The 257,745-nt window shown below is 36.6% G+C and overlaps 10 protein-coding genes across 11 annotated transcripts; 3 read left to right on the top strand and 7 right to left on the bottom strand.

The window, feature by feature from the left end:
- Positions 1–66,473: 66,473 nt before the first annotated feature.
- On the bottom strand, positions 66,474–110,063 carry LOC124631809 (muscarinic acetylcholine receptor M2). Of its 2 annotated transcripts, XM_047166419.1 has the most exons (7): positions 109,887–110,041; positions 84,046–84,147; positions 83,082–83,221; positions 77,822–77,978; positions 73,299–73,482; positions 69,261–70,384; positions 66,474–68,939 (listed from the first exon to the last, which is right to left on the bottom strand). In XM_047166419.1, the coding sequence occupies exons 3-7, from the start codon at positions 83,159–83,161 to the stop codon at positions 68,292–68,294; spliced, it is 2,193 nt and encodes a 730-aa protein (XP_047022375.1). In that variant the 5' UTR covers positions 83,162–83,221; positions 84,046–84,147; positions 109,887–110,041; the 3' UTR covers positions 66,474–68,291. The 2 variants fall into 2 exon arrangements, with proteins under 2 accessions (XP_047022375.1, XP_047022374.1); XM_047166418.1 differs by having other exon boundaries at positions 66,474–70,384; positions 109,887–110,063.
- Positions 110,064–118,480: 8,417 nt separating this feature from the next.
- Positions 118,481–149,063, top strand: LOC124631682 (aminopeptidase N-like). Its single transcript, XM_047166214.1, has 16 exons — positions 118,481–118,573; positions 123,141–123,612; positions 124,702–124,860; positions 125,252–125,566; positions 127,253–127,436; positions 127,849–128,002; positions 130,876–130,957; positions 131,325–131,508; positions 143,248–143,443; positions 143,805–143,944; positions 145,417–145,551; positions 147,008–147,188; positions 147,378–147,552; positions 147,863–148,009; positions 148,217–148,295; positions 148,450–149,063. The coding sequence occupies exons 2-16, from the start codon at positions 123,143–123,145 to the stop codon at positions 148,672–148,674; spliced, it is 2,826 nt and encodes a 941-aa protein (XP_047022170.1). The 5' UTR covers positions 118,481–118,573; positions 123,141–123,142; the 3' UTR covers positions 148,675–149,063.
- Positions 132,328–133,291, top strand: LOC124631683. Its single transcript, XM_047166215.1, has one exon. It carries the CDS (start codon positions 132,524–132,526, stop codon positions 133,208–133,210), a length of 687 nt encoding a protein of 228 aa, XP_047022171.1. The 5' UTR covers positions 132,328–132,523; the 3' UTR covers positions 133,211–133,291.
- A 1,123-nt stretch (positions 149,064–150,186) lies between the features above and the next one.
- Positions 150,187–159,086, top strand: LOC124631614 (membrane alanyl aminopeptidase-like). Its single transcript, XM_047166103.1, has 14 exons — positions 150,187–150,819; positions 152,560–152,712; positions 152,966–153,253; positions 153,486–153,666; positions 153,938–154,212; positions 154,490–154,667; positions 154,890–155,073; positions 155,342–155,445; positions 155,690–155,884; positions 156,212–156,402; positions 156,667–156,843; positions 157,111–157,257; positions 157,509–157,587; positions 157,905–159,086. The coding sequence occupies exons 1-14, from the start codon at positions 150,266–150,268 to the stop codon at positions 158,115–158,117; spliced, it is 2,919 nt and encodes a 972-aa protein (XP_047022059.1). The 5' UTR covers positions 150,187–150,265; the 3' UTR covers positions 158,118–159,086.
- Positions 158,963–183,602, bottom strand: LOC124631616 (aminopeptidase N-like). Its single transcript, XM_047166105.1, has 13 exons — positions 182,572–183,602; positions 176,364–176,537; positions 169,225–169,542; positions 167,431–167,620; positions 166,467–166,723; positions 165,925–166,117; positions 164,317–164,503; positions 163,238–163,335; positions 162,732–162,920; positions 162,061–162,239; positions 160,971–161,093; positions 160,540–160,624; positions 158,963–159,774 (listed from the first exon to the last, which is right to left on the bottom strand). The coding sequence occupies exons 1-13, from the start codon at positions 183,054–183,056 to the stop codon at positions 159,661–159,663; spliced, it is 2,592 nt and encodes an 863-aa protein (XP_047022061.1). The 5' UTR covers positions 183,057–183,602; the 3' UTR covers positions 158,963–159,660.
- A 1,210-nt stretch (positions 183,603–184,812) lies between these two features.
- LOC124631615 (membrane alanyl aminopeptidase-like) lies at positions 184,813–198,543 on the bottom strand. The gene is made up of 15 exons (XM_047166104.1): positions 198,443–198,543; positions 197,404–197,872; positions 194,683–194,841; positions 194,049–194,363; positions 193,514–193,697; positions 192,984–193,225; positions 192,267–192,456; positions 191,849–192,041; positions 191,517–191,617; positions 190,490–190,669; positions 189,887–190,071; positions 189,436–189,603; positions 188,926–189,069; positions 188,537–188,606; positions 184,813–185,522 (listed from the first exon to the last, which is right to left on the bottom strand). Exons 1-15 carry the CDS (start codon positions 198,447–198,449, stop codon positions 185,310–185,312), a joined length of 2,820 nt encoding a protein of 939 aa, XP_047022060.1. The 5' UTR covers positions 198,450–198,543; the 3' UTR covers positions 184,813–185,309.
- Positions 198,544–200,423: 1,880 nt separating this feature from the next.
- Positions 200,424–208,940, bottom strand: LOC124632167 (membrane alanyl aminopeptidase-like). Its single transcript, XM_047166875.1, has 16 exons — positions 208,825–208,940; positions 208,289–208,526; positions 207,713–207,999; positions 207,021–207,176; positions 205,428–205,751; positions 205,123–205,306; positions 204,771–205,009; positions 204,373–204,556; positions 204,043–204,232; positions 203,657–203,754; positions 203,044–203,223; positions 202,534–202,718; positions 201,968–202,135; positions 201,532–201,675; positions 201,143–201,218; positions 200,424–200,927 (listed from the first exon to the last, which is right to left on the bottom strand). The coding sequence occupies exons 1-16, from the start codon at positions 208,863–208,865 to the stop codon at positions 200,478–200,480; spliced, it is 3,144 nt and encodes a 1,047-aa protein (XP_047022831.1). The 5' UTR covers positions 208,866–208,940; the 3' UTR covers positions 200,424–200,477.
- Positions 208,941–221,295: 12,355 nt separating this feature from the next.
- LOC124632171 (membrane alanyl aminopeptidase-like) lies at positions 221,296–228,647 on the bottom strand. The gene is made up of 16 exons (XM_047166879.1): positions 228,539–228,647; positions 227,549–227,808; positions 226,741–227,024; positions 226,335–226,490; positions 225,933–226,253; positions 225,621–225,804; positions 225,091–225,329; positions 224,611–224,800; positions 224,225–224,411; positions 223,822–223,919; positions 223,541–223,720; positions 223,048–223,232; positions 222,730–222,897; positions 222,400–222,540; positions 221,891–221,975; positions 221,296–221,570 (listed from the first exon to the last, which is right to left on the bottom strand). The coding sequence occupies exons 2-16, from the start codon at positions 227,804–227,806 to the stop codon at positions 221,361–221,363; spliced, it is 2,886 nt and encodes a 961-aa protein (XP_047022835.1). The 5' UTR covers positions 227,807–227,808; positions 228,539–228,647; the 3' UTR covers positions 221,296–221,360.
- A 995-nt stretch (positions 228,648–229,642) lies between these two features.
- On the bottom strand, positions 229,643–236,661 carry LOC124632172 (membrane alanyl aminopeptidase-like). Its single transcript, XM_047166880.1, has 16 exons — positions 236,524–236,661; positions 235,894–236,120; positions 234,738–235,009; positions 234,302–234,457; positions 233,847–234,170; positions 233,574–233,757; positions 233,221–233,462; positions 232,939–233,131; positions 232,188–232,368; positions 231,936–232,036; positions 231,671–231,850; positions 231,367–231,554; positions 230,861–231,028; positions 230,542–230,685; positions 230,160–230,238; positions 229,643–230,016 (listed from the first exon to the last, which is right to left on the bottom strand). The coding sequence occupies exons 1-16, from the start codon at positions 236,525–236,527 to the stop codon at positions 229,804–229,806; spliced, it is 2,856 nt and encodes a 951-aa protein (XP_047022836.1). The 5' UTR covers positions 236,528–236,661; the 3' UTR covers positions 229,643–229,803.
- Positions 236,662–241,726: 5,065 nt separating this feature from the next.
- Positions 241,727–250,142, bottom strand: LOC124632168 (membrane alanyl aminopeptidase-like). Its single transcript, XM_047166876.1, has 14 exons — positions 250,026–250,142; positions 248,143–248,657; positions 245,794–245,949; positions 245,251–245,568; positions 244,938–245,121; positions 244,559–244,800; positions 244,196–244,385; positions 243,925–244,117; positions 243,676–243,776; positions 243,409–243,588; positions 243,122–243,303; positions 242,572–242,886; positions 242,382–242,451; positions 241,727–242,265 (listed from the first exon to the last, which is right to left on the bottom strand). The coding sequence occupies exons 1-14, from the start codon at positions 250,026–250,028 to the stop codon at positions 241,870–241,872; spliced, it is 3,045 nt and encodes a 1,014-aa protein (XP_047022832.1). The 5' UTR covers positions 250,029–250,142; the 3' UTR covers positions 241,727–241,869.
- Between the last annotated feature and the right edge of the window lie 7,603 nt (positions 250,143–257,745).

The following is a 257,745-nucleotide window of genomic DNA, read 5'->3' on the forward strand; positions in this document are numbered from 1 at the left end:
AGCTCTCGGGCCGTGGGGTCTGAGCGCTCACCTTCTTGCAAGGACGTATGCAAGCGCCTGCCAGCCTTCGGATGCTGGCTTTATGGTTGAGCATTACCATCCAACGTAGCAATGCTGCCAACCTTTTGGGGTACATCGCCGAGTGACAGCGATGAAGACCAATTTTTTTTATGCGATTTATTAGTTTTAAGCTGTATTTATGTATAAGATTATTTTCTGTTCTTTGTTTTTTAGGTTTATTGAAAATATTTTAAAAACTTAGATGATAAATAGATACTAGTCGAATGGAAGCGTAAGACATATTGCGCCGACCCTAAACAGATCAGGAAGAGTGCAGAAATATGGACCCCCCCCGGGATTTCTAATGGACAATCCCGAGTGGATAATAATATTACAACTAAATAATAATAAAAACGTCAGAGATAGACCAGGTTGACGAATCCTGGCTTACCTCGAGGCGACTGACCCCCCCTCGAGGCGACTGACCCCCTTACAACTAAATAATAATAAAAACGTCAGAGATAGACAAATAAAACATTTAAAATACATTTGTATTTTATATTTTTGTAGGTAAATATTTAAAATACAATTCTTATTAGTTCGCATTAATTCACAATGCAAATTATTGATAGTCTTAATTTTCGACGTATAAAATCAGTGTAAGTACATGAATAACTCTACCTAATTCCGACCTCAGTGATGACCATTGCTTTAATTCTTTCCTATTTAGTATTTATCTTTGTGCTAAATAAGTTTTTACTCAATTTGTGCCTGTGATTTCCGAGGGGTGTCCTCAATTTTACATGGTTATCATCTTCTTCTGCTTCTATAAATATCTTCTATAGTCTCGCTTTTTGTACGTACTCTTCATGGTTACGCAAAAATTCCGTTGGAGGTTCTTGTCGTGAATCTTCATATGTGCAGGTATTCATTATGAGGTTATAATACGGTCTCACGTCTGTGAACACAAAAATTCCTTCCTTGCCTCTAAAAAATGCAAAACCGCCGATTCCAAATACTTTGTCATCAGAAACTAACCAAGCGCCTGATCCCAACGCTGGGTAATCTTCTAAATTCGATACGCATATGAAGTGTCCCCAATCACGAGGCAACCATGTTTCACAGTCCACCAAAGCGTATTGTTCAGGTTGATACTGAACTGATGTTACAAAAGCATAGTATTGTATATGTGTCATGTTGAAATACCCTATAGAGCCAAACTTAAAATAGTCACTCAGAGTGTCATTAGGTCCCGCTATCTCAGTGCGATAAACCCCAACTTTAAGGTCTCTGTCTATTACTTGGGAATATGTTAAAGTTGGCATCGTGGTGAATGTAATATTTCCAACTATTCTGAGCACCATCAAGTCATGCGCTGGGCAGTCGAAGCCGTTCTTCCCGTGACAATGGAGCATCGTTTTTTCTTCATCAGGAATGATTTGACGTCCACATGCGATCTTGTATACATCGACATAGTAATTTCCATAATCCCGTCCTAAGAATAAATGAGCTGTAATCTTCGCCAACATAGTTTTGTTATGTATAAAGAATCGAAATGGGTTGTACGGCGCGAGAATCCGATCAGAGGTTATCATTCCACCTACGACAACATTTGTATTAAATTCGTTCAAACTATTGTTTTTATAATAAGGTACATCTAGCACCAAGGCAACCATCCTGTCGAAATATAAATCCTGGAACGTTTCACTATAATCCATGTAGCGTAGCGCGGCAGGTTGAAAAGCATGTCGTTTAAACAATAACATTATGATTGCTATTTTGAAGGTAATTTTCAGCCTGAAACAATTGTATTATGAAAGTTAATTGTATTTCTATTAAAAGTTATAATACTGACAAAGATATTAAAAACATAATTAAAACCGACTTCACAAAACATTGAAAGGGACAAAATACAACACGAAAGTAGAACGAAAGCAGGACAGAATTTCGGGAGTAACTTTGGATTGCATGAACTGCTTTTTAATAGTATTTTTTTATTTTAAAGTTCAGCCCACAACAGTAAAACATTTACGATGAGAGGGATTCTCATATCGGCGGTTCTAATATGGCTGGAATGCCGACAGGAGCGCGACGGATTATGTCCCGATTGTTTAAAAACCTTTACAGCTACTTTGTTTTTGGGCATATTTTTTAATATTAATAAACATTATAGTGTTGGGCTCAAAAACTGAAATGCTTCAATAAGCATTTTTAAACGACTTGTTCGCGCAACCGCTTGGAATAATTCATTTTTGGTTGGGGGTTCCAACTGGCCCCATTGTCATCAGGTCCAGGATCTGATAATGAATTTTGTGAAGTCAGTTTCTATTTTTTTTCAGATAAAAGTTTACATTCACCATGCCTATTATTATAATAGTAAGGTTCAACAAAAACGTACCAGTGCATTGTAATGGTGAGTCGTGAACCGTGTTCCGAGCCTTCCAGGTATTCCTGTGAGGTACAGTCAGCACGACGCTACTCGCGGCTGCTACAGTACTGCACTGCACTTCTGTCAGTGTCGACCACCTCATAGAATACTGATCTTCTTTACAAATATGCGTAAATACAAACACTAATTGTATGCTATGGTTTGATAACAAGAATGTTGCAACCAATACTGCTAGTCTGTTTGTAAAATCTGAGGGCACGGCAGTGCCCCAGCCAAGACTCGAGCAAAGCGGACACGGCCGTACCATCCTGTCTCGAAGCGTTTCGGTTTTCTCTAAGTATTAGAGCAAGCTCAGTCTCAAAATTACAAGACATTTGAATAAATAGTTAACGAGTTATGAGCGATCAAAGTTACACCATTTTGTCACTCACTGACTCACTGACCGATCATCAAAAATCTAAGCTAGCAAACTTAGAACCTTCAAATTTGGCACCAAGATAGGTTATTAGCTACATATAAAGGAAAAATTATAAAAACCTTAAAACTTAATAAAAAATAGGATACAAATTTATATTTGCGGTTTTTCAAGAACATTGTGTATAAATTTTGACTGCATTGATGACTTTGTTATTTATTTATGTAGGTACAAAATGTTACGTTTTGTTTTATTGTTACATAGTGTGTTATATTGTTATTATGTATAAAGTATACATACATATGGATAAAAAAGCTAGGTTTAAATGAAATGAATAATGTTAAAATCTTTCATATTAAATGCAGTGCGATAAATACTCCATGCTCGCTCGATAGATGTCGTTGTGCTGGTCTAAATCGCGCTATGGTTTCGTTACATAGCTTAGTACCATAAGTAGTACTTTAAAAATATCAAATAATTTCATGTGATAGTGCCATCTATCTCTGAAAAAAACCTTTTTGATTCTAAAATATATTCGATTCGAAAATTCGACGATTTCGAAAAGTTTTTAGTTTATTAAAAAAAGTGTTTTTACGCGCTTTTAACTTGTGCTCATGGCCAAGTCAATATTATTGTAATGTGAACAAAACCACAGATTACTAACAAAACTATTGATATAGTCACAAAATATTGACTTATTATCTATCTATAATATAAAAATGAATCGCAAAATGTGTTGGTAAGCGCATAACTCAACAACGCCTGGTCCAATTTGGCTAATTCTTTTTTTGTTGTGTTTGTTATTGTCAGGAGAAGGTTCTTATGGAAAAAAAATAGGGTAAAGTAGAGAAGTCAGTTGACGGGAGCGAAGCCGCGGGCAAAAGCTAGTTACAAATAAAGTTGAACAGGACTTGGCTTCTATGCGATCTCAAAACTTTTTACGGTGGAAGAGTGGCGTAGAGGCTTGGCTTTCTTTTACATTTAATGTTTTTGGTGGGATATTCTTTATATAAGTAGCTTATAAGCAATTGTGTAAACATGTTATTATCTTTTGGTCTCGTTAAATAAATTTATTAAATTACAAATGTATGTCTCTTCCAGACCTCGGGACTACAGAGTCCCGGATTTTTGGGAGGCGAACTTGGGGCCGAAGCCAACACGCTGGAGCCCTTTTGAGACAACTTTAATGAAATGGTGACACAAAACCGACGATTATCCCAAAAGTGAAAAAAAGAAATTTACCCAAGGACAATCCCCGGTTCTGTGCTAAACTATTGCTAACTATAGATGAAAACTACTTGGGCTATGGTGATGGGATGCTAGTGGACTAGGAATGGGGAAACTACGGGAACTATGGCACCTGCCGATAACAATGTAATGAAAATATACTGAGGGCTTTAATTGTATTTCTAGAATTTAGGTTTGTTTTTTAAATTAGATTTAAGCGGTGTGTAAATTTCTTCATCAGTTCCTGTTTAGTTTTCTTGAGTAGAATCTGCCTAGAGTGTTTGAATCCAAGGTATTTGTATATACTATGTTCGTCCATTGGTTCAACTGTTTCACCTGACTCAAGTGTATAGCTGTTGTTTTGAATTTTCCCTTTTGACACCGATAATATTTTGCATTTATCAACTCATGCAATGCATGCAAATATCTGTAGAAAATATTTGTTATGTCTGCTAGATAATAATAGTCATTGTTCTGATGTGTATAACTTTATATCATCCATGTACATTATGTACGTCGATAAGTCGTGGTGGCCTAGTGGGCAAAGAACCAACCTCTCGAGTATGAGGGCGCGGGTTCGATTCCAGGTCAGGCAAGTACCAATGCAACTTTTCTAAGTTTGTATGTACTTTCTAAGTATCTTAGACACCAAAGACTGTGTATCGGATGGCACGTTAAACTTTAGGTCCCGGCTGTCATTGAACATCCTTGGCAGTCGTTACGGGTAGTCAGAAGCCAGTAAGTCTGACACCAGTCTAACCAAGGGGTATCGGGTTGCCCGGGTAACTGGGTTGAGGGGGTCAGATAGGGCAGTCGCTCCTTGTAAAGCACTGGTACTCAGCTACATCCGGTTGGACTGGAAGCCGACCCCAACATAGTTTGGGAAAAAGGCTCGGAGGAGGAGGATGATCCATGTACATTAGGTGTGATAGTGTGTGTTGTGTGATGTGTGATGTTGTTGTTTAAAGTGTAACCTGCGTACGACTTATCTAATAGATGTGAAAGGGGATTCAATGCCAGGCAGAACCAGAGTGGACTTAGAGCGTCTCCTTGAAAAATACCTCGCTTTATGCATATGGGATCCGTAGTGATAGCTGTCGAGGCTTGATTTATTTAAAGAACAGTTTGCCAATTTTGCATGGAATTTTTTAGGAATTCTACTAATGTAGGGTGTATTTTATATAGATTTAAAACATATAACAACCAAACATATAACATCGTTTGTATGTCAGTTTTATTTTTGACCACACTATTCATGGTAATCGCGTCAATGGTGGGTTGTTCCTTACACCCTTGACTGTTCTTTCGACACCCCTTTTGCTGTTCTGATAGAATATTGTTTTTAGTTAAATGTGTGTAAATAACTTCACTTACGCAGGCAGTTAAGATTTTATACAGGGTTTGTAAGCAAGTAATGGGTCGGTATTTGGCTGGGTTTAGTGGATCGCATGTATCCTTGGGAATCATATAAGTGATTCCTCGTGTTATGTATGTGGGAAGTAAGTGTGGTGATTGGATGAATTTGTTTAAATGATTGTATATGCTAGTGAAATTCTTATACCAATAGTTGTGGATGTTGTCTGTGCCTGGTGATTTCCAGTTGTGTGTTCGTTTTATGATGTCTATGAATGTGTCTATTGGTATAAAATCAAATTCCATTTCTGGAACCTCTAATGATGAAATTTCGGCAATCCATTCTGCTTGGTTATTATGACTGACCGGGTTCTCCCAAATATTTGCCCAAAATTCTCGCACATCTTCAGCAGATGGTGCTTCTAGTGTTTGCATTTGTATCAGTGATATAGGTTGCGAGGCTTCTGTAAAATATTTTTTCGTTATTTCTAAATGTCGCATTCTGTACTTTACGTTTTTTGCATGTAAGATATCTTCTGAGTCTACTTGACGCGGCATTCAATTTTTGTTTAAGTGTGTCTAGGAAGTGTTCGATTTGTGTGTTAGAGTGTTCATGTTGTGCGTGTAGCTGGTTTTTTGATTTTATGGATTCTACTGCTGTCAGTATTTTCCGACTTCTATTACCTCTTATAAACTGTGTCAGCTTCCCTTTATTTGCTCTTAGGTTTGTAATTTTCTTTTCTAACCTAATCTGCCATTTTGGTTTTCTGTGTGTCTTTGTTCGATAGGGGTTTTGTGTAATATTAGATATTTTTGCACCATTACATTTAGCTGCCGTCCATGCTGCACAATAAATAATAGTCTGCAAGCTGTTAAAATCTTTATCTAAATTTACATATTTGGGTAAAATTTGTGTATTTATATAATTAACTAGCCGTTTTCCCGCGGTTTCACCCGCGTCCCGTGGTAACTACTGCCCGTACCGGGATAAAAATTAAATTATAAATTAAAAAAAACCCCCGACCCAAAAAAAAAGCACGCAATTATTATGACAAAAGGTTAAAAACGCTAAACCCTATAAAAATCAAAAAATAACTTTTAACACTACGTAAGTACCAACTAAAGCATGTCAGACTAAACTAAATTTTGTCGTGTCGGGGGACCGCTCTAATTTATTAGCCTAACGTTAGAAGTAATTATACAAGCTGTTGATTTGCATCCGTGCCATATTCAAGGAGGTAATTATGCTAATGATTCTCGACCCAAATCAATAAAAAAATTGGTACGTAATTTTTTTTCTTTAATTTTTTTTCGGAATTCCGTAAATGTCATCTAGCCTTATTTAAACTTGGCGCGTGTGTTAATGGCCTTAAAACCGCGCTGCGCCCTCACTTAAACGCAAACACAAAGCATACGCAACGATCACTCATAAATTTCATTCATAAAATTGGATTACTTCTGAAATACCACGACATTACAATGACAAAAAAAGCAGTGCATTTTAGTTATTTCCCATCTATTGTAATTCCAATCGATTATATACGTATTGTATGTCCTCCTCCTGAACTATGGCACAAATGCAAATCAACAGCTTGTATACTACTACATTACATATACTTCTTATAACTTTTTATACAATTTTGTTTAGATACGTGTTTTTTTTTATACGAATGTTGTAATTAGGTAGGTATCATTTGATTTATGTAAGTATTTTTAAAGGTAAAAAGCGGTCCCCCGACACGTCAAAATTTAGTTTAGTCTGACATGCTTTAGTTGGTACTTACGTAGTGTTAAAAGTTATTTTTTGATTTTTATAGGGTTTAGCGTTTTTAACCTTTTGTCATAATAATTGCGTGCTTTTTTTTTGGGTCGGGGGTTTTTTTAAATTTATAATTTAATTTTATTTCATGCTTTTTGAAGGAGCTCCTTAATTTTTCCTTCTTTCATTTAATTTCTTTTATTTTAAGATGGGGTCGCTATATGCGATCTCGGCCAAAAGAAGCTGTTTAACAATCCTCATGACAAACCAGCTCTGGGAGAATTGCACAGACAACAAAGATTAACCTTTGGTCATTCTAGATTTTCAGCAAAAATATAAATCGGTTTATCCGTTTCATTCCGGCATTCCAGGGTTTCATCCGCCACATCCCATTTCCAGCATCAGGTTCTCGTCAATCAGAAACATGAAGAGAACTCGTCAAGACAAATTCAACGAGCCCAAACTCGATGGGTTTACTAAACGGCAGTTCAGGGTTACATCTCCTATCTTCGTGTCCTAACAGCAGACCAGCTCAGTGGTTCCAGAAGACATTAGTATTTCAAATTTCAGACCCCACATATGCTTGCAACTAAACTGAGCGTGTAACATTCCTATCACACCTAACAAACGAGCTGATGACCTTGAAGACCTGAACCGATTTCCACCAAACATAGCTAAGAACACTCCCGAATGACATTCCTTTCAAACAAAAAAAACCGCATTACAATCGGATCATCCGTTTGGGAGCTACGATGCCACATACACACACACACACACACACACACACACACACAGACACGTCAAACTTATAACACCCCGTCGTTTTTGCGTCGGGGGTTAAAAATATAGCCTATGTTACTCGTGGATAATGTAACTTTCGAATGGTGAAAGAATTTTTAAAAACTGTCAAGTAGTTTTTAAGCCTATTCATTACAACCAAACAAACAAACAAAGTTTTCCTCTTTATAATATAAGTATAGAAGTATAGACAATAGCTGCAAACTTCCTGGATGACTTTTGTTTTGGAATGTATGTATGGTCTATTAGTAGGGTGAGTGTCGATGAAAAATTGTTGTGCTTGTTTAAAAGTCTCTTCTAATTCAATATTTGTTTCTGGTGCATCATTAAAATTGGACTGATAAGTAATAGGCTCTGAGATCTGTGTTTGGTTTAATGAAGAAACGTCTTCTGTAGTGAAGATTGAAAGAGCTTCTTTATTATTTTGTGTAGTTATAAATCTGTCTGACATATGAATGTTTATTGATGTGATAGGTGTTTGTGTGTTTGCGAGATGTGCGTTTGGTATATGGTTGTGATCATCGAATTGTGTGTCGTGTTGAGGTAGAATATTAAATTGTTCAATATAGCTTTCAAATTAATAATGATTTCAAATTATAAATTTCAAAATTAATAATGATGGCATAAAATGCACGTATTTGTACGCTTCAATGCAAGACATAGATGGGTTTATATTATTATGACATTGAACCACCTTTTTAAATCTATGTTTACAAATAAAGATTTCATTCTCTGTTTGATGGGTCGGGTTGTTTAATTGTTCAGCTACTTGTGTTTTTATTTTTGTTAATCTGCTGTTGCTAATATATTTGTTATTTATAATTGCTCTCATTTGATCTGATACTCTTTGCTCAGTTATATGGGATAATTCGGGGTATAAAATGAATTGTTCATGTAAATATTTTCTGTAAGCTGTTTTATTGGTTTCTAGTTCAGTTACGGCATAATATATCCTAATAATTGCTTCATTATACTCGTTGGACCATTTCATGCGTTGTCCCGCTTCTGTAATAACTGCAGCTGTTCTGTTATTTTGTGTATAGTGTTGTTGGGTTTGTGTGTGAGCAATCTGTAATTCTGTTCGGACTTCTTCATAAATTTGATCTATTGTATCTTGTGGTAAAAGTTTCTTTTGGACTATGGTTCTACGTTGGTCTCCTATTCTTTATCTGCTGACTTGCATATCTGGGTATTTCTCTAAAAACTTTGTATGAAGTGGGTGAAGGTATGCTTTAGTGTCTGTTTCGATTTGAGTGAGTTGGAGAAACCGGAATCCTGCGAAAAACTGTACACAATTGATTTTCTATTGTTTTATAATTAGCGATATACATTCAGTTAATCTGCAAAAGAGAAATAACAGCCACTTTTATAAATAAGCTGTAATAGTAACAAAGTGTATTACAGAGCGATCAGGCGAGCTTATCAGACGCATAGTGCTATGCAATCGCATTACTAGACGTGAGACCGTACGTAGACGTACCTGTACTCGTTACTAGTGAAGGCGCATTCCCGTTGTCCCACGTATCATACTATTTGTGTGCTTCCATAGACTGGAAGCACACAAATAGTATGCCATGTATAGTATGATAATTTAGGGCCAAAATAAAATCAGCCTAAGTCATTAGTATATATTCAACAGTCGGGAAAAGTAGTCAGAAGCCGAATCCTCTACCCAAACGTCTTATCGAGGGGTGTCGAGTTGCCCAGGGAATTGAATTGAGAAGGTAGAATAGGCGTTAACGTCAGGATCGCTGTCACACCTCACCGATCCTCTAGAAATACGTATATAGAGAATTGCTACCTAATTGCTTCCAGCTACCCAATCAATTGCTACTCTCGTGGTTTTCAAGATATTCAGCATCTAGAGGTTTCCTAGTGTGAAGAAAAGTATTGATTTTTTTCCACCCAGAGTTGCTACCTAATTGCTACCCTCCCGAATTAAATTTTGGACCACATCGATTTCGTGGATAAAAAGATATAACAAAAATGAGTTTTTCCGCCTTGCAGAAATAAAATTAGTAAGTTGTCAGTTAAATACAAAACAGTACTTTTGACGTAGGCGCTATCTATGGTCTACCAGTCATATCAACGTCTTTATGCCAATTGTAAAATTGACCATATTAGAGCGCCTTTACACTAGCGGACTTTTACTGCCATTATGTTACCTGTTCATTATGAAAACGATAGGTGAATTAGTCTTGTAGAGATTCGCTATAAACAATCTTTCATGAAATTAATGCATTTAATGAAAAAAAAACAACGGTAATAAATTATGTACATACGTAATTTATTTTCATAATAATTAATGTATTTATCTAAGTACAAGTTTAGTGTAGTAAAAGTACGTGCTACGTATAAAATCCACCATTCTGTTGTCAAAATTGTGATAAATAAACAACGTTTACATAAACCATCCACTAAACAGTCAAAACGAAGCCTACATATTACGCATGCTGCTTTTATTTGGTTTGGATAGGTTAGCCCGTTCTCGAGTTACAAAAATATATAGGTAGCTATAGATAAAGATAATAATAATTCTCAATCAGTCATTACATCTGAGAGATCGGAATTAATTAATAAGAACGTCAGAGATAGACAAATAAATCATTTAAAATACAAATATTTAAAATACAATTCTTATTAGTTCACATTGATTCACAATGCAAATTATTGATAGTCTTAATTTTTATTCATTTTTAACCGACTTCCCAAAAAGGAGGAGGTTCTCAATTCGTCGGGATCTTTTTTTTTTTATTATTTTTTATGTATGTTCACCGATTACTCGGAGACGCCTGAACCGATTTGCAAAATTTTTTTTTTGTTTGATTGGGTTTACCTCCCAGGTGGTCCCATAGTCACCAGGTCAGGATCTGATGATGGAAACCCTGAGAAATCGAGGGCAACTTTCGAAAATTGTAGGCATACGTAGGGTAAAACACTTGACACTAAGGCGTATGTCTGATAACACTATGCAACAGTGAGGGTTTGAAGCTGACCTGATGACGGAGACCAGCGAAGGTCGAGGGAACTTGACAATTGAATATGTAAACTACCTCGTGTTTGGGCTTATATTGTTCGTATTGATGAGAACTTTCCACTGCGGATATGACATACGGATAGTGACAACTATGCTTGTCACTGAAAAGCTAAAAATAAAAAAACTTTTTACAAAAAAATAAAACCGACTCCCAAAAACACTGAAAAGCAAAAAAAAACTTTTCTTAGGTGCATCGGCCTAGAAGTCGGTGGCGAAATAAACTTAGTTACATCCATTAGACACTGACTTCTAGGCCGATGCACCTAAGAAAAGTTTTTTTTTGCTTTTCAGTGTTTTTGGGAGTCGGTTTTATTTTTTTGTAAAAAGTTTTTTATCATTAATTCACAATACAAATTATTGATAGTCGTAAAAGTAAATAACTTTTTATTTAAAAAATCACGGGATATTTTCTGCTTTTTAAAATTAATCTCGGGGTTTGAGGCATATCCACTTTATTCTTTGGACGTATAAAATCAGTATAAGTACATGAATAACTCTACCTAATTCCGACCTCAGTGATGACCATTGCTTTAATTCTTTCCTATTTAGTATTTATCTTTGTGCCTTTTTGTTTGTGCTAAATAAGTTTTTACTCAATTTGTGCCTGTGATTTCCGAGGGGTGTCCTCAATTTTACATGATTATCATCTTCTTCTGCTTCTATAAATATCTTCTATAGTCTCGCTTTTTTACGTACTCTTCACGGTTTCGCAAAAATTCCGTTGGAGGTTCTTGTCGTGAATCTTCATATGTGCAGGTATTCATTATGAGGTTATAATACGGTCTCACGTCTGTGAATACAAAAATTCCTTCCTTGCCTCTAAAAAATGCAAAACCGCCGATTCCAAATACTTTGTCATCAGAAACTAACCAAGCGCCTGATCCCAACGCTGGGAAATCTCCTAAATTCGATACGCATATGAAGTGACCCCAATCTCGTGGCAACCATGTTTCACAGTCCACCAAAGCGTGTTGTTCAGGTTGATACTGAATGCTGTATACGCTACAATATGATGTTATATGTGTGGTGTTGACAAACCCCACAGAGCCCAACTTAAAATAGTCACTCAGAGTGTCGTTAGGTCCCGCTATCTCAGTGCGATAAACCCCCGGTTTAGTGTCTCTGTCTACTGTTTGGGAATATGTTAAAGTTGGCATCGTGGTGAATGTAATATTTCCAACTATTCTGAGCACCATCAAGTCATGCGTTGGGCAGTTGAAGCCGTTCTTCCCGTGACAATGGAGCATCGTTGTTTCTTCATCAGGAATGATTTGACGTCCACATGCGATCTCGTATTCTTCGGTATAGTAATGGCTCATATCTGGCCGTCCTGTTAATAAATGAGCTTTCATCTTAGCCATCATAGTTTTATTATGTATTAAGATTCGAAATGGGTTGTACGGCGCGAGAATTCGATCAGAGGTTATCATTCCACCTACGACGACAACTGCACTAAATTCTCTATTTAAAGTCTCGTTATTAAAATAAGGTACATGTAGCACCAAGGCAACCATCCTGTCGAAATATAAATCCTGTTCAAATTCATTATAATCCATGTAGTTCAAGCTTACATAATCGAAAGCATGTCGTTTAAACAATGACATTATGATTGCTATTTTTAAGGTAATTTTCAGCCTGAAAAAAATTTATTATGAGGGTTAATTATATTTCTATTAACATTTATAATACCTACTGAAAAAGATATTAAAAACATAATTAAAACCGACTTCACAAAACATTGAAGGAACAATTCTCATATCGGCGTCGAGCAGGCGATGAAGTAGGACGTTTTGAGCCCCAAACTGGAGCAGGCAGGTGCTACCTTCAAGCGGCTCCTGCCCACCATAGGGGAGGGGGGGGGCAACATCTCCTGCCGGTCTTTTGCCATCGTCGCGAGCCGAACCGCTGGGTTCTAATATCGATACCAGAAGTATCAATTAACGTAAGGGACATTTTGACGAAAATAAGTTATATATATCATTGGATCCAGAATTTTACGCTCTATCGATTGGTATTATTAAAAAAAATCTATCGTTAAAAAAAGAGCCCTTACAGTAAAAATTTTTGGCCTGCGTAAAACGATTTATGACAGAAAAATTGATGTAACAGACATTTATATATTTTTTTCTCTGAAAAATAAAGTAAGTCATAGTATTAAATAATTTACACCCTTACCTTAAACCTCAAATCAGTCGATTTAAATAACATGTCCCTTACTTTAATTCAAGATTATTGTTTTATCTAAATTATTCTCTTACATTATTATCTCACAAAACTATCTTTATTTTAAGCTCATTACTACAATATGCCGATTACGTAATAACTAGAAATCAAATTCGCATTTGCTTTACTTTATTTGTCTAAGAGATTATTGCTAAAATACCGAGTACTTACATTAATTTGATTTTCTAAATGGTTATAACTCTGGCGCGCGCGACTAGCGTAAGACGTTGCGGGTGTATCGGGAGAGGGGTAAGACAGCGACGCGACGCACCGTCCTATTCGCACGTGTTCGTGCGCAGTTCAAATTGTGCGACACGGGCATAATACCAAAAAGATTTCATGTTGAATATTTGAACCTGCCGACTAAATCGTCAGTTAAAGATACCCTCATTGAAACTGACGACGATGAAGATGTGAAGACAGCTGATGACGATAACTAGATAAAATACCAAATAGAAAAAGTTATTTCAACCCTTCCGATTTCACCATTAAAAAAGTTTAATTTACTAATAGTTATCATCATAATCTGTCTGCCCATCATCCTCCGAGCCTTTTTCCCAACTATGTTGGGGTCGGCTTCCAGTCTAACCGGATTCAGCTGAGTACCAGTGCTTTACAAGACTCCTCAACCCAGTTACCCGGGCAACCCGATACCCCTTGGTTAGACTGGTGTCAGACTTACTGGCTTCTGACTACCCGTAACGACTGCCAAGGATGTTCAATGACAGCCGGGACCTACAGTTTAACGTGCCATCCGAAACACAGTCATTGGTGTCTAAGATATACTTAGAAAGTACATACAAACTTAGAAAAGTTGCATTGGTACTTGCCTGACCTGGGATCGAACCCGCGCCCTCATACTTGAGGTTGGTCCTTTACCCACTAGGCCACCACGACTTTCTGTCTAATCTGTCTGCCCATTCCTAATTATTATATATTTATTCTTGTAATAATATATATATATTAGTGTTCATGTTTTATATTATTTTATTCATTTTTTTCTTCAGTCAATTCATATTTTTTCATCGTCTTTCGTTTCCAGTACATTCATTCAATTACTCAATAAATAAGACTGTTGATTAAGTTTGAGAAAATAGTTTTTCTTTTTTTATTATAAAACCAATGAAACGTAAATATTAAAAGTACATAGTTTGTACAACTGTTAATTAAGGCCTTAGCTTTGTTCAATCATAAGAGATCATGGAGTCAAATACATAATTATATTTTTTTAAATTGACTGATTAGTGTGTTGAATTTATAATAATTACGCAGACATAAAAGTCGAAAATAATAAAAATATTTTAACAAGAAATCGTTTTATTTTTGTATCCCTAAATTTCATTTAAATTTGTGATAGCTAAGCTCATTAATCATGCAAAGAACCTATTTCCAAAGTATCAAAATACCATAATTTTAGTAGATAATCTATAGTTACATCAAACTGCAATACTATAAAAGTTCTTTACAGTAGAATTTCGTATAATTTTCTATTTGTTTTGCTGCTTACGCTATGCTTGACGGTTTACACATAAAATATTGGTAACGTAAGGCACAACTAAAAATATTTTTTTAATGTAAGGGACATGCTATATTTTAAACCGCTGGGTATTCCAAAATATTAACTTTATAGCATGAAAGAAGAAGAAATTCTAAGAAACTTTGTCCTAGACACAATTAAAATAGGAAGCACCAGTTAAAAGTTATAGAGAGATTTAAAAAAATAAAATCGTTTTTTGGCTCTCCTGAAAATACGTGTTTTGTCCCTTACATTAATTGATACTTCTGGTGTCGATATGGCTAGAATGCCGACAGGAGCGCGACGGATTATGTCCCGATTGTTTAAAAACCTTTACAGTTACTTTGTGTTTCGGCATATTGTTTAATATTAATTAACACTTTTCACCATTATATCGGCACGAATCTTGAGCTCTGACCTACATCTGCGCAGAAGTGATTTATTAACAAAGAACCAATCCCGAGTGACGGCTATGACGCGATGCACTGCGGGTCAATCACTGCTTTGGCCGCCCCCGCGCCTCACTTCATACCACAAAAGGGACCCAATAAATTACTTCTGCGCAGATGTAGGTCAGAGCTCAAGATTCGTGCCGATAACTATACGAGTTACGACTCTCTGTGTTAATATAATATACTAGCCGTTTTCCCGCGGTTTCCCGTGGTCCCGCTACTGCCCGCACCGGGATAAAATATAGCCTTTGTTACTCGCAGATAATATAGCTTTCTAATAGTGAAAGAATATTTAAAATCGGTCCAGTAGTTTTTGAGTTTATCCGTTACAACCAAACAAACAAACAAAGTTTTCCTCTTTATAATATTAGTGAAGTGAAGATTATAGTGTTGGGCTCAAAAACTGAAATGCGTCAATAAGCACTTTTAAACGAATTGTTCGCGCAACCGATTGGAATAATTCATTATTGCTTGGGGGTTCCAAATGGCCCCATTGTCATCAGGTCCAGGATCTGATAATGAATTTTGTGAAGTCAGTTTCTATTTTTTTAAGATAAAAGTTTACATTCACCATGCCTATTATTTTAATAGTAAGGTTCAACAAAAACGTACCAGTGCATTGTAATGGTGAGTCGTGAACCGTGTTCCGAGCCCTCCAGGTACTCCTGTGAGGTATAGTTAGCACGACGCTACTCGCGGCTGCTACAGCACTGCACTGCACTTCTGCCAGTGTCGACCACCTCATAGAATACTGATCGTCTTTACAAATATGCGTAAATACAAACACTAATTGTATGTTATGGTTTGATAACAAGAACGTTGCAACCAATACTGCTAGTCTGTTTGTAAATGTTGGAAGTAATCGTTTGAAAAATCTTCGTTCATACCAGAGATCTACAATAACTACAAAACGGGGTGATGTCTGATTCATGAACGGGTGCTGCTGATCTACAATCAATCTGTTTTAAGAACCAAATATTTAACAGACTAGAGCATTCAGAGCTGACATAGCTTTCTTGTGTGTGTTTTTTTAAACTATAGGTACGCTTTATTTATGGGGAATCAGACTCTTAGTGATTAAAACCCGTCATGTTCCTTTTTAAGCCCTTCGTGTACTAAGACCGCTGTAACTCTTTCGAACAATCCCGCAGTCCCGTTAAATCGTACCCTGAACTTAACAGACGCCACGTCATTTTCCCGGCACGATATGACAGTGTAAACGCACTCTGATAGCTACTTAAGCGAGAGATGCTTTAATGGAATGAGAATTAGATATCGGTTTAGTATTAGCGCAAATTGTTGCGAGTATTTTTAAGAGGTTTGCTTCGGTGACAATAACGTTATTAGTCAATGTGTGTGTTTGTAATTTTCAACACGGGGAAAAACTTTTATAAAGCGTTAGAAATTATAACTGGAGAATTATTACAAAAAAATGGGGTATAAAAAGCGCTGAAGTAAAGGTATTTAATATTTATGGGATGTCAAAATTCTATGTCAAACAGTGGTCCTCAGCTGCTTCTGGATAAACTGGAAGCCGACCCGAATGGTTAATGACCCAAATACGATGTTTTTTTGTAGGTTTCCTTCTTCTTCTTCTTAACGTGATGGGATAAACGTTAACTTTATCCCATCTTCTTCCACTTCGCTCTATCCAGGACATCTTCCTCTTCGAGTTCGCAGATTTTCATATCTTTCTTTACGACACTCAACCACCGCAGTTTCGGCCTGCCTCTGCGCCTTTGACCGGGTAGGTATATCGAGATTGAGTGTCGCATCGCCGATGTACTCAGGTGGTCTCCAATTGTGAAAAAAGTGGAATTAAGGATAAAATGTTATGCTATTTTAGGGTTCCGTACCCAAAGGGTAAAACGGGACCCAATTGTTTTTTCTCCTCTGTCCGTCCGTCCGTCCGTCCATCTGTCACCTGGCTGTATCTCATGAACCGTGATAGTTAGAGGGCTGAAATTTTCACTGATGATGTATTTCTGTTGCCGCTATAACAACAAATACTGAAAACTAGAATGAAATAAATATATTGGGGGGAGCCCCATACAACAAACGTGATTTTTTTGCTCATTTTCTAAATTATGGTACGGAACCCTTCGTGCGAGATTTCGACTCGCACTTGGCCGGTTTTTCCTACATTTAAAAAAATATATATTTACAAGAGAATAAGGTTGGCCACAAAACTGCGCACAAAGTGTACCACATACCTACTCGCGATAGGGTAGCACAACAAAGTGCACCAGACCAGACAAAAATTAACCTATTATCTGTTAATAAAGTCGGTTTTACATAGGCATACTCAAATCATTGTAGCTTGCAAATCGTAGGGACGCGGACGTTACGTTATAATTTAACATAATGAAAACTCCACGAATTACTAATGTTTATTTTCAAAAGGGTTTTTATGTTGACAACAGGACTGAAAACAAATATTTTCTTTGATTTTTTTTTAAATTATTTGTGACTATTGTTCCCCACCACTCCACCCGCTTACCGAGGGAAGGAGTCCCTAAAAATGTTGATTATGTCCTTTCTCAAGCTCTAGACTAGACTATCTTCTTACCAAACATTGAAACCGGTTCAGTGGTTTTGGCGTGCAAGCAGGACAGACAAACAGAGTTACTCTCGCATTATATCTAATATATAAAAAAAACTTAAAGATTTAAATGTGATATCACATTGTTGGTACCTATAAAAGTTTATCATTTTATAGTAAAAAGGTAATTCCCAAATCGAATTCTTGCATGTTTGTTTATGTTAATTCTAAACCTTTTAATTTCTATTATGAAACTGTTATCTATGCTGCTTCTGAGAAAGACTTTTTTACATGGAGCGAATAAGTAATATAAATAACATAAAATTTATTTTTTCTAAATGGAAATATAACTAGCTTCTGCTCGCGGCTTCGCCCACGTGGTGTGTTAATAAAGGGTGTCACCTATCTACACATTAAATTTCAACCAAATCGGTCCAGCCGTTTTTGCGTGAAAGAATTACAAACACATTCATACATTCTCACAAACTTCCATTGAAGTTCCATACATTAATGATATTAGTAGGATTATTCTCATATAATCATCAATGGTTAGTTATTTGATTCAAGTATGCATGCTTTATGATTCATAAATACTTAAAAAGAATTAGCTTAGCAGTTTTAGAGATCACCCATTGTAAACAGAATATCGCCCCTGATTATATATAGTTCTCACAAATAACTGATAGGTTAAGACTGTTCTTCAAAATGTAAGTTATCATCATCTTCCTTGTCTTTTCTCATCTATGTTGGGGTCGGCTCCCAGTCGAACCGGATGCAGCAGAGTACCAGTGCTTTACAAGGAGCGACTGCCTATCTGACCTTGTCAGCCCAGTTACCCGGGTAACCCAATATCTTTTGGTAATATTGTTTGTCAATATTTTTGGCTTCTGGCTATCGGTAACGACTGCAGAAAATGTTGAATGACAGCCTAGACCTACAGTTTAACGTGCTCTCCGATAAACAGAATTTGGTGACCTATATATACATAGAAAGTATATACACACTTAGAAAAGGTGCATTGGTATAGTTATCGGCACAAATCTTGAGCTCTGACCTACATCTGCGCAGAAGTGATTTATTAGCAAAGAACCAATCCCGAGTGACGGCTATGACGCGATGCACTGCGGGCCAATCACCGCTTTAGCCCGCCCCCGCGCCTCACTTCATACCACATAAGGGACCCAATAAATTACTTCTGCGCAGGTGAAGGTCAGAGGTCAAGATTCGTGCCGATAACTATATTTGCCTGACCCGGAGTCGAACACAAACTCATACTTGAGAGGTTGGTTCTTTACCCATTAGACCACTAGGACTATCAGGTAGATTTGTAGTATTTTGAGTGCCTTCACGCCTCCCTATAAATATTTTCCTTTATAGCCCATAAGATTTTATTAAACCTTTTTTGTAGACACACCTTATAAAACGTTATGTAGTCAAGGCTCTCAGACCGTATACTTTCATGTTGTGTTTACATAAGTTATGAGATATAGGCAACTGCTTTCTTTATAGATACAGCACTGTAACTTCTTTATGGTTTTTTTCCATAGATACATTTTTCTTGTTGTGTTTAAATGCTATAAAAATATGTATATGAAACTGACCGTTTTTTGGTGCAGTGTCTGTCAGTCAGCACCTAAAAATAAAGGTATTTTCCCTTGAACACTGACAGCTATTATCTGCACAAAAATCGGTAGCTTTTACGTTGATGTAAGGGGAAATCATATTCGCTGGCGGTTTGAGCCGCGTGCTTTGGAAAATACTACGCATACTCAGATAAAAAAAAAACTTATAGCCTTACTCGATAGGGCCGTTCCTGTAATTTTTTTAATCGGTTCTGTACTTTCTGAGATTAAAGCGTTCAGTAAATAAAAATAAAACTCCTCAGCTTTAAGTATAACATTAGTAAAGACACAGAAAGTACCCACAGGTATCTATGGTTATGTGCATCCTTAACATCATAGCTAAATCTGTAACCACCTGATTTGAGATAGGACTAAAATGTATTAAAATACAATAGGTATATTTCCTTTGAAGCCTGTTAAAAATGTCTCCCGTTACTGCAAATGATTTATCACCCGAGTCTCGGTATTCTCGTAAACACAAGATTATAATCACCTGTACTCAAATTACGAGAAAGAATGCAGAGTCACGAAGTTCCCTCGCCTTATTAGAGATTATTTTATGGAAAATCTTTTCCATGAAAAGTGAGATGATTGTCAAAGTATATTATGTGTCAAAAGAATTTTCCTTTTTTGATGAATATTATTGGATGGTAACTGTTAGCCGCGATTTTGCTTAAGCCTCAGAAGAAATACTTCCGCCAAAAAGTACCTGATATCCGTTTTTAGGCTTTAGACTGTTTTTGTATGTACCTTTCATTTATATCGGTTTTATAGTTTTGGCATGAAAAATTGACAAACGGACAGATATCTTTAAATTTTAAGACAAAACATTATTTCAAACTAGCCACTTTCATTAGCCATTTCCACGCAGTCCGTGGGAATTACTGCCTGTACCGGGATAGAATATTTGTAAGTTCCTCGGGAAGAGTGTAGCTTTCCAACAGTGAACTAATTTTTCAAATAGGTCCAGTAGTTACGAAGCCGTTAGGGTACAAACAGTCAAAAAATGTTTCCTCTTTATATATAACTAGCCGTTTTCCCGCGGTTTCAGCCGCGTCCCGTGGGAGCTACTGCCCGTACCGGGATAAAATATAGCCTATGTTACTCGCAGATAATAAAGCTTTCTAATGGTGAAAGAATATTTAAAATCGGTCCAGTAGTTTTTGAGTTTATCCATTACAAACAAACAAACAAAGTTTTCCTCTTTATAATATTAGTATAGAAGTATAGATATTCACTAGGTCAAAATCTTAATAATGCATACGATAAAGCTACAAACATTCATAAAACAGTTTTATTTCAATCAAAGCTGCACCGTCAACAAAATCACTTGATTCTCCAACTATCAAGAAACTCGGTTTGAAATTGCAACCACGTTATTTATCTTTGTAGTTTGTAACAACTAGTATCGGAGTAAGCACAGCTTACTCGTTGTTCAACTTCAAGAACTTTTGTAACGTTGGCGTCGTTATTTTGTTTTGTTTTTTTTTTATAGCTGAAGAGGAAGATGTCCAGGATAGAGCGAAATGTAAGAAAAAGATACGAAAAGCAGACCCCGTCACAAGACAGGATAAACGCTAAAAAAAAGGAGAAGAACTTATCGAAGTCAGCGTGAAATCGCGACTTTAGCGTTTTTTAGTTCCAGTGTTGCAGAATTGAGATATTTATTTTATTAGAATACTAGCTGTTGCCCGCAACTTCGTCTGCGTGGGCAATATAGAATCGTCAAAATACTACTTATCCCGTAGGTGCATTCTTTCACGTGACAGTATAATTAGGATTAGCACTTAGCAGTCGCATAGATTCAATGATCAAGGTTGTGTTGTGGATGTGACCATTTATCTAAACAAAAGAAGTAAAGTTTGTGACGTTGTTCAGCCAATTTGGAAAATTATTACGTATGGTGCGTAAGTAATTTTCACAGGAAACAGCTATAATCTATGTCTACATGCTTTGAGTCTGACAAAGCTGTCATTTGTACATTTTCTGCAGCTGCTGCGACTAATCAGAAGCCAGAAAGTCTGTCAGTCTTACCAAGGATATCGTCTTGTGTAGTTGACTGGATTGTAGATAGGTAGTCGCTCCAAGCAAAATATTGGTACTCAAACAGATTCGGTGACTGGAAGCCAACATTAACATAGTTGGGGAATAGCTGGATGGATGATAAAATGAGTCATCATCATCAGCAGGCGCATAGGGTAGGATAGTTTCACTTACTCACCATGGTAAGGCTGACCCCACATTAGGCGTGCGCGATCCTCGGGCGTGTGAGTAGCGCGGGCGTCGCGAGCGCGCTGCGTGAACGTCGCGTTTTGCTGCCCTGCGGCATGTGTGAAGAGTGCAAGCGACGCGCTCGCGGCGAGCACGCGGCGCTCGAGTTGCGTTCTTACCTCTTCGCCCGCTATCCCCGCGGCCCGCTAAACGCCTTAGTAGTTAAACGTCAAGGAGAGCGGCGCGTGCGCGCCGCGAGTGCGCTGCAAATGCCGCAGGGCAGCAAAACGCGACGCTCACGCAACGCGCTCGCGACGCACGCGCGGCGCCCGCGCTACTCACACGCCCGAGGATCGCGCACGCCTAATGTGGGGGAGGCCTAAGCCGGGACTCCACCGAAATGTTTGCATTAGTTCACGAATAGGCAAAATGTACGTATCTGCGAGAGTCCACTTCATGTGTTCGTACTTGAAACCTGCAGTTTTGCCAAGATTTTCAAAATGTACGCTCGCAATTTGTCATTTCTTGGTGGAGCCAGCAAATCAAAAGAAACATAAGTGTTGTATACTGTGCGTCACTACCGCACACCGGGAAAATTTCGCTCTTGCGGAGGACGTTTATATCCCATATTTTGTGTCACACGTAAACAGGACGACAGTAAGTATCCATCGAAACACTTTCAAAGATCTGATGAACGAACAAATCAGACCTGACTTGGTCACCTGGGGCCAATCAGAGCTCTATGAAGCGATCATACGCTTTGGCTCCTACTCTTATTGTGGTTTCTGAAAATTTATTCACCTCATTCAACGATGAATGTAATTCTGATGGTACTATTAAGAACACTTGCTTAGCGCAGAAGCTGACGTTGGCAGGTCAACTCTTTTGACTTCTCGAATAGGATACCATTGGTTTTTGTGCAATGCACACCTGCAATGCATTCTGGATTAGGATAGGATATAGGTGGATAGGATTTGCAACAGAGAACAATTCTGTCTTTGTGATTAAATGACATCAAACGTAGTTTTATATAAAAGGTGTTTTTTTAGACTTGGCTCGGTTCTTACTGAGACTGTTCGTAATCGTGAACAGTGTATTTGCGATCAGAAGTTGAAAGTAAGCATGTCTCTGGTATGCGGCGCGTAATTTGTACGTTTTCAGACGCATAAAGCATTTTACGTGTGTATGGTATTAAATAGAGAGAGTTCCCATTTCTTTTCTGCACTTTGTATCTGGGCTTGTTTTTAAAGCTACAGAATCCTACATTACCTACCTCACGCTTAGCAGCGCTTGCGAGAGATAGATCCTCATTTCTTCTAGGATTAAGTTTACATATTTTGCATCAGAAAAAATAATTAAGGTCTACTTAATACTACTCACTCAAAGTAATTTGTTTTAAGGCCACCACATTAGTGGAAGATAAGCTAAACTATGTTTATGAAAAAATCCTGATATGAACTCCATCTGTAACTTTAAATGATATTTTTTTTTTTTTTTTTTTTTTTTTATTTTTTTTTTTTTTTTTTTTTAACATTTATAATTTTATTGTTGGGTTCAGTTTATGTACATATTTACATGACGTAAAAAAAAGCCTTATTTATACATATATACAACTAAAAAATGGCATCAAAAAACTCCTCATCGCTGCCCACCGGGAGTGTACCCAAGAGGCTGGCAGCATTGCCACGTTGGATGGCAATGCTTAATTTTTGACCAAAATAAAAACCAGCCTTTGGGTCACTTGAAGTGTTAGCAAGTCGCTTTGCCAGATCTTTAAAAAGCAGATGAGCACTTGGACCCCACGGCCCGAGGGTTTCAACCCCAAACGGCTCAAAGGTATAGTTACCAACCAGGGTGCTATATTTGCGCCGTTTGAGGTTCTCTGCAGCCGCAGCAGCGGAACCAGCACATCGCGCCGAGCTAGGAAGGTGAGATGGTGCAAGAGTATCGACACAAGTCGCGTCCCATACTAAAGACCTACCCATCTTCCACGGGAACAACGACATACCGTCTGGTCTCTTGCCATCGTCGCGTGCCAGACCACTGGGTTCTAATATGGCTGGAACGCCTACGGCAACAAGAGCGCGACGGATTATGTCATTGATATTCGCATGCCGTGCAAATCGTCCCGCGCTGCGGCTGCACGACAAGCCGTGGTGTCCAAGGCTGCTGACAGCTTCGCCACAGTGGCAGCGGTGAGGAGAGCAGCACGGAGCACCCAAACGCAAGCAAACAGCAAGCCGGAAAGTGGTGTCGTCAAACAATGTGCCTATGTTTGACGACGGAAGTGCCAGAAGCCATAGACCCGACTCCCATTCGCCCACAGCCAGAAGGCGCGCTCGCTCTGCAGAAGAAATTGACGTATTTAGCAGATTATTCCGTATAACTCTGCAGAGCGGCTCATCCCACTGTCTCTGGGAGGACGGGTTGACGGGTGGATCAGTATTCGGGCAGGTGATTTTCCAAGCCTCTACAGCCTCAGTCAGACATGGTACCTCGCAATTGGCCAGTGTGATAGGAAGAATTTTCCTGGTCAATTGCTCAGTACCATGGACGGAGGATATAAAGGCCGGTAGGCTAATACTTGAAATTTTGCGGACGCCAAGCCCTCCCATGCGAACGGGAAGAAATTATAATTAATGATAATTAATTGTTCCACTAAAGTCATCATTTTTGACATAATGTTCAAAAAATAATTTAGATGGCACCGTTTTAAATTTGGCCGAGAACTATTAATTTTCCTTTCATCAAGGTAATAATTATAGTTGGATTTTGATGTGGCACGGCAAACTGACAAACACTATTGAAATGTCTATCGAAAAATTACACTTCGTGTTAAAATATGGTGAATTACGGAAAATACACAACTCCATCTGTTGAAATAATAATCCTCTATAAAGAATGTATGGTAATATTGTCATTTACCACCTCGCTCCTTTGACAAATTGATGATGTATTTTATTTACCACAGATGGAGCTACTTTAACCTTGGCTAAACAAAATTTTCATATTTTTTTTTCTTCCGAAGTTACTTATAAAGGTGTGATTTTCTGTGTAAAGATTAATAATAGGCCGATCAACTAATATAAGTACAACATTCAAATGTACAGTTTTGACAAATAGATTGCGTGTCGTAATATTTTACATCTTGAATTCACAAAATTAATCATATCTTTTGATAGAGTGAATCGATTACGATGAAACAAAAACTAAGTAATACCCCAAGTTACGTAGAATTTTTGTATATAAGCATTGTCTGCATTTAATTCGTAGATTTTACGTGAATCGCGAACAAACAAACAGATAAACAGACAAACAGACAAACAGATAAACAGACAAACAGACAAAAATGATGGAAATGATGGAAATGGGTTCTGTTAGTTATCCTTTAAAATGCTGGCTATTTTTTTTGTCAATTTCTTCAATGTACAAAAATTACTTTTCTACAGATTTATTATATGTATAGATATTGTTTTAGTTGGATATTATGAAACAGTGCAGCTTTCTAAACTCTTTGCTCTTGCTGGCCCCGGGGATTTGTCGCACGGTTTTTATACGTTCCCAGTTACAAGAAAACGATCGTACGGTTTCACGTGTCATTGATTAAACCGGTAGTGGTCAATTGTTTTTTGTAAACCGACCGTACCGCCCGGAAAAACGTAGCGGAAAATCCGACTGTGTGAAAGCGCTGTTAGATTTTTTTTTGTTTTTTTTCAATATTGTTGTGTATTGTCTTTTCTTATAGAAATCGAATTAAAAATCACTACATAGTATAAAACGAAGTCGCTTTTTCTGCCCCTTTGTAAGCTTAAATTTTCAAAACTACGCAACCGATTTCCATGCGTTTTCTTTAATAGATAGAGTGATTAAAGAGTAAGGTTTCATCATCCTCCGAGCCTTTTCCCAACTATGTTGGGGTCGGCTTCCAGTCTAACCTGATTCAGCTGAGTACCAGTGCTTTACAAGAAGCGACTGCCTATCTGACCTCCTCAACCCAGTTACCCGGGCAACCCGATACCCCTTGGTTAGACTGGTGTCAGACTTACTGGCTTCTGACTACCCGTAACGACTGCCAAGGACGTTCAATGACAGCCGGGACCTACAGTTTAACGTGCCATCCGAAACACAGTCATTGGTGTCTAAGATATACTTAGAAAGTACATACAAACTTAGAAACGTTGCATTGGTACTTGCCTGACCTGGAATCGAACCCGCGCCCTCATACTCGAGAGGTTGGTTCTTTGCCCACTAGGCCACCGTGACTATCTGGTAAAGAGTAAGGTTTATATGTATAATAACATCCATTAAATAGTGGGGAAATACTGTTATCCCGTGCGAAGCCGGGGCGGGTCGCTAGTAGTCTAATAAAGTGTTGTTTCCCTACATACGAGTAGAAACTTCAAAGAATGTTAGAAAAAAGAAAATGTATAACGATTTTATTATGCCATAAAAAAGGGTTGATCATAAACAGGAACAGTAAACCTGTTTTATAAGATTGGAGTTGTAAAATGGCACATTACATGTTTCTTATGTCAGTCGCTGATGCTACATTTTAATGTTCTTCGTGAACTTTTGCTTTCTCATGAAGACGGAATGTTTTGCCTAGAAAAGAGTTCCGTATTCCGTCTGTTGCATGATTAAAATTGATATAAACTTGAAAACTTTCCAATAAGGAAAAGTTTCAACAAACTTTTGTTTTTTCAGTGAAGATAAAAAACATTGACTCGCGTTAAGACAAGGTTTAATTTTTTTTTATTACTTCCGAAGGTTAGTTTGGCTGATTGATTTGTAAATTTTCATAAAATACTAAGTAAATGCATTTAAGTATCATTTGTTGGATACAACAACGATACAACAGATACAGTTCATCGCCGTTCTACCCACTTCCTTACGGCATTACCCTCAGGATTCATGACAGAGTTCATGTAAAAATTTCCTTTTGGATTAAGTCATTCATCAGTACCTAACATGTTCATTATTCATGTGTTAGGTACATAATATATACTCTGACTCTATCAAACATTTACTTAAACATTATCAAGTTGCATCGTGTCATACTAGCCAGGCACCTTTCTGGCCTTTTCCCAAGTATGTTGGGTTCGGCTTCCAGTCTAACTCGATGCAGCTAGGTACCAGTGTTTTACATGGAGCCACTGCCTATTTGGTCTCCTCAATCCAGTTACCCGGGCAACCCAATACCCCTAGGTAAGATTGTTTGGCAGACTTACTGGTTTCTTACTACCCGTAATGATTGCCTACACCGCCGCGTGCTCGGTGGAGTGCTTGCTTGTTACTTGCGCATGTTAACTTGCTCCTTACATGCGCCCGCCGTGTAGATGTACCCTTAAGTACATTTGTGCACATAATATCTACTGCAGTATCACTAAGCAAGTCTAGCAGCTAAGACAGTAATTATGAACCCGGGTGTTCGCGACAGTACTATCGATTTTTCATTAAATGCTTCACGCGGGACGAGATAAAATTTATTAGGCTTATGTAGGTCATAGCTGGGACGATAAACGTTATGGATTTAGTTTTTATGTTATTATGATTTCCGACTTTTGGCCCATCATTTGTTATTATTAACTACAGATGCCGTGTAGCTTAAGAATGCACATGTCGCTGCCCCTCCTTCCAGTGGGTGTCGTAGAAGTCGACTAATGGAGAAAAAAATGCACCGAACACCGTACGAGAGAAGGAAAACTCGAAAAAAACCCTCTATCAACCCGTCTGGCCAGCGTGATAGCAGTAGGCTAAATTCCTCAATGTGCAGAACCATAAAGCCACGGCCCCTAGTTCCCGGCAGTCCCGCTATTCCCGGTCACGGTGGCGACCGTGGTTACGGCGGGACAGGGGGTGCGAAGAATCTCCGGGTTACGGGAGGCCACCAAACTAAACTGACTCTGGCGACGTACAACGGCCGCACGCTACGGCTTGACTCGCATCTGGCGCAACTCGAGGTGGAACTTGGGAAGATTAGGTGGCACATATTAGGGTTATGTGAAGTTCGAAGACAGGGGGAGGACACCATAACCCTCGAATCAGGTCACCTAATGTACTTCCGAGAGGGAGACCAACAATCCCAAGGTGGCGTTGGGTTTCTGGTTAATAAGTCCCTAGCTGATAACGTTGTGGAGGTGTCTAGTGTGTCGAACAGGGTAGCGTACCTTATCATAAAGCTCACCGACAGGTATAGCCTCAAGGTAGTGCAAGTACGCACCGACTTCGACACATTCAGACGATGAAGTGGAGGATATGTTTGATGATATATCAAGGGCCCTCCACTTCACTACAAAGACCCATTACACCGTTGTCATGGGGGACTTTAACACTAAAGTGGGAGTACAGATTTGCGGCGAATCGGCAGTAGGATCCCATGGATTTGGAAGCAGGAATCATAGGGGGCAAATGCTCGTCAACTTCCTCGAACGCGAGGGGCTGTTTTTGATGAACTCCTTTTTCAAAAAGCAGCCCCAAAGGAAGTGGACGTGGCAAAGCCCCGACACTATGACAAAAAATGAGATTGACTTCATCATGACGAACAAAAAGCACATATTCAGAGACGTCTCCGTGATCAATAGGTTTAATACCGGGAGCGATCACCGACTTGTCTGAGGCTCTCTGAATATCAACTTCAAGGCCGAACGTTTCCGTCTGATGAAGGCCAGGCTCCGACCAACACTGCTCCAAACCATGACAGGATCTGAAACGTTCCAGTCAAATTTGGAAAACCGATTTGCCGCCGTGGAAACCACAACAGACGTGAACCAGAACCACGAATATGTGGTTCGGATCCTCAGGGAGAAAGGTTTGAGATTCTGTAACATGCAGCGTAAGGGCAAGAAATCAAAGCTTTCGGAAGAGACATTAGGGCTTATGAAGAAACGACGTGAAAACCCGCCTGTCACTTCGTCAGCTCAGAGGGCTCTAAACCAAGAGCTTGTTGATACAAGCACGTACGACGCGACCTCCGGTGCTCCAATACTCTGGACATTGAAAGAGCAATTGAGCTGAATCGGGGGTCAAAGGTGTTCGTACAATCTCTTGGAAGAAGCCACTTGACGAAGCTGACCACAACAAGTGGAGAAGTCGTTTCTTCGGTGCCGGCCGTCCTTTCGGAAGTGGAAAATTTCTATGGCCGGTTATACGCATCGCATGCATCTCGACCTGATCCCGGAAATGAGGATTCTAGAGCCACATTAACACGCCATTTCACCGAAGACCTGCCAGAAGTCAGCAGTGGCGAAATCGAGATCGCTCTGAGACAGCTCAAAAATGGAAAAGCCCCTGGCGAGGATGGCATTACAACAGAGCTTTTAAAAGCAGGAGGTAAGCCCGTACTGGGGGAGCTCCAGAAGCTTTTTAATGCCGTCCTGTTTGAAGGGAGAACTCCAGAGGCGTGGAGTAGGAGTGTTGTCGTCCTGTTCTTCAAAAAGGGAGACAAAACCCAGTTGAAGAACTATCGACCCATTTCCCTCCTAAGCCACGTATATAAGCTGTTCTCAAGAGTGATCACGAACCTTCTTGCGCGAAGACTCGACGAATTCCAACCACCGGAGCAGGCTGGGTTTCGGAGCGGATACGGCACCATAGACCACATCCACACAGTGCGGCAGATTATACAGAACGGCGGAAACGCTGCAGGACCTACAACAGATGCTGAACGACCTGGCTGAATCTTCTCTACGCATCGGCCTACGGATGAACTTGGACAAAACCAAGGTCATGTTCAATGAACATGTTCTACCGGAACCGATTGCGATACACGGCGCCGTTCTCGAAGTTGTTCGGAAATATGTATACCTCGGGCAGACATTGCAGTTAGGTAGAAACAACTTTGAGGACGAGGTGAATAGGAGAATTCAGTTGGGTTGGGCTGCATTTGGGAAGCTACGTCGAGTCCTAACATCGTCGATCCCACAGTACCTAAAGACAAAAGTCTTCAATCAGTGCGTCCTACCTGTCATGACTTACGGAGCCGAAACGTGGACACTGACGGTACGGCTGGTCCACAAGTTTAAAGTCGCTCAGCGGGCTATGGAAAGAGCTATGCTCGGCGTTTCTCTAAGGGATCGCATCAGAAATGAGGTAATCCGTCAGAGAACCAAGGTCATCGACATAGCCTACCGAATCAGCAAGCTGAAGTGGCAGTGGGCTGGCCATATTAGCCGAAGAACCGATAACCGTTGGGGTAAACGAGTTCTAGAGTGGAGACCACGCCTCGGCAAACGTAGTGTAGGACGTCCTCAGGCACGGTGGAGTGATGACTTGCGCAAGACGGCTGGCAGGAGCTGGATGCGAGAAGCCGAAAATAGATCTCAGTGGCGTGCACTTGGAGAGGCCTATGTCCAGCAGTGGACTGCGATAGGCTGATGATGTTCCTCAATATATAACAAAGATAGGCCAGTTTTTAGAGTAGCTTCTATTTTTTTTTCTCTAAAGTGTTTGCTTCTAGTTTAGGTAAGTGAAAGCACTTTTTAACTTCGTAAAGAGTAGTAGCTATCTGTAGTTTATCAGTTGTGTTAGCACTCATAACTTACCATGGGGCTAACTGACCGTGTGTGAAAACATTATAATATAATAAATAAGTACAATAAAATCTGTTCAATTTTATGCACATACAAACTTCATATTTTCATTATTTCGATATAACATCATATAACTAAGGGGCTCACCAAAAAGCCTTGTTAAAAGTAAACATAAATTAATAAAAAACTTCTACTGAACAAAATACTAGCTTTCTTATAGTTGTGAGAGACTACCACAATCAACAAGTACGTACATCTAAACTCCTCGATTATTAGGTCATGCACACACGAGCGGATCACACGTTGTTTACAATATAAACGTTAGAACACACAGCTTATTATTCATCGTCACGTTTTTCAATTGAGCGTAAGCGGTGTGTGAACAGCCTAAGACCACGATTCTAGTTAGGTGGAAATTGCATTCTTACTCGTAGGCATATTACCTATATTGGATGATATATTTGGGTTTTATAAAAATATACACCGTGACTTTTTAGTCGTCCTGCAAAGGTGGTCCAGACATAAAATACCACTAGACACGATTATTAATTTTATAGCCTTACTTAATTAAGATAATAGGTGCAAAGAAAAATAACGAAAAAAAAATGTTTACGTATCAAACGGTAGAAAGTAGGTACCTTCCCAACGCGCCGCGCTCCATTGATACAAGATTCGGGCAGCGCTCACAACAGAGTGTTCTTATAATCTACGTCATGCATCATAATAATGAATTATTTTTATTTTTAAATTATTCAAATCTCATATTATTTTTTTTATATGAACGTTTACTAGTCATTGGATACATGAAGTGGGTTGCCGTTGTAAGACGACTAAAAAGTCACGGTGTATAGTTTTTGGTAACTTCTGAAATTAGACAACAGTTTCGATGTTTCGATGGATCATGAAGTTACGCAAGACTATTTTATTTAAAGGTCGAAAATCAATCTTGTGAAAACGATAGAAGGTTTGGCTTTTTGGCTACAATATGCATTGAAAGATTAAATGATCAAAAAATACCTATATACCTCACTCTATATATTACACTCTATATACTACACTCAATTTATATTAGGTTTAAACAAAAGCAAAATGTTGATATGATCTAGTGCTGCAGTTTCCAATTCCTTCTCGATATAAGAATAGGCCTGTGCCCTACAGTGGAACACTAAAAAGGCTGATGATTTTATGAACAGTAACTGCATTTTCATTTGAATGCTTTCATCCTATTCATCATCGGTCATCATCGATCATCATCCTCCTGCCTTTATCCTAATCCTATTTGGGGTCGGCGCAGCATGTTTTCTCCTTCCATACTCTTGTATCTGCACAAGTAACCTATTCTACTTCTTCTTTCTCCTACTCTGTTCTCAAATTTTGCTTGGGGTCGGCGCAATATGTAATTTTCATCCATTTTCCCCTGTCACTCGTCATACTGACACTCACTCTCTTCCTATTCATATCATCTTTCAGGCAATCCATCCATCTTTTCTTAGGTCTTCCTCTTCCTCTCCAGCCATCTACATTCATACTTAGCACACACTTTGTTGCGTGCGTATCATCCCTCCTCATTACATGCCCATATCACGACAAGTAACCTATTCTACCTAGGTAGCTATATTTCCCCTACATAGTAAAGTTGGTCTATCATGTTTGGCGGGTATAAATGACCATGTTATTACAGAAACATGAGACGGTTCAGCTTTGTCTCTGGTATAGTGACACATGTGCGGTAGTTTAATATCTATGGTCAGTTGTGACAACCAATCAGTTGAGACATGAGGTGAACCGCTGATGTTTTCGAGAAAGGGCAAAATATAACTTTAAAAATACATTTTTAAAATACCTGAGAAGTTTATCTGAAAGTTGCACCTAAACCGCGACCTTCACAATTTTATAATATTTGCGTTGAATCCTAGGATGAAAGATAATAAGGTACCGAAGTCTTTAGTCTCATAAGATCTCATTTTCGGAGGTAAAAAAACGGTTATTCATAAATATCTCGATTCCTATGCTACATACTTTATTACTGTTACTATCTCTGTATTTGAGCAAGCCATCTGATGATTTTTCATAAAACAATTACACCTACAAATACCTGACTAATTTTACTTTAAAAAGGGCACATAGGTAGAAAACCCTGAAAGCCCGCAAACTCAAAACACAGTTTGTTATGAGCGAGATAGTTTAGCCGCTTCCTCTGTATCCATTACGTGTGGTGGAGCCTCTAATAGAATAATGTACGGTCTAACCGAGCAATGTGAGGCAAACAAATTTTGTTGCTAGTGCTTGCTTAACTTTGTTAAGGCCTTTATCAGGTTATTTGTTATTGTGAGGTATATGGGGCTGGGGACATAATATGGACATTATGCTGTGGTTGCATTATTATATTGGTCACTTGGTCAGTTAAAATTAATAACACTTAAGTACTTGAGGTAAACAGACTGTCTTTGTAAAGTGACCTTACTCAATGGGAGATGACGATTTCAGACTTTAAAGTTCAGGTTTCTTCAATATTTTGACTTGTCTGACCTGAAATGTAACCCTCACATTGATAATTGAGGGAGTGATGCTTTTCTTAATGACAGTCAGCATACCCAGCGGGGCCCCTAGGGCCGAAGCCTACTGGGCCTGCGGGTTAGTTACAGTGGGTTTTATTCAGTAAGAGTCTGATTCTCACGCCGCACTCACAGCAGGAGGGGATTTACACAAAAAAACCGGCCAAGTGCGAGTCGGAATCGCGCACGAATATTATTTAGAAAATGAGCAAAAAAATCACGTTTGTTGTATTTGTTTGGGAGCCTCCCAAAATATTTATTTTATTCTAGTTTTCAGTATTTGTTGTTATAGCAACAAATACTGAACAAATACATCATCTGTGAAAATTTCAACTCTCTAACTATCACGGTGAGATACAGCCTGGTGACAGACGGACGGACGGACGAACAGAGGAGCGAAAACAACGGGACCTTATTTCGTGGGTCCCGTTTTACCCTTTGGGTACGGAATCCTAAAAAGAGGTTGTTAAATGCCAACACTCAAAAGAACAGCCACCAAACAGAGCTAAATACGTGTACAGTCAATCCGTCAAGCCTTTAACCGACAAAAATCCAATAAATTCAACTGTTACTATACATAAAACAAAAATTGAATTATGTAAATATAGACTGGGAACAGCCAGCAGTACGTTAGCACTTTATCGTAACAATGTCTATTTTGTTCGCGATTGTACGCGAAAAAAGTACAATGTGATTTGCAATTGTTAGTGAATTTTCGCGTAGTTTTGATGCTTTTTTGTATGATGTTCTTATAAATTCCTATTATAAAGTTAGGATTTTGTGATTTATTAGTTTAAAATGCTTTTTGGTTTGAACCGTAGAGTTTAGGAACTGGATAAATATACTTGAGGTTAGCTGAATTCTTGATCTGGATGCGAAACTTTGTAAGGTTGTGTGGATTTAGGTATGTGAGTATGTTTGTTACTCTTTCACGTTAATACTACTGTATAGGCTGCTTTTTACTCACGCGCGAGAAGATACTTCCCTCGAACGCTAAAAAAAGAAAACGTAGATCTACCCCAACGTCTACCACACCGCCCGGTCATCACAAAATCTTTGTTACAACTTTAAACTTTAACAATTTACAGTCTTCAATCCAATAGTGTAAGAAACTTGAAGCTCAAAGGCGTGGATTAATGACCCGAGCTAGACCGCTCACTTGCAACTTCGTAAACTCAGCTTACGTATATAAATTAATTAAATCGTCCCGTCCGAAATGTGCAATTTATGAAGCTACATGCTTGGTTTAGCTTGCAGATGAAGAGCTTGGTTGGTAGACTAGGTAATGTAATGTAGTGGCAGAATATCTTGTAGGTTACAACGTTATAAGGGACCGTTTTAAAAGATTACACCGTGTTTATTATGCTTGTAACTCTTTAAGGCAAAATATACTGAAAAATCTTAGATAAAATACACAAACTACACACACTCGTGGTAGTCTGATTTCCTATGATATAAAACTGTTAAGATAATAAAGTTCACGCTCATTAATTCGTCGCGAACTTTTGATGTGCATAGAGGTTACAATTTCGCGGACATAACTTTTTTTGCATGCCGTGTATTAAACTGTTTTCTATAACGAGAAGACTAGAAGAAACATTTGTGAGTATCACAGTGCCACATGCTACATTAGAATCTCGTCTTAACCATAGTCCTAAAAGAAATACTTTAAATAGTACCTACACAGCATTTTGACTTCCAAAACTTCAGCGACACGTCCAAAATTAAGTACCTATATCTACTTGATATAAGTACGTATATAAGAGTACAACATACGTACAAACTACATACAGACCTTGCTTGTCTGTACGTGTCATTCGGAACAGAATTCGAAACACAAACGAGGCACGAAGACTGTTCGGCCTATTCGCACACATCCGTAATGAGGTCAGAACACTACGTGGCTCGTGACGTCATATGTCACGTTGAAACTGACAGCCGTATCATGTAAGTTATTTTCCGAATATGTATCAGAAATATTGCCTTTTATAGGATCTATGTGTACGTAGACTGCAAATAAATTATCTCAATTCTCAACTATCATCATCTTCTACCTAGCTTTTGACCAACTATGATGTCGAGGGGTCGACTTCCAAGGTAACTGGATATAACTAAATTGTTATAACATAAAGCATATCATAACATAACATAGAACGACTTCTTGTTTACAGGGACTACTGAGTTCTCTAAAAGTTGGCAACTATGTAGTAATTTCACAATAGTCAAATATTCAAATTGAGACATAAGGGGCAAAAAAAATCTGAAGAGAACAGTACGTTAGCAAAAGTATTAAGTTCACATTAACCTGCAAATTGCGACATAAACTATCGAAAGAAAGTCCCAGAAATGTACAAAAAAGCTAAAACGATAAGGAAAATATCAGCAAGAATCAGAAATATAATCAGGTTATCATAAAAACCCGTAATATCAATCGTGATAGAGAAACAGCTGTGCTGTTCAAAGGACCCCTATTTAAGTGTCATAATCCGATCTCCGTAGATTGTGTGTCGTATAAGATTACTGAACTAAACATGCTGGATGTTCTAAACATTAAATCGGTAGGTGTAGTAGGTAGGTACACATACGACGACAACAACGTATATGGTTCTAATTGAAAAATGTCAACTTTACAGTAGAGCATAACAAAGGTAGAATCCTTATAACTTTTTTCGTATTAAAGATAATAAGCTAGAATTTGGCAAACATGGCTATAATTATATTTTATAGATTTTTTTATTTTCATATAACTTAATTTAATTGTAGTTTTCGAGAAAATGCAGATAGACCACTGATTAAGGTATAAGTGTTTGCTCATTGTTGGGTATACGGTTCTATCTACCAGTTAGAATATTATACTTGGTTACAATTTTCTTTAAGAAGCACGTATGCAGTTCTATCTGGTACTTAGAACATTATACTTGGTCATTTTTTTCTATAAATTCTACGTATATAGGTCTATCTGGGACTTAGAATATTATACTGAGTAAAAATAATGTTCAACTTACTGTAAAAGATTCTATGTGTGAGTTAAGTCATCGAATTTAAATCAATTATTTTGATTAATTTTTATTTTGTAATAACGCACCATTTTTAATTTAATTGATAGTTGCATTATGATTGTGTAAAAATATATAATATTAGAAATTTGACACATTTTGTAGATAGAACCGTATTCGTTTTATTAGCTTTAACTTAATAATCATGTAGGAAGTACTAAATAAAAGAAAACGTATAATTTATGTGTTATATATTTAAAAAAATGTACTTAATTATGTATTTCACAAACGTTTTACTAAAACTCAGTCTTAATGACGGAATCAGAGAGCAAAAAGGAGCACCTTTACATATTGTTTTTACTTTTTTACCTTATATGTTAATATCACATTGATTAATCTTCTACATCACATGAGTTAACAGTCTTTCTTACAAACTTACGTAGGTACCTATTTACTCAAAGAAGTATCGCATAAATAACATTAAAATGAAAAAAAAGAACAATGTTTCAATCTAATGATAACTGTGTTTTTTATTAATTAATCATATTCTTCTAAGGATAAGAGATAATTCAACAAGCTAGAGAGTATAATTATACAAGCGATGGTATATCATTACAAAAGAGATACACAAAAAAAAAGAAAAAACAGTTGTAAGCAGTGTTAAGAAAAGCTCTGACTTAGGAACTTCAATCATGACTAATACTAATTTGCACTTTAATTTATCACATTGATTAATATTCATTTTAAAATCACATGAATTATATTATCAGTCTTTCTGACTAAATTATCTAAAATTATTATGTACTTAAACAAATATTTACTAAAACATAAAAAGTCTGAAAATCGAAAACGCAACTAAAAAAAAACTGTTTACAAAGCAAAATGAAGATAATATTCTTTAGAAGTATATAACAATCAAAAGGGCATACCCATCATATAAACTTATCTTTTAAGAATAGATAAAAATAATCGAAATAATAATCTTACAGTTAAGAGTCAATTACAGCTCTGACTTAGGAACCTCGATATATCACATTGATTAATCTTCAGCAGAATCAGATGAATTATCAGTTTTTTTATCAAATGAGTTGAAAAAGTTATGATGTCTTTGTGGAATTAAACCTTTATTGCATAGATATTGAAGATCTCGGACCTTTAATGCAGGCAAAGGTAATGGTTTATTATAAGCTGGAACTAACACCTCTTCACATGTTATTGATGCGGATTGTGTATTCCGTGTGACCCGCGTACAATTTTGGATACCACAATTCAAAATCTTGTATCTCTCTTGGCTCAAACGGTTTTTATAATATATTATATCTTCAGTATGGTCATGTCCATCTGATGTGTAATCTACAAATATTTCTTTAATATCTGTCCAGGATATTTTTTCATTCTCTGTGTTTTTACTCCATTCCTTTGTGTCTAAATGTGCTTTGAAATCATATACTTCATTTTGCTGTAACTCGTATACTTCATATGACGGCTCATTAGTTTTGCTCCAACGCACTAGGGTATACCATTCGTTGGGAGTGTAAATAAGTTTTCGTTTGGCAGATCGTTCAATGTTAGCATGAACAGAGTCACCCTCATTTTGGGTATGACCTACCTCCATAAATTTGTGACTGATTTTGATCTTAAGCTTTTTGGCTACGTGTAAATACATGAAAAACACGATGCGATTCCGGTTTTGGCCTGTACAATTGTCAGACCAAAATCTAAAGTCAGTCACGTCATTATTCTGAACTTGTTCATTAATGTATTCGTATAGGCAACTAGCTACTTCATTTGAACCTCGTTTAGCAGTAGCTTCATGCCACATGTAGCATTTACCAGTTTTTGAACCCATTTCAAAAAGTGTGAAGTTGTATACGGCTAATTTTCTTTTATAATAAAAGATGCTGATTTCCCCAAATGGACAACTTAAAACTTTTTGAAAGTCGAACGTCACAGCTTGAACATGTGAATTGTTCCTAGATTCTGTCTTCTCTGAGGCTTTGAGGTCGCGAGCAATTCTTTTCTCTTTTAGATGGTTTTCATAATCAGATGTTTCCTTCTCAGATGGTTTTCGTTGATTTTTATATGTGTGACATATATCACACTGGTCTTTTTTTGGAATAAAAGATCCAATATTCATGTGAGTGTTTGTTATACCGCGGTATTGTCTGACTGACTTTGCTGTATCACGCTTAGTGATTTGTTTTTCGACACACCACTCTCTATACAATTGAAACATTTTTGTGAAACTTAAGTCAGGATCAAGATATTTTCGCGAAGAATCTTTTCTGATCAAATGTGAATCAACGGGTTTAAATGAATTCACATGACGAATCACGTTCTCAATCATTGCATCAGTTATCACAGTTTTATGTTTGCCATGCCTGCCTCTATTATCTATGATTTTTGATTCGCTTTGGTCTTTTTCTAACGATGTATAAACCATCTTTTTGCTGATACCTAAAGTGTTCAAAAGCATAACCTGACATACTTTGATTACGGAACTTCCAACAGGCATAGTATATTGGTACGTAAAAGAACGTCTGGAAGATGTGGAGGGACTAGTAGTGTGCCGCTGTTTATCAATTTTTTTTACATATTTTGCAATAAAATTCCATTGCATAACGTGTTCCCCTAAAGACCAGTATTTAGCAAATAGTTTTTTCCTTAGCAACTCAGGGCATTTTTCGTAGCATTTGAGATTACATTTGCAAGGAGATTTCATTACCTTTGCTTGTCTCAACGTGCCATCCCTTGACGCGTAAGCTTCACCTAAATTGCATCTCACTTTTCGAACGTTATCTATCCAAGCTTTATCATTTTTGCTTCTTTTTTTTCCAGGATTAGTTTTTTTAACACCCTTGCGTGACTTTTTTTCGTGTACATGGGTTGACTCATCACTCAACGCAGTCTCGTTTAAAGATTCCAAAGATGATGAATCCAAACGAAGTCGCTTGTGTTTGAGATGGCCTAACGTTTTTTCTTTTCTTTTAATGAAATTTTTTATGGAGAATTTTCTCTTTAACACTTTATTTCTAAAATAATCAGTTTCAGTGTCACTTGAATCGGAAGGCATTGGTGTCTTATTAAAGTTTACACAACTTCCGGGCCTGCTTATTGGGTTTGTAATTATGGAATTGATTGGACTGTTAAGATCAGGAAAGACATGGGGCAACGGACTATTATTATATGATAATGCATTCAGTGACTGGGGTGAGTATGTAATTTCACTAAATAAAACCGATGATGGTGGTGCAGTGACATTCAACGAAGGATCTCTAATATTTTCAAAATGATTAGTATTCATGCAATCAATGTTTTGGTTGTCGTTCCTGTCTGAAACTGTATTTTTTAACAGGGATGGCAATGGGTGTAATGTATAGGCTGCATTTTCAGAGTTTGGGTCAATATTTTCAGTCTCACTAATACAGCACTCTATATGTTCACTGCTCTGCAACTCGTTCATACTTACAGACACACTTTCAGCTTCATCATAACAATCAGAATCGTCAACGAAACATGGGATGGAGATTTGATTCTCAGGTTGACTAGATTTGCTTGTATTAGGGGAATGCGTATCTTCGGGTTCATCAAAAGCAGTTGACAGTGTTCTGTATAATTCTTCGTATGTCGCATTGTCCATCCTTAGCGGTGACTCTGAAAGTCAAATACCATGCATATTAAAAGCAACATAGTACAAAGCGGTTAACAAAGTGCGCATATGGGTAGGTACACTCAGCTGCAGAGAAAAGGATCCTCCTATGCAGATAGCTGCATACATATTTGTACTTCAGGGAGGGTCCATTTCTCTGCAGCTGACCGTACGTACGTAATTGTATATAAGTTATGCAAAGTAAACAAGGAATAAAAGAAGGATTAGCCGCAACCAGATTAACAAAACTGCCCGTATAAAACCTTAATCTGTCATAGTTATTGTATTAGGTACACATAGCATAGCATCATAGCAATATTATATTTAAATTAGCACTTAAAGCGACGGGATATTACTATTTTAAAAGTGTCGTTAAAATAAATTCAAAAAGGTAAATGGTTCCAAGTGACTGAATAAATTACGTAAACAATTCTAAGTGGCACATAGGTTTATGTACTTTGTTAACTACAGCTATGATAGTAACGTAAACAGTTCTAAGTGTTAGATAGTCCCGTATACACAGTTCTTTTAAAAAACAGTTCACGTGTATACAGTTCTAAGTGGTAGATAGTACTGTGTACGTAGTTTTATTAAATAACTATTCACACGTATGTGGTTCTATGTGTCACATAGAACATTTTATACCTTTTTAAACATATAAACAAAAAAATATAAAGAAAATGGAAATAAATATTACATACCTCCATTTATTGTGGCCGGTTTATTTATCTCTGTTTCGGTGCAGTCAGGACCCGATCTTTTTGCCCCTGATTTTAACGATTCCAACCATCTCGCACGTTTCTCCGTCATTATAAACAAACTTATATTTGCGATAAATTGGTAGACAGAATGACATCCAACAAAAATCTTACTTAAAGCTTAAAATTGAGGCGAAAGTAACGTAATAACAAGGTAATATTTTTATGCAACGGTCGAAGCGCCACCACAACCGTTGCCTAGCCGACCTACGGCGAACTGAGTTCGATGTGGCACATTGCGCTCCGTGCGCGCGAGTGAGTGAGATGGCAAACATCGCGTACAGTGCAATGTGGCACTTAGCATGGTGTTCGTGTTAGTTTACAGATTATTGACTCAGATCGCACTGTATACGTCATTTTAAAATCTATAATAAGTGACATTTTAAGAAAAAAATCATACTAGGCGATGGGGTTCGACGTGTAGATTACTATGCTGCAGCGTGCGTAGTTCGAACCATTTAGCAGTTTGCACCTTGTACGTTGTTGTCGTCTGGGCAATGTAGTGATGCCTAAAACAAAAAAGGTTTTTGACCGAGCTTTATTTAAATCCCCAAATTAGTTTTTTTCTTTTTTCTTCTTGATAATTCTAGGCAGCATTTTAAACTATCAAGGAGGAATTATGATAAAGTTGATCTTGTAATCGGTTTAGACATTTTAACCAATGCAAAAGGTAAAATGATACTTCGACGTTTAAGTCGTTTCATGTTTTTAAGTTTCTTCATTTGCCACATTTCTTTAAAAGTCTAAACGTAGGGATTCCTAATCTTTTAGAGTTTTAGGGTTCCGTACCCAATGGGTAAATCGGGACCCTATTGTTTTCGCTCCTCTGTCCGTCCGTCCGTCTGTCACCAGGCTGTATTTCATGAACCGTGATAGTTAGAGAGTTGAATTTTTCACAGATGATGTTTTCTTTTGCCGCTATAACAACAAATACTGAAAACTAGAATAAAATAAATATTTTAGGGGGCTCTCATAAAACAAACGTGATTTTTTCGCTCATTTTCTAAATAATAGTACGGAACCCTTCATGCGATTCCGATTCGCACTTGGCCGGTATACTTATTATTTCGACAATTAAAAATGCGTATTTTGACACAGCAAGTAATACAAAAATTCACAGCAACTCCCAGGTCAGATCTAGCTTCCTTTATCCGTGTCACTATTGAATACGTTCGTATTAATCCTCGCCCACCCGTCGTATCCTTTGATCCTGGCCACAAAGGCCGAGCTACTTACCTGAGAATATTTCACATAACTGATATGAAATTAAACTTCAAGATGACTGCCTACACCGTTATGTTAGGATTTCGAAATGTTTGGTAAGTTATGTTTCATTGGTTTAAGAGTTACTAGTAGTAGTTAGAGGAACTAGTAGCTAAGTAAATCATCATCCTCATCCTCCGAGTCTTTTCCCAACCATGTTGGGGTCGGCTTCCGGATTCAGCTGAGTACCAGTGCTTTACAAGAAGTCCTGCCTGATCTGACCTCCTCAACCCAGTTACCCGGGCAACCCGATACCCCTTGGTTAGACTGGTGATAGACGGCTTCTGACTACCCGTAACGACTGCCAAGGATGTTCAATGACAGCCGGGACCTACAGTTTAACGTTCCATCCAAAATACACACTTAAAAAGTACATGCAAACTTAGAAAAGTTGCATTGGTACTTGCCTGACCTGGGATCGAACCCTCGAATGAGGCTGGTCCTTTACCCACTAGGCCACCACGACTTTTTTTTTAGTAGCTAAGTAAATAACAGCATGAATCGATCGATCTTAACGTTAAGCGACGCTTGGCGTGGTCGATCTATGGACGGGTGACCCATTCTCCTTCTTGTTTCGGAAGGCACGTTAAATTGATGGATTCCGACTGTCATTCAAACATCTTTACCTGTCGTTAAAGGTAGTCTGACTACCAGTATTAGGTACAGGATATCGAGTTGCCCGAGTAACTGAGGTGAGGAGGTCAAATAAGCAGTCGCTTCATGTAAAACACCAGGACTTAGTTGTATCCAGTTAGACCAACAAAATTTAATGTCCAAACAAATTAAGTATATTTATATAGTTTTCATCTATTCGGCAATCCATTATCAGAACTGCCACATTCGAAGTTATAACCATCATTTTTCAAATTGGTGTAAAGAATATGTTATAAGCCCGTAGAATAGCCAACAATATAAAGATATAGAATCCATAGTCGATACTAAAATAGAATTCTAGTAGTTTCGTAGTAAACTTAGACATACTTGATTTAATTTCTAGGTCGGGAGATAGGAGATATTTTGAAATCGATGAGCTTGCTACTCTTGTAGGGTAGTAGTGTAACTTTAGAGGTATATAATTTTATTTAAGTTATACTCACTTTACTGTCTTGTACGTCTTGTATGACGTATTCATCACTTATCATATTCGTTTATCATATTCGTTTTAGTGGGAAATATATTATACAAGAGTTTTGTTATAAATGTGTTATATTTTTTTGAGTATTATTGATTCGTAGTTTTTTGGTCATGTCATTAGTAAAGTAGAGATTTTTATGCGTACATTAACTAAGTGGTATTAGTTTATAAATAAGAAGGTACCTACAATTTAAGATTTCTTTTTTGCAAGACTTAACTAACAGAGTTCAGGCAAAAACAACAAAATTGAAATGTAGATAGTTTCTACTTTTCTTACACAAATGTCAATATCCAAGCCACGTAATACTTCAAAGTTTATACCAAAATAACATGCAATGTTTATCCCTTTATCCGTCGATTTCTTAGACCTCCATCAATAACTAAGCAAAAATCGGCCTCACTTACTGAAGATAAACCCCACTATTTATAAGGAGCCCAGTGACCCAATCACTCGCTCTTTTGCATAATACACGATGCTATTTTTAGGTGTCCCTAATAAAATCGGTTTTTTCGCTTGGATATTTAAGAGGAAAGGTAATGTCTGTCCGTCTGTCAGTTTGTGTTTCGACGCTTTCGGGTGTTGAGTTCGGATATAGGTTTTTTAGTGAGAATTCTAGATTTTTTGTTACACTTAGTTTCAGCTTTTTAAATACCTACTGAAAGTTGTGAGTAAAGAATATGGAGTGTATTTCATGAAAAACACTGCAACCGTTCCGCGCTTACATTATTTTTGATAACATAACTGAAATACAGTCAGTCTTTTACAGACTGAAAGTCTCTATGTTCCGTCTGGAGTACTTTGTATACTAGGGCCGTGGTCACTCTTTCGAATCCCAAATCCAGACCACATAGGCCCAGCAAATTCTTGTCAAGTTTTCGATAATTAAGTATTTATATTGAAGAGAACATTGCACCTGATGTTTCCACATTAACCTAAACATTTATTATTATTTCTAATTTACAAAATAATCTTCATAAACTGTTCTTTAACCTCTAAAGTTCACCTAAAATTGTAGCTCTTAGCTAGAGAACCGGCTCGATTATTTTCGATTAAAATATTTTATGCTACGTCGCAAAAGTTCCTCAGAACAAATTTTCTGAATCACTGGACAAAATAATGCTTAAAGATCGGGTCCATAGATATGACATAAAAGTCCAAATTCGTTAGGTCGTGAGTTCATGTCATTGAATAGTTTTTCAATGTGACGACCTCGTTTATTAGGAGTAAAAGCGCTATTACACTGGCGAGTTTTGTCGCATGACATGTTCCGATCATCACCCGTACAAACCGCACGATACGAGGGATACCGCGCGGAAAATCTCTAGTGTAAAAGCGCTGTAAAGGAGAACAAAGTAACTGTTAATCATAACACGTACGTCTCGGTGAACATACATACTGTTAAGTACAGCCTTTTTATCGTCCCACTGCTGGGCACAGGCCTCCTCTCACACGGAGAAAGATTGAGCGTTAATCACCACGCTTGCTCAATGCGGGTTGGTGATTTCAGACTTAATAGTCCAGGTTTCCTCGAGATGTTTTCCTTCACCTTTTTATAAGCCATTGGTGTCCAAGATATACTTAGAAAGTACATACAAACTTAGAAAAGTTGCATTGGTACTTGCCTGACCTGGAATCGAACCCACACCCTCATACTCGAGAGGTTAGTTCTTTACCCACTAGGCCACCACGATCTATATATACGGTGAACATACATACAAAATAAAAATAGATCCCGACGAATTGAAAACCTCCTCCTTTTTGGGAAGTCAGTTAAAGTCACTTTAACATGTCAATTTATATTGAGAATCATTGGTTCTGACACGACCGAAGGAGTCCAAATCAATCTCTTAATTGTCTTACCCAAGTTCGGTTTCTCTCAAACTTTCCTTGTAGCCAGTAATTTATTTAATCCGTCTAAATAGCTAAGAAACTATACGTCTTTCTTCTATAAACGACTGGCCATTAAACTAAAACCAAGGCGTTTTTGATGGGTTTGAAACCTTTTTTCTTAGGTACTGTAATGTTAGGGTATTTGTCAGTTTGTGATAACGGAGAACGCGGTAGTTGAGGTAATCCACAGCTATTAGAAATAAACTGCTACTTATTTAAAGATGAAGTTATTTGATTTGATAGCTTGGATAGGTATGCTTACTCTTTTTTTCCGATTTCTATTGTTGTGAAAATTATTCAGCATTATTAAAATATGGCAATCTTGAGCGCAAATCTAAAACATCATAATATTCATTGATCTGTCTGTAGTCAGTTGTCTCTGAAATAAGGTTTACTGTAAACGATAAAGCTTCTCTACATTCTACTGTATTTTATCGGTCGATGAACTCAAAGTCCAAACTTATCATCTTGTAAAATACTGATAAACAGTTTGTAAATATTAGATGTCAAGACAAAACATTCAAATCCTGTCTTTAAACATCTTAAACCACACTCAAATCAACAAAAATATATTCAATACTTATCTAATCCCTAACGTGAAAAACTCCGATTTTTATACCAGACATTCTATTAAGCATATCATGGCAATTTTCGGCAACATTGACACTGAGTGAAAATGTTACAAGCAACCTTCACTTAAATGCGATAAGGGTCATCCATGGAGAACAAAATGACTAGCGGAGGTGCCATAACGGAAAACCTCCTAAGTGAGCAGCGCGCCATAATGCGGGTGTGCGGGGGACGAGGGACCCCTTCTTTGGACCCGATAATTCTTTGTAATATCAAGAAATGTTGAGAGATGTCTGAAAGAACCCAAATGCCTCGTTTGTTCACTCGTAACTGATCGCTTTAGTCATGCCTACCGAACGCATTTGACCTACATAATGGCATCTCCGCTCATCTTTCCTTACTCCGTGGGATTGTCTCATACGACATTATTAGGTACGATAAGAATAGAGGTTACGATGTTTACGTACCTTAAAAGTAATCGTGTTTGAGTTATATAATACATCCTTATTACTAAATGTTTGAAGTTTTTGTTGATCATCATCATCTCCCGAGACTTTTCTCATCCTCTTACTGGCTTCAGCATCGCACAGTATCAGTGTTTTACAAGGAACGACTGCCTATCTGTCCTCCTCAACCCAGTTACCCGGGCAACCCGAACCCCAAGGTTAGACTGGTGTCAGACTTTCTGTTAATACCTACCTATGCCAATAATAGTATCGGTTTTTATTTATTTATTTAGAAAGAAAAAATATTTGTCAGAAAGTAGTTTAGACCACATACTCAGGTTATCAGGTATTGGGTTCATTTGTTACTAAATGTCGATCTCGACTACATCCCGCATCCGGATCAAATCTATAGCCTATGCCAAACGTCAAACGATTCAACAGCGGGTGTTAGAGTGACAGCGTAACAAACTTTGGAATGTATCATATCAAGAATAAGCATTAAGGCATCTATTTCGAAAGCAGTTAATTTACGAAAACTTCAAAGTTCCGACCTACATAAAAAAAATGCGATCAAAGACTACTCGCATAAAAACTAACACCTGTATTAAAAAATGACTTTTAAAAACACAAAAAAGCGTGACAAAATTTTCTTTAGTCTATTGCCATCAAGGAAAATATTGGATAAATATTTACCGTTACTTTACCGTGTTAGAATGTTCCAGAATAAATCTCATTTACTCGCGAACGCTTGTCTCAAGTTATTCGATTCCTGTTGCGGTGGCAAAGTCAATTTTAAGACGGTGCCTTTTGATGATAGGCCGTATATTGAGTTATGGCGGCATTCGAGAGCGGAACTCACGACGGCAGTTGGGTTGAAAGAGTTGGGAATGGCAAGAGTTTTTAAGGGATGAGTTATAATGAGTAAAAATTCGTCAGTTTTTATCAACACTAATGTTATAAAACTGAAGAGTTTGTTTGTTGGCTTAAACGCCTTTATCTGAGGAACTACTGGACTCTGATTTGATGAATTATGTATCTAACTTTATGTGAATAAAATTATGTATCTTACTTTGCTCTAAATGTTTCCTATAATTATATTTTATTATTAATTTTCTTTTATTGTAAAATTTATTGGTTCTTAAAATGTATTACTTACCGTTTCTTTTGTAACTAGATATGTATGTTGCTGTGTCCTAACAGGGTCCATTTATTGTACTGAAGCTTTAAGCCTTGTTTATCACCTGTAACACGCATTATGGAATGCAAATAAATGAATATGAATTCTTTCAGTGTAGGATAGCCCATATCGGCAACCACTAGAGGCAATTTTTATTTGAGCAAGTGAAGTTCGTGTTAATACGCAGATGAAGACACAGTGCTAGTTTAATGACACCTACCTGATAATTTTCAAAGGACTGTCTCCTTTGAAAAATCAAGTAGTGATCTGTTTATTGTAACAAAATCAGGTACATTCAAAAATTTAACTTTACCTTAATAATTTTCTATATTATTATAATAATTGTATGTTGCACGATATTTGGTAGTGTGTGATCCATCTTAGTGGCTTTTATTGCATAGTGTTTCTACAAATTTTACATTGTTCGATGTCAATATAACTTGATTTGATTGTCCATAGTTTGTTGTGACTTGTTTTTAAATACACAGCACATTGATATCTATAAGTACCTTATTGCATTACATCTAAGCAAAACTAACCATTTCTTCTTCATATAAATCGGACGTGATTGAGTCGTAATTTCATGCCAAACTACCTACCTAGGTATACCTCTTCATGCAATGATATGATTGAAAGCTCGTGCATCAATCTCTTGTATTATTTATAAAAGTTTCGGATTGAGGCTGATCGCACAATTATTAAACAGCGAGCTTTCGCCAGTGGTGTCGCTCGCTTGCTGAGGGAACTACATCACGCACGCGGACAAAAAGTTGCCTATATGCTATTCTGATGCTTACTTAAGCTGTATAATTGGTAAGTTTTATCAAAATTTGTGCGTGAAGGAGTAACAAACATACACACTCACATGCTCATAAACTATCGCTTTTATAATATTAGTGTAATTAGTATGAAGTGATCATCATCCATCGTCATCCTCCGAGCCTTTTTCCCAACTATGTTGGGGTCGGCTTCCAGTGATGTGACCACATTAAAAAATTGATGCGAACAAAGTACGGCCAGTACCTGAACTTTATTAAAAATCTAGTTTTTGTACTGTGACTCAAATTAAAAATTTGTAAACTGAGTTTAGCCTTAAACTTAGGTAGGTACTCTATTTATTTTCTCAGTGTAATCAGCCCTAAATATCTGTAGGTATATTTCAATCCGTGACCTCGATAATTTCTTCATAAATGCCGTCATGCTATCCAACTATTCTTCGCAATAACATTGAATCGAATGACCCGTGTTCACGCTTCACAAACCGCATTTTCTAATTAAATCAAGATTATACTACCTTTTAATTTGTTACGAAAATATTTTACTTTGTGTTTAGCTGTTTTTATCGGTGGGACATTAAGGCTGTTAGTATGTTGGCGTTTAGAAAGTTAATTTTACTTCACGTTACAATTACAAGATTTTGTAAGACAGAAGATTAAAGAGAGAGAAAGAAAATAGACGAAGATGAAGTATTATCGCGTCAAACATTCAAAAAGTTGCGTATTGAAAAGATTGGCATCATAAAAACTGTTTGTTTTGTTAACCTTTAAAAACATCATATGTGTTTTTTGCATGTTATACTTAAAATCTAGTTTCATACTCCATATTAGCGAATAATAAAAATTACTAGGTATATGGACAGAATGATTCAGAAGCCGACCTCAACATAGTTGGGAAAAGGCTCGGAAGATGATGATGGACAGAATGATCCGTTATACAAAGGAAGTCCAATACTTCTTACAAAACAAACCCCAAAATTTTACTGTCACACTGTATATCCAAATCTACCTACCAACAGAGAAATTCAAACGCGTTATGTATTTACAAAGCACTCGGCGTACGCTAGCTCAGCGAACCTTTTGTTTCGACTCGAAAATGAATTGTTGCTCCGTAGTGGACACTCTCATTCACGGTGAACAATAACTGTCCGTTGAGAGCTCCAAGCGTGTCGTTTTCGACACGGTTTCGACACGGTTCTGAATGTAGTGTAATCGTTACAGGTTATGATATAGGAATGGGTTTTAAAATTGGAATAGTGTTTAAATTGAAGAAGTGTTCAAAACAATGTGAGTGAAAAAATTCAAATGATGGTATAAAACTGCTATGGCGTTCATAGCATTGGATTGGATCTTCTACAGAGATTAACACTCACCTTTGTCTCGCATATTCCCATCAAATGTAGTTAGTTTATTTGAAAATAAACGCTGCCGCTTGGCGTAGTGTGTAAACGTCTTTTACTACGATGATATTGTAGATTTTATACCTGATCATTGTAATGTGCGTACGACTATGCACCTATATATTCACTGGTTAAGATGAAACCTGGATATTTGAAAAATATTCAATACTAAAGGGAAGAATAGTCTTTTCTAACACTTTCTACAACAGTTTTTCAGCGTTTCAGCCGCCATGTACAACAAAAGCCTGTCCCGTTTCACACGCGAACTTATCGGGCCGAAACAGCACGCGAACTTTCATAATCAATACCTTTGACTTTCACGAAATAAAGTAGCTACAACATAAGGTGGTAACACACTACCTTTATAAGGTTTTTTCTTTTTTAAATACGTCAAAAATCATCAAATCACCCCTCCCGATGTGTCAGCAGCGGTGAGGGAGTGTCAGACTCTTACTGACTAAAAACCGTCGTGTTCCGTCGTTGGCCTTTTATGTACCAGGCCACGGTAACTCTTTCGAACCCCCGGCACGCCTTGGCCCTAGTGGGCCCCGCTGGGGTTGCCGAAATCTCTTTGAGGAGCGCGTGGAAAAACGCGCGCCGCTGACACGGGTCTGGGTTCACATTATACTTCATACGAAGTAAAAGTTAATCTGTCTAATCTTTTTCCAACTATGATGGGGTCGGATTCCATTCCAAGCGGGTGTAGCAGAGTACCAGTATTGCCTATTAAACCTTCCTTCTGCTGATATCTCTCAGTTATATTTAAGATATGAGTAGCGTCTTTTTACGTTATAGCATCAATGATTCACTATCGCTGTGGGTGCAGTGGAAGTAGCCTCTAGGAATTATGTGAAATCGCTGGCGGAAGTTCTAAAATATAAATTGTCACTTGAGTAAGAGTTAGTAAATAAAACATATATAATGCAACGTATTTATATCTACACTTCACGGAAACCACGGGTCAACCGCATGTCACTGTCAATTAAGGATTCCTTACGTTGAAATAATTGACACTTTCATTTAGGGATGTCGTAAACAGTAGGTTTTACAACGACTTGACAAGTGCTTCATTCGCTTTCAAACTTAACGTGTGGTAGTGTGTGATCCGCCTAAATATAAACACAAGAAAACTAATTACTACCAAATAAGATGGTAATGAGGTTTTATTAGGTGGCACCTGAGTATAAAATTAATGAGGAATATTTGTTATATCGTAAAGTGGAGATGTAATTTTAATATCTTATAATTAGTTAAGTAATATAAAGGTTTTATAGAGACAAAAGCCTTTCAATCTTTGATGAAGTCTTATATATTACTTACAGAACGATTTTTTTAACATATTTTTGTTACACTTGCTGTTATCGGGACCTGAGTCTCAAGGAGGCTACTTCCCGCATCAGAATAAAAAGTAAGCCTATAGCTTTCGTCAGTAAATAAACACTTGCAGCCTTACTTATAAACGTGAATTAAATAATAAGTAATACTTAAGGGCTGTTTAAGAAAATTCTTACTTACTTATAAACATTGCTTGAGCATGTTTTAACTATATAACATTTAATCACTACCTACTAAATTGTGGTTTTAAGTAGTAATTAGTTAAAATGATGCTTAGAAGTTGATTAGAGATTTTTATAAGTAAAGCTGTAACAATTTTTTTCAAATCGGTACCATATTTTCTGAGATGAGGGCATTCAGCAAATTCCTTAGTCGTGCCCTAGCCCTTTAAAAATCCAATATCAAAATCATCCCTCACACAAATAAATGCCAAAATACGAACACAACATTTAAAGGCAGATAATAACATAGCAACGGTTGTAACCAGATCATTAGAATTGAGTTCAATGAGCCATATTATACGATACCGAGTTAGATATAACTAGATATAACCAGATATAACCGCCCGTATTATTTACATGTGTACTGGCTCTGTGAAATGGTGTGTATTACCCTGAATACGAGTAAATAGGGAATAGTTGGCTTGTGTTGGGACAATTTTAGGAAATTACCTAGATGTAGCACTAACAAATAAAATGTAATCTGTGATTTAAAAAAAAATCTTATGACGTGAAGTACAGTCAACTTCAGGTCAGTGGTAACAGTTTGATAGGAAAATCGTACTTATTATTATTGAGCTAAGGTGCATGACAGTTACCACTGACGTGCAGTCTACTGTACCACAATGTTATAAGGTTATGTTTCAGCACAATAAGGCATGCACATAAGTATTGTTTTTAATATAAGACTTCTTAATTTAAAAACCTAGAAATCAAGCATTCTAAGTTACGCTACCACCTAACTCACTACCCTTTACTCAAGATATGTATGTTTTAGATTAGACAAGAAAGGACTACTGCCTGCGTAGAGAAGTTCACGAGTGACAATGTTTTTACTAAAAATGTTTTCTTACCAATATCAAAACACAAAATCTTAAACACTCCTCGAAGGCATGAGAAATGAGAAAAGCTACACAATATCGTAGTCTATGACGCGGATTGCGAACAAAACGCTTTAACATTCCACTAATGAGTTCGGATGAATGATGCCTGACAAACAAAAGACTGTGATAAAATACAAAATGGCGGACGCTCGCTGTTCGGTAGTTTTGTATTGTGGAATAGATGGTCATAGTGTCAACTGTGGGCATTGTCAGACAATATTTTGGTTACTTTTATCGTAGTTTTTCCCTTTATTTAGTTTAGATGCTAAAGGCTTTTTGGTTTTAGTCTTTGAAGCTACATAAAAAGAAAATTTTATTTAAAGATTTTTCTCGACGAGTGTTCGAAGAGTTTTCTCGACGTTTCCCCCGCATCTCGTGGGCACTACCGCCCTTACTGGAAAAAACAAATAGTGTAGCTTTCCAACAGTGACAGGATTTTTCAAACCGATTCAATAATTTCGGAGCCTTAAGGGTATAAACAAACAAAACAATATTTCCTCTTTATTATAAATATGAAAAAATCCTGAGACATGCACACAAATTAAGAACGTTAACAGCACACGTAGAAAGTATTTGACAGATATACCCATTAAATACACAGCCAGTGACGATACAAAATATAAACATTAGGTACTATTTAATCAGGAAGAAGCCTCTTTGCAAAAAGTCCACATTTCTAGTGGCAGTCCCGGAGTGCCTACTCTGGGAAACGTTCTACTGTTCAGAATCACAACTTGGTATGTGACTTAAATTAATTATAGATTATTACTGATGGGTGAATTGAGTGAAAGTTGTTTTGGGACAGGAACTTTTTTAAATTATAATCCAGATGTGTGAGAATGCAAATATCATTATCATCATCATCTCAGCCATAGGACGTCCACTGCTGAATATAGGCCTCCCCCTTAGATCTCCAGTCTCCACAGATACCTGTTGGAGACGACCTGCATCCAGCGTCTTCCGGCGACCTTTATAAGGTCGTCTGTCCACCTTGTTGGTAGACGTCCTACGCTGCGCTTGCTAGTCCGTTGTCTCCACTCCAGCATTTTTCGGCCCCATCGGCTATCTGCTCATAATGCAAATATAGACTAGTAGGTATTATAATTTTTAACAGGTTAGCCGTTAGTATAATTAAAGTACTTTTTATTAGAATAACATATTCATTTTTTATTTAACTTGTTTTCGTTTGATGTTAATTCTTAATATCAATAATACTTAAGATTTTCCTAGACAAATTACAAACAGTTTCTCACTAATATTTTCATGTTCATTCTCAGTGATAACTAAAAAATACAGTACAAATATCTCTCACTTTAATTTAGATACCGTATCCTAACCGACAACAGCCCGTTTCATTTCATACCCGCGTTGTGGATTTAATTCATTGCTTGCAACAACTCGAGCATTATTTCCAACTATTGCTCTTGTTGCTTGCTTGTTGCTCACCGATCTCGTTGCTCGTTGCTTAAGCATTGAATTCTTATTGCGCTGTACTTAAGTAATTGCTGAATATTTATTCAACGTCTTGAAGTACATAGAAATGTTTGGTGAAAGTATCTTTATGTTCGTCATTTAGATAATGCTTTGGATCTTGTAATAAAACTAGCCTTTTCTTGAAATACGTGGCGGGAATGTTAAGAGCAGCTATTATTTTTACAGCTGTTTTTCATGAGAGCTTTTAGTTTTAATGTTTGGTTTTGATATTGAGAGTGAAGATGATAGTGCTAAATATTATAAAAGAAATGTATAAGGCTAGTTTATACTGTTACAGCCATTTTATCGTCCCACTGCTGGGCTCAGGCCTCCTCTCAGACGGAGAAGGATTGAGCAATAATCACCACGCTTGCTCAATGCGGGTTGGTGATTTCAGACTTTATAGTCCAGGTTTCCTCAAGACGTTTTTCTTCACCTTTTTATCAGCCATTGGTGTCTAAGATTACTTAGAAATTACATACAAACTGAGAAAAGTTGCATTGGTACTTGCCTGAACTGGAATCGAACCCACACCCTCACTCGAGAGGTTGGTTCTTTACCCACTAGGCCACCACGACTTTTTTCTGCAAGGCTAGTTTATGCTTATTAATATTAATATAAATTAAACTCACTTGTTTTAGTTGTTATTCTTTGGTAAGAAGTGTTCAAAAATCTAACTTTTCGGTTGGATGCTTTCTAATAGAACGGTTTTGAATTTCGGATACCTTTTTTGAGGTATCCATTTTTCATAGCGGCCAGTTCGGCGAAAAATGGAGTGTTTTAATAAAACATAGTGCGTTTTATACTTTTGTGTATTTGGGGTTGAAATGAAAATGGAGTGGCTTTCAAATAATTCAGGTTTGCCACTAGATGGGAACGGTCATCATTGAGACAGAAAAGGCTCGAGGGTGAAGGACTTTTGGTGTTGGTCAAAATTGATGATATTCTGACTGCCAAGGCCAGTTCTAGGCATGCATATGCATCATCCAGAATCACCTCCTAACATTAAACGCAGATAAAACCAATTACGTTTTATTTACAATTAGAAACAATAACATACCACTCAGTAACGTAAACATTCACGCACATATTAACTGCACGTATGCTGACAATGCATGCTCTTGCCCCACTTTAGCCAAAGCTGACCAAGTAAAATATCTAGGTGTTACGATTGACTCAAATCTAAATTTCCGTAAACATATCGAGTTGCTATGTACGAGAGTACGTAAATTAATATATGTATTTAAAAATTTACGTAATATAGCCGACTACAAAGTAATAAAACAGGTTTATTTAGCTTTGTGTCAATCTATTCTTACATACTGCATAACTTCTTGGGGCGGTGCAGCTAAAACAATTTTACTCCCATAAGAACGTGCTCAAAGAGCAATTCTTAAGGTTGCTACCTTCCGCCCTTTTCGATTTCCTACGCACCAACTCTACACAGCATGCGATGTGCTTACAGTGCGGCAATTATTTATTTTAAACATAGTGCTACACCAGCATACTGCACTACCTTTTGACCCTCTGCCTTCGGACAAGAGAAGGAAGGACTTAGTTTGCATAAAGCCTCAAATCAGACATGCCTTTACTAAGCGTTTTTACGTGTTTTTAGGACCTCTTCTATATAACAGGCTTAACAAAGTACTGAGTTTCTATAGTTTAAGGTATAAAAAATGTAGTAAGATGTTGTCAAAATACTTAGTGACACTGAATTACACAGACACAGAACAACTTCTAGAAATTTTGACATAATATTTAGTTTGTTCTACTTGATAATGTTTATTTTTGTATTATTCCATAGATATAGTTATATTATGTATACTATTGTATGCTAAGCTTAGTTGTGTAGTTATTTATTGTAATAGAATATATTTTCGTTTTAACTAAAACTTTCTGCCATAATGAAACTGGATTGTAAGTGATGACCTGAAACACAGGTTTAAATTAAACCTAGTTCGGGCGGTCCACTATCAAATAATGCATTTTCCGAATCTATCGTTATTCATATTCTAGTTCTAGTATATTTGTAAGCACATTAATTGTATCATCCTTGTAATAGGAAAACTTGTTTCTGTTGGATTAGTGTTCCTAGCTTATTCTAAAGTCTATTCAATTTTAAAGTAAAATTCCAGGTCATATCGTCTTTCGTGTAATCCATTCATCGCTCCTTTGGTCATCCCCTTCCTCTATAACTCTATATCAATCCACTTTTATGTTCAAATACCATGTTTGGCCCCGAAAAAACTCATTTGCAAATTCAAAATAAGAATTTCACAAAATAAGAGCCCAAAACACACTGACACAAATTAAAACACGTTGGTACAGTAAAAAGCCTTCTTATTTCACACAAAACTATATTTTTTAATTTACTCCACAGTCCTATTATACGGCGGTTTCTCTTTAAACGTAAAGAAACTAATTTCCTGAAAGCCAACGCCGGATATTATCTGTTTTTCTTTCATTTCGAGAACAAGTATAATACAAATGCATCACTGAATAAAAACTTATAGAAAACTAGCTTTTGCCCGCGACTTCGTTCGCGTGGAATAGTAACTTCCGGCAGATTTTTGGTTTTACCCACATAGTTCCCGATCTCGCGGGATTTTTGAGAAGTTCCCGCTCCCGCAGGATTTTTGGACTAAAAACTATCCTATGTCCTTTCTCGAGTTCCAAACTATGTCTGTACCAAATTTCATCCAAATCGGTTCAGTAGTTTAGGCGTGACGGAAAGACAGATAGACAGAGTTATTATCGCATTTTTAGCATGGGTAGTTTTGCCCGCGACTTCGTCCGTAAATTTACTTTGAGTAGAAAGTTTTTAACCCACTGCAAAAAAAGGAGGAGGTTCTCAATTTGACCGTATTTTTTATGTATATTAAGGCATATCAGTTATAGACCGATTTGAGAAATTCTTTTGTGTTTGAAAGAGTAAAGTGTCAGTGTGGTCCCATATAAATTTGATCAGTCTGAAATGTGGAAGATATCCCAGGGAACTCTTCAAAAATCAACAGAATGAGCTCTGCGTTTCAATTTAAGAGATGTATACTCACTTAGGGCATTAAAGCCGTTATTGTCGATCGAAAAAGGCGAAAATGTTATTTTTCCCTTATTTTCCCATCATTCTACTGATTTGTCATTTCAGTTCAAAAGGAAAAAAGACTGTTTCTCCCATTGGCAAATTTTCTATTATTTTAGGCTTTACAGATTATGAATGTTTCGTGTAATGACACCATTGCGCAATTAACGCCATCTATCTACGGAGCATAGGAACAGCTCGACATTTGACCAATAGATGGCACTGTATGTCCGTAATAAATTTTATTTTTTATTTTTATTTTTTGTAATAAAAACTATCCTATGTCCTTTCTCAAGTTTCAAACTATGTCTGTACCAAATTTCACACAAATCGGTTCAGTAGTTTAGGCGTGAAGAAAAGACAGACAGACAGAAAGACAGACAGACAGACAGACAGACAGAGTTACTTTCGCATTTATAATATTAGTTTGGATGAACTGTAGCTTTTGTTTTTTTTTTTTAATTCGATATTTAAATTAAATTATGGAAACTACTCTAAAACGAGTTCGTATTACAAATTGCATTAACAGTCGTTCGAATTTAAAATTATATTTAGAAAGGTATGATTGAAATCGCTATTAAATAAGAGGAATTTGAGCTTCATTTGTTTCATTTTATACGTGGTATTTTCTTCGTTGAAAATAATTGAAGTTATGCAAACCAGAATTCAGTTAATTAAATCTATGAAATATGCGGAAAGCATATTCTATAAATCATTATTTAATTTAAACAAATATACATACAATATTTGCATTGAAAAAAAAAAAGAATAATAAACAAAAAACGGGCGAGAAAAATAAGGAAATGAAAGAAGCAATTTTTCCAACATAAAATATTCTTGGAACATGTTGCCTAGAAGCAACAAGCGTTATTAGATTGTTGGGCCCGAGCCAACAATTCGATGGCCGGGATGAAACACTTCGGCCAAGTGTGAACCTTAACATACGGTCACTTGAAGTTGAAACAATGAAGAACTTTGGTTTGATGTTGCTTAGATTTCTATTCAATTGCTAAAGATTTCTTCTTGAAATACTTAATGATACATAAGATCAAATGACTATGTTTCCAAATGCTCACCAATATTATAGATGCAAGCTTTAGCCACGTCCCGGGAGAACCTCTTTCTTGAAACTGGTAAAAAATGAGACAATGTTAATTTTTATATAGACTCTATATTCTTTCTAAGGTTCTAGATTATTGGAGTACTAATTTAATAGAAATCGGTACTGTTGTTTTGGAACGGAAGCGCGACAAACAGACTGAGTTACTTTCGCATTTATAATATCAGTAAGACTTTATTGTAGTCCAGACACTGTCCAATCTTTGCTCTTAACTAACTTCCATCTTACCACCTGATATTTATTCAGCACTAACAAAAATGAATTTCTAAAACTTTCTGCAAGCCAATCTCAGCAAAACAAACTAAGCGATTGTCATCGCCATCAGGGGCGAAAGTTATAAATTGAACACGTAGAATATTTGCAACTTAATGGTGGTATTACCATAATCGATGTCCGGTTGCAAGGAGCGGCTCCCCGTCTGTAGCTGTGCTAATATTAGATTGGTGGTCTGTCTGTATAGGAGAGGATAAAGCATACTTTTGAAGATGAAGAAACTTGAGTTCTTGTTAGGTATGAACGTAGCTTAAACCTTGGATAAGAAAGGGTGGTTAGGTGCATAAAATAGTTCTTCATCTGCTTAGCCTCTCCCCAACTATGCGGAGTTGGCGTCCAGACAAACCGATATACAATAACGAACCAGTGGTTTACAAGAAGCGACTGCATATCTGGCCTTCTCAACCCGGTTACCTGAACAAGACTTGGTTAAACTGGTTGTGATCACTAGAAATTACTAGATGTACCTACATATCTATATGAAAGAAATCAGATGACATCTATATGTATGAAAGAGAAGAAATAATAAGGGTGCGTCCACATCTGGCGAATGCGCCGCGAATGCGCAGCACGCGAGCGGCGCGCGATCTGCGCGCAATCAGTTCTCGCCCTTACAGTTCCGTATATTGGCTCAGTACTATCGAAGATGGCAGACGTCGCGCGGCGCACGAACAAAAATGCACGCGCGCAACTCGCGGACAGCTCGCGATCGGCTCGCGTGCTGCGCATTCGCGGCGCATTCGCCAGATGTGGACGCACCCTAACAATAATTCGGGAGGCCAAAGCTTAAATTAGAGGGTAACTCAACACCCGCGAAAGGTAAACAAAAAAAATTAAACAGAGCGATACGAAATCAGTCGAAAAAAAAACAAAAAACGACGTAAAACCGGGAAATATGACTAGTGTTATTATATGCTTGCAGAGTTCCGTGCGGTCATGAAAACCGTTCACATGTTGATCACGCGATTATGTGCGGTTCCGTGGCTTTTACTACATTTTGATTTAATTGATGTTTTAGTATCCTGCGGTAATAACCCTTTAGTATTAATTTAATGTTTGTATAGAGTTCGGTTGGTGGGGTTTCATTGGTGGCCTGTTGAAATAACTTTTTAAGTGTTGATATTTTATTATTTTATAAAGGTCGGACTTTTATGAGTAGATTTTTTATAAACAATTCATGGTTGATTATTAAATCGCACGGGTACATACATACTGGTATACTGTTTATATGCCTACTGGTACGTGTGTAGTATTATAGGTAAGGAGTATTAGAAATCTACTAATTCACATTTTAAAAAAGCTAGTTATCGTTAATAGTTGTTTTAAGACAACTGATGTTTATGTTGCTGGTGTACTTAGTTCCAAATAGTTCGTCTAACTTTGGTAACTTCCAACAAGTTTATCAATGAGTCACAGAAACAAACTTGAAAAAAAACAAACGAATGTCTGTGTCTTGGGATTCGTCTAAAATGAAATCTCTTGAGATTCCTGGTTATGATTGATTGTCGAATCATAGTGACGTACTTATACTACGGACTACATGGGAGAAATATACTATCGCGTTTTATGGAGTAAGTATAGGGGAAAAAATGAAAAGTCTTAGTTCATAATTAGTTTAAAAAAGCACGTATCATGTATTGTCATCAGAACTAAGAGCGTGTGCAAAATTTCATCCTTATCGAAGACCGGGAAGTGGGTCAAATTAAGATTCCAAGATTTTCTTACAGTCTTAGTATTTTACTAAGCGCTTGTCATGATCAGTTTTTGGATGGGGATAATTTAGGAGATATTTTAACAGGGAATCCACCTTTTTGTGGGATATCATCCAATGATCTCCATGCTGTGGGCGTTGTGTGATGGTGTATCAGACTCTTTACTAACTAAAACCCACCATGTTCCTTCTGGAGCCCTTAACGTACCAAGGCCACAGTGACTCTTTCGAACAACTGGGAGGTTAAGAGGAGGGAATCAAACCTTAAATCATAAGAAGAAACAAATCAATAAATTGACAGACGTATTAAAAATAGTATTATGTCACTTACTATGAAGTGGCATATAATAGAAAAGTTTAGCACTTCGCCCAACTGATATTATAGTTCGGCCATTCAGAGAATGCGTTCCTGACACGTCGCGATTGAACTGACGACGTAACTTTGCAATGGCGTTGCAGTTACGATAAAAATATTTTTGCTGGTTGTTTACCGTTTTAACAATTGAGGAGCATTAAAACAACATTATTATATCAATAATCAATGAATGTAGTTACGTCGTCAGTTCAATCGCGACGTGTCAGGAACGCATTCTCTGAATGGCCGAACTATAATGAACCACAATATCCCAAAACTAATTAGTACGGACATCAAATTAATACGTCAGAGTATAATTAAATTTTATGAGCCATTTAACTGAAAATTTAATAATATATGACAGGCTATTAGATATGAGGTTGTTTAATAAGTTATAATTGCTCAATAAATCATTTTATGCACGATTTTGAAAATGATTTTGATTTATTTTTTACACATGCATGAATAGAATTTCTGTTCTTTAGAAGTAGTAAGTAAACATTTGAAAATCTTTGGCAGCCGTTGCAGATAGTCAGAAGCTAGAAAGTCTGAAAACCGGTCTTGCTAAAAGGCATCCTGTTGGGCGAATAACTGGCTTGAGAAGGTCAGACTGGCAGTCGGTTTGATTAAAAGCTGACTCCAACATATTTTGAGAAAGCTTGGCAGATGACGACTGCCCTAATTCTTGATTAAGGGCTCCCTGTTTCTTCTATATACATCTCGATCTTTCTAGTGATCTCACCGTATACAAATACCTTAAACGGTTTAAATTATATTTCAAAAGCAAAAAGACCCTTTCAAAGTCTAATCGGTGTCATAACCACGCAATGAATTTCTAATCACCCGCATTCTGCAGGCGGTATTATAATTGATATCGAAATGAAAAGCCTATACGAGCCTGCATAAATTATAAGGATGCCATGATGCTGAAGCGTCCACTTACAATAACAGAATGGGGACGACGATGCACTAATTGCAACGACGGCACATGATATCACGCCATCATATTGCGGGGGTATACAACTCTTCTTCACAGTCTTAAGGTTTCCAATCGCGTGGCAGAACTGCAGCTGTAAGTTTGTTGACTTATATCGGGCAAAGTTATTGGAGAATGTTTTGCGTTTGAATAAGACTTTATGCTTGAGAGTTTAAAGTTTAATTTGGCGTGTACGGTTGGTGTGAGAAAATGGTAGTTGTATCGAACGAGCCTCGATTACCGTGGTGCAGTCTAGCTCCCGGCATTAGTTGTATAAAAACAGCTGCTAATATTATAGGTGTACTGCAAAAATGTTACTGCTTTTAATTTGGAATTGGCCATGCAGTAAAAAATACGTAAACTTATAATTTACGTAAACAAAACTATTCTTGCATTTTGCAAAAATTACATTCAGGGCTCAACCAAAAAATACAGGAATGAATTTTATCCAGTGCGCAAACTTTGTCAACTTATAGTTAAATAAGTTTTATAGATACGTATATTTTTATTTTGTAGTCTTTTAGTACAAAAAAGAAAAGTTATTGATATCGAAAGATGTTTATTTTGTAACCGATAGTACGGTCACAGTCGTCATAGTATGCACGGCGGCAACGCGAAACCGGTTTACTGACACGAGCTCCGCTCGGCGCGCGTAAGAATAGTTGGTATCCATATTTTACTGATTTTAAAAACACTTGATTTTAAACAAAAATATATAATTATATATATAATTTTTACTGGTGATGCAGATATGTTCTGTTAACGATTCTGGACCACCAGTTTTTTTTTTGCGCACTGCTTAAAATTCATTCCTGTATATGTAGGTACAATTTTCTCGCAAGATAAAAAGAAAATCGGTTTGGTTGTTTTTGGTCCTCTTTTAATGCTCATAAATAGTTGAACAACATTTTCATATATTAATATTACAATTTTGAAGTAGATACTTACATTTGCATCTCATTAGCAAACAGTCATATAAGTTTAATTAACTTTTCAACACAAGAAATTGTTTCTTGATCAATGGTGGTATGTTCATAGCTGACTGGAAGCCACATGTTTCAAAGTAAAGAAACAGAAGTCTGAAAATGGGAAGTGCTTATAAAAGAACATACTAGCATTTGCTTGCGGTTCCACCTATCTCTTGGGAGCATTTCCGAAGACACCTGAATAAAGACTAGGCTTTGTATTAGGATATTTCATGCACTATTCTAACACTGAAAGAGTGTACAAATAGGTTCAGAATCTCCAAACAAACTCCAGATTTATGATGTTCTTTACCTAGACTTTCTTGCCGGTTCTTCTCCATGAGACCAACTCTTTGGAACCGGGCAACTAGTGTTATGATTCATAAGAATCTACAAAGACCTATATTAAATAAAAACCTTTGATTTTGACATGATGGCACACCCATTTTCGGTTTACCTTGACCTTAAAACCAAACAGTTCCAACTTACCCTACTACCCATTCATCTGTAGAACACAGTCACATGTTCATTTCACGAACAATAGTGCGTGCCATATAATTTACTCCGCTCTGTTCACTGGCCACAATGCTGTACGTTTGGGACCAAGGTGTCCCCTTATCGTAACAATTGCAAAACATACATCAGCTGTGACAATGTGGCATTGTTTGGGCGGTGCCATCTTAGAATCTGTGCTATGATGGGTTGGATTCATAGGTCCGTTGTTTGGGAGAGATGGGGGATTTATGTCATGCTAAATATTTAGGGGATTTAAAGTCCTCGTTCATATAAAGTCTTTAAATATAAGATTATAATATTAAGAAAGTACATTATGCGTCCTAGAGGTTGTCAAAGACGTTCAGCAGGAAGTGATTGGACAAAAATGTATGTAAATAAGCATTTGCAATTTCATTTATTTTATTCTGCTCTCGACCCTTCTCATACTCACTTTCATTGGTCGATACATCCTTGTTGAATAAAGTACTCTGAGTACTGTTTGTGGCGGGAATGTTTTCATAAAATTTTTGACGCCCGCTTGCCCTCGTAATAGCGTCCCATTACGTTTCTCTCACTTTCCTGATGTCTTTCGCAATCGCACGCATCAAGACGTTGGTTTACCTTGGATGTACCGTATAAGTAATACGCAGTAAAAACCCTATTTACCTACTTATTTTGCAATTGGAATATCAGAGTATTGAAAAATTAAAATATAAGCTTACAATGTAAATCAGGGAAGATTGATTGACCAACTGAAATCTTTTTAAATTTACATTTTATCTCTCCTTTCAGAATCTGGGTAAATTAATCTCCAGTTGTACTGGTGATCTCAGTCAACCAATTGTAAGTACTTACAGCAGTATTCTGCAGCGCTTTATCGCTTGAATCACTGCAGCGGTATTTGCCCTGATATCGCGTAATTGAGCAAATTGGTCAGCGTGATTTGATGGTTAAGTGGCATTGACGCTAATTTAGCTGAACGGTAACATAGTACCTACAGATTTAATGAATCGTTCGGTGGGAACGATTCAAGAGGATCGAAATACGAAGAAGGAAAAAAAAACGTTATCTAAATTCTTTTTGGGTCTTAACGTTACCTTTAAAAGTTTTTATAAGTAAGCTTTTTCTGCGTCTTCAATTTTTCCAGACTTCATGATTATCCTTATACCTATTAGTATACCGACCAAACAAAGAAAACCTAGTGCTAGAACAAAAACATTATATCAATATGAATTCATTTAACGTAAAATGACAAAGAGCATCTACTGTTTTACTTAAAACATTTTTAGATGGATGAGTATGCTGGGGATACTCGAACGTTTTCCATATTTTCCAATTCCTTGCTTGCCAATGCTTAAGCAAGTCCAATAAAATATGTAATACACAAACAACACATTCAATTCATACGCATACATTACCGTTGAACCGTTTATACATGTATGCGTTTTATAATCTTGTATGTATGTATGCATGTATGTAGTGGTGTGTATCTCACCTCGGTTAAGCTGGTCTTACACGAAGCTTTGTCCAATAGCTATAGAGTGTGGCCCTAGGTTTAGGTAGATGGAACGTTCTAGAATTGTGTGGTCGGAAATCTTAGTCGTTTGTTTATTCTGTAGGACCTTTTTAGGATTCTAAAACTCTGTACTATCCTACCTCTAAAATACTTGGTTTGAGTAACATATTTTGTTTAATATACATAATTTAGGCCCTTATTTCACTACCAGCTGACTTGATGGAAAACAAATATTATTAACAGTGAAGAGGCAATAAGTTAAGTATTATTACTCGTTTTAATATAGATTTCTGGCTGTCAGTTGAAAGTCTTTGGCAGTTGTTATGGATTGCAAGAGTTTTTATAATCCTGGCGACCGACTCAAATATAGTTTAGGAAAAGATCGACTAGGCAGTTGATGAGCCTGACTACAATATATTCATTGAATTCAAACGTTCTAAGTACTAAACCGAAAGCTTTCGATTCTTTGAAAACTTTTTACGATGCGACAGTGAAAAAAATAAGTTCCTGACGAAAAGAAACCTCCGGAATAAAACTGCAAAACTGTTTCAAAGAAGATTTAAGAATCCGTCGAGAAAAGAATAAAACATTTTAGTTCTGAATGAAAAAATCTGTTAGCTGCAAAAAATACTTCACAATAGCTTCAACCACACATATTTTGCCATCCCTAGTGAAGCTATTAGGGCCGGCAAAATAGGTCGTTAATATCTTCAAACTAGGTCAACGATAGACAAAAGAGTTTATTCTCTCTGTTTGCTGATAACGAGGTGTTAAAATTAAATTAAATACACAGAATATTGCTTAACTGTGGCGTTGACAATACAATACCTCAGAACAAATTGAAGCAAGCCAGTCATTTATAATACCTTCTTCTTGTATTGTTCGAGTTGACAGCTATTACTGGTTAAGTTATAAGCGGATAGCGGGATTCTGTTATGGTTCTACAAAGCTCCTTACAGAGAGACTGTTGGGTATATTTTTAGCAAAGTAGTTTAATCTGTTGCTGTATGTTTCGGATCTATTATAGGAGGTCAGAGAGGTAGGATACTCACCTGGTTCCGTAGAGACTTGAAGACGAAGCCATTACAGATGGGAAAAAGTGAGACGCTCTTCTTCTTTTCCTACTACATATAAGTATTTCCCACATGGTGGTGGGGTCAACTTACCATGTTTTACTCCTCCACATCGCTTTATCCACGGTAAAGTGAAATGTTAATATAATATATTGATAAAATATATCTTTATAATATTAAATTTTTATTTAACTAACACGTCGCTCCTTACTTGTCCCACGCACGTTACCGTCAACACTATTGTGGTAGCGTTATGACGCCTATCTCGGCCTGTTTTATATGGGCTTCTAAACGATCCACAGACTAACGATGTAGGTCTGTTCTCATTTTCCCGCAAACCTTTACAAAATATTTTGAACAAAACTTAATGATTTTTTACCTGGACAAATCTGGAATATTATCTCAACAAATTCTAATGATATTTACGTGGACAAAATGGAATTTTATTCGGCATTTATGTGCGTTTTTGAAAGTAGAAAACAGCGTTTATGCAGCGTTGTATTTGATTCAATTGTTTTGTACGCATTTCTATTCAGTTAGGTATTTCGTTTCTGTGTTGTTTTGTGGAATGTCTGCTTTATTAGTTACTGAGTCCGTTGTTATATTTGAAAATTTTTCACATTTTTTAGATGCAATACCTAAAATGTATGCGTGAAAAAATGTTGTTGTGGTATCGACTGCTAATTTCAATTGTTGACTAGAATCTTGATTATAACGTGTTGAAGTTTAAAGAAGACTCAACGTAGACTACTTTTTCATGGCATGGAAATTATAAATGACGGGGTACAATTGAAACTAATGCTGAAGAAGATAACAGATGGCAGCTATAAATTAAGGGCCGCACAAGAATTACTTACCGCATGTTAACTTAACTAAAGCAGTTTTATAGTATTTTACTAAAACATCGCTAATTCCAAATACGAGCTATTTAAGATAATAATCGTCAATCAAACTCCGACTATATTCGTCAACTAATAAATAAGTATTTCATTCACCATTCAAACAGAAATTGACCTTAGAGACTGCCTTTATTTTTGTCTTTAGTGGAAAAGTAGTCACGACACTACACCTCTAGAGACAAATTATACCAATTTAATTTGTGTTTTCTTTCATTTGTTTTCACTGATTACTTACTCAGTTGTTTTGTAATTGGATCGAGGTTAGTCATTATCTGATGAGCCTTGATTTCTTTTTTGGTATTTCTTAGGGTATTGTGCCGGTTTATCAAGGGCAAGTTTTTTGAGAGTTAATTATTATTATTTTTGCTTGTTTTTTTGTTGATCTTTACAATCTTTATATAGGTACATATGTATATTTTTATATAGGTTTACGCAGGTACAATTATCCGACTGCCCTTATCTCAATTCTATTTGGGGTCGGCGCAGCATGTTTCTTCGTTTCATTATTTTTATAGTTATGCCGTTATTTCATATTATTTTGTTGCAGCCTTTATATCGCCCCACTGCTGGGCACAGGCCATGTCTCACACGGAGAAGTATTGAGCGTTGATCACCACGATTGCTCAATGCAAGTTGGTGATTTCAGACTTGATAGTCTAGGTTTCCTCAAAAAAATTTCCTTTACCTTTTTTTTAGACATTGGTGACCAAGATATACATAAAACTAGAAAAGCTGCTTTGCCTGACCTGGAATCGAACCCACACCCTCATATCCGAGAGGTTGGTTCTTTACCCACTAGGCCACCACGACTTCATAATATATTATTTTACACAGGCAAAATCACCTTCACTTGAAAATTTATCTAAGCTTCATACTATACGGTACAAATTTTCCCAGGCTTCCCAAATACCAAATCCCTAATCCTATAGGGGATAGTCTGCAATTTCGATCACATCGATGCTCTGATGCTGAGAGTGCGTTGTACACGTTTAAAGCGATAAAAGGGGATTTTCGACTGAGCTGCCGACAATAGAGTTTCATTTTATTCGCCTACTTAACTTTTGTGTTGGAACTGTGTCTAGATGGATTAAGTTATTTGTTACTGCATTTTTGGGTTTAAATTGTTGCTTTATTTTTTGGGTTTTAATTTGCTTGGTTTTTAATCGCTAATGTGAATCGTTGTGTGAAATCATGTTCAAAATTTTCAGTTGCTCTGGCATTGAATAAGATTGGAATTTTTTCAATGTGTGTCTGAAAGTCACATAGCATGTATCAAAGTCCAAAAAAAATGGTACATCATAAATGTTAAAGTTTTTGCATATTTTTATTCCATAAAAAAAAATAATGTGGTGTAATAATAAAAATTTTGAATATAATGTGGTTTAACTGAAGGCAATAAAATCAAAGATTCCCATGAAATTACTATTTTTATTCATTATAATTTTCATTTTTCGACATAAAATGAACAGACAGTATACAAAGCATATGTACAATTTTATATAGTAGTTATTGACACTGTTCTAAGGCAAAAACACTATTTATTATCATTATAATATTACGAAACATATGCCCATGATCATTTTAAATAGAACTTCATTATTATTTACATATTTTGACTAGAATATAAATTGGCTACAAGTGATTTTTTTTTAAGTTTTTTAAGAAGAAGACAATTTTAAATCATACCTATAAAACTTTAAAATAAAAATTATATAATTTGAAAATAAGTAATAATAAAGTATTTTTTTATAAAATAAACAAGAATTAAAAAATAATAATAATTTACTCGCCTAAAATAAAACTTATTTTACGATCATAGGCAAAAATGAGGTAAAGAATACTTTTTCTGACACGAGCAGTAAAAAAATGATTATTGTTATTTTTCTACAATTAAATACATTCGCTAGGTTTATAAGTATTATTGGGTCATGATTTTACACGTTTACAATTTTATTTATTTTATTTCTATAAATGCATTTGATAACGGATTGCTTGTACTGGCTATAATAATGCTATTTTTCTTTTTTTTATAATTATATCAACTAATTTATTTCACTTTTGTCTTTCATTTTATTTTGCAATAACTTATGGAATACTAAACGATGTAATAAATTACAGATTATTTAAAGCGACTATACATTCATAATAACACGGGTAACTATAAAATAATCTATTTCAAAATGCTTCAGTTTCGATTGGTAGTTTTTGTTTGAAACTCTGATATGTATGTACAGTGAGTATCAAAAATTATCAGTCAAAAATAATCGGAATACTTACCTATGCGGGAGTAACAATTTTTACTATCTTACCTATGTTTACTATACTTATTTTTATAAGACACAAAAACTTAAGCATTTTCATTAAAAAAAAAAGAAAAAAAAACTGCATTTAACCGCTTTATATCAGATTTTTTACGGAATATTACGGTAACTTGGAAAACTAGTTAATACCTAAACGGTTTAGGCCCGCATTTGTGATATTTCTATACAAATATTATTTTAATTGACTATTTCAAACGCTAGAAAACTTTAGCTGGGCTCAAGGCTGAAAGCTTTGCAGCGTAATCATTAAGTATGTGACCATGAGTGAGTTTCATCATAAAATAAACTTATTATTTGACTCGCTAATTTTATTTCCCAGTGTCACTAAATTATTTTCCCAAATAATCCTATTTAATCATAATAATACAATTTATTAAAAATCTAACATTAACCTAAATTACCAACTCATTGTCGCACACAATACTATCGTGGTTTATAATTTTAACTTATAATTAAACAATTATTTTTACTTTATAATATAAATCTACAAACATTTAATTTACCACAATGTCTTCGACATTACTTGAAGCAATCTCTATTTACCTATACTAACATATTATCGTCATTAAATATAACATTAATTATTATTAATATGAAGAGACTTTAATTCACCTTTATATACACGATCTAACAATTTATTGTCAGTTCTGAACGATCAAAGAAATTCAATTAAAAATACACCTAACACTATTTACATATTAAAGATTTGCTTTTATAAAGCTGAAATCGCTATACATTAGATACAAGTATTCTACACGATTTCTTGTCTATACATTGAAAGCTTTCAACAAAGTCATTAATATTGGTATTGTCTTATCATGTTTTCAATGAAAATTGTGCGTAGAACATTATGTCATGAGACACTCGGTCGGCTGTCGTGTTTACGCATTACGATGACCGATATACATGGACTAGGTGATATGGAAGTCCCCCCGGAGGAGTCTCGTGAAAGTCTTCTTGAACTGCTGGTTAGCCAACGCGTAGCAAAACGGATTGATCGGACTGTTCGCATAGCACAGAAAGTACGAGAACATGTACAAATGCTTATTGATACACGGCGGATCCGTACAGAAACCCTCCACTAAAGCCAATATGTGGTACGGAGTCCAACAAACAACGAACGCACCCAATATAAATGAAATAGTTCTAAAAGCTTTCCTAGCTCTGTTCTCTGATTTGGATTTCTGCCGGCCGATGCTCGGAAACAGGCCGTCCCGCTTTGAACGTTTAACTTTTAATTTTTTTCCTATGTTTTTTACGAACTCTTTCTTAGAGTCGCCGCGGCCTGACCCAGTTACAACAGTACTTGATACATCACTATTCTCGACCGCTGGACTTATTGCGGGATTTAGTTTCAATGGCGACGTTTTCGCCTCAGCCGGCTTGGGAGGCTGGGGCTCATTGTTATTGGAAGACGACGATACTAGAGTAATAACAGGCTTGGAGCGCTCCCCTGTACTTAAACTCACCTCGGTATTCACTTTAATTGGAGGGGGTGGGGAGAAATTCGTTTTCGGCTGTGTTACTTGAGCCTCGGCGGTCGCTCGTATTAAAGCTGCCTGCAATAAAGACTTGTTAGTTTCGTTACCTGAATTTAATGTTGGTGGTGATGATGGTTCAGTCGCAGTTGGGAATGTTACGGAAGAAGGAGGACTCTCGTATGTAGGTGACGGTACGTTGACAGAGCTCTCATCCATATACCTCAAGTCAGCACCATCCATACCCACGAGCATATCGTACGACGTACCGTCACCTTTGACAAGCCTAACTGTCCTAGTGCGTGATGATTCTGAATGAGATGGCGGACTTTCGGAAACTGGAGGACTACATCTAAATTCAGATGGGGGTGGAATAATTCTTTGAGCAATAGTTGTTGATACCTCTCTTTGTTCGGACGGTGTTGTTATACCAGATGATAGGGGAGACATAAGACTAGCGGTAGACAGTGGCACATTTGGTACAGGTATATTGTCAGTACTCTGGGATGTATCAGGGTTATCGGTGTCCAGCAAACTCTTCTCTGATATTTGTGATAATGATGTCTTTGGCTTATCAGTTTCATGCTTCAATACTGGTGACTGTTTTAAATCAGTTTTGATCATCATTCCGCCATTTAAACGCATATTATTTAACAGTTGTATAGCACCTGTTTGCATCACTAAGTTTGCTACTGACGGCCGTTTCTTTACATTTGTTTGAGTAGTACTTTCTTCGTCTGAGTCAAATGCTGGACTGCTTGACCTTTCTGCTTCTACCTGATCCTCCTTCTTATCATCAGATTCTGCTGTAGTTGAAGTTCCAGTTGCAGTAGCACTACTTTTGTGTGCTGAAGACTTTTGACTAGAATTCGAGTCACTTGATCCACCAAGATTAAGCAATGGAGCAGCTAGCGATCCTTTTGAAGTGGAATCTTTTCGCATAGACTCTGACACTTTCATTTGATCTTCACTGGAAATAGTCGCTTTTGACAAAGCTGCCATTCCGGCTGCCCGACCAGCCATTCCCGTCATTACACCGGCACTCAAAGCAACCATCGACTGCATTTTCCTTTGCTTCGCTTCACTTTTCTTCTGCATATCATACGCTGTCTTAAAAATCCCAGCATAAAGTACAATCAAAACAAACAGCGTCGTCCAATAATAGCCTATTATTAAAGCTGTATTAAATATCGGGTCCTTCAGAAACTGTACGGCACATTCGCCCTCTTGTAAGTCTCGGTACCCGACAAAATGTTCCCATCCGAATATTGTCGTAAAGAATAGTAAAGCTGGTATGATCCATGTTACGGTTACCATCCATATGACTCTATTTTTCGTTCGCCAGGCTCTATACCTCGCCGCGATTTTCACGCTGCAGAATCTATCTACAGTTATTAGGAGGACTGTGTATTGTGAGACGAGACATACAGTGTAGTCGACTGACAGCCAAAGGTCGCACAGTAGGGGCCCTAAATGCCAGTAGCCTTTCAAAACGTAGTCCGTGTAGAATGGAAGCGACAGAGTACCTGAAGACAAAGGAAAATCATTTTCTACTTAATACTTTCGTCATTTATCAGAACACACTAAAATGTCGAGGGTCAAGCATCTAGGTTCGGAATTACCCCTTTTAGTCAGAATTAATTTACCAAAAGCTGAAAACAATGTTTCAGTTAGAAGTTTCTGAGCGTAAACAGAAAATAATAAATCAAATAAATGTTCCATTTAAATTAGTTTCAAAACAGACAGCGTTTCTTTATTATGAGTTAGTCTATTTTCGCGGCCGGTCTATTTAGCGGGTTTTAAAACTTTTCCTTTTAATTTTGTATCTCTGTTGCAGCTGGGTCGTTTTCAAAAAAATTGTAAAACACAGATATGAAACAGATAGGAAAGCTATATTGTTATAACGGAAAAGTAACAGAGACGAATTATTAGGGTCAGTATATAACGACGTACTTTTAAAAGAAAATAAGTAGATAGTAGTATTCGAATTGTTCTCTATAATTTCGCTGTCGTCCACCTGGTGTTAGTGGCATATTGCCTGTGAAGAAAAGAAAACCTTAATACATAAATATTAAATATTCTAAAACAAACCCCACAGCAATTCTTATACCCGAACTAAAGCCATTCGTAGGTAGGTAACTATCCCAAACTTATCCCATTATAATACATGATGTTACCTGCAAATATCGATTGTAAAAATGTATATCGATAGAAAACATTTTCGAGTTTTATATTTTATTAGTGGATTGATTTTTATTTACTCTGTTCATGTCGACTTTTCGTAAAGATACCTTTATAAAATTATAAAATAAAAAGAAAAGTGGTAGGTTTGATTAAATACGTTTTTATCTCGGTACGTACACTGTGAACAAACCTTAACCGTTCATATCTGTTACGTCACAGAAAAAAGTAATTGATATGATAACCGATATGAATAAATTGCTTGTGTCTAATCTAAAAAAATCTCTTTTTCAATGCTAATTCTTACTTTATACGAAACTTGTATAGTACAGTGATAGTGTCAATATACATTTATTCTAAGCTGAGTTATAAAACAGTAAAAGTACTTGCCGATACTTTAAAAGTCTCACAGTAATAAGTAACTTTTAATTGTCGAATAATCACTGCACCACAATATTTCGTGCTTGTTGCGCTTCTCAAAATTACCGAACATTTTTGATTCGTCGATTCTTTTGACAGTTCAGTTGCTAATGTTTTAGGTAAAATAATTTTGATAACTACTACAAAAATATTAAAATTACTAATGTAACAGACAGGAATAACAGAAATGAAGTGAAATCAAGACTTGCTTTAATTAATTATTCCTGAATTCTGCGTGTTATATTTCATGATAATTTTAGCAAATTCCTTCAGGTTCCACAATGCTCTGCTAAGAAATCAATTATTTGTCAGTTAAAATACTAATATTGAATAATAAAATGTTTTCTAAATGTCGCGCCAAGAATGTGGACACGCATTGCTTATATGAAAACAAATGTTCTACGTTGTAGTTTTCTTTTAAAATTAATCATTCATTGAGGATTATGGGGCGTTATTTTTGTTTTTCATAATGCTGAAATAAATGTTTATTCTGTTTTAAGAGTAATTAGCTAGTAGCTAGTCTTTAAAAAAGAATAACTCTGTTGGACGTTTTAATATACAATTTTTTTGAATATGACCCAGCTATATTTATTTCATTTCATGTTTGAATGTTTCAGTTTCAAAAAGTTTACCTGACTAAATGGTAAGAAGAATGTTTATAGGTACCGCACATTGTAAACTTTTGGTCGGCCTATAGTTTGCTCGGGCTCATAAATCAGTAATAATCAGTATGGAGATGAAAGATAGTGAGCATGTTACAACAATCAGGTACCCGGAAGGTATCGAACCGACAAAAATAAACTGTTAGTCAGAATCGAGTTTCTTAATCAGTTTGTATTCTCACAAAATAATTTTAATTTTTTTTGCTACCAATATCTTATCCAAACAAATAACGACTTACTCGTATGTAAATACAATTCCAAACGCAAACTCAATACTAGAGAATTGCATTCAAAGAACCATAACTTCAAGATAAACTTGAAGCTCTTATGAATAACTGAGAAGTACTCGAAGTAGAAACTTGATATGCGGATCTAATTCTTTCCTTAGAGTACACACTGCAGACTAAAAAGTCGGCTCACAGTTGGCAGATTTTTTTTCTAAAGAAAATCTTGATTCCAGTCAAAGTTTTCTATCTTGGTCTGATACCGGCTAAATACTTGATCTTTGCAATGCGCGTAAAACCGTGCATCTTCATACTGATTTATCAGCCCAAACAAAGTATCGGCCGACTAAAAGATTGAAGTGTGCGGATACTTTTATCCTGACTTTTATGAATAGAGGGATAATGCAGTCTTCTCAGACCTATAATAATGTAAGGCTTTGAGAAATAAGGTTGTAGTAAATGTGTCGCAGTAGTTAGCTTAATAATGGCTTTGCCACTTTGAACATAATGGGTTAAAAAGCAATTTATAAGTAGCAAAAGTACTATATAAAGCAACTAGTAGTATATGAAGGCTTTTTTTATATTTTAAAATAGATTAGACAAGAGATTTTATAATTTTAAAATAGTAATTTAGCTCAATAATTCTGGAATATTCATTATTTAAGTATTTAATATTGTTTGTATTTTTGCACATTTACGACTATATCGGACGTTACGACACATCCTAATCACATTAAATCCTATCACCATATACTTTATTATATTCTGTTCTTTAACACGTTTTTCTTATTTTGCATACACATATATATTTAATGAGCTGTGAAGATTATCTCCAAACTAAATAAAATAATATGTCTATGGTAAAGCTCGCCGTTGTGCATAATCACTCTGTTTTTAGTGTGCCAAAATGTATTTTTGTGTACAATAAAAAGAATAATAATAAAAAATCTTACCAATCAACAGATCAGTGGCCGCGAGAGACGCGATGAAGTAGTTGCTAGGCTGTCGTATAGTCCTATCGACCAAGAAGGCTAGTAGCACCAGGACGTTGCCGCTGACAGTCAGCAGGATGACAAGCACGAGGCACGTGGCAAAGATGGCCGCCAACCATAGAGGGAATGGCGGGAGAACAGGTTGCTGTACAGAAAAAAGGTTGGTTAAAAGTTTGTATTTTTTTGTCGTTTGATAATGTGTTAGGAATGTTTTGAAAATGGGATGATTAACCTTTTGTATGTCGCTAATTATAAAACAATGCTATTATGTCTCGCGTATATCTGCGCTCCGACCTACAACGGGTTAAAACCGCTTTTTCGCACTGGAGGACTTTTAGATCGGTTATTCCGAGCAATATGGGATAGTGATCAAATGCGAAAATACTCTAGTCTATCTTTAATGCTTTCGCACCTAACCTACAGAACTCTTTTCATGTTTGGTATTCACATGGTTTAGAGCTTGGACATTTTTCAAGAAAGGACTTTTTTACTCGATTACGAGAAAAGCTGCTAATCTAAAGAAGCTACTTTCAATAAATGATTTGACTTTGACTCTATTCTCCCGGGATGCAGGTAAAACCGCGGAAAACAGTCAGCAGTAATACCGTAATAAACACATAAGAAGCTTGCAACTTCGTCTGCGTCTGAAATTGGATCCATACACCGGGATAAAAATCATCCACCTTGATCCACATCCGTGTCACCCGAAATCCGTATATCGTGATTGAGTAACAAACATACAAACTATGACGTTTATATAGTACTAGTTGAATGATGGATGGATTGTGTAAATATCTTGATATGTATGTGAAGGTGAATGACGACGGTAGTAGTATGTATGTAAGAAAAAAATATATGTTGCATACGAGAATTATAATAAGTTTTTTAAGAGACATCTAAAAAAGGAGGACGTTCTCAGTTTTGCATGTCTGGGTGTATGTTTATTCTTAAGTACCTATGTATGTTCGAGGTGACTGCGTCAATTTTTGAAAATTTGATTCTAGAAGTCGGCGGCAAAATAAAGTTCAAAACATCGACTTTTTGAGTGAATTTTAAAGTTTTACTTTCAGTGTTTTTAGAAGTAAGTAAAAAAAAATAATGACAGATTAAATTAAATGTGCTGATCAACGGGTAGTGTTTTCATTCAATTTATTTAATTAGTATTGAGCTCCTTATTACAAACGACTACTTGTTCGGAGAATTTCATCTCGTCTTCTTGTTTATAAATACTTGTAACTAAGCGTTTAGCGATGTCTGAGCTCATAATGATTTTGATCAATGTAGTTTTCTGAATAATATATTTGAAGTCGATGGCACGATGACGTTTGGAATTCAAATATGTAAAAAATATTTTAAACATGGTAATTTTTTATGCTTTTTAAACTCTGTATATTCTTTCGATTCAAATGCTGTTTAACAAATAATTTTATTGTTATTTACATATTTCAAAAGTTTTGAAAGAAAGAATAGATAACCATCGCCTTCGATACCTCGCAAAAAAAACTTACACATAGACAATCTACAAATAGACCATCTACACAAAAGTACACAGTATTAACAACACAAAATACACACAACACACGCAAACATTCCTACGGCCGTGACACAATACCGATGTCGATAAAATACAATCGATTAAGTGTCTGCATCGTTAAACACAGTCGCACCTCTATTACCCCTCCTATTTTAAAAGGGGTAAGCAGAAATAGAAGACCTCTCTTTCAAGGTTCTTTTTAACTCCGTTGGATTGTTGAATGATTATGCTGTTTTGTAACGCATGTATTCACATGTGAATGTAATCTGGGAATTATAATATTACAAGGCTGAATAGTTCGTTTGATTGAACGTGTAAATCACTCTAGTCTTTCAGTGTTATTTACCCAATTTTTTGTAGAAGGAGGCTACATGCTACTTTTTATCCGGGTGCGCCGAGAAGTTCCCACGGGACACGAGCGAAGCATAAGCTTAACACGGTTGAAATAAACATAGTGACGATTTTTTCATGATAAACTTACGTCACATGGCTGACGTAAATTCAGGGATACATAGCAATAATTGCACAAAAATATAGCAAGGTCTCTATCAAAGAGAACTGTTGAATGTAATTACATTCCATATACACAGACAACGTTTTTCATTACCCCAAAGCCACAAACAGACTTTATCTCCAAAACTTTTACCCAAAAAAAAGGATCAACTAAAATCAGCAATCCGCCATCACAATCCTGAATCTTCTATCCCATGGTACGAAAGTCCATTGTTTGTCCCATTCAATAAAACACAATAAAGAACCTCATTCATTAACAGTTCTTATCTAGAAGCGCCAATATTGGTGCAATTAAAGTTACTGAATAGGCCAGAAGATTGGTAGCAGCTAATCCTTCTTTATCTAAAGAAGCCAGCGATAATATGAAAGAATCGTCAAACTTACTCGTATATCTTTGGTAACTTTAGAAGTTTAAATTAATTTTGCGGGGAACAGATTACAGAATGGATTTTTGATGGGGTTTATTAGCTAAATAGTAGTACAGTTAAACTCTATATTCAGCGATTCATCATTGAAAAGCTAGCCTTTAGCTTCAGCTATCCTATAGAACAAACAGTCGGCTGATAGTTGGCGATATGGTTGTTTTTTTTAAAGAAAATCGTGAGTCCAATATTAGTTTGCAGACACAGATGCACTCCCTATTCCTTCATTCTCATAACCCGATGGGACGGGAATCCGACACGACCGGAAAGAGATCAGGCGCAGGACCGACATTTACGTGCTTTCCGATGCAACCCACAAAGCGATTTCGGCCCGACCCGGGAATCGAACCAGAGACCTCGAGCACAGCAGCCGCGCTTGCGCCCACTAGACCTACGAGGCAGTTTTCTTGTAATTTACGGTTTATTAATGCACTTTCATTGGGGTAAGAAGGTCATTCATGAATGAGTCAATCATTCCTATTTAAAGGCCAAATCTCTCCAGAATTTGTGTAGGTTTAAAAAGCTAGGTCAAACTTTAATTCACCAAACAAAATAATATCCCTACTACCAGTAAGGCATGCTAATAAAAAAATGTGCTTTAAAAATGTTCTGCGAAAGAATTTTGCAGCGGTGTTTCATTTAGGTCCATTAGAATAATTTCAGCCATTTCCAACCTTGTTACTAAGGTACTAAGGTACAAATTACAAAGACAGGGTGTTTCAGTCTACCTGCAATAGAGGCGTGATTGAATGCAGGCTAATTGATATTAAATTGTCACTCACTTGTTTGAGTGTTCCGTATAACATCGTTTAAGTGTTTACTATTGTTAAATTAGAGTTTTAGAGGTCAACGATGAATGGAAATCGATTTGGTTCTATTGATTGGTTGGTTCTTGGAGTGCATTTGATTACTTCTTAGAATTGAGCTTGGACGAATAAAGCGTTTTAAAAATTAGATTGAAATAAAAAGCAATACTGATGACCATAAATGTGCGTGGGCTCAATTATTCTTTTATCTTAGTTTATATTCAAATATTTGCCGTTTTCCCGCGGTGGGAACTATGCCAGTGTCGGAATAAAATTTAGTCTATGTTATTCAGGAAGATGGGTGCTTTCCAAAAGTTAAAGATATTTTCAAATCAATTCAGTTATTTCGGAGCCTTTAGGGTACAAACAAACAAACAAAAAATGTTTCCTTTTTACTAATATTAGTATATGTCAACGCCATCAATATTTTCTTAGCCTTTGGTAGAAACATAATTTTTGACCTAATTTCGATACGGTACCCTAAAAATCTCAGGTAAGCGTTATACCTACATATTTATACTCGTAGTATGAAGTTGGTAACGAAACAACAAACTTCGATCATTAGTGGCTTGCACTAGTTTCATATCACTAAAATACTTGTGCAACCCACTTCGGTACCTGTAATATTCCTTCAGTTTTATACAAGAACGGTTAATAATTATTATTACAAGATAAACTGTAAGTCCTGTCTGTCATTAGGCAGTCAGAGGCCAGTCTTAACTAGGGGTTGTCCGGGTAACTGGGTTGAGGAGGTCAGAGGGCAGTCAATCCTTGTAAAACACACACTCAGCTGCATCCGGTTAGACTGAACGCCGAGCCCAACATAGTTGGGAAAAAGCTATGCAGATGATGAAATGGTTCGTGGTTCAAAAAATTGGGGTTCAAAGATGATTATGAATGGTTCGTGGAAAATAGGTATGTTAGAAATGGCCAAAACAATCTAAAAAAAAAGTTAGGCATCGCTCTAACGGTCTGTGTCCAAAGGTAATTGCTGTGTTTATTTTACCACCGACTTCTGAAGTTACTTTTTTTATTTCTAAAGAAAAGAAGTAGGTAATGTCATGTAGATGTATCATGAAAAAAGCACACTTACATAATGTGCAAAATTGAATAGCTATGAAGTTGAAAGAAAAATTAAAAGAAAATACCATAATAGACAGAAACAAAATATAATGTGCCTCAAAACAAAATACAGCAGAAGATACTCACCAAACCACCATTAACAGTGAGAAGGTTTTCAAAGGTGTTGTTAAAGTAGTATATATCTGTGTAGTTGGTGCCGTTGGCTATCAGGTACTCTCCGTGGCACTCCTGGTACCCCCCACTGGGGGTGAGGCAAGTCCTCTGTCTCATCTTCTGGAGTTTCCTGGGGACAAAGTTGGATTAAGTAGTTTTGTTGAAGAATTTGAGGGAATGTATCGGGAGACCTGTTACGTAGGGTCGATTAGACTCATGGTACGCTATTGATTAGCTTGTGTTATGGGTATGGTGGCTAGTAGAACTGATAAAATGCTTTAACACCCAGACCAGAACCAACAAGCACGCTCATCATACAGTCAAATGTCGCCCGAACCAGGAATCGAACTCAGTTCGACAGTCCAGCATGATGACCATTGCGCCAACAGTGTTAAATATATGGCGAACATCAGTCCCGTTACTAAATAAAATACCATAAAATTACTCAATTATATTTCCAAAAGAACAAAATTCAATGAAACAGTGTTCAATCAATTCACGTGTTTTTGTAAAAAAGTTTTCTGTCTCTTCTGTTAAATGTTTTTATCAATCAGCGCGTAAACCAATTTCGCGAAAATGTAAATAAATAAACGTGAAAACAGTTTTTTGGTGAGCAATTGAATACACAATAGGTTGAAAAGTTTCGTGTCTTATTGATATTTTATGAGGCAGGAGGTAGTAGGGTAAATATTTAAAGGAGCAACTTTCTATATTAGACTAGACAAATGATAACAAATAACGTGCCTGTATGTAGGACAAAATACTTACATAAACGCACTGATTTTGACGAACTAATAACATGGTCCTCAAATCGAAACTCGTTACATAAAGAAAAATAACAAAGGCCCCAGCACACGCCCTTGAGGAATCCCATAGCAAACATTCCTAAAAATAGAAGCAATGAAGTACTGCAATCAAGAAAACGCAATCTCCACAAATCGAGTAATATTGTCGCCCGGATAAATGTCTTACGTTCTATAAAATTGTAGAATCATCAGCTTTTGGCAACAAACCTCGGTAATAAAGCTGAGAAACCTCTTCAAAGGGTCTATAATTTACCCACAAGACATTGTTACCCTAGTCATTTTTATGCGCGTTAGGGTGCCCATAAAAATGTGGTTCTGAGGATAATAAAGATGTCTTTTTAAGGACTTGTGGAAGTGTGGCTCATATATTGGTGGGTCACAGGAAAGGACCTTAGTCATAAGGTTTTTTTTTGTATAAATGTGGGATAAAATATAGTAGATATTCTAGGTTTTCCCGGATCTACCGACATGCTGAGGGTAGTATTCCTGTCACAGCATATCTGTATGTACATTCAAATCGGTTCAATAGATAGACGGAGTTACTTACTATAACATTTATAAATAACAAATATTAGAAAGAATTGAAACCCTTCTCATACTCAGAGATAAAATATTTCTGTCTGCTGCTTAGTTCCAAATAAGCATCAAAAGCATTCCATTTGTCTACCACAAAGACTCACAAACGTGCATATTATTTGCTCGAATCTTTTCAGTACCTAGTTCTTTTACAGTTTTTCAGTAAAAGTCCATTAAGCTCTAGAGATTATACCGTGATTTCAGAACGAAAAACAAAAGTACTGTCTGGTTTTATCTATGAAGTAAAGAATTTCTTTATTTTTATTTTTATATTAATTTCAACTTTCAGATGTTTCTAAATCAACTGGAAAGGTGCTCAAAAATAATTGCGTTGTGTTTCTTTTTCCTTTATTATTTTTCCGCGTTCCTGTTTCTGAAATAAACTCGGGTTTTTTTATCTGAATCTGTATAATTTTTGGGTCAAAAGCTGTCGACCTTTGTAAAGAGTTGCTGAGGGTTTGTTTCACCTGCCTCGTGGATGGTTGCGTGATGCCCAGCACGTTGAGCTACAACGTGGGCCGATTAGAGTATTTTAAGTGCTGGTTTGGTAAACAAATCAGATTTTATTTGGATAAACATATAATATTAATGAGCTGTTTTGTAAAGCTAATTATTCGTTTTAGATGTTATGTAATGTGGTATAACAAAAAATAATATTATGTCGTTTTCATGGCTGTAATAACATCGATCAAAAGCGAAATATTTGGCAGCTCAGATAGTGGTGTTGAGAAATTCCGCAAACAAATCCAGTTATAATCCACCCAACAGAGGAGATTTCATATAAGATTATTTCTTCAGTGACATCATATTGACACCAATTTTAGGTCTTATAATTATGTGTGAAAGTGTGTGAAAAAAGCCGGTTTAGTACATAAGTAAATGAAACATAAATCCAACAAAACTTAAGAACAGTGCACCAAACAATGTAACAAACTAATTTACATGAATACAAAATGGTGACATGTAAGAAGTATATCTACTTCTTCAAGACCCACTATACTACTATTTAATTCATATTAAGCAGAATTTAGTGCAACACACCCGCTGGAGGTCGTAAAATCAAGTATTCTGAGACTCTCTAACGGGCTATAGAAGGAATGCTTACTAGTTTTTATGGGAGTAAGCAAGTTTTATTTTTATGGCTAGTTGCTTTAATATTTATGTTAAGTATTATGTACCTAAAACCTTTACTTCTATACATATTTTGATATATTTTTTTGCAAAATAAATAAACATAGTTATAAAATCAGATAACAAATTGGAATTATTTCGTTCATCATCCTCCTGCCCCTATCCCAATATTTTTGTTCTATACATTTTCATCTGCCGTCTTTAAATATTTGGTATAGGTATTTTTTTTCTTTGAAGTTGAGGTGTGATGTTATCAACGGCGGATCCAGGGGGTAGGTCACAAGGTCATGACCCCCCCCTGGGCCAGGTTCAGGACCTAAGAGGACCAATAATTGAAATGGTTAAACACGATGTTTTATGTTTTTGTTATAAGTATAAGATAATTTTTATTCCGAGTGAATAGGTAGATACCTACATAGTTACAGGTAGAGTAGTTTTGCTGAAGAATTCGTGCTCGCAACGCTCACTCTCTATTCTTTATTTACTCTTTATCCGTACCTACCCAAAAGGAGGAAACAGGACCGTGTTACTAAGAATCTGCTGTCCGGGTTGTCTACATAACATGCTGTATCTCATGCAGGGCCGTCTTAACCTATGGTGCAGGGTGTGCGAATAACCCGGGCGCCTCGATCTCAGGGGCGCCGCGGGACGCCCCACCACCAGGAAATTTCGAAGAAATTACACCCGTTCGATAAGGAAGTTCCACATTGTATCATGATACTGACAAAAAAGTCGCCTTCGCTTTCGAAAAAATTCTAGCTCGCTACGCTCGCGAGTAAATGACTATGTCTGTACTGTATTTCTGATTGTTTATTATTTTTATTGACGCACCGAATCAACGAACACAAATGGCACTCGCTCTAATCACGGTTCCTTTTTATTTGTACGTAATTCCCAGTCTGATTTGTGAGTCTTCAAACAAATAATTTAAAAAAGTCGCGCTCGCTGCGCTCGCGACTATTGTTGCTTTACAGTGTGCTTAATCAGGTACTTTTGTGTCGTAGGCTCAAAAAATTTCGCGCTCGCTTCGCTCGCGCAATATTATATATGCTTTGCCTCGATAACTTCATAAGTCAAATATAGCAAAAAAAAAAAATATTAACGGAGTCCTCAAAAACAAAACAGTTTGCGCTTCCGACTGCTTGTTACTTTAACTTTTTGTGTCCCAAAATTAAAAAATTTGCGCGCTCGCTTCGCTCGCGCTAATTTTTACAATTACGTTGTCCAGTCTCGACTTTCATAACTTAAATCTGGCCAACAGTTTGAGCCTACAATGATTTGGAAACATTTTTTTAAGTCCTTTACCTACTTATTTATATTCCTTGTAAAGTACTTCGATCAGTATGTACTACTCAAAATCTTTCAATAGATACATAGGTGGCGCTTGGGTGATGATTGCACCCAGGCGCTACATGAGCTAGAGACAGCCCTGATCTCATGAACCCTTACTAATAGTAAGACAATTGAAGTTTTCACAGAAAATGTTTTACTGTTGCTGCAATAAAAAACGTACGCGGCCTTTTCTGCGTACACAATACTTTTCAAACGTTTAGTCCTGAAAAAATTCTCGCGCTTTCTTGTATTTGTGCTGTATATTTGTTATACAGCAAGAAAGCGTTTTCATCTACTTTTAGTTCTCGAAATGAAAAAAAATTTTCGCGCTCGCTTCGCTCGCGCTTTTTTCAATTTCGCGTCTCTGATTATGTCCAAGAAATCGCGTTCGCTCAGCTCGGACCATTTTCTACATAAAAACACTTTTTTAACCTTAGTCCTCGACCTGAACAAAAATTTTCGCGCTCGCTTCGCTCGCGCTTTTTTGTTTGGCACATGTGTTTAGTATATATACGAGAAATTGCGCTCACTGTGCTCGGGCCATTTTCTACATGAAAACACTTTTCTCAACATTCGAAAAATTTCGAGCTCGCTACTATCGCGCTTATTGTATTTATACTACTACGTTTAATATTAAAAGAAGTATACGCTACAATATAATATTTTTTGTGACTTGACCACGACTGTGTGACCCCCCCCTGGCGCCGAAGCTGGATCCGCCCTTGGATGTTATCGCCAGTAACCAAAACATTTGAGCTACAAAAAATATTAATAACATTCCTCACAGAATTTAATTTACATTCTTTTGTTTTCTTCGTAAAGAAAATAAATTGCTTATTATTGTTTAGGTACAATTTGGCACGTGTACTGCCAGCCGCGTGAAGATTTCATGAGCACGCTTCGATCAGGTCCCGGGCCTTTCGGCTATCCTGAATGTTGCACGTGACTAAACAGCGAACTGTTGTTATTCGAATTAAAACTTTATTATGTAGTATTTAAATTTCATTTTCAATTAATTGAGGCTTCATTTATTTTTATTGGGAATTCATTTATTTTTATTGCGTCGGAGATAATAGGTACCAGGTGTCTTAAAATCGAGTACCAATCTACTAAAATCGACACATGCAGTGTACCTAAAGTTGACGTCAATCCATAAAATCTAGATTCTTCATGTCTAAGGGCACAGGAAGACACCCCATGTGTTTCAAGTCACTCAGCCAGAAATCTTTGAAAATCACAATAAAGGCCAATAACTGGAAATCCAAAACACACGGAAAATACATAGAATATATTTGCGTGCCCTTGGGAACAAGGAACCTAGATTCTGTGGTTTGAATTCATCTTTTGGACCACCCGATATAGGTCACAAATCATCAGGACATACATACCATTGCGTTATGAAACTGGTACCAATGGTGTAAATAGGCGTGGACCGGTTCACATCGAGGCTGGTCTCCGTAGAATTCATCCTGGTTGAAGGCTGGTATTATTGTCTGAGTTGTGGATCCGCTACCGGACCTCAGCGCGTCTGTAACAAAACTGTACGTGAAATTTGAGATGATGCGGTGCTGTGAATTAATTTTTGTTAGAGCATTTTAGGATTCTTATTTTTCACATAAAACACTTATGCCCATTTTCACCAACAAATACCTAAATTAAGGGATCCCCTAAGAGCATTTACGGAACACTTAATAAGAATTTCGTTTTCACCAAAGTTTAGGTATCCCTTACCCATAGTTATTTATGTCAAAATTGGGAGAGCCCTTATTCTAAGTGGCACTAAGATTAAGAGATTGTTGGTGAAAATGGGCATTAGTCTATAGATATAGTGCTTTTTCTTTAAAATGTTACAAAATTGTGAAAAATAATATTATGTAATTGAAAAAATTCAATTTATGATGAATTTTGTTGACCACAAAAAGACCACACACACCACAGAGTTAATAATTATAAATATGTATCGTTAAAACGTAGCCTACAATTTTCGTGACTGATTTCATTTTACAGTATTTTTGTTTCCAAAATCTCTCTGGTATTTGAGCCACAAGAGAAAAAAAACATTTGAATAAAGAATTTTCCGACTTCTTAATAATTAAAAAATAAGCTTTATTGTATAATTACGTTATCTTTATATTTTACAAAAAAATAAAGAAAGATACTTAATTTACATTTTATATAAAAAAAAATATATATATATAAATACTGTTTCGAAACTTCTTTTTCAAAGATTACAAAACAAGTTCACCTATTCGCACCCTTGACATGCAAAATAAAGGCGCGAACACAACATAGTCTGCATGTATTGAAAAGCTATTATGTACCTCGCTCACTGTCGTTCTATACAAATCTCACCGTTTTAGATAAGGAAAGTGCCAAACGGGGAACGGTTGTCGTCCGGCCGCCGTGACGGCCCGGAACGGCGGCGTCGTCCATGCGATCACGGCTTTATTTCATCTGTGAAGGAAACGCTTGAGGTTGATCATTCGAGTGTAAATGCAGGTAGAAATGTTTGCGATATCTGGACGTTTTATTTTGAATTTTATGGGTGGTTGCTCGGTATTTTGCTTGTGAGTATTACCTACAAAAATGTTTGCAGTTAAAAGTTGTAGTTGCTGAATTTTATGCGAGGTTTGTCATAATTTTCTACTTGTCCATGCAGTCGAAAACAAAATATAAAAGAAGTATATAACAAAACAATTTTCCCTACATAAACAAAACCAATATTTCTTCTTCTTTCATGTGGTAAATTGACTGGCCTAATATATTCGCGTCATACGTTCTAAAAGTGGTAACTTGTATAAACATGTTTAACCTTCTTTTGTTATCGGTATTTGTATTGCGCCCCCTTCCTTGTGAAGTAAATAGGTATCGATATAGTGTTAATGTTTCGCAATATAGGTATCGATTTGATGTTTGTTCGAATATGAATAATCGTGTTGTTTGATGCATGTATTATTACCAACTACAATGCTATTAGGTACATATTAATGACTATCTCTTCCCTGCATTTTACCTGTCTACTGTGAGAACTATCCTGTGGAGTACTACTCGAAGATTTCCCCTTCACCTTCTCAACAGTGAAAGAATTTTTCAAATAAATTGGAGCATTTTGAGCTTTATTATATTTGTATAGAATAGTTTCTACTAGCTGTTTCACCAGCATCAACAGCGACGTACTTTCATCACCTGGATAGAAAGATGGTCCAACAGGGTTACTTTCGCATTGGTAATATTATCAGGTACGCAGATTAGTTCACTCGTAACGCGAGTGGACCCGCAAGAACAGCCAGTCTACCACAATATCGGACTATTAAACAAAACATAATATACACACGCAAACATGCCACATCGGAAGTTACCCCACGACCTACATAACAATATATCTAGCGATAGTTCTTGAGATAGTCTATTTCCATTCGAGTAGGCTACCCAGTGAACCAGACGGCAGCCTCAGATATTTATGTACGCATCGCTTCTAATATATTTACCTACGTTAAGCTGTAGATAAGCCGTGTCCGATACAGTTTGTACTTAGGTACTTGAATTATTGGTGGAATATTCTAGAATTATATTTCAATTGATTGAGCTTCTAAGTCTCTCTAAATGATTCTGTTAAACTGATGCATGTATCTACTTTATTTATTACCTAACTACATATGAAACTATCTTGCTAAGGTTTTATTTTATATTTAAAAAGTCACCTTCACAAAGTTTAGCATGAAGTATGTGAAGCCGACAATCGGTCTCGACTCCTTGATTATAATAGAATTCACTAGGTCATCAGGTCGGCACTATAGCAAACATAAGACCATATCCCTCACACTTCTTTGCTAACAAGTATAGCAAACCTATCTTCAATACATACACACAAAATTTAATGGAACATTATCTCAAATCCGATGTAAAATTTACACACCGTTGTTACCTGACCTAAAAATACCGCCTAATAACGCTACACCCCATATATTGTTTTACCCTACGCAGTAAAATGTGTACCCGAGCGAAGCATGTCGAAATAAAAGGGTTCTGAAGGTCATCTGGTAGCTCTGCATTAACTATTATATGCGCCCCGATGGATTTTATGAGAATATTTTAGGTAATTGACCTTTATGGAGGTAAATATTTTGAAAATCTAGATCATAAGCTATGTTTTGTAAAACAATTATGAGCAATAAAAATTTTGGCATTTTGGAAATGCCCTTATTTTTAAATGCTTGCATAAAATTAGCTATCGACACTGTAAATATATTGATATTTACCATAATAGGAATCTGTCATCAAATTTTAGAAATTGTCACAAACATTTTTATCGAGGATTGTCGTGTTATTGAAAACTTGTGGAAGACATATACAGGACATCAATCCATATAACATACTAGTACTGCATCTGGTGAGATGAAGCATTGGTAATGCTACAGCTTCTAACCTCGGGAATAAGGATTTTTTTTGAGGTAAATAAAACGAAATGATGCCAGAAGCTCCACAAAGATAAACATCGAATAGAGAATGCAATAAAAATGCCTGCAGTTATTACAAAAGTGCAAAAGCATAAAAGGCAACTACGACCAAATAAATTACAGACTTATTGTAATACTTTGTTTTCTATCAAGCTTACTTTGTGTTCGAGAAATGCACACCGCTATTGAGTAAAATTAAAAAGACTACAAAATTGCTTTGCAAAAACTAAGAAGATACACGAGTAGTACTAATTAACTCTAATAAAGTACCTACTGTACAAGAAAAAGGTGAAAATAGAGCAAAAAAGCAAATGCTACAATACCTGACTTGCCAATACAATAGAAAATCAAAGTATTCACAACTATCTACGCGAACAGGAGTCTAGATAGCGAAGAATAGTCTCATTCAACTGCACGAGTGTCTGACAGCTTGGCCTCATTAGTAAATCCTTACTAATATTATAAACTAGCTTCCGACTGCGACTTCACCTGCATCAACGAACCCGGAAAAAAGTAATCTGGAACCTTCGAAAAAGAACTTAAAAAAAAAAAAAATACTCGTAACCTTCCTCAGTAAATAGGCCTTCGAACACTAAAATACTTTTTTTTTGTAATCGGACCAATAGCTCCCGTTATAAACGTGTTGAAGCAAAGAAACATAATTTACCGATTTATAAAATTGAGTATTATGTATGTATTTGCTAAAGTAGTCTAATATTTGTCTATCTGTACCGCTTTCACGCCAAAAGACTGACATAATTGAACGATACCTACACAGAAAATTTATAACACAAGATAATACATAGCCTACTTTCTTTATGATGTAGACAACCGTACCCTCGAAACGCGAGTGGAACCATGAGAAACATCAAGTGAAAATAAATCATTAAAACCCAGCTTCATTAAACTTACCTAATGAAGCTACCTGAACGAAAAATCTGTGAAATGGCAATGATTCTGAAATATTAATTATCCCTTAGAGATTCTTGGATAAATTATTGACAATAGGAGAGGACAGTAGAGCTGTGAATTCCGTAAAACGGAATTTAATATTGAAGTTCCAATTACGGTCTCACAATTTTTGTTGGTGATTAATGGTTGAGAGTTTAGAGAAGTTATGGTTTAGCCTTTGAATGGTTTTAAAGCTTTGTTTGAAAATGGTAATGTTATTTATCGTCCAGTTGTAAAAAATAAATAAAAACAACGGCTTTTCGGTATAGTTCTAAACAATGGATCTTTTAATGTTAAATTATATATTTTTTAAAGATACGCGACCACGATTGCAAATGTCAAAGCCACTGAAACGTACGTCGAAAGGACCTCAAAGATAGTTAAAGAATACTGTCAGTCACAGAGTGCTATTTTACATCAGGACACACCTTAACGTAAGTAACAACCACCTAAAAAGATAAAATTAAAGGATAGGTAAATAGAAATGCAAAAATCGCACCTCATTCCAAACTTTTCAATTCCAAATTCCATTCTTTCAATTGTATTCTCTCAGTCACGTTTGGCTTTCGTAGCACTTGCCTAGCAAAATAAATTGTTCGAAATTGCATTTTCTAAACCTCTAAAGATTAGAGTAAGCGCACACTACAAACTTTTAGTCGACCGATAGTTGGTTTGGGCTCATAAATCAGTATGAAGATGAATGAAGGTACACATGTAACAACGATCTGGTATTTGTCCGGTATTCAACCGACTTAAAACTTTGATTCAATTCAGGAATTTCTACAAAAAGACAATTTTCTAATCGCTGGGCCAACAGTCGGTCGATTGTTTAGTTTGCAATATGCGCGTAAGCTTAATCTAATATCTAGAATGTTGTGGAATATAAGCCGACGTCAGTAAGTGCATCGTTTGGGATAACTTAGACATTTGTAAGCGTTCAGCGGAGTATCAATGTGGCTGACCTATATCGGGCAAAATTGATTTTAATATGACGATTTGGGTATAAAGATTCTTGGATAAACTCTGTAGGTTCAATAAAAGTAGGTACATTTATTTGTATGAAGGGATTTTATATGAAACGGGTAATCTCTGAAATGAAATTGTTTCCAGTTTTTCTTTTGGCGGATTCCTAATTGCGTCAGTTTATTAACCGGGGGTTATGTTTGCTTGTCAATAACTCCGTCAAATATAGCCAGATGGATTTTCAAAGTTACTTAAAGTTACACATCACCTCATAAATTAAATTATTTCAAGTTATATCGCCTGCCACACTACCTACTCACCTTCGGTCGTCCAAATTCATATGTTCAGCAGCTTATCAAAATTCTAACTGTATTTAGTATGCAGTAAGCCTGCGCCTACTTACATATAATAAGATAATTATTATCATCACAACAGCCTACGCCGTAAATAGGTCATATTAATTTCACATACACCTAATTAATATAAGATTAATCCCGATACATATCGAGTGGATTTCGGCGCGGTTTTCATCATCGTTGCGAACGTGATCCAAGGAGGTTCGATTGCATTAATGTAGCATATGGCTGGTTAAAATATAGGTAACTGTTTGAGTATTTAAATATAATTGTCGAATTATTTAATTAATCATCTTAACCTTTTGCCAATTATGATGGGGCCGGCTTCCAATCTAATCAGATGCAGCTGAGTACCTACCAGTTTTTAACGAGGAGCGACTGCCTATTGGACTTCCCTAACACAATTACCCAAGCAACCCAATACCCCTAGGTAAGACTCGTTGTCAGGCTTACTCTCTTCAGACTACCCATAACGACCGACGAAGATGTTCAAATGACAGCCGGGACCCACCAGTTTGATGTACCTTTCGATACACAAAACAATTCATTACATGGCTGGTCACCCATTCATGGACCGGTCACACAAAGTGTTGCTAAATCTTTAAATAATGGATTGATCAGTGCAGCTGTTACTGAGCCACGAACTCCTCAATTTTCAATTATTCGATTTCTATCTAGTTTTACTTGGATATATTATGCCTTATTAGAATATTATGAAGAGGAGAACTTAATTTATAAGGTAAGGCAAGTTTGTACCTAGTGGCAATTATATCTATGATTCAGTCTGACAAAACGCATTAATTAGTGTACAAAACTTATATTAATAACAAAAACTCGCGTAGAAATACAAATACAAAAAAAAATACTGATACTAAAGATTTTTTACTTTTAACCAAATGGAAGGAAGCACTCACAAAAATTACATTAAGTACATTGATTTAAAAAAGAACCGCCGAAGTAAGTTGAAATGTTAAACCTTAATGTGAAATGTTAATTCGGAAACTTTACGAATTTTGGGCGAAGAATCAATTTAATTTAATTAAGTAATTACGGTCTTTAGTAGAATTTACCTGAAATACTAGAAGGTTGGGAATCTTTTGTTGATTTTGTAAGACTCAAGGTCACCGACTAGTATTTTTTTTCAGCTTGTTGATTTAGTAACTGAAACTGATTTTTTTTATTTATAGCCCCTAAATGAAAACTTAAAACTCTTCCTTGTGCCTACATAATTATAGCTTTTTATACTACTATAAAATATACTTAGTTACCTTTTGTTTTATAAAAGAAGTTCTTCCAACCTGTTATGAATAGAGGCGATTTGGTATTGTTAAAAAGTTTTCTATTGTTTCACCTTTCTGTTGAAAAGGCTGCAGGATAATAAAAGATTAAGATTTAATTTGAAGATTCAACAATTTAACTGATAATAATGGATAGAGGTGAAAGAAAATTAAAAAATCTGGTAAATTTGATGAGAAATCGCAGCTTGATACCCAGAGAAATGAATGTGAGCTGAAATTAATTGGTCTGTGGATTTAAGTAGATATTTTTAAAGTAAATGATGAATGTTTCAAATAATAATGATGATAAGGATGACTCTCTAAATGGAGATAATTCAACTGTAGATTAATTTGAAGGTACAGCAAAGACACTGGAAAATATAGAGGTATAATGATAAAGTATGAAATATTTTGTAAAGCAGGTGAGTATGATACGTTTTCGTCACAAATTCAAACACGATTTACAACGAAATGAAATTACCAACATACAATAAAACTTTGTTGGGTGTACAAAATGTATAATTTTAATAACTACTAGATTATTTAACTACCTCTTTCAACTTTTTTATAGTATTATTTCTAACAACCACTCCATCATCTTCAAGCCATTATCATCTATTCAAGTTTGACCAAGGTAAAGCCCTAAAAGACTACAGAAAACTATGCAGAAGAGATCAATTCATGACGAGGAATGAACAGTAAAGTGCACCTTTCGATCAGAAAGCGTGCTTTGTTACTAAAATTGGCTATTGTGCGAAAGACCGATGAAGTCAGTTATACATAAATTAAAAATTCTCATTGGCTCATGCATACATTTAAATAATAACGTGAGATCAGGAGTGAAATAGCCTTTGTCATAGAAGCTTTTTCATAAATATTTATGAAGAATGTAACGCTGAAAAACATGAGTTTGTGTGTTAAAAGTATTTACTGTGAAAATCTTCTTAACTAGCTTTTGCAAGTGGTTTACCCAAACCCTTGGAGACTTCATGTAAAAGTGCCCTATAGCCTACCTCGATAAATATAACTATGAACAGTGGTAACAAGCAAATGATTTCAAATATTAGTATGGATTAACTTGTGACATACACAAATATGAGTTTGAAATAATGCTGAAATTAAATGTATTGGTAATAAAATAGTGCAATATAGTGTTGCAAGCCTGTAAAAAAAATGATTTGTGAACTGTTAGATTTAATGAAGAACAAAATAAACCAAAGAATAACATATTCACCAGAAGAAGCAAACTCACACAAAAGCCACAAAAAGTCAATACCAAACATTACCAGTTTATAGCTACCAAATAAAAAACGGATGGCTTACTGGAAAACAAAGATACGTAGACAAGTCCAATTTATGTTTGACGTAAAACGCAAAACTTGTTGGTGACAGGTGCAGGCTTGTAATGAAACTGTATTGAGCACTGTACAGTCTGCCACGCAGATTTGAAAGTAACTGCTTTTGTGGTTTAAACTGAGTTACAGTGGGAAACAATGAGATAGTGGAATTTGAATTGGTTGTAGTATAACTAAATCCTTTGGTTGTGTACACATAGAATATGAAAATTATTCAAGGCGTGGCTAGTTTCATGTCAAATATTTTTTAGAAATGACGTCATGTTTGATCATAATTTTTGAACTAAATACAGTCGATTTTTCGGGGATTGTCGTCAAAATGTCATTTTAGAGACTGATAATAAGACTCTTAATATGTAGTTTTAACATACTCAGGACATTTTGTGAAATGATCAATTTTATAAAAGTGACAAAATAGAATAGTCATTTGTTTCTGAGTGCTATGATAGTATGAAATGATTGACATGACTCCTTTTTTAAACCAACAAATTACGTTCTGCCTTTTGATCGACCTTCAAACAAAGCCTTTTAAAAAACATCAAACCTCTTTTCTGCTGTTCATCCATACAACGCAAAACACACATAAAATCTACAGGAAGATAGGGGTTGTCTATATTTAGCTCAAAACCATGACTGGGGTTCGCATACCCGTTTGAGCATGAAATCATATTTAACACGTGGCAACACTGTCTAATTAATTCGCATTTCGAACTAAATCATTGACTTCGCTGGCAACACAATGGAATTGGTTTTGGCGTTATTAATGGCGGTAGTTTGAGATTGTCTATGTTTATTGTTTTCATTTTGTTTTGGTTGAAATGTTTATGAAATTATTTTGTGTAGAGTTGGAAAAAATTAAAAATAATTTAGCTTGGTAAAAATTATGCTGTGCTAAGTTATGCTGATTTTAAAATGTATTCTATTTTTCTGTTCTTTTACTTACAATAGATAGATATGCGCGAGTTACTTTATAATACTACTTCTATATAGTACTATACATATTCTATATAGAACTTATATACCTATGTTAGTCTAAAGGTGTCTACACACCAAAGCCGCAGATGCCGGCGGCACAGCCCGGCGGCCCAACCCGCCGGCCGTATTTTGTACAATCATGCGGCATGATTGAACAAAATACGGCCGGCGGCTTGGGCCGCCGGGCTGTGCCGCCGGCATCAGCGGCTTTGGTGTGTAGACACCATTAGGTATTATCGATGAGCCATTGATGCCTGATAATAAAGTTTAAATAAATAAATAAAAACCTAAACAAATAAAAAACATATGTATCTCTGAACAGAGAAACAGGCTATTAAATGTAAGTCATTTTCAAAAACCGTTTGATAATTACCTTCATTTCAGAGTGAACTAATTTACCAAAGAAACTACAAAAAAGAAAAGAACTCCACATACAATTGCTTACAAGAACAATTAGTTGAACGATCAGCAAGGAAAGCGATCTCAGTAATAAGATCCGAACACGAACGAAGCGTAAACAAACGTAGTAGATACATTTCTTTACTTCTAAAACAAAAGAATAACGTTTAAACTAATTTCTTAGGAATTGAATTAACAATAATGACACAAACAAGCAGTGCATTCGAATGTTAATTTAAACTCCTTACTAATATTTTTCAGTTCGTTTTTTAAGCCAAAACTACTGAACTGTTTTCAATTTTAGTAATCTGAAGTACATGAGGGATTAACTTGTTGTAATTCAAGAGACCCACTCTTTTCTTCAGCATCGGATCAGCATCAAGAAACCATATCGTAATCCAATACACACAGTCACATTTTGAGACCAAAACCAAAAGTTAGTTAATGATTTCTTTATCATTACAAAATCACAAAGAACTACTAATACAAAAAGCATAGGTAGGTAAAATCACAAGAAAATTCGTGCTTTTGTGCTTGCTTTTAAACCTGGTGAAAAATTCGAGCCTTCGATCTTGCACTACCTTAAAATGGCCTGAAGAATTCTAGTCTATTACCGCAAATACAACCTCATTTATCTAGATTATGTTTCATTCAGTGAATCGAGTCCGTTAAGTTACAACTTAGATAATCTAGACTTCAAGTTATCGGTGTTTCAGGATTCGGTATTGAAATCAAGATGGCTATATCCTTGGTGTTAGAAATTCTGTAGTAAATGATTACCTACGGAATGTGTAAGTTATCCTGTCCCTTTATTTACCATAGGCAGCAGAGTGTCATATTGTTACGTTATATAAGCAACTGTGTCTAGTTTTTAAGGTAACTCTGTAAAGAGAAATAAATAAATAAATAAATAGTTATTATTACCTATATCATAATTTTAATAAACATTAAAATTAATCTAATTGACAACTTTATATCATAGTTTTTAAACAAAAAGTGCAAGCTCCACTGAATACCAGAGCATTTAATCTGTTTGTGGAATGGCTCATAAAAATTTAAAACTACTGAAAAGCCACTTTAAAAATGTTTAAAATTCAGATTTCAGAAAGTGTTCGAGTTTGCATTATACAGCAGCTTTGTGCATTTTTTTATTATTTTGCATAATTTTTGAGCAGATTGTCACCACATATTTCTTTTTCAGAATCATGCTTATTTTGACTCTTTTTCTTTTATGCTATGTATAGGAAAAGCTGAGTCGGAGCTGTGGAGCTGTGTTGGTCGATCATAAAAGTAAGCGACGCTTGATGCGGTCGATCCATCTACGAGTGACCATCTTGTCATGAAGAGCACGCTAAACTGGTGGGTCTCGGCTGTCATTTGATCATCTTTTGATGTCGTCACAGGTAGTCAGAAGCCAAAAAGTCTGGCACCCCGTCTTAATAACGGGTATCAGGTTGCCCGGGTAACTGGGTTGTGAAGGTCAGATAGGCAGTCGCTCCATATAAAACACTGGTTCTCATAATATATCCTGTTAGACTGGGTCCGACCTCATCCTAGTTTGGAAACTAATCAGATGTTTTTTTTTAAGCTATATGTCTATAAACAACCTTAAAACACCCAATACACAAATCTCAATAAACTCATCCAATATACACTCACCTGATTGGCTATTCATTCAATAGCTACGTAGCTACACCTCCCACGACTTGGGCCCAGTAACTTCTGCTATACGGCAGTTACAAGCTTAATGGAATAAGTTGGTAGTTAGCTTCACGTGCACGTAGGTCCGTGCGAATGTTGCTCGTGGTAATTATATTTTAGAGCCCACTTGGATAGAGAAACTGTATCTATGAATATGTGAGGTGGAACTTTATTTATACAGTAGTTAGGATTGTAGAAGATCGGTTTTCTAAAGAATGGTCGGTTCTTTGTTGACACGCTCATGATTTTTTGTTGTTTTGTCTTTATTTTCATGATTGGCTGTTTATGGACCTTTTAATACTGGCTGCTATATTTAAACAAGTATTTCCCCCTCGTTTTTCTTATGGACAAAAGTTTTAAAAATACCTTCGTAGGTGAAACGAATGGTTAACTCTTTTCTTTATAGAACTTTAGTGACATTAAGTTCTAAGTGGAGAGTGGCGGTGCTTTCGAGCTTTTAACTTTTAACTATGGCTGTCATTTAAATGTGTTTTATACTGTACTCTATGTACTACTCATTATCTGCTTCGCCTTTTCTAACTATTTCTAGTTAGAGTCAGCTTCCAGTCTTTGTCTGAGTACCATTATACATGGAGCGACTGCCTATCTGACCTCCTCAACTTAATCACTGGATTGTGGAGTTCACTGTAGGTACCGGGCAACCTTCTACCTTAGTAAGACTGGTTGTCAGGCTTTCTGGCTTCTGCATACCCGTAACAACAAACTTTTTTATATATAACTATATAGGATGTCCCTTATTGCCTATATAGGTTGCCCTGGGTTTAGTAGGTCAGATGAGGCAGTCGCTCATTGAAAAATACTTGTGCTCAGCTACAACCGGCTAGACTGGAAGCCGACCTGAACATAGTTGGGAAAAGGCTCAGAGGATGATGATAGGATGTCCCTTATGAAACACGAAGTCCCAGGCAATAAGCTACTTTTTATTCCATCAGAACTATTTAAAAAGCTTCTGAAACAAAATCGAGAATGAAAATCTTCACCAAAGCATAACTTTATTAACGTCGGAATACTGATAATTATTTCAGGTTAGCAAGTTTCAGCACTGAAAAACTACTTGAAACTAAGTAGGGTACTTCAGAACTGAGCGTTAACTGTAACTATGAAGTTCAACTCTTGGTTTATTTTATTCAGTTAAGTTATTTTACAGTTATGTAGAGACATGAGTAGTAAAGATAGTTTTATAAAAAGTTTTTTTTAATAGATTGAGCTATTTGCAGAAGTTAAACTTTATAGTTTTCGCCCACGACTTCGTCCATATCCTTCGATAAAAAGTTGTATCGCATAAATATGTCTGTGCAAAAAAATTATCTTAATCATTTCAGCCACATCAACGTGAAAACGTAGTGAATATTTATTGGGAAGCCAGTGTAGAAGCGGTCATTTGTGGCGATGCTTGGTCTCCGTCCAAATACAGACATTGCCAATTTATAATGCCCAATTTGATTTTGGCAATTTAAAAATAGGAATTGTTCTCTGAAATTTAAAAAGTACACTAAACTTAAAAATTATTTGAGATCTTATTTTAGTGAATTCGTATTTGAAATACTTATAACAAACATTTCCCTACTATGTTAGGGTCAGCTTCCAGTCTAATTGAATACAGCTGAGTACTAGTGTTTTACACACAGGGAGCGACTGCAGATCTGACCTTCTCAACCCCTTACCGGGCAAGTCAATACCTCTTGGTAAGACTGGTTGTCAGACTTACTGGCTTCTGACTACCCGTAACGACTGCCAAAGATGTTCAACTGACAGTCAAGAACAGACAAAGATGAAAGTTGGCTAGAGATGTGAAGCAGTGGTTCCCAATTCCCAGTTACAGCTGTAACCAAAATCATAGGGCTTAGCAGACTTTAATATAAAATATCGATAAAAAATCCAAATACAATAGCGAAAGGCATTGATAAATAAGGGTTCATGAAAACAGCTGAGCGTTCACTAAATCTGAAACATGTCCCACTATGTCATGTTCGGCCCTTCGGCTGGCAGTTTCACAAAATATTTTATGAGATATCCTTTATAAACGCTCATATAGTGTCAATATTAATATTGTAAGACGTTTTGGTTGTTTCAGATTTTGGTCAAATGGATGGTTGGTTTCGATGGCGGCTAAAGAATATATGACTGGTTTGTTTTATTTTTAAAACAAAAATAAAAAATTTGAAAATAATTAAATACAGATTTACTAATGGGCATGCATATTATACTGCATTTTAGATTTTGAGAACAACATAATTACCAAGCCAATCTTCAGTGTCATATTTTTATTTATATCCTTCTGAAATGATCAAATATATAGTATATTAATTGTATTTTCAGCATAGTACTTTAATTGCATTTTCAGGGAAGAATTTTGCCATCTCCAGGAAGCGAACAAGAAAACTTACATTCGCCATCATGTCTTCATAATTCAGCTTAACCTCAAATCCGACCCACCATTTTATCCACAGACTTGCAACAGCCAAGCGAGATAGACGCGGCATTACAACCTATTTGCGAGTGACGTCACTATCAGACGAACTGCACGACAGTCTGATGAGCACCGCGGAATGGATATTATATAAATTTCCAAGGGTCCATTCATGTCTTACCAGTACAGAAGGTAGATACATTATGGGGGTTGATGTTAGTTCAGAAATAATCAATTTACGTGTAACTACAAGTCATACATAACTCAAATTCTTCATATTTAGCTTAACCAAAAACCTGATTCGCCAGACTTGCAACAGGCAAGCGAGATAGACGCGGCATTACGACCTATTTGCGCGTGACGTTACTGTCGCTGACGGTACTATCAGACGAACTACACGACAATCTGATGAGATATCACTGAACGGATATTACATCAAGTTGTGCTCGTGTGTACGTCCCTTTATTTACGGTGGACTACGTTGGGTGTGTGTATGGGTAATTTTGTTGCAATATTGAGTGGGGTTGTGGTTTACTCGAAAATAATATGTAATAATTAGTGATAAAGTTTGGTTTAAATTTGGCTTTCATTTTACAGGAAATCCACGAAATTGGTAATTCTATACCTTTTCTACTTAATTCCTAGATTTCACAACCTCGATGGCTAAATAAAATAGGTAAATAAAATAATTAATAGAAAATTCTATTTGATAAGATAATAAGTGGTTTTTGAACAGACTGGTGGTTTTTGAAGTCTAAAAAAATACATGCTCAAAGAAAAATTTACTCTTTCACTAACTAGATTTTTTTTTTTTTTCAAAAATTAAAAACTGGGTTGAGGAGGTCAGATAGGCAGTCGCTTCTTGTAAAGCACTGGTACTCAGCTGAATCCGGTTAGACTGGAAGCCGACCCCAACATAGTTTGGGAAAAAGGCTCGGAGGATGATGAAGTTAGTATAAAGATGATTGGTAGTAAGCACATTACTAAGTTCAGGTGTTTAGCCGGTATCAGAATGCCTAAAAACTCTGATTGGAAACAAGATTTTCCTTAAAAAATACTGTCGGCCGACTGTTTCGACTGTAGTATGCGGGTACTCTAATATCGTTGAAACTACGTTCGGTACAATACTAGTGGCTAAAGTTGCCGCGTAAATAAATGATTTTTTAATCTATCTTTTTTTATTGTAAGCACATAAAAATCGGTCGATATCTGGAAATGCTTTTGAGTTTTTTATTTTTTTTATTTGTGTAAAGTGCGTTTTTTGCTTGTCCCCCGGATTTAACCTAATTTCATTCTTAAACCCATTAACTATTTGAGTTTTTAAAGATACTGGACCAAAGAAAATACATTTGTAACGCGCGCCTACCTTTCGTGGTCGAGTCCATGGCCATATATGGCCATCGCGTGATCACCGAGCCGACCAATACGTGGCCGGCCGGCAGAGGGGTGCGGGGAGCGAGGGCCTACTCTCACGAGCGGGGACGCTCGCTGAGTCGCCAGTCCGGCGCACGACGCCATGTATTTCTCACGATGTGTTAACTCTCGCGACCGTGGCTATCTAGTTACGTACGATGTGTGATTGTGAACTACCTATGTAACTAATTACCATGTCTCTATTCGAATTACAATAAACTTTCTATAACCAACAATGTGTTTGTTGTTATAAGTGGCGCTTCCAACTAGTGGCCGTGAATCCGCTAGCCAGTTTAAACCGGTTCTTTGCCGATCGACTTAGGACATTAGTGTTCGCGTTTATACCTGCGTCGCTGAAAATGCCGCCACGCAAAGTACGTACCGACGCTAATGTGGAGGACGCGCAATCCAGCTCGGATGAAGAAGCACCGAGACCGTCGCCAACGCTCATGTCTGGGGACCAGTTGGCCTCGTTCCTTGCCGCCTTCGCGAAATCTCAGGCGGAAGCGAACCGGCAGCTCGTCGAATCCCTCATGGCATCGCACGCGATAGGATCAGCGCGACCCTCACCGACGCCCTCGTCGACATGCAAGACCGGCAACATGTCCAAGTGTACGGCACGCTTCGACGGGCATAGCAGAGATCCAGAAGTCGTAGAAGCGTTTATCGACTCCGTGGAAATCTACAAAGAGTGTGCATCTGTCTCCGATGACCTGGCACTCCGTGGTCTCCCGATGCTTCTACATGGCGAGGCAGCTGTGTGGTTCCGCGGCGTCAAGGCATCGCTTACGTCGTGGGATGACGCCCTTGCCAAGCTGCGGGCGATGTTTGGTGTTCCTCGTCCGCCACATAAGGTATTCCGGGATATGTTCGCCGCGGAACAAAGTGAAGAACGGACGGAGGTGTTCGTCGGTCGTCTCCGCGCACATATGAGCAGGTTACCTTACAGTCTAGACGAACGAATCAAGCTCGACATAGTTTACGGTTTGTTAAACAAACGCATTCGTAAACGCGTAACGCGCGAGTCTATTGAGGACCTCGATCAATTAATCGAAAAGTCGAGAGCCGTCGAAGATTCGCTCTCCGAAAAAGAGATGACAACGTCGTCAAGTTCGAGTAACAATAACACGCAGTCACAGCTCGCACGAGCAGCGCCAGCACGACCCAGCGCGGCCGGCTTGCGGGCTCAGCACGCGGCCGCTCCGATGCAGACGCCGTATTCGGCGGGGAAGGGCGCGTCGAAGCCGCCAGCGCTGTCCAGCGGCGCGGGGGCACAGCCGTCGTCGTCGCAGCTCCAGCGTAATACTTCGCCGAGTGTTAGTGCCGCGAGTGATAGTGTAAACAAAAAGTCGTTTTGCGTGTATTGTAAGTGTCGTGGTCATACGCGTGAGTCTTGCCCAAAAAGAGACTCTAAAGACTTATTCTGTTATGGTTGTGGCGAGAAAGGGTTTGTTAGATCAAATTGTCCGTCGTGTAAAAATGTTTCAACTTGTAATGTTGATGTTAATAACTCAGTTTCACAACCACAACAAAATGTTTTCTACTCACTTAACACGGTACTCAGTGAGTGTTATAATGTAAGCTGTGAGAGTAAGAATAATATTATTATCCGCCAAGGCCGACCGATTTTAAATATTGAAATTTTAGGGCACAGTGGCTCAGCGCTTATTGATACCGCGGCCCGACGTAGTATCGCGGGTTCGACCCTGTATGCCTTACTTTTACGATTGGGTAATACATTTGTTTCAAAAACCATGTCGGTGAAACTGGCTGATGGTACTATTAGAAATAGTACCGTTTTGTTTACATGTGTGAATGTAAAATGCATGTCACTGTGTATACCTATTGAATTTATTGTGTTCCCCGATGCATGTAATAACGAAACCCTTTTGGGAATAGATTTTATTAGGCAGTCTAAGATTGTTTTAAATTTTAGTAATATGACGTGGTTCACAGCTGATCGGCCTCAGGTCATTCACCCCCTGCTCACAGAGAGTTCACGCGAGGCGGTGGAATGTGCTTCGGTCAACCTGCTGCGGGAGGATGAGGGCACATTATTGACCTTGGATCAGCGTTCTGACCTTGAAAATTTATTGGGTGAGTATTCTGATATTTTTGATCAGGTGGGGGAACCAACGCCATTTGCCGAGCATCACATCGACACCGGTGACCATCCTCCTATCGCCGTGCCTCCATACAGGGTCACGCCGGCGAAGAAGGAGGTCATGCGAATAGAACTGGACAAGATGCTCGCAGAAGGTGTCATCGAGGAGTGCGAGTCTGCCTGGTCCGCACCTACGGTTTTGGTACCGAAGTCTAACGGTGGGTATAGGTTTTGTGTAGATTACAGGAGACTCAACGCTGTCACTAAGACAGACGCGTATCCTATGCCGCGTATTGATGAGCTGCTGCAGTCCACTAAGAGAGGTTGTGTGATGAGCACCTGTGACCTTCGGAGTGGCTATTGGCAATGCAAGGTCAAGGATAAGGATAAAACCGCGTTTGTCACGCCGTTTGGTACGTACCGATTCTTACGTATGCCCTTTGGACTCAAGAATGCACCGGCTACGTTCCAGAGGCTTATTGACCGGTTCCGTGCGGGGTCGTCACTTAATGACGTCACCGTACTGACATATTTAGATGACATCCTAGTGATATCAGAGTCCTATACTCGTCACCTTTCAGATCTCCGTGCAGTATTTGACCGTCTCCGAGTGTTTAAGCTCCGTGCGAATCGAGACAAGTGTGTATTCGCCAGAGAAAAGGTTAGGTACTTAGGTCACGTGATCTCCCAGGAAGGTATATCACCGGATGAAGACAAGGTACATGCTGTACTTAGTATGAGAGAACCTACCTGCCTCCAACAGCTGCGCACCTTCCTTCAAACATGCTCCTGGTTCCGTAAGTTCATACCAGAGTTTGCGAAGGTGGCCGAGCCGCTAACCCGCCTCACTAAGAAATCACAGGCGTGGCAATGGAGTCTAGAGCAAGGTAAGGCTTTTGATACTCTTAAGAAGTTGTTAACTACGGCACCTATACTAGTGCAAGCTGACTACACGAGGCCATTCATATTGCGAACCGATGCCAGTAATTATGCCTTAGGCGCTGCCTTACTCCAGGGGGAGTCACCGCATCAAGAACATCCGATCGAGTATGCCAGCCGTCTGCTCACGCCAGCCGAGCAGAATTATTCTACTACGGAGAGAGAGGCTCTCGCCGTTGTCTGGGCTGTGGAACGGTTCCGCGGTTACATTGATGGTCATCAGGTCCACGTGATGTCTGATCACCAACCCCTGAAGTGGCTCTTTTCTCTCAAGTCACCTAGTGGAAGGTTAGTTCGCTGGGCCATGAAGCTACAAGCTTTTGATCTACGTGTCGAGTATGCACCAGGTAAAGTTAATGTTATTGCCGACACGCTTAGCCGCCCCGTGTTGGAAGATGGTTCTGCATCTGAGTGTGACATCTGCCCAGTTGTCGTGGATGTTCCACGCTGGGATGCCACCTCAACTCGGGAGGCGCAGTTAGCAGATGTTGAAGTCGCCAAGATCATCCTGGACTTGGAAGGTAAGGATGACCTTTCTGTTACTCGTTGGTCCGAGCGAGGTTACCTATTGAATCAAGGTGTTTTGTATCGGTACGTCCCGGATACTGATTCGGAGGAGCCTCAGCTTGTTGTCCCGGAGAGCCTGCGGAGCACAGTCATGTTCGAGTGCCATGACTCGCCCACCGCCGCTCATGGTGGAATTGATAGGACTTTACATCGTATCTCGCAAAGGTTCTATTTCCCCGGGATGAGAAGGTTTGTTACTGACTATTTGAAGACGTGTGTCGAATGTCAACGATTCAAGCCGTCGAATGTCAAGCCTGCTGGTCTGCTACAAACTCCAGTTCCAGCTCAGAGGTTTGAAACTGTTGCAACCGACCTCTTCGGTCCGTTGCCTAAAGGTCCTCAAGGTGAGAGATGGATCCTGATAGTGGAGGATACCACTAGTAAATGGGTGGAGGTTTTCGCTCTTACTGAAGCTACAGCGGAGACATGTGCCAAAACTTTGGTTAATGAAGTCTTTATGAGGTTTGGTCTTCCTAGGCGTATTATCTCAGACAACGGAGTGCAGTTCGTAGCAGATGTTATGCAGAAGGCTATGTTTGTCTTAGGTATAAAGCAAAGCCTTGTGCCTCTCTACCACCCTGAAGCTAATCCAGTTGAGAGGAAGAACCGAGACCTCAAGGCTCAGCTCGCCATCTTGGTGGAAGGTCGTCACCAGAATTGGCCCGAGGTATTACCTTTTGTACGGTTTGCTTTTAATAGTTCCGTTACCCGGTCTACCGAGCACACCCCTGCTTATCTTACCTTCGGTCGTGAGCTGCGGTCTCCTCTGACAGTTCAAGCTGACCTGAGAACTGTGGTCGAAACTGAAAACTTTGTACCACAAATCACACCTTACCTGCGGAAACTCGCGGATACCATCTCGACAGCCAAGGAGAACCTCGAACGTCATCAGGATGTACGTAAAGCATACGCTGATAAAACTCGGTCTTCGCCTGTAAAGTTTCTTGAGGGTGACTTGGTGTTGATGAAGACTCATGTCCTCAGCAGCACTGCTAAGGGTATCACGTCCAAGTTCATTCCGAAACGGGACGGACCCTACGTTATATCTAAAAAGGTGAGTCCTACCACTTACCTCCTAGCTCATAGTAAGACGGGGGAAGTTTTTGGTAAGTACCATGTGTCTGACTTACGCCCATATCATGCGAGGGAAGGTGAGTGTCCTGAGCCGATGGTGCCTAAGCGTGGTAGGGGTAGACCGCGGAAGGGTGTTACCTAACTATATTACTTACCTTAGGTGGTTGTTCAGCTGAGTTGTTACTTACCTTGTGTTGTTTTTCCTTATAAGTTTACATACCTTGTGTTGTTTTCCTTATAAGTTTACTTACCTTGTGTTGTTTTCCTTATAAGTTTACTTACCTTGTGTTGTTTTTCTTATAAGTTTACTTACCTTGGGTTGTTTACCTTATAAGTTTACCTACCTTGTATTGGTTACCTTTCAAGTTTACATATCTTGTATTGTTTACCTTTTAAGTCTACTGTATTGTTATTTACCTTATAGGCTATATAGGCTTGCTTACCTTGCAATGTTTAACTTATAATGTTACTTACCTTGTGATGTAACTTAGAGCCTCGCGTTACTGTTGTTCGACCAGTCGGGGGACCCTCCCTGGTCTAAAGGGGGAGTGTGTAACGCGCGCCTACCTTTCGTGGTCGAGTCCATGGCCATATATGGCCATCGCGTGATCACCGAGCCGACCAATACGTGGCCGGCCGGCAGAGGGGTGCGGGGAGCGAGGGCCTACTCTCACGAGCGGGGACGCTCGCTGAGTCGCCAGTCCGGCGCACGACGCCATGTATTTCTCACGATGTGTTAACTCTCGCGACCGTGGCTATCTAGTTACGTACGATGTGTGATTGTGAACTACCTATGTAACTAATTACCATGTCTCTATTCGAATTACAATAAACTTTCTATAACCAACAATGTGTTTGTTGTTATACATTTAATTTTAATTTATTATATTAGTTTCTGTTCTAATTATTCATTATTTTGTTTTAACAGCATTTAAATAAACAGGAGTAGGCTTGTTTTGCTTGTCCCCAGCTGAATTTGTATGATTGGATCAAGAATATTTAGCGACTTTTCTACGGACGATATACTTTTTTTAAGGGGTTTAGTTTCTAAATGTCATCATTTGTCATCATTTAATAATATTCATCAATTCATTTGTAATATTCTGGCTTATTTACATAAAAAAAAGTATAAAATTACGATGATGAAATTTTGATCCACCCTGAACATTCAGTATTGTGACCGCATTTTATAGTACTTTAAGCCAACATTTTTGGGTCCTAATACTTTGAAACAGGCACTACTTAAACATACTACTGCGTTTTACTTTACGTTACTGTTTAAAATGACATCAAATGGAAAAGAACCACAAATATTTTTTTATATTTTTTTTTAATCGGCAAGTATGAACATGTGACTTCCGTTTTGTGACCAAATCTATGGTCACATACGGGCTGAGCTCAAAGTCACAACACGATTGATCCTATAAAGTTAAGTTTACATGGAAAACAGTGATGTTGTTTCAGAAATTCAGAATAATAGTTTTCTGTGGAGATCAATTTTATTTTATTCATGTTTACAATCTTTATGTAAACGAGGTACAATATTTTTTTGTTATTATTTGTTCCATTATTAAAAAGATATAGTATTATATAGTTGTTACAGCCTTTTTATCGTCCCACTGCTGGGCACAGGCCTCCTCTCACATGGAGAAGGATTGAGCATTAATCACCACGCTTGCTCAATGCGGGTTGGTGATTTCAGACTTTTTATAGTCCAGGTTTCCTCAAGATGTTTTCCTTCACCTTTTTATCAGCCATTGGTGTCTAAGTATACTTAGAAAGTACATACAAACTTAGAAAAGTTGCATTGGTACTTGCCTGACCCTGGAATCGAACCCACACCCTCATACTCGAAAGGTTGGTTCTTTACCCACTAGGCCACCACGACTACTATATAATCAGTGTGTATAATCACACACACTGATTATATAGTATTTCTTGATTATTATTAAATGTTGATCTGGAATATGATATAATTATAATAATAGCGTCCATGTAGATGAAGCTTTATCCCTTTCAGGCGTTCAGTGGTGTGACTGTCCCTGTTTTTTATTTTAAACAAAAAAATATTTAAAATTCTTTATAAAATACTGTTTTGTTCTGTTTTCGCTCGATGGACAGGAATTTAATTTTGATTCATAACTAGGGATCACTGCAGAAATATATTTTTATTATAGCTTAATATTTTAAAAATTAATATCCGATGTGCATCAAAAGTCACATAATTGAAATTGAACTTTGACTTTTGTTATAAAACGTTCAAAGAATTGTCGTGTTTTGTGTTTTTTCCTTTTGACAAGATTGCTTTCTTTAATTAGTAATAAAAATATTAATAATATTTTGAGTAGTTTTTTGTTAATATCATACTCAATAGAGTCACATTCTGGAAGTGATCACATAGCTTTTTCCATTATGTATTCAGATATTTATTATTCTAGCTATATTTTTGGCGTTCCAACTTAATTTTCGTTAATTTCAATCTATACACTATTTAAAAATAAAAAAAAGATTCCATAAATTAGAGTTTTTTTAAAAAACGAAGTTACATACATGTTGACACAAATAAAAAAAAAAGCTCTTTTACTGGTAAATTGGTCGTTGGGTGAAAAAAAAAAATCTTGATTTTGTTTGGGTTTTATGCAAAACTAGCGGTTTTCACCGTACGTCGAAGGAGTGTTTAGAATTTTAATACTTAATTATTTATCCGACAACTGATTTTCAATGAGGATTTCTGAATTCGTAGCAAATTTATCAAAAGTCTCTAATCAAATTATGCAGAGGTGAAATCAAAGTTTTTCCTTCATAAAAATCTGTCGATTGTCAACAAAGATATGTCAATGATTATTTGTAATTTGATGACTAATAACATCACCATGCAGTATATATAGTAAAAATTGAGTTTTGAAATTCCACATGAACACACAAACACACATACATTGCAAGTTAAATAAAAGCTTGTAAAAAGAGGTGCTTCCTCTGTTTGGTTTACCTTTAACACCAAGCATATCAGATTTTGATACGGTTATTTAATTTTAGTTTTAGTGTAAATATCTCTTTTATTTTTATTTTTTATAAAGTTGTATTTTTGCTGTAAATAATAAAGTGATTCAGTACCTAATATTATAATTTATACTCGTTAACTTCTTGTTTAAATAATTTTAATGCATTACTGAAATCAGCTGAAACATAGACTAATTTACATAAGTCAATGTAACAGGTTGCAGTTTCATTGTTTAGTATATTCTGCTTAGTCATGTTTACTTCATTTGTTATGCATTTGCAATCAAACTAGCGTTTATAATGGAATCCATTTAAATGTAACAATGTTGTAATAGAATTTGTAAAAATTCACTCGAAATCTTGGTGGATCAATTCATTAAAATAGTTTTTTTAGAAGCAAGACGTATTTAGTTTGTTATTACTAACTACCTATCTCTTTTATTATTAACTCCTTACCAAAGCCTTTTTTACAAGCTTTTTTTGAGGTTAAAAAACACAGTATAAAACTTTGTTTAGTATTTTTTTTTTATTTATCAAGGCACATCATTGCATAATGAATCTCCCAAAGTGCATTATCTAACTGATGGTATTACCAAGTAGCTTTGAACCTTTTTAAAAGAATCTCACCACCACTACACACACTCACACACACATACACACAAATCATCCAACAGCATTATAGCATTGCATTGCTGTGTGCGATGCTATTCATCATGTGAGTGTAGACATCTTCCCCATGTCGCCTAGACAGACCATGTACCAGTGTTTAAGTTGGGTCTACAGTGTTTTTGATAACTTTACTCTATCGTTTTAAAGAGTATATTTGTAAAGATAGAAAAATATTGAAGAGAAAATCGAGAAAAAGAAGATGGTGTCTGATAGTTCTATTTTTTCTTCAGTTTTCATCTCTTCGTCATCGAATATTCGCTTTGAACATGCATATTTTGTTTATGATATTGATTAATAAAAGAAAGTGAAACATACATGTTTATGCAATCAATCTCTGCATGGATAAATACTATTTTCAATATTTGTATATCCGCCATTTGCATACGCCGGTCATTATAGCTTAAAACACACATTAAACAATTGCTTCTCCTTACTTTCGATTTCTATTTGTAGTTGGATTATCCGTAAAACTTAGTTTTTCAAATGCACATTGCAAGAATCATTTTGGCAGTGATTTAAATCTGGCTTTACATTAATCTGTATCACTTCAAAAAGACGTGTGTCTATTGAAAAAAAAAAAAAAAATTCAAACCCAAAATTAGTTTCCATCATCAAAACTTTCACAACCACCTAATTTGAGGAGTACCACAAAGGTCACGATCACCAAACAGGTTCACCAGTTTCCGATCAAACGCATACAGCCTCCATTGTTTCGAACATAATGACATAAAGCCTTTTCTTTGAGAACTTGAGCCTATTGAAGTGTCTTCAAACTCATATCCGGATTTCGTAGAGTATGTGTTAAGTCTATTGTATGCGGGCGACTTCAAAGTAAGATGTGCTGAGTTCAGTTTGTAGAATATGAATACTGGATTTTGAATATTATATTTGTTAATTGTTGGTTTAGGTATGATATTGTGTACCTAGTAATTGCGTATTGGTTATCAGTCAGTGACTGTATTTGAGAAAGACTAATGTATGTTCGTATGTTCTTCCAAGAAGTTATTTATTAAAACTTTTAACAAAACAGAAACAGAGTCTTAAGGTAGTACCTCATTTCAGATCTATATTTAGACTGACACATAGGTACTATTTTGGTAACATTTGAAATTACTTTTAGGTATGTAGACAGTTATTCTTGCCTATTACATTGACTTTTTAAACCCTGTACTGAAATATCAGAAAAGGGAAAGAAAGGATTTTATTTTATAGCCCTTTTTATCGACTGCACAAGAAGCAATTTTTTAGTAATTTAAAAATAGTCTCTGCAGAAAAAAAAGCAACATAGAATCTTCGGCATTCCCAAACATCATTCTAAAACAATACTACCATACTGATCGACCTTGACTCCCGTGATCAAACGTTCAAGGCGAGCCACAAAATGCAATTTATTTCATCAACAATTCCACAAAGAATGTTACAGAGAATCATTTGTGAGGAAACCGACGTGGCCATCAATTGTACTAGAAGAAATATAGAACTGTGTATCACGAAGAAGAGGGCTGATACATATTAGGGTCATGGAAAATTAGATTGCATATACATATCTCTGGTGGGAACCATGTCCCGTACCTGGATAAAAAAATACTTTTCTCCAGCTCCAGAGTACTACCAATCTCCATGCTTTTCATTTCAATCGATTTAGCTATTCTTGCGTGAAAACTTAAGTCGCCTTTATACTATTAGAAAGGTCGTATCTACTCGCCCCACTAAAAAGCAGTATAAAAATGTGACCTATCCATTCCTGAATACGTTCCGTCTTACAGTTGAACTACTATAAGTTTGATCTCATTATTCGTAGGATATTCAGGAATATGTTTTCTTGTCCCAGTGCAGGGCGTACCCATATCTTAGGAAAGTTACTTTGGCATTTGTCTGATCTAGAAACTGAAACTGCACATTCGTACTTCAGAGACCGGTGCTTTTAACTACTAAGCAACCACGACTGGTAATGATGAATACTAACTCTTCCTGACGCTTTACAAATAAACTTATGAGACACTATGGTACGTATGTCTAAGCAATAATATATAGCGACACGAAGAAAACAAATGCATTCCAATGTTGCTTAGATATTCTGTCAACGTAAACCGAAAATGATGGAGCGGTTTTACACGAGAAAAAGAAAGCTTAGCTTTAAGTCCACTCGATGCCGTGATGAATATAAAAATGTTACAAAATAACAATACAAAACCACGGTTATTTTTAAGGGGATAGGTAGCAGTGTGATATATTTTAGAATTATAAAGGTATTAAATGTTATCTAAGCCTAAACATTTTTTTTTATTTAAAACATATTGACTGGTTACAGAGGGTTTCAGTACAAGAAAATGCCTACATGTCTTCCAGTATCCAGCAAGGTAAGACAATCTGTATGACCTCCAATATCCAGTGTTCTTTAACATAGGCCCGTTGGTTTTTCTAGTACTTATCTTCAAAGAGCGACTATCGAACTGCTAATGGCAGAATTTCAATTTTCAAATTTTACTGTTGATTTTGAGGGTAATTGTACCTTTTAGGCAGACGATATCTGATCGTTGCAATAATGTGCGCATTGCCACATACTTAAATACTGATTAAGAGCCTGATCAACCTAGTAAGTTTTCCGGGAGTCAAAAAAATATATTCGATTTACAAATTACAGCCGAGATTCAGTCGGTAATTAACAATCCAATATCTAAGTTGAAGTACTTATAAAATTAAGTTAAAAAAAACTTGTGTTCTTAGAACGGCTGCGTTCGACGATTCCTTTGTATGTTATTAATTAAAACGTACAATAAAAACTCATTTGTACTCGAAGGCAAAGACAAAGGCATGAATTTCAGGCTCTTTGTGAATACTTATAATAGTGCTATGCGTTTGTGTAGAATGTTTTGATTTAAAAATATTTTTTTTTTTTATTGTGATTTGATTCTTTTTCCTGAAGTTTTTGTAGTTCAATTTATTCAGTTTTAAGATTGAAGGTAAATATGAGTTGCAATAATTTTATATGGAAATGAAATGTAAGGTTAATTGAAGAGAAAATCTTAAGTATTAATTATAATGAGGTAATTTAGTCTAATAAAAGTAACGAAGAATGTTTCTTTACGAGCAAATGATTTTTCGGAGTAGGTAAATGCTACTTACATAATACTGTACATAAAGTACTAAAGTAGAAATATGTACGTAAGGAAACAGAATATCTTAAATCATAAGCGGCCAAAAACGACGTAACAAAGTTACAAAAGTTTAGATATTATCATCTCGTTTGTTACGACAATTGTAGTTCTCACCGAGACTTTGTTCGTATACTTTCCCCCAAGAGACCAAAAACCCATTTGGTAGCTGCTTCAGACAGCTCCGTCAGAGTTTAACTTAAAACTTCAGGGATATCCCTAATGACTCTTTTGTGGTTTCACCAATCAAAACTTAAAAAATAAAAAACAACATTTACAGTAATTTTTCTTAATGGCAAGAAACTCCAATTAATAATTCAGAACACTCTGTATATTAAAAATAGAACTCATTTATCAATGGCCTGATCAAACAAATGTACTTTTAATATTTCAAAATTAGAACTTACCGATAAAAACTAACTCCAAGAACATTCATAATTGAACACTGGCCACTGTGTAAAAAAACAAAAACTCTATATCCATTTGAAAATGGAATGTGAAGTTTGAAATTATTCACTGTTGAAACTGACGAATAGAAAGTGGGTTAGTTGAGTGAGCGACGCGGAGTGATACGCGAGCGGAAAGGCTGAGGCGCGCAAGATAACTGGCTACGAAGCGTAGCGGTGCTACGGTGCTACGGTGCTACGACGCAACAGGCAACGTTGATTGTCCGTATAAACGACACGGCCGAGATTTTAATAGATACTTTGGACATGTTAATGTATAGTTTAAATATTAATATTGGAACCTAGCATAACATTCAATAAAACAACTTCATATTTTCTACAAACTGATTCCATTATATATAACTGAGGCGTTTACACAGGTACAATAAATAATTTATGATCATAATATTTTTTATACTTTCAGCAGCTCTAGACACTATCTACAGTAATTTCGAAACGAATTATTATTTGAATCAATTTAATTCCAAAACTAAATTCCCATCTTCATTTTCGCTAAAAACTAAAATATTTGAAATTAAAAGTCTTTGATTTAAGTACCTTAAAGTATATGAATCAGACATAATGTATTTACAACTACCTACTATAGTAGTATTTATGTGTGTGTTTGTGTAGTCTAATCTATTCAGAGTGTGAGACTTAATCCTATCGTCGTATGGTGGATTTTAGGATTATAGAGTTTGTGAACTGATTAATATCGTGTGGTCTGGTTATGTAATGTTTTAGACGTTTTCCTATTTTGATTTATGTGAACCATTGAATTAATGGGGGTTTGACATAACGGCGTGTAGAGAACTTTTACACTTTTATATACTATATTATATACTATATTATAACTAATATTTCAAACATAAATGTGTGCTTGTTTGTCATATTGTTTTCAGAAGTTACTAGTACGTTGAAAATGGTCGTAGGTTAACTACTTTTTACATAGTTTTAGTTAGTTATTTCGGGACTTCAGTCAAAGTGCAGGAAATAGTTCGTGATAAACATGACTAGCCTCCTACCGCGATTTCACCTGTATCCCGTAGGAGATACAACTCACAGTGTATAAAGAAATCTGAAAAGTATTAAACATAATTTGAATTATTTTAATTGTAACTAAATTCAATATTATAACGTCAAATACCCCGTCAAATATAAATAAATCTAAGTAAATTACGGTCCTAATAAATATAACTGAACCCAATGACCATAAAAAGTAATTATCTACCAGTGAATTTACATAATAGGTGATAGGAACCCTAATAACTTGTGTTCGTGCCTTAATAAAGAACACTTATCGTGATCTTCACATTATGTAGTTAATTAATCACAGATGATAGATATTGGATATTTACTACTTCGTGGTTACATAGGTGTGAGGAAATTTATCTGAACTTCTAAATATTGGTAAGTATATTAGAGTGTCCGCTTTTTAAAAGTGTAAGTTAAGCTTTTATACGTAAACAATTTCACTTGTATAAACTTTGAATTTTTTTAACAAATACTTACTAATATTCTGTGTAAGTGTTACGTAAAAATAACTCGGTGACCGTCCGATAATGATGCCAATAATACTGAACCTAATTGTTATTGTTTATCTAGTTACGAGAAGTATCTCTTTCCTCAGAAAGCAAACGAAACCGCGGGGAACAGCTGTTAATTAATAAAACAGTGCCACTATTTTATTAGTTTGGTGAGGACCATACAAGAGCTCCCATACTATAAATATGGTACTATAACAGTACAAAACTGATTGAACCCTGCAACAGCCACCTAGTATATTAATAGAACCCTGTACCTAGGTACTAACCCCAGCTTGCTTTCTAACTCCTTAATATTAGAGTACCGGTCTACCGAGCATATTGAGGCTCAAGTTCACCGACAACCTAAACGTCCGTGTTAACTAAAACGACTATTGATTTTGATAATCATCATATTCCGAGCCTATTCCCAACTATGTTGGGTCGGCTTCCAGTCTAACGGGATACAGCTGAGTACCAGTGTTTTACAAGGAGTGACTGCGAATCTGACCTCAACCCTGTTACCCGGACAATCTATGGGTGCTAGAAAATGTTTGTGTGTTGGGAGCACCCTAGTACTCCTTGGTAAGACTGGTTGTCAGACTTACTGGCTTTTAACTACCAGTAAAGATGCCAAAGATTTTCAATGACGGCCGAATCTTGATAAATGAACGTACAAAATCATAGTAAACAGTCATTTTAAGAAAACTGCCGTTTACGTTGTTGGTGAACTCGGACCTGAGTTGGTTACAACTTGAATGGCGGCTCGGTTCAATTCCAAAACGTCTTGGGAAGGTTACTAGTCAATGTTAGTTCCGAAGTTACGTCGTTTATTTAAATACGCAATGGGTTTACGAATCATGCGGTGGTGCATCTGCACGAATGATAATAATATGGGAAGTAGGTAGCTAGATAGTAGGAAAAGTACTTACTTGCTTTTTGAATTCGTATTGAAGTTTATATGACACTTCACAAATGTAACCCTCTTTCAGGCAATCCGGTAAAAGTTTTACTCGAAATGTCGAAATAAAATGAAGAATCCAAAAAATTGTGTTTTGAAAGTAGAGCCTGTGGTCACCAGTAATGCGCAGAGTGTAAGATATAGGTCTAGGACGATACATAATTTCATCCACTTTAGGTAAACACATACATATATTTATGACTTTAGGTAAATAATATTCAGGTTACAATAACTGTTTGTTCTATATTATCTGCGAAATAAATAATATCATTTAACATTTCTGATCAAATAGACACAATGTGGTTGCAAACTGATATAACAGATATATTGTTATTACTAGTTTATTACGCTGTCATTGAACATCCTTGGCAGTCGTTACGGGTAGTCAGAAGCCAGTAAGTCTGACACCAGTCTAACCAAGGGGTATCGGGTTGCCCGCGTAACTGGGTTGAGGAGGTCAGATAGGCAATCGCTTCTTGTAAAGCACTGGTACTCAGCTGAATCCGGTTAGACTGGAAGCCGACCCTAACATGATTGGGAAAAAGGCTCGGAGGATGATGACTAGTTTATTACGCATCAAAATAAATTATTGTTATCTTATGCAAGTTTTCACCCGCAGTTTCTCTTGTGTCCTAATAGAGAACTGTTAAGATCACCCGGATAAAAATAGTATTTCTCTGTCTTTAAGGTTCACTAGTATCTGTGCCAATATTCATATCAAACGGATCATACACATAATTATGTTTGCATAACACACAGATTCAGTTACTCTATAGAATGGGGATTATTTTTTGTACAATTCATTGAACTCAAAAGACTTGTATTCGAACTCGTTCAATATATTTTATAGTATAGTTCGGCCATTCAGAGAATGCGTTCCTGACACGTCGCGATTGAACTGACGACGTAACTACATTCATTGATTATTGATATAATAATGTTGTTTTAATGCTCCTCAATTGTTAAAACGGTAAACAACCAGCAAAAATATTTTTATCGTAACTGCAACGCCATTGCAAAGTTACGTCGTCAGTTCAATCGCGACGTGTCAGGAACGCATTCTCTGAATGGCCGAACTATAATTATAGTAGAGTTTCCCATCCACAACTAGTGCAATAGCTACACAGATGATTAAATAAATTTCCATTTTATTTCCAGATACTCGTTGACCCCACAGTCAATAAACCATTGCAACGGGTTTGTGGGGCTTAGCATATAAGATGTTTAGATACCTCTGTGAAATAACATAAATAAAAAAAAAACAATGCTTAAGTAAAACAGTAAAAAATACCACAACATTACAAAGTTAATATCGCAATACCACTCAACGACACTTAACTTTCCACTGACATCAAAGCAAAATTGCCGCGCACTCGCTTTGAAATCTGCGCATAATATTACTATTATTTTTCTGACCCACATACACGGGAATTTTCTTCAAGGACCATTGTGGAAGCCAGCGATTTGAAATTAAAGCCGCCTTTTAACATTGACCACTAAATATATTCGCGCACAGAGAAGAAAATGAAGAGCGGAGATGTCAAAACGGAAAATTTCCTAAGAAAGTCATCATCTCCCGAACCTTTTCCCAACTATGTTGGGATTGGCTTCCAGTCTCATCGGATGCAGCTGAGTACCAGTATGCCACAAGGAGGGACTGCCTGTCTGACTTCCTCAAGCCAGTTACTCGGGCAACAAAATCAAAATCTTCTAAGAAAGTAGCGTGACAAAATGCGGGTGTGCAGGGGCCGAACCTTACTGGCTAAGCCTTCTTTGGAACTCGCCCGTTTTCTATAAAATGAAAAGTAGTTGACAGATGTATCAAGGCACTTAAAGGCCTCGTAACTGATTGTTTTGGTCACGCTCACCTTTTGGTACGTAATTGACCTAGAAGGTAGCGCCTGACCTACCTGTGTTTTGTCATGTCCGCTCGTCGTTCCTTTCTCCGTATATTTACCGCTAAATGTTGTGTTATTTAAACAGAATTCTGGCTGTGACAGATACAAAATGAGGTTTTAATTGTATGTAGTGATTAACACTTTCGTGTATGGTAGTCCAAGCTGATCTAATTAATTTATTTAAATTATCCTCTAAGAAAATTATAAGCGAAATGAATGGAGTGAGAACAGCGGTCCAGTCCAGGCTTTAAAAACGTCGCTTTTCGAGAAGTAGCGAGTACAAAACATAGTAGGTAAGTATTATGTACAAAATATATTTTTATAGTGTAGGTTCCCTTTATCGAAAGTGTCTAGAGTGCTATGAAAAACGAGAAGAGAGACGAAGAAAAATGGCCATCATGTAATAAAAAACTGGATTTATGAACAGTATCTATGAAATATAAAAATGCCTTGTACAACTTCACAATTTTTATGTAATAGAAGAGGCCTACTCACAGCAGTAGTATTTGAAATCCTATCCTTAGATTGTTGAATGAATAAAATATTTAATAGGCGAATATTACAATTACTTGAATTAGAGGTGAGTACATAACAATATTGTTGCTTATAGCATTGTTATTGTACCACTATCTTCCTCTGAGTAGCAAAAAAATCCAATTGAATATGACAAAAATTGCATGGAAACACAATTATTTTTGTATGAAGTCATTTGAGCCTATTGAATCAATATAATTGGGTTGGAAACGAATAAATTGGCATGCATTGGATTTTTATCAATTACTTCTCCATATTGACTTTTCAGTGATTTTTTGTTTCCGCTATTGGAAGCACGAATAAAAGGTACATAAGTATGTTGAAACGCAGTCATGTAGTTTCAGTAGCGATGCCTTTAACAAGAACTACTTTCCGAAAATAGCCTGTACGTTATTCTGATATATGAGCTAAGGTATTGGTGTTTCATAAAATCGTGAAAGAGAAACAAACATACATAGCTATATAGGTAGGTTTCATATTTAAATAATATATATTTTTTTACTTAAACAGGGCATGCATGTATGTTGCTGTGAGTATCTTTGCATGCCCAAATAAGCATACGAAACATTTCATATACCTCCTAACCACCAAATATCTCACAAAAACAAAAGACTCTCAAAACAGATGATGCTATTTCTCACCACACCTTAGGCATTGAGTGAGCAATAAAAGCCAATAAAATAGAAGTGCTCATGGAGAATAAAATGACTAGCGGAGGTGCCATAACGGAAAATAGCCTAAGAAAGTAGCGCGCCAAAATGCAATTAAGCGGGGGACGAGGAACGTTACTGTTTTCACCCTTGTACGCCTTCGTTGGACCTGACCATTTTTTGTTATACCAGAATCATTGACAGATGTCCCAAAGTATCCAAACGCCTCATTAGTTCACTCGTAACTGATCTGAATTTAACCTAGAAGATTTCGCCTGACCTATGGTTATCGGCACGAATCTTGAGCTCTGACCTACATCTGCGCAGAAGTGATTTATTAGCAAAGAACCAATCCCGAGTGACGGCTATGACGCGATGCTCGTGCCGTGATGATTCGTGCCGATAACTATACCTGCTTTATGGCATCTCCGCTCATTCTTCTTCATTCTGTGGAAGTGGTACCTCCCCTGTTTCTAAGCGTGTCAAATCTTGCTGAGGTGTCGACCCTCGTCTCAGCAATGGTTGCAATACAAATAACATGAGGATCGTGCTTCGAATGCTAAATATAATCCTATGGGAAGTGCTCTTTAGGGACAGGAATTCAAAATGGTGGGCAATTTTCCAATTATGTAAGTTTCGTCAGTTTTGTTGCTGTGATTTTACTCGAAAGTATATTAAATGTAATGTCGGGACACGTTGTCAAACTGTTAAACTACATAGAGCTACATATATTCGACATTTATACATACATATTATAACACCGAGTCCACGGACAACAATCACGCAAATTTCGACCAAACCGGGAATCAAACCCGGGATCTTAAGTTCAGCAGTCCGGCATGGTGACCATTGCGCCATCGAGGTCGTCTATATGGGAAAATTTTACATATCGTGAGAAACGTCGAAATTCATTTGTCATTGTCATGTCAACACGATGGATGGATTGAGTATATAATAGTCGACGTGACTGGAAACAGCTAGAAAGAATGTTACTTGTGAAGTGATGGCAGATATTGAAGGTGTATGGAAGGGGTATGGAAGAAGAAATGCGCTGACCCCTAAAATTGGGATACGTTCTCCATTCGATTGTGTAGGTTACAGAAATGGTTAAACTATTCCTTATTTTTGAAAGTAACTAAGTGCCCCCCATTGCATTGTTGTTTTATTTATTTTTTGAAAATTGTGAATTCAATCATGGTTTTTAGTCCGTCTGATACTCGCAAAATACCTGGTCGTTGGTATGTGCATCCTACTATTATTTTCCATAATGATTTAAGCACGAACAAACTATCGGCCAACTAAAAATTTGCAGTGTGCAAGTACTCTTAAGCGACAGTTTTTTTTTAAGTTATCCACCGTATAGAAAACTGAAAAGGTGGCCCTTTCCCAGCATTAAGAAAAAAATTATATAATTTGATGCTCAATCCTTCTCCGTGTGAGAGGAGGCCTGTGCCCAGCAGTGGGGCGATAAAAAGGCTGTAACAGTAACAGGATATAATTGATACTTATAATGATGATTAATGAATCATAATAAACTGCAATAAGAGACACGTTTACTTTGTAACTTATGTTTATAGACTGATACTAAATTACTTTGTATAACAGTCGGTAGAAACACACTTAAGATACATTATTTATCATACTATTGTTTTAAAACGTGCCAGTTATGTATCATTTTGTAAAACATACCTTCGAAGGTTTGCTCATTCGTACGAACAAGATGTAAGTCAATATACACGTCTTTACGCGTAGTATTATTTTTATTTATAAATAATTCAGTGGTCGAAGATGGGACACTCTGACACAGAAAACAAGCGAATTCAGGATTTGTAGTAAGTAATGTAAAGCCAGTAGTTTTTTGGTTTTCAAAAACAATCAATTATTGAAAGTGTCAAAAGTAGACGTATTTGGCTTAAGAATTTTCTTAAGATCTTGAAAATAATCAACATGCGTGTGAATATTAAACAATTTAGGAAGTCCCTCTTTCCCAAATAAAAAAAATGTGTTCTTTGCTAAGTTTTATATGAGATATTTTTAAGACATTTTTAAATTAGCTAAGTTTTATATGGGACCAGATTTAATAACTACTAACGATCCTAGTAGCGACATCTACCAACGTATACTATGACTAAGCAGAGGTCAATCTAAGCCAAAGTGACCTTTAGATGGAGCCACTAGTGCAACTAGTGAAATATATGGAGAACTACATATTTGGATACTTATAATGTAATAAGTGTTATTGAATGAATATTATAATGTACCAGTATAATCAAACACTTAATATTCACCTACTTATAATAAAGAAATAAACCAACATTATATAATCAAAATCATTTAGATAAAGATAATCCTTATTATGCCGCCGATAATATTTATACAGATAGTTTTGTAATATTCTGCGGTATATTTTGTTTGGAAAAATTCTGAATCTTGGGAAAATGGAAGATTTTGTCGATATTCGTGTCTTACCTATCTATTCAGATTAAAATTTAGATAATTATGTCTGACACCTGTTGTCATGGTTTTTACAAAATGGGAAATCTTTTAAATACTATTTTTAAGGATGTTTCTATTTAATTTAAAAAATATATATATAAATTTACCTTACCTGTATGTTTTTGCGTTGAGAATGTCCATATAGAAAAATTAAATGGAAATGATCCATTTACATAAACAGTGTTATCCCATTTTTTGTGTTAAAAGTTAGTTAGTATTTTTAAAATAATTTTATTGATGCGTATTATAAACAAAAAACTCGTGCGTATGCCATAAAATTGCACAAATGAGAGATTTAAAAATTATTTGTATTTTAATAGTAGAAACAAAGATTGTTATCACATTTTCATTATTTTTAAATAATAGAAGTTTTGATCAGTCAAGACCTGACCTCTAAATCTCTTCTTTATCTATATCAAAATGTAGAAGCACTGCCGCAGCATAAATTAGTATCAAAATATGTGACTACTAATCATGTAAGATAATAATTTTTATTAATTGATTGTTTTGATAAAGATCCACGTTCCACAGTATATTTAGGCAATTTATTTAGTTTTACTTAAGTAGTGTACATGTAAATACACAGGTGAGTTTGAATTTTTTTTTTATTTGTATATAGGTATCAGATAAGGTCCTTAATTTTATGGCCTACAGAAGAATACTAGTTATTAAATTTTAGCGATTAAATTTACAGTTTCAGATGAATAATGCTCTTCCGAAAGTGGTAACATAGGCTTTAAAAATATCCTACTAATATTATAAACGCGAAAGTTTGTATGTATGGATGTATGGATGTTTGTTACTCTTTCACGCAAAAACTACTGAATGGATTTTAATGAAACTTTACAATAATATAGCTTATACATCAGAATAACACATAGGCTACAATTTGTAAACATATTGTTCGAAATACTAAACCTGCGCAGACGAAGTCGCGGGCACCAGCTAGTAGGTTCATAAATGAAATAGTTTCAAAATTCCACGAGACATTCATATTTTTGGACGATGCTTTAAAATACATCTGCCTGTCTGAGAAGTGTTAGAGCTTATATTGTTATACGCCTTGTCTCTTATTACCATTTTGTGGCTATCGGTATATCTTTGCTTCGGTGTGTTTAAGTACATATATACAAAACAGAGGAAAACGGAAAAACTTTTAGATTGGTATCATGTTATGCAGTAGCGGAGGAATGAGGATTATGTTGTGACCATTAATGTTGATGGATATAGTAGAAGAAGGTGACTAAAGAAACGATAAATCATCATCACCATCATCTCAGCCATAGGACGTCTACTGCTGAACATAGACCTCCCCCTTAGATCTCCACAGATACCTGTTGGAGGCGATAGATGGTTTGTGTAAAATTCGATATGACAAAAAATAATATTTCTTACGAGATGTCGGCAGATAGAACATGCTGCACCGATCCCAAATAAAAATAGGATAATGATGATGACCTTTTCAATTGTAGCATTGTTTTAAAAAGAAACGCGGTGAACTTTTACAAAATTGCAGGGAGTACTTTTATGGATTCCCATATTTCGATGAAGACAAAACAGTTGGGAATAGGCAGATGATTTAGCCAAATTACCTATTCCGCTATTTGTACTTACGTATTTGAATAAAACATCCATTATTTAGATACGTTATCAATAATTTTCATAAAGATAATAACGATAGTCCGCAGACAATTTTTGTAATCATTATCGTAAATTAGGATAACATGAATGAAGATAAACACTAAATATTCACGAGTTTGGGTGACGATGTATATTTTACATCAATATAGTTATTAGGCTCAAGTTACCGACAGCTTAAACGTCAGTTTTCTTTAAAAAACTGTTTATTTTTACAATAAGTATTGTTTTAAGAAAAACGGACGTTACTGTTATCGGTGCACTTGTACTTTATTGGTACATCTGATGCTACTCATCATCATCCTCCGAGCCTTTTTTCCAACCTTGTTGGGGTCGGCTTCCAGTCTAACCGGATTCAGCTGAGTACCAGTGCTTTACAAGAAGCGACTACCTATCTGACCTCAACCCAGTTACCCGGGCAACCTGATACCCCTGATACCCCTGATACCCCTGATGCTACTTATATCTTAATTTTAAAGTAGGTACCTATTCTTGTAACTTTAGTCGATTGCTTCGCATCTCTATTATTACAGGGACATTAAAATAACTTTGAATATTGCAAAACATACTTCTGTTTTTCTCTATGTAATCATCAAGTAAAAACCCATTCACAAGCAGTAAAGCTTTCATCAATTTTCATATTTTCATAGGGGATAATAAAAGTATCCAGGGATATAATAGTAAAATATTTCATAAAGTATTTATTTATCCCTTGGAAAAACAGACATTTACAAACACATCTGGTACAAAGAGTTGTTTCCCTAAATGCGCACAGATGGCGTTACTATGACTTCATCAGCAGTTTCCTATCTTCAAGCATGATAACAGATCAAAAGCTAAGAAGAACGTTATCTTAACATTGATGTTATCGACTTACTATGTTTATTTAGTTAACACAGATGCAGATACCTATGCATTTGCGAATCGTTTCATTATTTTCGGTCATTTCATAATATGTTTTCCTGACAACAGGGATGTTTGAAAGTCCTCCGTTAACAATCCAATCCTATAGTACACATATTTGTTTATATCATTTTATAATTTTCTATCTATTGTCTTCGGCTACATCTGCGTCCAGTTGGAACTAATTCTCACCCCCTTATAAAAAGAAACCTAAGTAAAAACTTAGGTTGCTTTGAAAGTGTAGAAATGGTCGAGCCCCAAGCATTTCTACCGTTTTGGCGTGAAAGATGAACTGTCACAGAGTTACTTCTGCGTAGACCCCAGTTTCTTTAGTTAAGTGAATAACGAGTATCTACGTCTACGTGACAGCAAAAACCTCCATGTCTAGCATCTTAAGCCATCACGGTTGTTATTGAATCTTATGTGAAAAGCACCTATGTAATCTGAAAATACAATGACAGCCATTTAACGAATTTTAACTAGTAACTTGCTAAAATATAAAAAAGTGTAAAAATAAGTAAAGTGAACATAAAAATTAAAGATCCCGGCGAATTTAGATTTTCTCAATTATATATGTGTTGGGTATGATTGTTGAAAGATTATGTATTACGCTCGAAATATTTTACGCAGCGAATATTGTGTTTGCGAAAATACCTCGAAAAAAACCTAATTACCTTGTGCCAAAAATAGGCACAGACAATGCCACACTTTCCCAGACGATCGTTATCATAAAGACTAATAAAACTTAATCTTTACCAATTTTCCTCAAATCATCAGGTTTTACAACTTTTAATTGGCTCACATTTTCCCAAATTATTATGGTATTTAGACTGAATTCCCAAATCGATTGTGTAACTGTATTGAGTGGCTTCAAGTGGATAGTTTTGTATCTTATCGATGTATTTCGATATTCGATATCGAGGTAAGTATGCGCCGTCTTGTAGCTTATCGCGATAATCTATGTCAAACTGTACAATGCTAGATTAGTGTGCCTACGAAATATCGGTATCGGATATTTTCTTAGAGAAAGATGTGGATTCAAACTTTCGGTTTGGTTTTAACTTCTCGTGTAACTTTTTATTGTAGCATCAAAATACCAACAAAAAATAATAGTAGTTGCAATTTTTAAACGAACTTTGCTAAAACTATTATTACAACAATTTTAGTTGAATTGGAAGCATAAAAATATCTTTTAAACGTTTTAAAGTTTTATTTTTATTTTTTCAATTAATCTTTTAAACGTTGTATTTTTATTATTAGACTCCAATATCTTAAAGACAAAAGACATATTATACTAGACATATTCTAATTAATTCAAATTATTCCCATGATTAAAAATCGATCTCAGTGGCGTGCACTTGGAGAGGCCTATGTCCAGCAGTGGACTGCTATAGGCTGATGATGATGATGATTCCCATGATTAAAGATTTACATAGATTGAGGTAATCGCATTACAAGATAAACAATCTTTAATACGTAGGTACATTATTGATTACAAATTAAGCAAAATCACCATTAATAGGTCAAGTTAAGCAACGATTTTACTTTAAAATCATTTACTTCTCGATTTTACTTCCATTTTGATAAACTATTTAACGCTACTGATGTCTGATGCATCCTCACGCAATCGATCTATGGAGAAGGCCATGGTTCAATTCAATTCTCCATACCGTGGCCTTTAAGAAGTCATGTCATCGTAAAAACGCAGGAGACTACAAACGTGCGGTCTCACGTCCATTTGTCTTTTAATTAAACGAGCAATTCTGATTTATTATACCAGTGAATTGTCTAACTTGTAACATAGTTTTACACATGAAATCCAGCTCTATACGAAAAACACCACGGATAACCCCTAGTACATTACATGCAAGCAGTAAGTACCTACTAGTGGTTTCACAAAGGACAATATCTAAGTCCCTAAGAAAATTTTGCAGAAATGATTTGAATTTGCCATGTTTGTAAAATAGTTTTATACAGGCGAATGAATTAAGTCTATCCTCATACGAGGAAAACTCCTAGTAACACCTACTACCTACTACTCGTTACACAAATTTCAAGTCACGTGACTCCTTCCACATTCACCAAGAGCTAACTACTTGGAGACATCATCAATGCAAATTCGGAGGTGCACTCCCCTGGGACGTGACGGTGTTACTAACAAACACTTTGAAATAATAATATATGCAGCTGGATTGAACCGGTTTTGAGATAGGTGCAGTAGAATGGTGAATTTCAGTTACGTATGTTGAGAGGAATATTTTATGATTGGGAGATTGTTATTTTTGAATATGATGTTGGTTTTGTTAAGAGTGGTAGTGTGATTTTATGTTTGTTTCTTATCTTTATAAAACAGTTTTGGGGTAGACAGCGATTTCCGGCTCGTATGAATCATTCTGGATTTACCGTTTTGTTACAGATATATTGCTAAATTGTGGAGTCTTCGAAGTATCTTTATTTCAACTTGCATACGTTCTATTTTAAAATCTGATATTTTCTTAATAAAAATGAAATTTTGCTTGCCAGCTACAACTAGACTAGAAGCGGACCACAAAAAGAGGACTACGCAGATGGATGACATGTAAACTAACTTATATATATTTTTTCCTTTCCAGAAATGTATTTACTGGCACTACTCACCCTCTTGGGCTCGGCGCTCGCCGGACCTCTCACAGCCCCGGTAGTGGATAATAGAAACTTAGCGGCCACCTACGTCCTACCCTCCGACACCGTCCCAACCTTCTATGATGTCAGGCTCTTCCTCAACCCTGACAATGAGGAGAACTTCAGAGGAATCGTCTCCATCCGTATCCTGCCTAAAACAACCACCAATCAAATTGTTCTTCATGCCATGGCTATGGAAGTAAACGCCGATACCATTCGAGTTTACAGTGACAGGGTTCCAAATGTCAATATATACGCTTCCTCCACATTGGCCACTGATGACACTCATTTGCTAAGAATTAATTTGAACCAAACTATGACAATCCTCCAACCGCACACTATAGAGATTGAATACGTTGGGCACTACGCTGAAAATATGTTCGGTATTTACTTATCGAAATATGAAAACAACGGTCAAGAGCAGTAAGTATTTTTTGATGATTAATGCTTTTGGTTGAGGTTCAAGCATTTTTGTTTGTACTCATTAAAATAACTAAATGTGGTAACAGTTTTTAGTCATACCATACCATCGGCAGTTGTTTTATATGCAGACTTAACTTACATGATTTGGTATCTGACATTAATCTTTTATATTGTTTAACTACGTTATGTCTAGTACACTTTTTGTAGTTTTGTATTTTTATTAAAATTTAAATGTGGGTCACTTTTGCACTCAATAACAAACAAACAAAGCATTTTTTTCTTAATTTGGAACCTGTCGAAAAACCCCAAATAGAAGTCTATGTAAGATTTCATCAAAAATAAAGTTCACAAAGAAAATATAATAAAAGTTGTGTGCGACCTCTCATACATAATGCATTATTCACATTGTGCAGTTTCTGTTTCTAAATAACGCTGAGCTTTGCAATATTTTAAGAAAACAAAATTGGGTTTTCAGCTATATATAAGTATCACGTATTTTCTTTGTTACAATTCTGTTAATAATACATTCTGCTAGTCTTATGTTTTATTTAGTATCTGCAACTTGTTCTTCCATAAAAATATTTAACTTTTGGTTTCAAAATATGTTTATTTTCAGTTTTTTATTAAGTCACCTTTCAGTCCCCTCTAGTTTCATGCGTCCTTTAATCTCCTCTAACATATCCATTTACAGTATATATTCACTCGTTTCAAAAATATACACTAGTCAAAAAATGTAGAATCGTAGAATTCATCAATTTATCATTCCCCGCAAAGTAACAAAACTTTTAGCGGTAAAACATGCTTTGATTACCTCTATACTAGACGATAACTCACACATACAAAACTTTTATACTACAGAAGATGATGCAAATACAATCACAAACCAAAAAAACCCTAAAACACATTCAATTTTGATCCTTATGCTTACACCTTTAAAGTCCTGTTTAATACAAAACCTTTACATACGATAGAAGATAATGCAAATAAAATCAAAACCAAAAAACACCCCAAAACACATTCAATTTTGATCCTTATGCTAACACCCTTAAAGTTCTATTTGTAGGTTCTAACCCCATTTGGAAATTACAGGAGACTGATCACATCACAACTGCAGCCTACGTTTGCTCGTCGCGCGTTCCCTTGCTATGATGAACCGGCTCTCAAGGCCGTCTTCAGAACCACTATCTATGCACCAGCTTCTTACACCGTCGTCAGGAGTAACATGCCTTTGAGGACTGATCTGCTCAAGTAAGTCAATCAAAAATCGTTTAGTTAAAGTGGGCTGAAAAACAGCACTTTTAAGAATTACATGATACAGTCCCAAGAACATGGAGCTTTCTCAGACATTTTTAATGTAAAATATTATCTAATTCTATATTTTTTTTATAAGTTCTTTGCCCAGCATTTTGGAGCATCGTGGGATAAATTAAAAATAAAACGTATAAAATTCAATTTTTTGGTTTTGGTAAATATTGAGGAAAAAGTTTAGTTCAAAGATAAGCTATAAGGATTTTAGTAGTCCTGTGTAGGTTCTCTATAGAGCTGAGTCATGTGGGTCCTCAATGAGTGAGGTGAGGTGAGAAAATCTTTCTGTCAAAATTGTTTCTGTCAAGTCTTGATATTCAAATTTTTGTTACAGAGAAGACGTAGCCGGTTTCGTGAAGCACGAATTCCAAGACACCCTCATCATGTCCACATATCTCATCGCCTACCTGGTGTCCAACTTTGTTGCCATTGAAAATAACGTGAACCCCCTCTACCGCATCCCCTTCAGGGTCTACTCCAGACCTGGTACTCAGAACACTGCTGAGTTCGCCCTGACCTTTGGACAGCAGAATATGGCAGCCCTGGAGAAATACACTGAGTTCAACTATGAGTTCCCGAAGATGGATAAGGTGGCGGTTCCTGATTTTGCCGCGGGAGCTATGGAGAATTGGGGTCTGGTTATCTACAGGTTTGTACTTACTTACTTTGGAAGAATTAGTAGGGGATGCTGATAGTTACAGTAAGTAGGTAAAAAAAAAAAAAAAAAAAAAAAAAAAAAAAAAAAAAAAAAAAAAAAAAAAAAAAAAAAAAAAACAAGGAGTAGACCCAAAAGCAACAACCAGAGCTGATACTGAGAAATTCTAATACGGAAAATCCTTGTTAGCATTTTCCTTAGAGCGCCCTGTTGCAATAATAAGACTAAAATACAAAAACAAATATAAGGAAAACATATGACTGAAACTGGATTAATTACATCTGAAACAATAGAAAAGCATTAGAATTTTTTATTTCATTAATTTTAAACGATATGTCATGCGAAAATTCTTCAGCAAAAGCTCTTAATATCAGGATATTAAACATCTGATATTGCTTATTTATTGTTCTTATACTTTCATTACTTTGTACAAAATTAATAAGAACGAAAATGGATCTTTGAAAATGTGCTATTTTGAACTTTATTGCACAGAAGATGTGGTTCATATTTCAATGGCATATAATTCCTGGGATCCGTAAAAACGGCAATAAAATAAGTGTTAATGTACTTACGAAGCAGAGGAGAAAATATTTTATTATAGGACATAAATACTACCAGTTTATGGCATCTTATCGTCTGTCAATAGTCATCCTAAAACGTCATAAGCGAGCAGTTGGTACAAGTATCATGGACATGAAAACTGACGCTTATCTCAAACAAATAAATTCAAGGATTTATTTTATTCGGTCATTATTTTATCTTTATGATATTGAGCTGTGTTCGATCAGCATAAGCATGTATAAAAAAAAACATTTTTTTCCTTTTCCAATTCGAAACTGCATTTTTGTATCCAGATAATTAAGAACATGGAGGTTCGAGATTTAGATTATGATGGGCAAACAGGCAAAAGAGATACTTATAAGTGCGAATATCCCCTGAAATAATAATATCTAAGCTAAATATAAATTAGCTGAGCTAGCAGTCAAGGCGTCAAAGCATCTCTATACTATAAAATTTACAAAAATCTTTCCTAAGCTATTCGGATTTCCTGGATTTTCCTAAAATTTCAAAGAAATCCTTTCTAATCTCACAGCATTGTTGACATTAAGAGCAGTTAATGCTCCCGAAGTGCCACTAACTTGAGAAGGAACAGCAATAAACTTATTTATTCCATAAATACTGAGTAGAAATCCAGTTGAGTGTTTCATAAGCCGCTCGTAAAACCTATCTGCAAGTCAGGATAGGAAATATAGCTGTCTGTCTGTTTGTATGTATACTGTAGGTCAGCGTTTGCTTTTCATATTATACTCTGACTGTGGAGTCATTCTATTCTGAGAGAGAGATAAAGCCAAAAAATCGCTACTTTACCAGTATCGTCATGAGGGTTATTGCTTCCTTGAATTCAGAAAGTTGGTATTCTTTAAATAAGGGTCTTTAATAAAGGCTTTTGTAGGTATATAATACGAATTGATGGTGTCTCGCACATTTATGAATACATCTTGAGGTTATTCATTGAGTCATCAACAATCAATATGAGTATCAAACATTAAGTTTTAAGTATGCGAATTCAAGGAATAGGTCTTTTGGAGACACTCTTTAAAAAGTAGTGTTATAGACGATTCCTTCGATAGCTATGTATGAAACTAAATAAACAATAATAAAATACTCTTCATTCTACAGAGAAGTAGCACTCCTAGTAACAGACGGAGTGACAACAACAGCAGTCAGACAGAATGTAGGCAGGATCATCTGCCACGAGAATGTTCACCAGTGGTTCGGCAACGAAGTGGGGCCTCTGTCCTGGACCTACACGTGGCTCAACGAAGGTTTTGCTAACTTCTTCGAGAATTTTGCTACTGATTTGGTTAGTTTACCTGTATTATGTATTTTTTAAGTGAGATAAAGATATATAACTTAGTTTATTTGAATAATTTGAAATTATCTTTTAACGTATTTTTTACATTTTAGTGTTTTTTAGTAGTAAGACAGAACAACCAAAGAATATTTCCTGTCAGAAAATATATAATTTTACTTAACAATCTAATGCCGGCCATACACGCTACGGTCGGCCAAAGAGATCTATCTGTATAGGCATGCCTACGCAAGTGGACCGGAATGTGTGTGGGTATAGACCTGTGCAGTTTTTTGAACGCTATCATTGTTCGGTTATCTGCACAGATTGCCTCTCCTGAAGACCGTAACGTGTATGGCTGGCATAACTTCGTCTTCTACAAAATCTTCTTGGTAGACAAATGATACAATACCCAATACTCCAGGTGAGACCAGAATGGCGTATGATGGACCAGTTTGTGCTGGCCCTGCAGAATGTGTTCCAATCTGATGCTGTTGCCAGCGTGAACCCTATGACGCATGAGGTGTACACGCCTTCTCAGATCCTTGGGACTTTCAACGCTGTTGCTTACCAGAAATGTGAGTATTGTGGCTGAAGTATGGAACCTTGAATTAATATAGAGGCCTGTATATGGATACGAAGGGGCCAAATGGATAGGGACCTTCTCATATTGCATTGGAATAAACAGTCAAGGGTTTCCAATTTCTAATCAAACTTTTAACCTCTGACTTATTCTCAGTTTGAAGTAGATTTTTCTGGAAAATGTATATTTTGTTTTATGGTCGAAACTATTCATAGGTACTTAATAACTTATCAGTACTTTAACAAGTTCCGACTGGTTTGTGTAGAACTGTAGATGATAAGTTACTAAGTCTCTCTAAAAGTAGATTTTTATAATCGTTCTATCCGTTCATTTTCGATTAGAGATTTAATTTTGGCACTGTTGATCAAAATTTAATAGTGATAAATTATGTCAAATTTCAACCTCCACTCGCAAATTAATGGATACATCGGTCTTAGAAACCCATGTTAGTTGGGTTGGCAGTCGTTACGGGTAGTCAGAAGCCAGTAAGTCTGACACTAGTCTAACCAAGGGTATCGGGTTGCCCGGGTAACTGGGTTGAGGAGGTCAGATAGGAAGTCGCTTCTTGTAAAGCACTGGTACTCAGCTGAATCCGGTTAGACTGGAAGCCGACCCCAACATGATTGGGAAAAAGGCTCGGAGGATGATGATGATCGGTCTTAGAAACCCACCGTAAATAATCTGCTTAGATAAATGGTATTCCTTTTTCCTCAATACACCATGATGATGGATGGTGAATAATTTCTTCGTTTTATGTTTTTTGTCATTCATGCGATTCTCTTTTGTTTCATTGCGCATCTGTCAGCTATGTAGTTCCGTTTCTGTTAGTACTCGTATTTTACGTGCGAGATAAATCATGCGTCTAATCTCGAGTGACGAAGAATTCGCGTCAATTCGCATTGGAATCGATTAGGCCATAAAATCAGAGAGCAGGATCTCGATTTATTTCTTAGATATAGATATGGGTTTTTCAGCAATAAATTAAAATCTTAATAGGTAGTTTTATCTCGCGAGGGATTTCTCTTATCGTTTTTTAGTACGTAGGCTAGTGAGTAGGTACTTAAAAAAAATAGGCGTATTAAAGAAAGAGCGATACTTTGTAGCATTTATTGATCTGTTATTTAGGAAAATAATTTGGTAAGGCCATTTAAAAATAAAATATTAAACAATAAGCTTCCGATTGGAAGCCGACATAGTTAAGAAAAGGCTAGGAAAATGATGATGATTAAAAAATATATATAGTAATTTCTCGTCTTATTTCACAATCGCTAACTCTATGGCCCCAACATGATATATTTTCGCGAAACACACTCGTTATCAGAACCGAGAAACTACGATAGAGAAGTTTATCATAACAATATCGAATGTGAGTTATCTGAACAACTGACATGTGAAACTCATTTTGAAACTGTTCGTTATAATGGTACAATAATCTTACCTTGTTTTTATGATATAGAAAATGTTTTAGAAAATCTACTTGTATTATTTGGTCTGACGTCATGACGATTTAAGGATATTTTATTGCACTTGGTTGGACTAGAAGCGGTCCTCAACATGGAGAAAAGGCTAGGGAGATGTTTTTTGTACTTACTTGGTTATACACCTCATTTAAATGAGTGTTTAGATAGAAATATACAAGGTGTTGATTTGCATTTGTGCCATAGTTCAGGAGGAGGACATACAATACGTAAATAATCGATTGGAATTACAGTAGACGGGAAATAACCAATATGCACTGCTTTTTTTGTCATTGTAATGTCGTGGTATTTCCGAAGTAATCCAATTTTATGAATGAAATTTATGAGTAATCGTTGCGTATGCTTTGTGTTTGCGTTTGTGTGAGGGTGCAGCCCAATTTTAACGCCAGTAACATACGCGCCAAGTTTAAATAAGGCTAAATGACATTTACGGAATTCCGAAAAAAAATTAAAGAAAAAAAATTACGTACCGATTTTTTTATTGATTTGGGTCGAGAATCATTAGCATAATTACCTCCTTGAATATGGCACGGATGCAAATCAACAGCTTGTATACCTATGCTCACAAATAAATACATTGAATTGAATTTAATTGAACTGAATTGAAAATATTCCAGCAATTAGATTGAGAGAGAACACTGCTCCATTTTTGTCCGACTTTACAAAACCAGTAGGTTTTTAATTCCATTAGTAAGTAATGCCAGGTAATAAGGGTCAAGATTTTATTCGGCTTTCAACCTTTTAAGTGTTCATTATAGTCAGATCATGAAGTTTCGATTTAACAAGTACCAAATATTAACTTGATGTTAATATCATTTAACACCAAAAAATATTATTTGTATGATGTTTCATAGCGAGCTTTCAAAAGTTTCATCGGCTTATCATCTTGCAGTTACATTTAAATATTGGCGTTCTTGATATTGGATATGTCAATTTGATGTGTAGAGAAATGAGATGCCAATACGACTCGATTAAGTTGGGATACATGGCTGCATAAATGGAAATAGTCTACTCAAATCCAGACTATTCAAAGATTTTAAAATGACATGTCTTTAAAGGTCTGGACCGCTTTAGAGGCTACGGTGACGATCCTAAACATGGGTGCTAAGTTATTTTATTTATCTTTATGAAAATGCTTTGCACACATTTTGTTGGCCAACATTTATTTGTGCGCGCACTGCAAAGAGATCAGTTTTGTTTTGCATATCATGAACAAAAAGGGCTTACAATACTTTCAGTTTGCTTAGGTGAATCTACCAGCAGAAATCTTAGTGCTGTACACTGTGCCACAGTGGCACACTTCGGTGAAACACCATAACGTCTCAAAATTTTACGTTTGTAACTAGGCATGATGATATGGCTATACCTAATAGGCATTTTGCTCCCACAGCTGGTTCCGTGATTCGCATGATGCAGCACTTCCTCACTCCCGAAGTATTCAGACAGGGTCTTGTCATTTACATACGCAACAAGTAAGTTACTAAAGCAGACCAAATTCTAGGTGTTGTGTAGACTATATAACAAACTGAAAATAAATAATATATATAAAAAACAAAAAACATAAAAAAGATATTAATTTGATTTAATAATATGGGACTGCCTTTTCTGATGGATAACTATTATATTACTACTCACTACTATTATATAACTATTCAATCACAAAAAAAAATTGGGAATAAGCATCTTCCGCATTCGTATACTACCATCTCAACTCAACTCATTTTGCAAATAAATAGAATAAGTAATAGAGTAAAAATAAAACCAATACAGAAGAACTAAACTTAACATTCAATACAGGAACTACTAAAAACACCTGACTCATTTCTAATTTTCTCCCAGCACCCGTGACGCAGCCTCACCCCTGAACCTCTACGCTGCTCTCCAGCAGGCTCTAGACCAGTCTTCCCATAGCATCGGCTTCCCAGTGAACACCATCATGCAGCGCTGGGTGAACCAGGGCGGCTTCCCAGTCCTGACAGTCACTAGGAGCGCTCCCACTGCTCAGTCTATTGTTGTTGAACAGGTAAAGATTCACAGTGTGTTAAAAATTAAAATTATTTAATTTTTAATTTAAAAAATTAATTAAAAATTAAATAACTTTTTATTGCAAATTGTTATGATGGTTTATCTACATTAACGGTATTAAGATGAAAGTTTTGATTATTTGTTGCGCTATTCGGAAGCTACCTTGTCCCTGGTAAACTTAAGGCTATATTTTATCCGGGTACGGGAAGAAGTTCCCCGGGTTCGGTTGAAACCCCGGGAAAATAGCTATAAGTGATAAGCTAAGGTAAACTGGACTGAACTTATTTGGCTACACTATACTCTCAATTGCCTTTTCCTTACCAAATATTATATCATACGTTTTTATTAAACATTTTACTAGCAATATTTAAAAAAAAATAATTGTTATCGTAGATTGAATAACTTTCTTACCACAAAACATACATTAGATTGCTCACTCCTTTTATTTTTTACGTAAGTTCTAGTAATAAGTCCCAGGTATGCAGCCCACGTAATAAAGCATAACTAACAATGAATCCAGAGCGGGGTTGGATCTGTCTCAAGCTTATTATGCAGGCATTGTTTTATTCTACTTTATTATAGTAATCTAGGTAGCCTATATTATTTCTGTATATAAATATAAGTATTTGCAGAAAATAGAACGACTTTTCCAATCTTTATTATACTTTTAATTACAAGTTCTTCTGGTTGTTAGTCATGTCTAAAATATGTTTCGTCAAGCCAAAAAATTAAATCGCAATTATATTGAAATTGGTAAAAAATTTGGTTGAAATTGGTTTTTTTGGGGGTAGGTGTCCAAAAAGTCAAAACATTTCTCAGAGTCTCTGAGCTTTTAAAATTAATATTTAATAGTATTTACAATAGTTTCTGTGTAAAATTGTTACATCTGTGTTTGATAATACTTACAGTAGTCAATGTAATAATTGAACACACATTTTGGAACCACCCGCCACATCACCAAACAACACTAAATTAATTTCACTACCATAAGGCACAATATCAAAGTATACAAGATGTCACAGCTTTCGGAGATCTTAACTATTCAGAAGAGTCTTGAGGAGAACTTCACCAGGAAGATGGATGAACTTGGCGCTCAAATTCAGGCTGCTGGGCCCGCTAAGGATACTGTGGCTAAGGTTGCAGAAGAGTTCCGGGCATTTAGAGAGCTCATCTACAGTGTTCTTGGATTGCTCAGGAAACAAATTGCTGAGTGCCTTCTACATATTGATGGTCTGGAGATGAGGCACCGGAAGAAGGCTCTAATCTTCCAAGGAGTTCCCGAAGCTGATACCGAGGACTGCACTGCCACTATACTGAGCATAGTTAATGGCAAACTGGCTCTCAAAAACATTGCAGTCACAAATATAAGAGTGGCACATCGGCTGGGTAGTCCTAGTAAGGATCACCCGAGGCCTATCCTTGTAAGGTTTTCTGGTCTGGATGTCAGGTCAGCAATATGGAAGGCGAAAACTGGCCTGAAGGGGACTAAAATCTCGGTGAAGGAGTTCTTGACGAAGACCAGGCAGTCCATCTTCACCAAGGCCAGGCAGCACTTCGGAATGCGGTCATGTTGGTCGCAGGACGGTGTGATTGTCGTCAGGACTTCTGATGGGACCCGTCATAGGATTTCGTCTATGGAGGAACTGAAACCGCTTCTGGAGAAGTACCCGGCGAAATCTGATGCATCCTCGACCGGTTGACCTGAAACCATTTCTATATTAGGTATGTGACGACTGGCATTTCAATAGTGGCACCGGACAACTGGATAATATGTAACTATCACCTAAACATACTCACTTCTATAATTTCTTCACAGTGCATATTCAAATATTCTTTCCTTTTGCTTATTTTGATATTTTGGTTCATATAATGTAACTCAATGTCTCTCTTGCTGTTTTAGTTCACGTTTTCTGTTTCAATCTTATTTTACCCTCAAGAAAATATTTATTTATATCATATTCTATTCTATTCTATTCTATTTTTGTATATGGCAATCCGTGTCGATGTCAACTTCGACGATTCTGCCAATGACAAGTGAAATGAGAAGCAAGAAGTGCTTACAATTAAAAAAATAAATAAAAAAATATATATATATATTGATTTAAGATGGTGCTGTGGCCGATCTTGTGTAACTTAATGTGTTAGTAGGACGACACTGAAACAAACAGAAATACATTTACATATATAAAAACAACAACAAAATGTTAGTAACACATAACATAAAATATATACCACAACCATACAAACTGTGGCCTAAATATAGGCCACAGTTTATAATTTAATATTGTTTTGATTAATAAACATCAACAGCATCTGGAGCAGTTCTGGACAGGAGTGGGATAGGAGGGAACGGAAATTAGTCGGGAGAGGGATTTTAAGTTTTTGGAGACGACCATATAAATCAAAGGATGAGTTGATAGGACAGTCAAAAAATATATGGTCCAGGGTACCTTCATCCAGACCACACTCGCAGAGGGATGAATCCTGCACCCGAATTTTGCGCAGAAAGACCGGTGTACAGCAGTGACCTAACCGTATTCTGCACAGGACTGAGATTACGCGTTTAGGGTATTTTTTGAAATTGGAAAACCACGGTTTTGGTTTTACAACCGGTTGAATGGCGAAATAAGAGCTACCCTTCTTTTTGCCTGAGATGTTCCACCATTCCTGCCACGAGGTCTCAAGACTCAATTTGGGGAGGTTTAGCAGGTCATGCCCTTGAAGGGAGAAGTGTGCAAGGTCAGCGGACTCAGATGAACACGCATCTTTGGCCAATGCATCGGCACATTCATTGCCCGCTATACCGCAGTGGCTAGGGATCCAGACTAAGTGTACTTCTTTCTCTTGCCTAGTGCAGGAGAAAAGGGACTTTTTAATATCCAGGACAATAGGACAGTGGAGTTTAGTTCTAAAGGGATTCTGGGATAGGGCTTGGAGACAGCTAAGGGAGTCAGTAAATATAACTCCATAGCTAATCTCATGGGACTCTATAAAACGACAAGCTTCCAATAGTGCCACACACTCGCCTGTAAATACTGAAGACTCCTTCGGACATCTGAATTTCAAAATTATTTTAGAGTTCTGATAGTAAACCGCGGCTCCAGTACAGCCACCATTTGATTTGGAAGCATCCGTGAAGAACTTTTGAAACCCAATCCATCGTTCACCCAAAACCGCATTAAAGGCCGAATTTGCAGACGGGGAGTTTTTGGATATGCCAATGTTATAAAATATTTTAGGGGTGAAGCAAAGTACTTCATAAGGGTAATTAAATAGAGGAAGTCTGGGATGTGGAGCAATGGGGGATTCTAAATGTTGAAAAAACCGATATGCTTTTAGGAATAGGGGAATTTCTTTGTGTTCCCAATATTTGGAGCTGTGACAAAGAGTGTCAAGCTCTCTGAGTTTTGGGATGAGGGGGTGAGATGACTTGGGTATAACCCTGGATAGGAAACGGGAAGCGAGGTACTGACGTCTTAGGGCTAGGGGGGGTTCAGCGCATTCGACCTGCAAGGCGTTAATAGGCGACGACTTCATGCAACCTGAGATGATTCGAAGGCATTGAGACTGAATCCTATCTAAACCGGCCAAGGCACCTTTGTTGCTTGGAATCACCAGGTGTGACCCATAGTCCAGGATACTACGGACTAAGGCGTTGTAGACCAGTTTCATAGTGAAGGGGTGGGCCCCCCACCAGACACCAGCGAGAGCTTTCAAGATGGAGATTGCTCTTTCGCATCTTTTGATCAAGTAATTAAAGTGGTGAATCCCGGATAATTTTGAGTCTAAGAAAACGCCTAAAAATTTTGTTTTGTTGCCTATGGGGATATCTTGTCCTTGAATGTTAACTGAGACCTGAGGGATCAGTAGTTTTCGGGAAAAAATCACTACCGAGCTTTTTGGGGCGGATAACGAGAGACCATGGTCCAAAAGCCATGTGTGCAGAGAGTCCAGGGAGAGACAGAGAGATGAGGCAGCGTCCGTAATAGATGGATTTACTACATACAACACTAGATCGTCAGCGTACTGTAAAAGGTGGCAGTCAGAATTAAGGCAGGAGCCAATGTCTGCTGTATACAGGTTGTATAGTAGAGGGCTTAGAACTGAGCCTTGGGGAAGGCCCTTCCACGTCTGTCTCACCTCAAATACCTCCCCCTGCACTCTGAGCATCAAAGAGCGAGACATGAGGAGTGCGCATATACATTGTACCATCTTACCCGGAATCCTCAGCTGTTGCAATTTTTGCCTGAGAACAGGAAGAAGGACGCTGTCGTATGCGGAAGAGATGTCAAGGAAAGTGGCTACAGCGGATTCATTTTTGGAAAAGGCTGTACGGATATCAGTAACCAAAATTGCCACACTGTCCATGGTGCTAAGCCCCTTTCTAAAGCCAAACTGACTACTCGGCAGTAGATCCCTAGACTCCACCAACCACTCAAGTCTGTTTTTAATTAAATGTTCCAATATCTTGGCCAACACTGAGGACAAAGCAATTGGTCTAAGGCCATTCGGATCATCAGCAGTCTTGCCGGGCTTCAAAAGGGGAATTACTATCTGAGCTTTCCACTGTTCAGGAACCCAACCAAATTGATAGCAATAATTTATTATTCCTAAAAAATATTTTTTTGCTTCAAAACCAAAATGAACTGCAAATGAATACGGTATGCCGTCTATGCCAGGGGCGGAATCCCTAACATGACGTAATACCGCATCAAGTTCCTCCAACGAAAATGGTTCATTCATAGGATCATCCACAATATTTACAGACGGGAGCAGAAGTTCTGAGGAAGAAGGAACATAGGCTGGAGCAATTTTGTCGAAAAAGGATTCAGCAGTTTCTCTCGAGATAGGGGAAGAGATAGATGGGGAGCAGCCTCGCCTGAAACGATTAATGCTCTTCCAAACTGCTGAAATGGGAGTGGAAGGGGATAGAGAAGTGCAAAACTTAACCCAACCGCGACGTTTCTTCTTGCGAAGAAGCCGCCGAGATTGAGCTAACACTCGTCTGTACCGTATAAGATTGTCGCTATTCATCGCATCATTGTACTGTTTTTCGGTCTCTTTTCTTTCTTTAATAACCGATGTGCATTCTTGATCCCACCACGGGGGTGACGGGATTTTATTTCTGGCACAGTTACGCAACGGAAATGTAGAGTCTGCGCTTGAGGTAATGGCCGAGATAAAGCCATCGTAACAGCTCTTAGCATGGCAGTGACCAGAAGAATCTTGGAAACTTGAAGTTAAATTTGGAAGCACACTAATTTTCTCCTCCAGTAAAGATGCAAACCTCGACCAATCAGGTTTGGACAAGTTGTACTTCAATAGTGGAGGAGACGTTTTCTCTAAATAAGTTTTATTAATTAAAGTTACAACAATGGGGTAATGGTCGCTACCATGCGTCAGAGTAGTACATTCCCAATGAATTGATGCCGCCAACTCTACTGAACAGAATGTGAGGTCTACACAACTCTTTTGCTGTCCTGGAAGGGATCTACGAGTAGGACTACCATCATTTAAGATGCAAAGGTCTAAATCATCCAAGATTTCTACTAAACCTTCCCCAAACGAATCACAACGATTGGAGCCCCATCTAAAGTGGTGACAGTTGAAATCACCCATGACGAGCACAGGTCCCACTATGTTATTCAAAATGTCCCTAATGGTGGTTAAAAACCTACGCTGAGGATGGGAAATATACACTGATAAAACAGTGATACCCTCAATTTTACACGCAACTATATTCATATCACCATCCAGAACCGGAAGAGTCAAGGTGGAAAGGGGAACACGATTATTAACAAGGAGAGCCGACCCTCCATAGCCATCAGATCTGTCACATCTGAGAATATTAAATAGTGGCATATTAAAACTGAGACTCGGGGTGAGCCAAGTCTCAGCTACAGAGCAAGCCAGAGGCTTGAATTTGTTGAGGAGGAATATGAGGTCGTGCTTTTTATGCCACACGCTCCTCACATTCCATTGAAGGAATACTTGGCGAGGCGCCATTTCTAATATTTAATAAAAGGTTAGTTAGTTGGTAGGCAACGTTGGACGGTAATTGGGTATTATTGGTGGATAGAATTGTAGATAGAAGTTTAATAAGAATATCTATTATTGAGGAAACATTATTATCAATGAATGGGTTATTCAGAGCGCAGCCATCAGGCTGTGAAGGTGCAGGGGAGTTAATAATCTGCTGATGGGCAGCTTTATCATAAGAGGGAGATAGAGGGGCATGGGTCTTTGGCTTAAGGAAAACAGTTTTGCGGTATGACTGAGTGGGGGCGGGAATAGCTTTTGCAGCATTAGCATAATTGCGAGAAGGAAGTGGGACAGATTTGCTAGCTTCAGCATATGAAAGGGACTTCTCAGCCATAACCGTCTTAATGGCCTTCTGTCTACCCAACTCCGGGCATGATTTGCTATTTGCAAAATGATTCCCTGAGCAGAGCACACAGAATGCCTCCGCCTCAGAAGTGCTGCAACCATCACCAGGGTGATCATGGCCGCACTTACTGCAGCGAGGCTTGGACCGACACACTAGTTCCACATGACCAAACCTGCAGCACTTACGGCACTGGATGGTGGGATAAACATATTGCTGAACTGGAAGGGAGGTGTAACAGCAAAATACTCTTTGAGGTAATACTTGGCCATCAAATGTAAGTACACATGTCTCTGTTGCCTTGAATTCAGTCACTCCATCAATAACTACTTTCCTGTTTATGCGACGAACTTTCAGGATTTCACCACAACCTGAAGGGACCTGTAAGTACTTTTGGACTTCCTCTTCATTTAAATCAGTGGGAACACCAGTCACAACTCCCATCCGAGTTATATTAAAAGTGGGGATAGAGGCAACATAGCGGTTCTTGTGTAAAATGCTGTTGATAATGAATGAGTTTGCATCCTGAGGGGATTTGAACTCTACAGATACACGGTTCCTACCAACTTTTTTAACACCATCTCGGACAACGTTAGTAATGCTATGTTTTTGTAGGAATATTCCGAATGTAACAGGGTGAAGAGAGGTACCGGCGTTAGGCTGGGGCTCCAATCGAGAGACATGAACGATAAAAGGTGCCTTATCAGTAGCAGAGTACCTGCTGCGGCCAACTAGGTTTCTTTGTTGTTTGGATGGCGGGGTTGACACGCCAATGTTGGCATCATCTCCGGAGCGTTTTCTGGTATTCGAGGTTGATGGGGTCTGGGAGTCCGCGATGCTGCAAGCAACATCAGCGAGTTGGGATAGCGGATAGTTCGGGGAAAGTGGAGCATATGCAGAGATGTCGGGAGGATCGGGATCGGGGGGTTTATTTTGATCCATTATGCTTGTAAAAAAGTTGTTAGTTACCGAAATAACAGTACACCACTGGAGACAAACACAAGGACAACACACAAACACAAAACTAAGTCACAAAAGTTCACCAAAACACTTAAAACAGCTGAAAATTCTAGGCACACGTGCTAACCAAAGACACTCTGTGGCGAGAATCATATATCATATTCTTTCACTTTCATATTAAACTGAATGTCATGTCAAACAAAAGTCAAATGTCAGCCGTGTGTCAAACTTGCACAGATAAAATTATGTGCGTTTTATAATTTTATTCAAGGCAGTTTTAAATTTTGTTACTATATAGGTAATTGTGTAAAAATTCCGTGTCTTTGTTTTTGTGAATTTTGCTATCATTGCTTTCTTCAACGGTTTAGTATATTTTTTTCCTGTTCTTGTTATATTTTTACTGTTATCTTTTTTTATTTTTTCATTGTTCTAATATCTATTGGTGTTCGCTGGCGGGTGGAGTTGAAGTAGTTAAAACAGTCAATTTATTTTTTTATTTAGTTTTAGTTGTTTAGTTTTATATACTTATAAATATTTATTTTATATATATTATTTGCCATTTATGAATTCTGATAGTGATAGTTTTCATTCTGCTAATGAATCCTTGGAGAATGATGATAGTTTCTGCTCATTACCTGAAACCCTCGGAGATACTTTGAAAACTCAATTCCAGCAATGTAATAAAACTTTTAATGTATGTCACATTAATGCTCAAAGTGTCCCGAGTCACTACAGTGAACTCGTCGTCACCTTTAGTAATAGTAATGTTCACGCCATCCTGATTTCTGAGAGCTGGTTTAAACCAGATCTCTTGTCCACCTCGTACTCTCTTCCTGGCTTCGTTCTTATTCGGAATGATCGGCTTGGGAGACGAGGGGGTGGAGTGGCAATTTACCTTCGATCAGACTTTCCTTATAGGATTTTGGCCAGTTCGTCTGGACCTCTAGCTAGTGCTGAATATCTCTTTCTTGAGGTTTCAGTCAAGGGGGCCAAAGCTGTCGTTGGTGTTGTCTACTGCCCCCCTTGTGTTGACTACTTCACTGATTTTGAATCGGTTTTAGAATCGCTGGGTTCAGAGTATGCGCATTACATCATCATGGGTGATTTTAACACAAATCTCCTAACTCCCAACTCACCTCGTTCCCATAAACTCCTGCACCTTGTACAATCATCCAGCTTAACTGTACTTCCTCTCCAGGCTACTCACCGATCCACGGTCGGTGATGATTCCTGGCTGGATGTAATGATAATTTCCAACCAATCCCTTGTTTCCTCTCACGGTCAATATCTTGCTCCTGGCTTTTCTCATCACGACCTCATTTTCCTTTCCTATATCCTTAAACCTCCTAAGCCCAAGACTAAGGTTTTGCATAGGCGGTGCTTCGCACGCATGGATGTTGATCGGTTGCTTGAGGACGCCTTTAATATTGATTGGACGCCTTTGGTGACAGCTGATTCAGTTGACGACAAGGTCACCATTTTTAACAATTTGGTGAACAAGCTGTACGATGTCCATGCACCAGTTAAAAAGGTAAGGGTAAAACGACCACCAGCACCGTGGATGACCAGTCTCATCAAGATTGCCATGCGTAGGAGGGACCGTGCGTTTCGCAAGTTTAAACGGGAGCGTACGGACGAAAACTGGGCTCTATACAAGGCTGCTAGGAATCGGTGTAATCTGATGATACGCAACGCTAAACGCCGCCATATACTAAGCAATGTCTCATCATCGACTTCTGCCGATATCTGGAAGTTCTTAGGGACTTTGGGTATTGGCAAACCGCGACATTTAGACATACCTAGTTCGATTACTTTAGATGCTTTAAACAATCAATTCAGCACTTCTTCCAATTTGGATTTTTTAACCAAACAGGATACTCTCAATTTTATATCACGTCTAACGCGTCCTAATATTGATCCTTTTACTTTTCAGCCAGTCGATGAGGGAGAGATCAGAAGAATTATCCTGTCCATTAAGTCAAAAGCGATGGGATGTGATAACATCAGTCGGCAAATGATTGTTACCATCCTTGTCCCGATCCTTCCTGTTATCACCCATATTGTCAACTATTCCCTTTTCTCTGGAACTTTCCCTTTGCTTTGGCGAAAAGCTTACGTACGCCCTCTTCCCAAAATTTCCAGCCCCACTCTCCCCAATCATTTCCGTCCAATCTCTATTCTTCCCTTCTTGTCCAAAGTGCTTGAGGCTTGTGCTCATAAGCAATTTGCGCGTTTTGTTTATGCTAATAAACTTATGAGCCCACTACAATCTGGGTTTAGGCCGGGCCACAGCACTTCCTCTGCCCTCCTTAAAGTGACTGGCGATATTAGATGGGCCACGGAGGACGCTAACCTGACAGTACTGGTTTTAGTCGATTTCTCGAATGCGTTCAATACCGTCAGTCATGATATCTTATTATCTATCCTATCCCACTTGATGGTCTCTTCTAAAGCATTAGACTGGTTTTCTTCTTATCTTCGGGATCGTCAGCAGTCTGTTCGGGTGGATGAAGGCTCATCAACTTGGTGTACTTTGAATGCTGGTGTTCCACAAGGCGGCATACTCTCACCTCTTTTATTCTCGATATTTATAAATCTACTCACTCTCGAGCTTCAGTGTTCGTATCATCTCTATGCTGACGACTTGCAGCTTTATCGACACACCAAGGCCATTGACTTGATTGATACGCTTGACAAAATTAATGCAGATTTGGAAGTAGTGAAGAATTGGTCTGACAGGTTTGGGGTAGAGGTTAACCCTACCAAGTGTCAAGCTATTATCATTGGGGGCTCGAGAGCTATGAGCAGGGTTGATGGTCTTGGCTTACCACCTTTAGTTTTTAATGGTATCCTCATTCCGTACAGCTGTAGTGTGAAAAATCTTGGCCTACACATTGACTCTACGCTAAATTGGCAATCACAGGTTGCAGCTGTCAGTCAGAAAGTTACTTGCACGCTACGGTTCCTCTATCGCTTGAAAAATTTTCTCCCGTTCAAGGTTAAGGAGACGCTTATGCAAACCTTAATCTTTCCAATAATCGACTATGGTGATGTTTGCTACTATGACCTGAATGCAGATCTGCTCAATAAACTTGACCGGCTTCTCAACAATTGCATTCGATTCGTTTTTAACCTCCGCAAGTACGATCACGTGTCAGCGTATCGAGCGCAACTTAAATGGCTACCGATAAGACAACGACGTGTGATGAGGGCATTAACTACTCTTTTCTCTATTCTACATTCTCCCACTTCACCTTCTTATTTAACTCCTCACTTCCAATATATGTGTTCTCAACATTCCAAAAATCTTCGTTCTTCAAATAATCGTCTTCTGCACTGCCCTACTCACCGTTCAGACATCATTCATTCTTCCTTTTTCGTTAAATCCATTCTTCTGTGGAATGAGCTTCCTCTGGAAATCAGGATGGTTAACAGTCGATATTCCTTTAAAAAGAAACTACGCGACCACATTCACAAGAAATTGGCAGAATCGCTACCATAGCTTTTTTTTCTATTCTTTTTTTATTCATGGCAAATGTAATGTGTATGTATGTATGTATATATTTTGTGTATTATTGTCCATATATTCTATATATACAAGCTGTTGATTTGCATCCGTGCCATATTCAAGGAGGTAATTATGCTAATGATTCTCGACCCAAATCAATAAAAAAATTGGTACGTAATTTTTTTTCTTTAATTTTTTTTCGGAATTCCGTAAATGTCATCTAGCCTTATTTAAACTTGGCGCGTGTGTTAATGGCCTTAAAACCGTGCTGCGCCCTCACACAAACGCAAACACAAAGCATACGCAACGATCACTCATAAATTTCATTCATAAAATTGGATTACTTCGGAAATACCACGACTTTACAATGACAAAAAAAGCAGTGCATATTAGTTATTTCCCATCTACTGTAATTCCAATCGATTATTTACGTATTGTATGTCCTCCTCCTGAACTATGGCACAAATGCAAATCAACACCTTGTATATATTTTTCTCGTTGCATGTAGATTGTGTTAAAAACTGCACCTACCACTGCTATTTCCCCACCACCCAAAGGTAGACTGGGAGAAAACGCCTAAGGCGTTAAGTCCGCCATTGTACTATTTGTGCAAAAAGTATTATAAATAAATAAATAAATAAATAAAATGCAAAAAAATGCGTTTGATAAGATTAAAATGAGCAATAAAGTTGTTTAAGGCCGATTACAAATTCTTGATTATTTTTCGTTGTCTACTGCAACCACGCAATTTTGACTTAGATCCACGACTACATGAAGACGAACCAACATAACAGAACAAAGTACCTATAGATATAGTCTTGGTTGAAACTAAAAAGCATTTTAGTAACATCTGGATACCTAGTAATAACCCAATTTGTTTCCAGGAACGTTTCCTGACAGACAGAAGCCAGAGGCTCACAGACCGTTGGCACGTGCCTATCAACTGGGTCCTATCTACCAACCCTGACTTCAATGACACCAGTCCTCAAGATTGGGTTCCTCCTACCTTCCCCGCGAGGTCTTTTGATATTCCCGGACTGTCGAACGCTGAGTGGTTCATCATTAATAAGCAGCAGACAGGTAAATGAGTGATTAAGTACAGTCAACCCCAAATATTATGTTGCTTCTTTGGAGCACTGATTTCTACCACGATTTCTAAAAGATTTTTAATTGCCTTGATGGTTTATGGGAGAAAAATATTGGCTCATATCTCAATCACCTACTTTTTCTGATTTTTCTTTACTCTGTTTTTTTATCCTTGGTTTTTCATTCAGCTAAAGCCATCACCGTCAAAAAGTAGAACTGACAACCTACTAACCTACAACTGTTTACCCAAAAATTTTAATCACTTTTGTCATAGTTATTGGGGAAAAACTGCCAATAATTAATCCGATTTGCCATAGATAGACACGTAAGAATTATCTTAATGTTTCTTCATCAGGTTACTACAGAGTAAACTACGAGCCTTCAAACTGGGCAGCATTAGCCAGAGTCCTCAACAGTTCCCACGAGACCATCCACGTGCTGAACCGTGCTCAGATCTTAGACGACTCCTTCAATCTAGCCAGGAACGGACGCTTGGTAAAAATAAAAACATTTATTTATATTTGTAGTAAGCTGAAGGTTTGTCAGGCAATAACTTGATTGGAAAATAGCAAACCAACTCTCAAGACACACATTTAAAATTTCGTGAATTTTTCTCATAATTTACGTCCCGTAGACGCGCTTGCTGGACATCTAAAGATGTCTTTTAGCAAACGATTATACAAAAAAAATTTTGGTACGATGTTTTACCTATAGAATCAAACCTCAGATCTGTTTCTGGTGCAACTATTGAAAAAAAAATGACCCAATTCCCACGACCCACTGCACAAAAAGTTCTTTATAATATTGCATTCTCCTTTTTCATTTACTGCGAGCGCACAAAGGTATTTCAATTCGTGGCGATAATTGGAGTGGAATAAAACAGGATTGTGGCTTGCAATATTAACTGCTGGCTCCAACGGAATAGTAACAAGATTCTGTTTCAGCCGACTCGGTGCAACTTGTTCTATACAAATTGCACGAGCCTGAGAGCATTGGCCAAGTTTTTATGAAACTTCGTGTACATTGACGACTTTGTTCTTGTGGCCAAGAGAGTCTTAAATATTCTGCACCTACTTCCCTAAGGGTAAATTATTAAGTCACATACGAAAACGTGACATATTATGCTTTACACTTTGAATGGTGGAGTTTCAGATTTGTACTAATTGGCTGTTGTATTTTAGGAACATTGTAGGCTTTTGTGTAATTCGTATTGATGTCATAGTTCATTTTATTGTATTAGTGATTCTTATGCTGTTTTTATTTGTTTTGTATGCCTTCGGTGCGATGGACTTCAAGTAAGTAATTGTAAAGTAGATACATAAAGAAAAGAACGGGTTTTCTTGTCCAGTTTGCCTATTTTTGTCTATTTCTTATTTTTATTTTTTAACAAATTATTTTTCTATGACCTAAGACGTAAAATATAAGGATACCAAAAGAAGTCCAATGAATCGATGCATATTCCCAATAGTTGCAATGCAAATTCTATCGAGACGCACCGAGACATTCAATCTACGTAGCTTTGAGGATCCCGAGTATATGTACTATATAAGTATATGTACAATCATATAAGCAAAAGAGAATATTTTGTTAATACGAGCGAATGGAAGATCTTTTACTATTCCTTCTGAGAATATTAGATGGCATTACAATGGGAGTACAGGCTTTTCAGGTTGTGGAAGGTTACGTAGGCTTTTGTCCTTTTAGAAGAAATACAGTGTTGTCAGATTCATACTCACAGGTGTAGGGTCTGTAAGGAACTTGTAGTAGCTAATGAAAAAAATAATTTTCAACTTCTTAATTTTCAACTTCTTAATTTTTAACTTCCTTGACAAAAGGTTGCCATTATACCTCAATAGGTTGCAATTGATGCCTTTACGATTCGAAAATGAATTTCATATAGCTCTTTATGATGACGCGACGACAATGGACTGTTTTTTTTTTATTAATAAGACTTAATTTCTTGACAGAACTACGAGTACCCCTTCACCATTTCAAGCTACCTGGTGAAGGAGAGTGACTACATACCGTGGGGAGCTGCCAATCCTGCCTTCACTTACCTCGATACCGTGCTCAGTTCATCTCCAGCTTACGGCCTTTTCCAGGTAAATATACGTTTTTGCCGATTTTTCACGAATTTAAAAAAAAAATAAGTTTTTTTGAGACGACATCTGTATCTCTGAAACAGTTAATATCTTTTTGTATGTAAACTTTAAAATACATTGCTCAACGAATAATGTATTTATTTTTATTACTGAAAAATATCTTATGCGAGCTTAACCAACTTTAATTTTGGAAGGTGTGAGTAAAACAGTCACGTGAACAGTGGCGAGGCGTCCTTATAAGCCGATTCCCATCGGCTTCCCTTTCGAATTTCAAGAAAGAAGCATAGGTATAAATTATAATATAGGTATAGGTATAATTAATATAATCATTTAAACCACACAATTTAAATATGTAGGTATAACAAAACGCCTACCACCGTAAAAAAAAATTGTCTATAAATTACTTGAAACATTTTGCTCCTACTAAACAAGCCGCTAAGCGTCTCGGCTTCCTCCTCCATACAAAACTACGCTTGCGTGACGTGATACACGCCGCGCCGCGCGATGTTCGCGACATATGGGCGAGCGGTAAGCCGGCTCACGGAGCGGCTTCCAGCCAATCAAAACTCGCGAGTGAACGAGAAAGAACGCGCCAAGAGTAGATTAGCTATATCTGTCTACGCGCGAGTGACAGCGCTTATAGAGCTCTCAAATATGTAAACAAACAAATCAGACAAATTCACTCTCATTGATCTCATTTTGTTTTAGATAATATCATTAACAATTTGTTCGTTGTATTATTTAATTGAATTTATTAGTGTGTGTATCATTTGGAAATAACATAGTTCGTGTGTGTATTGTGTTGTGTAAATAGAGAGACCTACGTTGAAATGAGTTATTTTGGTAAGTAGGCAGTTTGCATCAGGTTTCTTTTTAGTGTACCTACTTTTAAAACTTAACTAGGATAGCATTGGTCGCATTAGACTGTTTTCTGACAGATTATTTACTTTAGAAAGAAACTTGTTTCTCAAGGATATGTTTTGAGAATAAAAACGTGTTATAAAACTCGGGTACGCCGCACGGGTGAATTACCTATCAATATTACGTCAATATTAAAATTACTAAAGTTGTGACGGATTTATGAAACATGAAATGTATTCCTATACGATAAATATCAATGGCTAACAGGCTGTTGTAAATTAAATAAAATGTATTGTTTCTAGTGCCAACTTTTCTCAGATTCTAGTAGTTTATGGAATAAAGTTTTATAGATATTAATAATCTGCAGAATTCCTCGAGAAAACATGTTCAAACTATCAGTCTCTCAGTCAGTGCTAAAAGGTGGATTGAGAAATTACCTCCATTACCTCTCCCCCCGTCCCTGAGAAGCCCCCCCCCCAGTTTTTTTTTGCTGCGGCTTCCCTATTTCAATAAACCACCACGTGAATCATAAAATCTACTAACCTAGCGTGGGTTCTACCGGCTTATTAAATAAACCATTTCTTGTTCCAAATAGAGATATCTTCTGGACCTATCAGCTCCTCTTTACCAACAACTTGGCTTCGAGGCATCACAAGACGAAGAATTCGTGACGCCTTACCACAGGAATATCATTTTGGATCTGAACTGCCGTCATGGCAATCCTGCGTGCATTAACACTGCCCAGACGCTGCTTGAAAGATTCAGAACTGACGAAAGTAAGTCTTCTTTTTAAACGATTGATAAATGCATCTGTTTTTGTTCAGTGACCGTAAGAAGTTTGCATCCTTAGGTACTTTTTATGATTGATATTATCCTTTCTTTTCAAGTCCGAAATATCCTCAAAACTTTCCCTTGGCCCTAATATTCCCAAAAATTGAATTATCAATTTCTAAAATCTTTCATAGGCCAACCCTTGAATGCTGACATCCAAACCCTGGTCTTCTGCTCCGGTCTTCGCGGAGGCAGTGTGGAGAACTTCAACTTCCTATGGGACAGATACTTGGCAACCTCTGACTCCAGTGAGCAGTCTATCCTGCTGAACGCTCTTGGGTGCACTTCTAACGAAGAAAGGCGTGCTTTGTAAGTTGTGGTTTACTTCATTAAAAGTTCTTTGGGACGTCATTGTTTAAAAATACCTTTTTTAAGAAAATGCCAAATACTTTTTGTTAAAAAATTCATTAAATATTTTAATTTTTAAAAATAAACTATTGAGAGACACTTAATGCAACAGAATAAGCTATTTGTCTTAATCATGACAGGACTTTTAATTCAAATAAGCTTGGAAGCCAAAAAATCTTGCACGCAAGTCAATAACTTCTCCAATAAATATAATATTGGTGCTTATCTTAGATTAACAGTCTCAAATATAATTACTGTTTCTATCCACCAGCTACATGAACCAGGTGATCAGTGACGACTCTGCAGTGAGGGATCAAGACAGACACACCATCTTGGTGTCAGTCATCAACGCCAGCCCCAACAGTACTCAGGCAGCTTTCCAGTTCATTATTGAGAACTTCGCTGCCATCCAGCCAAGGTAAGAAATATTGGACGCCAAAGTTTATTTAGCTGCATCAGGTTAGACTGCAAGCCAACCCCAACATAGTTGGGAAAAGGCTCGGGAGATGATGATAATAATAATTATACAAGCTGTTGATTTTCAGCTTGTATGTACTTTGCAAAGGAATAATCAAAAAAGAACTTCACGAGTCAACGAGTAATATTATTGTTATTTACATTACAGAGTACAAGGCTTGACTGGAACAACCAACATCTTGAATGCTCTCTCCAGAAGACTGACGAGCCAGGCTGATTATGATCAGGTATGCACCATTTATTTATCATGACTAGAAAGAAAATAGTAATACTTATCGAAAGTATTTTTTATAATTTTGTAAGCCATAACTATCGCAACTTAGCATACCTCTTTCAACTTTTACCTATTTCCCACATAACATACTTCTTCTCTGTCCACAGGTCCTGGAATTCGAACAGCGATACCAGAATATCTTCACAGCCGGTGAGCTGGCTTCTATTGCCGGCATAAAGGAGAATATTGCCGCCTCCATAACTTGGAGCACCCAAAACGCTCCGATTGTTGAAGCTTGGCTTAGAACGAACTATGGTGAAAGTGGAGCAACCGCTCTGGTTTCTGGTTTCCTAGTACTTATTTCTATTGTGGTGACGATGTACAATCATTAAATTATCTTGTATATTTATTTATCTTTTTTTTGTTAAGTTTTAATTTTTCTTGATATTTTGACATTATTCACTTGACACACAAGAGTTGAATATTAACTTATCGATGTTGAAAATTCTACTATTTTATATATTATATTTTATAATAGTACAAAAATAAACTTTAGTATTGTAAAAACTGGAATGAAGGAATTAAAGATGGTTTTAATTAACGTGAAAATCAATGTATATAAATAATAGCCAAGAGCTGAAACCGAGGGTGAATAAAACAAGCGTAATTTAAACTACCAAATACATATTTATATAAGATATTTTTATACGAACTTATATTTTGTCACTTTTGTAAAAAACTGAAGGACAAGTTGTTGAAATAAAATAAAAATAAACTTGTACTACGTATTTTCATTATACCTTTCTATGTGCACAAGACCGAAGAATCAATGAAGTACTAGTCGTTTTCCCGCAGTTTGACCCGCGTTCCGTGGGAACCATTGCCCGTACCGGGACAAAAGCCTTTGTAGTAGCTGTACTTTGTTGTAGCCAATAGTCTTTGTCACTTGGGAAAAGTGTAGCTTTGTATCAGTGAAAAAAAATATCAAATCGTTTAGTACTTTCGTAGCGTTTAGGGCACAAACAAATAAATGTTACCTCTTTATTTTACGTATCAAGTACAGATTATTCTAGTAAATCCGCTGTATGAAGCTGGTATGAAAATGCATCATAGATTTTACGGTTTTACCCAAACATTCAAGAACAACCGACGTGAGTCATTATGGCATCTACGGATATTACCTAATACATATTTTGCGGTCCAGTTTAATCATTCAACTCGGCATTGCTCATGAGATATTATCTCAAGTAGATTGTCAATATGATACAAGACGTTTGTACACGTAAAGTAAAGAGTATACAAAATTTAGCACAAAGAGTTTCTTTTACTGCAAAATAATGACCCTTTCCCAATTTCATTTAATTTGAATAGCTACCAACTGCAAGTAAGTAGGTTTTCTCAGTCTTTAGTGAAAATCAGTCTTACCGAAGGGTATGAGTAAAAGTACATGTAAATATTCACAAATTAGGTTCCTTAGTTGCCAAAGTCAGAGAGGTAAATTCCATTCTATGGTAAATGTTTCGAATGAAAACATAATGAAAGCCAACCCCAAAATATTAATAATTAAAATTGGAATAAGGATAGGCAGATGATATTTACCAACATTAGGTGTGATAAAAAAAGAAAGTTTCAAATAGTGCAATGAAATAATAACCTGTTTTTTTTTAATAATCGTGATAAATTTGAGTAATTTATATTGATTGTCATTTTTATACCCAAATTTTAAGTCTACCGAAATACATCAAACCTACAGATGGCAAAATGCTGTTGTCAGAAAGATATTTTATCTTATTTAAGATTAGGTTCCCTATCTCGCAACGAACTGTTGAAGTTATCTCAGAGTTTTCAATGCCCTTACAACGTATGAATCAATACTTGACGAAAAAACACCGTATCAAAAATCTGATCAGTTATCCGCAGATCATCGACGTATACGCATTTGCGTAAATTCGATGAACAATTACCATCTAAAGTGTCGTCGAAATGGGTCTATTAAGATTCGTGTTTCTAATTACAATAGTGTCAGTTTCATGTAAACCTGTGGATTTTAAAAATGTGAGAATAGAAGAACCACCGCCTCTTGTAATAGAAGATACTGTGAAAGTGGTTAATTCAACTGGACTTGTCAAAGATGATAATACAGTGGTCAATTCGACTGATCTATTGAGGAATGAAATGATTGCTGGGAGAAATAAGGTCCGCCCTGGCATGAATGCAAATGAATATCATATAACATTAACTCCAAATGTAAATGCGGGGACTTTTACTGGACTTGCAAGAATAAACGTCACTATAGTAGACCTCACTACAAGAGAAGATGCCATTAGGTTCTACGCTCCCGGCTTGACTATAAACTCTGTGCAATTTACAATATTTGGAGGTACCACTGTTCATTCAGCTAATTTTGGTTGGGATGATGATGACATTTTGGAGATCGAAACCAATTTTGAGGAATCACAATATAACTTTATCATCGATTACTGGGGCAACCTGCAAGCCCCAGGCACAGGATTGTACGCAGGACAATATGGTGACAAGTAAGTATTAATGATTAATTTAAGAGCGAGTTCTACCTAAAACGATACGGTGATTTTTTGTAGGGTTCCTCCAGATTTGTATAAGTTATTTAATAATGGATTAAATATTAACTATTCTTTCAAAATATTTAAAACACATAAAATTCCAATTACTTAAATACATATATGCCTCTCAACCTCTGTTGCTTTCTCAACGGAGATAATTTATGACATCCTAATTCGTATCGTCAAAAGTGATGGGATAATCAGAATTATCACGAGGATAAATATTTTATAGATTCCACTGTTTATCTTCGTTACAGCATTTCATGATAACGTCTGCCAGATTTAATGGATTCACTTCTATTTTGAGGTCTCTGCTCCGGACATACTTAATATTTTTGAAAAATGCTCCAAACCCTTAACGTCCTCTTATGATCATTGTCATACCTTTGACAAATATTTATCTCAAAAGCTGTCATGCTGCGCATTAACAGTGCTTAGTATCTCAGTATCTTAAATAAACGCGGCACCTATACGATAAATTGAAAACTCGAGCAGTGCTAAATTCCTTCTTAAACTTTATCTTGTTTGGACACTATCGGCGATCATCTCGTATCTCGAGAAGTTTCACGATTGTAACACGTGTCTTTCCCAACGTTCCATTTCTCTTGAGATTGTACAGTGATACGACGCATGGGAATGTAGATAGTGAAGTGACAGTAACTACACCCAACAACAATGGTTCGAAGTAGAATCAAGTGGAAGTGCGTCATAATATCATACATACTACTATTCAATGTGTTTACGAAATCTCTGCCTCTGGATTTGCAAATATTTTCGCTTCCTACAACCGATCCCGTTTTAAGAACTTCGGTAGTTCCTAGTTTACATACAGCTGTAGAAGAGTTAGATGAAACATTTAGTGAAGCGACAATTGATAGTAAAAATGTAACTAGTCAGAGAGTCTCTGTGAATGAGAACAAAAAAGGCGCATCCAGACATGCAAGACCTGATCAAAGAACAAAACAATATGCTGTTGAAATAACAATTGATGGGAATACCTTCAAGGGGCGTGTTGCGCTCGTAGTGAACTTTAATTACTCGATCTACGATGATGCTATCGTTTTATATGCTGAAGATCTGATTATCGATACTGTAAAAGTAGGAATTCATGGCGCTGCGCAAGCCGTTGAAGTCGATTTCGTTCATAATAATGGTAAACTGGAATTTAAACCAAAGGATGAGGCTTCAAGCTTTGAAGTGATTATTGCTTATCGCGGAAAATTGATGACTGGTGCTCGAGGACTTTTCAAGGGTCGCTACGATGAACAGTAATTTTTTTTAATATGTTCTTTTTATTTTAAGTTGCACGTCCTAACTTTGTCAATATTAATATCTTGAGAAGCACTGATGGTGTCTAGTACTGGAGCGTTTTGTGTTAAACTTAAACATTTTATACCTACACTGTTATCTCTTTGTAGTCCGTCAGGAAAAGCTCTCACTCATTGTGAATTTTGTTACTTTTGATTGTTGTCAGCCGTTTTAGTTTTCTATTTTTTCATAACTTTCATTGATTTTCATAACTGTTCACTAACAAAAATGTAATCGTCGATCTGCCTTGATCAAGCGTCTTGTTTTTCCTTTTCCTTTTTTAAAAAAGTCTTTACCAAGAGATTCTGATGATAAGCGGTTTGTTGACATTTACATTCGAGAATAATGTTATTATTGTTATTCATACTAACATGTTTTTTCTTATAGCACTTATGTAGGAATGAATTTGCATCCAACATATGCAAGGCATGTGTTCCCATGCGTGGATGAACCAGACGTAGCTGCGGCAGCCACTTTCATGTTTAACAACATGCAATACAGCAACATACTGGCCAACTCTATGCTAATGGAAAATAGCCAGTAAGTACTAGCACATAAGTGTACCACTTTATAACATTGTTTTTATTTTGTCGTTCAAATAATATGTACATTACATAACAAAGTGAAAAGTGGAAATTATATTAATAAAGAAAAAATACGAATTATTCTCTTGACATCTTGTATACATGGAAAACAAATAAATGAACATGAATATGCAAATATTTAACACGATGATGATGATTTACTCTCTTGAAGCTTACTATCTATCTCACCAGAACATTTCATTTTACAGGAACGAATTCCGCACACTAACAGGACCGCTCCACGTTTGGGGGATGATTGCCCATGACTTCGTTAACATCAACATTCCGACTACCAACGTCATGCTGATCGGAAGACCAGGTCTTTCCAACCAGGAGAGTCAGGCTTCCATAGCCATCAACACTTATTTTAACAACTTGAATGAGTGGACTGGGAAGTCTTACCAAGAGATAATAGTGGATCAAGATGGGAGGATGAATATCATAGCGTTGCCAGATGTCTCTACGGATTGGAATTCTCTTTCTATTGTTGGTATTTGGTAAGTTTCTTATTCTTACGATCTTATTAACATTTCATACCCTATGTGTTTGCTTCTATGTTTAGTTTACATTGACACTTGAACTGTTTTGGGAACCTTTCTTTTTTTCGTGTAACAAGCAGCTAATATGAAAGTTATGAATATTACATCCCAATAATTAGTGCAATATTGTTTTCCATATGAACCATATACTGTATTTTCTGATTTTAATCATACTAATTTACATTTCCAGGGAACCCTACGTATTTATGGAGGCAACTCATTCAATAAAGCAGAGGAAAACAGCACTAATCAAGATAGCTGAAGGAATGTGTAGCCAATACTTTGGTTACGTGATCTTCCCAGAGAACTGGAGGTTCGAATGGGTGGTGTCAGGCCTGTCTACGTATATGGCCTATGAGATGATGAGAATGGTAATAGCTACTTAATAGAAAATATGATAAGTCTTTCATCAATGAAGCTTCAAGTGAAGCTTCTTTTAGCGCTATCACGTGGCTTTTAGCAAGTTTATTGTTCGTTTGTTTGCATTAAAAAGGCTCCTCTCTGAAGTTATATTTTATGAGCCGTAGTTTTAAACGCAAAATACAGTTATTAAAATATTTATAACCCGATTAATATGTTGCTTTTTTAACCATGAATTAAGAGTTAATTATTCTTAACAGTATTTTATATTATTTTTTACAGTTCCAAGGAGACGTAAGCACAGACGTGAACCAAATAGACGTGAATGCTATATTCGTGACTGAAGTGATCCAAGAGGCTTTGCTGCAAGATGCCTATTCATCGGCTGCAGTACTCCAACCTGGAGAAAACATAGATGACCAAGATGCTATCAGAGATCACATTAATGGAGTCCTCAAGTACAAAGCTCCAGCACTTATGAGAATGATGAGATTGGTTCTTGGAGATGAAGATACTGATTTCATTCAAATAGCAGCGAGTGCGTTGCTTAACCGAGCGTAAGTATGACTAGTACTCTAGCTAGTGAAAAATATGATTGTATTCATTCACACCCGTTAAAATGCGATATAAGCGATTGAAAGGTACAAGAAACCTGCGTTTAGTAAGAATTAATGACCTTACAATCAGGAAATTATGTGTATATCCTGAGACTACTATATTATTGAAGAAGTATTATATCCTATTATTTTTCTTTAAACTTTGATGTATGTAAAAATCAACGATGAGATTTTTTCATGCATTTCATCAGATATTTATGAAGTTTTAAACCCCCAGGCCGCTACAACCAGTCAACTCGGTGAGCTTCATAAGCGCTCTGAACAGTGAGTTCCTCGGCAACAATAACGGGAATGTGGGAAATATAGAGGAATACTTAGAACCTTGGCTGTTTAATAATGGATACCCTCTTATACGCGTCGATCTGCGACCAGGAATTGGTGTCTTCCTTTCTCAGGTACCTACATTTCGCGTACTCCTTCAAATAGTGTATTATGTTTCAAGGTCTAGCTGAATACTTAGTTCGGAATGATCACCACTGCCCCTGTTTCACTTTTGTCAACAATACTGTTAACAAAAATGCCTCTGTTAAGGCTAACTAAAGTATTTAATTATTGAACCCTCATACTTCAAAAGCCACCACAATTTGGCTTGTATTTTCATACATCATTTTTTATAGGAGCGGTTTGGTTTCGCCAGTCAGCAACATATCAACTATAATATTCCAATCACGTACACCACCAGCCGGGAATTCAACTTTGATGCTTCTAGAACATACCCTGTAGAAATGATGGACAATAGTTTAAGTGTACCCATGACACTGGATGAGGAAGACTTTGTGCTCTTCAATATTCAAGGACAAGGTGAGTTTGACTAGACATTCGTCGTATTTAAAGACTACACTTTGTCTACTAACTCTCTAATCATTCAATATTCTTCCATGGTAATATTTTTCAACATCGTTACGTATTATCATTCTTAAAATATCTATCTGAAATTCTTGCCAAAAATGTTTCTACACCTACTATTTAAAATATTGTTATACCATTACCTATAGGTAAGAACATCGAATATAAAATGTTAAATGAATGAGGTTGATTGTCAATTATATGCTTTGTTATGTCCGTCCAGGTTACTATCGCGTCAATTATGACGATGCACTTTGGGAAAGAATTATTGAGGCTCTAGAAGAACCGGAGATCAGGGATAGAATTCATCCACTCAATCGTGCTACGGTAAGTAATAGAAAAGCAACACAAGATATTATAAAACATGACTTAATTTACACAATCGTGCTAGCTTTAAATTATAATGAATTTGATATACCCTTAACAATTTTGTACTGTAGTTCTTCTAATTCTAAGTTGGCTTAACTACTTGTGCATATCATCCAAATTTATATGACCAAATTGATAAAACAAAAACGCTCCTAAGTATGCAAAGAAATTCTCAATAATGTAAAAATACTTTGTTTCACAGCTAGTAGACGATGCTCTCAATGTAGCGAGGAAGGGAATCCTGGACTATGAAATCGCGTTCCACGTTGTTCTAACCATGGAACATGAGACTGAGTATGCAGTATGGAAAGCCTTTGTTAGAAACATGGAGTTCTTGAGGAAGCGTCTGGTAGCTCTTGTTGATGATGATGAAGATTTAGATCCTGACATTTATTTGGTAAGGAGATTTTTTGAAGATTTCTTATATGTAATGTAATGAACAGTTTTAACCGAGATTCCTGGACTACTAATTTTGGATATTAGATTAAATGGTCATACCTAAGTGTATGTGAATTAACCACCTATATAAAGTTAATACAACTTACTTGACCCTATATAATGATAAACTATATATAGACCCAGACTAAAATGGTAAAATAAAGTGGATTCTTTTATTAAATAATGGCCCCGTTCTTCTGTCTTTCCAAAGTGGTCACGGGCTTATAGATCAGATAATTTTGGTGACTTGTTCTCAAAAAATAACCCATAATAAATTTTTCTTCAGAGAATGGTCCGACGAACCGTGGGAGGTGTAGAAAGAGAACTTTCATTTAATCCTGATGTAACTCTGACGGAGCCAGTAATGTCGTCACTCACTAGAGGTCTGGTGATGGACCATGCTTGCAGAGCGAGGTACCAGCCTTGCATTGCTGCTGCTGTTGACTGGTTCTATGATCCTAATAACAATGAAGTCGTGTAAGTACATAGTGTTTAACGATAGTGTAAAATTGGCAGAGCCGAGTAAGGGTTTCGGTATGGTTTCAAAGTTGGAATTTCATGTAGAGTACTTAATAAATATACAAGTTTTAATTTTAAATGCCTAAACATGGAATTTAGTATCAGATCAGACCGTAGTACCTGCAGGTAAAAATCACCAAATAAAACTATGCTTAACTAGTCTGAGATTCTAGACTTCTTGAAATCTATGTCCTTTGATACAGGAACATTTTCTTCTTCCAGGAATCCAAACATTCCTCACGATATCAGACCTGCAGTATACTGTACTATGGTCAGGGAGGGAGGTGAAGAAGTCAGGGACGCTCTCTTTGATCGACTCGAGATTGAACCAACGCATTACGAGAGGGTCGTAATCTTGGAGTCTCTGGGCTGCTCGCAAGACTCCGGCTTCATTCAAGGGTGAGTACAAGATGTTGTAACTAATATCTTTGAACGTTGTACAATTATAATTTAAACAACAAGTATTATATGGAAGTATAAAGGTTTTTCATTGGCAACCTCAGACATTGACAAGGACAGGGAGAGTGACTAAAAGATTTTATAAATGTACACAAATATAAGTGTTGATGTCTTATGCTTTTAAATTCCTGCTGCAAAAGTGATCACTGAATGTCCTTTCTACCCATCGTCAATGCCAGTCTTTTAATAAAGGCTTATTTCTTCCAGGTACCTGGCAGATACAGTAAATGCTAACAGTCCGTATCTTGCTGAGGAACGAGTCAAGATCTTCCGTGCTGTAGCAGAGAGCAGTCAAAGCAATGCCCTGTTGGCTTACCAACTCATCTCCACGAGGACTGCTGATGTTAGAAGAATGTAAGTCTTCATATTTTTCATGTTTTTAGTTTGTACCTACTGCCTTGAAAACGTCGTTGTGTTGTTGATCTTGGTCATTGATGTACTGGTGGTTGTTAGGCAGCTAAATCTTACCATTGAGTAATAATTGGTGACTAGGCTTAAGAGGCCAGATATGCTTTGTAAGACAGATGTATATAACTAAGACTGTTAATACCCCAATTGTTGAATATGTTTTTTTTATACAATAGAAGTAATGCATATTTTCTCAGGTATGGTGGTCCCGAAAAACTTGAAGAAGTGATATTCGCCCTCGCGGACAACGTCGTTGGAGAAGATTTTATTAGATTCGTGAGTATCAAATTTTTATGAGATGCATTTGGCCTGCAACAATACCTTTAAAATTATTGATCTTGTGAGCTACATAATATGTATTTATTACGTCAAGTTAAAGTAATCCACCAACGTGGTGAGTATGGGTAAATCATTTTACCCATAGCTTTGGGAAGGAGGACACTTTCCAGCAGAGAATATTTTGGTGGAACCATGACGACGTAAATTCAATGAAATAAATATTGCTTTTATTATAATAATTTTGTTTTCTAGTCTCATCAACTCTGTGGATATAAACTGTTTTATAAATAAATAAATGAATGTCATTTCCACAGTTCCGAGAATGGGTGAATTCAAACTCGAATCAGTTGGATGATTCCGAAGGAGCAGCCCTAAGGGCTTTCGCGCAAGTGTTGCAAAACGAGCAATGGGAAAACAACCAAATGATGGACGTTTATGAGTGGATCGACGAAAACCATGCTCCTACCTTAATGCTGTCATTTACTGCACTTCTCGTGTCTATATTTGTAGCTTTTCTAAATAATTAATTAGTATAAAAACTATTTTTAAGTTTATTTGAAAAAATTACTAGTATTAGGTTGTAATTATTATTTAGATTAGAAAAACAACTCTACAATACAAGCTATAATAGGTTAAGAGTACAAATTAATCAAAGTTGAATATAGAATATATTTAGATAGATAGGTAGATAAGAATGCCTGTATGAATCGATTCTTCGGAAAAGTGAACTCGATAGTATCTCGATAGATATTATTCGTAGTTTCGTTATGGCTTTTTGTTCGAGTACAAATCGATACAAGTACGCTGAAGATAAAATATATCGATTATGTATTCGAATAAGCCACAATGATCACATCTTACTACATCTATTGTAATGAGAATGTTTGACAAATGTGTGAATTTTATTCAATAATTATATTTTATTTTAGAAATATTTTTCTTTTTGTTTAGGTAGACCAAAATTGCACAAAGTGAATTATTTTAAACTATTAATTTTAGAAAAAATGTAATCGACTAGAATATAGAATTTTAATTTTAAATGAATTTATTTAACCAGAGTTATACAAAAATATTAATTTACTTAGAATTATTGGTGAGAATTATATATTTTTATTCGATAAGCTGTTGTTGTAAGTAATTATTAAGTTTTTATTTAAGTTTTTTACTGCATTTTCACTCATATTTTTATAATTAAGTAATTTCTATATTTCTATTTTGTTATTTATCGAAAAAAAAAACTAAATTCGGTGCAAAGCGTCCTCTTGTATCAAATTTAGTGTTCGAAATTAATTATAATTAAATAAAACAACGTATATTAAACATATAAAACATTTAATCAATGTATTATAAATATTGTTAATAAATTAAATACTTAGACTTAAGGCACATATAATTTTGTATCTATAATCTAAAACCTTATTATTGTAATATGTACATATTGCAAAATAGATAGATATAGATAGATAGTTAAATAAATCGGTTAAGAATCATAAAAATGTTTATTTATTATATCCTTATTAAATAAATTATTATGACTAGAATTAAAAATGTTATAATAAATAAACCTTCAGAGATATTGAAGATGGCTTCAATAGTAACATTTTTATTAGATTTGACCATTAACTCTGAAAAAGGCTCTTGGCATTTTAAACATTTTATTTTCTTACATAAATTAACTGTTTCTAAAAAAGTACAAAATTTTCAATAATTTAAAAAGTAATTTTGAAAGAAATAAGGAATGTCCTATGAATACATGTTGAGAACATCATACATAGCTAAATTATAAAACAACTATTGAATTAATGTTTCATATTGAAATTTCAATATTTTACTTATGTTATAGAACTAAAATATATTATTTGGAAAAATAATTAAATTATACAATTTTAGCTGAAAAATAAGCGTTAAAAATAAAATAGAATATAGCTTTTCAGGCTGGAACAGTCTTAATATAAAAACAACATCGTCTTAAAGTGAGACACGTATTAATTCAATTATTAATACAAATTATTTTTTCCAGCGCCAAATACAACATATTTAAGTTAATCAAGTTACTTAATTTAAAATAATTTATCTCAAAGAAAGATAATTAATTATTATTGTTATGAGAAGCACCATTGAAGAATATTTTAGTGACAACGCTCCATCGGTTTGCTGCTCTTCTGTGACCTCTTCAGTAATTGTCTGTGGTATTAAAAAAATAATAGGCTAGATACATACATAGATTATTCTTTATGGTACACCAAGAAAATTAACAACCCTGGAAATCACAACACACAAATAATTTACAATAGGCGGTATTATCGCTGATTAGCGATTTCTTGTAGACAAACCTTTAGATGGAGTTTATCTATAGAATATTTGAAAAAAGGTCAGCTTGGGGAGAAGTACAGTCAACTTCAGGTAAATCGTACTTATTACTATTGAGTTAAGGTGAATGACAGTTACCACTAATGTGCAGTTTACTGTACCTACATCTAGACTATATAATACGAAAGACTAGACTAGACTATAAATAACAAAGATACAAAAAATACATAGACAATAAATTTAAAATAAAGATAAAAAATAGCAATACAGCGATAGCCAATGAGCCAAGTAGTGATCCTTCACCTTTTTAAATAAAACTGCAAGTGACTGTGCCAATGGTAGTGCATTCCTTCGTCCCGTTCCAGTGAAAGATTTGTCATATAGTAACGTACAGTGCACTGGCATCTAAAGTATTAGGTTTTCTGATGACCTGACATAAATCAGTGTGAAGATGAATAGCAGTATGTGCATTACAAAGATCATGTATTTAGCTGTACCTATCAGACCGACGCTACTGAAAACTTTGATTGGAAAAAAAATTTACTTAAAAAAAACTATCGGGTCGACTGTCGGCCGACTCATGATTGGTTATTCAAATAGATCATAGATGTTGTGTCTATGAGTAAAATGTATAATTACCTGTTCAGTAGTAGAAGACATCACAATGGGCAGTGGTCTCGGTTCGCCCATGGGAATCCTGCCGATAAACCTCAATCTTTCTCGTCTGAAAGAAATTAAATAGATCAAAATAACATCGAAGAAGACCAACCCAATACCCCTTGGTGAGACTGGTTGTCAGAGTTACTGGCTTTTCAATGCCCGTAACGATGACGCTTCTGCTTTTCCCGGGAATCTACTTTCACAGGGTCACTAAAATCCCCAAGCATTAAAAAATAAGTAAATTTTCATAAAAAACTGGTAACAGGGTTGAAGAGGTCAGATAGGCAGTCGCTCCTTGTGGCACACTGATGCTCAGCTGCATCTGGTTAGACTGGAAGCCGACCCAACTTAGTTGGCCAAATTCTCGGGAGATGGTGATGATGATGGTATTTTTTGCAAAATAAACTTACATTTTCTTATCAGCTATCATCTTGTCGTACTCTTCAATGGGGTTCAGTTCTCTCGAGTAAGTGTTGCTGAATGTTTCGTTGCCCAACACGAAGAAGTATGACATACGACAGTCGGGGAATAGGCTAGAAAACAAATAAATAATATTAAATGGGCAAATAGCGGAATTGAGATTAGTAATGATGGTGGGAATGATGAAGAAAGATATGAAAAAAGATTATATAGCTGAATATAATGTAAAAGTTAAATTTAACTGCCTCGTTGGTCTAGCTGTCGCAAGTGCGGCTGCTGAGCACGAGGTCTCGGGTTCGATTCCCGAGTCGGGCCGAAATCGCTTTGTGGGTTTTAGAAGACTTTCACAAAGCAGCCCGGAGCCTGGAAGTTGGTGATTGATACACCCGTGCATCGGAGAGCACGTAAATGTCGGTCTGCGCCTGATCTCTCTCCGGTCGTGTCGGATTGCCGTCCCATCGGGTTATGAGAGTGAAGGAATAGGGAGTGCACCTGTGTCTGCGCAAATGCTCGTGCACTATAATATGTCCTGCGTAGTTGGCTAATCTCCTTACGTGAGAACAGCCGTCGTAGCCGATAATCGGCTAGGAGGACATCATCAAAAGTTAAATTTAAACATAACAGTTTAACAGAAGTTAATAAAATACTTTCATAGCTACTTGTAGTTTCATAGCAGTTTAAATACAATATACCAAAAAACCTGTCGTGACGGTATGTTTTGATATCAAGAAGCTTATTTTATAACATTCTAAAGCAACTATGACTATGATTAAATTAAAATAGTCGCTTTTACATCAGCAAACTATTAAGTTTTTCGAAGTTTATGCCCAAGACATCATCAAATTGATGAATATTGGAGTATATTAATTGACGAATAGCCTTTTTCCCGCGGTTTTAGTCACATTTCGTATGAACTACTACACCTTCTGGGATAAAATATTGCCTTTGGCCCTCAAGAATATTGTAGCTATCTATCATTGAAAGAATTTTGGAAATCCAAACAGCGTTTCCAAAGATACAACATACAAACTCAGAAATTTTATCTCTTTCTAATATAACTATAGATATGAAGAAACTCACTTATGCTTCCCTCTCCTATCCTCGACATAGATCCTCCTAACATGCGAGTGGCAGTGCTCGTAGTTGAGCGAGCAGGCGAGGTCGAGCACGTTCTTGCGGAACAGCCGAGTCAGCCACTGGTTGTCTTTGCTCTTTATCAGCTGCGAGTACATCGGTATTACCTTCTTTCTCATGAAGCTCTGGAATTTTATTAATAAGTTTATAAGTGCTTTTTTTTTTTGAAATTTTTAAAGATACTTATTTACTTTCGGCAAGATTCTACCAAAATTTTGCTCGTGTTTCTTGGAAAATAAATAATGAACGTGTCTAGGCGCCAGTCCATAGATAGCATGGTGCACACAAAAGTTGCAATTTCGTTTACATTTTGTTCATTGTTTGTGAAATGTTTGAAAGATTTTTTTGCGTCACAGTCCTTTACAGCGGTGAAATCTCGTCTTTGGAGTCACAAGATTATTAAGACCACCCAATGAGAGAATATACAATTCAATTTGAAATGTCTGAATATAATTTATCATTGGATTTGCGGTACTTTTCAAAGTTTTCTTGCGGTCAAATTAGAATTTTCTCCATTCGATCTCGTATTTTCTTCCTCTGCCGACTCTTAAATGGCGTAATTGTCGTTGTCACTCATTATATCACTAGCAGTTAGTTGGTCTTTCAGGTTCTCTTACCTCCCATTCCCAGTAGACTTGTTTGGACATATTACAATTAGCTCCCTCAGTGCTGAGCAGCTCGTACCCGGCGGCGGCGGCGGCCCACACCGCGGGACTGCGTTCCTTCTCCAAGTACTCTAATACATCCATCGCTAGGTCCATATTCATATCTCCCGCTACGTACAGAGCGAATACGTCGTTTACTATCTGTGAATTAGGTTTTATATTGATGAGTTAAGATCATTGTTCTCCACTTATGTGGATTTTAGTTAATAAACAACCTATAGAATTTCGTGATTCAAACATCTCGTTTCCACCTACTCAATAGTATATCTGAGTGGAAAAGTGTTGATTATTTAGAAAGTTCTCCCTTTAGTGATATGACTATTCAAATTTTTTTTTTTCATAGCATAACAATTAAATTTCAGTCATCTACAATTTTATATTCAGCTTATAGTTCATAAATATTGCTTCAATAATAACTGGTTGTTGAATATACTTTTTTACAATATCTTTACACTTACTTGAGCTCTATTTAGTTCATCTATTATAGCATTGTTCTCGATCAGAGACTTTGCTATTAGTGTCCAAGTAACTGGATCATAGTTGACTCGATAGTATCCTGAAAAATTAATATTGTGACGTTTCATAACAAATCAATATTGTCATCCCAAGTTATAAATACCATGATGGATGGATATTTTCTTACAGCTTTTAAGACTAATCCTGAACAAACTAAGCTATCGGGGCTGCGGGATTGTTCGAAAGAGTTACCGCGGCCTTGGTACTTAAAAGGCCTACGACGGAACACGACGGTTTTTAGTCAGTAAGAGTCTGACACTCCCTCACCGTTGCTAACCCACAGCGGGGGTCATTTGATGATTTTCGACGTCGTTAAAAAAAAACTACTAAATAATCGAGCAACTTAACATTTGACCGAAACACGTCATTATTTACTAGATACATATACTTTACGAGAATCATAAAAACGCATTACACAGTCAACATGCAGTATCGAGAATAAATCAGCATAGTTTCACGAGTGGGTATGACAGAAATAGATTCATTGCCAAAGCCAAGGACTTGTCAAGTTCAACCTCTTTTATATCTAGTATTAACGACTGTAGTTCTATTAATGATTTGTGTGGTTTTAAGGATGGTCTCTTGTTTGAAGATTTTATTGAGCTGTTAAAGGGTTTTGTTCTTTGTATTGTTCCGAACACTACATTTGCATCCAACGTTAATTACAGAATCGCGAATACATATTGGCCTAATTTTAAATGCACATCTCTAAAATGTTAAAAAAAAATCATACGTATAATGGTAACAAAAAAGCCAAATTGATTTCGTGTTATAGGGACTGCCGGGCCTTTCGAACAGAGAAAATAAGCATGCAGAATCGAATTATAGGTATAGTATTAACGAAAGTGTGTCACCCTTTAGTGTATCTATCCAATGGGCTAGAAGCATTGCCACAATGAATGGCAATGCTTCCAGCCTATTGGATAAAAGCAAGCTTTTTTGTGACGAGAAGCTTTTTGAGCTGTCCAAAATAGCAAATATTTTTGGTACCTATTGTCGTTTATAATTTTGACGAACTCACCTGTGCCCTGCCTGTTGACAATAATCCACCCATCTTTAAGGTTCTCGCTAAAGGTGTATGTCTGAGCTCCGATAGTGAACCTCGGCTTGTAGCAGTTGTAACAATCCTGATTGTTCTGCACCACGTACGATATTGGGATCAGGAAGTCGGTCACCTCACGGTTGTCGAGGGTGAAACTGAACTGCCTCTGTAACATAATATAGGAATGTAAATAGTTTTGAATTTATCATCATCCTCCGAGCCTTTTTCCCAAACTATGTTGGGGTCGGCTTCCAGTCTAACCGGATTCAGCTGAGTACCAGTGCTTTACAAGAAGCGACTGCCTATCTGACCCCCTCAACCCAGTTACCCGGGCAACCCAATACCCCTTGGTTAGACTGGTGTCAGACTTACTGGCTTCTGACTACCCGTAACGACTGCCAAGGATGTTCAATGACAGCCGGGACCTACAGTTTAACGTGCCATCCGACACACAATCATTGGTGTCTAAGATATACTTAGAAAGTACATACAAACTTAGAAAAGTTGCATTGGTACTTGCCTGACCTGGAATCGAACCCGCGCCCTCATACTCGAGAGGTTGGTTCTTTGCCCACTAGGCCACCACGACTTATAAATAGTTTTGAATTTATATACAGAGGTTTAACAAAAAATGCTTATGTAGACCGACGAAAATATGGATTGACTGCCTGAAAGAGGACTTCAATAAAAAGGAAGTGGAGTGGAGTCTGGTGGCTGACAGAATGGATGGAAGTGGAAAAATATTAAGCTGACTTGGTAACTTGGGAACATAGCAGGAAGATGTAAAAAGGAGAGAGAGCAAAAAGGAATCCTGCTCATTGTTCTTAATACTATGTGTTTTTCTGATATTGCTTTTGTAGCGTTATATAACATAAGATGTAATGATTATTTTCACAAAGTTATATAAATAATACCTCATGCCTGGAATGCTATGCACAACCACATTGCATGCTTGGTCGATAGGAATCTTTATAAATATACAACTGGAAAAAAATTGACGCATTCTTGGCAAAAATCTATAGTATCATTGGTATCATTCCGACCCGAACTGTCGGTAGTCTAAAAACTATACAATTTGCATACAGAATGCATGAGGAAATAATTTAGGAAGTTAATAGTTTTTTATGAGGTGTCATAAATCGTAATTGGAATGCTGAGATTTTTATGCATAGATTAGACCATTTGAGTATTGTATTAGCAGGATAAACACTGCTGGCCTTTATTTGGAAAGACAGTAACTACAACGTTCTTATTTTTTAAGATTACTGGTATTTTTTTTTGTATAAAATCAAACGTGACCATCACACTATAGAAGTATTCAAGTGCATCCCGGATGACCTTCTTCAAATAACAAAATATAATTTAGTTTGTTATTATTTCACTTGCTGAAATGATTGAGATCTTTGATATGGAGATAGATAGTACTAAAATAGGATTACAGGATTTTCTCTATGTCCCCTTTCGGACGTCACTTAAACCAAAGCGACATCATCATCTCCCAAGCCTTTATCCAACTATGTTGGGGTCGGCTTCAAATTTCCAACCAAAGCGGCACTAGTAAAGATACAAATGAAATATTTAACAAACCTGCTTCAACTGAACAGAATTAGGTGTCCGATCCCTCAGCACTTGTACATTAATGACAGGGTACCCTCGTCTTCTGAACCACGAGCCGAGGATCCGAGACGCGGTGGAACCATTGAAGAACTGGTGGAAGCATTCAATAGTGTCATGGTCTAAGGTAGTCGTGAAGTCTTCGAGAGACACGTATTTACCTCTCCTGGAAATGGTAAGAAAGGTAAATAAGCTTTTTGGAAATATTTATGGTTAATCTGAAGATATTGTAAAAGTATTTGAAATTGGTATTAAGACTGCAGCGGATTGAAACGGAATCTCGGTGTTATTGAGAGAACTAGTGTACTAGTTTGCATCATTTGTTTTTCTTTGCTAGTTTAATAACATGATTACGTGAATAAATAGTTATATTATTATGAGTGTAATTCACGCACTCACAATATCTGTAGAAGACTAAATGGAAAAGCTGTCTTCACTTCGTTTTCATTGTTAATTTCCGTTGATTGTTAAGTGAATACAATATGCTTTCTAATTATTTGTGTTACTCTACTCACCGGGACTTCATATAATTCATAATTGATTTGTGGAACTTCTCCGATTCCACCCAATTCTCCAACATCCACAGGATCGCTCCAGTCTTCATCATCACCAGATCCTTATACCTTGCTGGAATCTCTATCGCTAGAGATCTGTTGAAGGTCTCTAACGCTGGAGTACTTTTGTGCCAGTCTACGGCCATGGCCTTATGTTTCATTTGGAGACCATATACTGTTAAGGGACGCATTTCTGGGAGCGGGTTTCCATAGTTGTACTGAAAAGAGTATTGAAGTAATTGAAATAATTTGGAAAAAGGGATTGGAAGAATTGATCGCTATGGGAGCTTGACAAAACAACCAGAGTTACGGCATTGCCTACATTCTGAGTACCTATATTTTATACATTTTTTTTTAAATAAAAGTACTTAGAGTTAATCTTCCTAAATTTTGAATCAAAAACTTAATTCAAAATCATGCTACTATAGAACAGTATAAAACATGAAATCAGTATTGATGTTTATATTGACTTGTGAAAACTATTTTCAAACAATATAACTGAGAGAGGAATCTGGCAAAACAAATAGAGATAGTGAATTATTGTTTGAATGAAAGGAACGTCATAATATTATTACTGAACTATAAGTATCCATGAAGGCCAGGGCTCTCGGCTATATTTTGACAGAAATACTCAATTTCAAGGTGACCTATTAATCTAAATTGAAATCTAAGAAACAAGACCACTGAATCAAAATTAATCATAATTATGTAACGCGTATGGCAGTACTAATTATTTTATTGTTTTGATTAAATGCTTCCATAATCCGGTATCGATATTTTGGCTTATATCTAAAAGTTTAAACTTCTGTCTCAGAAACAATATATTATATTTATTCAAGCTCAACCTCTTAAAAGTCCCTGTATATGCTGTTATAATTCCAGCTCCTTTTGATCAAATAGTAAGAAGAATCTAATCAATCCTCACCTGTGTCAGGAAGTGATAGGCCAAATATGTAGCCATGCCTTCTTTAAACCATTCTTCCTTCCACCTTGTCCGCTCTATTTCTCCTGGGTTGCCCAACCATATCCTGCTGAGATGCTGAGCTAACTCGAAGGTCATGGCCTCCAACTGTTTGATGCTGGTGAACTGGGCGATATTTACTATCCTATAGGCACTGGAATATTGGAATAGGTTTGTCAGAAATAGATAGAACATGTGTGTGCTAGGTGAAGTCGTAATTTCCAATGAAATTAATAATTTATAAGTTACTAGCCGTTTTCCCGCGGTTTCACTCGCGTCCCGTGGGAGCTACTGCCAGCACCGGGATAAAATATAGCCTATGTGACTCGCAGATAATATAGCTTTCTAATAGTGAAAGAATATTTAAAATCGGTCCAGTAGTTTTTTATTACAACCAAACAAACAAAGTTTTCCTCTTTATAATATTAGTATAGATGACTCAAAATTAATTGAAATACTTAAGGCTGCGTCTACAGTTAACATGCGCAAGTGACAATTGACAAGTGACAAGAGAACGCGGGTAGGTATTTTGTTTTGGTACATGCGAGAGTCGCTAGACTCGCACGTTTTTAACTTGGATATGTCTCAACACGCGCAAGCTACTTGTACTGTGTAGATGCACCCTTACATCGCTATCTCACTAGCAGATTAACCACGCAGATCGTACGCACGTAATAAACAAAACAACTATTGTTGGTACTAATGATGACACTTGAAACCGCGCGACGGGTAATTTCTTTGAAACTGCTCGAAATACGTCACACGTAGAAAAACAGAGTGTACATGAGCGACCATATGTGTTAGTATAAAGAGCGCTTTATGTTTTACCTCAAAGTGAATGACATAATTTAATTTGTTTTCTTTTAGAAAATAATCATGTTGCCAAAAACACTACGACAATTGGCGTCTCACATCTTAAGTCGTGTCTGAGTCATATCCCATCTATTTTTACATTGACAACGAGATAAATATAATTTCTTAAATAAAAAATAATGTGATTCACTTTCAGCCTCTTCAGAATATAACTGTCACGTTGGCGACACGGTAGTGAGAAAAAATATTTTTAATATTCCCAAGGAAACTATGAACTATTAAATAAAATTATGGTAACGTAAATATTAATATTAGTGCAAACATTGAATCGGCTATAAAAGAGGTACAAAACAACTGGTACATTATCGTAACAGCTGATATAATCGCTCTTATTCATCAGCCGACCTTGGCAAAAACGCTCAGATCCTAACTTTAGAATATGGGTCAAGTTTTGCGACCGACTTACAGGAAAAGAGATTTCTTTGAAATTGGTACGTCAGAGGTTTTTTCTCACGGTCTTGAATTTGTTTATTATTGTCGGTCGATTTGATAAATATAGTGTCAGTTTTTGGATCAGCATACAAGTGTTTGTTGATAAAATAATGGGCATTATCTAGTACGATTCGTGTGATTCGATCTTGACCTTATTATTAAGTAGATCTTGATTTACACTTGGAATTACTTTTACATCACTATTTCGTTTAAAACCACCTAGAATGAGTTCAAATTCCCTGCTTGAACCAGTGCAAATAGGTGTTTATTTTTCATGAAACGAAACGAATTGCAGAGCAACCAACAATCGCTGATCTAATGCGCCAACTGTATCTCTCATATATCGTTCTCAAGGTCAAATTACATAACACTTTAAAAACAGACTTTCCGGGAACCATGTTGCTATTTCTGAACAAAAACATGCAGTTTTACATACAATTCTGAATCACTTACCCGTTGGTTAGTAAATTCCAGCTGCCGATTTCATAACCGCTGATTAAATCTGGTACGGTGATCAAATTGATGGGCCCTTGGACTAACGCCCGATCATCCTTTGCATATTCGTGGATTAGATCTATGATGGTGATACCGAAGTTGTGAATGAATTTGTAATCATGTAGTTCGTCAATGGGAGCCCATAGGATGATGGTGTCATTCGTGTGTTTAGCTTGAAGTTGGGTGTTGGCGAAGACTGAATAGTGGAAGCCGACTTGGTGGAGACCGACTTGTGGTGATGCCATGTACTCTATTATTGTGTAGCCATCTTTGATGCTGGAAACAAATTAAGAAGTATTAAATACAGTGTATAATCTTATGTTCAGTTTCTTTGTCGCTCTGGAGTTCAAAATTTTGACAGATTTGGGTGTTGCAAATATTGTCACTTTAAATATATCAGGTACCTAATTTCACTCAGATCTGCCTTTTGACCTTTAGTTAGTCGCGATATTTGTAAAAAATTATGACTTCGGTTTTATTCTTTTTCTCCTCGTAGGTTAAAAACCTTGTTTACTAACTGTTTTGATAATATTTGATGACTGCATCTCTAATACTAGTATTATGAACAAAGTGATGCAATTAAAACCGCATAATGAGTGAGTATCTACATACATATAGGTTATGGTTTAAATATTCCCAGAAGAATAACCTCAATACGAAATACGAACAAATTCTTTAAATGGAAGATCACATCACCTTTGGGACTAGTAAAATATGAATATCTAATGCCCGTTTTCACCAACAATCTCTTAACGTTTCCCTAACTAAGTGTCATTTAGAATAAAGGCTCCCCCAATAATAAAAGTTGTAAGGGACACTAAACTTTGGTGAAAACGAAATTCATACTAAGTGTTTCCTAAATGCTCTTAGGGGATCCCTAAATTTAATCAAATCAAATCATCTTTATTCTCAGGCATCAAAGGCCCATAGATAAATACCTTAAAACTAGCATACATAATATGATATACAAAATTGTTAGTAAATAAAAACTTAAAACTATGTTAGTAGCACTTCACTTATGCACTAAGTCACTGTGCGGTCCTGTGGCACTTGTCCGCGGAAGCGACGGAACACCACGTCCTGTGGCCAGAAGTTTTCGTCCAAGACGAGGTGCAGGAAACACGTCGGCACTCGCACCACGAACGCCTTGAAGTTGGCGTTATGGCGCGACTCCAGCAGCTGCACTCTCGGGGCGTACTTCAGCTTCTGACGCACGTACTCCACGATGTCCTCCGCCTTAGTGGTGTAGTGTAGGCGGGAGATGTACACCGGGGTGTTCGGCTTGGCGGCACGAATTTTGATGTTTGGCTCAATAAGAGCCGTGCCGCAACGATTCTTGTTGTTTCGCTGACGGCGCTTCCTCCTTTGCACCGTAACGAACCCCTCATCGTCAGCCCGATTCTGTCCCTTTACGGGCACGGGTTTCTTCGTAGCATCAATTTTGCTACCGGTGACGCTAGCGTAGTCTCGACGTACATTTTGATGTTTCGTCGACGCTGCAGAAACGAGCAGCTGATCGAGCGGTGTCGCGGCGGCGAGCGGAGGAGCCGCAGGGACGGGAGCGGGGTAGCGGGGCGCACGAGGCGCGCACTGTGCCGACTCAGCATTCGGCGGTGACAGCGGCGATGGTGACAAAACTGCTGACGCGAAACTTGCACCCGATACATCGAGGCACGCTCCGCGCCGCATGTTTACGTTCGATGCACCCACAGGTGACCCAGTTACAGTCACCGATTTACGCAACTCGTTAAGTTCGCTGCGCAAATCGGCGACTGTAATTTGGGATGCATCTAACTTCTTCTGTACATCTGCAAGACTTGCCTTTAGAAAGACGATGTCTTTCAGCAGGCTCGTAACGTCGACGTGGTCGAAGGTGACGGGCGGAAGCTTATTCAGATCCTTGGCCACAAACGTCGGCACGTCGTCTGGAGCGGTCTCCTTTAGCAGCGTGATGACATCTTGAATGCTCTTCTTTGTCCCGTCACGCCGTCGGGACACCATCTGGTCGCTCTTGTTGAGCAACCGGTACAGCAGCTGCTTTGCAGCAGCGACGTCATCCTCGCTGAAGTTCGTCGCGCAGATCTGGACAGCGGACACCTCGTCCATCACGTCCAGCTTCTGCTGCAGGAACGCCAGCAGCTCATTCGCCACGAGTTGTTCACTCATAGCGATTAAAAAACAACTAGCAACGGCTTGCGCCGCGCTAAATTCTAATTTGTAATAAACAAATATACGCGTCAGCAGCACGACTGCATCGATTCACAGCTAGTACGAGACTGACTAGACTTTAGGTATTATACTATATATAGAAAATGGGCATAAGTAGTTTTTCCATAGAAATTTATGAAATAACTTGTTTGTATTGAGTATATTATACAAGCAATTATTGAAGACTTAACACTATTGTTTTTAACTAACAACGAAATCACAATATAAAGGAAGTCGATAATAATTATAATCGAGTCATTCTTATGTTCTGTCACTATATGGACTAAGCGCCATTGTACAAAAACATATTACCATATAGACAAATTGGCCTTTAAACAAAAAAATTATAACTCTGTCTATAAACAATGGCTAGTGTTTGAAATGTTTTGATGTTTTTTTAATTGACAACATGACTGATGTCATGTTTTTGCCTTTATAAACCGAAGTAAAATAATGATTGACCTTTGCAAAGCTAAACACGATATAATAATCCATTGTGAATTTAACGACTAGCGATTCAATTCATCTCGAGAAAATTTAGACTATAAAATCTGAATGACCAACCCGCATTGAGCAAGCGTGGTCCTTAACGCTCAATCTGTGCCCAGCAGTGGATAAAAAGTCCCATGACCCCGGGCTGCGGGATTGTTCGAAAGAGTTACCACGACCCTGGTACATAAAAGGCTTCAGAAGGAATATGATGGGTTTTAGTTAGTATGAGTCTGACAATGGGTGAGAGACAATGGGAGACTGTGGGTTACACAGCGGGAGCATTAGATGATGCTGTTTAATTCAAACAATCTATCTGTCTATATACATATAAAGTTATTCTTTATAAACCTTTTTTGCAAACGAATTCGTCTTTAAGTAATACTAATAACAGGATAGAAGCAATATTGCCTTTTTGGGTCTTTGAGCCAAATATGTAAAAGATTGCTTCCAATTTACCAGAGTGTATGTCCATAAATCACTTAGTGATTACCCAAACTATGATTGCGCATAAAAGTAATACATTTTATTAGTACTCAATATAACTACTTTTAGTACCCCACGGTATGGGATGTATCAAAGATTGTTCTTCGAAATTACCTGTCTGTATATTCAAGAAATATGGACAGACAGACAATGTTACTTTTTATACTAGGTTGGTATAATCAGATCACCATGATTAGAAAACGGCGTAACTGCTTCATTTAAAACATCATTTTAGTATTAATTAACGAGAAAATAGTTTAACTCAACCGAACAAATGGAAAGCCAAACTACACATAATGTTTCAAATCATCTTGACCTTAAACTTTAGTTCACAGTGTCAAACAAAAAGGTCCGTAGAGAGTCGACAAACAAATTCTTCAATAAAGTAGGGTTTTATCTTATAAGACCCTTATTGGTTAAATTGAGCGAACACCGTAAGAATTTGTAAAGGTCAGCATCCTCAAGAATGGAACATGACTCCAAATTACTTGGGGTAGCAGCTTAGAGATTGTTCGAATGGTGTATTTTTGTATTTTGTTAGACTGGGAGTATCTAGTGTTATTTAAATTCCCTAGTTTATTTATTACTTCATGTACCAAGAGACGTACTAAACATTAGCAGCTATTGATAAAAAAAAAACGATATTTATTTTTTACTTTCACAAAGGTTTTGATCAAAATTTTTCAATTTATAACACACGAGCTCTTGTTCCCCTCATTTCCACCCGTTCTGAGAAAACTGCTTTCCGCACATCGATATAAAAAGTACCTATTATGTCATTCTGATATGTATAATTAAGACGGTACTACCAAGTTTCATCAATTTAAAATCAGTAATTCTTGCAAAACAGTAATAAACATAACACATAACTACATGTTTTCTCCTTTAAAATATTAGTAAGATTACTCCAATATGCTTGCCAAAGAAGTCCATCAAAATTGATTTTCTTCGTCAAACGCAACATACATGACCGGTGACGGCGCGGGCGCACGTCTAGCTACAATAATTGACACAATTCTCAGAGGTAGCAGCCGGAGCGATGTTGAAGCCTTATACGGATCGACGACTCGTCATCCACGGTCTTACTGATAGCGTATTTAGAACGTAAATAAAATTATATTTTTCTTTTCCTTTTCTTCTACGCTAATATTATAAAGACATTTTTTTTAGTTTGTTAAGATTCCGAAAATATTGAACCAATTTGAAATATTATTTTACAATTCGGAAGCTACACTATCCTCGGGTAAACTATATATTTATGCAGGAATAGGAAAAACTTCATCTCGGAAGCGTGTGAAACTGTACGAAGCAGCTCATCGGTAAGATATGGCGAATTTCAGTTAGAATTTTCTATTTGTAAAACAACATCAAAATCTCTTTGAATTCCATACATTTACTTTATTTGAACAAAGAGAAATTGCTTTCTATCAATAGCGACAATATCACAAATGCTATTGTATCAAAAAATCCGAATTGCACTTTACTGAGTTGGAATTTGTTTTTGTAGTTTGGAATTCGTTTTAGAGAATTTGGTAAGAAGATACTATGTTGTATTGTGTTTACGCCACTTTATAATAAATCCTCTTAGATATTTTTTATTTGAGCTGTTGGTTTTATAGTAGAGGAACTGCAGCATATTTGGAATACTGCAGGTAACTTGGAATACTTCGATATCTAAATATATATAAACGCCATCTGAGTTTTTATGCCGTAAACATAACGTCAAACGATACACAAAGCCATACAGCATTAAAAACAGGACGCTATCTTGACATTTCGGCTACCAGCCCCCAGCGAACGAGAAGCCTGATTTGAAAACTTTTTCGGTAAGAATGCAATCAGTGGTAATCATTTGCTGTAATACTCTAAATCTTTATTGTAATTATTTTAATTGCGGAGTGACCTTGTTAGTTTAAGATATTACTATGATTTTGTGAATATTTCTAGAATTAAAAATTTGACATGCAACTTTAAGTTAAGTTGGCGTGTTGTTAATTTGGAATACCGTGTTTTTTTTGCTTTTCAGTTTTTTGGGAGTCGGTTTTATTTTTTTGTAAAAGTTTCTTTTTTTGTAAAGAGCCAATGACTATAAAACATTTAGAATTCTATTAGTTTCTAAGAAAAAGTGTTAGCAATTTTCAAAGAAAAAAAAATGAATATAATTTGGAATACTATATTCCAAATTATCTGCACCCTAAGTCAAATCACGTTTTTGGAGTATTTTTAGTTTGATAGGCATTTTGATAATATATCTGGTATTTTTTATATTTGATTGTTCTCATTATTAAAGTTTAATATTTTGACAATAATTTAATGTATTTTTTTTTGAGCTATCCCGTTTCTCCTTCAATTTATTTTCAAAAAACAAACTGGTATTTCAAATATGCTTCACTTCCTCTACAAAAAAGTTTTGTTAGAATTTACTATTGTAAAACAACATGTGAATATCTTTGAAGTTCATACGTTTTATTTGAACAAAGAGAAATTCTTTTCTATCAATAGCGATAATATCACAAAGCCTATTGTGTCCAAAAATCCGAATTGCCCTTTGCACAGTTGGCATTTGTTTTTCTAGTTTTGAATTCATTTTAGAGAATTTGGAAAGAAAACACTAACGCTATCTTTAAAATAAGTCTTCTAAGATATCTTTTTATTTGTTATACGGATCAAATCCCCGCTGACAGTGGGACCTGTCTTTATAGGTTTAAAGCTCAATCACTCGACAAAAAGTGGAAACTTGAAAATATTTTCTATTTCCGATTAGACACCACCCAAGTTGGGACTGAAGAGAAAGCAACATGCCTTTTGGAAAACTAGATGATTATTCTTCAAGTATACGTTAATGTTTTTGTGGGAACTTGCTTTAATTTATACTAATATCTATATCTATACTGATATACAGAGGAAACATTTTTTTCCACATGATATCTACATTTCCTAACTGTAATTAGATATTTTACCACACTGATATATTTATCTACTAAAATTAATAAGATCTGATACGGGTACTGCGTTGTATTTGCCATACCTACACTTTGAAAAAAAAATATGCACATAAAGACCATCCAAAACACTAAATATTTTTCTCGTAATTCATAGCAATGCTGTTTTAAGTAAACGAAGAAGACAGCTTTCTGTGTCATCATCGTTTCCCAAGCCTTTTCCCAACTATTTTGACAGCTTTCCGTGTATCAACTAATTAATAGTCTCAAGAATTTGGTACACAAGTGTCAAATGTTGACATATTCCAAGCAATGTCTTGGTATAGTCATGGATGTTTGTGGACACACAAGTGCCCAAATATGTAAGGTGTGTGAGTGACCTAAATAAATAATGATGCGCCATCTGGCGGTAAGGTCAAGGGTCTTTCCTATCGGGAAGTCATCATATTTTTATGGTGTAGGTAGACGTCATACATAGTAGACAGCTTTGTATAGATAGATTTGATTGACATTGTTAGATGTAGGCATTGATATAATACATAAAACTTTTATGAAATTAAGAAAATGAAATCTTTTAAGGGCGCTAAACACACTTTTTTACTCACAAATGAAACCTAGGCTGTAACATATAGTAGTAATTTTAGACATTGATCATCCCTTATACCAATTTTATTTGCAGTTAGAGTAATCGCGCACTGTAGACTAAACAGTCTGTCGACAGTTGCCCGACAGGCAAAAAAAAAGAGAAAATCTGGATTCAAATTAAAGTTTACAGTCGGTCTGATACCGGCAAAAAATATGATCTTTGTAATTTTCGTACTACCGTACTACTATTCATATTCATAGTGATTTATGAGCCCCAAACTATCAGCCGACTAAAAGTTTGCAGTATGCGAGTACTTTAGGTAATACTTATATAAATCGTACGTGCAAAAGTCATTATATCGATATTACAATAAACATGGTACTCACCTATGTGTCAGCAGTTCTTCAGCTATAACAATACTTGTGTTTGTGTACTGTAGGTCCTTCATGTCTTTCAGGATAAACACTCTGAACTTGAAAACAGCCTCAAACTTAGGATTTTCGAAACACGGGAAAAAGTACTTCGCTTTGTTTGGAGAAAGTCTTGTTTGTAAGAGGTATCTGTAAAAGAAATTAAAATATATTAAGTATAGTCTTAATCTTACTGATATTATTTATAAACACGAAAGTTTGAATGTGTGGTTTTTCTCTTCTACGCAAAAACTTCTGTATGAATTTTGATGAAACATTCAGAATCAGATTTGTCATCACGATTTTTTGCTGACGAAAAAATTTAAGGAAATATATCAAAATAAACCTATTTTGACATATTTTTCTTCAACATTTAGAAAATTAAATTATGTAACTCAGGCTGCATCGTTCTTCCAAATTAATACACATTCATTCATAGTTTATTTTTTACGACTCGTCTGTCAGATTCGCAATGTTTACCTTAGTGGGTGTAGCACGAGGTCTTAGTCTTATATCAAAACAGGAAAATTGTATTCTACACCCACAGACTTAGCTCTGGCCTAGCTTAAAAATCACCGAGTTCCTAGTTACGTGGAATTTATATCAGAAGACTGGGAGCATTGCCACGTCTATGGGCAAAGAAGGCCAGCCCTCTGGTCACATTTATAAAGTTTTGACCAGTTTCATCGCTATTTCCCTAAATAGGAAATATTATACATATGTATCTGTTTTTATTTTTTATCTCCTTGCCATATTTTTGTGACCTACATTTCAAGATTTGAGACTAAAACCATTGTTGTACTGCATGGTACGAAAGAACCCGAACTGTATTTCAAATGACTGGTTTTATACCAAAATTCACGTTTCTGCTATATTCAACAAGAATTAAAACACTACAATTCTTTGCTTAGTTTTTTGTTGCAGTTTCTCAAGTGTGTATCGAAGTAACTTATCTAAGATATGTTCCAAGGCCATGTGCTGTCCGGAAGTATTCGTGTGGGCACGTTGTAGTGTTTACAAAAAATATGCCAGTTGTTAAAATGACCAGTTACTCGTTAAAAGGCCTAATAAAAATACAAAATATAGAAGCATTTTTACCGCGTTAAGTAATTTTATATTGCTTAACATCATTATAATATTATTTTGATTAATTATACACACACTTAATGCAGTAAACAAATGTTATACTTTTTCTTATTTATCATTATTTTCAATCCTATCATATAGCCATAGTTGCCTACTGTACAATTTAATACGCTATTAGCCCTTGAAAATGCTATGGCCTAAGTAATTATACAATGTAATCTATAAGGTAAAATATTAACATAGATTTACATTTACACAATTTAATGAATAAGTCATTTGATTAATTATACATCGTTGACAATTTGCTTTCATTATTTTATATCTATTTATAAGGAAACTGCTACAGGTTTTAGTTTGGTAATTTTATATAAAGTAAACAAAAAATATAAAATATTTTTGTGTAAAGAATTGTTTTATTTGCTTTCACTTTATTTCTCTGTTTTTTTTTTTATCTTACTCGGCCTATACAAATATAATTCCTGTATGCTATAATTCACAACTCAATCGCTCTAAATTTCAAACCTTATTCAAGGCTGTCGACAAACATCTAGTTATTTCGGTAGTTGCCAAATCTTTTAATACGGCCTGCAACACTATGTACGTCCCATTTGGTATGACTAACGAACCGAGACGCAATGCAGACAATTTATTTAACTAATTAAGCGACAAAACTGTGTGTCTGTATATATGTTTGTGTATATGTGTGTGGTTTTAAGTGGAACACTTAGATTAATTGATTTATTTATACTGGACCATCGATTTTGTATGTCTGTGTGACTAATAAAGTTAATACCTTGTTTTTAATGTATTTCAGGTTTTTTTTAATAAAGACATTCATAAAATGTTCGAAACTTCAAAGAACCAGAGTTATGGATAAAAAATATGAGGCAAAATACAAACTCTTTGGGCCAGGCCACAACAGTGCGTTGCGGCGTCGCATCGCAAAAACAACATTGCACAGCTATGCGATTAATATGATATGCGTCGTTGATTTTTGCGATGCGACGCCGCAACGCACTGTTGTGGCCTGGCCCTTTCTAAGACAACGGAAACCTATAATTTTATACAAGTTAATTCCAACCACAGACAATTTTATTTTTTCTTCTTCAACAACTCAAAATATGACATACAATGTCCAATTTCTTGTTTCCACAAGACTAGGCACTTCAAAAACGCCACGGATATCGATCATAAAAATCTAAAACCATTGTAATTTACTAAGTCGTCATAAAGGCACTCAATATTTATGGTTTTTGACCATATCTACGGCGGAGCAGACCACACGTGGGAGAGAAGGCCACATCTTATATGGACCTCGACCTTATGCCAACATGGGTTTGTATAAAAACTAGTCATTTGTAAATAGATACTCGGTTTAGCATAGCTGATGTAAGAACGCCAATTTTGTATGAAGAATGGATTATCAGTTAATAATATGTAATTAGAGCCATGAAGGGCCAAAGTCGAGGTTAAGCTGCGGTAACCGCTGTCAGCTTTAAGATGGGCAAATGCTTTTAAACGTCATTTTGAATTATTTACTGTATTATCTGTAGTTCTCTGTGTACTTTATAATTTAAAAGATATCAGAGCCTTATTGTTACAAACTAACTCAAAAGCACTAAAATTATTAAAAAATCTCTATTATTTTTGTCAAAAAAATTCACTAAATCTTTTAGCTAATTTGAAGCTAACATAAACAATATGGTTTATTATTCTGAGCAATTTGAAGGCAAATAAACCTTTCATGTAGCATCAAGAAAACTATCATTCATCATCGTCATCCTCCCTTTTCCCAACCATGTTGGGGTCGGCTTCCAGTCTAACCGGATTCAGTTGAGTACCAGTGCTTTCAGATCAGATCAGAAAAAACTATCATTGCTTAAAAATATTAAAAAGGTATAAACTATTTAAATCGATAAGGGATATTCTTTAACAGTACCTATCCACATATTTAACTGTCAAATTAAATATGGCTATCCCCAATTAACCGACTTATTGTAATCGTAATAATACATGAATTTGGATTGATTCAAAAATAATGCTACCTCAGTGCAAAGGTAACAACAGTGCAGTCATACCGTTGACATAATTACTGAAGCATTTAATTGAATGAACTGATTCAATGCATTGCAAGGTTGTGTGTAAAATTAGCAGTAACCAATCTTACGTCATCTGTTGTTAATGAATATGAAGATTTCTTTGTTTTTTTCTTCGTTGTCTAGAAACACGTACATATGAGTTGAACGCTTGACGAGTTTCAATTGTTCTAAGATTTGGTTGTTTTTTTGCAAGTTCAGCAAATTATATTGCTAATTGTTTTGTTGTTCTAGTAATATTGTGAATTCATCAATTATAAAAGAAAATGATGGCATATGAAAACGAGTTGATGTATTTATTTATAAGTAATGCATTTAATAAGGCAATGGAAAAATATGCTTAGATATCCCCAACAGAAGTGTTGGAACGATAAATATTTTCTTCATTCTTTGTCACAATTGAATGTTTTATAAGAATTGGTAAAAATAAACCAATTTTATTGTCAATAAGCGAAAACATACCTACCATAAAATATTTTAGTTATTGTTTAAGTTTTGTATGACTTATTGTTATCTCGTAAACACTATTTTGTTTCGCCATTGATCTAGCCATTGACAAAACAGCAAAAACATAATAATTATTTTAAACAATATTTTAAATATAAACATTGATCTATAAGGGATTTGCTTATTTATTTATACTACACTGCCTTTATTCAATGTTGATCAAAGCATTCAATGAAGAAAAATAGTTTTGTGATTCCATATAAAAGAATTTTACTTCATAATAGGATGCTATTTACAAATTTAAAGCATTTCTCAATACGAAGGGGCATTATCTCCAATTGCTAGCATTGTTTTCGAACCATTATTTGTCTAAGGTATATTTTTGCTTTCGAGTATAAAATAATAACATACTACTACCGATTTATTAGAGTGAAGAAAATAATTTGAAACATCATGTCCTGAGCCTTTTTCCAACTATGTTAGGATCGACTTCCAGTCTAACCGGAAGCATCTGAGTACCAGTGTTTCACCATAAATAAGCGACTGCCTATCTGACCTCCTCAATCCAGTTACTCGGGCAAACTGGCTGGCTGGCTTCTGACTACCCGTAACGACTGCCAAAGATGTTCATTGACAGCCGGAGCCTGCAGTTTAACGTGCCCTTCGTAACACAGTCAAAATCACAGTCACAAACTTAGAAAACCTGCATTGGTAGGTACTTGTCTGACCTGGAATCAAACCCTATAGGTAATACTTGAGAGGTTGGTTCTTTTACTCACTAGGCTACCACGATCGAAACATTCAATGAAAATAATAGCGACGTAACAATAGTAATTCATAACATCTGCATCGTGCAGATATTTGAAAAACGAATACACAAAAGATGACATAATCAGCCAGTGTGCCAAAATCATTTTGCATAGCAACAAAAAAATATGCGTTCCATATTTCTTAGCAGTAGCTTCATCGTATTAGCATAACACTAACGAGCGCTTCCAATATTTTATCCATCTGTTGATTTGATTACCAAAGATAGACTTTTGACGTGAGCTCGATACAAGTAATGTGAAATTCCCATCTCTAGCAGGATAAACAACAGATTGTAGATATAATGTTGGGACCGGCTGCTAATTTTATACGAGGGTTCTAACTAGCCGTTATGCAGACAATAGAAAGGTCACAGGACTGCTTATGTAGTTCAAGCATCGGTATACATATAAACTGTTCTGTTACATCCTTGGACTGCTTCGATGCCAAAATTATAGTCGGACATAAGTTATGAATGGGCTAATGCATTTTAAAACAGACACGAAGAAAGGTTAAAGGAAAATGTTTAGGCTAACCTAGATCAATTACGAGAGTCTTTTTATCCGACATCAAAAAAAGGAGTTTTGTGGGAGGAAATAAGGTTCTCAATTCAGTTGCCTTACTTTTGTACTAGAAGAAATGCATCTTCCAGTTACTACTTTAATTTAGGCTATTTATTATTTACTAGCCTTTTTCCCGCGATTTCACCCACGTTCCTTAAAAACTATTGCCCGTATCGGGATAAAGTGTAGCCTATGTTACTTGGGAAGAGTGTAGATTGGCAACAGCGAAAGAATTTTTCAAACTCTACTTAGATAAAAAATTAGGGCTTGGCAAAAGATTTACTCTTTTCTTCACGTCATAATATTTTTGGCTGTGTTCAAACCAAACTAACTGTCAGCCACCGAATGTGAGCAGGCTCACTCACTCAATGTCAGCGTGTAGCATAGTGCCATAGCGAAATACGTTTCATCGGTTAGATGTGATCGAAAAATTGAATAATATGCATGGCAATACAATAAGCTGCGTATGCATAACGTTCGCGGCTCACTTTCAGCTGCTGACAGTCAGTTTAGTTTGAATACAGCCATCATTCGTACCCATATTGCTATAAGTAAGCTGCCTATGCGTAACGTTCGCTCACATTCAGCGGCTGACAGTCAGTTTAGTTTGAATACAGCCATCATTCGTACCCATATTGCTATAAGTAAGCTGCCTATGCGTAACGTTCGCTCACATTCAGCGGCTGACAGTCAGTTTAGTTTCAACACAGTCTATATTCCTACACATATTGCTATTATATAGGTACCTATTCCAACCATACATTGTCTCGATCAAACCCATTTGCTCTAAATAAGTGCATAGGTGGGTGCACATTAGAAGTGGGATCATCTCAATAGTTTAACGAGCCAGGAATTGAACTGACGACCTCACGATCATTAGCCAATACTTTAACATAAAATAGTGCTATTACAGTCTTGAAATGGATCTAGTTAAAGTGCAATCGGACATTAATCGGAGTTAGTAAATAGATTTCTATAAGGTAGGTACTAAAAAGTTCCGAAAACTAATAAGGGTTTTAATTGACTCTAAGTCTCAGAATTTGCAATGTTAATATACTTTTTATTATTTTCAAAATACTGCAATCCAAGAGGGTTTTTAATACCTCTATCAGAATTTGCAGTGTTGATACTTAGTATACATTTTATTATTTTCAGAATACAAGAAAAAAAATGTTTTATACTTACTTATATTCCTTAGATTGTTCGTCGTAATATTTCACCAAAAAGATGCCCGAGTCGTCTTCTTTCACAAATTTTCTGAACATTATTTTAATATTATAAAGCTGCCTGTTACCCTTGCTGTACATCTTCAGAGGTTCTTTCAAATAAATACGCAATTTACTTGTAAGATCATTGTATTCAAATGGTCGGGGACCATTTACAATATTATTTGGCCCATCGAAAACTTTAATGGACTCGCCCTGTATTTCCAAGTCTTTAGCGTCCAAATCAATGACATTCACATTCGGCGCGTTCGCTATTACCGTAATTATTAATTCACAGTCATAATAACTATGATCAGCGTAAATGTAAGGGTAAATACTTAGTTCATACTGCACTGGGTACACTGTATAGTTTAAACATTCTTCATCAACCACTATAACACTTTGTCCTTTTGTAAATGAGAACAAACATAAGAACATTAAAAACGCGCGAAACATTGCAATCATTTTTTTAATATACTTAAAATATTTAGGCAAAGGTCATAACTTTACGGCCTAATAACTCATTTCAAGTTTGTTTTTATTTTAATTTATTCACAATGTTCGGAGTTCGATTTTCGAATTTCCCGCTAAAGATAGCGTTCTAGACGTCTGCACGCGTCGCGCGCGTAAATGCTTGTAGTGTCGTTCCTTTGCAAGATCGAAGCTTGGCGCCAGACAGGCCAAACCAGTATTACTTGAGCTACCGCCTGTCCCGCCTTCTTTAATTAGACAGGTCTTCAAGGGGACTTTGATATTGTACTAGAGACCAAGGAATATTGGATTTGCAATATTTTTGTTAGTGCATATTATGAGGCACCTCCTAGTGTTAATTCTGTACGTTTCTTTCGAAATTTATTTTTGGCATATGATAACATTGTTTACTTTTGCGAATATGATATTGGCGTTTAATTTAAAAAGCGCCGCTCTTAAATAATTGTTTTAAAAACTTTGCTTGCGTAATTTATAGTTTTGCTGAATTTCATTTCAAAATTATAGCTTATTTCCATTGAAACTGCCGCGCATTGTTATTTATTAAACATTGGAGTATGTGCATAGATAGAAAAGTTATGTCAAATATTTAGAATATCATAGTCTCAACTTTGTTAGAAACTGAACTTATTTATCTTCTTAACTGTAAATCTACTCTCTATAGTCTACATATAAAATCTTAATCTGGGGTCTCATTCGACTCTGCAACTTTCCCCAATACATTTAAAAGGTGTTTATCGTATTCCCCACAATTACTAGCCATTTTTATGAACTGGCAACACTATCAATAAATCAAGCTCCAATTTTCACAGCAACACATGACAATATAAATCAGAACCCGTATCCCTACGCCCACGGTATTACACCTCACAATGGACAACGGTACCGCAGACAATTGATGGAAACTGGACGCGTAGGCTGGCAGCACTTAGCAACTATTCTGTATTACCCACCCACGGGAGTTTGATGTTTATGCTATGATATGTGTAAGTATACGAAAGTAGGTTTTATGCATTTTTGTTAAAAGAAAAATGTGTACCTATGTTTGGCTAGTATATTCTCATGGTGTGCAGTCTGGTCAGGTTCTTCAAAATAAAATAATAAAGGACCATACCAACTGATTGTTTATACTTCTAAACTTATACATATTTCAAAGCTGAAAAGTTTGTTAGTTTGTTTGCTTGAAGACGTTAATTACAGGAACTAGGTACTAGACCTTTTTTTAAAACCATTATGTGTCAGAAAGCAAATTTATCGAAGAAGACTACAGGCTACTTTTTATTCAGGTGCATGTCTACGGGACGCAGATGTCATTGTCATCACTGATTAAAGTTAGTTGGTCTGTATGTATTAGTTAAGCTCCGATTCTCATTTACCCAACTGTGAAACAGTGAAAGTTCTTTTTAGTTTCCATACCTAAAACTTTATATTCACTGTTTATCTTTGAAACAACAGCGTTACCTTTTCTTAGACGCCCATAGCTCTATGACTATATTTAGGCATTAAACTTACATAAGGAGGTCACGGTTTAAGATTTATTACTGGGCATTCCCTGACCGCGTCTAAATCTATCATGGATTAACTATAGATACATATAAGTATTCACAAGAAATAAATTCTGCTTCTAATGTGGCATCAACGATCTTGTTGAGGCGTTTTGGAAAATTAAAAAGATTTACTTTTGTATAAGTATGTTTGGTAAAAAAAAAGGGTGGGTGAATGAAATGGTTAATTCTATGGCAGTTTTATTTAAAGTTACTTAATGGATGTGTCTAAAAAAATTATAACGTCTTATGAAATAAGGTTCTTTAAACTTAAAATCTTACTGTAAAATCTTTGTTTATGATTTTAAGGTATGTGTTTAAAATGACCACAAAGGGTTAAATATATATGTGTATTATAGTAAAATATGTACAATTAGTATAATATTTGTTTTCCTTTTATCCTGATTAAACTATAAGTATGTACATAATAGTGGAGAAGAATCTCTTCTTTGTGCTTATAACTAAACATTAACTAATATCTTATACATTATATAATGCTATAAAATCTTATTACAATGTTAACAATAATTACATAAATATATTACACACAAAAAAAATTAACCATTTCCAAGTTGAAAAAAGGTTACGTACAATTAAGTTCGAAAAAAGAATCTCTTAGTAAAACAAATGCTCTTGGATACATAAAAAATAAAACAAATTATTAAAAAAAATACATGAATAACAATTAATACTCAGTGAAAATCAATACAGCTAATCCTAAAATAATCAAAATGGTTGATGGGACGGCCATATTGGAAAAGCTCTTGATAGAATTCAAGATGTCTGCTTTGTGGTTCTTGGCCCAAGCAGTGGAAGACTTGGATTGTTCTAGACTCTTCCTTGCAGCAGTTTTAGCACTTTCAGTACATTCGGTACAGGCTGACAGGAACGATTCGAACTGTGAAAAATAAATATAGAAGTCAACATTGATCGGTCAAAAGGTGCACAAGCTTTTATAAGTAAATTATATATTCATATGAAATGCAAAATAATATCAGGTGCAAAACATTGTTTCCTTATACCCTTTTGCTATCAACTTCTTGTCTGTAATCAAAAGGGCGATATTCTTTTTCTTACTCGATTTACAACTCAATTATTCCGTAAAGGTACCTAAGTTATGTTGAACTTAAGTATGAATATTAGATAATATTATGACGTACTGTATATTTTTATATTATGTATACTAATGTAATAAATATGATTTTGGTTTGTCTGTAAAGGCCCCGAAACTACAGAACCAATTCAAATACTTCTTTCACTGTTAGAAAGCTACACTATTAATTTTTATCCCGGTACGGGCATTAGTTCCTACAGGACGCGGGTGAAACCGCGGCATAACGGCTAGCAATCCATAATGAAGTTATCTTTGTCGATTCTTATGTCACAAACCTTTATTTATGGTTTTATTCAATAGTTTTACAAAATGATCTTATTATAGGGAAATATTAAAACTAAGTATCAAAATATTCATCCGCATCGCTGTCAGATTTATTTATGTCATTATCAATGATTGAAGTCTGATCTATCATTATCAATCGTCAGCGAGACTAGATTATGACCGGTGTGTTTGCTAAAATAGGTATAAAATTGCATCTAAACTATAATTGTTGCAAAACATTGTATTACGTAAGTCAGTTGGCTAGGTCAATCTAATTATCTCGTGTCAAAATAATTTAACGAAGTCTAATTGCCGTTGTAAAATTAAACAAATTTTTAGTACAAACTTAATTTAACATCAGGTACCTACGGAAATATAGTAAATTGTGAATATTTTAAAAATGTTTGAATGAGATGAGAATTCATATTCTAAAAACTACATTTATTCACGTATTTTCGCGTCTTGCTTCTGTAGAATTGGTTATATCAGGCTGTCCCGCTTCCGATAATGCAAATTGTAAGGTCCGTCATTGGTGACAACTGTTTTAAGAGTCCAACTGTAGTGACAGACTATTTGCATCAAGCGTTATAGCGTAGGTCTAAACTAATAATATTTTGTATAAAAAGAGCCTTGAAGCCAGAAATAAAATAAAAATTAAAGTTAGATCCCAATTGAAATTACACTAATGATTCATGAAAACAGAAACATTGAACAGGTGATAAAAAAATCGCGGCATTGAAGACGTCAGGGCTCCCGACTATCTCTTCCTGCTGGCAGGCTGCCAAGCTCAATGGGATAAAATATACTTTCACTCACAAACCATCCATCCAAACGATATCGTATTTGGGTCAGAACATTCATTTATAATGGGGAATCCATTACACTTGTAGATCATGTAACCAACCGGAGATGACATTGCCGTGCTTTCTCCTTTGCTAAGGGTATAGTTATCGGCATGAATCTTGAGCTCTGACCTTCACCTACGCAGACGTAATTTATTGGGTCCCTTTTGCGGTATGAAGTGAGGCGCGGAGCGGGCTAAAGCGGTGATTGGCCCGCAGTGCATCGCGTCATAGCCGTCACTCGGGATTGGTTCTTTGCTAATAAATCACTTCTGCGCAGATGTAGGTCCGAGCTCAAGATTCGTGCCGATAACTATACCTACTTGAGTGAGTGTGTTACTTCATGCTTGTGATCCTATATCTTATTCTATATACTCTATGCTTGTCAATTTTGTAGTGTGTGATGATTTTCAATTACTTGTTATGCAATAATGAGATCGAAAATGAATGAGTAAGCAATCACTATTTCTTGCGTAGCACAAAAAGTCTATATGGTGGCTCCGGTTGGTTGTATGATCTAAGATAACAATGAATGTTGCGACTGATATTCGAAGTATGGACTTTACAATATGAGAACGGATATGAAACGTTTTGCGTCCATTCGAAAGTTAATGCAAATGCATTTGGTGAAGCGATGGATGAATTTATATTTTCGAGGAAAATACATCAGTTAGGATTTGCTTTGGGTTCGAAAATTTTTTTCACCAAGTACGTTGATAAATAATTGCGTACTACGGAAAAAAAGATATGCAAAGGGCTTCAGAAGGAATAAATGATAGTTTTAGTCAGGAACCAGTTTTGAATAAGGTAAGAATATTGTTGCGTCATCGTTAATTTAATTTATTTTATGTCTGTGTCTCTTTATTCTGTTACAACAACCCAATTCATCAAAAACTTTCCAAAATAATCGTAGGACAATGTGAAAACAAAGTTCCACTATGGTGATGTGGAACATTGCAAATTTGACATATCCCTGAACCAACATGGCGGCATGAGGTAATGAGTGTACAAAACCCTCCAGTGTAGTGTTTGATAAACACTCATTTGGGTCACCGAGCCCTCAATTAGGGCCAGCCAGACCGAAAGGTCAGTCGTGTTTGCATTTCAAAGCGATTAGGGGGTTGCGGAAAATTTTGGCTGTATTACTTGATTTCTCGTGAAAAACTGATTCATTAATGCATATTATATGAGGTTTAAGTTGTCCCCGTGTCGTGGGAGAGCAAGTCTCGTCCGTGTTCAGGGTACCCATCTTTATGCCAAATTGGGTCTCTAATTAAACATTATAGCACATACTAAAGATATACATTCTTGACATGACTTTCAATTTTAAAACTCAGTATAAAAATATATAATGTGGTTAAAAAACGATTTAAGTTTAATATGTATTGACAATTACTAGATCAATTGGATCATTATTTTCAATACTCAATTCTTTATTGAATTCCACAATGTAATCTTCGGTGGTAAAAATTTTAAGCAAAATAAAAGACATATCAAGATTGTTAAACCTTAAGTTAAGTGCCTACTCAAATTAAGTAGCACTTGATGCGCTACTTTCTAAAACCTACAAAGTTAAAATGCAGTGCTACGCTTTGCTATCATTTTTTTCGTAGGATCAGACTTTGGCCTTATGTAGATAATAGTTTGTGAAATAAATTATTGGAAAACGGAAAACCATTGGATTGTATATACCTCATCAAAGTCATTTTCGGAGTGCAGGACTGAAGCCACGGTGCTCAAAACCGTATCCATTGGTTCGAATCTGTAAAGTTTATTAAAGGATTAAAGAGTTAGGCATAATAAATGTTTAAAATAACAAAAATATGCCAAAACAAAAATAAATAACTATGTACTTCAATTGTCCCTTAACTTTTGAAAATAGAGCAATTATGATAGATATCTGTCAAAATGTGAAGCATTCATTCATACTTTATATTTATCTAATAGGTACTTTGGCACTTTTTCAATCATTATCATTTTTAGCTCTATCCTTTATGTTGGTCTCAACAATTTTAAAATTACTAGATTTCTCAGTATCAAATATAATTAAAAGCTATTCAGATTTAAAAAGAAGTACTTACACAGAACTGAACTGCGTATAGTTGGACATCAAAGTGTTCATGACGATGTGGCGATTTTCATAAGACCTTAGAATACTAGACAGCGGCACTGTGAGGTCCTGTGTCCTTATCGGAGTATTCTCCAATGTTACTGATAGAAGATATCTGGGAAAGGAAAATGTCAAAAGATTAAGTCATAGAAGTGTTGTACAAGAAACTCCCAGTGTGCTCAATTACTTACAATAAACATAATTCATAAACAAAGTGAAGAGAACAATATTGCAAAGTCGTTGTTTCTGCTTAGGGTGTTTCCTATGTCTATCGAAACATTTTATGTATATTATTCAGTCACATAAAGACTATTCAATGTATTAGTTTGAGCCGTATGCACAGGAAAGTTATGTTCTTACATGTTCAATATCGCTTGCGTCGTGTTGTCCATAGCCATTTTCGGTGCAGCAAATCAAAAATTTCTTTTTGTACAAACATCCAATATGCTTCTTTACACTATTGATAAAACGACAACCATACCTGGCTTTCATGGTATCACTAGAGGTGCACCCCAAAGCGTCTCCTATGACCCACACTTCATTCGCCACGTTGGAGCTCAGCATGCGGTTCCATAAGAACTCGTAGTCTTCTGCATCTCCATGGTGCAAGCCAGTGCAGTAGACCACAGGTCGGAGGCTCGGTGATACCCTGGAAGATGAAAGGAATTTGAATTTGTGGTCGATTTCATGACCTCTAGAAAGGAAATTTAAAAAAAAACTGAAGATATCTATGTTACAGTTATGATACTCTAATTTTTATCAGGGGTTATTGAAATTAAATTACAACTAATGATTATAAATATCGGATTTGGACCACAACCGAATATAATTATTGATTGATGAACCTTTGAACTACGACGAAGTAGATACCTATACAAACTATTGTTAATCTTGACTTAAAACTATAGGAAAAACAACTTTCATCCACTCACTCAGTGCCATTTTGTCTCAGACCCTTGAATAAAGCCACGGAGTTTTCAACGCATCCATTATGGCCCAATTTACATGCAAACTCTAACAGCTGCATGCGGTTCCTCAGATCTTCAAAACTGTCTGTGCTCCTTGGTTCATAACCCAGTTTAGATATTCCAATGTCTAAATAACGGAGTATGTATTGCTGAAATCAGAACGCATAGTAGATTATTATTTGTTATATTAATATTTTACATGTCTGCCTACTGCAAAGATGCATCCGAAAAATAGACGGCGAAAATCAAATTCTATTGATTTTAAAATTGGTAAAATAATTTGTTTGATTGTTAGAAGCAATCAGATAGTTAAACAGCCAAAAGTCAACAAAAAAGACCTCCAAAATATTCGTTCGCACTATCAATTTTTATTATATTAATTAAACTAATTGAGTAAGAAAGCGATACTCATTCCATATCCCAGAAAACTGCGGAGGAATGCATTTAATCATTAAGATTACCGAATAGAAAAATAATTCTAACAAGCTGCGAATCTATCTCTTCTTAGATATACTCTTAAAGATTTATAATACCATAATGAATGTTTGTTTTTAACGGAATTCTTACCTCCAGATAAGGCAAAGTTTCACCATCGCCTTGGTAGTAATGCCACAACTTGCTGAATCCTCGCAGTGCAGCATACCATACGGAGTAATCCGACTCTATAGAAAGAGAGCCTAAAGCACTGTCTAATGTTGAGAACGATAATTCATCAGCATATACGAGAGCAAAGAGATCGTTTATAATCTGAAAAAAAAAATGATAATGATAAAGCTGACACTGCACGCATAGCCAGGAGGTTTCTCTCTATGGAATGTAACAATATTTTTATATTTTTTAATGTTTATTTTCACAATTAATATTTAAAAACGTAATATGTTAAATAAATGAAAAAAAAAAAACTGTCACATGGATGCCCACAGTACTTGCTAAGGCCGGCTCCACACGTTTGTACCAACGCTCGTTCCAACGTTGGACCACAAACTCGGTGAGGCGTACACACGTTGGCCAATAAACTAGTTCTGTCCCGTCAGGGCCAATGTGAAGATGTCCGATACAGAAGTCGAAACTGCTCTGAGAAACTCGGAATTATTATAAAAAAATAATATTTTATGATCCTTTCGAGTTGCATCCCATATTATGGGGTGTGCTTGATATAGTTCGATAAATTTTATTTTATTTTTTCATTTCTCCATGCCGGTGGCGATTTGCTGGATGAGGAAGCCATTTTTACTCGACGTACGCACTCGCTGCGTGTTGTAGCAGAACTGAGCAAAGCGCCAACGTGTGGACAAATCACCAACGTTGGCGCGCAGATACCTTTGATAAAACCAACGCTCGCCCCAACGTTGGGACCAATGCCATTTTCTAGCTCCACACGTTGGACGAATAGGGTTGGAACGAGCGTTGGGGGCAACGTGTGGAGCTGGCGTAAAACTTCCCATGTAAAGCATGCCTTAAAGTCCATATTGTAATAATGGCAAAATCTAGTTCTTTCGTTCAAGTTGTTCCAGATTTAACCACAGACATTGAATGTGGTAGTTGTGCAGTGAAGTTCATCTGACTACAGGTAACAATTAAAGTAAATAGTTACCTTAGCGCGGTTCAAATGATGGATGATCTTGCTGTCGTTGCTTTTCAGAGCCGATATGATTATTTGCCAGGAGTGATCATCGTAGTTAACCCTGTACAAACCTGTTGAGAGATAGATAAAATTACAGTAATTTCGTACATAACATTATGTATTTAGAACGAGAGGTTCTTTCCATACATATCTTTTAGCAATCAACCCTTTTTACGTCAACCATCGTGACATTTTTGTCTATCGTTCAACATAGACGGGCTCAGTAGGCTCTTTAGGTACTCAATTCTCGTATTTCCTTATATTCTATATTTCTATATTGGTCAATTATCTGAATCTCTCACCTGTTTCCTGCACGTTGAATATGACCCAGCTATGTTCGTTACTTATATTGGCTATTTGGAACACACGTGTTTTATTCTCCATAATGAACACAGGCTTGGTGTTATCAAAATCTGGAGACATTTGCGTCGTATACGTTATAGGTATCTTGTAAACTTCAGTCGATGCAACGGACGAATTGAAGTAGTAACGTTTCTAAAAAAAAAAAACGGTTAATTATGTCATCATCCAGTTAAATAAATCTCAATAAATTTAATAGCTGTGGATAACTCAAGAAATAGCTTCTGGTAGCCCAATTTCAATAATACCTAGTTTTTTGTATGTGCTTTTGATCTCATTTATGTAATTTTTAAGCGATTTTTGCATTTCTGGTGCCATTCATGCCCACCCATACCCACACCCAATTGATCAAATACTTACTTGACTCAAAGTAACAGTATCAGTCTCATAATCGATGTCAACCTTCAGCACAGGATGACCAGCCTGTGTGATCCAAGAGCTCATGACGTCAGCAATATTAGCACCAGGGTAAGAAGACAGTGCGTTGTAAGCTGATACTCCTTCATGCAAGCCTTGGTAAAGCTTCTCTGGGTAGCCAGAACTGAATGAACTGTGGAGAGAGTGAAATTTTGATTAGAAGAAGCCAATTTTCTAGTAATTGCGTCTAAGAAATATTTTAAGAAGTAATTGATAAAAACAATAACGAGGTTCATTTAGGGCTTGTCCAGAAAGGGCGCAATACGCGCGAATCACGCGCGAGTCGAGGGTCGGGCGTTATGCACGCGATTTACGCGCGTAATTTGAATTCGCGCGATGCTTGTGGACGCGATGTATTCGTGCCTAGTATCTCAATAGCGCGCGAATGAATTCGCACGAAACGCTTCGCGACGAATTCGCTTCTTCTGGACAAGGTCTTAATTTTGCGGACCACGGCGATGTGGAGGAGTAAGTTTACGTCTATAAAGGTACGTATTTACTACGGTTTTTGATTTTTTTTTTGTGTTAAGTGGTTATTTTAAGTTTGAAAATATAGTTCATCTATACTAATAAGTTTGAATGTTGATCCAGGAAATGGTCGTCATTGCAATTTTTGTACACATGCATTATTCTGTCACATAGTATTGTTTTGAAACTTACTTATTATTCAAATAGACATTCAACCCGTGTCTAAAAGCGTTATCCTGGACCAAATGGTGCATCATTCTGATAACTGATCCCGCTTTCTGATACGTGATAGTTCCAAAATGGCCGCTGATTTCGGCGGGAGAATTGACATTGACGTTTGATATGGGCGGGGAAGACGCCATATTGTCGGCATCGTAAGCGCTGTATACTGATCCTGTTACCAGCATGTCTTCTGAACCTACTTCTGGGTCCACCTAAAGAAAAGGTGAAGATAATATAAAAGGCAATCAAGTAGAAAGTGATAAAATAAAACTGCTTCAATCATCAACTCATGAAAAGTTAGTATAGAAGCCAAAGTTTGTAATATTATGGCTTCTAATGGATTCTTAGATGACTATGCAATTCAGGTGTAAATAAATGTGGAAGAAACTTTCATGGTCTCAGAGCTAAACTATCACTCAAAAATATTGAGGATGGAACCTATGCAGTATTGATAATTATGTAAATTAGGATAATAGCATTAGTAAGAGATCAATACTAACAAAAGCAGTAATATAATCCTGGAAGTAGTTGGCAAATCCTTCGTTCAACCAAGTGTTGCTCCACCAATGGCAGGTAACGAGGTTGCCGAACCACATGTGAGTGGTCTCGTGGGCCACAATTTGAGCAACCCTGTATTTGAAGTAAGGAGTCGATACTTCTGGAACGTAGAGTAATAAGGCCTCTCTGTAATAAAAAAAAAAAACATAAACGATTAGATTTAATGATTAACATAGTAAAATTATTTGCCATTGCTATAATTATTATAATTTTGTAATATAAAAAAAATAAATGTTTTTTTCCAAGAAATATTGTGTTATCTTAACGAAGGCATTTAGAGTGACTGGCACTTAGTGACCAATACTTCAGCACGTGATTTTGATCATGATTACAAACAAGTTTCCCTAATATAAGAAATATTTTTTTTATGTTCATTAGTTTAATCACAAAACCTCAACAATATTTCAAACTTCGCCCGAATTTTCATCGGTATCGGTCACTAATTACCAGTCACCCTATAATATATTGTAGGCGTACCTGTATTTAATAAGACCCCAGTTTTCCATAGCACCTGCTCTAAAATCTGGCAAAGCAACATGGTCCAACCTCAAACGATTATTTGTGGAGTAGTAATTGATACCAAAATACCCGCCCAAAGCATCTACAACTTTCTTTCCAAATTCAAAAGCGTATGTACTCTGATTCTTTGCTTCTGGTCGAGTGTAGACCCCAAATTCTTGGGTACCATTTAGACTGGAGGCAGCAGCTTCAAATTCGGATACCAAGAACGCTACAAGATAAGTTGACATTCTCGGTGTTGGATAGAAAATCTCTCTTATCAAGCCATTGCTCCTGGAATGATACAAGCAATTATTTCTTCACCAGTTCTCATTCTTTGTAGTTTCTATTTTAAGCCAACTGCTACAAAGAGGAATCTTAGTCAATATAAGCTATCTAGCTTAATAAATATATAGCATCATAAAGCTATCTAGGACATTCCTAGATAGCTTTATGATGGGCCCAATATTTGATCTTCTATTTTTAAATTACAATCAGTCATCAGAGACAAATGGTCTGATGACCAAAAAGTTAAACAGACATTCGTCACGTGTAACCTGTCTAACTTTTTTGTAGTAAGAGTCGTTCAGCTATTGAATTGTTCAATACTTACAAAGTCTCTCTCCGTTCCATTTCAGTATTGGATAATGATGGCTGGTAGTAAGCAGGTCTATCAATAGCGATTATGAACGTAGCCTTCAACTCTGGTTCATCGAAGCAAGGGAATACCTTCCTCGCGTGAGTTGGCTCCATTTGGGTAGCACCCAGCCATCTGAAATATTAACAAATACATGATTAAAAGCAGTTCTTCAAATCATCATAGTTAATTACTAACAGTGCCTGCAGAGATTTTGATTCCTATGACTGCTTGCTTTATTAGTTATGCTGTTTCATCTAAGTCTTTGCAATATTAAGGATGATAGAACTTTTTTCAATCAGTTTTTTTTATTTTGTTATTTTGCTATTTACATTCTTAGCTTTGTATCTATTTTTACCGTAACTGGATCATCAGTCTAAATATTGTTACCTGCGTCATTACACAACTATTTTCCTATGTCTTTTGCGAAATAGTTTAAACGAATCAGTGATAAGCATATATCTGACACAGCGATAATCTCAAGACGTTACCATGCATTAAAATAGTGAGATCATACTTAAAGTGTAACAATACTCGTAAGACAGATTTTTTATATTCCAGAAGCCAAAATGCCCAAGTTCACCGACAAAATTAACCTCAGTTTTCTTAAAGCAATTGTTTACTTCGCGTTCAGTTGCCACAGCAAACCATTGTTTTACGAAAAACAGATGTTTATGTTTTTAGTGAAAATGGGCAAATTATGGAATCAGGCATTATTCTGCGGAAATCCTTGACATACATTGTTAGTAGCAAAAATGTATGTGGCGTACATTTTATTGCTCTGTCATTGTCACATTGTCATTTTGTTAAATCATTATCTTCAGACGTACAATAAGCCTGCTTATGTTTATCGACACTTTAGAACTATCTTTGCAGTAGACATGGTTTTTCTGATAAGAAAACTTAGTATTATCAAATGTTTGCTTTTCATGAATGAGGTAATATAACCGACATACTTCCTAACTGTCGTATGTTATAATTTGAGCTATTTTGAGATGAATGACTTAAATGTTAGTAGGTGCATTATATACTTTACGAACTTTCGCCAACGAGATAAAAAGTTGCCACAACCTATATTTTTTTAACGATGTGAAAAATCATCAAATGACCCCTCCCGCTGTGGGTTAGCAGCGGTGAGGGAGCGTCAGACTCTTACTGACTAAAAACCGTCGTGTTCCGTCGTAAGCCTTTTACGTACCAGGGCCGCGGTAACTCTTTCGAACAATCCCGCAGTCCAAAGTCGCCACAACCTTAGTCAGTATACAGCTATCTAGCACTGAAAGATTTTTTTAAAATCGATATAATTAGTTCCTAACAGCAAACAAAACATACTCTTCAATTTTAAAAGGGTGCTAATTAAACAGGCTTCTTTTTAATATTATTATTCGCCCCCAAAAATGTATGTTGCCGTCTAAATTACTAAGTCAGCCACAATTAACGAGCACCTAAATAATATTATCTTAGCCACTATTTATCTTCTAAGTAAACCACTCTAAATACAACTCAGCATGATGGTTATTTTTTAACATCTAAATTTGTAGCATGCATTCTAACAGTAAACGTCTAAAATACTATTAAATGCCATCATAAAATATATTTAATTAGCTTCTATTTTTTTAATTCAGTACGTTTAAAATGTAAGCAAGCAACATGCAGCAAGCATCGCTTCTGTCACGGCTCCGGTGCTGCGGGGCTCCGGCGGTCCCATGCGAGCTTATCGTCGCAGATGATTTTCACGCGCAGGCCGCCTCGCCCCTCCGCGCCTACGCGGTTTTGAATTGCACTCTAGGGTTTTTTGAATGTATAAATAAGAAGGACAAGTCACAATAATTGATGATCTTTACTTGAAGCTTTCTATAGAATATTTAGTTGGCGTTGTAAAAAAGACGAATTAGTTTATTAGAGGCTATGTCATTTCCCCGTTGCTTAGTTATAAAATTAGAAGTTTAATCATGTGTCCAATAAATAATTTTGTGGCTACACTTATAATTTCCCATTTTAAAATGTAAATACAGATATTTTCTACTTCTATAGGGAAGATGAATAATAATATTGTTGACTTTTGTCAAGATCACTGTTGTTAAACGGAGCAATAGTTTAACTTTTGTCGGTGTTGAGAGATAATGGAGTGGTTAAATCAATGACCATTGCTACTAAACCAAGCAATAAACATTGGCTGTCATTATCTACACACACGTATTTTCCTTTTTATATCCTTCAATGAACAATGATAATCCCGCCTTCCTTCAAAACAAACTCATTTATCTTTACGATCTCAAGTATTAAACAATTACACTATCTGCACGAGTCAAGTACTTCTAAGAAAATATTAATCAGTATCTCTTTACTATAATTGGATTCACATGTGTAAATTGCGATCAATTTGTAATTCCCCAAAAATGGCTTAAGATATCTAACGCCGATAGTATTTTATTCCAACTTAAAAAAATAATCATTCATTGTTAAAATTAATCATCATTAAGAGCAGTAAGTAACTACAAAAATAATAAAATCGTAAACAAGATAACAATTTCCAAATAGACTTCCTATTTAAGTAAAGCTTTGTTCACAAAAAGAGTAGAGCTGAGAAAGGACAGAGGCTACTTTTTATCCGGATGCCGGAAGTAGTTCAGTTGACATGCGATGGGTAACAGTAGCTAGTGTAATGATTAAGTGCAATTCAAAAGGAGTACTTACTTTGTAACACCATTCTCATAATAATGGTTTCTATAAAAACCACTTAGATCCTTTCTAATCGGTCCTTTATACTTGATCTGCAAAACATAATCAACTCCCGGTTCCAAGCTGCCATCCAAATTGATGTAAGCAAACGTATAGGTTGTATTAAATTCAAGGCCATTCACAGCGTTGAGTCCTATAGTAGCTCCTGTGTTGTAGATAACTACTACAACATTATCAGGAGTAATAGTCAAGTCTTCAGAATGCAGTTTTATCTGGTTTGTGATTTCTGTAGTTTTGAACAGTATGCTGACTGTACCATCAAACGTGAACTGGTTTGCGTCACCAGTAGCAAAGTATGGTGTGATCAGTATCTGGTACTGGGATGGTACTATCGGAGTATTCAGTCTATAGTTTGTGTCGGTTGTGCTAACACTGCTTGATAGCAGGCATGTTAATGCTAAAACCAGCACCAGTTGATACATGTCTGCGAAAACAAAAAGGTATGTTGAAGGTTAAAATAACATTAAGTACTGATGAATGATGATGTACTCCTAACTGATTATCGGGCTTGGCTGCTGCTCTCATATAAGGAGCCCAGCCAGCTGCGCAGGAAATAATTATAGTGCACAACCATTTATGCAGACACAAGTGCACTCACTATTCCTTCACTCCCATAGCCCGATGGGACGACAATCCGACACGACCGGAATGGTATCTTTCTGGTAGCAAATGCGTTGCTCACTTTTTTGAATGGAGTACTCTTTTTCCTTGTTATTTGAATTCCGCAGTTAAGACTAATTTTAGTACATCACTTAGCTTCGTTAGGAGTTAAGAGACCTCAGAAGTATATAAACTAAATACAACTTGCCAATATCTTTGCCCGTACAGATAAGTATTCATCCTATAAAATGACCGATTTATGGTAAAAGAAGCATGGTAAGAAAAAAATATCCATCACTTATTAGTCACCTTGCTATTGCTTCAAAACGAAACATGATTAATTACAAATTACTCTATTAAAAATATGCCAAAAATATAAATAGAATGAACTAACCTGCCATGTTCACTAGTGTCAACTACCGTTCAAACTGTGTAAACCATGAGATATTTGTCAGTCGTTGCTCTTACGCTGATAAGCTGCATCTGAAGTGCGTTCTTATCATTTGTGATAGAACACTCGTCTTTTACACTAGTCATATTTTGTGGGTTTGCTTTGTAGGTAGGTTTATTTATTCATTTATTTCGGATTGCCAACAGGATGAACACAATTACATGAGTTAAATCATTTCATATAAATCAGGTCCAGTGTGCGCTCCCACTTATAGGCGACCACATCCTTTACAGGTTGTGTTAGGTCGTATTCAAATGAAAGGGTTTTCAAAAGGGCCCGAAAGACTCCGCTTTAGGAATTTTGATAGCTGGGGCAAAATTTTAATGTCAGGGCTTCGTCAGTCGGAAACCAAACTTAAGAAAATAAGTTAAAAAATACCAAAATTCAGGTAGGTAATAAGAGACCTAGAATGTGAATCTGGTACAGACGGACAAACATTTAGATTATCCCACACTCTGCAGAATATTAACTAGATCTACAAAACATCTTGACAAAAGATTACAAAGATAAAGAAGAACACGCTCGTATTTTGATATTATGTAGTCTTAGATACTTATCAGGAGTAGTTTATTGAAAAGCTAGCACAAATAGGTGAAGGTTTAAATTATCGCTATTTTTAGGCTTGCACAATTGATTGCATGCTAGTCAACCACTTAAGCGCTGCCGTTCACTGGACTCTAAACAGTCGGCCGACAGTTGACGAGATGGAAGGCAATTTTTTTTAAAGAAAATCTTGATTCCTATAAATGTTTTCAATCTGTCTGATACCGGTTTAATACTTTTTCCTTGTAATATGCGTACTAAAATTCTTCTTTTCTATATTCTGTTCCGGATTGTCTCACAAGTACGGCGTGGGATTTGCCATTATGCAAGTCGCCAAAGATTATATAGATTTTATTATTGGCTATTTTATATGATTTGTGTAAAACCTAACGATGCTGGCATAATGCAGCAGCGTGAAAGCTTCATCAAAAAATCATCTTCATACTGATGTATGAGCCCAAACAAAATATCGCCCGACTAAAAGTTTGCAGTGCGCTAAGAGCAGGTAAACGAGTATCCACTCATAGTTTTTCTATGTCAGTAATATTCACAGACTATGAATGCATTCTTCATTATGGCTAACTATGATGCGTGTCAGTGAAGCCTTTAATTAGGAATAATAATCATCATTTCAAATTGGACTTTTTATGCGCATGACTATAAAGAATTGACAGACTCAATGGCCATTAGAGATTCATTCAAGTCCTTAAATGACTAGGTCGAGTAGTACCAAAATAAATCTTGTAATATTAGTTTGCTTATTATGGAGTTTGTAGTGAATTTAGAAAGTCCTTGCTCTATTCTTGTGTTGGAAAAAAAATCTTATGATCTATCTTAGGTTTTATGACTTTTGACTGAGGAACTAATAAATGGTACGGCAAAAACAGTACGACCGAAAGTTGAAGAAAGAGTAAAACAAAAGAAAGCGTTGAAGGATAGGCCAAGTTCACCAATAACATAAACGTCAGTTTATGTGTTACAACTGTGTACTGTGAACGTACAAGTATGTACGTACAAGTTTCAAAGTAAACAATTTTTACAAGAAAAGCGGACGTTTTAGGCTGTTGGTGAACTTGGGCTAAATAATATAAGTGTACTTGTAAATTTTTAAGTCAAGAGTTCAACCAACAAATGACGAAAGTAGGTAATTGTCTTACCGTTTGAGCGAAGTTTAGAAATGTTCAAGATGAATCTATGTCACAAATTTATTATAAAAAAAATATGGAATACTAGGAGCCATTAACAGGATCACAATAATGAATCATTTTTATCAATGAGATGCGAAGCGTCATCTTACCCAGTGATCAGGCGACGATCCATTGTCATTCAGAAAACATAAGTAAAGAAGCATAGATATTGACATCGAAATCAAACACAACAATACAAATAACTAATCATAACTTTAATATAAATCAGTGAAACTTAAATAATTATTTTATAACAACATTGCGAGTACTGTCCACGACAGCAGCACGGTGGTTGGCAGGAAGATTGCTGCTGAACTTGATTCATCTTCTTCACTTTCACCTGACTCCGGCGCTGCTGTAGTTGATGATCCATCAGGTGTTGTTGATTCTTCGCCAGACCCTTCTGTTGTTGGTTCAGCTGTTGTAGTCGTAGTTGGTGCTTCTGTTGTAGTTGTAGTTGGCGCTTCTGTTGTAGTTGTAGTTGGCGCTTCTGTTGTAGTTGTAGTCGGCGCAGGTGTTGGGTCTACTTCTTCTCCTGAACCACCATCTTCTGGGGGATCTTCATCATTGGCTGCAGCTATAATGGTAGCTGCATTGTCTGAACCCCACTGCATGTTATTTCTAGCTGAGGTTATGGCGTTGATGCCCACAGCGAATTCGGGGACAGCGTTTTGGTTAGCTAACAGCCATTCTTCCATCTGTGGATAACATATTATGTTTAAACATATCAGTCAAATTATAGTTATTTAGGTAACAAAGTTATGTAAACGGAATCTTTTCAGCGTTAAAGGCCTTTATTGTAAGAAAACAATGAACCACTTGAAAATTGTGCTGAGTCTAATTTAAAATGTCATTTGAGTGAGATTGTAGGCAAATGATTCATGCTAAAAGCATAATAAAATGATTAACTTACATCCTTCAGACCAGCTTCGTCTAAATAGCTGGCGGTGGTTGTGAGAACGTTGTTAAACCACGCTGGAAGGACGACACTGGGAAAAACAAACATTTATGTTATTGAATAGGTGATACACATTGGAAACTAATACTACTGGAAAAAAGTGCTGCAGCGCTTTTTTGACAACTTCCGCAAAAGATGACGTTTAAAAGCACCCAACTTATTTTTGACGTTTGACGCTGCTCCAATATTATGTCAGTACCTTGCTAAGAATGTGGAAAACCCGATTTGAAAATCCGCTACTGTGAAAGCACTGACAATACACAATAATGACATAGAGTTAATTCAGAGTTAACAAATACGAGTTTAGAGGTTGTCTGAAAAATATATTGAAGATCTGAACTTACGCTTTTCTGATAGCATCAACGTTGTCTTTAAGGAATTGCAGACCAGCCTTGGCGTTGTCACGATGTCCCATGTAGAAAAACGAGAATGCATTCACTCGGTCCTGGGCTTTTACGTCATCGTCTTCCAAAATCATTTTCAAGTACCTTTAAAGAAAACATTTGTTTATTAAGCATTATCCTGAAGAATTTAAAACATTCAAATTGGTGAAACAAAAAGTTAAACAGATGTGACACGTGCGAACGTTACCGAGCTGTCTCTCAAGTACCATGTAAGCAGTACTCCGATTGAGTAGCCAGCTAACTAAAGGTCAATCTTCACGTGTACGTGTAATCTAGGTTTACTTATTTATTCAACTACCATTAATTAAGTGCACCCTAGTCAAATGGAGTATAAGTTTTCTCCTATTGCCATTTGAGTAAAACCATTAAAACTTACGCCTGTCCAGCGGCAGTGTTGCTGGTGCACCCTAAGGATCTGAGCATAGCAACTTCATCTCCCTGGTTGTTGGAGGCTTGACGACGATTGTATAGGAACTGCCACTCGTCGAGACCGCCGGCACGGAGACCTTCGCAGAACACGTGGCGCCTCAGGTTAGGGTTGACACTGAAGAAAGAAATATCTATTACTAGCTGACCTAACAAGCTTGATGAGGAAAATTAAGAAACCTTTATTTCAAATATATTTAATTTTATACATGTATCATCAATATTCTCTATGGGTTTGGCCAATTTCCTCTAAAGCTTATTAAGCCATTACTTAGCTATATGAAATTTGTAGACAGCATAGGGTTTTTACTAGGGGCTTACTCATTGTAAATAGCGAACAGTCACGCGATACGTAGTATGAAATGTAGTGAATAATTGGGTTTCCAAATACTAAGATCTAATTGTATGTACGATGAACATTTTAAAATAATAAAAAGTCAAGAAGTAAATATTTAGCAACAGTCAGTAAGCAGTTATAAATTTTATAGTAACATGTTAAAGTTGAAATTCACTTACGCGACACTGTTATCCTTCAAAGCCACGAACTTTTGTACAGCATTATCGACACAACCTTTGTGTCCAATGTTGCAAGCGAATGACAGTGTGAAGAATCTATTGAGTGTTCTCGTTAGAGGTTCATTTGCAACTACATCATATCCAAGATCAGTTATCACAGCATCTAAGAAGCCGTAGAGAATTTCCTGAAAGTTAACAAAAGGAATTAAATATCCGTCTGGTCTCTAAAAAAAAAATTGCAAATTGTTTTGAAGTACCGCAAGTAATTTCTTAAAAGTACTGGTACACCAAGAACAGAATAGGTTAAAGATATCGATAAATTATATCTTTAAAAATAACAACATTTGTCATGTAGATAATGAAGTAAAGACTTGTTGCGATGTGGAGATAACAGAGTAAATAACATACGAAAAACAAATGTTAAATACCAAAATATAGGGAAAACTGTTCTTAGGTAACTAGCTACCAAAAGCCTAACCAAAAATAATAATTTTACAGAAGTCTTCTTACGTCAAAAGCAGCCAAAGTCGTAGGGAGATGAAGGAAACGGTTCCTCAGCCAGTTAAAACCAGTAATAGCCGGATACCACGAGTAGTAGCTGGTGTCCTTCTTCAAGAAGTCCAGAACTTTGAATCCGAGACGATACGTTATTTGTCCAGATCTCATCAGAGCGAAAACGTCGTCAACGATCTAGAATGAAAACAAGAAAAATGATTTATTAGATACATAGAGTAATAATCTTTACTGCTCATTAAATAAGGTACAAGTTTACAAGAATGTATTACAAATCATTATAGTACAGCTCCCGGTTTTTTTCCACACAATCTTTGTAAAATGATCAAGCCTACTCTGGAATGACAAGGACATGGTAAATTCTATGTTATGTTTTTGTTGTTTTTCCAAAAATATTATGTATCATCAACTTTGTATTGTATACTTTCGACTGTATTTTTCTTCGACCTACCCGAATCTGTCAAATCTTTCCAATCAAACTTTAACCTTCCACTATTGTGATAAGGTTGAAAATCTATTGAAGAAAAACAGATCAAGGTAGATTGATGTGCTGTCGTCTGTGCCTTTCTAGAACGTGTTTAAAATAAAAAAAAATGCAGTAGAATCATACCTGAGCTCTGTTCAAATGATGGATAGCCGTGTGGTCTCTGCTCAGGGCGGCTGCAAGCAACTCCCAGTTGCGAGTGTCATAGTTCACACGGTAGATACCTATAAAAAAGCAAAAGTTAATCGTTATGAAGAATGAAATCATACATGGATACTCTTTTAATTACAAAAAAATGAAACAGATGTATATTCAAATAGCTGTTGTCTTTCTGTGAGTCTTGTTAATCACAACTTATAATCACAGTTTGAGGTTTCCTAAATCTCATATTTCTTACGATACACTCCACCATAGTTATCTCTAGCTTTGTATGTACGTATAAGGGCAACAATAACAATACATCAAATTAAAGGTATATGTCCATACCAATACTTCTCTAAATCATAACCCACCTTTCTGTTGAACGTTGAAGATGACCCATTCATTTGCACCTACAGTCCTTTCAATGAAGTCAGTCTTTGCAGTCATCACTTTACTAGGTAACAAATTCTGCCAGTCAGGGTTGCTCTCAGTTGTGTAAGTAAGGGGCAGCGGCCAAACTTGGTCGGTAGGCGTGGCAGTGGCGCTGACTAAGAAACGTTTCTGTTGGAGAAGATACGAAAATGTAACAATCTACGCCTTCTAATGTCAAAATAATTTTTTGATGCGATTTATACTTTGCCCAGTGACAGCACAAATATTTTTGCGTTGGTTAAACGTGGCTTCATTTCGTGGATGTTTACCTGAGATAGCTCAATGCGACCAGCTGCTGAATTGACAGAAACTTCAAGGACTGGATATCCTGGTTCCTCTACCCAGTATTTCATGAATGATGCAATATCGAAGGTGTTTGATGGTACACCATCTTGCTGAACTGCTGTAGCAAAAGCACTGTAGAGGTCTGCTGGGAAAGCGTGTTCGAATTTCCTGAGAATGCAAGATTATTGTATTAATTTAGGCATAATTTCTTAAATTTTGAACTATCGACTTCTGTGTGAAGATTAACTAGGTATGTTAAAGTATTTTTATTAAAAGGATCTATGAATTTAAAAAAAAATGTGTTCTCTCGAATTGGATTCGTGAGTCTCTTCAATTTGTTCAATGGAATACAGAAAATTATTATGTATGAAAAGTAAATTACCTGGCTTCCAAGAATATGTTCAAAGCCTTTTTGAAAGTATTTTCCGTAAGGAAATGCTTCAACATGAGGAGCAAAGAAGCTCCCTTAGAGTAGCTGATACCACTGAAGTGTCCTGTGACTTCGGTTGGGCTGTTCACTGTGTGTTGAAGGGCCCTTGTCGAAAGCGTGGCATCAGCAGAGAGTGCGCTTTGAACGTACATAATGTTGAACTGATCTTCTAATTCCATAGATTTGTCTACCTGGGAGAAAAAAATGATAAAACATTATTACTAAAGTTACGTGTTCCACGATGAAGAAATTACAAGCAAAGTAACTAAACCATATTAATGAAGTAAGGATAGGCGACACTTACTCCATCCATGGCGAAATATTCGAAGTAGCTAGCGAAGCCTTCATTGATCCAGACGTTATCCCACCATCTGCAGGTGATGAGGTTTCCGAACCACTTGTGAGCGAGCTCATGAGCAGTAATAGTACCGATGTACATCTTGTCCAAAGCATTGGTCTCACCTTCTTGGTATAACAGACGCAGTTCCCTGTGAACATTATTTGTTGTTAAGACATAAGATTGAATCAGTGCTTCGTTATTCCCAAAAGTTTTCAAAGCCAGAATAACTAAAAACATTATACAAACATTTAACTTAGATAAAATCTTACCTGTATGTTACCAATCCCCAGTTTTCAGTGGTTCCTGAAGCCCAATAAGGAGAAGCTATTTGATCGTTCTTCATATCAGTGTTCTCCTCCATGTTGTAGTAGTCAATACCTAAATACTCGCCGAGCCAATTAGTCACTAGAGGTCCGACTTCTAGAGCGTATTGTCCTTGGCCGGCAGCGGTGGGTCGGGCTAAGATTCTGTAAGATCTCGCGTCGTTATTGTTGTCGGCGATGACGGTGAAGTCTTCACTGATGTGGAAGGTTACCAAGTAGGCTGACATCCGGGGAGTAGTATCGAATACCTCCCTAATGCGGTTATTGACCCTGAAACATTAATTGTAGATTTTATTGAAAGAAAGAAGAAAAAAAAATAACAGTCGTTAGAAATAAGACAAGAAAAGACGAATTACAATTAAAAAACAGTATGGGAAATATGTGCCACACCCCACGTGAAACGGCCCTTGCTCAGCATAATGCTGTGACCCTGTACAGGACAAAAGCCTTTTTTTTGTTTTTTTTTTTCCGACGTCAAAAATCATCAAATGACCCCTCCCGCTGTGGGTTAGCAGCGGTGAGGGAGTGTCAGACTCTTACTGACTAAAAACCGTCGTGTTCCGTCATGGGCCTTTTATGTACCAAGGCCGCGGTATCTCTTTCGAACAACCCGCAGCCCCGGCAGGCCTTGGCCCTGCTGGGCCCCGCTGGGGTTGCTGATCTCTTTGAGGAGCGCGTGGAACAACGCGCGCCGTCGACACGGGTCTGTCGTCTAAGTAGACAGAGGGACGATGAGCCACCCGAACTCACCGCCCACAGACCCACGCCTACGGTGGCCGGGAGTCATCACGCGACACCCGGCGCCCATGGTGTCTACCTGGTCCAGCGCGGCGGCCGGGATGAGAGGTGCGAACTCTCTGGCGTTCCGCCTCCTCCTTCTCGAGCATGACCGCTTCGCAGAAGGAGGCGACGGCATCCCATTCCCTCTCGCCCCGGACCATGGCCTGAACCAGGGCCGGACGCGAGAGGTCGCCGCCGCCCATAGCCTCGACGAGGACCCGGCGGTGCCCTTCCCATGCGGAGGACAAAAGCCTCAGCGCTGATTTTCAGCGAGAGCCGAAGCTAACGCTATTGATGATAAGAAATAAGGAGCTTTTTTTATATCGGGGTAGGATGGACACATATTTTCCATCAGGAGATACATGTTATTTAAAGTTTTTTTTTTACGTTTATTTTGTAGTTTCTACCATTTTTAAATTAATTTACAACCCTAATGCCGTTATTTTATTATCATCAATATCTTTTTTATTTGTCCGTTAAATTTTATCTGATATACGAAAAGTCCCGGATATGGTATGTTTTGTTTGTTTTGTGATAAGTAAGCAATTAACTGATGTCAAGCTACTAGGAAATATCATAAAATAAGTACAATATCTACCTACCTATTTTGTATTATTTCCTGTTTGGGTTGTTACTGTTGCATCATATCTTACACAAATAAAAACAATAAAGACCACAGGGGTCAAGTGTTGTGCGATAAGTTCAGGCTAGCACCACTACCTATTAGTAGTCAGGGAGGCTAAAATAGAAATTACTTACAAAGTGCTTGATCTGATTCTCATGTTGGAGAAGGACGGAGCAAAGGTTACTGGTCTGTTGATGATGATGTCGAAGGTAGACTTGAAACCAGGCTCATCGAAGCTGGGAAATGCTTGTCTCGAATTTGTTGGTTGCAAATGAGTAGCTGCGTACCAGCTGTAAAAGAAAAACAAATGAAGGTATTCAAAATTATTAGGATTTTGGAACTCTTCGGGGTGTCCTGCGACCATCAGTAGACAGCAAAAGGCAGGTGTGATGATGATGATTTAAAAAATGACAGAGATGATAAAACTTCTCATGCCAATCATGACATAACGTTTTATATCAATAGATTTGTAATGAAAATGATCTATGAATAATGTATAATTACATATCAGATAATTCGTTTAAAGATATGGGGCTAAGCCATGATATAGCATGCGGCTTAGTTATTTTGTTTAGATGTAGATATTAGATGGCGCCGAATTTGCAATGTGAATAATCGACTTGCAAGGAGGATAAGAAAGAAAAGAAGAAAAAACATTTATTGACACAACGCGTGACAAATAGACATAGAGGAAAGTACACAAAAAAAATTGAATTTGCAAAATAATGGTCCACCAGTAATACGTTGGTTTTTAACTAGACCTAAGAGGCGTTGAGTAAATAGAATTGGGCAGTATAAGGTAGTCAAAAATAAATCCAACACTCACCGTATATTACCATTTGCGTCCTTATGGCTCCCCCTAAATACACCTCGGGATAATGGTGTCTCATTAATGTTACCGACATAATCGACAGTCAGCTTATAAATTGCTCCATTTTCTAAAGTAGCCCCAGCAGGTAGGTTGACTTTCAAGAAATGGTAGGCACTTATGCGTTCGAATGGATTAGTGGCATGAAGAGGAACAGGGATACCGGCTTCGGTGGTTAGAGCTACAGAATTGATTGCACGTACGTTCTCTTGAATGATGAGCGCGTTCAGGTCAGCTTTGAGTGTCTAAAAAAATAAAAGTTCTGTTGCACAATCCTCTTTTGAAAAGTTTGTGTTTGTGACTGGGATTTATTGCACTGTGTCGTTGCTTACATGATCTTGTTACTAAGTCACTCCATTTGATTATATCTGAATTATTTATGGTTCATATCTAGATCTTTTTATTTAATTTAGCTGTTCGCTCTGTGAATAGATCAATTTCTATTTCGCCCTTCAAAGTCATATGGGTATATTTAATACAATATTCAATGGAATAACTATTTAAAGAGTCAAGTATATTCGTAAACTCGCTTACCCTAAGAGTGATGGTAACAATACCATCAAAAGTGAACGCCTCCTTGGTATCTGTAGCAGTGAAGTAAGGGGTAACCTCCACAACATAATTTATGGGGTCCAGATCTTCGGGGAGCCGGTAGGAATCTGGGTCAGAAGTACTGAAGAACTCCGGTTCATCAAATTCCGGTGGAAGAGGGAAGTCGGCCGAGATGATGGCGGCCGACGCCAGGAGTATGATGGTGATGAATTGCATGGTGCTGAAATGGAAACAGTGATTAATCCCTATACCCTAAGTACACTTTAAATTCGGTTTCAATTTGGGAACGATAAATGTAATTTTTAAACGACACCACACGATAAAATGACACTTTAAAGATAAATAATGGAAAAAGAAAAGGAAAAAGTCGAAATAAATACCATGCATCCAAGATAAATATCAGTTACTCAGTCTTGTATTGTAGATATAAAACTGATAATACCTAACCATACAAGCCCATTAAAAAATATTTTTGCAGTTAAAATATAGGATTAAATAAACCTGCAGTGAACACCTACCTTCGTTTTGATAACACCACGCAAAATGAACAAGAACTCATTGGCAATATTAATTTGATGTTTTTTATATTTAAATATTAGTTTTATCAGGATTATTGGTAGCGATATCTACCGCAAGGTTCGATAAAATATAAATTGTGCAGATAAAAATTGGTAGGTCTATTGATAAACAATTAAATAGCAGGACAACTATAAACTAAGCCCTCACGGCATCATTCATTGAAATAATGATCGTTCTAGAAGATAAAATTTGAAATATTTTAAGGACATAATGTACATAATCAATTTCTTCTAAATACTCGTATGCTTGACTACTGCTGTTGCCTGATTTTTATCTAATAATTTCCCCTTTCTCCCTTTCACTGTTTTTATCCCTATAGCCTCCTTGCTGTAATTTTCGCCACAATTGCCCAGGGGTCTAGAAGTCAAGTCACGAATCTTCACTTATAATTTTTACGTGTATCTATTACACATTATCTGCAGGTGTCATAGTCCTCATAGCCAGCGGCGGCCCTAGCCACTGCGAGGCTACGTGCGGCAGGTCTATGCGAGGCCCTTTGTCCTATGTGAAAAGTATGTATTGCGAGAGTAAGCTGGTGTTTTGATTTTGCTAAACGTCATGTATGATAAGAAATGGTCAAGTTAAACAAATTAATATATTTTTACTACAGTTTATATTTAAAGAATCACAAAATTAACAAATATTAAAATGATCTGATGCTTGCGACTTTTCTTAAGACTAAAATCTTTAATTAAAGCAGAATAATCGAATGAATGAGCAACGTCATTTTCGATCGAAAGAATAGCAAGGGCTGAAAGTCGATCTTGTGTCATCGAATTCCTTAAACATGTTTTCATAATTTTAAGCCTCGAAAGACTGCTTTTTCGATTATTATTTTATTATTCGAATTCTCAAGACTGTTTCGGTAGGGGGATAAATTTCAGTTAAATTATTTTCTAATATATATTTCAGCACCGAGATAATATTCAGCTCTTCGTATAACTGATTCAGGGCCGTCTCTAGCTCATGTAGCGCCCGGGTGCAATCATGACCATGCAATCACATTCGTACGGAAAGTATGAGTTATTTTTTTGTAAATAAAAGGACTTAAAAGCGGCGCTACCTTCTAGGTTCGGCTAAAAAAGGATGAAAAAAATAAAACAAGAGGAAAGTTAAGCCCCCGCGAGCGTAGCGAGCCCTAAAATTTTTGAGGTTTGGGTCACCAAAGCACCTAAACTTGTATAATAAACAACAGTGCAAGTTGAAGTCGCGAGCGTAGCGAGCGCGAAAATTTTTTGAGTTTTGGGACATAAAAGTTCTCTAATCAATTTAGAAGGAACTGTCAAGTGAACAGCCGCGAGCGTAGCGAGCGCGAATTTTTTCAGATTGTTTGTTTAAGGACTCTCAAATTAAACTCGGAATTAAGCAAAAATAAAAAAAAAATCCGTGACTGGATTGAGAGCCAGTTGTGGGTTCTAGCGCGAGGCCCCCCCAAGCGCGAGGCCCTGTGCGAGGGCACAGTTCGCACACCACTAGGGCCGCCACTGCTCATAGCTTACCATATTCTAATTATTTAAATAAAACTACTTTTACGGATTTTATCGCGTTATATTAATATTATTTAATCCCGACGTTTCGGATCCTTTACAGCATCCATGGTCACGGGCAGACCGTCACCATGCCCACAGTCTGCCCGTGACCATGGATGCTGTAAAGGATCCGAAACGTCGGGATTAAATAATATTAATTTAACGCGATAAAATCCGCAAAAGTAGTTTAATTTAAATGTCTAATATTCGCGTAAGTGTCAGAAATCAATATTCTAATTAACTAACGTACACCACAATAATAGCCCAAGTTCTATTATTTTATAATTAGCAATAGTTTAGCACAGAGCAGGGGATTGTCCTTCGGTATATGATCCATAGTGTATATTATAATATTATCTATAGGATAATCGTTGGTTATGTTTTGAACGCCATCAGTCCTAGATACAATAGAAAAACTGTTTGTCTGAAACTTGGCGTTCAACGTAAAGAAAATAAAAATATATGATTTCAATGGTGTGATACTAGAATCCACTTCCACTGAAAATTGAATAGATATAGGGATATCATAGCATTGTAAATATGCCTATTCTTAATAAAACTGCAGAAGTCAGATTGTATAAGAGCCGAGTCTAAAGTGGTATTGTTATAGCTAACAAGGAAACATCAACGTGATGGTATAAAACCATAGTATCATTTTAGTCCAGTTAGATTTACCTGATTTCGTTATTATTAATACACCAGGCGTTAATTTTGATGCATCATCATCATCATCTCAGCCATAGGACGTCCACTGCTGAACATAGGCCTCCCCCTTAGATCTCCACAGATACCCTGTTGGGGGCGACCTGCATCCAGCGTCTTCCGGCGACCTTGATTGCTGACAAATTATTGATAAAAATATCCGGGTTATGTGTTGTATTAAGCACGTGTTGACTTCTACATCCTATCTGTTATCATATCTCTAGTCTCTACGTATTTAATACCTAATACATCAAAATATTTTGATGAAGGGGAAATTACACTACATCATATTATGACACTTGTGACATCATATCAGCCTATTGCTGTCCAGTGCTGAGCGCAAGCCTCCGGCAACGAGCGCCAATCGTCTCGGTCTTGGGCAGCACGCATTATCTTTGACAGTCGTCACGGGTAGTCAGAAGCCAATGCGTCTGAAAATTAATAAAATATAATCATATTCTTCATGATTTTATAGATTTAAATGAATTGAGTTGGACTGCATTCTATACAAAAATCTTTTGACATCCTAACTAAAGTAAGTCGGTCTAAACCCATTCAAATGTGTACACAGAGTACTCTAAAGCCTTAGAAACAGGACAGGCTACTTTTACTTTTAAATAGTACGCAAAATAAGCAGGGAACAGCGAGTAAGCCTAAAAATGCTCTTATGAAACGTTTATTTGCACGGTTTCAATGAAGCTAGAATGACCGTAATAAGAACTATCAAGAGTCTCCACAGAAGTCTAACTCATTTTTTTTAGATTTCAATTGTTAATATTATTCGGAACTAACACATAATTATCTTCTCCTTCTTTTGCCGTTCCACAATTTTATTTGAGGTCAGCGCAATACGTTTTCGCTTCCAATCCTCTTCCACTCTTCATCATCCTCTGAGCCTTTTTCCCAACTATGTTGGGGTCGGCTTCAAGTCTACCCGGATGTAGCTGAGTACCAGTGCTCTATAAGGCCTCTTCCACTCTTATTATTCATATCATCGCTCAGGCAATCCATCTTATTTTCGGTCTTCCACCCCCTCTCCATCAACCCATATTCATGCTTAACATACTCTTTGTAGCTTATGGTTCATCTCTCCTCAGTACATGCTCTTATCTACTGATCAAACTGTTAAATAATTAATCATCATCAGCATCGATTTGCATCTCTGATTTAAAAACATACCTGCCTACTTTATTGTTGTTTTATGATTGATTATTATGTATTAAAATGTTAGCTATTTATGAAATATTGCCATTATCGTTTTTATTCAAAGCATACCGCTGAGTTCTTGGAAAAGTTTCATGAAGATTAGATGGTGGTTTAGATTTTACACATTTCATAAAGGTATTTATAAATTTAGAAAGTACTACAGCAATAGTTAATGGGCCCCACGTTTTTATTTTAGTCTAATATAACCGGGACCACCTACGTAGGTTGACAGGAAAGTTTTTTTTTTATCATGTTTATTGCTATCATGCGATCGGTCCCTCGACCATAAGCAGATGTTTGAATGGACGTATTTATATTTGTAGACACACATAACCAATGTCGAGTTGCCTTTCTTTGCTTTCCTTCAAGTTAGTTATGCGGTGAAGACATCAAGTCCCAGATATGGTGTCGAAATCCTCCAAAGATTTCAAAACAGTGTTTTTAAAACAATCACAAATGCACCTTGGTTCACTAAAAGCATTGAAATGCATGATTATCTTGAGATGCCTTCTGTTAAAGAAGAGGTTAAAACTATGATCAAGTCCTACAGAGAGAGAATAATAAGGCATGAAAACGAACTTGCAAAAGTGCTGAATGGACCACTGCCAAAACGACGATTGACAGGTAAGTAACTATTTTTTATTAATTTTCTAGTTTTCAGTGTACATAAGATAAAACCGTTTAACTTAAAAGTTTTTTTACCGATTTTTTATTTTCCGAATATTCCTCATTCTATCTAATTCATTTAGTGCATCATTATTACACGGTCTCTTACCTGATAATTTATTACAATCTAATTTAAAAAAAGTCTATTGTTTTTAACGACGCCAAAAATCATCAAGTGACCCTTCCTGGGTCAGCAGCGGTAAGGGAGTGCCAGACTCTTACTGACTAAAAACAGTTATGTTTCGTCGTAGGCCTTTTGTGTACAAGGGCCACGGTAACTCTTTCGAACAATCCCGCAGCCCAGGCAGGCCTTGGCCCTGTTGGGCCCCGCTGGGGTTGCTGACAGTATTCTACTTGTGTAGCCCTTTCATTTGATACCCATATTGAGGGGATTGTGGAAAAATATGTAATCCGCCATTTTGTGCCGGCGGCCATATTGGATTTACAATGTTATTGATATTATAAGTTCGGCCATTCAGAGAATGCGTTCCTGACACGTCGCGATTGAACTGACGACGTAACTTTGCAATGGCGTTGCAGTTACGATAAAAATATTTTTGCTGGTTGTTTACCGTTTTAACAATTGAGGAGCATTAAAACAACATTATTATATCAATAATCAATGAATGTAGTTACGTCGTCAGTTCAATCGCGACGTGTCAGGAACGCATTCTCTGAATGGCCGAACTATACTATATTATATTGTCATCGGAATTAAAGGTGTATACAAAATTTCAGATTTGTCGGTTGACAAGAAGAGGGTGAAATTTGAATTACTAAATTTGACCCAAGAATCCTACTTTCCTACTTATATTATAAATGTGAAAGTTTGTGAGAATGTATGGATGTATGTTTGTTATTCAATCACGCAAAAACGACTGGACCGATTTGATTGCGATTTGGTATGTAGATAGGTGATACCCTGGATTAACACATAGGCTACTTTTTATCAACACACCACGCGGTCGAAGTCGCTGGCGGAAACTAGTAAATAATAAAAAAACCGGCCAAGTGCGAGTCGGACTCGCGCAGCGAGGGTTCCGTGCAAATCCTGTATAGATAAAAAGTGAGTGTCGCGCCAACCGTTAAGTTTAGAACAATATTAGTTATGGTAATTTCGTGAGAGTCAAAATAGTTAATATTTTTTATTTTATAATATAACTAAAATAGTAGGCCAGTACCTTGTAAAAGTTATTTTATTAAAGTTATTTATATACAACATTTTATAGTCATCATTCAGAAATTTGATTGAAAATAACTAATTATGTCTTAAAGGTCATTGGGCATATCTGACCCGCTTTGTAAAAAGTGGCGGACATGAATTAAAGTAGTTTTAAATCGTGGAGAATGGTATGACGTTTCTTTGAATATAATATTTTATTAAAATTCCATGGAGACGAATGTCCAGGATCGTTTGAAAAATATAAAAGACAAGCAGTTTCAGAGGATTGTACAGGTTGCAATGCTAGTTTTTATTGTTAAATAATTTTCATAAAGAAGGAAGATGCCAATTCGGATGACCAGGATCTGATGAGAATCTGGAAACCCTGAGAAATCGAGGGTAACTCTTGAATATTGTAGGCACGCATCGAGTCATAACCAGACATGTGAGTGTATTTTTGAGGGTACTGGTAAACAGTGAAGGTTTGGAGCTGATTTGATTATGGAGACTACAGAGAGTCGAGGGAACTCCTGAACGGTATGTTGCAACTACCACGTGTTTGGGTTTATTTTATTCGTATTGGCGAAGACTTTCCACATAGATAGGTTTGACTGCCATTGTGGGATCGATAGCAAAGATCAGATATAGTTATGGGAACTCCTTTACAATTTATCACGTAACCTTGTGTTGGAGCTTATTTTATTTTAGGTGACGAGAATTCACTACTAACTTGGGTTAAAGCAGCCATTGCAGGAATGGGATCTTTTCTTTTTGAGGGATTAATCACGAGCCCCAGTTTCAGGTTTTTTTCGAAACCGCCTGACGACTTGTAGCTGTCGAATTGTAACAACGACCTCTAGAGAGTAGGATTCGGGGCTGCTGGCTGTACGTTTCTAGAGCCTTGACAAAAGTATTCTGTCCCTTTCTTTGTTTTATAAAGTCGGCATTATTTTGTAGCATTTTACAAACAAATCCAACTTCAAACATATAAAAAAGCAACAAGAAAACAAAAGCAAGAAAGAAATTAAAAAGATGTTAGGTGCATAGGTCTAGAAGTCGGTGTCTAGAGGATGCATCTATATTTATTTAACCACCGAAATCTAGACCGATGCATTTAAATAGTTTTCTTGTTGTTTTTAGAAGTTGTTTTTTTTTTTGTAAAAAGTTTTTATTTTTGACTTTTGTGAAAAGTTCTCGTCAATACGAATAATATAAACACGACGTAACTAAAAACAAACCGTTAAGGAGTTCTCTCGACTTTCTCACGTCTCCATCATCAGGTAAGCTCTAAACCTTCACTGTTTGATAGTATCACCAGACATACATCTGAGAATCAAGTTTAAATCCTATGCATGCCTACAATTTCTGATAGTTGCCCTCGATTTCTCAGGATTTGCATCATCAGATCCTGACCTGATGACAATGGAAATAAACGGCGAGTATACTCTTTCACTACAAAGAAATGATTTCTCAAATCCGTCACACGTGGTCGTTTAAATTCCCCATTGAAATGAGGAAAATATTTGATGTTTACACCTGATTTTCTCTAGATTCCCATGGTTCACATTGATGCGACTAATGCCATAGTAAATCAGAGCCTTTATCATTATACTGTGCTATATTTCGTTCGTATCCGCCGTGGGTATGGTTTCCATACTAAGGTGCCCAATGACCTTTGAATGATTTAAAAATTTTTACAGTTTAGAGGCCATTATATTTAAGAAGTGTTTGATATGAATTTCACTTTTTATCAAAACTTTAATATCTCTACGCGTTCATGTGAAAAAGGGTAAGTAGTAAGTTTATAATTATTAAATAAACCGGCCAAGTGCGAGTCGGACTCGCGCACCGAGGGTTCCGTACAAATGCTGTATAGATAAAAAGTGAGTTTCGCGCCAACCGTTCAGTTTAGAACAATCATAGTTATGGTAATTTCGTGAGAGTCAAAATAGTTAATATTTTTTATTTTATAATATAACTAAAATAGTAGGCCAGTACCTTGTAAAAGTTATTTTATTGAAGTTATTTATATACAACATTTTATAGTCATCATTCAGAAATCTGATTGAAAATAACTAATTATGTCTTAAAGGTCATGGGGCATGGGGCATATCTGACTCGCTTTGCAAAAAGTGGCGGACATGAATCAAAGTAGTTTTAAATCGTGGAGAATGGTATGACGTTTCTTTGAATATAAATATTTTATTAAAATTCCATGGAGACGAATGTCCAGGATCGTTTGAAAAATATAAAAGACAAGCAGTTTCAGAGGATTGTACAGGTTGCAATGCTAGTTTTTATTGTTAAAGACATTTCATAAAGAAGGAAGGTGCCAATCCGGATGACCAGGATCTGATGAGGATCTGGAAACCCTGAGAAATCGAGGGCAACTCTTGAATATTGTAGGCACGCATCGAGTCATAACCAGACATGTGAGTGTATTTTTGCGGGTACTGGTAAACAGTGAAGGTTTGGAGCTGATTTGATTATGGAGACTACAGAGAGTCAAGGGAACTCCCGAACGGTATGTTGCAACTACCACGTGTTTGGGCTTATTTTATTCGTATTGGCGAAGACTTTCCACAAAGATAGGTTTGACTGCCATTGTGGGATCGACACCTAAGATCAGATATAGTTATGGGAACTCCTTTACAATCTATAACGTAACCTTGTGTTGGAGCTTATTTTATTTTAGGTGATGAAAATTCACTACTAACTTGGGTTAAAGCAGCCATTGCAGGAATGGGATCTTTTATTTTTGAGGGATTAATCACCTAAAGAGCCCCAGTTTCAGGTTTTTTTCGAAACCGCCTGACGACTTGTAGCTGTCGAATTGTAACAACGACTTCTAGAGAGTAGGATTCGGGGCTGCTGGCTTTACGTTTCTAGAGCCTTGACAAAAGTGTAATTCTGTCCCTTTCTTTGTTTTATAAAGTCGGCATTATTTTATTTTGTAGCATTTTACAAACAAATCCAACTTCAAACATATAAAAAAGCAACAAGAAAACAAAAGCAAGAAAGAAATTAAAAAGATGTTAGGTGCATCGGTCTAGAAGTCGGTGTCTAGAGGATGCATCTATATTTATTTAACTACTGAGATCTAGACCGATGCATATAAACAGTTTTCTTGTTGTTTTAGAAGTTGTTTTTTTTTTTTTGTAAAAAGTTTTTATTTTTAACTTTTGTGAAAAGTTCTCGTCAATACGAATAATATAAGCCCAAACACGACGTAACTAAAACATACCGAGTTCTCTCGACTTTCTCACGTCTCCATCATCAGATAAGCTCTAAACCTTCACTGTTTGATAGTATCACCAGACATACATCTGAGAATCAAGTTTTAATCCTATGCATGCCTACAATTTCTGATAGTTGCCCTCGATTTCTCAGGATTTCCATCATCAGATCCTGACCTGATGACAATGGAAATAAACGGCGAGTATACTCTTTCACTACAAAGAAATGATTTCTCAAATCCGTCAAACTTGGTCGTTTAAATTCCCCATTGAAATGAGGAAAATATTTGATGTTTACACCTGATTTTCTCTAGATTCCCATGGTTCACATTGATGCGACTAATGCCATAGTAAATCAGAGCCTTTATCATTATACTGTGCTATATTTCGTTCGTATCCGCCGTGGGTATGGTTTTCATACTAAGGTGCCCAATGACCTTTGAATGATTTAAAATTTTTCACAGTTTAGAGGCCATTATATTTAAGAAGTGTTTGATATGAATTTCACTTTTTATTCAAAACTTTAATATCTCTACGCGTTCATGTGAAAAAGGGTAGGTAGTAAGTTTATAATTATTAAAAAAATATTTTATGTCATGTAAGCAAAAATAATATTTTAATATTTTATGTAACTTCAAATTTATCATTTTCGCAATTTTTCCTTTATCTGTACTATATAACGTTGCTTCGTGCCGAATTTTAAGATTCTGAGTTCACGGGAAGTATCTTGTAGGTTTTGATTCCCTAGCGTGTGACGGAAATTCGTCTAAGGTGTCGGTAAAACTGCTGTATCTTTTGATCGCGTTAACTTAGAAGTTAGATTTTTTCATTGCTTAAAGGGACAATAGACCTAGGTATTTGGTATAAATTTCAATTTGGTACCTTTATTCGTTCGTGAGAAATAAGGTAGTAAGTTTCATTTTATTAAAATATTTTTATTATATTATATAACAAAAAAAAGGAGATTTTCGCAATTTTTCCTATATTTGCATTATATAACAATGCTTCATGCCAAATTTCAAGATTCTGAGTTTACGGGAAGTACCCTGTAGGTTTTGATTCCTTTGCGAGTGTCGAGAATTTGTTGAAAATATCGACATAATCGGTTGTATCTTTTGATTGGCTTGGCTTAGAAGCTTGATATTTTCACAGCCTAAAGGGACAATAGACCCGAGTATTTCATGTGAATTTCAGCTTGATACGTCCACACGTTCTTAAGATAAAGGGTCTTGACAGACAGACAGACAAACAGACAGACAGACAGACAGACAGACGGACAACAAAGTGATCCTATAAGGGTTCCGTTTTTTCCTTTCGAGGTACGGAACCCTAAAAAATATTTTATGTCATGTAAGCAAAAATAATATTATTTTAATATTTTATGTAACTTCAAATTTATCATTTTCGTAATTTTTCCTTTATCTGTACTATATAACGTTGCTTCGTGCCGAATTTCAAGATTCTGAGTTCACGGGAAGTACCTTGTAGGTTTTGATTCCCTAGCGTGTGACGGAAATTCGTCTAAGGTGTCGGTAAAACTGCTGTATCTTTTGATCGCGTTAACTTAGAAGTTTGATTTTTTCATTGCTTAAAGGGACAATAGACCTAGGTATTTGGTATAAATTTCAATTTGGTACCTTTATTCGTTCGTGAGAAATAAGGTAGTAAGTTTCATTTTATTAAAATATTTTTATTATATTATATAACAAAAAAAATGTGATTTTCGCAATTTTTCCTATATTTGCATTATATGACAATGCTTCATGCCAAATTTCAAGATTCTGAGTTTACGGGAAGTACCCTGTAGGTTTTGATTCCTTTGCGAGTGTCGAAAATTTGTTGAAAATATCGACATAATCGGTTGTATCTTTTGATTGGCTTGGCTTAGAAGTTTGATATTTTCACAGCTTAAAGGGACAATAGACCCGAGTATTTCATGTGAATTTCAGCTTGATAAGTTCACGCGTTCTTAAGATAAAGGGTCTTGACAGACAGACAGACAGACAGACAGACAGACAGACAGACAGACAGACGGACAACAAAGTGATCCTATAAGGGTTCCGTTTTTTCCTTTCGAGGTACGGAACCCTAAAAACAAACGGGGTGAGCTAAATAAAACCGTTTAATAATTAACGGTAATGGCATCAGATCAAATCAAAATATACTTTTAAAAAAATGCCGTTTTTTGACAGATAAAGTGTTAATCAACGGGAAAAGTGTAGCCTGATAATGTAAAGAGCATTTTCCTGGTACCGAATTACAGATCCGGATATAACCAGGTTACTAACTAGCGATGACGTAGTGTAATTGATAAGAAAAAATAACCGCAAACCTGCAATGTAACTGTATGCGCCTAAAAATATCGATGACAATAACTCAGACATGCGTACATAACCACCTATACCTAAATGTGCTTCATAAGGATGACGAAATGGCACATTAAACGGAGGAGAAAATATTGGTTACCGGATACGAATATTTTGAAAAAACAGAAAAATATAGATTGTTTTAATTTAAGTACTTATTTACATAGCTATATTAACGTATTTACAATACATGTAAAAAACTATCCTAGTAAAACAAACAAACAAAAAAAAAACCACTACCTATAACTAAAACGCGTCAAAAAATTCGTCCCCATCGCTGTCGACCGGGAGCGTACCCAAGAGGCTGGCAGCATTACCTTGTTGGATCGCCATGCCAATCCTTTGTCTGAGGTAATAGCCAACCTTTTGGTCACGAGAAGCGCGAACCAGCCGCCTAGAGAGATCTTTAAATAGAATGTGGGCATTCGGACCCCACGACCCGAGGGTTTCAACCCCAAACGGTTCGAAAATAGTTCCGACAAGGCCACTATATTTCCGCCGCTCGAGGTTCTCCGCTGCAGCGGCAGCAGCAGCACAGCACGCAGAACTTGCAAGGTGGGATGGCGCAAGAGTATCGACACAGGTTGCGTCCCATATTAAAGGCCTACCCATCTTCCAAGGAAATAACGACATGCCGTCTGGTCTCTTACCGTCGTCGCGAGCCAAGCCGTTTGGTTCTAGTACCGCTGGTACCCCGACGGCAACAAGAGCGCGACTTATAATGCCATTGATGTTTGCGTGCCGCGGAATACGGCTCGCACTACGGCTGCACGACAGGCCGTGGTGTCCGACGCTGGTGACAGCCTCATCACAGAGGCAGCGATGAGGGGAGCAGCACGGTGCTTCTATACCTAAGCAGGTTGCGAGGCGGAAAGTTGTGTCGTCAAACATGGTGCCAATGTTTGACGACGGTAGTGCCAAAGCCCCGACTCCCATCTACCCACAACCAGTAGGCGCGCTTTGTTTTGTTTATATTCAGACTCCACCAGACCACGGGACTATAGAGTCTCGGATTTTTGGAAGACAAAGCCAACAGCCTATTAAGTATATATGTAAGTCATTTTAAGACAAGTTTAATGGAGTAGTGGCACAAAACAGACGATTATCCCCGTATACACTATAGAAATGTGCAGAAGGATAATCCCAGGTTCTGTACGAAACTATTGCTAACTTTGAAATCAAAACCTACTCACTAGGAATGAGGAAACTATATTCAGTAATATTTTATTTACTTATTCAACAGTTTATGTAGACAGTTGAAGATACATGACACGACAGAAATGCATCATCTGTGAATATTTTAAATGTGTATGTAAAACTGTAAGGTGGACAGCGAAGTCTTAGTAATAAGGTCCCGATTTACGATTCCATTTTTTGAACTCTTGACCTGCTTTTTCAACATGGAAACCTGTAGCATTATTTTAAGTATTTTATCATATAACACTTATTGCACTTTCTGGATTCTAGTCGAGTATTATCATGATTTATTATACACTTAAGTATTTTCGTGCGCCAATGATAGATAAGTAATTAAAAGAACAAATCCAAAAATAAAAAAGTATATTTCAACAACAATAAATACAACAACGTTGCTTAAATCTAAAACGTTCAAACAACGAACAACAAGACAGATATGGTGACGAGCATGGCTAATGAAGTCATCGGTACCGCTGCGGACGCTTTCGCAGCTGCCAAAATGGAGTCCGCGTTAACAGTGCCCCAAGCCATATTGTTTCTGGCTGCTGGGATTGCATTGATTGCTGCAACGAACTCAGGTGCGAGAGGGTACGGATGAGCTGTGCGAAGCCAGTGGTCATACTAAAAATAAATAAGAAAAAAATGAAAGCATTATATTGCCTGTTCGAATTCTTAGGAATTAATTAATTTTAGCCGTAGTAGGTACTTCGTATTATTTACGGAGAGCTTTGCTACTAGATTCCATGTGAACAATTATTTTCTTAGATTTACTAGTTTACACCAGCCAATTGAATTGTATTATTACCAGACAAAGAAACTTATTCTCAGTGCTCTTCTTCATGGAAAATCAAAGAGTGTTTCTCCAGATAGTCCTTTTGCAGTGTATTCTTCCCTTGTAGCATAATTTTATTACTAACGAAATTATTATTATTTAGTCTTACCTCAACTAATCCAGGTTCATCCAGATATGAAGCGAGGTTAGTCAATGCACTCTGCACTGGTCTCGGAGGAGCATCGTGGACGTACCTAAATAAAATAATAATATAGAATATAGATAAGGAAATAAATTATACGGCATATTTTACATTGGTGAACCTTTGCTTCAGGACTTAAAGCGATCAGGTTTTTTGTTTACGATAAAAGTCTCAGCAGTCGTATTCTCAAGTAAATGAAATTTGAAAACAAGACTGAGAGTCAGTTATGCATTCCATTTCTTCTATGTGCTCCCTCTATTCAAGTCGCAGACCAGTGTCATGAATTAAGAATTTATACGTAGGTACGGTAGATCGCACATCAGGCAGGTAACTCACAGGATCAGTGGTAACTGTCATGCACCTTAACTCAATAGAAATAAGTACGGTTTTCCTATAAAACTGTTACCACTGATCTGAAATAGACTGTACTAGGTATATATCATCTTCCATAAAAGTTGAATTTAAATTATACTAACGCTGTTCTAATGGCATCCATATTTTCCTTGACAAACTGCAAGACAGTGTAGGCATTCTCTCGGTTTCCAAGCAGAGCATAGTTGAAAGAGTTCAGTTTGTCATGAGACCTCACTTCTTTGGTTAGAGTCAGTTCCAAGTATCTATAACAAGAATAATAACAACATTTAAGTTAATGGACGTATTTATTTTTGTCTTCATTTTTTAAATAAAGGCAAGAATCACTATGAAAAAATAATGATTGTGGGAGTCAATTCAGTTTATGTTTTATTAGTTTTGTATTCTTTGTGATAAAGCCTACGTGGACTCTCTAATCGTAAAAAAGAACATACCTGGTCAGCAATTTAGGGTCTCTAGAAGCTCCAAGTCCTCTCAACATTTCCAATTGATCATTAGCATAGTTGGACTCCCTGAATCGCTTGAGCAAGAAGTCGAAGTCGTTCTCATCACCCTCTCTCATGGCAGTGACGTAGACGTTACGACGAACTCGGGAATTAATACTGAAATTATGAACCAATTTTTCAATACCATGTCATCCCATTTCGTTACGTAAGTACTGTATCAATTATGTAAGTAAGCAAACAAAATAATAAGCAACAGGTTCAATTTAGTCAGTACATCATCAAACAGGTTTATTTCAAAATACTTACGGCACACCATTATCTCTCAAGTTAACGAATCGGTCCCATGAATCCTGATTACACCTGACATGGCCGAGCATACAAGCAAAGTGTAGGATGTTCTGCCTCGCCATCGTCACGGTGGGAGTCTCATTGGCAGCGGGCTCGAAGCCTAGAGTAGTGATCGCGTGCTCCATCAAGCCTAAGATGTATGTCTGCAAATAAAAAGAGTTTTGGGATAAGAATAGGTGTAAGAGAAGTTTGTACAAATAGTACTCCTGATTAATAATTGGTCTGTTAAAGTCTTTTGGCCTAATCCAACAGCTTTTAGAGTATATTACACTTGCCTTTTGGACTTCACCTATTTAGTTGTCTTCAAACTATTTAATTTTTACAAATGGTTTATGCAAGTAATTATCGATTTTTTGCATATACGAGTATCATCCTCTATCATGATGAAGATGATATGTAAAAATTCGAGAATTATTTTTTCTAAAAGATGGATGAAAGAAATAATACTTACGTCAAACTGAGCCTGTTTGTCAGGAATGTGCCTCAATCTATTTCTGTACCAAGTGTAGCCAGAGATTGCTGGCTCCCAAACGTGGAAGTTGGTCTCGTTGGCCAAGAATCTCAGGATATCGAAACCAAAGTTCAAGGTCATCCTCTGGGACCTCATTAGGGCAAACACGTCATCAACGACCTAAACAAAGAAATACATTTACATGTAGTGTTTGGGGAGACAACAATATGACAACCAAGTGTTAAAAAAAGTATGTAAGTAAAGTGTAAAGTAGTACATACCTGAGCTCTATTCAAGTAGTGAATTGTGTCTGGTTCATTAAGCAGAGCTTCGGAAATCAATCCCCATGTCTTCTCATCGTAGTTAACTCTGTAGTGACCTGGAAGATATTAAAAAATATTAATCGGTTTCAATTAAAATACTTGGCATTTTAATCAGTTAAGTTTATAAGGCAATCATCATCATCATCATCATCATCCTCCGAGCCTTTTCCCAATCATGTTGGGGTCGGCTTCCAGTCTAACCGGAAGAAAACAAGAAAGGAAAACACATCTTCCTTGTAGAACATATTTGCTAATCATCAATTTCTCACACTATATATACTCGTACAGCCTTAAACTACTTATATACTAAAAAATAAAATCATAAAATTAGATTCTACATACAGATTTATTAACCACGTACCATGCTGTTTGTTATTAAATATGACCCACTCTTCGGCAGCGTTCTTCGTAATAGTGTCACTGGGAAGACTCATCATCTTTTCAGGCTTCAAATTGTCGAAGGTTCTGTTACCCTTTGATGAGTATGTGATTGGTATGGGATATACTGTTCCAGCGGAGTTGCCTGTTCCGCTTATGAAGAAGCGTTCCTGGAAATAATTTAATAGTACAGAAACTGGCATCCTTTGAAAAACATATTAAAAACTTGGGATGAATGTTGTCAGTTTAGTTTTCTTCATATTGGTATATGATTTTTGTCAGATGAGTGAATTTTTCATCATATATTTATAACCTATATTGTTTTTTCCACGCATATCTTAAAGATACACAAGTTAAAATGGCACTAACCTGGGTAAGCGTAATTACTCCAGTAGCATGGTTAACATTCACTTGTAAAATAGGGTATCCTGGCTCGTTCACCCAGATTCTATAGTATTCCGTAAAACTGAAATTGGGGTAATCAGCCAGGCTTCCGTCTTCTTCAATCGCTTTAAGCATGGCATCTTGAAGATCATATTGATCAGTCGCATTGTAAGCGCTGAAAAATACGAACCATACATTTTAGTGACAACTTTAAAATTTACGGCATCCCAAACATAAGAAAAAACTATTGTTTCAATAGGAAAACAAGCATAACAACGCCTGATTCAACATGAAAAAGTGGTTGGAATAATTCGAGAATATTTCCAAAACCGGCAGCTATTTTAGACTTGTTGTTCAGGTTTAGGTAACTGTAACAGGTTATCACTGTGTATGTAATCTGTTATCAGAAATCGTCATACAAACAAGCTATCCTCACAATCTCATGAAATTAAAAATAATACTCACTTTGCCATCAAAAAGTATTTGCAAGATTTTTGGAAGGTATCCGCAGAAATAATGTTAGCAGTCTGCCTGAGGAAGGCAGCAGCTTTCGAGTAGCTGATCGTTCCAAAATGGCCAGTTACTTGTAGAGGAGTATTAACTTCATGGTTCAATGGTACAGTTCCAGAGCCCGAGTCGAAAGACAAGGAATTCTGAAGGTAGCGGCTGTTGAAATGGTCGGGGAACTCGTATTCGGGGAACATCTGCAATACATTTTTCTTATTTGATGGAAATTTCAAAAAAAAGCGTAGACCTGACACACAATAAGATAAAAGCCATTTATTTCAATTAGTGTGTTTTTGTAGGGAAGAAGAAATTGTGGATCAAACTTCCCAGCAAAAGTAATAAGATGTTGGAGTTCGTAATCAAACCATACAAACACATCAGTCATTCACAGTGCAACGATGCATTTCGCGACGTTTCTAAGACATAACTGTAAGCAACGAAACGTAGCGTGCATGCCTAGTTATAATTTTAAATGTATTCTATCTTACCACATTGGTGGCAATATAACCGAAGTAGCTGGCATAGCCCTCATTGATCCAGGTGTTACTCCACCAGTAGCAAGTGATCAAGTTGCCGAACCACTTGTGTGCCAGTTCGTGAGATACCAAGGTGGCTGCGTAGTGTTCGTTAGACATGATCGTCTCTGATTTGTTTATGATTAAGTACAGCTCTCTGAAAAATAATATAACAATATATTTAGAGTATACAAATGTAACAATGTAGCAAGATTAAATTCTTCATGGAGCTACAAATAAAGTCTGGAGAAATTGTTTACTAAGAACAAAAAAACTGTAACCAACCTGTAACTGACCATTCCCCAGTTTTCAGTTCCAGCCGAAGCCCAGTCAGGAGATGAAATATGGTCATTCAGCAAATAAGGGTGCAATGTCTCGTAAGGCATTTCGAAATAGTTGTTAAAGAACTCTGTCATCTTGACAGCAAGGTCCAAGGCGTGGTCTGCTAAACCAACTGTGTTAGATCTGCCGATGATCCTGATAGCTGGTTTGAAGGAGGTATCTTCAGCAAGCACTTGGAATGTTTCGCTGACGAGGAAGGTGACGAGGTATGATGACATAACAGGAGTGGGAGCAAAGTCAGAACGGACACGACCATTGGCCAAACTGAAAAAGAATTTGAGAAAAATGAGAATCTATTTTAAAGTTTTTAAAATATAATAATAAATTGTACAACAAGAGACATACGTTGTGTTAGATAGAATAATGGTGTTGGAGAATGTGCCTACGTAAGCAGCAGGTCTAGTTATATGCAGTTTGAAGACAGCTTTGAATAGAGGCTCATCCCAGCATGGAAATGCTTGTCTGGCGTTGTATGGCTGGAAGTGAGTGGTGGCATAGATTCTGCAAATAACAACAACATTAATTAGCACTTGGACGTAGTATGAAAACAAATAGGTCCCCATATTTCGATTATTCAGGAAAAATAAATCCAACTTCTCAGATTTCTCAAAGAAATGTTGAATAAGTATTAAATTGACATATTATATTCGCGCACCTAGGTAAACATTAACCTTCCTCGATAAAAGAGTTATCTCCCATTGTCAGGATTTTTGTACTCTTTAGTTTCATACTGTTAGCATAAATATCTCACCGTTCTCGCCCATTAGCATCAGTATAATATCCTCTCCAGATTCCTCTCTTCATCGGACCTTCGTTCATTGTATTAGTATATTCAATATTCAATGTATAATTGACATCAAGCTTCAAGGCTTCATCAAGTTTGATCTTCAAGAAATGGTATAATTCTTCTGTTTCGAATTGAACAGATTTAGCTGTGCCAGGCCCGGTAGTGCCTACATGTTCAGCAATGGTAACTGATTCTACTTTGTCTACGTTTGCGTGAAGTACTATTTCTTTAACGTCTGCTTCGGTAGCCTGTAAGTTAAAATTTTAGAGTACATTAACTTTTTACTAACTTTAGTATATTATCATAATTATAATAAAAATACGCATAATTATTGAAAAAGATTTGATTTCTTCTTTGTTTATTCAACTGTTTTTTTGTCTTTGTGTTCTTTATTGTAGTTACCTTTTATCTTTAATTCTTTCAAGAGCATTGATACTTTTAATCGTATAAGGTAATTCTCCAAGAATATAAAATGGCTAATATCGATATCTTAGATCTTGCTAAGTAAATCCTTTTAACCAACCGAAACTGATAAACCCCGAATTTGAGTTCGATATAATAAATATAAGATGGATTTTGTGAAAGTTTATATGCTTAGAAATAATGTTGTTTATCGAGGGATAACGGCAGATAGAGGAGTATGGAAGAAGAAAAGATACTGCACTGATCCCAAATAAAATTGGGATAAGGGCAGCAAGTTGTTTTTATTTATTTTATTTTATTAAGGTGAGGAAAATTATGATGACGCTTATTCGGGTTTTTACTCACATACCTTTATGAGTATACTCTCTCGTCCCTCGAAACTGTAATCCTTTTTGTCTGTTGCCTCATCAAAGTAAAGATCAATATAAATATCGTATTCTAAAGGTACCACGGTCTTAGGCAATCTGTATGCGCGTTCAGCATTTCTTGCAACTGGTACATCTGGGAGGGGAAAGTCTTCGAAATCCCTGTACCATGATACAGGGTGGTCGCCTTTAGCGACAGCCAAGAGCGTGAAGCTCAAGGCTATGAGCAGTATTTTGGACATTTCTGGAAACAAGAAACAATTTCTTTATTACGCAAATGATGATACAATGGTGATGTTCGGTATTATCATAGTCATCAATCTCGTACACAACAATTAAATTAAATGATTGATAGGATAAAAATGCGATTTAGAATTAATTTGCTCCATACTCAAAAGAAAGCATTCCGTGTTTCGGAAGGCACAATAAACTGTTGGTCCCGGCTATTATTTGGACATCATTGGCAGTCGTTACGGGTAGGCAGAAGTCAGAAAACCCGACAACCAGTCTTACTGAGGGTATTGGGTTGTCCGGGTGACTAGGTTGAGGAGGTCAGATAGGCAGTCCCTCCTGATACTCAACTGCATCCGGTTAGACCGGAAGCTGACCCCAAAGTAGTTGAGAAAAGGCAAGGCAGATGATAATATTAAAAAGTGTTAGTACGCCATTTTCTCTAAAAATAATTATGAAAGCAAATAGTAGAATAACGAAGTAGACTGTGCAAATAAACAATAAAAGAAATTTGCATCCCACAATGAAATGTAAGATTTTATCTATCTCATATATGATAAATTCAGCAACGTGACTCGTTTCAAGGTTACAAAGTATTTTGGTAAAACAAAGAAGCATCTTTCAATAGACATGGTATTTTTATAAAACTATGGTGATATCTTTGTATAACAGACCACATTGCAATCAATGGTATTATGATGGTATAGCGGAGAAAACAAAGAAATTATAAAAAATAAGCATACCTGAATGTCCTTTATACAGTGCCGATTATACTTCGACTGATAGCTTTGCCGAAAACAATCAAGTCAATAAAAGGGATAACGTAATCATTATTTGCTGATATAATTATTGAACACGTCGATAAGTTATCACGTGTATTTCATATCGATGGTATAAACAATTTTGCTATAAAATAAAAACCTCTTTAATACTTTTTGATAGTAATTTATTAGTTTTAAAATTGTATCTGTTACACGAATATTCTGTCTTTCTTTCTCTGCTTAGAGTATAACTATTCGTTGTCTCAGCCGAATGACGTCCACTGGACAAAGACCTCCCCCAAAGTTTGCCATTTCAACGTTTAGCTACCCGCACCCACTGCTTACTGGCGACCCTGGCTAGATCGTCCATCCATCTATTGGAAGGACCTTTCCACCTGGAAAACGCAGCGCCTGTCCTAGCCTGTCCACGCTGCGTTTTCAAGGTCGCGGTCGCCACTTGAGAACTTTTCTGCCATTTTATCGCCAGCTATGTGCCCTGCCCAAGCTTTGCAATTTTTCGGGCTGTGTCGGTGACTGGCTGTGTCTGGTTCTTCTGTAGATCTCCTCATTTCTGATACGACTCCCACACTGACTCTGAGTGACTTTGAGCTTCCTTATGAGGTCCATATGGTCCTATGAAATTCACAAAAACCAAAGTTACCATGATCTTAATTTTTTTGTATTATATTTATATACTTAAGTCAATTTAATTCTCTCTTGATTATTTTATAGACCGACATTTTGATAAAGTGTTATCTGATATAATAGAGATTAACCAACGTTATAGTTATCTATGAAAAAATCTTCTTTCAACTTTACATATGCCTATGGTAATGAATATATACTATGAACTATATTATAAATAGTTCCTTTTAAGGATTCGGTTTTCAAAGAGCCCTGAATTACAACCTAATAAAAAATAGGTTGTTTTTAGATTTTAGGTTTAAATTAATTAATCAAAACTTTATAAAAATAAAATAGTTGGATAGTTTTTATAAGGTTAATTATTATAAAAAAATTGTACTATATCTTGTGGAAACTGTTCCATTGGCTTCTCATTTTACCAAAAAATAAGTGAAACGCATATTTATTTACAAAAGAACATTTATTAGGTAGAAATAAATACTATAGGTACAACCGTTAACAATAAAACTGTCAAAAAATATTTTTGATTGTACAAACAAAAACGAAAAGATAAACTTAAATTAGAATAATGTGAAGTGTAACTCTACTTAAAATTAAACATCTTAGCGGAACATTTGTAGGAGCATGGCTGCTAAGATGAGGATTGAAGAGGCAAGGATGGTGGTGGAACCGCTTCTAGAGTTGAGGAAGTTGACAATTTCAACAGCTGCGCCGTTGCCCCAAGTGAGATTGTTCAAGGCGGCGGTAACGACGTTATTTCCAACGCTGACAGAGCCAACCAGCTCCAATTGGTTGGAGTCCACCCAAGTTTGGAACTGCAAGAATAAACAGCATTTAGTATTAAGTAAAACTAATGTTAGTGTAGAATGAAGTATTCTATGTCATCGCGAAGTTGTCTCCAAAAATAAGTATAATATCAAAGTCAGACTTAGTTGTAGATTAAGAATACTGTACTAACCTGAGTGATGGTCTGGTAGTCAGTCAAGAATGCCGCAATAGCGTTGAGGCAAATATTGAGACGAGCAACACCTCCGTACCTAGAATCGAAAACAATGATATTGTAGTCAACCAAATAGAAAGCAGAAAATTCAAACTCACGAATCAAGAGCTTAGTGGAGTCCACTCGTGACCAAAGGGCTGGCATATACTTCGGTCAACGAATATGCATTGCCATTCAGCGTGGCAATGCAGCCAGCCTTTTAGACACGATCTCTTTTGACAGCAATGTGAATGAATTTTTCGATACATAGTTTTACTGTTTGCTTTTTTATTTGTTAATAAATAGTTTCAATATGTAATGTAATGATATAAAAATTAAATAAACTCAAAATATAACTTACGTTTCCCTGATGGCGGCAAAGTTGTTGTAGAGGAAGTTCAGAACGATGGGAAGGTTCTCAGGGTTGCCTTGCAGAGCGAAGGAGAATGCATTGGTGCGGTCGTGGATACGGACTTTGTCGTTATACATGGACTGTTGTAAGTAGCTGTAATTGAAGATAGAACATTAAATTCAGTTTTTTTGGCAACAGATACCAGTCAGTAGGTCACGTGTTTAAGCTGTTTAAGTAGTTATAGAAATAACAATTTAAAACCGCTTGAAATTACAACAGCTCTTAATAACGTGGTAAAACCGAAATCTGTTGTAAATGACAAACTTACTGCTCAAGAGAAGGCTGATGCTTGGTGCAAGCGAGAGCACGAAGGATGACAACCATGTCAGCAGTGTTCTCTGAAGAATTGTACACGCTGTACAGGTAGTTGTAGTCAGTTTCGTTACCCTCACGAAGACCAACGCAGTACACGTAACGACGGAGATTCACTGGTACCCTATGAACAAAGTTAAGAGTGAGAAACCGACTGAAGAAATACGTTGATGTAGTTAATAAAGTTGATGGTGGTTTAGTCTAACCAAGGGGTATCGGGTTGCCCGGGTAACTGGGTTGAGGAGGTCAGATAGTCAGTCGCTTCTTGTAAAGCACTGGTACTCAGCTGAATCCGGTTAGACTGGAAGCCGACCCCAACATGATTGGGAAAAGGCTCGGAGGATGGAGGATGGAGGATGGATGGTGGTTTTAAACCCTCAGTTTCTTTACAAAATGTAATATATAGGTATCTTGTTCCATACTACACGTGAACGAAGGCTAAAAAAGCTAATTGTTACTTACAAGTTAGATACGTTCGCACGGTGCTGCCTCCATTTGTCTAAACTGTCAGAAATGCAGCCACTGTGTCCAAGGTTGCAGGCGTAATTCATGATCTGCATACGGTTGAGGATTGTGGAGGTAGAGTCGGTACTGTGCTCGTTATAGCCAAGGTGATTGATAACCGTGTTCATGAGCTCGAGGATGTATTCCTATAGAACAAAAAACGCACAGATTTAGACAATGACTACTTTGGCAAAAATTACAAGAGAGAACATTCAAATGACTTATTAAACAAATTCTTATCAATGTTGTATCAATCACTTACAGAGAAAGCAGCATGAGCGGTAGGCAAGTGTTCAAGGCGACGAAGGATCCAGTCGATCTGGGTAAGAGCTCCATTCCATACGTAGTAATCGGTCTCATCCCTCAAGAAGTCGAGGACATCAAAAGCGAGAGTCCTGTTGATGCTGTTGGAACGCACGAAGTACAAGATGTCGTTGACGATCTAAAAGATATAGAAAATGATTTGTTTGATAAAACAAATAAATGACGTCATCCAAATTATTTTGTAAGAAATAAATAAAGCACACCTGAGCTCTGTTCAGCTTGTGAATGTTCTGTCTGTTGTTGCTCTTCAGGTATGAAGCAAGCAACTGCCAGTTGTTGGTGTCGTAGTTGACACGGTACAGACCTATGTACAGTAAAAATAAAAGTTAATATTAAATATCCTGTATAACAATAGTATTTTAATCCAGTATTTAACATTCAAATTTTATAATGCTTAAATAGATTAGTGACGTTCTCAATATTATTTTAACAATAATTATTATATGAAAACGAACCAGATTGGGCAATGTTGAAAATGACGAAGTGGTCTCCAGATGCAGCGTTGATGGTGCCAATCTCATTGGTAAGGACGGTGCTAGGCCTGGTGCTGTTGAAGTTGAGGGAGCCATGTTGAGTCCAGGTGAGAGGAATGTGCCACGTCGTTGGGGCAACAGCGCCAGAGAGCACGTAACGTTGCTGAATAAAACATGTGAATTTTTAGTTCATGCGTCTTTCCGAATTATTAAACCGTTCACTATGTCCACGCATTTGGCACTACTTATTGAGGATTGGTGCACATCCCTTACATCGTCACCATCTTCTATTTATTTTACCAGTTTGTTTTTCGGATGCTAATTATATATAAAATAATAAATATTTTACCAGTTTGATTTGCTTGAAGTTCTTGGTCGTTTTGTGTTTGAAAAAATAAAAAGGAGTCGAGTAACAAAGTTTAGCATTATAATGCAGCATGTACTGTTTATCAATAAATATAAAAGTATAAAAAAATTATCGAGCGTATACATAACATATATATAAGAGTTTAAATGTATATGAAAATATATAAGATATATCCGGGATATCCATTACTGTACCCCACCTTATTCTGCATCGGTACGGTGGGGTACTACAAATTGGAAGTCAGACGTGAAGTGGCTTTGGCGACTTATTTGTCAAAAGTTCTTAGAGGTGACATAAAAATTCGGGTCTACTCTCAGAGATAGGTTTTTGTGTAATAAATAAATAAACATTTTATGTTTTACAAACCTGGTTGACAGTGATGACACCTGTGTTGTTGTTACGGGCAACGTTGATGACGGGAGATCCAGGGTTCTGGACCCAGCTGTCGAATACTGCGCCAACGTCAACATTGGGGAAGTCACGTTGGAAAGTAAAATCTTCAGCGACTGCTTGCTTGAAAGCCGTGTACATATCAACGGGGAAACCGATGTCGTACTCGCTGAAATAAAGAAAATGGAAGATGTAAATACTTAAGTGTCTCATACGATCTGTTCAATAATATCGATCATATAATGTCACTAAACTTACTTGTTTCTCAAGTAGTATCTGAGAGCGTTTCTGAAGGTCCTCCATCCAACGAAATGTTCCATCATCTTAAGGACGGAAGCTCCCTTAGCGTAGCTGGTAACACTGAAGTGGGAGGTGATGGAGTCATTGTCCACGACGTCGGTGTGGTTCATGGGAGTGGCGTACTGGCTGGCGTCAGAGTTGAGAGCGCTGTGCACGTAGTCAACGACAAACTGGTCATCCAACTCTAGAGCGGGATCAGCCTGTAGAATAATATGTCGTGTCGTTAACAATTGAATAATAAAATCAACTCTACAATCAATCTACTTTTTTAAGTAATAATAGTCTACTCTAGTAGTCTGCATTTAACTTACCCAGTGAGCGCCGAAGTATTCGAAGAAGCTGGCGAAAGACTCGTTAAGCCAAAGGTTGCTCCACCAGAAGCAAGTGACGAGGTTACCGAACCATTTGTGTCCCAATTCGTGAGCCATGATGGTAGCGATGAAGATCTTGTTGTTCAAGTTGGTGTTGTTTGCGTCGTACAAGAGGTAGGCTTCCCTAAAAAAATAAAATATGAAATTATTATTTTGCTGTTTTGTTTATTGCTAAATAATTGACACTAGCAGAAATAAGTCTTTAAAACAAACCTGTAGTTGACCATTCCCCAGTTCTCCATAGCACCGGAGGGGAAGTCAGGAAGAGCGATGTGGTCATTCTTCATCAAAGCACCTTGTCCCATCTCATGGTACTGGATGCCAAAGTAATCATCGAGTTCGTTGGTGATCTTAAGACCGATTTCAGCAGCATATTGGTGCTGGTTCGTGGCACCTTGGCGGGAGATAATACTGAAGGGTTTGGCATCGGTACTGGTGTATTCAGTGGAGACGAAGTCACTGACGTGGAAAGCAACCAGATAGGCGGAGATGATAGGAGTAGTGTAGAAATTTTCCCGAATACGGGAGGTACTAACGCTGTTAGAAAGAAAAACAAAATATTTTAAAATAAATAAATATTCCCAAGATTTGATAAAATTCTAAAGAAATAACTTAGCCGATTTAGTAATTAAAATTAAAGTAATATCAAATACATATATGTTGCTTACTCTTGGGCGCTTCTAATAGCCATGTTGGAGTACGATGGAGACAGACTGGTGTCGCGAGTAATGGAGATAGTGTAGCGGGATTTGAATTGGGGCTCATCGAAGCAAGGGAAGGCCTTCCTGGCGTGGTAAGGCTGGAACTGAGTGGTGGCGTAGACCCTGCAAATTAAAAGTATAATGTTAAACATTCTGAAAATAGTAAATGTGTTAAAAACGAAGTTACGAACTTGCATAAGTATATAAACTTATCGACATTAAAACAGAGAAAGCATATGCATGCTTAACGTATATTGTTTAATACTAAATATTAAAAAGTAATTTTAATCCTGCCACAACACTTGTTGTAATCGGAATATTCTATTTTTGTATATTAACGGTGTCAGATAATACAAGAGAAAAGATCACTAAATAAACACTCAATTTTACATCTTCATCTTACCTCAATTCATTGTTCAGGTAATAGTAGCCTCTGTAAAAACCTCGGTCAAGAGGGTTAGCGTTGATCTGGCCATTGTATCTGATGGTGATGGAGTAGTTGCCAATGTTGATGGGCTGGTCCAAGTTGATGAGAAGGATCTCATAGTAGTCATCAGTGGTGTAAGGATGGGGGAACTGGAGAGGAACTGGGCCGTTAGGTCCGACAACATTCACTCCGGTGATGGAAACCACCTTTTGGTGAAGAACAATTTGGCGTAAATTGTTCTCTCGTACCTGTGAAGGATAAAGAATATAATTCGTTGTTTTTTATTTCTTTTGTGACAGCAAAACTACTCTGCTTAAAATTAAATATGCCTAATTATTTATCATTTATCGTCCTGAACGATACAATTTTTTTCGATGGTTCTATTTAATTCATTTTAGGAAACGTCTACGCCTTTTAATATTGGGAAATTCCAAAAAGTCAAAGGTGTTAAGTACCTATTAGGTAGGTACTTAGAAAAAATAACGCAACACGGATTAAGATATAAAAGGCAAAAGTTTTGAAATAACTACATAGTCACGAATAATTGTCTGTGTTCCGATATGATAATAACTTAATCAATAATTACTATGAAACCCATTTATCATCGGATAACGATAAAATCGATATGAAATTGTAAAAACTTGATAACGAAAATGCTTAGATCCGTAAAGGGAAATATTTTTTTGGCGCAAGCAATATTTCAAAATGTAAAAAGTACAATTTTTAGTTTTCAAATTATTGTTTTAAGTATTTTCCCTATATAAGGTGTTTTCTTCTAAATCAGTTGTTATGAACAGACACTCACTCAACAGAAAAAAACTATGAAGAAAACCATTTTCGCATGCCGTTATGTAATTAAATAAAGGCAGTCAATTGGTGACTAAAGTTCTTTATCTACCATAAAGAGGGCAGCACTAAGCAATGTAAAATGAGCTTTATCGTCTGTTGAAACTTTACCGTTCATAACCATTATTCGAGAATTAATTATCAAATTCACATAGAACATTATTTTTCATGTGTAGCATCACGTCGTCTTGTGTTGACATCGACACCGAGAAATCCTTACATCGCTCTAGTATCAAAGCATCATCAAATACCAGCGAAAAAAATAGAAAAAAAATGCCATACTCACTTGAACATCAATCTGTACAAGTCCAGAGAAGTTCAGGTGGTTTAGGTAGACATCCAGATCCAGGTTGACATCAGTAGGATAGACCACATCACGCAGACGGTACGCCGGTTCGTCTAAGTTGGTGCTGTAGTCAGACCACTCCAAGTTGGACCTGAAGTCCTCTTGAGGAATGGCCGCTATGGATCCCAGGAGGATGCAAAATACGGTGGGAAACAACATGTTGGTACCTGAGAAGAATTTACAAATTTAGAAAGGCATACGAAGAATGTAATCAATTCGAGAGCTCGAGAGATCAAGTATTTGCCTTTAAATCGACGTTATTTAACTTTCGTCGCGAAAATGAAATGCACAATCACCAATGTCTTTAAGAGTTTTCCGTGATTCGCAAGGCCTGCCACATTGTGGATCCTGATTCTCATTTGTACATATTTGATAGTCTTAACACAAATAAATGTTCTCAAAGTTCAAGGTCACATTTGAAAAATTTTTGGAATTGCATTTTCATGATTTTCATAGATGTTTCAAAATCCAATATTCTTAGAATAAGTATAAAGATTTTTAACTATCTCAATCAGTATGATAATGAGTACTTTGGGCTTATCAAAAAAAAATATTAAAAATGCACCTTACCCATAGCTTCCCTGGACGGTACCAAATGAACAACTAGAGATCTATGGCCGAAATATTATATATTTATCATTAATCATTAACTTATCTTTATGTACCTAACATTTACATTTTCAATGGACTACTTTTAATCAAAATAATATTTGAAATCAATAGTTATCCGGTAATCAGTAGATAAAAAATTTTGTTCGATACGTATTTCAGATATGTAATGGCCTTTGAGGCGTACGCATACTCTTGCTACTGTCTAGGAATGTACTTAAATGTGTTAATATCAACATGTTGCAATTATTTAAAAATAGAGCCTTATACATTTTTATCAGCCTATGGCTGGCCAAAAACCGGGGTTCTCAATAATAGCGTCCAAGGCCAATTGCGATCATGGTGGTAGTTTTCATATAAGGAAATCAGCCAGCTGTAAAGGACATATTACAGTGCACAAGCATTTGCTCATACACAAGTGCACACTCTAGTCCTTCACTGTCAAAGCTCGATGGGACAACAATCCGATACGACCGGAGAGAGATCAGGCGCAGGACCGACATTGACGTGCTCTCCAATGCCCGGGTGAATCAAGCACCAACTTCCAGGCTGTTTGTGAAAGTTTCTACAGCCCACAAAGCAATTTCGCCCCGATCTGAGAATCGAACCCGTGATCTGGTGCACAGTCGTCACCCGTGCGACTACTGATGCAGTTTGAAGTTGTTGCTTTGCGAATTCTATTTAAATTATTCTTATTACAAAAATGTTATATTTATTTACAACAAAAATGAGTACCGAGTTATTTAACAAAAAAATAAGGGAGATATTTCCATTAAGAGCTTATTTTGGTCAGCGATAGAAAAATAGCCTCTGCCCGAGCCCGGATAGTTCGTGCAGAGGGCAAAAGTAGCATATAACCTTTCAGGATAAATGGGAACACTGAATTTTTCAAATCGGACTACTATTCATGAGATTAGCGCGTTCAAGCAAACAAACCAACAACCAAACTCTTCAGCTTTACAATATTAGTACAGATAGTAACGAAAAAATCTATCAGGTATGTTATCATCACAAATAGTTGAAAAGTTATCGCTATCAATATCAGATGCACTAAAGACTGATAAATTAGGCATGTTAACATTATGACTAAGAATTCTATGACGTCCTCTGCAAGGATGTTATATTTTAATCGTCGTGATCGTACGTAAAATGGTGCGTCATAAGGTTAAGCAACCCATGGTCCATGGATGGGTGAACATCTTATCATGATGAAATTCAATTCTATTTGGGAAGGATCGGTGGCCTAATGGGTAAAAAACCAAACCTTCAAGTATGAGTGGTCGATTCTATGCGAGTACCAATGCAACTTTTCTAAGTATATCTTGGACACCAATGACTGTGTTTCGACGAACGTTAAACTGTAGGTTCCGACTGTCATTTATCATCCTTAGCAGTCGTTATGGGTAGTCAGAGCCAGTAAGTCTGACACCAGTCTTACCAAAGGGTATTGGGTTGCCCGGATTGAGGAGGACAGATAGGCAGTCGCTTCTTGTAAAACACTGGTACTCAGTTGCATCCGCTTAGACTTTAAGCCGACCCCAACATAAGTAGTTGAGAAAAAAGCTCAGCAGATGATGATGGGAAGGAAGTTTAGGTGGTCCCTCTGTCATTTGAACTTGAACATCTTCAACAGTTGTTGCGAGTATGGCACAACTAAAAAAAAATAAATGGATAAAAGACTAAAATATTTTTCCTTGTTAGTTCATTCTTTGACTCAATAGATGTCGTTACTTGTAACAAATGTGTTAAATCGCAACCATAAAAAATGTGACTCATACAGTTCACAACTCATGTACATTAATTTGTATAATGGCCATTGAGTCCGCTTCGTATTATCATAAGTAAAAAAGGATTCTCCGCATTATAAAATAACAGAAAGAAGTTTTTCTCCAAGACCTCATGCTATTATCATTAACTATTGCTAGGACCGTGCACTTTGTTCCGTATATTGCACTAGCTTCTGCCAGCGGTTTCACCCGCATCCCGTGGGAACTACTTCCCGTACCGGGATAAAAACTAGCCTATAGCCTTCCTCGATAAATGGGCTATCTAACATTGAAAGAAATTTTCAAATCGGACCAGTAGTTCCTGAGATTAGCGCCTTCAAACAAACAAACTCTTCAGCTTTATAATATTAGTATAGATACATCGAAAACATATACCGATGGCTTAAAAGGACTATTTAATGCGACTAGAAATAGGTTACCGATATCTTTTCTATGTTCCTTAGAGAGCATGTTATGCTGTTTGTCCTGCGTCTGATCTGCATTGGTCTTGTCACCGATACCATTATCCTCTCGAACTACAAGAGAGAAGGAATAGAGATTGCAACTGTGTCTTATTACAATATTACATATTTTCTGAGAATTTTATGTACTGTTTTGTATTATTTTTGAAGTATTTTGTAAAGTATCAGAAAACTAACAGTGGTAACTTACTTTAACAAATCCCTTTTTTTTATTTATCTTTACAACAACACCTTTTCCCGGAGTTCGTTGATTTGTAACCTATAAAAACTAGGTGCGTTTTATTGGTCCGGTATCTCTACTAACGTCATCATTGAAAAGCCTTATCTAAATCGTTTTGGAAACGATGGGATTATTGACAATAGGTTTAGCAGGAATCTTTAATAATTGCTAATCTATCATTTTTATGTTCATCGGCCTATTACATAGCGATTGATTGGCCCAGACCTCTTCATATACTCGTACATATTTTTAATTCAAGCTAGCGATTTCAGATTTCTTATTCAGGTCTTAAAAATCGTAATGTGATCATTATCATATTCATCATCTGCCTAGCCTTTTCCCAATATTCGGGGTCGGCTTCCAGTCTTAGCCATTGCAGCTGAGTACCATTATTACATTACAAGGTGCGACCGACCTCCTCAACCCGAACAACCCAATACCACAAGGTATGACTGGTTCAAATGACAAATCGTAATACGATCACTTAATGAATAAAATATGCATCATCTTCGAGAGAAAACTTTGGACGTTTCTAGTATGTCTTAAGTGCTGTATAGGTATACATGGAACAACCAACACAGAATTGCATTATTTCACCACTATTCTAAACAATTTCAGGTGACGCTGTACTGCTTACTGACAGTCGTTCTTCACAAACCATATCTAGTACAGAAGAACAAAATGACGAGACGGAGATGTCATAATGGACAATCTCCTAAGAAAGTAGCTCGCCAAAATGCGAGTGTTCGGAGAACGAGGAACTTTACTTTCTCCTACGCCTTTGTAACCCGACCATTTTTTTTTTTAAAGCACCAATCTCTGACATTATGTCTCAAGAAACCGAAAGCCTTAGTTTGTATCGCCTATATTATTTTTTTAGGTGCCTACCTGCCTGCCTTATGACATCTCCGCTCGTCTTTCCTAACTCCTTGTCTAGAACGAATACACACGAGAGATATGTAGAATAGCTTATAAGATTTGATAATAATCGTAGTTACCTACTGTTACAGCTTTTTTATCGTACCACTGCTGGGCACAAGCCTCCTCTCATACGGAGAAGGATTGAGCGTGAATCGCCACGGTTGCGATCAATGCGGTTTAGTGATTTCATACTACCTCTATATAGTCCAGGTTTCCTCAAGATGCTTTCCTTCACCTTTTTATCAGCCATTGGTGTCCAAGATAAACTTAGCCACCGCAGTATGTTTTTTAAAATGTTCGTGTTATTTTGTATTGATGTTCAGGATAGTATGTACATATTTATCAGACTTAGGAGAAGGCGATGAGGTAGGTTTTTTATAGAATACGGTATTTTTTGACGTGACAACGTCTTATAAATCGATGGAGCCGGCTGCACGCAGGAAAATACATGACTCATGCGGCGTTACCTCGCTCTGAGGCGTTAGCTCGCTCTGAGGCGTTACCTCGCTCTGAGGCGTTCCATCGCACAATCGGCCTACGCGTTCGGCAGCGTTCGACATCTGTCTCTCTCCCACTTGAGTGAGCGATGCGTCCGCGTAAACAGCTGCTATTCAATAATATATTTACATATTTTCGTCAAGTATGAAGTGCAGTGAAAAGTGAATGTGGTGTAAATTGTTTATAGCAACGATAATTGCGACGATAAAGGTAATGATTCTTTCGATATTAAATATATGTTCAGTGATATATTGTCGAATATTCGTGCTTTCATAATTAAAATAAATAGCATCAATCCGCTAGTGCAGCGATTGTAGGTTATGCTATAACAAAACTATAATAATAAGGTAATAGAACTATTTCACGATGAGTAAAAAATCAATTGCTTTACTATTCGATTGAAATAATTATGGAGCATAGCCAGTGTTGGGCAAAATGAAATCTAACTACTGATTACTAACTACAACTACATATTGTAGTTAGTAATCAAAACTGCAAATTACATTAAATAATCGTAAAAAGTAGTTAAAAAATTTGATTACTAACTACAAATTGTAGTTGCAATCACGATTACGAGATTACTTTTTATAACTACCTACACATTTTAAATAATCAATCGCGCGTTCATGTACTGACTTGTCGTTTGCTAGTTAAGTACAGTTACCGGCACGGAAGTCGAGCCCTGTCTTTCACCTGCGCAGAAGTGATTTATTGGGTCCCTTTAGTGGTATGAAGGGAGCGCGGGGGCGGCGGTAAAGCGGTGATTGGCCCGCAGCGCATCGCGTCATAGCCGTCACTCGGGATTGGTTCTTAGCTGCGGTTGACGTACGTCAGGACGACGAAACACTTCGGGCCAATTTAATTGACACCAATTTTTATAAAATATATTTTTCTTTTGACGTGACAACATCTTATAAATCGATGGAGCCGGCTGCACGCACGAAAAAACATGACTCATGCGGCGTTACCTCGCTCTGAAGCGTTCCGTTTAAGGCTTGAAGTGCAAGCGAGAGCACGCAACGAGCAACAAAGAGGCACGATCGGCCTCCGCGTTCGGCAACGTTCGACATCTGACGATCAATTTCTTATGACGTTGTCACGTTCGACTATCGTCAGTAAACCGACTTTACAGACAACCGTTTTTTTATGTGAAAAATTGAGTAAAGTAAATATTGTAATGCTTGAATATATTTTATTGCTCATTTATGATTTTGATAAAAATAGGATGCCATGCTCATGCCAAGAGGATTTCAGTAAAAAAAAAAAAACAAACGACCTTAGAAAAAAATCAACCAATATATTTTAATATCAGTTTAATAAAAAAATATTAATATTATTGTCATAAATATAGTTACAAAATACATTACATTATGTTATGCTATTGTTAAAATACAGTTATATATTAAAATACAAATAAAATTTAAGCCATATTAACAACGAGAGTCACGATCATTGTGACGATGCTAAGAGTGGCGATGTTTGCTGAGCCAGGTACAGGTGTTGTTGTAGCTTCTGTAGTTGTGGTCGTAGGCGCTCCCGTAGTGGTCGTAGTTGTTGTCGTAGGCGCCTCTGTAGTTGTCGTAGTCGTAGGAGCTGCTGTAGTGGTCGTAGTAGTTGTCGTAGTCGTAGTCGTACTGGTAGTTGTAGTGTCAGCGAAGTTTTCTTCAACATATCCAGTTTCAAAGTATACGTTGAATTCGGGAACCCTCTGTGTGTACCACTGAATATTGGACCTAGACGTGGCGATGCCATTTGTGGCGCTAGTGTGAGCTGCAGTACCAATTAAGTTCTGGTTTGCATTCAACCAAGTTTGAACCTAGAAAAAAATAATAAAATATTATAACACTGCAGCTAAAAGATTATATTTGGAATAATAAAATGAGTTAATTGAAATTGATTTATTTTCAAAAACGACATTTGCAACAATGTTACCTGAGTGATTTGGGCTTCATTCAATAGGCGAGCTGTGATTTCGTTCAAAATAGGACTGACGCTTCCCAGACTGTAACATAAAATAGTTGACACATTAGGTTTTACCTATAATCTAAATAAATCATTTCTAGTAAAACTTGATAGACTGGTTGACAGTAAATTGACTACAAAATATATAAGTTATACGTACGTGTTTATAGTCTGTTGCACATTAGCTTGCAGCCATGTGAATACTCTCATAGTGTTCACTTCATTACTGCGGACAGCCGCTGCGATAGCTGCGCTGTGGTCTTGAGGCCTGATGTCATCGCCTCCAGACACGATGGCATTGAGGAATATGTTCAAGCTGGCCTGGTTAAGAGTGCAACCAGCGGCCGACAACATTACCAGCTTGTCGTTAGCAACGTCAGATGCTGTGTAACGATTCCACAAGTGAGTGAAGTCAGATTGATCTCCGTAGCGCACTCCATTGCAATACACCCATGGACGCATGTTGGGTGGGACACTAAAACAAAAAGCAATGGATATAAAAAGCAATGGATATAAAAAATTATGGCTATTTTTTTTTTGTTTGATGATTAGTTTTGTGTGTTTATTATGGAAAATATTTTTTGTGATGTTAAAAAAGTTTTGAATCAATTCTTCCAATAACAATCAGGATATCGGAGGAGCTTGCTTTCTAGAAAAAAATTGCAAGATCCAAGGATGATTTAATGATTTGCAAATTCAGCCACACTTACACTCCACCGTTCTTCCAGGTAGCAAAGCTAGTTCTAGCAGCAGTGATGCACCCCTGGTGGCCGATGTCACAAAGGAAAGTCATGACGTTCATGCGGAGAAGGTCGTCCATGAAATTGCTAACAGCTGGCTCGCTGAAGCCCAAACGATTAACGATGGCCGTGCTCAAATCCAAGATTTCATTCTAAAAAGATTTAAAACGAATTTAGCAAAAAAACATCAAATAATACTAAATACTTCTAATATCGTCAAGCATGCTAGTTATGTTTTAAGTATAAGACATGTTTACCCTCAGTTTCTGGTGAGCTGTAACATCATGAGCTAATCTTCGGAGGGCGAAGTTGAATCCAGTAATAGCTGCGCCCCAAGGAGCATATTGATCTTCAAATTTAAGGAAGGAGAGAATGTTCAAGGCTCTGCTGTAGGTCATAATGCCAGCTCGAGCTAACAACATAACGTCATCGACGATCTACGAAAAAAATAGATACATTTTACACACAATAGAACATTTATTTTGTTCATTGTCGAATGTGCTAATTGAAGTAAATCAACTTACCTGAGCACGGTTATATTCGTGGATTGATAGCCTCACGTTACTCCTAAGAGCTTGAGTGATGAGACCCCAAGTGATTTGATCGTAGTTAACTCTATAGAAACCTGAAAATATTTAGATTCATAAAATGTAGTTCTTCAAACATATAATCAGAAGCTAACTTCCAACTAATATGTATATTATAACTTAATTCAATAGGAAAGGATACAAAATACATCAAAATCCATGTATACGATTGTTAAACTTAATTACCAGTTTGCTGCTTATTGAAAATAACCCATTCCCTGCCAATGGTTCCTCTGTCGATGATAGTCAAAACACCACTGATGAATTGCGTAGGTTTCAGGTTGTCAAAGTCAATAGATCCTGCCCTAGTCCAAGTAATGGGGATGTCCCAAAGACTGTCGGTCGCTGTTGATACACCAGTATTGCGCTCAAATCGGGTCTAAAAGAAAGAATTCGCTAATTATCTTTAGAAGAGACGAACATTTTTAGATTTATAATACAGGTGTTGTCGACTCACTTGAATAATGGTCATACGTCCAGAGGAGTGGTCAATGGACACAGTCAACAATGGATGACCAGCTTTCTCTGACCAGCTTCTGAAGTAACGATCGATGGTCATACCACCATAGTTGGCGAGAGCATTGTCTGCGGTTGCAGCAGCGTCTAAGGCAGTGAACAAGTGACGGGGCTCAGCGACACCGTAGGCACTGCAAATTTACAAGAAAAAATACATGTATTTGAGTACTTTTTCGGGCATAATTTAATACATCATCATTTACATTACACTACACGAACTTAGTGATAGAATTCATTACAAACTGTTATAAAATAAGATAAAAAGAAGTATTTTGTTAAGACCAAAAAGAGGAACCATTCTTACTTGTCTTTCAAGTAAGTCCTAAGGCCTTTCACAAAAGTGTTGTTGCCCAGTAAGTGTTGTGTCATTCTGATGATGCTGGCGCCTTTGGCATAAGTGATGGTGGAGAAGTGTGCGCTGACAGTAGTAGGGTCGTTCACATTGGGGTTGGTGAGGGCGTGAGCAGAGTCAAGGGAGTCAGACAACATCGACACGTGCAGCTGTTCCACTATGAAACGAGTTTCGAAGCCCATTTCAGGAGCGACCTGGTAAAAAGAGGCAAAAAGGATGGTTTAAAAATACTGGAAATACTATAAAACTGGTTGAAACCAAATGAAAAAGAGTTAGAGAGAAGAGAGAGAGAAATATAACGTAATTATTTTATTCATAAACTAATTCTTACCACGCCAGTCAAGTAGTACTGGTAGAATCGTGCAAAACCTTCGTTCAGCCAAAGGTTGTCCCACCAAGCGCATGTGACGAGGTTTCCAAACCACATGTGAGCGATTTCGTGAGAAATGATGTTGGCGATACGCTGTCTGTAGAAGTTGTTGGTATTCACGGGATCGAACAGAATCAAAGCCTCCCTGTAAACAATGAAACGGTTAAAATATTCCGCTGATGTATTTATCGAAGATACAACTTAGCAGTAACCAAATAAAGATAATAAGAATGCAAATGATTAAGAACTCACGACAAGGAAAAGATAATTTTACCTGTAAGTCAAAAGTCCCCAGTTCTCCATGGCACCAGCTGAGAAGTCAGGGATAGCAGCTTGCTTCATGTTCATGTTTTGAGCCATGCCATAGTAAGGTATTTCTGTATAGCGCTCCATGACTTCCAAGAGAGGCACTCCAATTTCCAAGGCGAAGTTTCCATGGACCCCAACATTGTCTCTAGCATAGATATGGAAAGGCCTCTGCTGGTTGTTGTTTGAAGCTACTTGACTATAGTGCGATACTATAAAAGCAATCAAGTACGTAGATGTTTCGGGAGTGGTGTGGAACGTCTCAGCAACTCTGCCGGTTGCGAGGCTGAAAGATTTGCAAAAGAAGATATATGTTAGCTTTACTACTACAACATTTGTGATAACGGTTTAAACACTGTGACTGACTCCTCCAATTAAGAGTTCTACGCAACGCTAAACTATTCTAAAGCAAAAACTTTGCTATTGCAATATATTGTCGTACATCAATGAAGATCCTAGTTCGTTTACCAACTGAGAATAAACATATTACATGAAGAAAATAGGTACTTACGGAGTTGTGGTTCTAATGGGCATGTTGGAAAGGGTTGGGCTGAAGTCGGCTTCCCTGTTGATGGTAATATCGAAAGTGGCTTTGAATCCTGGTTCGTCGTAGCAGGGGAAGGCTTGGCGAGCATGGCCAGGCTGGAATTGGGTCGTTGCCATCCATCTAAAAAAGTTGGAACAATTAAAACCTTGAAATTGACACATCTACTAAAATTATATAGAAAAAATAAAATAGGTTGATCGATGGATATATTAAGAACCTGATCTGAGTGTAACTATTTTTTTACGAGAAGCACAATAATCACACAAATTTTGTGTGGATTATACTTCTGAACGCACTTGTAGAGAGTTTTCATAAGCTAGTTAAACCTATTAATTTAGAATAAATATTATATATCTGAATAATATATAGTTTACTTTTAATCCAAGCGAGAGTAGAAAGTAGTTCCCTCGGGGCTTGGGTAAAAATACGAAAACGAAATGTATTATATTTATTGTACATTTTTTTTATATCAATATGATCAATGTCTTGTGTAATATAAAAATAACTTCACAAAAGAAAAATTAAAAGCAAAAAAAAAACTTTTGGGTGCCGTGGAGAAATTTATCACATTGGTTGGTAAGCGATGGAGATATGGAAAAACAAACATAAAAAATACAAACAACCGAACTGAAAATCTCCTCTTTTTTGGAAAGTCGGTTACCATTAATTGCTTAGATAATAATTAAATGAAAAGTGATTACCTATCACCCATATCAGTGATTCAGTCTATCATTTAGTCATTTAGACAAGAAAATAATATTTTTGTATCTCGAAAATTTTCCTTAACGATAAAACTATCAAGTGAGTCATCCTTACATCCATGTCATGGTGGCCTAGTAGGTAAAGAACCAACCTCTCAAGTACATATGAGGGAGCGAGTTCGATTCCAGGTCAGGCAAGTACCAATGCAACTTTTCTAAGTTTGTATGTACTTTCTAAGTATATCTTAGACACCAATGACGGTGTTTCGGATGGATGTTAAACTGTAGGTCCCGGCTGTCAATGAACTTCCTTGACAGTCGTTACGGGTAGTCTGAAGCCAATAAGTCTGACACCAGTCTAACCAAGGGGTATTGGGTTACCCGGGAAACTAGGTTCAGGAGGTCAGATAGGCAGTCACTTGTTGTAAAGCACTGTACTCAGCTGAATCCGGTTAGACTGGAAGCCGACCCCAACATAGTTGGGAAAAAGGCTCGGATGATGATGATAATGAGTCATCCTTACTTATTATGACTTTAGATGAAAACGTGAGTTTTACTTGTTTGATTTGATATTACTTAATCTTACAAAGAAAATTACCGAACTAATTTGGGTGAAATTTCTTGCGGAATGAATGGGATTTTGGTAACGACTTATAGTACCCTCACACTGCAGACTAAACAGTCAGCCGACAGTTGACCCAATGCCTGGCAAGCTGCGGGATTGTTCGAAAGAGATGCCGTGATTCTGGTGTATAAAGGGCTTAAGAAGGATAATCCATCTTATTATTAAACGTGGTTTTAAAAAAGTACCAGCTTCTCTACCACCTTTAAACGACCGTCCCGAAAAGAATTAGTGGACTAAAGCTATTACTAAAGCGGGTACTTCTTAAAAGCACGTTTTATAATAAGGTGATGTTGGTTTTAGTCAGTAAGAGTCTGACACTTCTTCACGCAACATCTTGATACTATTAAAATTTTCAATCGGTCTGATACCGAATAAATACTTGAACTTTGTAGTGTGCGTACTACCATTCATCTTCATACTGTTTTATGAGACTAAACCAACTATCGGCCGACTTAAAGTTTTGCAATGTGCGCTAAAGGGTAACAAGATAGAGAAGATAAAGCTATTAGATATCGTGATCAATTGTTTTTAGAAAATAAATGAAACATGCTTTTTTCCGTGGTAATACAAGGTCCATTGAAGTGTTCATTATTGTATTGACCAACAGCTTATTTTACTGCTCAAAAACTACTCGTCCTGAAGAAGCTCGTCCCGCACACAAGGTGAAACCTCAAGACTGCCACGAGGTTGTAATACATTATTACATAACGAAAGCACTGAAACCTATTCAAAGCCAAATAAATATGTTGTATCTTATCAGTATCTAACTACAAACCCAATATGTTGCTAAGCCTTCACCAAAACACGATTATTGATGCTATAAACACATCAAAGATAAACGGCTTATTTCGAAAAAGTTTTTGCATGCCTTATGGTAGGATATGGTCAATCGCATTTTTTATGTAGCTATAAGATCTCCATGTACCCATGTTTGCAAAAAAATAATGATTTTGAATTTGGAATAAAAATTGTACAAAAAAGAATTACCTCTTGGTACCACTAGAGTCGACATACCAACTCCTGTAAAAACCTCTCATGTTCGTTTGAAGGTTGCCTCTGAAGTTACTCGTGATTATATAATTCGTGTTAATATTCAAGGCTGATGCGGTCCTTATTCTTAGAAAACTGTATACAGGATCGCAGACAAAAGTCTGTCCGCTTGCAATAAGATTAACATTTGGGCTAGCTTCGGTAGCCACCATGACCGATTCGATGGTCAAGTCATTGCAATGGAGCACAATTTCGTTGACATTAGCCTGCGTGGCCGTAATGGTGATGCGTACTGAGCCCTCAAAGGTGAAAGCTAAGGTGGTGCCAGTGAAGTATGGTGTAAGGTTGACGGCGTAGTTGCTAGGCTTCGTAGTCGTGGGCAGGCGGTAAGCGGGGTCCCGCATCAGGTTTCTGTATTCAGCCCATTCGTCGTCTGTCACTTCAATAGGACCGAAGGAGAGGACGCTCTGCAGAAGAGCGGCCCCCAAAAGGAGGGTGTACCAGCGGTTCGCCTGAAAATTTTAAGCAGTTGAAATATTGCCAAAACGGTCGATTTTACAAATTTTGGGTGACAAAAATCTACTTTTCTACTAATGATTATTGATCCCTTTTACTGAAAAATTTAAATGCGAAAATATCTCTGTCTATTCAGTTTAAATGCTTTCAGATATGATAGAAAATCTAGGGTTGTTTTTGCGTGTTTAATGCCAGTCTTGGCGGGTGCACAACCGTGCCCCCAGATACCTCTATTTCATCATAAATCCATAAAAAATAAATTATTATTTGTAGAAAAGATAGCGATATGAGATCCTTTGATAACTATCAAAACCCCAAATAGAAAGTAGATATTAATCGCCGTCAAAAAGATTTAATCAACGGTTAAGTATTTTTCCTGTAATTCAATTAACATAGCATGTTTAAACCAGATATGATTATATCTCTTCAACTATAGATATTGATACTTGAATAATATTATTAAGTAGATAATTACGTAACAATGATTTTTTCTTATTCATTTATTTATTTAGAACATATAATTTACATTTTTAAATATTAAATATAAAAATAAAAAACATTTAAAAATATAAAAAATAGGTTGCCACCGATATCGGGCACAGGGTCCAAGGTACCGGTGGTTAGGGTCCCAGAGACAGAAACCTCCTCACAATACGTGCCGTATCAAGGAGTACTGCCTTCTGAATCAGTCCCTTGATCCAGCCGCCCAACGAGAGCCTCCTGAGGTGTTCGTCGAGGCTCTTGGCTATTAAACCATTGGCCGTAACGACAATCGGCACAACAACAGCCGTGTCGACACTCCACATGGCGACAACCTCGTGCGCTAAGTCGAGATACTTTATTTGTTTCTCTTTCTCAGCTTTCACAAGGTTCTCGTCATGCGGAACGGCGACATCGACTATCATCGCGCGGCGCGCTAATCGATCTATCACCACAATATCAGGCTTATTGGCTACAATTAATGATTATTATTAGACATCGTTTTTTAAAGATTTTTCCTATAAATTAATCTACCCTAAAATAAAAAAAAGATTTTTTTTGTTTGTTTGTGACACTCCAAAAGTAGTGAACCGATTTGAGAATTTATTTCACTGGTTTTTTCTTAATCATGAAGGGCCTGGAGACTCTCCAGCCGAATAAATATATAACGAAAAAAATATATAACGATTAATGATGAGGTATTTATTCGTAAATCATCCAATAACAATTTGGTAAATATCTATTTCGAAAATATATTTTTTTAAATTATATTTTGGGGATACCATTATTATTCGAAAACTAACTTTAGGCTTATAAATATAAAATCGATTAAATAAACAAAAATATTTTTAGTTTGAAGAATTAAAATTTCATAAAACGCTTACCATTGTGACTCCACGCTGGTCAAAAACAAGAATAAGCAAGAACCCAAAAAATAACTAATTTATCTGTATCTAAATAAGCCCATATACCTATATATCTTATCCAAATTACATTTTAGTTAATCATCTGATTATCAATATCTATGAGATAGTGGTACTAGGTACACAGTTTTCAAGGAACAACAATAGTATAAGGGGAAATGAATGATCACTCATATTTTTCGAGAATTAAGATTACGATTTCATTAATAACTCATGTTCAAAACTTCATATCTCATCATCAGGCTATTGCAGTCCACTGCTGGACATAGGCCTCTCCAAGTGCACGCCACTGAGATCGATTTTCGGCTTCTCGCATCCAGCTCCTGCCACTACAACTTCATATCTATGACCTCAAAATGTTTGAAAAAACATAGCTGCATCCAACTAAACACCGACTTCGTTTTTAGAAGTCCTTTTTAACTGCATTTATTTATCTTTCAACATATTATTTATATTTTTAAATATTAGATTATAAAAAAAAAATAAGAAAACATTTAAAAATATAAAATATAGATGGCCACCGATATCGGGCACAGGGTCCAAGGTACCGGTGGTTAGGGTCCCAGAGACAGAAACCTCCTCACAATACGCGCCGTATCAAGGAGTACTGCCTTCTGAATCAATCCCTTGATCCAGCCGCCCAACGTGTTAATAGTTGTTTTTTTTTTAATATATTCTTAGCTTTTCAGTGTTTTTAAACCTATACTAGCTTCTGCAAGCGGTTTCACCCGCGTCCCGGATGGTAATAAAAACTACCCTACGTATGTGTTCTCGGTTCAGCTTAAAAGTTTCAGCCATTCTTGAGTTATAAAAAGTGTAATTAACACGACTTTCTTTTATTTATATAGACTAATGAAAAGTGCTCATCAATACGAATATAATAAGTCCAAACACGAGGTAGTTAATACATACCGTTGCGGAGTTCCCTCAACTCTCTCTCTCATCTTCATCATCAGGTCAGCTTTAAACCTTAACTGTTTTGAAATGTTTTCACACAGATACCTAACTGTTAAGCTTTGACCCTGTGTATGAGTACAACTTTGAATGTGGTCCTCAATATCTCAAGGCTAGCCCATCAGATTCTGACTTGACGACTATGGGACCACTTGGGAAGTAAACCCTATTAAACAAAAAATAATTTAGCAAATTGATCCAGACGTTTTTGGGGCGACGAATTGAGAACTTCCTTATTTGTGGTAAATTCACTGTGTTTACCTTCATAACTGGAAAATTACCTTAGACCCCTCATGCGAATTCAATGTAACATAGTGTCAGACTCTGAGAAAACTTAACCATGTTCCTTCTAGAACCCTTGGTGTTCCAGAGCCATATTCTAGTTCTGTATCATAAATTGTTCGGGTCTTCACTGGACATATGAATAGATTCGGAAATGCCAGGTGTAGGTTTCAGAATAAGTTCAATTATCAAGGGAAGTAGTCTCAATTCTGCCTAGCCTTCTCTCAACTATGTTGGTGTCGGCAAGGAGCGACTGCCTTTCTGACCTCTTCAACTCGGGCACCGCAATATGCCTCGGCAATACTGCTTGCCTGGCGTTCTGGCTGCTGACGACTCGTAACGACTGCCAAAGATGTTCAAATCGCAGCCGGGACCTACGGTGTATCGTACTTTCCAAAACAATCAAATCAAGTAAGTACTCAGTAAAAGTCTCTCAAAACAAAAAAAAAAACTTTAAAAATAGATGAATCTGATCTGACGTAGGTACTTTACAAATTTCTAACACGGAGTGAAACAACCAATCCAACTTGAAAGTTTTTTTTAACCGACTTCGATAAAAAGTAGGAGGTTCTCAATTCGTCCGTATCTATTGATTTCAAATACCTGCGTATAAAAAAAATGGCTATAGGTACTCTGTTTGTGTGTTTTCAAGTTGTCATTTTATTATTATTTACGAAGTACATATTTTTGTATTTGTAATTTTTTGTCAAACCTTACATGGAACTCAACAATAATTAAACGATTATCAAAAAAATGGAAGTAGACAGGTCCTACATATTTTTATGAAACCGGCGAGCAGCCAGGAGTACGGTTTCAAAGAGTTGATCTGATGAGAAGAATCGCCTATTAAAATCATTCGAAAGAAACGATATCTTACCTTCTTAATATTTTTGAACCTGACTGTATCATTGTGAATAATTTTTAGTATGAAATTTTCCTTAATATCAGTAATGGTCTTATTGGCTCACGTATTATTTTTGGTTAATGAATCATACTTTACATTAGTGAATATTTATCAGTTGCACTGTTCACGCGATGAGCTTCATTCTTTAAATTGTCCTCGTCGAGGTCACTCCACTTTTAACCAGTGTTATTCGAAAAGTCCCCTTTGTTATTAAAATAATATTAACTTCACAAAGAAGATATTGTCATAAATATATGAATTTTTTAGATGTGGTTTCACAAGCTACAAATTAAGTAAGCAAGTCCACTAAATAAATTGACCTTATTTTTTGTTCATATTTTGTTCTTCTTTATTGACTGTGTTTCGGATGGCACGTTAAACTGTAGGTCCCGGCTGTCACTGAACATCCTTGGCAGTCGTTACGGGTAGTCAGAAGCCAGTAAGTCTGACACCAGTCTAACCAAGGGGTATTGGGTTGCCCGGGTAACTGAATTGAGGGAGTCAGATAGGGCAGTCGCTTCTTGTAAAGCACTGGTACCCAGCTACAACCGGTTAGACTGAAAAAGGCTCGGAGGATGGATTTTGTTTTTCTTTTCTGTCTGTAAGTGATGAGTTGCTTATCACTTTCGCGAGCATATTCCAGAGTTTTTACCTACAAATATTTGACTTCAGAAAACTATCCTTATACAAAAAAAAAAGACTAGGAACGCTTTTTTTTAAATATTTTACCTTATTGCGGCAGATTACTGCATTTTTCATTTATTGCCGGCTTAACTTCACTATCAGAATGAACGAGCAATTCAATGCTTGTGAATCATAACTGTCATTAATGCCTTTTCAAAAGTATTTTCAAAATGATATCCAGAGATTTTATACAAATTACATACAAAAACAACAAATTATGTAGCATACAAAAACAACACAAAATTATAATAATTAATTTAGAAAACCATGCAGCATTGTGCCAATGCAGTTCTTATAATTAAAAAAGTAAAAAGGCACATACACAAATGACCTAGCTTTATTGAATTTGTACAGTAGCTGTATAAATGCTAAGAAGTATATAATGACGGTCTTCCAGGCTTAAATCGGTGTAAATCAAAATCAAAATTCATTTATTCAAATTTAACTGCAAAACAGCACTTTTCGAACGTCAGAAATTTACATGAGACAGGCCCCAAAACGCCCACCCTTCACTTCCTAAGCGTTTTTGCTGGGAAGAAGAAGTGGCACAATAAACTCCCCAGCAACACATGTCTGTCTGTAGGTTAGAAGAACCGTAATGTAGAAGAAAGCATAACACTACAGTCACCTTTTTACTCATGGTGTCACTCTCGTCCCGTGCGAGTTACTGCTGCTGGATAAAATATAGCCTGTGTTACTCAAGATTTTTTAAAACGGTGCAGTAGTCGGAGTCTTCAGGGTACAAACATCCAAACAAAGAATATTTCCTCCTTATTGTATCAAGTACTGCCTGCATTCTCCCACGTTCCCGGACACTTCTTCCCGTACCCGGACAAAATATAACCTGTGTTACAAGTAGATAGTCTAGCTTTCTAACAGTGAAAAAAAATTCATATCGATTGAGTAGTTTCTGAGCCTTTCGGGTGCAAACAAAAAAAAAATTTTTAGTATTTAATGAAAAATACAAAAACTTTACCTAATATTTACTTAGGTATAAGCATACAGTAGAAAAGTTTAGGCATTAACATTATGGATGTTCAGATATGTTTTGATATTGTGTAATACACCTGCAACAGTATTTTACTCCAGAAAGTGGCGACAATTGTTAAACAACTTAAAAAATATGTGAAGAGTATTATAGTCTTAATAACTACACTATTTTACTGAAGGAAATTCTTGTAGAGCAACTCGCTGTGTACATTAGAATCATGGAGAACAAAATGACTAGCGGAGATGTCATAATGCAAAATTTCTAAGTAGCATCGCACAAAATGCGGATGTTCGGGGGACGAGAAACGTTACTAGCTCCGCGCTTACACGCCTTCTTTAGAACCTGCCCATTTATTTTCAAAATAAAATCGCCAATCAATCAAGACCTATCTTTGACAGATTGGTTCTGATCTGACAAGGAACCCGAACGCGTCGTTAGTTCTAATAACCGACCAACAGTATCGACTAATTGACCTACCTTCCTCTGTGGGATACCTTTACAATTACTGTATACAGCTTAATATAATAATATTTATTTAATTGCTCAGAATGTAGGTATTAACAATAAGGTGGTTACAGAAATGTTGTAGAATCCTAGTACATTCTACCATTTATCTTGACCTGTACAATATCTGGAAAACCACGCTTATAAGAATATTTAATCTCATCCTTAACCTTACCTAACCTTAATCTTAATATTTATGCAAGTCTTTAGTAAAAGTTTAAGCTCTAAATAGTATAATGATTAGGTACACTTATGTACTGCTTAAGGAAGTTTTTTCCAAAAAAATATTGTCTATATACAAGTTTAATTACTTATTATCTTCCGTCGAGTTCGTAATAATTTCTTAGAAGTTGTGGCATCGTTCTCAATCTGGATTACGAAGACTATCATTCCTATCAGACTTTATTTTGATAAACATAGTTAAATGAAAAGTCCTTAGGCCGCTGACGGTGACTGGGCCCACTTTAAAAATCTGGAGGGTGAATACCTGTCGAGAGGGTACAGGGGTGCGGAAGAATGCTCTGGCGATACCCGTGCCCTCGACAAAAACACCAAGTGGGCTTTATTTTAGTCACAGTCATTTTTTTTTTTCAAACAAGCCTTTTAAAGCTCAGTTGTATATTGACCAGGATTTAAACAGATATTACAACTTGCGCTCCGCCTGGCTTGTCTGGGCGGAGGCACTCCCGTATCCACTGTCGCCGGGGAAGCCAGCAGAGAAAAAGAAAAAAACAATATCAATTTAACGCCAGGCATCACTGTCATCAATGTAATCCTGAATTTTATAATACGCCTTTTTAATCAAAATGGTTTTAACTAAATTCTTAAACTTTTTATCTGTGATATGAAGCATTCATTTAGGTAGCTTGTTATAAAAACGTACACAATTTCCTAAGAACGACTTATTTGATTTTGTTAGCCTTAACTTAGGAACAGGAGTCCAAGTATACGCACACGCGACTGCCTCGCGATGTGTCGAGTATTATATGTACTTTACAGGTACCTACATCAAAATAACAACAAATAAATAAACAAATAGGTTAAGCATTTTAGCTTGATTCGGAAAGATGTCCAGATGACCATGACCAGACAGAAACCGGGGGCCACACCCAGTTTTGGCAAACAGATTAGACAGTTCATCTTCCTAGCCTTTTCCCAACTATATCGGGGTCGGCTGCAAGTGTTTTACGTGAAACTTGAATGTGGACTCGTCAACCCAATTACCTGAACAACCCAATATCCTTTAGTAAGACTGGTTGTCCGACTTCCTGGCTAGAAGCGACTGCTAAAAATGTGTAAAGGATGGCAGAATATACAACAGATAATATTTTTCAGCGGCTGGTTGACGCTTCTCGTGACCAAAAGGCTGGCTATTACCTCGGACAAAGGATCAGCATGGCCATCCAACGAGGTAATGCTGCCAGCCTCTTGGGTACGCTCCCAGTTGACAGCGATGGGGATGAATTTTTTGACGCCTTTTAGATATAGTGTATATATTTTAGTTTTTTTATTGTTCTACTAGGATAGTTTTCTTTTTGTGTTGTAAATATCTATTGATCAAGTTCTTATCTTAATACCAATAAACTGACCCATTATATGTATAGATAATCGAAAAGGAATAACAGATAATTGATATTTGACGAAATTCGTTAAGCGATGCTGATTATCTAAAAATAATTCATTTAACATTTAATAGATTATACACTATCAGAATAATAATGAGGAAAAAAAATATACTTAATGAAAATTTAGATCGGGTTGGTAACATCAGGCATTCCTATTTAAGAGTACTGTGCGTTAGAACAACTTTTCTATATTTATTTCCTTACCCTGATCTCTCTTTGGTCGTGCCGTATTGTCGTCCGATCGGATATGATTAGATGATTGAGATTGTGGTGCACTTGTGTGTGCACAAGTACTTGTGCACTAAACATGTCCTGTGCAACAGGCTGATCTCCTTGGAGATTAATTGCCGTCAGCAAAATATCAATCTAAACGGCATAACTTTTTACGCCCTTCAAATGGTTGTATGGGAAGAGGTTCCAATGGGACGTGGATGTCAAGTTCGGGAACTTAATCTATACATATATTTAAAAATTAATCCCTATATCCCTTGGTCACGCCATTGCCATCACGTGTGAATGCTGGACCGATTAAGCTCAAAATTAGAGAGGAACTACCTCAGATCCGGGAGAAGGACATAAGATAGTTTTTTGACGGCTACGGGGAGCAGTTATGTCACACAGGTGAAACCGTGGCCGAAAGCTAGGGTTAAATAAATATAATATTTATACATATCTACAGGTATTAAGGTAAAAAAATAACGGTTACGCATACTTGTCCGATAAGTCGATTCTAATCGCTACAGTTAATTTCAGCGGGGAAGAACCCGATTTCATCAATTTTATCATAGAAGATTATCTTACATTTGATTCATTTATGTCATATTGCTGATCCACTATAGAATCACTCTGCAAACATTTCTTTTAATAGATATTTGTTAAACTTTCATTGAACTTTCTGATAATGTAATCACAACTAAGAATGAAAATGATTTAGTGGTGAGCAAGAATTATTATTCGGATTTGGCAATGCCTTCAAACCAGGACAACTGAACTCAAAAAAAATCAATCGCCTCTTGAGCTATTATGGGGGTAGAGTTTATTCCCTCTCTAAGAAGGAGATGAAGCCCCTTTTAAAATACCAATTATGTCCTCTTATAAGGTGAAATTGGTAATTAAAATAGGAGACCAATTACGATGAAACTGTATATTTAGACGTGCAATATACGAGATAACTGTAAAAATATTAACAAGTTTCCTGTAAGTTGTTTAGCGAACATATGATAACATTATAAAATACTTTTCATCCCACCATCTCGGAAAGAATAGTTTTACCCTTTGATATCTGAGCGCAAAAGTCGTTTTTATCCTCTAGAGCGGCAAAGTGATTTGAATTTAGAACATCGTGTGCAATACTCCATTTGTGACAATCTTGATAAGACTTTTCAAACAAATACGTATTAAATAAATAAAATACTGCTTAAAATAATTATTCAATTAATTAAGTATTTTTTATTATTGTTTTTACACAGATTTTTAACGTCGTTTCATTTTTAAAGTGAGTTTTCAAATATGTTAACTTTAATAGGTACATCTTTTTAATTTGATACTCGTATGTGCGCGCCATTTTGTTTTTTTGCATTTAGTAATTTCCTCGATGAGGTGGGATGAAAAGTTACGTGTTGCACTCGAGTGCAAAGATTTTTCACCTTGTGCTCTTTTGATTCCCTCGCTATCGCTCAGGATTCTAATTATTGAAACACTCGCTACGCTCGTGTTTCAATTTTAGAATCCTTCGCT

The sequence above is a fragment of the Helicoverpa zea genome, chromosome 7 (genome assembly GCF_022581195.2).
Source record: "Helicoverpa zea isolate HzStark_Cry1AcR chromosome 7, ilHelZeax1.1, whole genome shotgun sequence".
Taxonomy (NCBI): Eukaryota; Metazoa; Arthropoda; class Insecta; order Lepidoptera; family Noctuidae; genus Helicoverpa; species Helicoverpa zea.

What these genes read in the sequence shown, in the direction of transcription:
- LOC124631809 (XM_047166418.1), bottom strand. Translation starts at nt 83,161, where the DNA reads ATGAATTCTACGGAGACCAGCCTCGATGTGAACCGGTCCACGCCTATT. An exon ending in ACCAGTTTCATAACGCAATG is followed by an intron (nt 77,979 to 83,081) that starts GTATGTATGTCC and finishes CTTTGTCCCCAG; the next exon opens with GAAACTCCAGAAGATGAGAC. An exon ending in TCACTGTTAATGGTGGTTTG is followed by an intron (nt 73,483 to 77,821) that starts GTGAGTATCTTC and finishes TTTTCTGTACAG; the next exon opens with CAACCTGTTCTCCCGCCATT.
- LOC124631682 (XM_047166214.1), top strand. Translation starts at nt 123,143, where the DNA reads ATGTATTTACTGGCACTACTCACCCTCTTGGGCTCGGCGCTCGCCGGA. An exon ending in GAAAACAACGGTCAAGAGCA is followed by an intron (nt 123,613 to 124,701) that starts GTAAGTATTTTT and finishes TGGAAATTACAG; the next exon opens with GAGACTGATCACATCACAAC. An exon ending in AGTCTATTGTTGTTGAACAG is followed by an intron (nt 131,509 to 143,247) that starts GTAAAGATTCAC and finishes ATTTGTTTCCAG; the next exon opens with GAACGTTTCCTGACAGACAG.
- LOC124631683 (XM_047166215.1), top strand. Translation starts at nt 132,524, where the DNA reads ATGTCACAGCTTTCGGAGATCTTAACTATTCAGAAGAGTCTTGAGGAG.
- LOC124631614 (XM_047166103.1), top strand. Translation starts at nt 150,266, where the DNA reads ATGGGTCTATTAAGATTCGTGTTTCTAATTACAATAGTGTCAGTTTCA. An exon ending in AGTGCGTTGCTTAACCGAGC is followed by an intron (nt 154,213 to 154,489) that starts GTAAGTATGACT and finishes TTAAACCCCCAG; the next exon opens with GCCGCTACAACCAGTCAACT. An exon ending in ACTGCTGATGTTAGAAGAAT is followed by an intron (nt 157,258 to 157,508) that starts GTAAGTCTTCAT and finishes ATATTTTCTCAG; the next exon opens with GTATGGTGGTCCCGAAAAAC.
- LOC124631616 (XM_047166105.1), bottom strand. Translation starts at nt 183,056, where the DNA reads ATGATTGCAATGTTTCGCGCGTTTTTAATGTTCTTATGTTTGTTCTCA. An exon ending in TGGAATTTACTAACCAACGG is followed by an intron (nt 167,621 to 169,224) that starts GTAAGTGATTCA and finishes CCAATATTCCAG; the next exon opens with TGCCTATAGGATAGTAAATA. An exon ending in ATGAACTAAATAGAGCTCAA is followed by an intron (nt 162,921 to 163,237) that starts GTAAGTGTAAAG and finishes CCTAATTCACAG; the next exon opens with ATAGTAAACGACGTATTCGC.
- LOC124631615 (XM_047166104.1), bottom strand. An exon ending in CTGAGACAAAATGGCACTGA is followed by an intron (nt 189,604 to 189,886) that starts GTGAGTGGATGA and finishes TTCATCTTCCAG; the next exon opens with GGTATCACCGAGCCTCCGAC. An exon ending in TATACGCAGTTCAGTTCTGT is followed by an intron (nt 188,607 to 188,925) that starts GTAAGTACTTCT and finishes TAAACTTTACAG; the next exon opens with ATTCGAACCAATGGATACGG.
- LOC124632167 (XM_047166875.1), bottom strand. Translation starts at nt 208,865, where the DNA reads ATGAGTTCTTGTTCATTTTGCGTGGTGTTATCAAAACGAAG. An exon ending in GACGCAAATGGTAATATACG is followed by an intron (nt 207,177 to 207,712) that starts GTGAGTGTTGGA and finishes TTTCTTTTACAG; the next exon opens with CTGGTACGCAGCTACTCATT. An exon ending in CTTCAACGTTCAACAGAAAG is followed by an intron (nt 203,755 to 204,042) that starts GTGGGTTATGAT and finishes GCTTTTTTATAG; the next exon opens with GTATCTACCGTGTGAACTAT.
- LOC124632171 (XM_047166879.1), bottom strand. Translation starts at nt 227,806, where the DNA reads ATGTCCAAAATACTGCTCATAGCCTTGAGCTTCACGCTCTTGGCTGTC. An exon ending in TGGGGAATGGTCAGTTACAG is followed by an intron (nt 225,805 to 225,932) that starts GTTGGTTACAGT and finishes ATTATTTTTCAG; the next exon opens with AGAGCTGTACTTAATCATAA. An exon ending in AAATACTTTTTGATGGCAAA is followed by an intron (nt 224,801 to 225,090) that starts GTGAGTATTATT and finishes CGTATTTTTCAG; the next exon opens with CGCTTACAATGCGACTGATC.
- LOC124632172 (XM_047166880.1), bottom strand. An exon ending in CCGCTCATGCTGCTTTCTCT is followed by an intron (nt 231,555 to 231,670) that starts GTAAGTGATTGA and finishes TTTGTTCTATAG; the next exon opens with GAATACATCCTCGAGCTCAT. An exon ending in CGTGCGAACGTATCTAACTT is followed by an intron (nt 231,029 to 231,366) that starts GTAAGTAACAAT and finishes CTTTGTTCATAG; the next exon opens with GGTACCAGTGAATCTCCGTC.
- LOC124632168 (XM_047166876.1), bottom strand. An exon ending in CCCATTAGAACCACAACTCC is followed by an intron (nt 245,569 to 245,793) that starts GTAAGTACCTAT and finishes CAAATCTTTCAG; the next exon opens with CCTCGCAACCGGCAGAGTTG. An exon ending in GTGCAACAGACTATAAACAC is followed by an intron (nt 242,452 to 242,571) that starts GTACGTATAACT and finishes TTTATGTTACAG; the next exon opens with TCTGGGAAGCGTCAGTCCTA.